We start from the raw sequence: 277,691 nt of genomic DNA, 5'->3' as shown, positions 1-277,691 counted from the left end.
TGAAAACATCTGCAAATGGTTTGCTCAGGTATTTTTTCTGCCAGCTAGATGTTACATGAGAGGAAGAATATTAAACCTGCGTTATCATGTTTTTTCTCCCTCTTCTTTTTTCTCCCTTGAATCAGATCCAAGAAGCAGGTTATTGAATAATCTGAACAATGTTGCCGAGTAAAACACGGAACTTTTTTTTTTTGTCTCTGCATCAGCAGTCCTTATTCCTCAACTGTTATACAAATCTCAGCTCTGCACCACATCTTAATTACACTTAATTTCACTGAGAGACCTAATATACAAGCACATAAAGACTAAATAAAAACAGATAGTAATAACGAAACCGCGACTACCTGTGTTAAACAGCATCCATAGGGACATCTGGTGGCCAACATGTGCCACTGCTGCCATTGTCTGCAATATTGTATTATAGCACAAAGTCAGACTTTTGAATATAGATTTTTGGAAGGCATGCAAGTTATCAACCATAACTATCAACCATATATTATAATTATTATGCCTTATAATTACGGAGGCCTAAGGGATGCACATGATAATAACTAAATGAAGCGGAACTGTAGAGCCTGTCTCTGATGTGTATCCGGATTGTTTTTACCGTTGCGCGTCTCATGGCAAATTCATTCTAGCGCCTGTTAGCCTGTAGCTTGGTAACAGGGTTTTCTGCGCCAACTGAAAAGCAGTAACTTTCGTAGTTTGTGTGATGGTTCGCTAAAAATTGACGCCTTCTTGATGCAAACATGGCGCTTTCGATGGAGACGCAGCTCCAGAGCATCTTTGAAGATGTTGTGGTAATTTGCATCCTCATGAACTGGTTTTAAAGCTAACATTTGTTAGCATCTCAGTCAGCGTTAGCCTCCTCCCATTCACTCATGATGATTTTGTAAATGAATAATTCCAACAGCGTTTTTAGATAGAGTGCGTTTGCACGCACAGTTATATTATCTAGCTTGTTTAAAATGCAACCGCTGAAATTGTAACTTTTTCATCCCTAGTGTTAAGCTGATATTGTAAAAACAATGGAGGCTCTAGACTTTGTGAATTCAAGTTATTAAAATCACTAATTGCATATTTACTTATGTGCCGACGTGCGTATTCTGCGCGTCTACCATTCACATTTTTCGAATATTAATTTAATATTAATGTATTGAATATTAACGGAGCGTCGATATATGGCACTGCAAGTGCACTGAAACCCTCCAAGCTCAGCGTTTCTCCTTCCATTGTTTTGGCAGCACAATGGCGAAGAGAGTAGAAGAAGGAAGGGGGGAAAAAAGTAAAAACTGAAAAATCGATTATGTTCGCATTTCTCTCTTTCCGTTTCACCTGCGCTAGCCCTAGTTATCTCATCTGGTATCCCTATGTAACTATAACACTACAAACATCAACACCCCCACCCCCACCCCCCCATGACAGTTATTCTAGGGGAAGAGGATAGATATTCACCCTTAAGTGTCACTGAGAGAGGCACTAATCTAACTAACAGCAGTTAGTTAGCAAAGAAAGGTGAAACTGCAGGTGTAGTCTAAGGAATTTAAGGAATTTATGTTTTTTCTCCTCTCTTTTCCTCTCAGAAAACTGAGATGATAGAGGAGGCCTTTGCTGGGTAAGATACACCAATACACTCCTCCTGATGCACTCTTAACATTTAGTTAAAGTCAGTCAGATTTTGACCTGTTGAAGAAGACATGATATGCCTTTATTGTCTGTTCATGGCAATTAAACTGAAAATGACTAAAATAAGTGCTATGTTGTGGTTTAGGATGTTTATGGACACTCCAGAGGATGAGCGGACTAAGCTCATCAGTTGTCTTGGAGCCTTCAGGCAGTACTGGGGAACACTACCACAAGTCTGTGTACACACAGAAACACACACACGTTTACACACAAGTTAATCAATAATTAGCTGGATTTATTTAATTTTTTTTGACTGTCTTCATGTCTCTCTGCAGGAGTCTCATGAACAGTGTGTTCAGTGGATAGTGCGGTTTATACACAGCCAGCACAGTCCCAAAAGAATCTCCTTCCTCTATGACTGCCTTGCAATGGCTGTGGAGACCAGCCTGCTACCACCTAGGTACTGACACAGTCATAAATATGCACTTACAAACACCAACAAATATCTGTTGATGTACACTCTAGGTCTAGACAGATATATCAAGACTAGTATTATCCAGTTAATTTTTGTTTAGGGCTGCAGTATCACCTGTCAGCTCCTGCCTTGAAATATAATTAAAACAGATGATCCTTATTGTTTATGCTAATTTCAAACTACTACTGTTCATTCATAAGATATGTGAGGTCAAATTAACATGTATCTGCACTTAATCTGTTAAAAACTGTGGGATGATACCAGCACTGTGCGTTGGACCTCTTAACTGTTACCCTGTCTGTTTGTTCTGATCGTCCATCTATTGAATCTCTGTGTCTTTAGGATGGTGTGTGTAGCTCTGATAAGCTCAGAGAGTTTGGAGTGGGAGAGGACACAGCTGTGGGCATTAACTTTCAGACTGATCCGCAAGATCATTGGAGGGGTGGACTACAAGGTCTGACACACACACACACACACACACACACACACACACACACACACACACACTCTCACACACTCACACACTCTCTCACACATGAAAGCACAGCTGAAATGAGTCATCAGCAAGCTCAGTGATGAAGTCCTTGAATAACATGTTCCTCTTGTAATCTGTGCATTATTGTTTTTAATATGACCTTTATTATTATTTTTTTCATCACTGGTTGTCAGTGGTTGTGTAGCTGTAGTGAGCATTCCTCTGAAACAACCTTCTGCTGTCAGCTGGAGGTCATGCTGATCGTGCACTTGCCAGATACAACAGAGTTTGTTTGACTCGATTTGGTGACTGTTGTTGACACAGAGTTTAGGTTTTTAACAGGAAATTCCAGAATCTGTCCATCACCGAAGTGCATTAAGCTGTTAATCAAATTAATTAAAAAATTCCAGCATGCAATTTCCAAATTTTCTACAGACTCAGTGCCCTTATCAGGCACCACAAAACATGTCAGTGAATTTTCTCTCTGCATGTTAAGCTTTCTAGTTGCTAAAACTGAAGGCACTGAAAATGTTTTAATCTAAGGTGTGTGTGTGTGTGTGTGTGTGTGTGTGTGTGTTTTTCAGGGAGTCCGGGACCTGCTGAAAGCTGTTCTGGATAAAATTCAGACCGTTCCTACCACTGTCAGCTCAGCTATAGTCCAGCAGCTTCTAGCTGCCAGAGAGGTACCTGTCATTCCAATTTTTACTTTTTATAAATTAATTGGAATTTCTTTACATGTGATAGCTTGTTGGAATAACTTTCTGTAAGTATGTCAAATATATCAGATTAATTTTTTATACTTTGTGAATGTTTGTGTTTATTGTGTAGGTAGTGGAGTATATCCTGGACAGAAATGCCTGCCTCCTGCCAGCCTACTTTGCCATCACAGAAATCAGAAAACTTTATCCAGAGGGGCAGCTGTCACACTGGGTAAGTGTGTCTTTCCTGTGTGTTGTGTGTATGTTTGTGGCTATACAGCATATGTGTGTAACACTCTTTCTCTCTCTTACCTTCTGACCATTTTTTCTCTCTCTGTGCCTCTCTCTTCTCTCTTATTTAGCTTCTAGGCAGTTTGATATCAGACTTTGTGGACAGTTTCAGACCCACAGCAAGAATCAACTCTATCTGTGGTAAGAGACACACACACATTGGAAGCTTACAAAATATTGATCAAAAAGGTATGAAGTTTTCAGAGTTTTGTGTTCTCAGGGGTTCTTGTTTTTTTGATTGCTTCTTGTTTTCATGCTTTTACTGAAGTTTTGAAATCAAAATGTAATCTAGAGGGGAAACGCAATAGAAAATAAACAACTATAAAGACACAAATATAGATTTAGACAGTTTCTATTGAAGACTCTGTGGCTAACTCAACTCTTGGATGTATGCTGCTTGCCAGAGATTTGTGATTACAACTCCTGCATGTGATATGTACCTGTCAAGTCATTTGATGTGTGAATGTGTGTCTACAGGACGATGCAGCCTGTTACCAGTAGTGAATAACAGCGGTGCCATCTGTAACTCCTGGAAATTAGACCCCACTACTCTTCGCTTCCCCCTGAGAGGCATGCTGCCCTTTGACAAGGTATCATATGTTCATATACACACAGTTCACACACACCTATGCACACATTCCCAGAAGCATTAACAATGCGCATGTGTTTCTTTCTTTTTTCTAGGACCTGTTTGAGCCACAGACAGGCTTGCTGCGCTATGTGCTAGAACAGCCCTACTCAAGAGAGATGGTGTGCAACATGCTAGGACTCAACAAACAGGTAAAACAACCTCTTCCTCTTCTCCTGTTCCTTCGCTTTCACAGTATACCAGGCCCTCAGCCTGCTGGCACTTTTCCTGTCCCTTCCACTCTCTTTATTAACTACATCCTTTCTTTATCATTTTTGCCATCCCACACTCTCTCCTCCTGCTGTTCCTTTTCCACTTGTTCCCCTCCTTTTTTCATTCTCACCTCTCTTGTTCTCATCCTTAGTTCGTCCTCTTTAGTTATTCCTCTGTTTCTGTTCATGTTAACCTGGTTCTTTTCTTCGTGTCTTTCCTTTTTCATTTCTCCTCTTCACCCCACCTTTTCCTTCCTTGAACCCCTCTCCCCTCATGTTGCCTTGGTAACACAGCTATGTAAGACTGTATGTAAAGCAAGCCAATGCTGTGAGCTTGACCCATAATGCACTGGTGTTAGTTTGCCCTGTTGGGTTCATACAGTTTCAGCTCAGTCCATCTCACTCTGTGCAGCCATCGGCACAGTTCGACCAGCTACTGTTGTGTCCAGACAGGTCGTTGCTAACACAAAGCAATAATCAATGCCATATATTGGATTTTCCTTCATATTTTAACCATGAGCAAATAACCCCGAATCTGGTTCACATGTTTGAGTTGGCTGAGTTGACGCTAACTGTGCTGAACGGACAGTGAACAACCTAGCTCCTTAGTCACCTCTTTCTCTCTCTGTCTCTCCTTGTTTACCCCCCTCTCTGTTTCTTTCTCTTGTCTTTGTTTCTCTCTCTTTTCTCTCTGTTTTGTCCTCTGGTTGTGTGTCGTGTTTGTCTGTCTCTCTGCCATGCGCTCTCTAGACTCTGAACATTGCCCAGGTATGTCGTTGTTCCTCTTCCTGGTCTCCCGACCGACCAACTAACCAGCCCATTGGATGCTTAGCTTTTAAGGCACAATGGTGTCCTAGAAATGGGAAGGTGGACAAAAAAAGAAAAGAAAACTTGAAATGCAGAAAAGGGAAATGGCACAGAACTTGAAATGGTCACAGCAGGGCTTCATAGAGGTATACTTAGTAGAAAGAGACATGTGGTCAAATACATACAGGGCAGGTACACTCACAGACAGACAGACAGACAGACAGAGTATGATAGACAGTTACAGTAGCAGTTACGTGAATGGACATGCAGACTGTTAATGGATCATTAACCATGGATGATTTGTTTAATTAATAAGATGGTGGCAAGTAAATTGTTTCCTGTCGCATTTTGCACACTGCCTTATCTCTGCTTTTAATACAGCAGCAATAAAATGTATTGATTGGAGCAACAGATGGCCAGTATATTCTGTGAATATTCAGTATCTCTGATCAGATAATGTTCTCTGAAAAACAATTACTTTCTCTCGGGTTTGTAATAATGTAGATTTTTCATGAATTAAAATATATTAAGAAATTAAAATATACAATGCAGCCCTGGATTAACTTATCTATCTTGACACTGATGATAGTTTGTACTCCATATTGAGAAGCTGTAGATTTTCTGTTCTGCTGTTTGTGTGTATTTAGTTGCAGCCATTTTATTGGACATTAAGTATTCCTGATTTTAAACCCTGCTGTTGACATTTCAAGTCCTGATGCAATGCATGTATGGATGTAGTCTGGTCTGTGCCTGTTGTTAGCGAGGTCCTCTTGTGTCTGACCTAATGCTGCTGCTTTCTATTGCACTGACCTGGGCAAAACTACACTGCTTTTACTAAGTAGTAGTCTTGACTTGGAAAGCAAATATATGTTGTTATTATTATTGTTGTGTAATCGCATTGATTAGAGTTGAAACAGCCTTGCAAATCAACAGACTACCAGCTATATGTCAAAGCCTACCACATAACAAAGTTGATCAAGTACAGTGCAGTAGCTTGATAGCAGTAGCAGGAAGACTGTGAACTACTTACAGTGAAGAAAAAATATCAGAAAGTCTACAGGTTAATTTATTATTGTCAAATTAAAGTTTCAGTAAAGCTGGTCTGGTTGGGTTTCAGTTTTAAATTGCAGTGAACTATAGTGACTTGTATCACAGCCTGCACTGTGAGTTGGTGGATCTTCAAAATGATGTTGTGTCACTGTCATGTCTTCTACTTTCAGTCTAAACTAATGTTTGAAGCTTTGTTGTTGCAGTACATTAGCAAGCCTAATTCAAATGCAAATTGTGTATTCGAAAATGATAATAGCTTGTTATTTGTAATGGTTACAAATGGGACGACATTTTTATTATTAAAAAGTTCTGAGCATGATATTAGCATATGAATTTAAAAAATAGAAGACATGGCAAAGTGTGATACACAAAACCAAATGCTCCTCACTGTCAGTTTATTGCATTTGATGAGTGTTTTGCCCAGGTCGGCTGATGAGTGACTCTGACTGGATGAGTGAACTCTGACTTGTGTTGCATGATGTTCACTGGTTAATGACGCACATTAATGAAAGACAGCAGTGGTTGTTTGGGCTTTTTGCTTGTTTGTTTCAGTTTGTGTCTTGATGATTGATACTGAGCTACTTCATGAACTGCAAGTCGCATCCAGTGGGACTGAACTTTTTATGTCTGTCACAAAAGCTCCTCTTATGGTGATAAATAAGATAAAATGTTGATGTGAATGCTAATTAGAAGTACTTGTCCTCAGCTTCTGACATAATGGTGTTACAAAATCGGACATAGAGAGAATTTTATATAAAAATTGGGTGCCATAGAAAGAGCCACTTAGGGGGACAGTGCAGATCACAACGGTTTAATGCATTGCATGAGTTTTTGTTAATTATCAATAATCCAGACACTGAGGCATTATCCAAAATGTAATTACATTTGTCTGATTGCTGACTGAGCCACCTGATGACGCATACTAATTTCTAGCCTTCCTTCTATGACTAGAGCTGTTCACTCTAAACCCAGAGTCACATATTGACAGTCAGTGGCAGACAGATGGCGTGTTTATTTGCTTTATGAGCAATTACCAGCAGTGATTACGATGGGTGGCTAACTGATACTCATTTAGAGCAAAATGATTTATTGTTGAGAAAGTTAATTAACTTGTATTTGGCACAGATATGCTGATGTGTTTTTGGCTTGTTAGGGACTAGAATAAATAAAGACCATCCTGCCAAAGCAGGCTGCCACTGGTTGGGATATTGGTAGGTGATAGGTGGGATTGTAAACCAGTCAGCGGTGTGGTTGGCAGGACACTGCTGTTTGGGTGTAATTAGGTGAGGCTGATTTCTTTGTAGATGTGGACCCTTCTCTCTTTCTCTCCATCTCTCTCTCTTGCCTTCTCTCTCCTTCTGTGTGAGTGTGTGTGTGTTTTTTGGGGGCAGGGGAAGAGAAGTGACGGTCAGCCTCGCAGCTCCTCCCCTTCTCCCCAGTCACACCACCTCCCCACCCTCCCAAACCTCTTAGCCTGCATGAAGGAATGTGTCGCACTGTTTGGTTCGGTTTGGTGTTCAGTGCTGTGCCGTGCTGTTCCGTGCCATATTGTGCTGTGCTGTGCTGTGCTGTGCCGTTCAGTCCCTTGCTATGCTGTGTCCCAGTTGAATGGAAAGAGCTCTGTGAAGTCCTACGGTGCAGAGATCCTCACTCCTGCTCTGTCACTCTTGGGTGAAGTTAGAAATTCAACAGCTGCATAGATAAGGCTACTGGTTCATAGTGCCGTATCTACACAGTCTTCCACATGGTACACCAACTCTAGCCCACGCAAAAGAATGCACTTGGCCCGTACATGAAGATGGGTTGTTTTCACTGCACTACATGGCCTTTGAGCTTTAATATCTTCTTAACCTGCCTCCCGTTTTCCCCCTCCCTCTAGCCGTTTTTCAGACTTTCTCTGATTTCATTTCTCCTCTTGCCTTTCTCCGCCTGTCTTTCGTTGAAAGTCCCCTTTACATGTGGGACTCTGTATATGTAAACCCTTTGTTCCCCCATGATGTGATAACTCCAGAAAAACCCACAATAATTATGAATTAAATACTGATCTGCCACTGAATGTTGAGTCAACCACAAGCCACTGGATCCTCTTTTGTGATTGGCCCACTTATTTCATGTAAAACCTTCATGTGTTATTGCTGCAACCTTTTGCGTGCACTGGAGCTGTAGCAGAAAACTTGACAGAAATCTCACTAGTTCCAAATTACAACAAGGCAAATTACTGGAGCCATGTGGAGACTTAAGTTCAGCTCCAGCTCATACATAATAACATCACAGGCACATTGTCAGAACATCTGGAGATACAGGTAAATGTAGGAAGGTTTACCCACCTGACAGAGACAGGAGGGAGATGCTGTCCCGCATGCAAGGGATGGGAAAAGGTTTTATAAGTCAACTTCTAATAATTATGAGAGCATCTGTTAAATTTGTATGTGAAGTATATTAATGGTAACCTTCCTGTCATTCTCTCCCTCCCTCTGTCTTTCTTTCTTTCTTCTCCCCTCCTTTCCCTCTGTCTGTATATCTTACCTTCACCCCTCTTTCTTTCTTGGATCTCTTTCCCTCCTTTCTCTGTTTAACCTCCTGCCCACTGTTTTCTTTATCCTTTAACACTCCCCTCCTCCCCTGCCAGCATAAGCAGCGCTGCCCAGTGCTGGAGGAGCAGCTGGTGGACCTGGTGGTGTACGCCATGGAGCGCTCCGAGACCGAGGAGCACTTTGATGCCGACATAGGAGGAACTAGCCAGCTGCTGTGGCAGCACCTCTCCTCCCAGCTCATCTTCTTCGTGTTGTTTCAGTTCGCAAGCTTCCCACACATGGTGCTGTCGTTACACCAAAAGGTGAGGGGGGAAGCTAGAATGAAAGTAGAATAGTATTGAAGGCTGTTTTTATTATATGAGCTATGACCTTTTCTGTTGAGTTTTTCTTCCTTTCTTTCACTCACTCCTTTTCTCTTACAGCTTGCAGGCAGAGGTCTTATTAAAGGGAGAGACCACCTGATGTGGGTCCTGCTACAGTTCATATCAGGAAGTATTCAGAAGAACGCCTTAGGTGACTTCCTGCCTGTCATGAAGCTCTTTGACCTGCTTTACCCAGAAAAAGAGGTACACATCTGCAGAGAAATGATTTTGCTTTTACTATGATTATTATTACTAGTGTCCCATTTTATTTTTATATTTCTTGTCCTTTGTACTTGTGTCTTGTTTCAGATTTTCTGTCACAGTAGAGTTGTTTTATTTAGTTATTAACAGCTTTAGGTAGCACCGTCAGATTTATCTGTTTTTTTCCCCTCCCTCCTCAGTGCATCCCAGTTCCTGACATTAACAAGCCTCAGTCGACTCATTCCTTTGCAATGACCTGCATCTGGATCCACCTTAACCGCAAAGCTCAGAATGACAACTCTAAACTGCAGATACCCATACCACACTCTCTGAAACTACATCATGAGTGCGTATCTTTAAAATACTGAACCATGAAATGTGTGGTTTGCTCTCTACTCTTAAGTGTGTACCACAAATGTAATCTAAGCAGGAATTCATACAGTTCATATAGTTCATGACGACCCTGCCTCCATCTCTCCTGTCTGTTAGGTTTCTCCAACAGTCGCTGCGTAACAAGACTCTGGGCATGTCTGACTATAAGATCGCCCTGCTGTGTAACGCCTACAGCACAAACTCCGAGTGCTTCACTCTGCCAATGGGCGTCCTAGTAGAGACCATCTATGGAAATGGATCTATGAGGATCAACCTTCCTGGCACCAACTGTATGGCATCAGGATCTGTCACCCCACTGCCCATGAATCTGCTGGATTCACTCACAGTACATGCAAAGATGAGGTAGAGGAAACAGGGAATGGAGATGAAAAATAAGATTCTTGAGTACCGTAATTTCCGGACTATTGAGTGCACCTGAATATAAGCCACACCCACTAAATTTAAAAAGAAAAAAAAAAAGTACATATACAGGCCGCACTTGTCTATAAGCCGCAGGTGTCTAAATGTTTTTGCGGCATGAAGCTCGTTAGCCCGTAAAAATCTATAAATTAGCCGCATCATTGTTTAAGCCGCAAGGTTCAAAGCATGTGAAAAAAGTAGCGGCTTATAGTCCGGAAATTATGGTATATGTATAGAGACTGTTAAGAAGGATAGACAGTGAATTTCACAGAAAGATAACTTCTTATATACATTTCACCATTCTTCTCTGCCTCTATATGAGTCTCAGTCTGCCTGTCTTGTCTATAGTCTGATCCACAGCATTGCCACACGGGTGATAAAGTTGGCTCATGCCAAATCCAGCATCGCCCTGGCCCCTGCACTGGTAGAAACATACAGCAGACTGCTGGTCTATATGGAGATTGAGTCACTGGGCATCAAAGGATTCATCAGTGAGTACATTTGAATTAACTGAAAATATCCACTGTGCTGGAAAGGAGTTAGTCAGATGCAGAAATACAGAAAGTGAAATTTGACCCCATTTTAGCATAATACTGCCACATTGTTCAGCACACAAAGCATACACACACACAAACACACTTCTCATGCTTTTTAGAAGCACAGATCATTAATCATTAATCATCAGTCAACTTGTCTTGTTTACACTTCATATCGTTAACCAGTGTAAAACTCTTTTATCTTAGAATTATACAAATTAAAATCACAAGTTTAAATCAAACCATATTTACTGAGGCATCTTAGGCTGGAGGTTGGTTTTAGAGGTACTGAGGCCATGAATAGTACCATGAATAGAAAATAATTAAGACAAATCAGAAACTCTTGAATGTTATTTTTTACTCTACTAATAATGTTGTCTGCCTGTTTAAAGGTTGATTTTAAAGGAAAATTTAATGTAGGTTGCTGATTCTTTGCCAGTTTATGTTGGTGGATACACAGTAACATTTATTCTATTTTGAGCAGACTGACTCAAACACAAGCTGAATAATGTGACACAAACTGTCTGTTCAGGCCAATTGTTGCCCAACGTGTTTAAGTCTCATGCGTGGGGAATCCTTCACACTTTGCTGGAGATGTTCAGCTACAGGATGCACCACATCCAGCCGCACTACAGAGTCCAGCTCCTGAGTCATCTGCACAGTCTGGCTGCCGTACCCCAGACCAACCAGAATCAGCTGCATCTGTGGTAATGTGCACACACACACACATTCACATATACCTAACATGCTTGCAGTGGGTAACCTAAAGTAAGTAACCTAAAGGCTGTCGATGGTGTCTCTAGCTGTTCTTTCTCTGTGTCTCTGTGCCTCTCTCTTCAGTGTTGAGAGCACAGCTCTGCGTCTCATCACAGCGTTGGGGAGTTCGGAGGTTCAACCCCAGTTCACACGCTTCCTCAACGACCCAAAGACGGTTCTGTCAGCCGAGTCTGAGGAACTGAACCGAGCCCTGATCCTCACTTTGGCCAGAGCCACACACGTCACTGGTAGCACTCAACTCTGGATTTTTACTTCTTTAGATATTTCTTTTCTTGGGGTCTTGGTTGCTCTGCGTCTCTTTCTTTTACTCATTTCTTTCTTATTTGTTTCTATCAATTATCTTTAAGTTTGACTTGTCTGGCCCTGTTCCCTGCTCTGTGTCTGTGTGTAGATTTTTTCACAGGGTCTGACTCCATCCATGGGACTTGGTGTAAAGACATTCTCCAGACCATAATGAACTTCACGCCTCATAACTGGGCCTCACACACCCTGTCCTGCTTCCCTGCTCCTCTACAGGTACAGATATGGTCACTTTGGCATTGACAGAGTGTATTTTTATTTTTTCTTGAATCAGACTTAAATTATTTTCTTTAATCATGTTTTCATGAGTCCGACCCCTCCCTTCTCTTCAGGCGTTCTTCAAGCAGAACAACGTTCCTCAGGAGTCTCGTTTCAACTTGAAGAAGAACGTGGAAGAGGAGTACAGGAAGTGGAAATCCATGGCCAATGAGAACGACATCATCACCCACTTCTCCATGCAGGGCTCACCTCCACTCTTCCTCTGTCTGCTGTGGAAGATGCTACTGGAGACGGACCACATTAACCAGATTGGCTTCAGGTGGGCTGGTCTATATTAAGTTCCAACGGTTACATATAAACTAAATATACAGATATGTATGTGTTATATACAGTCACTTCTACACAGATTGGGCTCAGTGTTTTATTTTTTCACACCAGTGAACATCAGTGAAAGCAATGAGGGTTGATCCTGATCATATATCCACATTACATTCAGTATCTCAGACCCCATTGAGTGGGTGGTAATGATGTATCTCGCCACTGATGTAGAGGGGGGGTGTCTCTAGACAACATCTGTAGATAATTGATCCAGTGGGAAAAGCCTGACTGTAGCCTGACTTTGTGTCCCTCAGGGTTTTGGAGCGTATCGGGGCTCGTGCGCTCGTGGCTCACGTGCGCACATTTGCAGACTTCCTTGTCTACGAGTTCTCGACCTCAGCTGGCGGACAGCAGCTCAACAAGTGCATCGAAATCCTCAATGACATGGTCTGGAAATACAACATAGTCACACTGGACAGACTCATTCTATGTCTGGTAAGGGCAAACTCGCATACAGTAACTCCTGTACTATAATGGGTTACTTATTACGACACAGGCATATGAAATACTTCTCTTTACTCCTCCTGTAAATAAGGATTGTGTGTGATCCTGCTCTTCTCTTCTCCTTCCAGGCGATGCGTAGCCATGAGGGCAACGAGGCTCAGGTTTGCTACTTCATAATCCAGCTGCTGCTGCTGAAGCCGAACGACTTCAGAAATCGAGTCAATGATTTTGTCAAGGAGAACGCCCCCGAGCACTGGCTGCAGAGTGACTGGCACAACAAACACATGAGCTACCACAAGGTACACATTAAGGAAAAAAAAAAAAAAAAACACCTTTTAGAGGAAAACACAAATTTACATTGTAATTATTACAATGTCGCTCACTTAAAGAAGTATTTGTTGTTTTACTAGAAATACCCAGAGAAGTTGTACTTTGAGGGTCTTGCGGACCAGGTCAACCCTCCCATGCAGCTCCAGCCTCAGTACCTGCCAATCTACTTTGGCAACGTGTGTCTGCGCTTCCTGCCTGTCTTTGACATCGTCATCCACCGCTTCCTGGAACTCCTTCCTGTCTCCAAGTCTCTGGAAACGCTACTGGATCATCTGGGAGGGCTGTACAAGTTCCACGGTGAGAAAGGCTGCCTGAAAATGTAGGGCTATGTAGAAAGACAAGCAGAAAGAAAAATAATGAATACATGAAATGTGATAAAGGGAAGAAGGGCCGTCTCCTGGGATTTGAATTTGTAAGCCTTTGGTTGTGTAGACTGATCTGTGTCGACTGTTTGTGTGCAGACCGTCCGGTCACCTACCTGTACAACACACTTCACTACTACGAACGACACCTGAGAGACCGAACCAACCTGAAGAGAAAACTGGTGCACGCCATCATGTCCTCACTGAAGGTTTGCAGATATCACTGACAGAGATTCCCCCTTTTATAGTTTGATTGGCAGCAGTTTTTTAAAACTGCTTTAATGTTTTTACAGGACAACCGTACCCCAGGTTGGTGCCTCAGTGAGACCTATCTGAAGTTTGGCATGAACCCCAGAGAGGACAACGTGTGGATCCCTGATGACACTTACTACTGCAAGCTGATTGGACGCCTGGTGGACAATATCCTTCATTTAAAGAACCAGTGTGTAGGATTTAGAGGGATCTATGGACAGATATAAGAGGGGTATTCAGTTGGTTGCAATCTGCAGCATCACCACTAGATGTCATTCTATGGCATCTAGCAGTGATGCCTCAGCCTATTGGTAGATGGATCTATCACTGTTCTGTGTAACAACATTACCCTGATGCTGGCTAACAGAAAATCACCAGAATAATATATTTACCTTGGTGCTGATACTTCTAGTCTCCCTTAATGCCTCTTTGCTTTCATGTGAGACAGTAATTGTTTGTACATCTGCAGTTAATTTAATCCCAGTTTATTTAAGTACAGCCAGTGGGGTTGTTACAATAGAAGACAAGGTGGAATCTGTCGAAGTGGGTCATGTGTTGACAGGTGAACAGTGTTACATAAAGAGACCGGGTGTATAATTAAAGAGGGGACACAACATTTCCCAGCTGCTAGTAAACTCTTTAACTCTGTCTCACCGATGGCGGGAAAGTCACCTGGTCCTTTCCCCAATTGTGACTGGAGGTTCAATGAGTTCCCCAACCCTGCAGCCCACGCCCTGCACGTCACCTGTGTGGAGCTGATGGCTTTGGCAGTGCCGGGGAAAGATGTCGGTAACGCTCTGCTCAACGTTGTGTTGAAGAGGTATGGTTGATAATTGTTCCGATTGTTCTGGGAAAAACTGACCCTAGATTTGTGCTTAAGGAAAAGGGGTAATATTATTTTAGCAATCTGGGAGTTGTGTGTGCATAATTAGAACATTTAGAAAGCATTTGAACCATTCATGTAGGTATTAAATTATTTTCTCCTCCTACCTTTTAGCCAACCCCTGGTTCCCAGAGAGAACATCACAGCTTGGATGAATGCCATTGGACTTGTGATCACTGCACTTCCTGTAAGAAAAATGCTCACAAAAGGTCACCATGGTCTTTTACCATTTGATAAAGTCACATTGAGTTTGTTCACCATGACCACCTCTGCTCTCTCATATCCTGTCCTCTCTCAGGAGCCCTACTGGATCGTTCTCCACGACCGCATCGTGTCTGTGATCGGCTCGCCGGCCCTGACATCAGAGACAGAGTGGGCAGGCTATCCCTTCGCCTTGCTGGACTTCACAGCCTGCCACCAGAGCTACAGTGAGATGAACTGCAGTTATGTGCTCGCATTAGCACACGCCGTCTGGCATCACTCATCCATCGGACAGCTGTCTCTGATCCCCAAGTAAGGAAGTCTTCCCCAGTTGCTGGCTTGTTAGTCTCGTCTCTTGTTGTCTGAGCTCACAGATTGTCATGTCATCACACATTTGTCTGTGTGTGTAGATTCCTGTCAGAGACTCTGAAGCCCATCGTCCAGACAGAGTTCCAGTTACTCTACGTGTATCACCTGGTGGGGCCGTTCCTGCAGCGCTTCCAGCAGGAGAGGACACGATGCATGTTGGAGGTACACACAAGTTTAGACGCTTTAGATAATAGGTTTAATAATTATTACAACTAAAAATGTGTAATTATGCATTACAAGGTTTCCTTTAGCTTCAGTTTTAAGCATTTAAGTTTCAGCTGTGATTATAGTTGTATTTTTGTTTTTCATGTACTCCTGTGTGTTCACGTGTTTCAGATTGGTGTGGCCTTCTATGAGATGCTCCAGGCAGTCGACCAACACTGTCAACATCTGAGCTACATGGACCCAATATGTGACTTCCTCTATCACATTAAATACATGTACACTGGAGACAGTGTGAAGGAACAGGTGAGCTTTAATCATCAACTTGAAATTCAATAATCGACTTTTATTATTGTGTCATTATAGCTGTCAGTCTGAGTACACGAGCATGTTTGAACAGGTAGACCATAATGAAAATAATAGAGTATAACAGAAAATAAAACTGACAAAACACAACTGTTATACATACTAGAAATAAAGACAAATGGAGTCCTTCATCACCTAGCTTTCAATTAAGATGACATTTGTGAACTCGCTGCTCCTCAGGAGACAGTTTTGTGTTTCCATTTTTAGTTTGAACCTGTCACCTCCTGTGCAGCAAGACAAGTCCCCACCAGTGTCCAGCCCTGACACAGAGTTAATTAGGAGATGAAACTGTAGCTTCACTTTGTGCTTGAGGCTTAAACAAGTGTTCTTTTATATCGACTTTTCAAATCACTAATTTAATAGACAAAGCCATTGTTGTACACTGAGAGTAGTCTTTACCCAGACTCTACATTTTGTATATTTGGGGGCTGTGATTCAAAACTAAGTGCTTCAGAGAATTAACTCCACAGGTCAGTTTAAACATGATCAACGTCATGTCGCTGGCATTTGTTGTTTTTCCTAACGTTCCCTATTTTCCTCCTTATCTTACTGAATTATCCTTTTGTCAACATCTGTGTATTTCTCTCTCTTCCTCTGTCCATCCGTCTGCCTCCATCCCTCTCTAGGTGGAGAAAATCATCATGACTTTGCGTCCAGCCATGAAGCTGCGCCTGCGCTTCATCACACACAGCAGCAAGATAGAGACATCATCATCATCATCGGCTGCGCTGCCACTGCCACCACCACTTCCACCTCCTCCTCCTCCACCACCGCCCCTCAGCCCCCTCCTCCCTCGCTCTCATCATCCTCTGCTGCCGCCTCGCCCTCCTCCACGCAGCACACACACCCGCCCATGTAGGCGGCCTGGGTAAACACAAAAACAGTCATAATCACGAGGATGAACGTTTACACGCGCATTGCAGTCAAATATTTTGTTTGAGTTTTTGAAACATCTTTGAATTTGTTGCTCTTCTTAACTAGGATGATACTCAAAGTAGGGATTATACGTGTTTATTATACCTTAATAAACAAGAACCTTGTAGGAGCTGGTGGTGTGTCCTGTGCGATCAACAGTGAAAAAATGAGCTGCTGCCCAGGAAATGCTCAAAATGAATCACTGTGACAGAATGCACAGGAGCCTGATATCTTTAGAAAGTATCTCATACTGTAGCAAAACATTTATCAGAACAGGCATCTCTGTCAACAAACTGTACAATGATCATGGAGAGTCACAGCATTTCTTGTTGTAATGATAACATAGTTTTTTTTTTATTTTTCTGTATACAGTCATTTTTATATTGTATGTTACTACTTCATTAAAAAAAAGATTTTGGTACGCTGGTTTCAACTTTTTAATTATACCTCTTATAATGACTTGTGTGTAGTTTGAGATTTTCACGCACGGATGCAGAAAATCAGGCCTAATATAATGTGTTCTTTCTGTGGACGTTTTGTCTCTTCATCTGTCCTACTTTGAATTACCCACCCAAAAACTCTAGGGTTGTCTTGGGCCGTTGGATTTTTGTGTTGCCCTGATAAATTCAGGCTGCTGTTCTCCTGGATGTGAATACCACACTGTCAGCTTACCTTCAACTCTCACACTCTGGAACAAGTGAGTGCAGTTAGATTCTCTAAATACTGTGGTTCTCCTTCACACCTTTCCTTGACCTCATGACATTTTCCATCAAGGTCAAGGAAAAGCAGGTTAGGAAAGGAGATTTTTTTAAAAACTTTTTTTTTTTTTACCACAGCCCTTGTCTTTAAGTGAGTTACACTCAGACAGGTCATGCATGACCTGCACAACCCAGTTTCTAAGAACACTGTGCTAATCTACTTTGCCATATCTCATACAATATAACAACACAGGAGCCTGACACCAGCAGGGGGAGTTCAACATTTGCTGTTCCCTTCAGTCACTTCCTCCCAGTCATACCTTTTATTTCCACAGCACACAGAGAGAGACATTAGAAGCCCTATTGGCCCCATTAGATTTTTCCCTGTCCCTCTGCCAGAGGGATCTCTATAAAACATCTGAACAGATATCCATTAAATTTGGTGGAAAGCCCAGCTTCGAGCCAAGAATACTTAGGATTTGGGCGCTGTGTTGAATCTGGGATTTTTGCCATCTGACAATTGGCAATGAAACTAATGGTGAGAGAAAGACTCGATTCCAAATTCCTAGGGGTATATTTGTTGGGTCAGTAAATCAAATTATAATTAAAACGTTGCCTTTGGGTTTTAGAGCAAGCTGGAGAAGTGAAGCATTGATGATGCTTTGCGGTCTCATTCTGCCATGCATAGTCAGTACGCAAAACTTCTTTTTCCAAAACCAGTTGGAAAATATTGTGTACAAAATAAAGAAATGCTAAATTTTTGCCTCAAGCTGCCGCCTCTCCAACATGAATACTAAAAATACTATTAAACACAGTTTCCATGATTTTGCCCTGCGCCATGTTACAAGCTGAGCCACTGTTGTGCCTGTAACCACACCCACTAGTGACAACGTCACAGAGTACACTTCTACATCCCTGCAGCACGATGAGACGTTAAACCACTGGAGGACAGCAAAAACAAGATTCTTAGCCGGCACTAGGTTGTGCTTTAAGCGTGAACACCATTCATCACCAAGATGTGACCAAGGGGCCAGTAGCAGGTTAAAGGCTTGTTTCTGGTGTTTTCTGATGTGGCAAGATGATGTATGTTTACTGTATCTTGGTGCCTGGATGAGAGACTAACTTTACTGTTGAGCTCCCACATTAAGTGTGAACACTTTCCCTCCTGATCCCCTGCTGATCGAGTCTAACCTGGAAAGGTCCTTACACAGCCTGCAGTGTCACTGAGCCTCTGTTGAAGAGTGTGCTTATTCCCCTCAGCGCCACGTTTGAATCCAGATGAAATCCTAGAGTTTACATAGAAAAACAATAAGGTTAAGACCAATAATCAATCATTCCTTCTCATCCAGACTCAATTACATTAAATCTTCACCAGGTCAGCTGTAACTGAATTACATTATGCAAGCTGATACTTAATTACATTAGACTGTGGCGTCTCTGGTGATTTTTGTCATGATGACTGTGCAGATTCAACTCTTAGTCATCCTGGCTCATGGTTTTAGAGGAAAACTGGCTTCATGTAGAGAAATATTGATTTTAGTTTCCCAGACATGAGGCCTGATATCATTATTCCTCTTCATTAAAGTTTCATGTATACTAGGTCAACCGTGACTTAATCGCATCACAACTAATGCCATGTACTCTGGGCGTTTAATACCATTCTTCTGCGTGTATGTGTATGAGTCATCACATGATCCCTCTATAAGGCCTGAGATGTAGGTCAGGGTATGTGCTTTTGGGCCTGTGGCTTACCCATTAAACTCTGGCCCTAAATGTAATGTGGCAACATGTAGGCCTGTGGGATGTGGATGCACAGGGAGTTTGATATCACAGCATGGTCGGGTAAAGCTGTCGTTACATATGTGTGTTTCTGTCTCAGCTCTGCTTGTGTTGCGTGGGAAGCCCGGGTTTAAATTTAGTACAGCAGTAAGGGGTATGAGCTGCAAACGGGCTGGTACACAGCGGGAATGTGTCATCTTCTATCGATTCTGGACATGTAATTTACTTCTGCTTTATTCCTAAAACATCCAAGCTTGTTTCCTTGCCCTAAACAGACTTGTTCCACTATCTGAGTGGGGACACTCATTGAATGCATTCCTTAGCCTCTTACTCTAACCTTATCCATCACAACTAAATGCCTATCCTTAACCCCAAAACAAAGTCTTACTCTAAAGAAGTCTACCAGTTTTTGTCCCCACAGTGATATAAGTCCTCATGGGTTAGTGTGCACTCAGGGTAAAGTCACCACCAGGATATAAGATAAGAACAACACACACATACACACACACACAAACACACATACATACAGCCTTGTAAACTCAATACCACATTCACAAACAGTCTCAAGTCTTTCCTCCATTCTTCCTCCTTCACATTCAATTATTGCTAAATGAGAAGCTCTGAGCTAAACACACATGCACAAACACAGGCACAGAGCCACTCCATTTCCTCATCGGGGGTTGCCACGGTAACCGGGTGCATCTGGGGGGAAGTGAGTGTGTCCCCAGCATTTGCGTGCCTCTGACTTGAAGTATATGGGAGTGAGAGAGGTTGTGAGGTTGTGTGTGTGTGTGTGTGAGTGATGTTGTTCAAATCCTATCACTCTGAATCTCGTCTGACAATCTTATTCCTTTGACAAAAAGCAGAGCGACAGAGGAGAGGATGGAGGGGTGATGAGGGAAGAACAGAGGTGCGAGGGGAATGGAAGAGAAGCAGAAAAGAGTGATAGATTGGCAAACGTGAGAGGAGAAGGTGCTGTCCTCACTGTTGGTGAGGTGTTGACTAGTGCAGAAGAAGCATACCTGCTCCATGTTGGAGATGCACTCAAATCAGAGTAGCAATCAGGTTAGAATGGGATTCAGTACAATGGTGCCAAAGAGGAAGCAATTACTGATAATTTTCATTTACAGCACAGTAATTAGGATTACTGTGGAGGACATAGACAGATGGACAAGGACAAAGGCCCTTTTTACACAACGGCAGTTTTGCTAAAAATGTAAAAGTCTCTGCATTTTAAAAAAGTTTAGACAACATTGTGAGAAAGATCTTCACTCACACTGATCTGCAAAAAAACAATTGAAAACACAGTAGTATGCATGCCAAGCCAGCAGATGGCATGTGAATGAAAGGCCAAACTGCCCCAACGGTTTACAGTTTTATGAAAAAACGCTGTCATGTAAACAGGTCCAAAGACAGAACATCAGGTTAGTTTACTAATTTCATTGCACATCACACACAGTGTCCTTACAAAGACAATATCTATTGTAAGGTGTCAAGAAAAATTTAAAGGATCACCAGAAACAAAGATATGTGCAGTTATTCTGTCTCTCACGGTGAGATGCTTGTTGAGAAAACATATTTTCAAGGCCTTAATGTTTTTTGTTTTTCGACTTTAGCCTCTGTTTTAAACAGGACCATTACGGATTCCATGTTGCTGCTGACTGGGCAAACACTGCATATGCAAATCAGCAACCAAAATCTATAATTTCCATACAAATGCACTTTAGTTGCAGCTGTGTTGTGTTGTGTGCTCTGCAGATTGCTGATTGCCAGCAGCATGTTTCCAGCTGATTAGAGCTGTTGTTTTCCAAAACTTTAAAACCATTGAACACAGAGTAACTTTTGTGTGGTTAACGTTCCACTGATGCTGCTAAAAAAACGTCCCTTTAGAACTATTTAAAATGAAATGTTCTCAATTATGCATCTCAAGTATGAACAGATATTCAAGAACATAAGGAAAGCTTTATTCTGGACAGACGCAATGACCAGAGCCTTAATCATCACACTGCACATTTCCATCTGGACACACACAGCTCTGCAGAGAATGAAAGAGAATCTCAAATGTTTTATTCGGGATTCTTAGTCAGGGCTCGCTCAAGTAAGAGCTGGTGACTAATTTCTGTGACTGTAAACCATTTTAAATTCACTCTGAAGGAGTCCCACGTGTGTGTGTGTGTGTGTGTGTGTGTGTGTGTGTGTGTGTGTGTGTGTGTGTGGCCAGATGGTAATGAGCATTGTGAAGATGAAGGGAGTGGACAACATCCTCATCTTCATCACTGATGATAAAGGGAGTGGAAAACAACATCCTCCTCCTCAGTGATCCTCTGTTGCTTGGTTTAGGCTGAAAGCCGCCTGAAGACAGACTGAACATTCGGAACAATAAAATAAATTGTTATTATTATTAGGCAGAATGAGGAGGTGGGAGACGACAAAGTCAGTGAGATAAAGATATCACGATGTGACTGAGGGTTTTGTCTTCTCTGCTGCTGAGCCTCTCTCTGACCAAAACAAAGCTTGAACATATTTCACAGTCTGAGTCGGGTGTGTTTGTCTATTCAGAGGAGGTTTGGGTCTGTTGGTATCTCAGCTGGTGCTGGTGTGTGTGTGTGTGTGTGAGTGTGTGGTGTGGTGTGAAGCAGCCTGGACTCTGGTAAACACTTCTTTGTGGGTGCTCTCTTGCCCATTTGTGGCTTTGAAAGTTTCTTCTACAATGTCAACAGTTAGACAGCAGCTTATATTAGCTGATACTTTGTGTGTGTGTGTGTGTGTGTGTGTGTGTGTGTGTGTGTGGGAATGTTTGGGTATATTTGCAAGTGTCTTGCTAATAAGGACAAAATCTCTGAGCAGCTTTTTCCTCTGTAAAGTCTAGTCCCAGTGACTCTTCTTGACTGAGGCAAAGCAGAGCAAGAGAGGATTATTATTTCAGATCAATCTCTCGTCTGTATGAAGCAAACCAGATTTCATGTGGTTCCAACTGCTTAAAAGGCTGCATTTACAAAAATACACCAGATCAAATAAAATCATAAAATCTGTTTTATGTGTAGTATGTGATGCAGCTATCCTTGCTTTCAGTGTTTGTTTTAATCTGTTGTGTTGCTGCTGCTCATTCACACATGTACTCACACCCAGACACCCACAGACATGCCTGATCAGAAACAAAGCACGGTCAAAGGACGTTCACAGAGCAATTTGCTGGTGACATTTCCCTGCAGTGTGAATTGCAGTGGTTATTAACAGAGAGTCAACATTAATCTCAGTTTGAGGCTGGCAGGACAAAGGCCAGGCAGTCAGATACACACATCTCTGACAGACAACAACAGGCAAAAGTGAATCATCAATAAATCCTCAGCTTCCTCTTTGTATGTCACCATCTTCCGACGTCTACGTGACCATAAAGTGACGTCCCATAAATCCACAATGACCACAGATTCACACACACAAAATCAAAATGCAACTTTTATGGTAAACTTTTAATCTGCTGAAGTTTACACTGCGCCCAAAATTTTAATTTATTTTGCATAATTTATTATAAATAATTTCTACTTTACATTACTGCCAACCATTTTCCAAAGCGCGGTGCAGGTTTTTGATGGGTTTTCTTCCTTCCAGGCAACTCAATGAAAATTACCTTTCCCTTGTTTTAAAACTTGCTTCAAATAAGCAATCCATCACAGTGAACATGCATCATTTTAATTATCCTGTCAGTGTTACTGGTCATGAGTTGATGATGTAGCTGCAGGGACTGTTTCAAAACTCTGTCTTGGTGGATTCAGTGTTAGCAGAACATGCAAACACTCAAGACGTGAAAACTGCTGCTGACCAACAACGTTTTAAATTCACGGAGCGACCAGATTCACAGCGCGCTTGAGTTTTCTTTGATGTTTCTGATTTTCTGACGACGTAGATTACGAATGAACCACTTCAAAAGATGAATGTCAGAGATTCCGTAAGTTGAACTCAGCACAAGGAAGGTTGGCGTTTGGAAGTGTGCAACAAAATAATATGGATTTGTTTGTATGTCAAAACACGTTTCAAGTGTCTGCAAGCTGATATTAGTGTTTTACTGATATGAACTGAAGGCTGCTGCTAAGAGTAGAAAATCAATTGAGTGATGTTAAGTGCACTCAATTTATAGTTAATGGGCTAAAACAAAAGCTTCATTATGGTTTTTTAATCTGTTCTTGTGGCTCAGGGAGAAACCACATGGATTTTGCTCAGTATGTTTACATTTATCCCAATTATCCAATCTTAACTTCACTGACTAAATGTCCAGACTCTAACAAAAACTATAATGGTACCATATTATGATTATCTTAATTGGAAGAAGGATTTAATTGGTGTAGTTGGTATAACTAAATGTCAGTCTTTCAGTTCATTCTGTCAGGTTGACTCAGAAGCTCAGATTATCTATTAACAACAGCTGCATGACTACATAGACTGGTGATCTATCCAGGCTGTACCTCGCCTCTTGCCCAGTGCCAGCTGGGATTGGCTCAGCCCCCCCGCCCCCGCGACCCTTAAGGCTAAGTAGTCTAACTAATGGAGGGATCGATGGATGCATTAATACATTAAAGCTTCTACTGCTTTCAGGAAAACAAAAATAACTCTGCTCTCATTTAAATTCTAATCCTTAAGATTTCACCCAAATTGATTTGGAAACACTGGTAGTAACAGGTGTGTTTTTATGATTGTGAGTCCCAGAGTTCAATTTATCAATTGCATATTGAACAGTGGGGGAAGCAAATACTCCTTGAGTGGCCATACTGTAAAAAATGAAGATCAACTCTCACTAGAACCATTGTTCAGAAAAAGACAACTACAGTACGTCTTTTGATAAGACAACCCCCCCCCCGCCCATTTTCTCCACATTATGTGAAATGTGTGCATGATTTTGTCTTCTGCATCACATCCAGCATGTGCATGCACCTTTTTCATTGGTATAGAAATGTGAGTCCTAAGAATGGGTAGACTCAGAATGCTACAAACAATGAACAAAACGCACACCACAAATCAGATCAAAATGAAGTGTAAAGCATTGTAGCTTCAAGGGGTTGGAGAAAGTCATCAATGCAAACTGACAACAAGTGTCAGTATTTTTAATATGGATGTGACTATGGACTGGAGCTTAAGTGCCTAATATCCTGCTGAGTACAGCTGGTCAGACAGTTTGTTGGGGAGAATCTATGTAACTGCTTTGTCATGTGCACACACCCAGAACCCAAATATAAAAACCCACACTTATTTACCCACAGAAAACAAATAACTATCACTGACGTGCAAAAGCAACTCACTCAGATGAACTGTTAACACCCATCATGTCTTAAAAAAGCTCCTCAGACAGATAATCATAAGAATTCAGTCAAAATATCCTCCTCCTGTGTTAAGCAGCCATCACTGAGAGCATCTTCACATCCTCTGTAACAGTTCAGCTCAGACAAACAGACAAACTCCTGACCCCTCTCACCCTGCTCACTCCTTGTTGCTACCTCTGCTCAACTCTACAGAGGCAGCTTCCTTCCCACTCACACAACCTGATTCAAAAACAGCCTTTTCCTTTTCATTGCTGCATGGAAATTTAATTCATTAAAATGAATGCTGTCTGTATACCCTCCCTTCTGCACTTTGATTCACTGCTGTACTACCTGTCTATGCTTAAATTATTGAGTGTGTGTATGTATAATGGGCTCCTGATGTGTATCATGTGTTTGTGTTGGTCCACTCAGTCAGTGATGGAAGACGGGCTGATTACCAGGCTGTGCTGAGAGAAAGCTGCACCAGCTGCATCAGTGTTGTCACTTAACCCGAACTTAAATTGTGATGCTGATTGAAACCGCGGTCGCCTCCACAGAGAAAATAACATTGATTCTCTGAAAGGATGAGCTCAGAATTTACAATCTTTGTGTCTATCCCTGGGTGATGAGCTACAGCTAAAAAAACATATACTCCAAAGTATGACTGACCTGACCAAACCACCTCTGCTGTGATAAGAAAACCACAAAGTGTATCTCAGAAAGAGTCAGTGAGCTCAGATGGAGGTGAGATGTTTAATTATTTTTATTTATTATTTTATTTTCTGCTTGCCTAGCATTGTAGCTCTTGTTTTGTTCCAAAAACGTCATTTGAACCAAGAATGACAAAGCATGAATCAATCTGACAGCATGTGTTTATCATGGTGAATTAACTGAAAATGGCTTTTGAGGTAATTTACAAAGTGTTATTGCGGTTTGTTGAGCACTGTGCAGGGTGTGAGATGACATAGTAGTTCATCACAGCTGCAGGCGCTTGGCACATTGTTCAGATGTAAAACACTTTGTCTATAGTAACATGCCTTTGACATAAGTCTTATAGATAAGATAAGCAAATAGCATACATCAATGTACAATACTCCATTCCAATTATACATTATAATTGGGATACATTCATGTATAAACTATATTTCAATGTGGTAGCTGGTTGAGGGGGAGTTCACTGTAACTGCCTCATACTGTATACTATTAGATATTTCAATGTGTCATATGTTTTGCGTGAATAGTTCGACAAAATGATTACTTGCTTTCTTAGTAACAGTTACATATTCTAGCTACAGTATACACTGGCTGTGCCTGAGGATAATAAAATCTGCCTACCAGTACTTTCAGCATCAATGATTTCATTGTGTTATATATTTCTTTATGAATTGAACAAATTATATACAATATCTTAATTAATAAATTTAGAGGGCTATTAGTGGAGTTCGTTAAGCTGTAAATGTTTCTCCTGCTTCCAGGCTTTCTGGAGGCTGATTATATGTAGGTACAGTATTGTAGCACTGATTTAGATTACACCATTTGTGAAATACATCACTGAGAAAAAAATGTAGAAAACATTTTAGTACATTTATACTGTATCTACACGCACTGGGCAGAAGAAACTACTTACTTAAATTACTTAACACATTAGAGTTGTTTATGTCATTTGGTCTGTTAGCAGTTCTTTTTGTTTACTTCAGTGTTCATATTGATTTTAGCAATACATATATAACCTTTCTTCACAGAGGACACAGTGATTATTCTGATAAATGGTTTTGTATACAAAATCCAACAATTCCACTATCACTCATGCTCTAATTACTGTATTACAACAACTGTGTAGCCAAACACACATTTCCAGTTGAAAAAGATGTGAATTCTTTCTGGCATCAAAAGAGCTGTAATTTGTACTTTCTTTGGTGTATGACAAAGAGAGAGAGCGAGAGAGAGCATCATTCTTCCTAATAGATGCTGTGTATCTGTATGTGGGTGGGTGGGGGGGGGGTTAGCTTGTTCATATTCCAGTCATGTTTGAGGCACCTTGCAGTCGAGGCTTTCCACAAATAACTGCTCTCTCTCCCTCCCCCTCCCTCTGCCTGCCCTTCAATTTCTTAAAATTATTATTGTGATAATTGCCAGCTTTCAGCCCACATGAGCAGTGAGATGGTTTCTATTTCAAAATTTGATTATTATTACAGTATATGTGCATGTATTGTGTGGACTTGGCTCTCGCTGCCGTTGTCGATTGAAATAAGAGGAAAAAGTGAGATCAGTGAGATGATAAGTATAGTAAGCTGGTCAGACACACATATACAGTATAGAGCTTACTCACTCACTTAGCTTTTCAAATACACTCACACTTTTTCTCTCTCTTTCTCTCTCTCACACACACACACACACACACACACGCATGTGCTCAGTAAGGCAGATGGTGCCATGAACTGAGACTAAAATAAAATGAAAAAAGAGGGTAAAAAGGAAAAAAAAAAGACAATGATATTTTGTCTTTCAGAACAAAAGCAGAGAACAACCCTGTGGGCTTCACAGACCGCACACACACACACGCACACACATACAAACATGAATACAAACTGCACAACATATCAGAAGCACACGGTTATATGTAGACGCTGGCCAAGTTTTGTTACTTTCTTGCATTTTTGTTTTTGGTCTCTGTTTTATTTTAAAATCCCCAAAAGTAAAGAAACGGCTATCAGCTGTCCTGTGTCTACTTACAAAAAAATGACAAAAGTAATAATTACAGGACTCCCCAAACCCCTACTGACCCCTTATTCACCAGTACCAGCTTCTCAAATATGAATATTTGCTACTTTTCCCAGTTTTGTATGACAGTAAACTCAACATTTTTGGGTTTTTGACTGTTGGTCACTGTTGGTTGTGTTCACTTGTGATTCAGGGGATAATAAATCTTTGTTTTCTGACAATATTTGCACTAAATCAATTACTCTCTAATAACAATAACTGTCAGACAATGATAACATAATTGTTGGTTGCAGTTTTACACTACTCCTCTGATGAAATAATACTACCTTGCCTGAGAGTTTCTGTGTTAATTACTTGACACACACACACACACACACACAAAAAAACCAATTTACTACAACACAACTTTATGACAGATGAGCTCAATATGAACTGAAATATTTAAAGTCTTAAAGTCTTGCCACTGGGCAGCCACCTGTTGCACGGTTGGTAATTCAGCCCTGGCTTCACATGTAAAATTGGTGGAATGAACCTTTAGTTGAACTCTGACTTCCTCTTTTTTTAGATGATTTTCACAACCTGAGCACTGTGACATTTCAGTGGGTGACATGCTCTAACTGAACCTAATAAGCTTGATATTTGGAGAAAAATCATTTGTTAACATAATAAATATATTTTGGGGAAACATCAAAATAACAGTGTTGTGGCGATTGACAGTAATATGATAAGTATGCAGCAAATTAATGATGAGAACCAGGAGAAAGAGTGAGAGGATGAAATATTCAAGGTTAAATGAACAATAACCAACTGAAAAATTTGAATACATAATATCATGGGCCTCATTAATATTCAGCACAAGTCACATTAATGATTTCCATTTATGATGATACACAGCAGGTATGAAGGTCAAACAACTTGTATAAGATGCTCTAATTGACGCTTTCTGTCGTGAGTTGGAATTTTTATGGCTAAAATCTAGGCCTGTAAATGGGCGAGGGCCGGAGAGCAAAATCCAACAAGACGAGCTTAAGACAACACTATCTGCTACTCCAGGTTTCAATCATGTTAGACAGGTGATTACAAGTTTGCCCTCCATCCATTCATCCATTCATCCATCCTACAGCCATGTCCCTGGTTAAATCGCAACGCCTTTGACAGTCACAGTTTGCAAGCTGTTAAATTGCTTCAAGTTCTGGTGAATCACACTGAATCTGCACCCTTCACAGCGCTATATCACACACAGGTCGGTTAAATCACAGTATTAGATATGCAGCACTACTCCATGTGATTCAATACATTCTCACATTGTGAAGGAAGCTGTGAAATAAAAGAGCTCGCACATTGGTAACACCCTGATGACCCTATTTCACAGAGCTCACACTGACTTTTTAAAATTGTATTTAAAAGGTAATCTTGATCTAAAAGATACAAAAACAGTAACACCATGCTCTTACATTTTATGTGCTGTGTGTTTACTTACCATCATTTCGGTCTGAGCGCAGCTAGTGCAACAGGTATGAGGCTGCTATCTTCACTTCTGCTTTATACCTCCTAAATGTCAACAGAAGGAAGATGAAGGTCATTATCGTTTGTTAAATGGCTCATTATGCTGAATGTCTGTGACATTAGCTGCTTCTATGAAACTGTGCATTATTTCTGTCCACTTATTTCACCATCTGTCCTACTGCCTCAAACTGTCAGCTTATTCATCACTGGCCCTCCACCTCTCTGCCTCCTACTGGTCATTAGGGGTCATGACACTGCCTGCAGATGTCCCACTGCACCAGGATCATTAACTCACCTCCTCTCAGCAATGATGGCTGCTGTGTGGGAGAGCTTCATAGGACACTGTCCTAGTTTCTGACTTCTCGTAAAACCACTTATCCCCGAGGGGGAAAATAGGGTTGACAAGACCTTCACGTCTGTTTGTCGTCATGTGGCTGTCAACTGTATTAAAGGCCCTGCGCGCACACACACAGACACACAAACACAGGTGTTTTTTTCTGTTATTCTAGCTGATTAAACCTAGCTACAGGGAGGTAACTCCAAGAATAATAAAGATGCATGCTAACATGTGCTGCAAAGGCGAGGAGTGAGGACGATGTGAGTTGCGCACCTGGCCATTCATTTCTGAGAAGAGGTCTAACCAGGCAAACTGAGATCACCTGTGTACGCACTGCGCAGGCGCTGTCTCGACTCAGACCCCTGCAGAGGCTGAGGTCGGGCAGAGTTATGCTAGGAACTGTCGTAGGAAGTGGCTAAAGTCTGTGTACCACCTGCCCAAACAGGCGGAGAAAACTACTGTAAACTCTGATTTAACAGCAGATATTAAAACAATGGGCAGCAACAAAAAAAGTTGCTAATAGAGGTGAAAAACAACCACATCATGGGTGGCGAAATTACCTGTAACCCACAACAACCGTGACGTTACGCTTAGTAAATTCAGCATAATACACATTTCTACAACACTGTACACATTAGTACAATGTACACGACAATACAGTCATGGCATACTCACCATTCTTCTCCTCTGTCCTCTCATCAGAAACATGAGCTCAATTCACTTTCATCAGCTAACTCGTTACCGCGCCTGCATTTGTTTCACTGCATGTTGAACTGACGTCAGTGACGCTCACTGATTTCCTGTAGATATTTCAAAATAAAAGGGTGACGTAAAGGAGTTTTCTTTAACCAATTAGAAATAAAAGACTAATATAGGTATACCACAAATAAGGGCCGCCTTCTCCCTTTCACTGAGGGCCTGAAAACCCATTTATATATGTATTGGTAAACACTGGCTAAAATGATTTGAGCTTAAAATGTGAGGGTCATTTGAGCCCATTTGGCCCTAATGCATAGATGCACGTAGAACATGGAAACATTTTCCTTTTTAGGGAGCTGTGGGTGTTACATTCATTTATTCAGACCTTTATTAGACCTAGATGCTCTTTATTTAAAGAGTTTTTAGATACTCAGAATGTGCACATTCTCTCAAATTGGCATTAAAGTAGTGTACGCTGTTGCATGTGTTGCAGGTATGATCCATCTTAAGACATGTACATATATAGTGCATTTTGAGGACAATAATTGATTTTTCAAATATTAAATTTAAGGTACCGTTTTCACCCCCAAATGGATATGACATTTATGAAAGAAAAAAAGCTTCCATAAAAATCTCTACTTGCTTTTCGGCTTTCACATCTATAAAAAACATTTGTCACTAATAGTGCAGTCCTTTCAAAGGATTTGGGCACTGTTCAACAGCATGTTAAAGCCTAGATTACAGTGTTAGATGACGTATAGGGGCAACACAGTCCTTTTGCAAAATAAGGAAACCTCAATCTCTGTCTTGATGTGAACATAATGTAGATATACTACACCCATACGTACAACCGGACTGAAATCAGGCGACAGAGAGAAGGATATTGGTTTTGAATCTCATATCCTGTTTTATTGTTCAAATATGGCAGAACAAGATATACAACACAGTACAAACAACACACCCACGCAGTCAGACATACACACGGGCAAATGGAAAGACAAACAGAAAAGACAAACTTGTGGAGATGTTCTCACACACACACACACGGCTCCGAGTTGTCATGATTGACAGAGACAAGAACTTCTCTAGGGAACCACTGATCAAACACACCACCGTCACTGTGTGAACTCACGCACACACACACAGACACATGCTCAGAGACAGATGAACAGAATAACCATACAGACCAACAGGACAATTTGCGTATTAAAGGGGATTTTAAGGAGATTAAGGATCCGGTGACAACAGAAGATCAAAACGATAACGCTCAAAGTCCACCTTAAGACAGAATTCACCTTTGTTATTGATTTTTCAATGAGTCCACAGTGACAGGACTTAAGTGGATTTCACAGCGATCACAGCCCACTTTCCAGCTCACACCTGTTCGCACTGGAGGCAAATAAACCTCATGTGGCTGAAAATCTCAGCTGGTGAACTGGGTCTCTCTTTCTCTGTGTCCATGTACACAGAAATTGGTTTACCTCATAACAGCAATAACATGAATTCTGTCTTTTGGTTTTTATTTTTACATTTAACTCAAGAATCCAACTCTTTAGCCACAGGTTAACATTTAAGAGACTTTGGCAAATCATCACCCAGTCATTCACGTTGGCTAAAAATGTTACCTATGCATTGTCACCTTAAGCACTTACAGATCAACCAAAAAAAATCACAACAATTTGTTTTAGTGACTTAAGGCCACTTTGAACAGAGGTGGTTTGATTTGACAGCATGTATATATTTACCTGCTCGAGACAATTTAAAAAAGAAAATCTAAATTTTGTGCTTTTTTTCCACCTTCAAATGTAAACTGAGTGCTCTTTTTCTCAGTTCAAAGTAAAATATCTTTTAATTTTTTTCACATGAAATTGATTCTTCTAACAAGGAAGCCAACTATTCTGCTGCAACAGTGAAGCAAATAAATAAAATTGTTAAACAGCATAAAATAACATATTTAATGAGTAAACCAATAACCTTCATTGTAGCCGTATCTTCGTCATCTTGCTGTCAGTGGAAAACCTCATCCCTTGGCAAGTTTTTTAAAAATTCAGACAATCTCCCCGTAATTTCACACGGGCGCCCATGTGTTTCTGAATGGATTTCATGAGCTGTGGGTTTGAATGCAGCGCTCGAAAGGCCGATTTCATTTTCACGTTTAACAAAACGAAATAAAAATACATATATGAGTGGACGGAAGACAGTGAAATTAGAAGCCAGAGGGTTTTCAGCTGACAGCAGCGATTGTCTGTGTTAAACCTCCCCTGATATCAGCATCACCATCTGAATAACTGCTTGGCTGTAGCTGCTCTTACATGTACAGTACTACAGGGCAAAAAGCTCCTCAGATCAACAATAATACTCCCAGTAAACACTGAGCCTCAAGCAGCCAGGCTTCAGTCTGTGTCATAGACTTTAACCCAAACAATTCATAAATGGATTTATAAGACAAATAAGATAATAAATCATCTGTATTTCACAGAAAAGAAACTGACAATATAGTAAGTGAACAAAACAAAAATACATTTATATATGATCAGCCAGGCAGCTGAGCTATGAAATTAATGCCTGTGTCTAATAGCTAATAACTGCCTGTCACATAAATAATGAATAGTTTTCAAAGGGACAAGCACCCAGGTCATTAATAGAGGTTTTGGCATTAATGACGAGAAAATGCATTCGTGGCAGCTTGTAGTGTGCTGTCGCTGTGTCGTAGTGTGATGTTGCATCTCCAATTTAGTGCCTCAAATTCAGCTGACATCTTTTGTAAAAATTAGAGTTATTAGTGGAGATAAATGAATGTGACAGAGCCTCACAGACAGACTCATGCACAGTTTCCCAGAGTGTTTATGGACCTAACAGAGGAGAGTCCAAATTGGGTTTTAAAAAGCAGGTATCGCATAGTTTCTGTTTTGAAAAGTTTAGAGCTGAATTTATCTTAAAGTCATGATTGTCTCAGTGCAGCCTCGGCAGGACAATGGTAATACTTAAAGTGTAGCTGGGGCCACTTTCCATAAACAACTTAGAATAAAGACGGATGTGCAGACATACACCGTACATGAAATGTAAAATAAAAAACTGGAAGTTTTAAAGAGGAGCCATTTCCTGAAGTGTATAAATTCAAAGTGCTTTGAACCCAGACTTGCTTCAAAATACAACAAAAAACCTTGCACAGGCCAAAGTCCAACATACTGTTCTTCTTACTTAAGTTTGTAGAATCTAACCAGTCACAACATTATCAGTCAAACCAGCTCATTTCACATATCTTCTTCAGAATGAGCAGAGATGGATGAGTAATCCTTTAGCCTATGAAGACAGAACTGATTTTTTATAAAAGAAATATTATGTTCAAGGAAAAGTATAATATATATTTTCTTCACCTGCAGCAATCTAATGAAGGACAAGAGACAGAGTCAGAAGGGAATAGAGGATATTGAGCATTTTTTTTTAAAGTGCAGGTGATGGTAAACCAAGCTGTCTACAAAACATGATTTATGTTATTCTAAAAGGGCAGTTTGTGAGTGACAGGTCACAGTGAATCCTACATGTGCACGAGTGTCTCTAGAGTGCTTCACATATGTTTCTGGGGTTTGACGTGCAAACGCAGACCCACAGCTGAGTGAGGATCAAGGGGCGGTATCCATACTGTTAGATGTAGGACACCAGAGTTAGTGAGTTAACTAACAGGCTTAGCTAGGTGGCCTGTTGGGACGGTCAAGTAGCACTGATCTTAAGCTACATTATCTATTTAACTAGCACTGTGTCAAGCTAGGTCAGGTGGGCATGTAGCTAGCATGACTGGCTAGCCGTTGTGGTTGGCTAGCTGGTTTATTTAGTCAGCAAACTGGGCTGACTGGTTGGCTGGTTCAGGCTTTCTGCCCAGAGCTTACTGACTCTTCTTCTGGTTAGCCAGGCCTGGCTGATGTTTTACAGGTGGCCGGTTTTTCAGTCTCTGTACCTCAGTCTGATGATGTCACTTCCTGTTGTCTGTAGTGGAGTTAGCGGTAGTGTCTGTCTTTGTGGCAGTTTCCTCAGTGTTTTCAGGGAGTTGCATGGCCGTGGCATTAGGCCCACCCCCATTTTGAAGTGTTTCCTGTTTGTATTGTTGCAAGGCGCGATTTACAGCATCCTCAACCAATCTTCTGCTGACCCTCAGTAGCTCTGCCTCGTCGGGCTCAGACCGGCGACGCCCACCTGGGTAGAACAAGCACAGCAAAAGCATATATTATACACATTTTTCATAGTCAATCACAAACACATTCTGGACACTATCACTCACAAATATGACAAACATGGATGAGCAAACTTGCTCCCTCCCCTTTAAAACCAAAACAACGTGCTGAAAGACACTAAAATATCCTGAAGAGCTGAGGGAAACTGCAGAGCTGGGTTTGTCACTATGAGCAAGCTTTTTCACATTAAACCAGGTTATTTTTTTCCAGTGTTGATGTAAAATATTGATTAGTGCAGCTTTAAAGTGAATTCAGTAATACGCACCTGGAACAGTACTCAGGAAATTATCTATATGTAATATCTTACCTAAATACTAAATCACGTACTTAAGTAAATGTATCTATTTTAGGATAAGTCACATATTGTTTTAAAAATTTTGAACTGAAAATCCTTTCAGACACTGATATTAAAACTTTAAATCAGATTTTAAAAGCAATTTTGAGAGTATTTTTGATGGAATTATACACCATTTCTAAAAGTATAACAATATACATTTTCAATTTGAAACCCATCATCAAACTGGATTTTACAGTTATGTTGCCACTACCTGGTCTACTACACTGTATGTGACAAGAGTGATACATAGTATTCAAATTCTTAACTATAGTGACATTTACAGTGGATGTGATTCCAGCTCTAAGCTGCTTCCTGTAGTGCCTGGTGTCTTTTTACATGATATCAGGGCCCATTTCATTCTTATTCCAGTATGATCAGAATGAAAACACAAATTAACTATTAATCTGACAGTAATAAATGACTACAATCACGCATCATAGAGTGACTCCAGCAACAATAGATTGGATATGACAGCAGTAGAAAAGATATGACAGTCAGAGTTGATAATAACAGATGAGGTAAACAGCCATCTATCAGGTCTTCTACCTCTTGCAGTATTTGAAAACATAATTAATTTAACAAGTAAAGCTCTTTATCAGACTGCTGGTTCTGCTTTTGCTATGGACAAAATGGCAGACAAAAAGGCAGTGAGATAAAGGAGAAACCAGACAGACATAAAGCCAGGAGAAAAAAAAGTAAGACGAGTAGAAAGTCAATAATTCATGTAGAAAGACAGTTAGGCAGGCAGGCTGTAAGATGGACAGCCAGCACTAAGCCATTCAGAGAGAGAGTAATAGAGAATCACTCAAGCATCCTGTCTGTCTGCACACACACACAGATTACTGCAGTGGTTCAAAAACACACTATAACCACCTCAACATTTGATTACTGAGGCCAAACATAAAATCCCCAAGCAAATCTTCTATACCACAAAATCCCACTGGACCCAAATGTTTGTTTATATTTGAAAGCAGCGTGGTGCTCTGATATTCATTATAGAAACAGACAGTAGACAGAGCAGGAGTGAGACAGACATGGAGAATGATAGAGGTTTCCTGAAGTCTCATACATAGTAAGTAATATATAATTCTCTTGGTTCTGCAGTAGTTCTCTCACCAACCTAGTGTTATTGTTAATGTTTGCTTTTTATTTTTGTATTCTTTTTTGCATATTATCCTTCCTCCTTGGAGATGCACTGTGGAGTTTGCAACCATTATGGAGCAATGTTTTTCTGAGTGGGTCTAAGGTCAGGTTGTTCATGTGCACAAGCAAACAATAGATATTTTGGATTAACAAAACACACAACTGAATATAAACAGCAATGTTGTATCAAAGTATCATTGACTTTTTGTCAAACTCTTACATCAGTTTAGCTATGGTTACTGAGTATGACTAAACTTAGCTCAGTTTCTTTGTTTACTGTATGCAGTAATGTTAGTGTGACGCACCTGGCGGCTACTATAGATGACACATCTAACCAGAATAAGGTACAGTACTGCTTGGTATGATTCTAATGAGCTGTAAAAATGCTCTGCAGGTGTCTCAGTCCATGGCTACTTGCTACGATATTGATGACTGACTGTTGGCACATTCTTGCTTCTATCTTACCACACTTATCCTTTCTTTCATCCTCCAGGTGCTCTGCTGGGCTCAGACCTACTATACAGACCATGGGAATAAATTACAGCCACTGTCACATGCATGCCACAGCAACATTTTCACCACCACTACCAGCTTGTTGTGTTGACATATGCATTATGCATCCATGGATTTGTGTTATTTATGCTAGGTATTCAGCCTGCTAACAGTGTGCCAAATAGGAACCAACATTTGTCAGACTGGGGGGCATATGTACACTCATCCAATTATAGTCACCATGTGCTCACATCAGCTTCACTTTCTTTCTCTCTATTTCATTTTATTTTTTGCTAAATTGATTTGTGCCAAACATGATGTTCTGTTGTACTACATCTAACTCATGGTTTATTGAGTTGTGCTTTCTTAGAAGCCCTGCTGTTGTTGTACTGAGGTGCTATTTGATTACCTGTGGCCTGCCTGTCAATTTGAGTGACTCACACTTCTGACCTGCTGTTTGATGAGGTATTTTTACCCTCAGGACCGCAGCAGACTGAATTTATTCTAAAGCCACCTTTCTTAGTAAACTCCAGACACTAATATGTGGGTCTCCCAAGGATGCTGGTCATTTCTGACTGAAACTGGCACTTCTGGCACTAATGATCAGATCATGACCACTCATTTAAATCATGGATTTGCATGTTTTTGCTCCAGCCCTAACACTGTCTCATTCACAGCCACAAACCTTTGAGCAGCTCATTATTGATGATTGGTTCCTAGTCTCTGTGCCTAACAGTAATCAATTGGTAGTCACACACAATTTCATGTATTCTTTTGCTCAGGAAACATATTCTTCATATAAAACAAACATCAATATGCATGTAGAGTTATTTTCCCTATCTCTGGGAATGTGTAGACCACATTTCTAAATTAAGAAATTTGCTTGTTTAAACACAGCGCGAACTACAAAGTCGCAGTTCATCAGCAGTTCCCATAAAGACGAGGGCAGTTGCTGAAGGCCTTTACCCTGTTTGCGTGATTTATACTTTATTTACACATATTTCATTGTGTAGAGGAGGAAGTTATTACAGCATTGAAAAGAGGAATATCTGTTATAAAATATTTGTACTGCATGTAAATACAAATGCAAAAGGCAAATATCAGCAAATAAAGCTGTTGCACTGAAAACTTTTCAGGGCTGTAGGTACTGATGGATTTAGTCTGTTATAAAAAAACATAAAGGAGATACTTTGTCGATCTCTGGAAGAATATTCTTGTACTTCACAGAACAGGATGAGTCACTGAAGAGCGCCCCCTCAGACTGCCTTGCTCAAGGAAACTACAGCAGAGGGGCGCTGCTCGATAACACAAGGCCATGCACCCAGGCAGTGCAGTTAATGGACAGTCACCTTAATCACTTCCTGCTCTGCTGCCTTAAAGCAGACAGACAGAGGCTGCTTTTGGTTAACTGAATTTAAACTGATAAAATACGTGTAATGATCATAGATGAGAAATATGGCATCAGCGGTAAGGACACTGTATTATTGATTAGAATTCTGATTGTTACTGAAGTTGCTACTTTGTCAGTGTCTTTATAAAATGATGCAGAAATCAGCTGCAATGAGATTAAACATATGAGTATAAAAATGATTGATTGATGATGATAATAATGATAATTTGGAATTTTTGGAAAACGAATCAGTACGATTACACATGCTCCAGGTGATCAGTGAAAAGTGCATTTACATTGTGTTGTCTGTATGATCTATGGTAATCCAGAGAAAGTAATCACATGAATTTGATTGTCCCGAGGGATCACATTATGGAGCGCAATTTTAGTCAGTACTCAGACACAGATTAGGTGTTGAATCTTCTTAACTCTAATTGTACACATACGACATAAAGAGGAGACATACTTGAGCGTTTGGCATGGAGTGGATTCTGAACCAAATCTGCAACACAAGCACAGACATGAAATATTAAATAAAGACACACACACAAAAAATAAAGAAACCCAGAGATAATTTAGTGTCTCGTGGATTTCATACACTCATGAAGCAGAACAGTCACAAAAGCCTCTTTGTCTGTTAACACAAGGGAGATACTTTTAGTGCTCGACAGCGGTGATTGTAAAGATTAGGTTTTGACCCCTGGGCTACATGAAGACTAAAATGGATGCACGAATATTCAGAGGAAATGTTATTATCCAAATCCACTGACGGTCATAAAAAGGCTGCAAGACTCCGCAGTGTAAAAATAGGGTGCAGGTGTGCACTTCTTGGGGATGGGCACAGGGCTAGAAAGCCAGACAACAGAGCATAATTTATTACACAAGTCTGCACACTGTAAAAATAACTTTAATAAAAAATGAGTGCACTGAAAGAAAAACATTTGTCAGGCATTGGAACCTTTTATTTCAAACATGGAAAAATAAATGCAAACAACAAAAATTGTCAGTGTGTTTCAGACGAGGCAGCGCTTTATAGAATAAATTGTTAGATGTTTTTTAAAATGGGAGGTTTAATGGCATGTGGGGATATGTTCCTGCTGTCGTTAATGAACATCCAGAAAATATTAGCTTGTAATTTTGACCCTACGTAAACAGACTTCTGCTCGCTGTAACCTTGTCAAAGGACTGATTAAAGGGGTGTGTGTTTGTGACAAAGTATTTTTATCGTCTTTATGATGACAGTAAAGCTGCCCTTTGTACCTGCTACACACACACACACACACACACACAGACGCAGATAAGCCTTTCTCACTGCGGACAGACTGATTCCACAGCAACAAGCCTGAGAGACACAGGGATATCTCCTTCTCAAATTATCTCTGTCTCACACACACAAATACAGAAGTTCAACAGTATCTTACACACACTTTCTCACACAGCATACCCACAATTTCTCAAAGCTCATGTCCTCACTCTCTTTGTTTCTGTATCTTCTACTCTCTCTCAATCTTTCATACTCCCTCCATTTCCACTGCTCTGCCTCTAACAACTCATCTTTACTTTTCCTCACCTCTCCCTCCTTATCTAAACCTTTTTTCCACTCTCTCTCTACCTTTTTTTGCTGGCAGTGTTGTCATGGTGACAGGATGAGAACCAGACAGGCACTTCAACTTTTAACAACACAGGAGGCTGTACCGACTTCCATCTGTTTTTTGGCAGGTTTCACTCTCGTGTCATTAAGTGTCATCAAGTGTCATCTTCCTTCACCCTTTGTTGTCTTTTTCTCCTCATCTGGTCTTTTTTCCTTTACCACACCACCTTTCTCTTTGTAGCTCATCTTTGCCCTCATTTATTGACTGCTGTGCCTTAAGACCCGTTTCCAAACATCATTTGTAAAGTCGCTCTCTGTGGACTGATTGTCACTGATGTCACTGTTCTCTGACCTCTAAAAGCCATTGCTGTAGAAAACAACAGCGAAACAAATGCGACTAATCGGAAATCCATTATAATATGCATTCCTTTCTTCATCAGTATGCATTACATTAAACTCTGTCTCTTTCACGGTGATGTTAATTCATATACAGCCAGACTAAAACGCTTTGCCCATATGGTGCAAACCAAGCCAATTAGTAAACTCTGGTTAAACCTATAGTGGAAATGAGATTAGTCCAGGATATGTCGAATGCTGTCTTCTGTCCAACAGTGCTTGCATGCCAGGTTGTATTTTCATTGCTCACTTAAATTTTTTGCCATGGCTCTATCATCTTGGGTCCAGCCTTAAATATCTCACCTAGGACTACAACTAACGACAACTTCCCCTATTGCTTGATGTGCAGATTATGGTCTTGCTTTATCAAATAGTTGTTTGGTCTATCACTGTTTTCCAGAAACCAATGGTTTTGCATAACCAACAATCCAAAGACCTAAGACCTAAACCTAAGATGGTTGAGAGTTAACAATTTAATCCACTGTTAACATTTTAATTTGTCCAGAACTTTGGTTGATGATCAACAAGTGTTAGCATGCTAACTGTAAAACTAAGTGGCAAACATGGTGAATATTCTGCCTGCTAAATGTCAGCATTTTACCATTGTAATTGTCAGCATGTTAGCATATTGATGTTAGTATGTAGCTAAAAACACAGCTTGTGGCTACGTATAGCCTCACAGGGCAGCTAGTTACCATAGTTCACTATGTCTAAATGTAACGCCACTGTGACTAGCCTAACATGGCTAACATAGACTCTTCTCCTTCCACTTTGTTCCTCTTTCAAACTGTCTCTTCTTCCCTCTTCCTGTGTGTCCTGGTTCGTAGACACTCAGATGGACTGAAAGGTTGAAAGGTTGTTGGTGTACAGATGGTGTTTTTGGGCTTATGACTGTACAATGTCACTGAGCCACAAGTCTGCACAATGTCAAGTGACAACTACTGTGCGTCTGCTTTGCTTTTATTTCATTCCCAGCATCATCACTCTGCCTTGTTTTACTTGGCTCTGCTCTGTTCTCCCGGGCACTGCTCTGCTGTGATTTATTTGGTGCTACATAAGTCCCTTTTAACACCATTACTTCAAACTTCCTTACACACCTATTTATCTTCTTCTGTAGCAACTTCTCCATCCAAATAACTAATAGAGTTCACTTCCTGGTTGGATCGGAGCTGACATTCTGCTTAAGTCTGCCAAAAATATTTAGCCAGGCACTCTCAGTACTTTATACTTTCCATGATGGAGGGAGCAGTTTAAGGTTTAAGGTTCAGTTCAAGCTGACAGCAGCTACTCTGGTGATGCTACCCATACACAGGCACTTCACATCTACATTCAGTATAAAAGGGACCCATAATAATCCCATTAAAGACCAGAATCAAATTCACTGGATACAGCAGCCTAACTGATTATGTTTATTTCCAGGCTAATAATCTGCTGCTATGACTAATTTCTTCTTACTCTAAATCATCTGATTTCCTGAAAGCTCTAGCAGAGGTCCCAGCAGAAATGTAATGCAGCCTATTCAGTGAGAGGAAGAGGACGAATGAAGAAAAAGCAATGGGCAGAAGCGGAGGAGGGGGAGGGAGAGTGGGGGACAAAGAGGAGGAGGAAGACTACCAAGCAGTACGTGTTGTGAGGAAGAGGAGGGTGAGCATGGTTTGTGCAACGTGAGGTTTGAACGGGAAATGAAAAAAGCATACATGGACACATTTGAGGACCGAGCTGGAGAGTGGAGGAGAAGGAGGGGAGATGAGGAAGAACAGACCTTGAACAAGGTAGTGAAGGATGAGGACAGCAGGGTATAGAGGCTGTGGAGCTGCAGGGTAGGTGGGGATATAGAATCCTGCTGGTGGAGTGGTTTCCTCAGGAAATACCAGAGACTCTTCCAGACACGAGACACTGACTGCAGCCCAGTTCAACAAATATATATTTACACAGTTTTCTAGCTAGCTTGTACTCAGCTTATTGATGATAAGCTGTTTATGGATTATTACTCAGTGCCAGGTGGACTGTTCATTACCAAATGCAAATACGAATGCAGCCGCTAAATGCGTGCAGAATAACACTGGGGTACTGCTCTTAGAAGTACACTCAATGAAGATTAATCCACTTAATTAAACACCTGGCTTGAGGTAGAAAGTCAGATCAATAAACCCAAACTGTTTTCCTTCAACTGGAGAATTGCTGAAAGACATTACAGTGCCTAGTGTGCTTATCAGATGGCCTTTGAGCAAGGCACTAATCCCATAAATGCACCAAGAACACAGCATTAAACTCTATTTATCAAATGCAAAATAAAAGTTTGGAGAAAGCAAAAGATTAAAAAAACACTACTAAACTAAACACTAAACACTACTAGGAGATAGGATTAAACTTCTGCAGTTCTGTGATGTGCTCATCTTTCTACAACATTTCTTAATGTGGCCTAATTTGCCTGCATTTTAGTGTGCAACAACACAGGAAAATAATTACATTTCTGACAATCTTTCCCTTGTGCCAGAACAATGGGATGCAGGGTGTTTGGTGCCCAGACGTGTGTGAGCCTCCTCCTCTCTACCATCGCGCCAATCGACAATTTCATGGCTGATAAATTTTCCTCCACTGAGACAATGAACAGCATCAAAGCACCATTTTCACACTCATGCCTTCAAAACGATGCAATGAGGATGAAGAGGACTTCGGGATGGACTGAGGCTGGCTGTGCATATGCAGGCCATTTGCTACCTGATGCTGTGCCTTTGTATAACACTGACAGAAAAAACAACAGGGGAAACGAATTAGGCAATAATGAAAATTGCTGGTAGAAAGAGTTTGTTTTCATTTCGTCCCCCTAAATTGAACATGACAAAAAGAAAACTGCCATCAGCAGAGCCACACAACAAAGAGCACAGCATTAGGCCAGACATTAAGAATAAGACAGTGGAGTAAATAAAAAAAAGAACATCAACTAATTAGGTTTGTGATCTGTTCTGAGGTGATTTTTAGAGAAATAGTGCAGGCCAATTGCTTCTTGAACAAGAATAAAGGGTACTATATGTGACACTGTGCTTAGCAACAGCAGCGCTTTGAGCTACATGATAACATGCTCACAATAACAATGGTAATATGCTGAGGTATAGATATAATTTTAGGTAGAATATTTACCATGATTACAATCTTAGTTTAGCATAGTAGCATGCTAACATTTGCTGCCTAGCATTAAACATAAACTACAGCTAAGGCCAATGGAAATGTGTTTAGTTTTTGCCAAAAATATTAACCTGATGGAGGACAGAGTATCACCAAAGTCATTAGGATTCATCCTCCGGGCACCATGAGTAACTGTACAGTATTTCATGGTGTATGTAGGATATTTCTCTAAAAATCCAAAATGTCTTCCTCATGGTAGAACTTCAGGAAAAGTCAGAGGATGGCTAAAGTCAAATGGATCCATACTCTGGGGTTCATGCATACACAGAATTACAAGGCCACGTCTTTAACAGATACTGAGATATTTCTGTCTGGACCAAAGTGGCTGTCTGACTGACTGACATTGCCATCCAGAGAGCCATGTGGCTAGAGTGGCTAAATATAACAGTTTCAGGATTGCTCCCTTTAATTCAAGGAAAAAAAAAAAACTGTGGCAAAGGATGTCTTTACATTGGGCTCAGGTCTGAAGGGGGCGCAGACATTAAAGCTGGACAGCTGGACAGGTGTGTCATCCTCTGAACCCTGCTTGACTGTAGATCAAACAAACAGCCCGGCCTTTTTAATGTGAATGGACAACAGGAAAAAACACATACTGGGCTTTGATTTGACATCTTTTAGTTCTCTGGCCTGGCGTCACAGCAGAAATGATCACATACTAGTCTCTTAGCTAACTTACAACATAACAAGCCGTGACTTGGCTCTATCAGCTCAGCACAGCCCCACTGTGACTAAATGTGACATAGCGTGGTTTCTGTAGGGGGTTCAGTGGTATGAACCGTGACATTATTTTTTTTAGATTAATCGCTTCTGATCAAAGCAACAGAAGGAATCACATGCCTCTGCCTCTTAGCATCAACCCTGTGTCCACGCCTTGTTTTTGCCACAGGATTTTTGTTACTTAAATCCATTCATTTTACCTACTGCAGCTTTATTATGTGCTCATGTAGCTTCATAAAGAGCAGCGTCTCTCTGGCCTGGTTCTGAAACGTCTGGCCAAACAGAGCGACTGGCTGTGATCCAGTCAGACCTCAGCACGATTTAACAGGGGGGAGACAAAGCACTGAAGAAGTCTCTTATTGATTGCACAGTAAAACAAAAAAAAGGAAGAAGCAGCAGCAGACACTGAGCTGTTGCCATTTGTCTTTGCAGAACAAAACCTTAGTCCCTTACTCCCTCTGGCCACTCTTCAGGGCATGTGTGCCGCAATTTAAACCCAGCTGTACCTCCTTCCTCTGTGTCGGAACCTGACTTGGGGCAAAAAGCAGTCAGTCAGCACTCAGGCATGGCTTTTCCTGCTCAGTGACCAAGCTCACTGAGCTGTCGTTGGCTGTCAGACTCACACGGTCTCACGCAAGCCTCAGATACAGCATGGACAAAGAAGGTGAAAATCTCAGTGTTTTTACATTTCTTGGAAAATAAGATTGCACAGTGCTGGAGCGAGAAAGAGTTAACATGCACAGAGGCACCAGAATGAAAGAAGAAAACTTGGCAGAGGAGGAATGAATGGAGGGAAAAAGCATGAATTAAGCAGTGCTGCATGCATCTCTTCCCCTCTCTCTGCTCCCTCATCGCCTCTTTCTCCTCCTCCCTGTTCTGTTCTCATCTTTCTCCCCCTCTTCCTCACATGTGGTCTCTGCTGTCTTAACCACTGCTCCCTTTCTTTGTGTATCACTCTCTACTCTTGTAAGGGGCTCGTAAAATACAGCCACATAGCTGGCTTTTTTTTTATCCTTTTCAATTTGTGACTCTACACTTCTGCCAACTTCAACAGCTCAAAGGAAAACATTCTTCTCGTCTAAGCAAGGTCATTTCTGCTCTGTTGTTACACCGCCGATGCAGATGAACAGCTCATGCAGTGGCCAACCAGAGGCTGAGCCACCCCTCATTAGCTTATTCCAAGCAAGCTGCTTCCCTCTGTGAGGAGCAACCCTGCCTTTATCTGATTGTTATTAGAGGGTGGGAATAAAGTACAAACCAAACCAATGCTCTGAATGGAGTGGCGCTGTTTGGTTGTGGATCTGTTTAAAGAGATCACAAAGGGCAACATGGCACACTATGCATGTACATTATCATAAAGTAGTAACTGCTTTAAAGGAAAATGTTGAAATGAAATATCTGCTAAATGTATTCAGTCACCTGTGAACCTGCTCACTGAGGTCATATGAGCATTTAACAAGAACAGAGAGGCGGCATAAACAATCAGCAGTGAGGGAGTGAAAAGACAACTGCTTATTACAGCACAACTTAGTGACTGGACTTTTTAATGCAGCTTTATGGTGCAGCAGAGTAACTGCTAATGTGTCCAGACCTGTTTGTCACTTTGAAATCTCAAAAACGGATGAACACATTTAAATTAAATGTGGTGGAACGCTAGACCATAAGCCAAGGAAGATCTGATTTGATGCAGATCACAACCCCATGTGGCCATTTATACATTAGTTTATGGTTTTCCACATAACTCTTTGACCGATAGAAAATCAATCAGCAGAAAGTTTTACAATAGACAAATCATTAAAGCTGTTTAATCAAGCAAAAATGGCAAATCATTTCTTGTTTCAGCTTCTCAAATGTTGACATTTGTTGCATTTGTGTGCTCAGAGCTCAGTATTCATCTAAACTGAGTATTGTGTGTTTTAGCTCTTGGTTGAACAAAATATATTTGATGATCTGAGAAGTGTGAGTGAGTTGTTAGTTCATCAGTTAGTTATTAACCTTAGTGGAACACACTACCTATCCATTAAGACCGCAATTCGTACAATTAGTACATCCCAGCAAACCTTTTTTAACCAGCTGTAGCACAGTCATCTAATCTTCAACTAATTTGTCACACATCTAAATCTTTCCAAAAGCTAATTATTTATTTGGTATCTGATATTTTGGTCCTTTAACAGTCACACTGGTTTGACTTTTGTTATAGTTAATGCAACTTGACAATAAGATATCAGCTATGAGCAATCCTGCAAAATAGCCAGCATTAGGCTGCGCTATAATAGCAGCATTTAAATGGCAATATGTAACTCTGTAGTTGTGAATCACACTTGACATTTTGCACAACTCATTCTTGCTCAGAGCCTTAATATTTCCAGGATGTACGTATTCTTTTCAATACTTTGACAGAGATAATTATTACAAATGGACAGAACAAATATAATGTCTCACACAGCTTTTCTTGAGATGGACAACAGATGCTATGTTTGACTAACAATTACAGTTAAATGTGTTTTATACAAAGAAATTAATTCAGCTGTGACATTTGTGTCTGTGTGTGTACATTGAGTATTTTGCAGAGAGAGGTAGTGTGTGTGTGTGTGTTTCATCTGCAGTGACTGCTAACACCACTGTGTGACACCTTGTCATATTGGTCATGGTTGATTCACACACAGACACACTGCAAGCACATACACAAACACACACACACACACACACACACGTGTTTTGCTGTGCTCACGAGGGACACTGTCACCACATCACAGGGGTAGCATCTGACCTACAGTACACACACTCCCCCTCTTTGTCCGCTTCCCTCTCCTTGCCTTTGCCTCTGTCTCAATATCACCATTTCTCTTTAAGCCCATTCCTTTCTTTTCCCCTCATTAGTCTTCATTCCCTGCATCACTCTTTCCCCTCTTCTCCCTCCATCTCACTCCACTCAGAAGTAGGGCACAGTGGCTCGACTGTTTATAGCAATGCAGCTGCAAGCAGGGAGAGAGAGAGCGGGACGCATAGGGGAAAACACAGGAGGAAGGAAGAGAAACAGAGAGAGGCAGGAAGAGAGAGAGCACAGTGATGTGTGTACACGCAGCCCAGTTTAATATTTCTGTCTTTACCAGTACAGTGCTTCAAAAGAGCACACATGCGCCCACACACACACACACACACACACACACACACACACACACACACACACACACACACACACACCACCTATTTTCAAAACTGCCATTTCAGCCAGTGTCAAAGTCTGTGTTTATGACAAAATGATCTTATATAAAGCACACACAGTAAGTACAGTCCACAAATCACTGGATCATTTTATTACTTTGTTTAATCATTAATCCAATGAACTTGTTAGCAGCAATATTAATATGAAGCTTCTTTAATTTTCCTCCTTTAATAAACAGAAAAGGAAGTAGTTTACTTGCTCGTCCATTAGTTTAACTAAATAAGATCAATTCTTGCACTAGAATGAAAACCGGGACAAACAAGAAACTAATCCGATTTACTCCCTCAAACACTACAGGGAAAACTCTGAACTCCAGTTCTGTTGACTGAAGCCCTTCTTCCACCACAGCCAATCCATACCACACCGTTAAAAACAGCATGTGAGTTCAGTTTAACACACCAGACATCTTGTATTAGCATTCAACATGTCACTCTGACACTATTATTATGGAATAAGTTACTAGGAATGAACATTTGTAAGGTGTTTTGTTTTTTTACAATAATAATAGTGCAGTAAGTAAGTAATAACAGAGAAGCAAGACTAGTTCTACTCCTAGTAGTAGTAGCACCAAAACTGAGTTGTACATTCAACCTAAACCTAAATTAATCCTGATACAGCTGCTACAGAACAATGAGAGAGAAATCGCTGCTTAAAGCTGTAATCAAACCACAAGCTGCATCAGTAATTATCCTCTAGAGCTCATTTCTTTCCATATGAGCTAAAGCAGAGCAGACAGTTTCAACTCTATATCTCTGTCATCAAGTGGAAAATTTGTGCCTTTACTTTGCTCGTTTGTTTATCCATTTTAATTCCTCAACTGACCACTGATGTTGTGTAACATCATATGTTAGATAATATCAGTGCCCGAACAACTCATCCAGAGAAAGCTGTGTTTGTAGAGATGAGGAGATATCTGGCTAATCTGTGCCACATGGTCATGTTCACAAGGAGAGTGGTCGTTTAGAAGTTATTTTAAAGTCCCACTCCACTCAAAAATGTGTTACGGTTCCTTCACTAACATGTTGAGCTTCACTGTGCAGAATGGTGAATGTGCAGAGTTTGACAGTAGACGGCTGTTTTCACATTCATGTGTTTCTCCATGTATGTACAAAACTGGCATGGAAACCAATTCATGGTCCGATGCACAGGTATAATGTGGAAACTTAAATCTCCTCCACATATATTCAGATATCTCAGGAAGCAAGAGGAAGCTGAAAATTACCAAATTAATTGAGCGTTCTTTTCAGAAAAACTATTACAGATCAAATAATTATCTAAAGCAGAGGATTTTTATCTCTCTTAAAAAATTTCTGGGAGGATCTTTAAACTTTTTAGGCCATTCATTGTACATGTTGAAGTGGTTCCCAAATATATACATAAGTATGCTGCATATGGTGACAAAAAATGAAAAAATACTACTCTTTCATACTATTATTCAGACTAAGGACACTTACAACACTCACAAGACTGGTACACAAAGTTGTTTTGCAACTCCTCTTGTTCAGTTCTCCATTAACAATATTTATTTAAAAACCACTGATGTATGATTTGGGTACTATGTGGAGTTTTGACCCCTAGCAGCACTATGAAGTAATGATTTTACAAGCAAGTCCAAGTTTTGTTTGTGTGGTGCACACAAAGATGCATCTCACAAATTATTGGTATCATGCCATTCCCCTGTTCGACAGTTGGTGGCAGCAAGGCACAAAGACATGCAGTAATGCATCAAAAAAGGCAGTGAAGAAGAAAACTAGCTAGCAAAAATGCATATAAACAATGCACGGTTTAGAATATATTTTTTTTAAACTTGGCTTTTCAGAGGTTTTACGAGGAAGTAAATTCATTCAAGGGTTTTTTAAAGACCTAAAGGATGTATAGTGTGTTTTGATGAGAAATACTGAATGTAAACATAACTTTCATTTGTTTGCAAGAAAACTCCACACAGAACCTTTAAGTTTTTATTGTGTGGAGGTATCAACCAGATCTAATCAGTACAAGGTTTAAGAGTACACTTTAAGTTTAGTACTCACAGTTGATATTTGCAGTAAGAGGACATTAAGGAGACTTATCAGCAACCCTTAAGTATTTCATCTTGGTGCAGAAACTTAAATCACAATCCAGACCACTACCCTACAAATACACAGACAACACTACACTGCACACAAAGGCAATTACACTCTCTCACATGCATGTCCATCCATAGGTCACACACAATCATGGATGCAGCCGTGCACATACAGATAACTGACACAAAGCGACACACGCGCACACACAGTGTACATTGTATTGTTACACTTCATGCACACAATCTCTCCCGGACCACCACTGAGTATATCAATCCAGTTGGTATCTCCAACAACACACACCCACGCATGGAGACAGGAGCAGGAGACACTTACTGATTTTCTCCTCGGCTTGGGAGAAAGGGAAGCAGCACAGTTGACCCATGGCGCCTCCTTCCCTCTCCTCCTGTTCCCCTCTCCCCCGCTGTAACCCCTCTTTTTCCTTTCCCCTTGTTCTAAGACAGACAGATGGAGCGAGAGTCCTGCCTCTCCCCTGTCTCTCCACTCTTTATCTTCCTGCTCTCCCTTCTGTGTCACTCTTTCTCCCCCCTCCGAAGGACAGACGGAACCAGCGAGGATGGAGGCAACAACAAAAAAAAAAAGCACCCTCCTTTTCCCTCTGTGCAGCCCTGAAGAAGACAGAGCAAGGCAGGAGACGCTGAAAAAAATTAACGAGTGGCTCCTTGCTCTCGCTCTACTTTGCACTGACACGGAGAGGAGGGGTGTGTGAGTGTGTGTATCTCAGAGAGAGAGAGAGAGGGAGGGAGAGAGAAAGGAGTGGGAGAGGGAGGGTGAAAGAGAGAGAATGGGAGAGCTGGAGTGTGTGTGTGTGTGTGTGTGTGTGTGTGTGGGAGAAAAAGACAAAAAGAGTATAATTTTTGTGTGTGTGTGTGTGTAACTAGATGGGGACAGAGGAGGAGGGGTTGTTTGAGCAAGCTTGAGTAAGTATATACCCAAGAAAGACAGAGTGAGCACGCTTGAAAGTGTGGCAAGTGTGCAGACGAGGAAAAGGGAGCGGTATATATGAGGAGACAGCAGACACTACTGTGTGTGCATGCACGTGTGTGTGTGTGTGTGTGTGTGTGTGTGTATGGAGGGGGAGGGGGGCTACAGGCTCCACCTACACTCGTCACTGTAGCTTGAATAATGGTTGTTGAATAGCCGGCAGCTGCAGCCTGCTACTGCATGGACCTATGTTATTTATGAGACCTACAATGGTATTCTAAGGAGGCCAAACATCCCCAAAGAATAAAAATAGAAAAATAGAAAAAAATCTATTAAAATGCATCATCAATTCCAAGGTTGAGTTAAGACGATAGTCAGGAGTAAATCAAGGCTCAAGGGAACATGGAGACACATGATGAGATTATCAGAAGTATATTCTATTTATATCAAATTATCTAATACACTGAAAATGAATAATAATAATAAATACTCCAGTGTGGTAGAGTTTGCATTTACATCCTGAGCCTAACTGAGCCTGACCAGATGGAGTCGGTCCACCCACCTTTGACGAACCACATGACTCTGGTTTTCAGTTTCTTAGTTTGCTGTCAAAGTCTGAAAGTAAAGACTAATCTACTTAAGACAAATGTGATTTTGATATATGTGTAAAGGTTATTTTTGATGCTGAAATGACTGGATGATTGAAAATCATTTAGCAAGCTAAAATGCCAACTATTTGCTTTTTAAAGATGAGGATTTTTATATCATCATAAACTACACTAAGTGGTTTATAATTAATGACAGTAATTGTTAGATGCAGTCTTTAGTATTTTGTGTATTTATGAAAATGCTTTCAGTCTTTGATCTGTTGATCAGTCCATCATTAGTTAAATCTAGTCTTGTCTTTGACCTTCAAAATAAGAGATTACTTTATTCACGAGATACTGCATCTTTCACTTGTTGATCCTTGTTTGCTTTGGGTACGATACCTGTCAAACAGGCTACATGGCACTTTGTGACAACACTGGAATAGCGCAGCATTGTGAGCGAGTGACTCAGTCTTCTCTTGCAGCCACACATCAGTCCACAGCTGAGTATTTTTCTCATCAGTTTCTCTCTCTCATCATTAACATGTATTACCATGCCTCAGTCGAAACTTAATCCCGCTGCGCAATGTTAGCAGAATAGCCTGAATGGTTTGTGCAATCAGAGTGGCTGAGCAATCTGAATGTAATATATGTTGTGGTGCCTAAAGGCCAGCTTCCCTGCTTTTACTCAGCTCGGCGTCAGCGCTGCACTCTGATGTAATGACCTCAAACAAGCGCTCACAGTCGGAGCTCAGTGTAGTCCAGCTGCATGAGTTGTTCATGCTGACTGAAAGCTCTATCCTGCTGTTGCAGGATGCATTATTCTACTATTGGAGAAGTGGAGTAACAACTTGCCGACAGGCTCTGAAGTTTCTGCACTGATTAAAAATTGATGTAAAAAGTAGCAAGAGTAGAGCAGCTAAATGTAAGGGAGGGAAGTTCTCTTCAAAAATATACTTGAGTGGTAAGAGTGGTAAGGATGCTGCATTAAAGGTACACCTAGAAGCACAATTTATTTAAGGAGAAAAAAAAAGTTACTTAAGCATATGTGAGCAAATGTGAATTAATTCCCATCTCCAATGCAAACCTTTGCATGCTAACATGCAGCTTAGCTGTCATTCCCCTGAGGCAAGCTGGTCATCACTACGCAAAGCCAAAAACAGTCTGACTTCCATCTGTCTGTCTGACATAAGAACCCATCTAGAGTATAGGGTCAACTATGTCAAATGTACAAGAAGCATTACTCACAAATGACTCATCAAATATATATAAAAAGCTATGCATCTCCATTTTGAAACAATTCATAAAAAGATGGAGTTAATGCTAGAGCAACTTAGAGGATATTGATATGAAGAAAAACAACATCCAATTCAAATTACAGATATATTTTAAATTATGTATTTTTTTTAATTGGTTTATTTACAAAATACCTGATTTTGCTTCTGTGTGTAGCTCTGTGTGAAAAAATGAGAATGCAGGTAGCAAGGTGATTAGAAGATCTGCTTTTAACCAGAAGGTTTTGGTTCAAGCCCTTTCAACAGCCCCCTTCAGCAGCTCACAGCTCTGCTGATGAGTCCTTGAGTAGAACAATGAATCTCCACCAGTTCCAGAGACGCTTTTTTTTTTTTGTATGTGCACAAACTGACAGACACAGTCTAGTTAAAAGCGCGTCTCTACTCTGCAGGGCTAATGAGAGATTACAAACAAGGGGGTAAGAGGATGTGAGTGTGAAGAGCGAAGGGACATTAAAGCAAATACACACACACACACACCACATACACTGTAGTGCATGATGCACTGAGCTCAGCTGTATGAGCAGACAGTGGAGCCCTGTCTCCAACAGCAGCATTCAGCTCACAGCTGCCACTTTACACACAAACACCATCTCCATCACACACACACACACAATGACTGCTATTTGTGGTACTTAAGTGTTGTCACTGATTAGGCCTGACTGCTACTGAACGTCACTTATACTGTACCCATATACAGTATGTTAATGAGCACACACTGATCACACCTGTATACGCACAGACACAATGTAAAAGAATTCTGCAAGCAGTGCTTTTACAAACAACCTGTAATATGTTGATAATTCAACTTTCCTGATCACATTTCTTTCTGAATTTAACTATCAGTTTAGGGGTTATTCAGCTGAGCACTTCATTGTGTTATATACTGTAATGTACAATAGTATCTGTTAAGAGACCATTTAAACATGCTCTCTTGTAAGTTATTACAATGCAGAGTGAGGGCTAAAGAAAACACTGCAACAGTGTTGACTTTGTTCAGCTGAAGGTCAGCTAATGGTGCCTCAGCACTTAGTCACAAGACAGGTTATGCACACAAAGAGAAGACGACTGCATGCTGCAGATAACAGGGTACTTAGTGATATGGCTTACTGTTTACCATAACACTTATATGAATAATTAACTCTAGCCATACTAACATGCACACACACAGAAAAACAAATAATGCACACACCACAATGCGCAAGAAAACAAGCATTGTTTGTTATTAATGATGTAGAGACAGAGTGTGACATGCCAGGCATTTTAGCATTTCTACTACAACGTTTTTTCAGACATTGCATGGTGGTAAAGCTAATTTAAACAGGTGTAGCCAAAAAGTATCACATGTCCAGTGGTCTTTATCTATGTTTGCTACATTTAATATTTATTTAGTGGTATTATCAACACCTGGTCATGCATTTCAGTACTGTTTAGCATCCTCAAACACACGCTGCAAGTCTTTTGTTTGCTGCTATGATTAACTAAACATGTAAAAAGCTACAGGGAAACTCCCAGTGTTATTACTTTCCTTTTTCACCTTTATTTCTTGGTTCAAATGTTCACCTCTGGCTGGCTGACTTGTCACAGAGGTGCAAATTTTCCATACAGATTACCACTTGTGTCTTGTTATTGCAGAGAGAGGAAGCCTGCCATTTGGCTGGATTTTTCAATACAAAAGTTTCTAGGAAATTCAATCAAGTGACAAAGAAAAAGATTATTTGTATGCACCATCACACATTTCAGCCGGTATTTAGCAGCGCTGGAGTATGCAATGTGGTGGTTCCATTTTTGGTGTTTTGATGAGCTCAGCAATAGGTGAGTTTTTCCAGCTGGACTATGAATTGGCCCTGCTATTTAACATGAAATTACCCAGACTACATGTAGATACAGCATAAAGAGCAAGTGGAATTATCTGATATATGTATAAATTTGTCTTCAAACATGGTCACATTCTCACCAAAATTACAATTATAAACAATCACTTTTTCACTATTTTAGCACACCAATCACTGCATTGTTCTTGTCCATATTGAATACATCATTCAAACATTAACAGTGTAGATTGGAAAAAATATGCGAACTCCAAGGCTAATGACATCAATAAAAGCTAACTGAAGTCAGGGGATGAAATGAAAGAGCTACTTTGATTTATGAAAAACACTCCAACATTTTGAGTTTTCTATTCATAAGAAGTATCTGCTATTGTGATCCATGCCTGACAAAAAATAAATCTCCAAAGACTTAAAATCAAGAATTGTTGATTTGCGTAAAGCTGGAAAGGATTACAAAGTAATCTCAAAGTGTTTAAATATTCATCAGTCCACAGTCAGATAAACGGAGTCTTTAAATGGAGATGATTTAGTCCAGCAAAGAAGAGTCCAAGGACACAAGGCAGAACACTCAGTGAGGTTAAAAAGAAAAGAGTAACAGCTAAAGGCGTAAAGGAATCACTGGCGATAACATCTTTGTTCATGAGGTTTCTATATGCAAATCATGGTGTATGGTTTCAAATGGATAAAATACATCTTTTGATGAGGCCCAGTCACACCAGACATCCTCAGTACATGTCTGAGCTGCAGCAGCTCTGTGAGGAAAAATGGTCTGAAATTCCTCCTCAGGTTGTTGCTGCCGAAAGAGGTTTGACTAGGGTCAAGGGTCCGCTTACTTTTTCCATCAACACTATGAGTGCTTGATGGGTTTGTTCAATAAGGGCAGGTTATTTCAAGCAAACCAGGTTAGTCCAAATGTTTATTTTTTCTTGCCACTGTAGCTGTAGCATGGTTGGAAAAATATCATTTTAAAAGCTCCGCTGTTTGTCTCTCCCTGTTTGTTTGTCACACACACACACACACACACACACACACACACACACACTGAAAACCACAATTCAATCTATTTAGTAACTTAATGTAAGCTTCATTTTCACATTCATGCTCAGTCAGCATTTGCCCACTCTCCAATGAACAACTGACCATTGTTGTGTTGAACATGGCTGCACTGTGGCATCATCATTTGCTCATCCGGACTGCTGTGGGTTTGTGTTTATATGACATATTATTGTTGGTTGTTTATTTGCTAGTAGAGATATTCCTATCATTGTGGTAACTGGACCTGAATTAGAACGGTAATTTGAGGTTATTTTTAAGTTTCTGAACTTATATTTTGCAAAGAAGTCAACATGAAGACTTACAGATGGAAAAAGCATGTTTCTAGATCTAGTTTCCTAATAGAGCTGATTTCTTTTCAAAGTTACAGCGTTCATGTGCTGCAGGAAAACAAGTTAGTCTCCTGGGTAATTAGTCTCAATTAAAATGTTTGACAGAAGCCATCTAAATAAATCTTAAAATGTATCAACAGTAGAATAAATGTTTAGAGCCAGCCAGATAGTTAGAGAAACAGATAGAGGAAAATATTTCAGTTGGTTTTGGCTGAATCTCATCTCATCTGACAAAGAAAACCTGAAGGACAATTCTCCTTTTCTAAACCTCAGATCCAATCTTCCTCCGCCTGTCACTGTGCTCTACTATTGTTCCTAACCCTTTCTTTCCATCACGCTGTCAGACATCTTCTTCTTCGTTTGACCTGTGTCGCCCTCCTTCACCCTCCTTTTAATATCAAACCTCAGTTCGCTCAACTCTTTAATGTCACCTTCACTCAGACTCTCAATTTTCTCTCGCCGTCTGACTTGTCATGCTCTCTGCCCCTCTCATCCTTGCTATCTGTTTAATTCTGCTTCTGCAGGCCTATTCTCCTTTACCTCTGTCTCTCCTTTCTCTTCCCATACTCGTTTATCATTCTTGTTTAATCTCCCTTATTTCTTGCTCCATCCTCTTCGATCTCCCTCGCATGTCCTTCCGTTCTCCTATCTACTCAGTCAATGCTTCCTTATTTACTCCTTTCCCACCTCTATCTCCCCTTCTGTCCCGTCTTCTCTCATCTACTTAATCTCACTCCAGCCTCCTTTTTCTATCCTCTTAACATTTACTACTGCAAGCACTAAGTTGTAAGGTTCTTACTTTTTGCTGCCCTCAATACAGATTTAGATACCAGCATGAGATAACATACTAGGATATGTATAAGCTAAAGTTCTTGCTAATACCAATATTTGAAAAGCACTAGCACAGACTTGTTGCTACTTGTAGCATCTTTAGGACCCTACAGATACTGTTCGCAGTTGCTTCAACCAAGCTCTCTCTATCTATCAAAATTCTTGGAGTGACTCGAAAGAGACACACACCGCTATTTAAATAGTCTACATTAGTAACTTTAGCAGTGGTAAGTATTTGTAATAGTGTATATAGTTCCTTTTGAAGGATAATTCTGGCTCATTTCAACCTGTTGTACTTCCCATAAATGTGGCTATTGTGGTGCTATGAGTCCTCATAACCACATCTGTAGTAGAGATAAAGGGAAACAAGGATTAGCGCAAAACTGCATATATCAGGGCATTTGTCACAAGCATCTTACGGCTTTATAAATAAATGTGAGGCGGCAAATGCAGAACCATCATAGCCACATTTATGGGAAATACACCAGGTTGAAATGTACCAGAATTTACTTTAAATTACCTGAAATGACCGTATTAGTGCTGGCGCTGTACATGCCAATGATGGAAGCTTTGCAGTGATTTTCCAGCTCATTTCAGTGGGAGATACCTGTGACTTTGATGACACAGAGTCTGACGTTAATGGTTTTTCTGACTTGGCTGCTCATAATTACAGTCTAAACGTTATGACGTGAATGCAACATAACCAGACACCCCACATCAGGCCCACCAGTACCACCGGTGAGAGTTCTTTTATTACAATGCACTTTTAATCAAGGCTTTTTAATTTCTATCTAAGAATAGCTTTCTGGCTGTTGGATTACCATTAATATTTCCTCCCCTCAAGACTTTCGATTGTATAATTATGTCCTGCTGCGCTTTTCAGGACATGAAATTACTTAAGCCTTAATCATGCTATAATGCTATGCTGCTATCACCAAACAAACTCTGGCAATACTCCTGTGGTCTGAGATGGGTATACATGACGCAATAGTACAACAAAGACCTTATTCAGAAGCTCTCTCTAATGAATTAGAAATTCAGATGACCTCTCACTCTAATGAATTAGAGGGGAGAGAGGAGAAGTGGGAGGAGGAAGAGGGATGAGGGAGTTTTAGAGTCTATTTAATACCATTAATTATTAGAAACAGAGCCAGTAGTGATGTGCCAATCGTTCCATCAGGGACACCTTAAAGTAATAACAGACAGAGCCCTCAGGCTCATAGGTTTTTGTTTTTACCATGTTTATCTCTCAAAGCTTGACAAAGTTGTTGTGTCTCCTGCTGCCATAAAAAATGAAAAATGAAATGAAAATGCAAATGAGCTACTGAGTCCCAAGAAGCAATTAACTGTTACACTGCACAGAGATCGAACTTGAAATAGTATTTTTTTAAATTACTTTTTCAGACTTTTGTATAATTGATTTGTCATGCATCGAAAGCAAAGCAACTATTATTTTCATTTTTATTAAAAACTGAGCTATCTTTAGTAGTGGATGTACAAAAAAACACTACTCTTTACATTTAAGGCACCAGTAATCCCTGAATATGCTTAACTCCTCAATTCTGGTCCTTTCAAATGTTGCAGTCTCCCAATTCAGTATTTGTGCAGAGAGAATTTAGCCCACTTACATGTAAATGAGCAAATTGCATCATCTGGCGCTCGTGGCTGACGACTAAAAAATAAGCACTGGCGAAGACTTGTTTTTATTGAGAAAAGCCACACAGCACAGTCAGCACAGAAGTGAGTGACCTTATCTCAGTAAAATACCAAAAGGTTACAGAGCAGCAATCCACCTTCATGGTCCATGAGTGTGTGCTGTTTGAGTGCTATGCATTTGTGATAGTGTGTATCTGTATCTGTGGGCTTCTTTTGATGTCTTTATATATAAAACTGTATGTAAAGCTGTGAGCGGCAGTTCTTATACTGCAAATACCAACAGGTCGCAACAGGAGCAACAGTGTATTATCTCCACTTTACACATCACACTGACCATTTGTGTGTATGTAAGAACACAAACGAAAGAAAGATGCGTTTCTAAAGCCATGACATTTTAGAATTTCGCTCTCGTTTCTTTGGCCTTCTGAAGTGACATGATGAGTGATGAGGACACTTGTCCTCTAGGTATGTACCTTTCATCTACCTCACATATACAAACGCTTAAGTGTGTGTTTTTTAGCAACCTCGTTCTGAGTTATTATCTCTCATCCGTCTGTCTAAACAGAAGTGGACTGGGGAACACAGTATTTCATTCCCCTTCATTTTTAGTATATACACTTGAGATGAGAAAGAAAACATGAAAGCAGGAGGGAATTGTAATCCTAATTCACAACCACTGTTCTAGAGTTTCTGCACTTTAAAGTTACAATCCTTTAAACGGAAAACGGGACATTGAATCTCCAGCTCCTCCTGGCTTTATGGAGCCATACAGTCAGTTCAGTTTTTTAGCTGAGTGGTCCACAAATGTAATGTTTTGGTTCACTCTTAATGCTCTCATTGAGTCATTTTCAGTTGCAGCTGTTTTCAACTAAAAGAAAAATCAAAGAGCCCACTAAAAACTACCTGCTCAGCATCCAGCAAGAGAAAAACAGACTTGAGAACTCAGCAGCAAACATAGTGGAGTATTTAGCAGCTACAGATCCAGATATTTCCCTCAGGGGTTGGCAGAGATTAAAAAAGGAGCTAAAAGAGAATGGACTTTGGACTTATATTCATCAGGAGGTCAGAAATACGAATGATATTGTTGCTCTGTAACTGCACAGCAACTGTTAGCAACAACAAGTTCACTATATTAACTTATAAGATGATGGTGTCTCTACTTATTCCTGAAGCCCCCAAGTGGCCAAGAAAATCAGTTACTGCAGTTTTAAAATTGTCATGAAATCAAACCTGATTCCTTTCTTTCAATGCTGGATTCAATAATTGTTTTCACTTTTTTAGGGCAAAAATGCCAAATATTTGCTGGTTACAGCTATTTAAAAGTGAGGAGGACCTGATGCTTTTCTTTGCAAGAAATGATTGTTAAGTGAAACTCTGGGTTTTAAACTGCTGGTTGGACTAATCAAGGCATTTGAAGATTTTTTGACACATGAAACAACACAAGCTTCTTTGGCTGCACTGTTAGAAGTTACACTGGTTGCTCTTCTGTTGTGTTCCTGACAAATCTGCTGCTCAAGGACCGACTGCTTCGCTCAGAATTTTGGGCCATGTAGTATTAAACCACACTTACAGTGGCAACGGTAACCAAAGGTGTCGCAAATTCAACCAGTATTAAAATCTTAAGGATTATAACTTTAATGATATGATCACATATATCCAATAAAATCTCTTCTTCTCTCACTGCCTGTATATTCTGGCCTCCTCCCTCATCCCCACACACAAACACACCCTACTGGATTGTGTATCAGTGGGCCTGTTGTGGATTATGCTGTACTGTGGATTATGGGATTAACATATACACACACGATTAGACGATGACCACTGCGCACAACCAGAAAAAGCCCACTGCACCTCAGAGACACCCTGTGAGGAACAGGGATATAGAGGAGGATAAACCCACCAAGAATCAATTTAACCAGTGGCCATTGCTCTCTCTGGTGTAACTTACACAGCGGTGGTGTAGCACAGAAGATACATGAAACTATTTTATCCAGGTCTGTATTTCATTATAAAAACAATGACTAATATATGATAATGTTTTCATGCAAAAATTTCTAAGTAATTACAGTGTTGGAACAAAATGAACAGTATGCAATAAAGCTGCCCACTGATTTACATTATTCATATTATTAGTGATTTCTCTGTCAAATCTGTTGAAAAGTTAGATGAGGAGTCAATGCTTTATTCCCTGCTGCTTCATTGTTTTCAGTGAGCAATGGGGCAGCTATGTGCCAGCTGAGTTATTGTTTTCCAATGGAGCCAGTATAGCAACACTCTCTGCTCATCGTGTGTTTTTGGCTTCAAATTTCAGAGACTTAAAGTTCCATTGTTGTTTGCTGGCTATTCTCAAACCACGTCTTTAGATGTATTAACATGTTTTTCTGCCTTCAATCTCAATATAAAAAGTGTTGTCAATGTTGTAATTAAAGAGTCCGTTAACTGATTGAGACGAGTCCATCTTGCTGATGTGCTTGCCTCCCCATACGAATTTCTGTCTTGTGACGAGTCGTGACACCGTGGCCATTGCAGGAGTGTGTCTGTGAGAGTGTGTCCCAAGTAACACCTCTAAGGCTAAATTTATCCTGCATTGATTTAGTAACATGCTGTGTGCATACCAGTGTCTCAGAGGAGCTCATTTTCTTATTTCACATCAAATACGACCTTTAATGGTCACCAGATGCTGACTACAAGAAAAATCTTAATGAAGAACTCCATCTCTCAAAATGCCAAGTCAGTATCGTTGTATATTAAGTTTACTTATTTATGTGAATGTCCTTGTGGTGATTTTGAGAGTTGTTCTATTAAAGAATTATTAAAGCTAAAAGAGAAGTGGCCTTAAAGCAAGGTTATGTAACTTTTGCTGAACTGCAGCCACTGTGACTATACAAGTAGCAACTGTATGATAATCTCACATCAAATTTCCTTTAATTTCCCAAAGCTGTCTTGAGTCAGGCACTTTAAAGAGAGAGAGATGACATGTGACCTGACAGAGAGAGTGGGATGGTGCTGGATACAATAAGCGTGTCTCCTGCTGATGTACAGTGAATTTACCTTCTTTACTCTGTCATTAAACTATTAAAAATCTGAGTCATAGGGTAGCAGTAGCACTGACTCTGTGATGTCAGTAACATCAGTAACATCAACAACAAATATCTATCTAAAGCTGCAAACATTAGCCACCATAAGCTACCACACCAAAAAGGCTGTAGTGGCAAAGTGAACTGAACTGAGCAGTGGTGTGTTTATTTCTTATGAATTCAACTTTTTATTTTTAAGAGGATAAATACAATATTTCTTCTTTTAAAATTTACAGTCGCAGTTTAAAAAGCTTGTGTAACTTCTAAGCTGGATGGCGACAGGCACTTATTCCTATCACTTAACTCGCAGACAGCAAGCATTATAACTTTGTATTTAAACCCTCCACAATGCAATGCTTCACTGCGGTATCAGGGAACCAAATGTAGCGCTCAGTTTTACCTTTCATGCATTTTAAATATGTATGTATTGTTGTGGAAAAACACTTGACAAAAACACAAGCTTGTTGATGATGAGAAGTGTGAGGTAAACATCCCCCGTGCTCTGTCTCTCACACCCACACACACACTGTCGCTCTTTGTCTCTCTCAGACAGCCCAGTGATCCACAAAACATTGTGACAGCCTAGTTCCACTCATGCTGACAGCCCTCTCTCCCCCTCTCACACATACACACATATATATACACAGCAATTAGTGTAGCTACTTGACAGTGGGACTTAGGGAGTCCCTGTCAATCCATTATATACCGTACACATTAAGTGCACATTTACATGTGCTTATGTGCACTTGGTGGCATAATCCTGTTAGCTCCATGGTGACAATGTAATCATTTATTCATGTATATTTATGTGGCTATTGGTGACCCTGAAAGACAAATTAACATGTTTTTCCTGACAATGATTTTAAAATGGTACATTCTGCATGATTTCGTTTTCCTTTTGACATTACTGCTTTAAAACAAAATCTTCTGCATGTTGATACTCCTGTTACAGAATATTAAGCCAATTTTAAGCTATAATGGTGATGTATGAAGCTTATTTTTGGCTTCAGCTGCAGATCATCATACAGCTGGTTTCAATATAACCACAGACCATGCTAGTTAGTTAAAACAGATACAGTCATTAAATTCAACTGGAAATAGATGGCACGGCTCCTGTTTTCTAACATTTTTACGAGAAGAAACAGACTGTGAAAAAGCTGCTACTTTTGCCTCCAATCTATCTGCACCATGTTACATTAATGCTAAGAATTTTCAGGAGTAATAGGGTGTTTTACTGGGAGCAAAGATCATTACATTTTACTATATTCTGCTACTGCACAGCCTTTGAAATCCATAGCACATCCTTATTACCGTCAGAATTTTACCTTAGTTTTTTATGCCTTTGACAGTTTGATTAAAATACATAGCTAACAATGATTTTTAATCTCTTTGGGACACCTGCCATTAGGAAACAGGAGACAATGAATCTGCCATTATCACCACCAATCAATCTTGGCTCAGTCACAAAGCTCCACACTTGTTGCATCTCAAATCTGTGTGAGGGATTTTTTTTTCTGCTGTGGCAAAACTGGATCAGATGCTGCTAAACAAAAAGTGGCTGCTCAAAATGTGGTTATGAAAAGTAGTTTTATCTGTGGATACAAGCAATACATTCTTAAAATAGTCATCCACTGGTTTGTTTTCTTTTCAAAGATAAAATTCCCTGCCAGCTCCTTGCATGCTGTTACAAGGCCCCAGCATTAGCTAGACACTAAGAGCACCAAGGTACTGCCTGTCTGGCTACATCCCAGGTCTCACAGTGGTCAACAGCACCATCTCCAGGTCCAAATAGTAACATACTGGTATTTTACAGGTACTTTACAAACTCAATAACAAGGCAACACAAAAGACACAATACAGAAATTTGCTGATTTAATTCTGGAACATCCTGATCTAATCTGTGCCACATATTAAAACACAATGGATGAGGTCCAATCATACTGAGCACTTCCTCTCTTCATCTAAAAACTACAAGACAAAAAGACTGTGTGTACTTCTGCCAACACAGTCGGAATAAAGTCTGAATAAATCTACTAGGTCCATATCAAATTGTGACAAAAAGTGAACTATCTTCACCATACACTTCACTACTACACCTCAGGAAATGTACACTTAAAGATATGTATACATGTTTCACTTACATCAGCTGTTAAACATTTGAACCCATTATTAGCCAACATCTTAATGCCGATCAGCACTTCATTCATTCAGTAGCCATTAAAGCTGCTTTTTCACCACAGTGGCAAATTTTGAAAGAACTGGTCTGTCATGTCTAAAATGGAAATGAGCTCTCCAGTATCCCCACTGTGTTTGATTAGCCCTGCTTGCCTCTCTTTTAGCTTCAGCTAAACACATGAAGTTTGATGGTGTTACATAAACCTGCTAAAAATATGAGCCCCTGGTCATAAAACCAGCACTCCAATCTTCTTTTTTAAAATGGTGTGAAAAATACTATTTATATCAATCTTTGTAACGTGAACAACCTTTTGAAAATCATTTGTAAATCCACATCACACACAAGTTTCAGACATCCTAATGAGTGACAGACACAAACAGAATGGGGTGAATACGTGATTTCCCTTCCAGTTCACTGACAGAGATTAAAAATAAAACAAACAAATAAAAGCATATTACCCCAAAAATAAGCTGCTGCAAGCTAGTTTCTTCCCCTCTGCCACAGAGAAACTCATTATCCATCCCCCTGAGCAGACAGCTCCCTCTAGTGGCTCAAAATTGCACCTGATAGGAGGACACAATACACACACCCACACACACAATATGGCCCTGTTTGTGTGTGCACTAACCAAGTTGTAGTGAAGTCTCGGTGTGGTAGTATCCGTCTTGTTGCTTCTTCTTCAACATGGAACAAAGATCCACCCGCTCCACCGTCTGGTCTCCGAAAAATCTGAGACAGAGACAAAGTGAGCAATGAGGACTGTTGACACCCCCAGCTGATAGTTCAGGCTGATGTTAGCCATGAAAGCCACTTCACAGCCATGATCACTAAAATTAAAACTGACAACCAAAATTTAACTTCATGGTGCAGTATACTTGGCCAGTGTGTCTGTTGTCATCCTAAAACCGTAAAACTGGAAATGAAATATTATGCAATGTGATAGTGCTCAAATAAAACTAAAACACGTTTGAAATTCAAAGAAAGATTTAAGGTCATGAGCAATTTTAAAGCTTTGAGTCACAAAACAGAGAATTGGATTTGAGAAAAAACATAAGTACTTCTTTCCTTTACTATGTATATATTGACTGAAATGTTGTGCGTACAACTATAGAAAGCCTGCAGTGTGGAACATTACACCACGTCCCACTGCATTTAATGTAGAGTACTAACCCTTGAAAATTCATCAGTGTATTTGGTTGCCCAAATACTTTGTACTACTTATATAAAAAAAACAAGCACCTACTTGTTAGTATAGCTGGAGTAAAGGGCTGGGTCCACGCGCTTTATACCCTGAGAGACACAGGGAAAATCCTGTTTATGTCATGTTCATCACACTTTTTAGGACATGCACATTAATTCATGACACACACACACACACACACACACACACACACATACAGACTGGGGTAGGAAAAAAATACTGCCTGGCAGGCACCAGCCAGGATAAGATGTCAGATGTCAGGAGTCCAAGGAAAAAAAAAAAACATAAATGCTGTCCCTCCTCTGTCTCCCCCCTCCAGACCACTGCTCATCTCTGCTTATCTTTCTGTCCTCTGTCCTCTGCCCCCCCCAACCTCTTATTTATATCTTTTTCAGTTCCATAACCATTCCCCAAATCACTCCAGTGTTTCCTCTCTCCCTCCCTCATACCTTAACTGAATCCATCCTGATGTAATAGCTGGCTCTTAGCCTGACATCATAAACTATGAAATTACATACACTCAATTTTCTTTTAAAATACCACAGCAGGCGTGTTATTCCCACCAGTAGTTTTGGCTGGTGCAATAATTTGGCATCTAACTACTGTATGACACATTTTACAGCCAGTGAGAGATGAGGGGAATAAAAAGGATGTAAGAGGGGTAACACTGCAGCTGTTTGGCATTTCTCTCAAAGTCAGTTTGTTACAACCTGTGGAGGTACACATTGTATTTCCCTTTACATGGGAAAGGTGGGACTCTGCAGTCTGCACTAGTCTTAGTACAAATTAATTAATGAGGTAAGATATGCTAAGGAATTAAACTTGTCTTTAAAAAGCAGGAGCATGCTTGGTATGCTAACATATTTAGCATCATCAACACTTTTTTCATGACCTAACTCTATTGATACTGTGTGTGAAAGCGCACATGTGCATACCTGAGATCGTAGTTTTGATGCTCTGGACAGCTTCATAATGGTGAGGTGGGGTTCAAACCCACGGCTGTCTCCTTGCAGAAGACCCTGCTCCTCGAAACGGCTCCGCAACAACTCTGAAACACACATACACACAAAGTTTTCAAAACACAAAAAGCAGTTATTTATAAAAAAGGCCAAATGGGAAGGATGTAACACATCCATCATGCAAAATGTCACCATATAGAGACAGGAGGATGTGACAGGGGACATTGGATGGATTCAAACCCACAACACTATAAATATCATGTGCATCCACCTCTATTTTCTCTCTTGTAAAAGCCATAATCGAAGACACAAATAGTCAGACGCAGATGGCTGAGATTGTGTGTCAGAGGATGGAAAAAGGCTTTTTGCTGGAGTATCAACTGACCATGCGGACAAAGACAAATACAAGAACAAGGGCACAAACACACAGACAACCTCCAAGGACACACGCACACACATATACGGACAAAGACGCACACACCAACTGATGAAGTTTAGAGGGAAACCATAGAGGTATTTTTAGAAGAGGAGCTGTACAGGGAGAGAAAGGTTAGTATATAATCAATAACAGTGGTGGGGAGAGCAGATGAGAGGACAGGAGAGTCTGACTTCCTGTCTTGTCCTTATTTTACTCCTCAAACAACAACAACATGTCGACTTTGTGATCTTTTCTTGTAGACGTTTTGTTTTTCGTGTCAGAGGTTTGTGAAAGAAGGGACCATTCTTCATAAAGGTTCCTTGTTAACATCTAATCATCGCAATACTTGGTAACACTCTCAAAAGACTAGAAGAACAACACATTAAATTAAACATATTTAGTAGTTTCAAGCATAGTGTATATGGATAATTGTGTTTCATTAATTTCACAGCAACAACAGCTCACTCAAACTCACATATATTGCCAGTGACTTGTTGCCAACTCAAGAGGGTACTCAGATCATACAGAAATGCTGCTGTAATTTTGCTGGTTTGGGCTGTTTTAAAGCCAAACTACTGCTTCCATACTTCATTTAAAGCCAAAATGTATTTCCTAAACGTCAAGATTAAATGAGTACTCGAGCAAAACTGTTTCTATTAATAATTTCTCAACACACACAGGCTCACTGCAGCACATACTTGATCACTGAAGGGTTAGGGGGTTGGTTGTATCTGACTGAGCTAATTATGGAGGGTCTGCCTCTTATGTCTGAAGAGAGGCACAGAAAGTTTGATGGAGAAGCATAAATCCAATTAGACGCTGCAAATGACATGTCTTTAAGTAGGAGGACACACCCACCTCCCCTGCAACCCTCTCTGGCAATTTGGCATGAAAAGTCAATCACATTGTCTGCACCTGATTACTGACAGATAATTTCCACCTGATGACTTAAAATCTTTCAAACAGAGAGACAGAACAAGGTCAAAACAAAAAAACAAAACCTCTTTTAAATTCTAACAACAAATGTTTTTATGTGGAACCTTGGACCTCAAAGCTCTGTTTCTCTAAAAGATTAATTTAAAAGCCGAGATGAAATTTCTTTTTGGGATTTGTCTCAGCTTGGGCATCACTAATATGCCAAATGTAGTATTTGTTTGGATCTGAGCAGTTAATACACTGGGTGAGCAGCTAGAAAATCCACACCAAAGCAGAATCTAAACATGCTGCTCCAGCACTGTGTTTTCAGACAATTTAATATATATTCATGAAAACCTTTTAACTCTCACAGAGCTCGACGCAAAGAACCATCACTCTGTGGATCACATGCAATAATAATGTTAATAAAGTCCCTGATTTCCTGTTGTGGGTGTGCACAAATGCAAAAAAATCACAGCATATTTCCAATTCAGCTGATATTTTAGAGCGGAAATGGTCCGTATTAAGCAAATGCAAGCTCATTTACTCTGTCTGCATGTAAGAGCGTGTGTGTTTGTGTGTTGGTGTGTGCAGAATCCTCTTAGAAAATTGTTGGCTTAATGTTCTTGCCAAAGGCCACAACACAAAAACATACACGCGAATGCTTTTGCATACACCATACATTTGTCCTTTTACATGTTGTTAAGGGAGAAATGTAAGAAGACAGAGAGTGGTATCACACATATACACATACACACAGAGTCTGGCTCCACCATCCCCCCTAGGGGCTTACTCATATGATGCATTTCCTAACCCCTTACCCTAACCCTGACCCTAACACTAAGTGTAACCTGAACTCTAAAACCAACTCCTCAAAAAGCAGTCTCTACCTGTGGGAACCTCAATTTTTGTTAAGTAAGAGGATGTAGTTAAACTAAATAACAAGACCTACAGCTTATATACACCAGCAAATGGTATGTTCTTACCTTATTTTATCTTAAAGTAAAGACTCAAACTGGGGCCTGGCCTAGTTAAGCCACATTTTCACACTTGTATATTTGTTTCTTATTTAAAGAATTCTGCTGTTCAACCTGATCTCCAGGTCGCTTCAGGACAAAAGTCAGGATAAGACCACCTATGAACTTTGAAAGTAAGAGCGTGAGCGTTAACCCCTCAGCCTAAAGCTGTCTTATCTGTGACCTCCCACAGCAAAGCCCCCACGAAAGCAAGCACCCACCCTGCTCAAATGTCCTTAAGAAAGACACTAAACCCTCCAACCAGCTGCTGGCATCCTCAGCTGACCCCAGGTTCAGACCTCCCTCCACAAGGACACAAAAAGACAAGCACTGTATCACGGTAACATTCAGTAATGCGATTTATCTTCTAGCAAGAAACAGCATGATAACCACTTACAGAAACAAAATGTAATTTCGTCTTCCCAGCCTATACATCAATGTGACAGACTTACAGAGATGTTGGATGATGACAGCGGAGTGAGAAGCTAAACCTTTGCCACTGACCTGCGAGGCTATCCAGTGTGTGTCTGTGCTGTCCGGGGGCCAGCCCAACAAACACCACCTCCTTCCTGAAATGACCGATGCCTGAGAAGGGCAGCACCAGATCACGCCCACCCAGCAGCTCAGCCAATGACGGCTCAACCTGGGTCAGCACGGCCGCCGCTCTAAGAGGAAATATACACAACACACACACTGACACACACACGCCAATTCACAACTTAATCCTCTGTCTCCCTCCCTCTCATATTACATAACGAGAGAATCTAGTGATTACTAATGACACAATTTTCTACTTGATGTAGATTAAACATCGGTGTCATCATATAACATGGCTCCATCATTTCCAGTGCTCTCTTATGAAATGCTAAACTGATAACCTCACTCTGAAATATTGATTTTCTGCACCATGTTTTTGACCTCAATCTGGGTAATATTTACTTCAGTGTTCCAAAAATCATATAAACTGGTGTAATTGTTCTGCATTGTTAGCGTTGGTTTTACTGTAACAAATAAAAACAGTCTGATGTTTAATTCTAGTGGGACAACAAGCATAAATAATTCAGCAGTAGACACTAATTGAAAGGACCATTAACAAGACAAAGGGTGATATATGAAGTTTATGTCAGAATGAGGGAGTATATACTGACCAAAGTGTTTGATTGCCAACTTAAATAAAAGGCTCAGTCTACAAAAACTCTAACCTCACTTACTGTCCTTCCTAAAAGCCTCTTCAACAGTATTTTCAAGGCTCATTACTGGAATCTAAAGCTGTAAAATGTATGGTCCTATCTGCAGTTTTCCTGGAAGTGCTGAGAGGAAGAGATAAAACAGAGCTGCATCTAATGTGGCATGCTGGTAATTAGTCACTGCAGAACGCTGTATCCCTGTCTTCAAGCACTAACTTTAGTCTGAACATTCAATACTGCAACAAGACCTTGTTTAATCTGATCTGTGATGTTAGTTTAATGTACAGCACCACAGTCGCTGTAGAAAGATGATGTACAGCTCAGGTCTGTATATGTGTGCATCTACACAAAAAAGCTGATCAGTGTTCATCTGCATCTACATGCGTAACTGTGTACATTAGGAGAGATACAAATCAATAATGCAATATGTATTTATAAGGTGATATGGCAATTTCATTGATACACTGGCACTAATATTGGAATTTGTTTTGTTTTAACATTTGAACGTTGAACTGTACCTTCTGTATAGGCCAGCCTTTGTCAGCTAATGGGCTGTTTGACATTTAAGTAATGACTCATGTCAATGTTGCAATGTTTCTGTATCACATACAGTATGGATCCAATTCAGTGCAATTTGACACACCCTATTTCATTTCAGCTGTGAATCAGTAAAACTCTTTCAGTTTCACAATTCCTGCTTTTTGAAAAAAATGATGATTATGCCAATTACGGGATACATTTACTGCTTCAGTTGCACAGATAATGTTATATACTGCATAACTGTCTGTGATGTAATACCATTGTTATCATGTGCAAAATATTGTGACAGTATGATATCACAATCTACTCTGACATTTCCAGGCCTGTTGACCTTTTCACAGCGGACAGCAGACATTTTAAAATATCATAACAGGAAAAGCACTGGTGTGATTAATAACATTAATGATGGCGGATTCAATTTACAGGAGCCAGTTCCAGGGCCCTGGTGTTGGTTCAGTGGTGGCACAGCAAATAGTGGACTGGTGTGTACACAAATAGACTGTATATCTGCTGAGTTTGTTTGTATGTTTGTGTAGATGCTGGCATGTACATCCACTCACAGGTCTATTTGCTCCTGATTAGCGAGATGGGTGACCAACAGCGTGATGTGGAGAGTTGGGACGGGGATCATGGCTTTGGCCAATAGGGGCTCCTGCTGAAGCACTGCCTCTTGGACCTCAGTCACAGCTGAGCTTATCTGTCATTGGACAAATTTACTTTCAATCATCAGCAGTTACAACAAGGCCAATACCTCACACACAGTGACTGCTCATTCCTTCTGTCTATCTGTCTCTCTCTCTCTCTCTCTCTTCCCTCCAAGAACTAGCTTGGTGTCAATGAGCAGATGAAAGAAGGTGAGAGGAAGAAATGGGACAGAAGAGAAAACTGGGGCAGCGTCTGCAGTTCGACATTACAGATGAGGCATCAACACATCATGACTATGAGGTAAATCAATGTGTCTTCAGAGGAGCTCTTTGGTCAATAAGCATTAGAATTTCTGTGTCACTGGCCATCAGGTAAAAGAATTCAAGGGGTCTCTGAAACAGCTTCTCTCATCTTCTCTACCACCGCTAACCAGTGAGGTGACGATGAGGTCGACCATCATAATATCAGAAAGTGGTAGCAGCTAAAACAAGGATTGACTTTATTAGCTTCAAGAATAGCCTTAATACCAGAGAGTAAGCAACTGGTCAGCTGAGGGTAGCAATACTACTGTCACTCTCATTGCAGCATGAAAAAATAAATTTTCTAATACTGCCAACTGTTGTCCAAAATATAGTGTGAACTGAGACAATTAAGCAATCAGTCAATGAGTGAATCAATTGAGAATAAGTTGGCAAAATGTTTGATAGAGGTATCTGTAATTCTGTAATAAACAGGGTAAAAGGTGCACGGACTCCTGCATGATCCTTAAAGTGAACAGGATATTAATTCCTTACCTCTGTGTTAGTAATGGGGATGGAGACAAAGTAGTTGGGTCGTTTGCTCTCTTTCTTTTTTTTCTTCTTGTCTCCATCCTCCTCACTGTCCACTCGCCCTCCACTGTCTCCTCTCTTCCTCTTTCTCTTCTTCTGGGTTGATTCTGTGTTGGAGACTAGAGAGGATGGGTGTTAACTGAAACTGAGACCATGCTCAGGTGGTCTATGATACAGACAGCTGGCCACTGCGTCAGCTGCAGCACATCTTTGGTAGTAACTTTACCTTCTAATATTCTAAAAATCTCAACTCTTAATTCAAAGAATAACTAAAAAATAATAATATTAATGATGTACATACATCCTAGTTCCTTCCATGCGGTGGGGCTGGTCAGAGCAAATGGAAGCTCGGACATGAAATTGTCCTGAGTATCGGCCGGCTGGAGCTTTTTCTTCATCAGCTTCTTCCTCTCCCTCCTCATCTTCCTCTTTGTCTTCTTCTCATTTGGTCCTGTAGAAGCTGTAAAGAAAAAAAATACTTACAATACAACAAACACACATACTGTGTATGTATGAAAATGGATATAGAGACTCATTACAGGAGAGCGCTCATATACATGGGGCACATGCATAGACTATTGGGCATGGTTCAGGAATACAGTAAACCTTCTTCTGCTCAGCTCAATGGCCGGTACCTTTTAATACTGACTGGTATGTTCACCAGAAACATTAAAAAAAAACATCAAAAAGACAAGGTGCTGCAATGGTACACTGCATCACTGCATATATCAATCCACTGTGCACGGGATTGATTTATTGAGAATCTTAATAATTTTTGCATTTAAGTGTAGTTAGTTGTTCACTGACAGTGTTGATATTGACAATATCATGATTACATGTACCTACACGTAGAAAGGCTGCTTAAGCACAGGTTGCATGTATGATAGTAAATCTATGTTCACTGATCGAAGATTATAAGAATGTTAAACCACTGTCTGTTAAGGGGCAAGCTGACACTGAAGTCATGACCAGCTTACAGACTTTTTCATCTGACTATGAACATTTCAGGCCATGTAAAAGATGTGTTTTTCACTCTCTAATGTTTATCAAGCACATTTTGTTTGCCACATAAGCAGCATGTGTCAATTTGCATGCTGATTTTTAAATTAAGCGGAAACGCTGTCCATCCAGTGCAAAGTGGCACCGTGTCAGCTGGATTTTTCCAGCATACCTAATCAAAAGGGTTCAGCAGGTACTGTTTTTGGCAATTTTGGCAAACTCACACAATCTCAGGCAGTCAGTTCTACTCACTAGACACAGTGGAGGCTCCAGTGTCAGCAGCACCTTGCTGGACTTCCATGCTGACTACATCCACCTGGCCTGGGCTCATCATTATCTTCAATTCTTCTGTCCCACTCTCCTGTCCAACCACACCTTCACCACCATCACCTCCCTCGTCCTCATCACCATCTGAGGAAACCGCAGTTGTCTCTTTGCCATAGGAGATACTGGCTGGCTGCATATCACACACTGCTAGCTGATACAGATAGCTCTGTGGTACGGCCTAAATCAGAGAGAGGGACAAGGTCACAATATTATACTTTAGTAAACTGAGGTGAGAGCAGCATGAGTTTTTTTTTTTTTCTTTCATGTCATTACTTTAAGTCCGGACCGGTGTGCAGATGGCTTAATCGTGTTGACTTTTTGACAGTGACTGGTGGATATGTGATGCAGTTTGCGGACTGATAGTCCGGACAGTTCATTGGCAGCAAAAATCCTCTGTAGACAAACACTTTCTGAACACGTCGACCTGAGGCTCAACAGGACGCGGCCAAGGAGCATGACATACGAGTGACAAACTTTAGCTAACGCACAAACTGACGTTAACGGCTGGCGAGTTAAGCAGACATTACAGTTAACCTAACAGCAAAATATGAGACTTCAGCTATCTTCAGGACAGTTGCCGCTGAGGCGCCTCTAGAGACAGACTTTCCGTGTAGCTATCACCTGTTGAAATGAATCAAACTGCCATGCTGCACAACATCTGGTGAGCTAGCCAACTGTTAGCTAACTATCTCTAACGGAGTTGTGCTGCTGATTAGCAAAAGTAACCGGAATATCATTTTTTGATTGCTTGGTCTTATGTTGTTGGTGCAGAAAGCTCGTCGGTGACAGCCTTTCTCGGAAAAAGTCCAAACAAATAACGGAGAATAGTATTTAAGTACACGCGCTGATTTGGAGTACTAACCGGAAGCAGCTTATGTTTGTAAACAATATCCAACTTCCGACCTGATTTTTCAGAGCAAAATGTTTTTCTCTTTTCAAAATAAAAGCACGTGGCACTTAAAATATATTTTAAAAAAACACACTTTATGCACAAAAGTATGTAAGATAGGAATTTAATTAAATACTTTGAGTATACATTTGTTGAATAAATTGAAGCACTTGGTTAGACTTAGGTACTTGAACAAATTCAACACTGAACATAACACTTAGGTGTCAAAACTAATCTGTATTACAACCTCTAGAAAAACCTACCAATTAGATACACGACTGTTACTAGAAAGCATGTTATTTGATGTGAGGTGGATAGTGACACTTAAAAAAAAAATATATATATATATTATTTTGAGTAAATAGTGATAGAATCAGAATTGGTCATACATATGATACCATCGGGGAAAAAAAGGATATTTATAACTAAAACTAAAGAATCATTCAGTCATTGTGATCACACTCATAACTGAAGTTTATTAAAAGTATCACACAGTAATCACACATCATGCTTTCTGAGACATTCATTTATAAGCAGCTACAGCAATATGTATATTCAAGCAAACTTTCAGTTTTTTATTTGTCTAGTAATAATTGTCTTCATCTATATTTTCCTTTGATTTGTGTATTTATTCATTGATTTGACACTCCTAGATCAATACATAAAGTTTGGCTGGTCACTGTACTTGTGGCCTCTGTACTGTACATTCAAGTCTTACTGCATGTAGAAACATAGAATGGTAATATTAGCCCAATGGTTCTGTTTCTTTAAAACAAGCAAAGCAAGCTTAGTAGGAGTCATTACAGTGGATTGGATTGCATTGGCTTATGGAATGAACAGCAACACAACTCTATTGCACATGATCAGCAGTATACAGTCATGTTTACTTTTGGGCTTATTTCAAACCAGCCCTTTCCATAAACTCACATGCATTGAACATTTTATGCTCAATTGCAGCCCAAAAGCTCAATGTAATGTTCTGCACAAAAAATGGTTACAAAAGTAATTGTGTAATCATTGTTTAAAAAAAAAAAAAAAACCTTGGTTAAGAAATGCTACACAGACACTTTATGTTTATACCAATGATTAACATAGTGGCATACACAAATCAAGATCAATTTGTGGTTTGTTTTCTCAGTGTTTCTAGTCTCTAATGTTGCAGTTAATAAATCCACAACAGTTCATTTTATTTATTTATTTATTTCCTGAAAACCATCCATGAAAAATATCCATCCTAGGGAAAGTAATACCAGTCCCACTACTACCTGCACTGGTGTTGCATCCTGCACTGGTATCTTTACTTCTCAGACTACAGTGGGTCACAAATGCTTCTCTAATCTTAACAACAGCTTCAATATTTTGGTTACAATTCAGTAACCCAGATCTTGTCTCATGGTAGAAAACATTGACATGCAACACAACATTATCTTTAGAAGTCCATGTTCTCATAGAGGTTGTGTGCCTGGCCTCATGTGAATGGTGCATTAACACCAGAATGACAGGTTTTTCAGTTGTGGACACTAAAAGAGAGGAGGGACATGAGTTAGTTAGAATGGAAAATTATGAGCTCAAAATTGTAAGTTAGTATCAGAGTACAATGCAATTCTGAGGGATTGAACGAAACTGATACTCCCAAAGTATCAATGTGTTGATAACTTAACACTGATCATATATTGTAGGTCAGAAAGAACCTTGTAATACCATGCGCACAGAATAACCGTAAAACCAAATCGCAAAAAAAAAAAAAAAATCAATTTCCTGTTCAATATGAACACATACAAATCTTTCTCTTACCGCTTTCATCAGCCATTGCTGCCTCAACATCTGTCCCAACACGTGAAGTGATTGGACAGAAGACAATAACAATATGGTGATCTTCACTGCTTTGAGTTAACTGAGCTCTATCCCGAAAGTGACTCTTCACTTGCACCATCAGCTGTTCATGGGCTCCAAAGGTTTTACCTGTGATAACCATCTTGTACTTCACTGTGGCAATAGAAAGAAAAACAGTTGTGCAGCTGATACAGGTGTAAACATTTACAAGAACAGAGTGAACCATAAAATAAAAATGATTCCTGCAATGTAGTTCCTCAAAATGTAGTTTAAAAAATTATAAAGCTTTAAAAAAGAATCCTTTTATAAACTATGAAGTGAGACGGTGACTGTGTCTTATATGACCCAGTTAGTCAGGCCTTCTCTGTTACTTCTACAACTGATACCACTGCTACTGGACTCACAGAGGTCATCCTGCGCACAACAACCTAACTTTTAACTGCTGAGTGTCTAATTATCATAGACCTTACCTTCCTGTAAATTCTGCGTAGACAGCACTGGGATGTAATTTCCTAATGAGAAAGACAACATTCACCATCAATGTCATGCTTTTAACCTTTTTAACAATCAGTCAGATTCATTTATGTACTCAGAAATGATTGCCTAACACACACTTTATCCCCACTTTGTCTATGGTTCACTTGATTGATTATAAAGATATTTTAGAATCAAAATTTCAAAGTATTTGTGAGCTTGTTGATAAACGTTTTGGCAGACACCGTAACTAAATATTTTAATCTCAAAATATTTCCTGACTAAGCTAGTAAAAGAGAGCTTTATTTTGAGTTGAAATATAATCTGAAATAAATAAATAAACTGAAATATGACAAATGACATAATGTATATGTGACACCAGAGTCAGTCAGGAAATTGCAGTACTCAGTCAAATGAAGCCTATTACTGGGGCTGCTGGTGCAAACATTGAAAAACAGAAAAAAACAGAAAAACCTGATATGAAAGTGTCAAGTGGAAGAAGTGGAAATTAGATTACTTAATGATTTTTGTTTTCTGCCATTATTTTGGTCACTATCCGGCACATTTTGAACACTGGCATTAGTGTTATCTGCCCCAAGCAAAGAGAGAATGACAGAAATGCATTTACAGACTCTTATACTGTATCATTTACAATTCAAAGCAAACATTAAATACGTCAGAAGAGTGTGGAGCAGAAGAAAACAGTATTTACCATGTGCTCCTTGTTGATTGTCACCAGCTTGGTTAGTGTACAGCTCACTTTGACCTGACAAAGAATCTGGTGGGTACAATGGCACAATGTAGAATCTTACCATCAGACCATATAAAATTGACTCATCTACCACCTATATCTAAGAAATTTCTGCTTGCATAAGAATACATTAAATTGGTGCAGAGTGGACAGATGTTTTCCCTGCAACCAGAAGGCCACAGTCAGTGATAGAATATTTTCAACTCAAGGTTCACTGCTTAGCTTTATCCAGAGTTTTTGACTGCATCCCACTACCGACAGGTGGTTGTAGGTGTTAAATGGTTTGTGGTATCTGATGCAGGGGGCGATTGATAAGTTTGTGGCCTAAGGTAGAAGGAGACGAGTTAAACAGCTCCTGTTAGATCCAAGTGCAGTTCAACTCTTTGAGCGATTCTTCAGAAAGTCTAACTTACGTGGTATTTCTATTTTGGGTAATTGTAAATTACAAGTCAGCACTGTCTGAGAAAATGAAGAACACCTGCCCCGTTCACATGACGTAGCCCCCCTCAGACCACTACCTCTTCCCTAAGATGAAGAAGGAGCTCAGTCGTCACTGTTTTGACAGTGATGATGACATCATCATTATCATGAACCATTTTACATTATTATACATTATTAACTTTCTACATAATCATACATTACATGTGCATGTAACTGTTCAACACATTTCCTTGTACACATTTATCAACCAATCCTTGTAGTTTTGACCTAACAGATATGCATTTCCAAAGTTGAGCATGAACCTCCACACTCAGGTTTGATCTCTGCTACACTATACTTTGTGTTTATCAACAGCGGATCATCCTGATGAAAACACTGAAAGATAACCTGTGTATTCACTAAACTGTTACAGTTTTGAATCTGCTTTGATTTATTCCAAATACAACTCACTCTAAAAGTTCCCCATGATTATGATAATGTTTCTTACGCAGTTAACATTACATTATTGCATTATAACCTTTGTTGGGTTCTGGGTTTGCCTGGTTTTTTTTGCTGATGTTCTCCAGTAGATCAATATGAGCATCAAGGAAGGTCTGCACGTCATCCAGTTGGTTCTTCACGCTCTTTAGGACATGGAAGTATTCAACCAAGACCCCATTGTCAGCTAGAGCAGCTGGAGGGAGAGTAATAGATAGTGTGTGTTAGAATTTGGATAACAGTATTGTTACATATACAGTTACAATAGAGTTACAGTCCAAACAAAAAACAAAAAATGAAACTCAAACCACATACAAGAGTGAAAGTAACAGTTAAAAATGCTGTACATACCACTCAAACATTCCTGTGTGAGGAACCCTTTCAATCCCTCTAGGAGATCATTGATTGGCCTCTGAAACAGAAATAATGTGACACAGAATGATACTAAAGGAGCATTTTACATGTTCATTGTGCACTTTCTCTAATCTGACCTGCACATTTCAGCTTGTTAGCTCACCTGTTTGTGTATTATCGTGTAGATTTCCCTCCTAAATTTGAACGGTTTCCCAGGAAACAGCTCACGAAGGTCCTCCCGAGTCAGTGACCGGATATCTGAGTCAGTGGTCAAACCTTCGTCTGAGGGAACAGGTGTGATGTTGAGACACAGTTTGATTCAAATCACATTTCATTTTCAGAGATTTAAGTGGCACTAATGAGGGACTAAATTAAGCAATATTAACCGAGAGGGTGTGCTTTAACACCATAACTTCAGTTATGCTTGCTGACCGCATCAGTGTCGTGCTCAAATGACGTTAAAAGACACCCTCGAGTGTAATCTTGCGATTACACAAGTATTACCAACAAAGTAAAATGTGTATGGCGGAGTAATATTTTTAGTGATGAGTAAGGTGTGCTGTCATGCTGATTTGAGCACATTCTAAATGTCTCGTGGACCAATCAGATTGTTCGGTCGCAACTACTTCTTGTATAACACGCGTTTTATGTGAATGTTCATGTTTTACTGGTTGGTCAATCATTCTTCCTAAAACAAACAAACAAACAAACAAACAAACAAAAAACAGGTTACTTACGCTGAAGAACATGGACTGCCTCTGTGCTGAAACGCCGTATTTCCCTCATTAAAACAGACATGACTTCACCTAGAGAGAAAGAAAACACAAACATTAAAACATATATTGGACTGACGTAATTTGCGAGAGATCTAGAGACAAACCATCTGCGTATGACAAACTGGAAGGTAGTGGGAGGAAGGAGACCCACCTTTGAACCGATCAGAGCACACGATACTTCCCTGATTTGATGTTTGGTTTGTTGTAAGGTGTCAGTTACAGGAGGTGTGCCTCTTGTTTGCTGTCGGTTATTTTTAACGAAATAGTAAATATTCTAGGTCGTATTTTCACCCCAAACTCACGAATGCACACGCAGTCTCACGTTTACAGACAACAGAAAGTGAAACTTAAGGAAACGTCGTGACGTCACCGTCACTTCTAACAATACGTTTCAGCCCATACAGCCTAAAATCAAGATGCACAGTAAACTCTAGTGCTCACACTTTATCTGTAACAAAAGAGTACACACATTACTCCACATTACACTCACACAGTAAAACACAGTCACATATTGGCGTTAATGGGAGAGCAGTGCAATGTTTTCCAATCTGAACCAGTCTCTGCAGCTCCAGTTGAGTTACTCTGTGTTAAGTACCTTGCACAGTCACACAAGGTTAATAGTTGTTTTGGAAGAGGAAACTGTTTTTTTCTTCTCTATTTCCTGGCAGACTGAATAAAATGACCCCCCCCCCCCCCCCAGACACAGCATAAAAGTGGCATCACGTTTCAACCAACACAGCATGTTCACATGTATAGTGAATCCAGCAGGGAGCAGCACTGTACAACTTTTATTGCATTGCAACATTTTAACCTGCTCCACTAAGTTAGAAACACATGTGCTGCCCATTTGTAAAATTATGTATCAACCTGTGGATGCAATGAGAGGCCACTGCAGGACACAGCAATCTTCAGCTTTAAAGACCAAATCATCATCTAACATGAGAAAACAAATATCTAAGGTACAATGGTTACAAGTATGTTTTGCAATTGTATATTAATTTGGGTGTTGTATATGAATATGTGCTGGAGGATAAGAGGATGTGAATGGGCATTACCGAAGCCTACCTAAACTCCAACTGCTGTTAAGCATTATCATATATAAATAAAATTAAAAAGGAAAAAAAGAAATAAAAACATTTTGGGCCGCATAGGCTGGAGCCAGCACTGATCACACTGACATTACATCATATTTTTATGTACATTTATTGGCATATTTTCCTGTCCATAACAGTAAAATCAAGATTATAATTGAGAGCACTGTAATGCACAAAGAATCTGGTGGGTACAATGGCACAATGTAGAATCTTACCATCAGACCATATAAAATTGACTCATCTACCACCTATATCTAAGAAATTTCTGCTTGCATAAGAAAAGCAGCAGTTTTTTCATTTGTTAAGTCCGACGTCGTTCACTGGTTTGTCTGCAGGCGCCGGAGGCAGAGGTTCCTCTCTGAGCCCTTTTGGCAGGCACTGACAGCAGGTGAAGTGTTATTGTCTCCTGTGTCAGACGTTCTGCGGGGGGCCAGACAGCTCCTGGTGGTTCCACTTAGTCTCCGTCATGTATGACGTTCGAGTAAAAGACAGATCTCTCTGTGTAACATAGCGCTCTCTATGTGATGGTATGCAAAGTCTGTTCGAGACAGTGAAAATGTGTGACTTGCTCCTCCGACAGCTGAGCGTCGCAGAGATGCTTTTGATATTAGATTCAGTCTTTGAAGCTTCTTCAGTGGCATCTTTGAACAAAACACACACATTAATTATGTCACTGGAGGGATTAAAACTTTATTTGCAAAGAGTACAACTGAAGTACTTTGATATTTTCAGTCTTTTTTGACTTGAATGAATGAATGAATAAATAAAAAGAGGTTACTCAACCACACACTTAACTGCCAAGCCTGTTCAGCACAATTTCTTATAAGCAGTGGCAAACTTTGGCCAGAAGATGGTAATCAGGTATCAGGAGTCCATCTGTTTGATCCAGCACATGCAGGAATCTTAATAGAGAAGTTTCAAGGCCGATTTGGCCTCCAGCCTAACTGTTAGATCAAGTCTGCAGTGCGTCAGCAGATTTTAAGGATGGAGCCAAACATTAACACAAACAGATGTCTCAGTCTTACTTACTGGTCTCATTTCTGACTATCAAGATTATATCAAACATGTTTCTGAGTAGGTAAGTCAAGATGTATTTATTGAGTACTTTTTAAAACAGAAGTCTTTCACAATAAAAGCATGCAGCAGTTGGGCACTATAGAAACAAACATCAGAGCAATGAAGATGATGAAAACAGTGGTCCATTGAAATGTTTTCAAAATAAAAGTCTGAGTGAAATCAGGATGAGCTCTCTGTTAAAAGTATTTGACTGATACTAAAGGTCACAAATACAGCAGAGTTGTAATATCCATGAAAAACCAGACGTACGTGCGTATGTGTGTGTGTGTGTGTGTGTGTGTGTTTGTATATTTATGGTTTTCAGCATTTTTTTCATGTCTTGTTTGTCTATTTGTCTTTTTGTTTTCATATATTTGAAATGAAGCACTTTTTTAATTAATGATGTTCTGAATCCTTTTTGTAGATGTGCTCCACAATAAATGCAGGCCTACCTGAAATGAAATACAGCAAAGACAGAGGCTGTGAAGAGCCTGAAAAGGAATCAATAAGATCTTAAAAATCAATTCTAAAACATACTGGGAGCCTGTGTAAAGAGGGTAAAACAGGTGTGAAGTGGTTATGTCTGATTCTTGTTAAAAGCCTGGCAGCGGACTTCTGTACAGTCTAGAGTTAATCGATAGATTTTTGTTTCAGACTAGCAATAAAAGACGTTGTTATAATCAAGACATAAAAACTAGAGGATAAAAAACATTTTCTGTGTTTTTACAACATAAACAGATAGAAATTTAAAACTATTTCTAAAAGAAATGTGTGTGCAATCTGCCTTCATTTCGATCCAAGCTCTGGGAACATCCTGTAGTCTCTGGGTGGCCCACAGAAAAACTTTAAATTTCTACTGTATGTGGCCACAACTCAGAAATGTACCCAGGAGCTTCCCTGCAGAGCCTGAGTTAATCATTAAAACTGTCAAGACTCACATTCGGTCAAGTCTGCCAAGTCTCTTGTGAAGTGACATAAATAGCAGCATACATCAGAGAGCACAGATCTTCTAGAAAAACCGCTCTCATTTTAAACCAGTTTGTTTGCTCAGTTAATATTACACCAGCTGCCTGCTCCATCATCTCTTCTGTACTGTTCAGGGTGGATGCTGAAACACAAAGGCGAATACAAAGCAAACTAACACTGGTAGAAATGTTTGCAGGTGAGCTTAGACGTCTATGATATGATCAGAAATATCAGACTCTTGTTTGGTTTGGACGGAGTCATGATAACAGGATTATATGCATTGTGAAACCCCTTGTGTGCACTTCAGTTACTTTATTCAATAGCAGTGAAGTGAAAGCAGTAGTGTCTTGGCAAATAATGTCGGTGTTTTTCTGTGTCAATCCGCAACATCTCCAGCCTTTTAGCAACACCAAATAAAATGACAAAGTGCAGTAATTTAATGTTTACCTAATGATATTCCCTCAGGGAGGTGGGGTCGACTTGCAAGACTATGAAACAATAGGAATTAAAGGAATATGGGATCAAATTGAACCATACCAGTTGCTATATTGGAGAAATTCGTAATTTTGTTGTTGTTTTATTGCACAATATCCACATAATTTGGAAAACTAATGAAAGAAAACATTGAAATTCCACTGCAACAATCACTGAAATTCAAATTATTATCAAAAATGTGTCCGTTTTTGCTATTCTCTACAGAAATTGCCTTGTAATTTCCTCGCCCAGCTGCCACTAAAAGAAAAAAATTCCATTGAACAGTTCAGTTCTTTTAATAACTGTGCACTGTGTTGACCTTTGGATAGAATAGATACAGAAAGACAATGTCAAGTGGGGAGAAGAAATTCTGGTGCATTTAGTTCTTTGGTATGAATGGCAATGAGATAAGAAAAGAAGAGAAACTGCTGTAAAACACAGAACCAATGATGCAACTCATGCTCCTTCACACCAGGAGTCTGATCTCTCCCTCTTAACACGCTCAATTATCGCAAAATGTGATTTTCTCTCATCTGGGTAGAAGCAACATGTTAGATTAAAAGTCAAGGCTTTGTAGACACAAATTCTCGCACACACACTTGCACATGCTCACACACACACACACACTCTCACAGTCACAGACATTGCCCTCAGTTATTATGCATTCATAAATCAAAAGGTTGTGACGGGAATTAATCTAAAACGATGGCGAGTGTAAGTCACCGGATGCAAATATGACAGCTTTATTAGAAAACTAGATTGCTTGAATTTGTCTGAATTAATGTGACACTTTTTTTTTTGATTAAATAGATCCCCCCCCCTCTTCCCCTCACTTACTGAGTGGGGCTGAAGAGGGAGGTGAGTTAGGCAACAGCAGAAAAACAGAGGTGGCTCATTCGCACTCAGTTAGGTACCTGTTGTTATCTATTCACGGGGTAATACACAACACAGCAATACTTTTTAATTATGTTTAACTATGTAGAATGAGCATGGATTTCATTCTGAATAAACCCAAACCACAGACTGCCTATGATCGAGATAAAATGAGAAAAAAACTGAGAGTGAATTGTTTTTCATATTAAGTTCTTAACACGCTCATTTGACTGCCTCACAGCTCTTCACCTAAAGTCAAACTCACCGTCGGGGGCTTCAAGTACGAGGACGCTTCAAAATGTTCGTGGAAAAAGGACAGTTGGATTTTTGCGTTGCACCATGCATTTAAGGGTTCATGTTAGAACATGTTATGACACGTGAGTACGAGAACATACAGGTGCACTGAGATCAAAATCACTGCATATGATTTTTAGCTATGTACTTTTTCCACAAACTTTTTGAAGCCCCCTCGTATATGGGCCAATATTGGTGAGAATACTCGTTTTACGGCTGAAATGAGTAGTCAATTAATCAATTAGTCTATTGACAGAAAATGAATGAATCATTTCAATTAATTTTTCAAGGAGTCTATAGTCATGCTAGAGGCTCTGCAAATCTGTTGTCACATTGGTGCTTTCTGCTAAATGCTAAATGCTAACATGCTGATGTTTAGCAGATGGTCTATCATGTTCACCATCTTAGTTTAACATGTTAAGCATGCTAACATTTGCTAATTATCAATGAACACAAAGTACAGCCGATGCTGATGGGATTGAAGTTACATTTTAGAGGTATTTACTCATGAAGCAAACTACTGGAACAAATTTTAAATTTGTCTTAATGGTTGGCAGCCACACTCCTAGCTTGGCAAAAAAAAGTTAAACATTTGGTTCACCCTCACTGAATCAACTTGCTGCCTTTCTCTGTCTTTTACAATAAGCTGAAAAATAAATATTTTTGAGTCTTGGGCCATTAGTTTGACAAAGCAAGCGATCCTAAGATGTCACCTTGGGCTGTGGAAAATGTGATAGACATTTTCCACAATTTTAGACATTTTATAGTTTAAAAATCATTTGATTGATTTAAAAAGAAATCTACAGAATATCTATTTATGAGAATGCTTGTTAGTCGTTAGACTAACAAATGATTCCTTACATATGTACTGAGATAAAAATATTTGGCTTGACTCCAGACTAATTTATACAGTAGAGATTTCAAAATAAAAGCCTGCCATACAATGAATACATGATTTGTGTCCCACCTCATCCCCCAACTAGGTCTGCTAGCTTTTATATAAACCTCTTGTGCACCAAGTTGATGGAAAAACACAGAATATCAAACTGTTCAGTCTGTAGTTCTTCCTTTTTATCTTACTGCACATTCTCTCTCTCTCTCTCTCTCTCTCTCTCGCTGTCTCTCTCTCGCTCATGCTTTTTCCTATTCTCTTGGTGCTCACTTACCCTGCAACATCCTCTATTTTTCTCTGATTTAAAGTTATGGGGAAAGAATGAAAATGAGGAATTTTTAAGATCAAGAGTTAAATAACTTCTACCCTACCTGTCAGTGCAACTTTATCTCTTTTAAAACAAATGCAATCTGTAAATGATTCCCTCTCCAAAATGCATTTATGTAAAATATAAGAATGCAGAAGGACCAGATGGGAATTTTAAAAATTAAATAGGAGATGTAAGTCAGGGGTAACGTGATATATTTATTGAAGAGGCAGGTTTTTGGGTTATAGTGGAAAACAGGGAGTGACTCTGCTGATCTGACTACAGTAAAGCCATTCCACCTTTTAGAGTGGAGGAGGTGGGGGTGAGAAAGGGAGGGGGGGGGAGGCGATAACCAGCCTGCCGCAGGGAGAGGAAAGCTAAGTGGCAGGTAATGACAGAATGCAGATCACAGGCCGACGTGCACAACTAGACTGTGGCCTGGAGGTTTGAGCACCGGAGTTTTGTATTCGATACAAATGGCCTCATAGAGCCAGCAGTGGGACTGCGGGATGTGTGTGTGTGTGTGTGTGTGTGTGTGTGTGTGTGTGTGCATCTCTGTATGTGTGTGTGTGTTGGAGGGAGAAATCTGGATGTAAGGGCTAAAGAATGCTTTGGGAGTCGAGCCAGGAGGGATGTTGCAGCAGCCCAGGCGGGGTGACTAAAGCATGAAAGGAGGGTTGGGTAGAGTCCCTTGCGAGGGAGGGGGGGTGGGGGCTTGGTACAGTGGATGGTGTAGACTGCAAAACCTGCAGCAGCACATCTATGATAAACGGCGGCACAGTACATCCTTAGAACAAAAATCTGTGCATAGGTGCAGGTAGAAAACGACCATGAAACAACCACCAAAATACAAGCACCTCCTGCGCCAGCCTCATATTTTCTACAGCTTATAGCTGCAGCCCTCACATCAGTCAAATGTCTCTCCAGTGAATAAAATCCTCCTGCCTTCAAAAATCCAGCATTGGTAGACATACTGAATATTTCAGGCTGTCAGCTGTGCACATTTTGAAACCACATTGGAGCTACAACATGAGCCACATCTTCGTTTACTTCAAGTAAAAGAAATTAAAAGCAACATTAGAGTTACAAGACTTTGTGTAGCTGCCATTAAATGTCTCATAGCACCAAGTTAAATGTGGGATTGTTACAAAACATCTGTAACGTTAGAAAATGAAATAATTTTTCCTCTCTCTCTGCAGTCTCAAATGGTGTGGGAGCTTCAACTGATCACTTACTCTCTTGTTGGATTCTGCTGTGCAGCTGCTTTGAGTTTTGGTGTGTGAGTGTTCATCCATGCATGTGTATGTGTGTGTGTGTGTGTGTGTGTGTGTGTCCATTCTCCCTCTGCTGTCTTCACAGCAGGAGCCAAGCTTCTTAAAGAAAACACAGAACATTGAGCGATAGTGAGATTTAGTTTGTGTGCATGAATGTAAGTCACAGTGTTTGTGCTTCTCTACTGTAAGTCCATGAGTACAGTATTTGTGTTTACGTTTTGTACCTTTGCATGCCTGTAGGTGTGTGTGTGTGTGTGCATGTGTGTGCACCTCATTGTGTTTTTGCATGGGTCTGCGTGGGCTGTGTGTGCATGACAGTCATGGGAGTGCGATTCCTTTGATCACAACAGCAGCATGGAGAAACAGATTACCTTTCACTGCTGCGATGACAGAGAAGTGCTCTCAGGTTGACAAACCTCACTGGCAAATTTAATATCCTCCTCATTTCACTGACAAACACTGGGCCACAGGACTTGTATGTGAAGTCAGATTGAATTTGTTTGTGAATTTAATGCTAGATAATGTGACGGTATCTGTCTTATTATTCCATTTCCTGAAAATAGAGAACACAGCGTTGTGCTGAGCTGCAGAGGGCTGTGTTGTGCTTTTAAACTGATTGCACCACTGTGCCAAAGTCAGCTGTGAGAAGATTAAAATGGATCTCCAAAGTCTTGATATAGCACAAGAATTGTTGGCGGGAAATTATAATCTAAAGCCAAGATGCTGCTTATATGATACTACCAAAGCGTTGCCAGGTTCTTCAAATTAAAATAACATGCTGCACAACAGGAACAGAGCTAAGATATGGGCCAGTTGGAGCAAAGAAAACAAAGAATTTTATAGACATTACTTTTCTGTGCTTCTTCTCGGTGTATGTGCAGCACAGTGTCTGCCATGCTTGCTTTGATGGCACAGACAACAGTCGCTGTTAAATCCATTTTGCATTCCTATGCTGTGCTGTGTTTTACTAGAAAGCCCTTAATTCTGCTGTCTTAAAATATAGTGAAATATACACCCTCCTCCCACCCACATGCACTCACACACACATACAAATGAACGCACACATTAGCAGAAGTTCTGCCCACTCTGAAAATAGTATCCTCTGTATTATCTTCAGTGTCAGGCTCCCTTAAAATGTTAGCTTTCCCCTCACAGGTCTGTCTCTTTAAAGACATAGTTTGACATTTTGACAGGCATTCTTATTTGCTTTCATACTGAGAGTTAGATGAGAAGGTTGTTACCAGTCTCATATCTGTACAACAAATATAGAGCTAGAGCTTGAAGCCAGTTATCGTAGCTTAGCATAAAGACTAGAAAAGGAGAAGAGAAGAAACAGCTAGCCTGGGCTTTGTTTGAAAGGACCAAAATCTGCCTGTCAGGCACCTCCAACCTCCAACTCACTACTTAACACATTATATTTGGTTTAATATGTACAGCATCCTGGAGTCTTTTCATCAGTTTGCCTGTCAACCAGCTGAGTCAATTTGCGAACTTAAGAGATGCTAGTAGATGGATTTTGTCACTTCTGGACAGAGCTAGGCAAGTTGTTTTCCGTTGTTTCCCGTCTTTATGCTAAGCTTCATATTTAGTATACAGACATGAGAGTAGCATTGATCCCATGTAACTCTCAGCAAGTAAGCATATTATTCCCCATAATGTCCAGGTATTCCTTTAATAATTGATAGAGATTGTCTGGTTTTGTTGGCACGAAGGTGACACCTCTCATTCACAACCAGCACTTTGTGTCACAGCCTATAGGTGCTTTTACACTTACATTAATATTAAAATTAACCTCTTGATTTCAAGAATTCTATTTATGGTTTTAGCTTTTATTTATTTATTTATTTTTTACAATAGCCTGGTTAAGGCCATTTGCAGTTTTGAGAAGCCAACATATTTCCTGCTGCTGCAGTAATAACAGTAGCAGCAGTGTGCTACTGTTAGCACAGGCCAGCATGCATGCTCCTGCAAATTCATAATCCAGTCAAATGTTGGCTTTTGTGCTTAGCACTGCAGTCTGTGTAATATTACCATCTAAAGAGTTATTAATGATGGGGATATGAAGACGCATGTACAGTAAACAGCTTATTGTGAGTAAGAACTCGGCAGGATCAGGGACAACTAACCAGAGTGCTGTAAACAGCGTCTGTAAACACACTAGACTTTTGGCAACATGAAACTCATCACGGGGCGAGTGTGATCAAAGGCTGGTGGCACCGCTGATCCGAAAATCTGTTTTGGATTTAGAAGATACCCCGGGAAGAAGATACCAGACATTAAAAAGTCTGCTATCTCGAATCAAAACATAATTAGAACCAGAGACCTGTGAGGCTACACGACATGGTGTGTACTGTATGTAAAAGTTTTATTTTATGGACATGAAGAAGATGAAAAATCATGAATAATATATCGCAAAGCAACGTAAGCACAGTTTCATTGTTTGTCTAGTAGAGAGTTCACAGAATTCGGCAATGACTGCACACACACACACACACACACACACACATGCACGCACACTATACTCAAATACCCACACAATTCCCCATACATTAAGCTGAATCCAATTACGATGGCATGACATGTTACACAGCTGTAACAACAGTTGGGACCCAGCAACCTGACCAGCCCTCAACAGCTGCTGATGTCTGATCTTGTCGGTGCATGGGGGGGAGGGGTTAAGAACTAAATCTGGTGAACCAAAAGAAGTAGAGGAGGAAGTATGCTCCAAGTTTTTGGATGATTTGCACATCTTTTATCAGAGTTTTGTAAGTTGCAGCTGCCAAGTATAATCCTGTCACACTGAACACATCATTCCTTAACTGTGCTTTGTGGCTGGTTGGCTTTTTGGTTTCATGACTTTTATCCATTTTTTTTACAGTCATTGTAAAACATTGGAAATTTTAGATAGATGATGTCAGGCTAGATTAAATCAAAGTTGTGCTCTGACACTAAAACATATAAGAGCAGCTGCTCCTTTTCAACACTGTGGACAATTTGGAAGTGACAACTTGCAAGCTGCATTTTGCCAAAATGTGCTGCATGCTACCATTAGCACATGTGACGCTGTGATCAGAAGGTTGTTGGTCCTGATCATCAAATGTCTCTGCTCAGACGATGGTGAGCATGTGTGTGGATGAATATTTAACCCTGAAACTCAACAACATGAAACAACATCACCTGACAGGTGTGCTGCTGTGAAAAGAAATCAGTCACTCCCCTACATTTTTTTAAAATGACATACATCAAGATTAACATTTAACTTATATATTATACTTACACTTCTTGGAGACAGATAGTTTTGATGAAACGCCGACAGACTGATGGTGACATCTGTTATCACTGCACTTTAATGGAATATTTAACACTTAACACTGTTCCTGTGTGAATGTCGAGACAGACAGACCGTGTCTGAGATAACATTCGCATACAATACATGTAAGAATACTTGTCATACCTGGTGTAGATGTGTGTGTGTGAGTCATATGCACTTTATCATTTTATCATGTGCACATGTCTACCCCACCCCCAGTGTGGTTCAGTTCTGTGTAATGCACCTAGCCTGAGGGCTCGGGTTGCCAGGTTGTGTAAATAAATTAAAGCAACAAATTATGTTTAAAAGCTTCTCCCTCAGGCCAGGGAAAACTAAGATCCATTATTCATGGCTTTTACTGCCGGGAATCTAAAGGCAGGTGTGTGTGTGTGTGTGTGTGTGTGTGTGTGTGTGTGTGTATGCGTTTCTGTATGCATACGTATCTGTGTGTATCACTATTTTTTGTTAATTATTCAAACATTAACCGCCCTAACCCCATCACATTATCTTATTGATGAAATTGAATACCATTTACATTCTGATACCAGTAATAAAAACCACAACAATGGATGCTGATCTTCAGTCTTTCTCTTCTCTTTGGATCTTTGTGCAGTAAAGAACAGATTCTGATCACAATCTAGTGCAAGAAACCTTTAACAGACATAGCAGTTCTCATTTGCATCGACAACCACTTTTCCATAAACAGAAACACTGCTTATCAAAATCGCTTATTGAAATGACTTCTATACCAGAATATGTTTTAAATCATTTTTAAAAAAAAAAACCCATAATGTACATGTGGCAATATTTTTTTTCATGACTATTTTTTCTGTAGGTTAAATGCTTTGTTGAAATGCTGAGCAAAAACCATGTGTTTGAGTTGTATAACTGGAGAGAAGCACTACACAGGAGAGCTGCAGCAGCCTTTTCCAGGTCAGACAAGTTATAATTCTGCCAGCATGTCCTGGCCAGTACAAGGATCTCTCCCAGCAAGTAGTCAGTGCAAGAACCTTTTCTAAAAGGAACCTTCTTTACAAATGACCATACCATCCTGTCTTTCTTCTTCTCCATTATGCCTCTGTGGTGGATCAAATATAGAAATAAAATATTCATTTACACAGTTGCTTCTACTACTGCCACTGCTGCTGGTAGTACTAGTTTTCCACTCTAAAGCTCATTAATTACTGTAACATAAGTTAACACAAAAACCACAGTGTAAAAAAAGACACATTGTAATGACAAGACATGATCACAAAACCCCTGTGACACAGTGTCATTTTTACACTTTATAACATGCTAATGAATGAGCTTTAGAGTAAATGGACAGCATTTTTATAGCACTTTTTTAGTCATATCAACCAATCAAAGCAATTTACACCACAGGTCACATTCACGCGTTCACACACACTTTAAGTCTCATCAAGAAAGCAGCTATGTTTATTTCCCAAAAAGTTACAGAGGAGTGATCATTACATATAGATGCAATCTCATTCCCCATAGTGCATCCCTTTGTTTAATTTTGTTTGTTCAATCAAGTTTAATTAAAAGTGGTTCATCATTTTATCCATAATTCTGTGCTAAATCATCGTCTGGATGCTGCTCATCTCCCAAACAAACCATCACTAGAGTGGAAGTGGTGTTCATTTACTGTTCATTTACTTAAACTGTGATGAGACTGCATGAGTGTGTATTGGAGAGGACATTGTGTTTGCTTTCCCAAATCAAAGGCCCCCTGTTCATTAACATCACCGTGGAGAGAAATAAGCTCATGTAAGTGATTTTTGTCTTCATATCTGAGTTGCTGTATATTTTCTGATGAGGTTTTGAGTCATGTTACCCAACAATCTGCCCACATCAAGAAACGAAAGAAGAAAAGAGAAGAAATGTGCTCTCCTTGATCTGAGGTTCATGTTTTTTCTCTTTTACATTTATCAGGAGACATCTTCCATAATAAGAGAAATTGCCTGATGTGATTTCAATTAAAGTATGTTGCTAAGCAATGTCTCAACAGATGATAATGTATAATGTAATGTGATTTACTGAATCAATTCCTCATATAAAGACTTTCTGTATACACTGATATGTTCACTAGAATGTGGTTAAAATCCATTAGAGTCATAATAAAGCTATGATTTCATTTATAATTTCATTCAAATTTCATGTTAATTTCATTACACCAACAACACAGTCCCACAATACTGATTGCAAGCCTGCTCATTTTAATTAAAAATGAATGTACCCTATTTACATTTTGTAAATAATACAAATGCATCCATTTAAGGCTGCAGACAACAGTGAAGATAATCAGAAAGGAAGAGGCAGAAGCAGATATAAATGACATGGATGATGCTCAACGTGCAGCAGGATCAGGTGCTTAACTCAGACTTTTACAAGGGTTACTGAATGAGTCACTGTTGTTATCATTCCTTCCTATTTACAGTAATAAAATACTGCTGTTAAATGAGAGCCATATGGAGTTTTAAAAATTATTCTGCAGATAACACAATGTTACATCTGCTAAAGTGCCAGCATTAAAAATATAACTCAAAGCAGTAAGTACAAGAACCAAACCGTGATTATGGTTAGAGACTTACCTAAATGTGCAGTAGGAGGAAAATTACTTAGAAATGTTGGTATTAAAAATCTTCCCTCAGTCTGCTTTGCTGTGCCTTTGCTGGCATTAGTTATTCCTTGAGAAAGCAGCAGAGTTGAGTTCAGTTTCTTATCTCAAGCACCGAGGCTAATTATTGACATTTAAGAACAACTTTGCTGATGTTTTGTTGAAGAACAACAATCATCTGGTAGACTGAGTCAGGATGGGTGGATTTGTTGTTTTCTTGGTTGGTTTTCTGCTGTTACTCCACTTTAAGGAATTGTAAATATAATTCCACAGCCATAGTCAGTGTTCCAGGTTGCAAAACTTCCCACTTCAATCATTTGTTTTTTATTCTTGGTTTTGCCCTGCTTCACTTGCCATGTATATGTGAGGCTGTATGAGGTGTTCATACATCTTACTGGTGATCTTATGCTCAGGCTTGCATTCAATTTTTCTTATTTTCTCACTTCTTTTATTCAGCCCTGTTTTTTCACTGCAGGTATTACAATCCTCCTTATCTCCAGAAGAATGATGAATTTTCAGTTTAGTGTTTTCTTTCTGTCGCCCACCATCACCTACTTCTTATGTTCAAGCTCCCTGTTGGAGTCATCCAGTCTGATACTGGAGGGACCCACTCCAAGGAAGGTGGTCCTTATCTGCTCCGTGTCTGCTTGCTCCTGGCATAACCATTCATTTTCCAACACAGCAAGTCATTGCTGGTACCTCATAAGTTGCCTGATGTTGACTTGGGGGCTTGTTAGTCATTGGTCAACATGAACCAATGATCAAACCAAACCAAGAAAATCCAAAACACAGTGTACAAAACAACATGGAGAGAGACTATAATGATGTTCCAATCACACTAAGAGAAGAAACCAGAAGCCAAGCATTTAAATTGGCTGTTTTTATTCATCAAGTTCCAGTTAACAACAGACAGACAGAAAGAAATATTGCTGTGATATACTGTACATTCTCTTCCTCTTTCCATCTCTCTATACTGTACTCTCTCTCCCACTTTAGTCAGACACACTCCTCTCTTTTTGCCTTCTCGCCCTCTCTCCAGCTCTTCATACTTGTCTGTTTCAGTCCTTTCTCTTTCAGAGCTCCTCAGAGTGGAAAGCTGAATGACAGAGGAGAAAATTAGTCGTTCATCAGTACCAGTTACTGCAGGTATAAATATTAGGGGAGGAAGAATGATATACATGCAAACTACTGATTGCAACTATTTCCCATGCTTTTTACACAAATAAAAAAACACCCACAACAAAGTATTTTCTTGGCTGCTATTACCAAACCTAACAATCAACAAATATTAGGTTGCCTGTGTAAAGTAAAGACTTTTTTCCTGCTTTTCTATTTCTCCACTGTTGCTTTGGCCTTGAACATTTTCCACTGGAAATGAACTTCTTCTCCAGTTCCTGATGCAATTACTCCAACTAAAATATCTTTCTGCTCCTCACTGTCTGTCTGAACAAGAGCATCTTATAAATGTCATTTAAGTATTGTGAAATACATGAGTGCTCCAGTTTTTAATTACAGTTAATTAACAGTTTTTTAAATGGAACATTGATTTTGATAATTGAATAAAGGGAGATAAGGAGGAAAATTTATTTTCTGCCTAATGTATTGGCACAGTTTTGCAGGTTAAAAGGGGATTCATATTCATTCTAACTCAGTTAGTCAGAGAGTGATTATGTTCCGACTGCACCATCATTACTATTATCTGCAAAGCTTGGGTTATCATGATGAGCATCTGCAGTAAAACCATCTGGTTTTAGCACATACATGGTAAGTCTGAGACATGATGTGTAGATTGCTTTTCAATATATTTACATGTAGATTAAAAAAATGTTTTATTCATGATTTGGCACATGTAAATGTTACGTCTTGAACAAGATGTTACAGGGTAAGCATGGACAGATTATGAGACAACAGGCCCATGGGCACAAAAATGTAGAAGGCTACACATCCACCACCCTCTACAAAGGAGCAAGACACTCAGACTGAAGGAGATACAGAATGACTACAAAGGTTAAGGCTACTTTGTATCTCTTTATATTTGTTTTGCATCTCTGTAGTTGCTTTGGATTTCTTTGTAGTCATTTTATGCCTCTTTGTAGTCATTTTGCATCTCTCTGTAGAACTTTGATTGACTTCCCAACAAGAAATGTTAAGAGCTACTTAAAACAGAGGCTGTGAACCTCAGGACTTCCAGCACCCTGTGCCTGTGCCTGGTAGACCAGTTCAGTAATCCTTCCATGAGGGTAAAGCATCTTATTCAAGATTTTTTTATTATTATTAATCACCTTCGTCACTAGATGGTTAATTAGTGTGAGTTGATGTGTTTCTTACATGTGAGGGTTTCAGTTAGCTGGTGAATACCTTCCTCCTCCTCATCAGGAGCCACCAAACTGGCAGCAAAGGTCCATATCATCTCCAACCAATCAGTGCTCTCCTGAGCAGTGACATCAGCAGGGACTCCAGCAGGGCGTGATTTAATTGGACGAACACCACCTGAATTGAAAAGAATGAATAAATAGAGCAACAGAAAAGGACAAAATTATAAATGTAAATAAATATAAAATTATAAATATTAATATAAAAATATTGTTTAAAAAAAACAATAAAGGGGCACAGTATATGATTAAATATTTAGGAAGAGTGAAATCACTCCACACACCACAAAGTTTTAACAGAAACGCAATGAGCTTCACAAAGGTAATATGTATCAAATAGTGGATATACTTTAACCACATGTGTAGGCGTTATTATTCTCCACCCCATGCAGCTGTTGGAGCTTGCACACACACTAGCATGATTCATTATATGTTCACTGAGTGTCTCAGTTTGGTTACAGCAGGTTGCCAGAGAGAGCAATAATGTACAATGCTAGATATAGTGTACTCAGTATGAGGGAGTGAATGAATGTGAAATATATGACGGCTTAGAAGTTTCTGCTTGCCTCTTGCTTTCAAACCTCTCTTAGCGATGGCAGCAGGAGGAGGGAGACCTGACAAGGGAGAGACACATGAACACAACATTAACTAAAACAGTGCCATGTGATGTGTGGATTATGGGTTTTGGAGAGGAAAAAGCAAATGGGAGAGTGGGTAAACAAAGAGGGGAAAATGACACATAACAGAATAAAAAATGCATGAAGCGATAAAATCGTACAGACGAACAATGATCTCACTGCATATTTTATGTTTTCAGTCACTCACAGCCGCACACAACTTAAGATTTATGCCCTCGCTACAATGATGCAACAAACATGATAAACAGGAAAAAAATATCACACACAAAACAAACTTTTCATCATACAGAACATGTTAGGACGTATCTCTCAATGACGTAGAGGGCATGCAGAATGAGAACACAGCAAGTCAGAGCAACAACACAACCAGCCTGCCAGCAGCATTCCCGACACATTTTTACTAATATCTCCACCACTGATATTGTCTGTCTACAAATGAAGTCGGATAACTTGCTAACTTGAGGTTTTCATTACCAGTAGTGTGGAAATGGTAATTCTTTGTAAAGGTTTTATGGGTAACTAATAACTTTATTAATGCCAAATAAAATGTTTGCTAATGTTGCAGAGCAGCTTTTCATTTTACCAGGTTGGTATTTGTCCCCCTCCAGTTGGACTCTAATGGCCCATTTGGCCTCTGACCTTTTAGCAAACACCTGCAGAACATCTGAGACAAAATGCATTTATTAACACATTTTTTACATTTAAAAGTGCAGACTTAATAAATAATTATACAAATAATTTAACAACATAACATTTCTAATTGTAAATGACTACCTTTTGCTGATGACTTATTAGACAGCAGGAATCCTGTGACACTAATTTATCACTTATTAACACTATCCACAACAACAGGACTTGATGGCTAATTAGAAACACACATTACACACTCATTACCCTTTATCAGTGATCTCACTAGTAACTTGACAATTACGGTGTCATCACATATGGAGCTTTTTAACAAACTGGCATCCCAAAAATGTTGGCATTTTTAATGACTTGATGACTTGACCTGATCTATAAAATGCTGATATATGATTCATTAAACAATAATGAACGCATTAACTATCAATTATAAACCCTTTATAAAGGGTGTATTATGAGAAAGTGGTACCAAATGACAGGCTCACATCCTCCACAGCTAATTCTGCGCACTAGTTACTGAACGCAGGTGTTGAACACACTGCAGGAGACAGGTGAAGTCAGGGTTCACCGCCTAACAAAGTCATAGCTGGTAAATGAGGCATTTTTAAGCCTTGCAGCTAGACAATTATACCAAAAATGATTATCATTATGTTCAGGTTTAGTCAGTCTTTTGTACTTTGACCTCTCTGTGCTATCCACAGTGGATTTGTCCCAGTGCTCTCAGTTCCTCTAAAACACTTTTTTTCTCATTTGCTTTAAAGTCTGGCAGCTTCTTGAACAATTCATTAAAAACTAATTGCTGCTGCATCTGTTTCATGTTGTACTGAATTGTGGAAGTGTTTTGATTTCATATTTAGTTAATATAGCATGCACACACTGCTGCTGAGGAGCTGTGCTGCCCAAATATTTAGCTGCTCCTCTGTATCTGTAATAAGCCTGATAATACTTTTACTTTGGTGTAAGCTGCTCTGGCCATTAAAATAACGATTCCGTTCTTTGAGTCATGTTCTGGCGAGCAATGGTAAAACAAACTGTGATGATATTGCTGCCGCTGCAGTGCAGGTGTTTTGCATTTGTCTCTCAGAGGAGCACGTGAATTAGCACATTCATCGCTGCTCCGTGAATATTATGATAACTCCTGGCTCTAAAGTGCTAAACACATTGTTTTGCTTGTCTCTGTGGATCTCTTTAATTTACCCTCACCCAGCTTTCTGCCTGTTTGTTGCCCAGTGTGGAGGAGTCATATAATGGATCCTCATAAACAACTGATTAATGCACTGACATTTCTTTGATTGGCACTCCAGACACAGAGCCAGAGACACCAGGAATAGAAGGCTAGCCCCCCCCGTCCTCTCCCACTTCTACACTCTGTCTTTCTTCTCTCTATCTCTAATTCATTCCATGTCCCTTTTCTTCTCTCTTCTCTCTTTAAATCCATTTTCTCTCACAGTTGTACTTTCATGTTCTCATTCTGCGCCTCTATTCTTCTCCCTACTTCTTCCCTACCTTTCTGTCTTTGTTTTTTTTTTAGTTTGGTGTAGTTAAGCAGCCACATCAAAATGATAAAACACAAAGAAAAGAGATGAAAAATACAAATTGTGCGGCAGAGATAAAAAAAAAAAAAAAAACGAAAAAAAGAAACCCAAGGGGCTCTGAAAAACCTCACAGAAGAAAAGAACACAAAGTAGCTGACAGATCTGAGAACATAGAAGCCAAATGATACACAGCTTTGTTTGTTTGTTTTTTCTCTGTCTTTCCTTATTTCCCTTCCTCTTTCCTTCCTTCCTTTCCTTTTTTTGCTTTGACTTTTTTCGTTCAGCCCTCCCATTCTTCCTTAATTTCTTTCCTTCTTTCTTTTCTTCTTCCTACCTTTATGTTTTCCTTTTTTTCTTTTGCCTGTTCATTTCTTTCTTCATTGGTTCCCTCTTTAGCTCCTTCCTGTTGTTCTTTCTTTCTTTCTTGTTTCTTTCATCTTTCATCTCATCTTTCTTCCTTCCTTCCTTTTGTCTGTCCTTCCCTGTCTCTCTTTCTTTGTTTCTTTCTTCCCAGATATGACTATGACATATTAAAGACATGTGACACACTTCATCATCATTACTCCTTCTGTAATGTCTGAACTATAAATAAGAAAATCCTGCATGTTCCTCTTGTAGTATTTCCATCTGTCTCAGTCTGAGTGGTTTTCTCCTCACATTTGAACCTCTGTCTCTCTGTCAGAGAAAGAAGGAACAGGGGTTTGATAAGGTGACTGATTAAACTCTCACTGTCTGCAGTGCTGCTTCTTTGTCTCTCCTCCACTTCCTTTCTTTCTCTGACAGTTCTGCTTTTTTTTCTCCCACTGCCTCCTATACAATCTGCTTTTATCTATTCTGAATGACTATATTTTTCTGGACACTATGTCTATGTATGTCTCCCCATTTCTATATCTGTATCTCTTTCTGGCAAAGTTTTGCCTGTCAATTCTCTACACACACACACACACACACACACACACACACACACACACACACACAGTGTTGTCTCCATGACCTCAAGGGACATTACATTGCTTTACAATCATTTCCTGGAGACCTGGAGACTTACTCTAATCTTAATCATAACTACTATTTTGCCATACCCTAATCTTAAAACATGTCATCACTTTAAAATTTAATGATTTATGTTATGGGGACATGATTTCTGTCCCTGTAAGTAGAAGAAGTCCCCATAATGTTTAAAAAGGTTTAGGTCCTCACAATGTCTTACCTAGATCAAACACACACAGACAAAGACACACACACACACACACACACACACACACACACACACACCAAACTCTATCTCTGCTTCTTTTACGACAGGGAAAATTACATTTCTTCTTTATTGTCCAAAAATGCTGTTTCATTTACACACACTGGCCTTTATTGAAATGTCATCGTGGGAGAAAAGCCTTGTGATTAAAAATGCAGTCCAGCATTTTGTCATTGTCAGCTTGCAAATATTTGCTTCAGGAAATGAAAGATAACTACAATGTACAGGGGGACATTTGCGCTTTCATCTGCATTTCCTCCTCAGTTCAGGACCATCCTGAGCCTTGTGAGAAATGTTTCCTTGACTCAAAGAAAAGATTTGTAACATTTATTGATAACTCTGCATTAGATGTGGGTGATGAATGAATCAGTCTCATTCAGGGACTCTGTATTCCATTTTCTCTGTTTACGTTTTCTTGAATTATCATATTAGCCACATCAACTTGAACGTTTTTGTCAATGTCAGTGGTCACAAGACAATAAATCTGCAAAATTGCACAAATGATTCAGCCTGAAATCCCTACAGACCAGCAGATTTACTGCTGTCATGAGACATAATAGTTGAACACAGATGTCTATTTTAAGCCTCTGTATCATGCAACTTCTATGCTACTGTGAACCGGTAGCAAGTCCAGAGGAAACACAAGCACACATGCAATTTCACACCAGTTATGCAGGTTGAGTTATCGTAAGAAAACACAGTCTGATGACAAATTAAATAAAAACTTCAATAAATGAGTGAAATGTAACAAATGCACAAAGAATCATGGAGTGATTTGATAATTTCATAAAACTGACATGAATCATTTGCTTGGCCTCCCCAGACACCAGATCTCAATTAACCCAATTGTAGAATAAACCTATGGGATGTTTTTGGAACCAGTGTGTTAGACAGCACTCTCCACTTATCAAATGAGGAAAATCTCCCTGAAGAATGCTGTTCTTCAAACTAGAAGAGATCCAGAGACTTGGAAGCTTGTGATGGCCAAACACCTTACTAGACTTAATGTTGTTTTTCCATTAATTTGCCATCCATCTGTAGCTGAGAGGCTTGATAAACACAAACTGTTTGCAGCCGACAGTAAACCAGAACAAGAAAACATTCAAGTGAACAAGTAAATTAAGAAAAGCTTTATATCAGGAAACAGTTCTCACAGAGCAAATCAACACTTAATCACTTAAGCTAGCACTACTAATAAGATGGTCACACCAAGATCAAGAATGGTCTTTCCATGCTCAAAACTGTATTTTTTTCAGAAAAACAAAATGGAACAGAAACATTTCAGAATTTTATGGTGAAATCAATTTATGTCAATCAATTAATGTTATTGTCCAAGCAGTCCTTGACAGTGTTGACTTTGAGGGAAAGAAAAATCAGAAAGTCTAAAATGAAGAAGCATATTTGCTATATTGAACCCTTCACTTTTATACTGTATAATCTGCTTGACACCAAGATGCCTGGTTTGCAGCCAGCTTTTAGACAACCTTATCGTCTTGTTAGGAACCAAGCTAACAGCACAATACAAAGAAAATAGATAAAAGGCATAATGGATAATCCAGAAAACCATTTTCTAGCATAAAACACTTAAAACTGTTTGCACTGAGGCAGAAAACTGTTGCTACACTGCTCTTTGTCACTTGAAACTTTCAAGCACCGTTGCTTCACCCAAATCAGTAATGGTGGTCATGGGTCACAGCAGATGTTTAGCTTTTAGCTGCCAGCTGGAAAACACTTGGTGGCAGAAAGTTTCAACAAATGGAGAGCACCAGATTTTGTCCTGATTTAGTGTTGATTTACCCTTGAAAAGGTCAAAAACAGATCCTCACAGTTTGAAGCACTGGACACACACTGAACAAGGACCATCTTGATTCTCACTGCTCTATCACAGGCACTGTTCTAGTACAAGCAAGCAGCGCAGTTAAGATGTTAGTGGTTTTGTTGTTGTTTTTACCAGGAGATAAACACACGGGGTCGTCACAGTATGATGTGTACTCTTTGGATGGGGATGGCAGGTGATTGACAGCATGAGGATGGAGAAGAGGTGAACGGGTGGGGGTGGGGTGGGGGTTGAAGAAAGGAGGAGAGTGAGGAGAAGAGTTAGAGATGACTGTGTTGGATGCATGAGACAGGATTATCCTTACACTGCAGGATAGTCCAAATACATGGTGATGTGTAGTAGTCGTGGGAGTGGTGGCAGTGATAAAGAACAGATGTGAGTAGAACTGATAGAAAGGTCATTATTACAGTAAATTAACTGAGCACTGAAAAACACCGGCTTTGTGACAAAATCAAAGTGATTGATTTTCTTCTGTGTGGTTGGAAGATCGGTGGCAGTTTGACCTTTGTGTGTCACATCTATTCAGATCTCTACAGTGCATGCTGCTTTGCTGTTATACTGTATATAAGGTAATACTTTTTTCAAATTCTATGGGTCTTGTGGGTGTTTTCTGGAAAGAGCAATAAAATTGGTTACAAAATACATGGAAACTAGGAAGGTCCTTGAAAGAAAAGCCCATTTTAAGTCCAAATAAATATTATTGTTTTATGAAATTTAACTCTTTGTGTATTCAAGTCAAGTCAATTCTATTTATGTAGCGCCAATTCACAACAGAAGTCTCAAGGCACTGTACATATAGAGCAGGTCTAGACCGTACTCTTTATCTAACCGGACTCAGGGTGGGTGGCCATCTGCCTTGACTGGTTGGGTTTAGATGAGGCGGGGGTGGGGGGTGGTAAGAGAAAGACAACACTGCATAGCTATAATAATAATAATGAGTATTATAGCTAAAGGAATAATAATGACAGAACAGTGAAACATTTAATAGCAATAACACTACAACTAACACTAATAAATTATAGTATGTTGAACGCTTTACAGATAAAGTTTACATTTTTGCATGTTCAGGTGACCTATTGAATAATTTAGATTGCCTAATCTAGATTATGAAGAATCACTGACTAAATCAGGGTTCACAAGGTTGTAAATTTAAGAATCATTTAGCTGGCAGATTACATTAGTGCCAAATAACTTGTTTTTTGCGAGGACACCTGCATCGTATGAAACGATGCACAGTTGCAACAGAAATACTTGTAATTGAGGTAAAACTGCCACCTACCATTCTTTCACATACTATTAAACACTCCACTTTGGGATAATGTTGCCATCAAACTTAACAGTTTTAGGGTAAAATCAATAATTTTGCCAAACAATGTACTTCACTGTATTCAGACCCTGACTTTGACTCATATTGCACTGTAGCTGTAAAACAGTATTAGAGGATAGATCATTTTTTCTGTCTTAAAGTAAAACTCACATGCCCATATGCACCCTGAGAGGGTGATTGGTGGCTGTAATTGTTCTTCCTGTTCACACTGGCTGTGAAAAATCTCCTTCTTAAGCAACCAATAACCTTTTAAATACACATACATTTTTTAAGGTACACTTGGAAAAAAAAATGTGAACCAATCCTTGAATTTCAACACCAACATTTTAAATAATCTATTTTAAATTCAGTATGAGAGTGTTAACACACACACTAATAATGTAATCCGGCTTTAAAGACTCAGTTTAAGCAACAGATCAGCTGTTGAAACTGTCACTGAAATATACAGTAATGATCTCATTGCAGCTCCTTAGTGGGTAATTAAAGTACTTAATAAGTGCAGCAAATTCACATTAGCACAGCTATGTTTTTCTACAGTTCTCTGATTTCTGGGGAAATCAACCCAGATGATACATTTAAAAAAAACAGAACAATATGCTGCAGTACAGCGCGGAGGAATCCGAGAATGCCGCTGTTGCTCTTCCTTCTTCACCCTGTTATGCCGCAATCAGACATTTCTCATTATCTCAAGATATAACTTAATGGGTTTGTTGAGCTTGATCATGGTGCCGGCGAGCAGACGGTCTTAAGCAGAAATGAAAATGTTTGAAGAAGAGATCTTGACTGCTGCATTTACTTTAATCAATCAGCAACCTAGTTGCGATCTCAGGGAAATTCATTTTCTGTTATCTTGTGACAATAATGTAATTAAAGCATGATCACAGAAAATGAAATTTGATCTATCAAGACAATTAAATCGTGGGCTGGAGATAATAGGATTAAAAAATATATGAAGAAACAAAGACATTCTCAGCTTCTGTGGAGCAGCAACAGTCAATATATAGAACTTTAAAGACATTCATATGAGGGGAATAATTTAATTTAAAACTATTTAATGTTTTAATGAAAATGAGGACTGATTACCCCATGTGACAGTTACTAGTATGCATGTTAACACCAGGATGTCACACAGCGGTGAGGTTTGTCTTGTCTTGGGATTTTGGTCTTGTCATTTCCTGTTTTATTTTGAAGGATTCACTCTCCTCTCGTTTCAGAGCACTTGCCCTTCCTCATGTGTCACCTGTGTGTCCTGATTACCCATTGTCTCCACCTGTTTCCCATTACCTCTGCGTGTTTAAATAGTCTGTGTCTCCTTTGTCTTTTGCCAGAGTGTCTTTGTCCGTTCACCCGACTCACCTCCAGCCTTGTATCCACAGCCACAGTGTTGCCTCCAGTAAGCCATTGTTCCTCTGTAAGAGTGATTTTTTGTTTGTAAATTTTGATATCTTAGTTTCTCGCCTTAGCCTTAGAGTACTTTCCTAGTTGTTGGTTTTCCTCCTGTTGGAGCGTTTTTTGTTAAATCTTTTCATAGCCTTTTGTTTGCCTCCTCTGTGAGTGATTTTGATTTGTTCTAACTTTATTAGCCTTCGTTCATTTGTTTTTTCCCTCCTCTTGAGTGACTTTTTTGTTTTTGTTTTATCTGCCCTAGGATAATTTTATAGCCTCTGTTTCTTTGTCACTCAGTGAGAGAACCTTAGTTGAAAATAAAGTCTGTTTTATTTACGTCATCTCTGCGTCTGAGTCCTGCCTTTTAGTCTCGGCCTGACACAGGAAGTTCCCTTTCAATCCTTTCTTCAAGTGTGTGAGTCAGACACGTGAAAATGAACAAGGGTGGATAGACCTCAGTTTGTACACAGCTGTATTACTACACTGGTACATAAACTGTCAGATGTTAGAGCCTAAGTGAGAGAATGTGTGAGTGTGAGAAAATGCCCTCCTAAAAACAGTGTGTCATTTTCAACACATTTTGTCTGTCAAGTGACCAGAAACACACCACACATTACTTTTTAACACAACCAGTGTTTAAAGCAGCACAGATGTCGGGACATTATGATGTCACTAACATGTGCTGAAAAGAAAAATTAGATGGTGTGTGTCCTTTAATTTGACAGATAGACATTGTTGAAAATGACGACCTTTGCTAGAACACGTCCACTTTTGAAGTTTGCTTCAAAAATGTCTGAAAGGCTGTTGAACAATGCTCGGATGAAATATGGATATGTGAATGAATGTGTGCAAAATGGGTAATGCATGAGTGGAAGGAAAGGGTCATTAGGTATTGTAAAATATTCCAAGCACATTATACTCACATTTTAATGGAATTATAATCATTGTGGAAAGGTGAACTTGATAATAATAAAAAATTAATAAACATTAAAGTGCAGAAAATCGATCAAAATATTAACCCTTGTTACCTGCTAGAGTCTTGTAATCAAGTAGATCAAACAGAACAATGGCCACCGCTGACCACGTGATGATCAGCGCCACAACCAGTAGCCAGGCCATCGGTGAGCTAAAGGTTAAAACGACATCATCCAAAAACGTCCTCTGGCTGTTCCGAGCTGAAGAGCCCGCCTCCCCGGCTTTGGTCTGACTGCTCATTGGTGAAGAGAGCTGGGAACAGGAGGAGGGAAGAAAGAGTGCACAGGGCTCAGTGTTTGGATGACTAAATAAAATCCTTCCATGACAGTTTTTGAAAAATGACAGCATCAGCTAACTCACTCACAAATATCTTAAACTAGGTTGAGTAATTCATTTAGTAAATGAGGCATAACCCATGCCTCAAGTTTGTAATAGCAGGCTGTCTCTTCTATATTTAAGATCTACAAGCCCAAGCTGAGATAACTTGGATGACATAATCAAAGGTTATTTTTTCTCACACATGGCAAAGCCCCTCCAGCAACGCTGTCGACTAGAAATTATGTTTGTATAGTACTAATCAGTAAAAGCAAATATGTTTTGAAGGAAAAATAATGCTGCCCAAGTGATGACAACAACGAGGAAACCATTAATTAACATATCTAGTGGTATCAGTGTTAGTATCAGTATCAGCATCAGTATTATTATTAGTATTACCATTGGTATTAGTATAGTAAACATATTAGTATTTGATAAACTATGCGCATCTTCAATTTATCTCCATGAGCTTTGCCTTACTTAATAGACTTTGTACTTAGTACTTATTTCTGGGTCTCCTACTGCACTGTAACTTTAATGTTGACTCTTACTTGTAAGTCACTGTGGAAAAAAGCATCTGCCAAATATGTAAATGTAATGTAAACATAATTTGTTGGAGTCATGGTTGGTTTCAGTCATCCATGATCACTAAACCTTTTTGTGTACAGCTTCTGCAGTACCACTTTAAAGTTTTGGAAATATACATGAATATGTGTGTGTAATAATCAGCTTTTGACAAAATGACCTAAGAAACAGACATACATCCTACAGTGTAACATTTTTTAACGAAACAGTACTTTTTTTTTTTAGGTCTCTTTTTTTTTTTTTTAGAATTGTTGACCTCACTATTTCTAATATCTGTAAAAATCTACAGGAATTAAAGGCCCCTGCACTTCATTTCTGGTTTAGGAAATGAGGATTACAAAGATATTTTGGCTGCTGAGTTGAATTTTGAAGCAATGTTTAATAGCAACAGGTTGTCTGGTTTCGGTGGCAGATCTGTATAATGTATGATAAGGAGACATTAAAAGACAATCAGTATGAAAACTAAACTTTCCACAAACTACAGAAACTATGGGGGTATTGTGGAGGTGGAAAGTCCATTTTGCCTTCAGGCCCATGGTACAACACAGGGTTGTAGGTGTAAATTTGTGTAACTTGAATCTGAGTGATATCTACAGTATGTACATCAGGTACGTCTTTTGCGGTCATGTTAACAATTCTTTTGATTAATGCTTATAGCAGCTGTTTATTCACACAGACGTCAGTGAATCATTCAAGTATCTCCTGTTATTTATTTTTTTTTTTTTGTGTGTGAGAGGATGAGAATGGGAGATATGAGGAGGAAAGATGAGCAGGAGTGAGAGAGAGCAAGGAGAGAGAAAGACAGACAGAGATTACCTGAGGTGATGAGGAGATTAAATTCCATCTCACTTAAAAAAAATAAATAAAGAAATAAAATCTGCTCTACAAGACAAATGTCTTCTCTAAAGAAAGTTTTCATCATTCTTATGACATTGGGGCTGCATGCTGTAACATGATTACGTGGCTGCGTTAGGTTGTTTGTGTTCATTATGTGGCATGCTGCGATGTGAACAATGCCTGAGATGATTTATTTTTCCCTGCTATTTCTCCCCCTGCCTCTCACACTGCTTATCTGCAAATGTAAAGTGATGGTTTCTCTGGTGTGGAGTTTTGAATTAAAACAGGAATGACTCATTTGGAGGAAATATGTCCTTCTTAAGATTATTAATGAGGCCCTGAAGGATGCAGATCCATGTGAAGCCTGTTCTCTCTGTGCTGGTCCAGCTGAAGTATTTAACACCATTCATAATGACAGACTGGTTGACAGAATTAGGTGGCGGTTTAGACTCTAATGGTTCTCGTCGTCACTGCCAATTAATGAAAATCCTGTTCCTGTGTCTCTTCATTATATAATAAACCTCAAGGAACAATTCAGGCCCTATTTTTTTCTCACTATATATGCTCCTTCTTGTGAGTGAAACCCAATCACTTCAGTAAATTGGCCATATTACAGACTACTATGTAGTCTGTGCACTGATGCCCATGAGAAGGTGTGCCCAACTGCAGACTATTAAACAGCGAATACAGCAACCAGTCGCAAAACTCGATTCAAAAACCAGCAGCACTTTGGCATGGCTGGATTAACCCGTTACATCATGGCAGCATTGTTAAAGCCCAGACACCAATATTTCCATTGCAGGTGCTACATGGCCACAGATTATTGGTCTGTAAATTAATTTGTGGTGATCTGATTAAATACAACATTGTGTAGGAAAATGAACTAACATGATTTTGACACAGGGACCCTCTACAAGACCAGGCCACAAGATCAGCTACTGATGCAGGTCATATTGGAAGTCGATGATGTATTTTAGTGGTGCAAATTTGTAACATATGTAACAAATTTGCATTTAACAAAAACACTTGACGCTTGAGCTTTGAAGGCCCCTGTGAGTCTGATATTCAGGAATGGATGCCTCTAAACTTTCTAATGTTAAGTTCTGATAAAACATTTCTACAATGTTAGTCCTGGCTCCATATTAGCACAAACTTAGTAATCACTTTGTGCTTAAACGGCTGACATTGATTAATTACTTTTAAAGGGTCATTGTGGCAATCTAGTATTGTACTTTCATAAAGCTGGGGAGAAACTCTGTACCGGTGTCCAAATTCCAAATTATATACTAATTCTACGCAGATTCTGAGTATGCAGTATGTTCAGTGAAGTCAGCATGCAGACTCAATATACATAATTGGGTGAGTTCTTGATGGACAATGTCGTCCCATAGTAATGTGCTCAAGGGAAATCAAACAACAATTTACTGCTGATAAACATTCAAATAAAGTGCAAATGGTGGTCAAACAGCCCCAGGAAGATGACAGAAAAAATAGCATTAAATCTTTTTAAAAACATGTCACTTCTTCTTAGCAAAGTTCAGTAACACAGGCACTTTTTGACTGATATCCAATTATATCACGTTCTTTTAGTATAAACAGTATGAGTGAGTATGTAGATTTCTGGTGCATTAACTGGGGAAAAAGTACACTAAAGATTATTATCAGTACACACTACACAGTATTTGGATGTCTATCTATCTATCGATCTATCTATCTTGTGTAGAGTATTATGTGGTTCGCAGGATGGTTGTATAATGTGAAGAACTGATGTGTTTTGACTCAGTAGCTGGTCTCAGGCTGACCTTTCTGTTGCTGCATTCAGATAACAAACTACAAAATCAATTTAACATAATTCTGTCCACGCACACTCCAACGTGCATTTGTGTGTGCATCTGATTCAAGAAAGCTATCCATTGATCTGGTGAACAACAACAGGCGTGTGTGTCTGGAGTGCTTCTGCGGGCGTTGCGTGTATGTGTGATATAAAAGTCATTGATTTTGAGGAGCCTTGGCAACTGCTGGTCAGGCCAACATATTGATCCACAGCAGGTAAAACAGTCACGACATTACAATGACAGACAGCTGGAGCACAGTGGAAATGTCCCACAGCAGACAGAGACAGGAAAAGCTGCGCTGTGCAATCATCCACTTCACCCTTCTTCTTCAAACCATGTAATTACAGTATAGTTCTCTTATGTAGCCCATGTTTTACCAAAGAGTGAGTCAGAGTTTGCAAACATTTTTCCCTCGTGTGTCTGTCCTCTTTTCAAAACCGTATGACCCAGTCCACCTGTTGTTATCATCAAGTGCTGAGCTGATCTTAACACACACACACACAGAGCACACCAACTGCTGCTGCCTCCTCCACACCAAAGGAATGAACAGAATTAGAACGATGTGGGTGAAGGCTATTAACCAGCATTTGAGGGCAAATGGAAGGTGACAAAGGCACGGTCAAGAGGGTGAGTCATTAAATGCGTCCCCCTTTGTTAGGAGTACGCCAACTTTCTGACAAATAGGCATGGCACTGCTTAAAAAGTAATCTTGCTGAATATCATCACCAGTAGCAGACAATAGCTGGGTTCACACAAGTAGTATGCTTAAGTTAAATTCTGAAGTTCGTGGTCTTTCTGGTTATTTTCTATTTTTCTACAACACTACATTTCAGAGGGAAATATTGCACTCCACATTTATCTGACAGCTAATTACTTTTCAGATTAAGATTTAACATTAAAAATATATACGCTAAGCTTATGAGATACAATACATAGTTTTACAAAAAGTCTAGTTGGGAGAGATTTGCTCTCTGAATTTCTCAGATGGTTTCTTTTAAATAACTGATTTGAGGCCTAGAGAATTAAAATAATCTAATATTAAACAAAAACCAAGAATTAGAGATGAGTCAAGAAAAATGAATATAAATTTGTGCAGCAGAACTTTTCTTTGTTATTTCTTTCTTCGATTATTGTCATTCTGCCTCCCAGCCACAACACTAAAATTCAGTTTACACACAGATGCATCAGTATTTACAGTATGATAATGTTGTGCACCACATTGTACACACACAGGAGCAAACACAACTCATTTTCTTTTCACAGAATAAACCGATAAAAGACATCATGCATCAGAAACTCAGCATGCTCTCATACGCGTTAAATGAAGCTCATGTGTGGTGATAATGAAATCAGTGTTTTACATGTCAACCATTCCTCCTGCTTACATTTTAGCAATTACCTGATGGCACTGTCTGACAAAAACAGGGGAGAAAAAAAGAGAGAAAAGATAATTGATCAGCTCAACATCAGAGAGAATATTTTCAAATGCAGTTGCTCCCAACCTGGGAGGATGGGACCCCCTGAGGATCTCAAGATACATCTGAGAGATCCCAAGACGATATAAGGTAAAAGAAAGAAAAAAAAAATTCTTGTGAAATACTGGATACTTTCAACTCTTCAGACTTCCAGAAATCATAGGGGACAGGTAGATATTGCTTTATTAGGAGGAGAATTGCTGGTTTAACAGATCCGTAAGAGAATGACAAGTTAATTGTAATGTCCAGGCAAGAGTCTTTGAGTAAAGTGTTGTTTTTTCAGTAAATTAAGTACTGTTAGAGTGCTCTTTTTAAAAAAAAAGAAAAGAAAAAAGAAAAGAAAATTCACTACATGCTTTGTTCATTTTGTGTACATTTGTGAGATATCAGGGGAGAGTGCAGCATTTAGTCAAGAAAATGTGATTTAAAAGTTTACTACATGGAGGAAATAATTCAATATTAACAGCAGTTAATGGCACAAACTGTAGATTGTGTTTAGAACAGATTATGGCACAGATGGTCATTATTTTGGCTTATTTGACCAAAAACTTTACCATCATAAGCAGTGGTTAGTGTTCTCCACCACATAATATTATTCTAAATGAGAGTGAGAGAGAATAATTGTGTGGACTGTGCAATGACCTCCAGCATTCAGTACCACCAGTATCAGATCATTATTATAAAGTTCAGCTGGAGTGAAATGGATTCTTACTGTACCTTGGATTCGCTAGATGTTCAGTGATAACCTTCAGTCCTTCAAAGGTTCAGGGAAATGTAGTGTTACCATAGAAACAAGCATGTAACTCCTTCGTTAAATCCTTTTCAGGCCCCAGTTGAACGTGAGAAAAGATGATGGAGGCAACACTTAAATCCAGCGGCAAAAAGCGCACAGCAATAGCGCTAAGATGGATCACACCGGGGGTCTAAAAATACACTAAAGCCTTCCCCACAGGAGAAAATGGCAGGAAATCCAGTGAACAGTCTTTCTGTTTCTGTTGTACTTTGTGTTTTCAAAGTTGTTCTTAAAGGTTTCAATTTGTGTCCATGGAATTCTTGAGTCAAAGTTTCTGAGATTCTTGTTTCTAGCGGGTTAAAGTTGCTGGAGAGAGGGGGACAGAAAGAGAGACAGACGGATAGAGAGAAGGAGGGTGAAGGGGTTGACCCACTGAGATTTCACCCTGCCCCCTCCAAGGGTCCAAAATAGAGAGATAAAGGAGGGAGGGTGGGGGGAGACTTCAAAGGAAGGGAGGGAGGGAAGAGAGAAGGTAAGGGTGTAAAGGAGAAAAAAGATCAAGGGATGGAGAGGAAGAAGGGAAAAAAAGGCAAGAATTAAGTGAGGAGATAAAGGTTTAAAGGTCTCCTGCGCTGTGTGTCTCAGAAACACAGAGCTTATTAATCATGTTATAATGATGGAGGCAGAGGCAGCTAACAGCTGATGTTACATCAGTGTTTCCTCCTCTGAGAGGCCCATTACTCCACTTCTGACCTCACCCCTACTGACCTGGCAATTCCCTTACACCTGTAATGTGAATCAAGTAGTGCTTTCATTGATTTTTTATTCATTTCATTATATGTTTTATATGGTATAATATTAAATGAGTGGTGGAGCCCGTAAAAGCAACAGCACCAACAATTTTATCAAGACTTTGTCAAGAGACCTGACATATTCACTTTGTGCCCTTGACAACAATTTCAAGAATGAAGTACTTAGAACTTTAAACTTCTTCCACTTACTGCGCCTACTCCAAGGGAAGCATATTTCCTCCCAAGCGCCCTACCTTGTCAAACAGAGGTCAACATGAAGAGTAAATAAGTGAATAAATATCTAGTTGAGCCCCATGTGAGTTTTTAAGCCCTGTCAGAACCTGTTTTTGAGGCCCAGTTTAAAAGAGGGTGTGTGTGTATATGTGTGTGTGTGGGTGGTGGTGGTGGTGGTGGTGGGGGGTCTATGTGAGAGAGCAGTGGGAAAGAGTAACCTGACCCCCAGTCTTGCCCTGGGAGCCTGCGCTGCAGAGGCTATAATTAGAGATACAGACAGCAGCTGGTGTTAACATTGGGCTGAACTGCTTTATATGTAGGGCGCACAGAGGGGGCTGAGGGCTGGGGGATACAAAAACCATACACACACACAAACGATACATACAGTAATGTTAGCTAGTTAGCTAGCTAGTGTTAATTTCTTGATACATGGTAATAACACATAGCCTACTCTTTCACACAGTAATGAAGAATGACTGATGATGAGTTAGGGATCGGGTAAGGGAAGGGGTTAGGGAATGGATTAGGGAACGGATTAGGCAACGAGTTGGGGAACGAGTTAGGGAACGGGTTAGGATTAGGGAATGAGTTAGGGAACAAGTTAGGAATGGGTTATGAAACAGGTTAGGGAATGAATTAGGGAACACGTTAGGGAACAGGTTAGGACTGTGACAAACAGGAACATTTTTGACACAGAAAGCATAAACCAGTGTAAAACAAAGGGGAACAAATTGTTCCTTTTTGTCAAAAATAAGCAGTCAGGACCATTCATAACATTTGGGACACATGCACCGCAAATTTCAAAATTGTTGCCGTTAAATTAATATCTCAGGGAACTGTGCAAGCTTTCGGGATGCCACTTGGGGCGTCGGTTCTCCCTGGGAAGCTGGATTTTTTGGCGCCAAGCCTGGGACCCCAGGGCTTCCCTGTGGCCGCTACACCTTTTTCCAGACTGGAACAATGGTTCCTAACAACTATATGGGGATGTATTGCAAATGTCAAAAAGGGGGTCCCAGCTCCCTAAAGTGTGTTATTTTTTGACATTTGAAATATACATTTAGTCTCCGATTAAAATGGTTTCTAAATGTCAAAAAATTAGAATTGACAAATGGCCACATGTTCCCTTTTGTCAATACTTATTTTTTACATTTATTTTTTCTCACAGGGAAAGGCTGAAATAAAATATAAATCTGGAGTGATAAAAACAAACAACTTCTTGGCAAAAAGGGGGGGTGGAGACATTTTCTTTTCTAACCTCCCTGACGTGCTAATAATTTTTACACAGTCCCTTACAACCCCTACTTTCTGTTCACATATCCTATGATCCAAAAAAGCAAACAATGTATTTACAGTCTGTGCCTCCTTATGAACAGTGAAAGACAGGTTCCAGTTAAACATGCTTCAAAAACTACTGTACATATATACCAACTCTTTAGAGATAAACTAAGAAAGAAAGACAGTTCCCAGTAGCTCTCATGTTCATTCAGGCTCAATCAAGGTGCTGGTTACATAAATTCATCTCAACCACCAAATACATTTTTACTGTTGGCCTCATTTTAGTTTTGATATTTAGTCATTGATTTGTCATTTATTTTTTTTGCTAGATAACTGCTGTACTGTACGTACACACAAGTGTGCACACTCATGAGAGATGTTCTGATGAAACCAACCATCCAAAGTAAATCTGATGAAACTAACAGCAATCAGCAAAGAACAATGCTTATGTCTGCACTACAGTGTTAGTGTGTGTGCGGGTGTTTGTGTTGGTTTGACAGAGAGATGTGTTGATACGTCCTGATTTATTCTTCCTTCCATCTGTATCTCCAGACACTGAAGAGGTATAACACAGAGACATCTTGGTAGCTGTGAGATTTTGAAAGGTTTTATGAAACTTTTCCTCTGAGCATCACACAGAATTGAACCTCACAGGTTCTCCAGGTCTGGCTGGGGTTCAGGTCCACAGACAGCGACAGAGGTGTCTGGTCCTGCTGGTGCCAGTTCAGCACCTCGGAAAACGAATAAGGACAAACTCACACCTGTGGCTGCGGGTAGACACTTACAGCTGGAGTTGATCATGACCAGGAAGTCTTTTCAACACCCTGAAGGTGAATTGTTGCACATCCAGCACCACTTCACTTCTCACATAGGCTCAAACCTCTAAGGCTCTGCATAGTGTGACTCTAACTTCCTACTCAATGTGGACCTTTCAGCATGGTTAAGCTTGAAGGATTTAGTGTTACATCATAAACAAGCTCAGGTATCACCACTGTCACTCATCATGCCTTTAAAAATCCAGTTACTGTTATGTACAAATGGTGTTATTCTATATTTTCATTAATGTCAACAAATGCCATGAAAATACTAAAACCAACAATGTGTTAGTTCATCTCTCAATAGTTTCCTAACTTCCCTACCCTGTCTGTAGCACTCAATCCAGAAAGACACATCTTTTAACATGGGTTGTGGAGATCTTCTCTTCATCATCTTCACATCATCACCATCGAATATACTACAATAGATTTTTTTTCAAATAGCTGAACACTGTAGTAGTTAGTAAATGTTACTCAAACAGAGGAAAATAATGTATTCTGTTGCAGCAGCAGATTAACACACATTTGGTGTTAAAGTGAGTATTTACAACAGCAGGACTGTGTATGTGAGAATGACTCTGAGTAATCTACAATGGTTATATTCAGTTCTATAAAGAACTATGGCACAAAGGAATAAGATAGATACAAAGACACTGCCTGTTTGTAGAATCAAATCATTGGTGGTTTTGGTCTTTTTATAAAACTTATTGGCAATAAGAATAATCTAGAATAATACCAGCCTTATAATTCAATTATTCATTAGAAACAAACTTTTAGTCAAACAAGATTACATAAGCTATTCAGAATTTAGAGGTAAAGTTCTCAATATTTAGTTTTTAATGGTAGATATTTTTGCCATGTCTTGTGTCTTTTGGTGGTTGTTTTCTGTGTCTTTGAGGTCACTTTGTGTCTCCTTGTAGTTGTTTGACTGACTTTCCAACAAGAAATGTTAACTGTCACTTCAAAAGATGTCTTGGACGATGGTTCTAGACCTTTTGGTAGGTAGGAAAGATTATATTCATTCTTATTGGTTTGTGAAGTTCGTTAACCCATCCTCTACCCAACTTCACTTGAGCCAATAAATGAGGTACAATCAATGACACCAGTGTGGCTTTGCAGAGCTTTCAAATTGAGCAGAGCCATCATTAGTAGTAACAATGCAAATTTCTGCATGACTTTAAATTATTTTTACTCCACAGGCTGGTTCATGCACTATGTGTTCTGTTAGTAATGCTGCCACGGGGCTACAGCTACCTGTTTTCGACACACAGACAGCTGCAGGCCTTTTACCAGCAGAGGACAGCGAGGACACCGAGCCTGTGATTAAAACAGTAGTGAAGAACACAACAGTCACACATCACCCATACATCTCTGTCTCTCAAAATCACTCTCTGCTCTTCCATAATGGTCTGACTCTTTCACCTACCCACATACTTTGTCTTTTTTCTGCTCTTCTCTGTCCTGCGCCTCTTCTCTTCTTCCTCCCTCTGACCACACTTCTCTCTGCTTCTCTAACTTCATGTCCTCCTTTCACCCTCACCTTTTGGTCCTCTCTCTCTCTCTTCCTCTTTCTTTCCCTTAGTCACCTTTCCTGTGCTCCTTTTCCTCCTTTCATCCAGCCTGATCTAGTTACACTACTCCCCTCCCCTCCCCGCCGCTCCTGAATGTTCTTCCTTCCCCTCCATCTTTCTCTCTTTTCACCCCCTGCACTTAAATGTCTCTCTCAACACCTCACTCTGCTCCTCACCATCTTTGTTTCTCTCCCTCCCCAAACACAATTACACACATACACATAAACATGCACATACACACACACTTTCTTCTTATTAAATTAGTAATAATGTCACCATGCTCCCTCCCAGGAGGCCAGTGTTATTGACTTCATTATGCAAATGTAAACCAGCCCAAAGCTATACTACTGATGGGATAAGACATACACACACACACACACACACACACACACTGTTTGTAGGCCGAGTGTGCTGGCCAGGAAAAATTTCTTGCTGTTTCAGATAATTATGTCAACCAGTGGAGTTGATGTGTATATTAGAATGAAATCTGCTAAATCCAGTGGGCCTGGGGCTTATTATATCTGTCTTAGAGTGACACTGTGTTAGTATAGTATAGAGGGCAATACAATACAATAGAAAATGAATACCCACAATGCAAGTTTGTATATGAATTTATCACATTTTTACCACTTCAGGTGCTTTTTTAATTCTTTTTGATATGACCTGTAATTTAAAGGTTGGTGGTTTAATACCTACCTTCTCCTGTCTAAATGTCTTGCCCTTGAGCAAGACACTGGGCTCCTGATACTATGTGGGGAGAGCAAACAAGCATTTGCTAAATGAATATGATGTTATAAAACTTGTTTAATATAATTCCATTTCATGTCTGTTTTATTGAATAATTATTAATGTTATCACATCTTAAAGGCATCTTAAAGTTTATATCTGAGAGCAAAGCGTGAGTAAAGAACATCTTCAAAGATTTCATTACAAGACAGACCTTTTGTGAATTCTGCCGCCCAAATCTAAAAAAATCTATTTTACATTAGTGTTGGCTTTTCACTCTGTTGTCCATGCCAGCTTTAAAAAAACATATTTGGCTGTGAACAGCTCTTCACAGGAAACAGACTGATGGAAAAGCACGCCAGGTGGATGTACCCTACAAGTACCTGAATGGCCTGTAAGGTTCTGGACTAATTTTGGCTCTGTGGTTCAGCCAGGAAGTGTAAGTCCTCTCATCTAAACTCTGATCTGCCAGGCGTGCGGTTTGTTTCCATCGCACTGGCACTCACTGGTCGCAGGTGCCAAACCATGCTGTGTCTTGATACAAGTTCACGGACATGGAGACGCATTGGAGTGAATACAGTAAACACACATGTACACACACGCACGCACACACACACACACTGTCAAACACAGTATTGGCAGTGGCAGACCTGACAGATGGAAAGACAGCAGAGAGCAGGGAGGAAATGGAAATTAAAGTCACAGTGTCAGGAAGAACAATTAGAGCTCGGGGACTAATATTACATAGTGACGGACTGAATTGTTATCATTGTAACAACATAATGTCATTTTTGGTGTATTTATTAGGTGTATTTATTATTTTGGTTGATGCCCCAGTTTGGACCAGACTGAAATATCTCAACAATTAGGCCTGCTGGATGGATTGGCACAAAATATTGTACAGACATTCATAGTTTCCAGATGATGAAGCCTGATGACATCTGCTCTTCTTGTACTTATTCTTTCAGCTCCCTATCTATCCATTCTTATTAATTACCCTGAAATGAACACAGTTTATTAACCTACAATTTAATACAGTTAAACATGTATTTTAAAAGTAGTTTTACAACACCAAACAGTGACTTCCATTACCATCAAAAGCTGTTAGCAGGCACTGCTACTCTGCCAACCTAAGCTACTCATTAGCATTAGCTGTTTTTATTCTCTATCACCTGGTCTGTACATGCGCATCACTACGAAACCACACCAAGCTACTTACATGTATGTCTAGTATTATATGATTATAGATCGTTAAGTTTCTCCCTTGATAACATGTCAAAGCGAGTATAAAGCACATACCACAAAATTTTTATTAGAGTGTGTGCAAGCTGGGCTGGAACGTTAACTCCATGTTTTTTAGCATTAACAGGCTAATGTTAATTAGTGAGGATGTAGTTAGTTTTGCGCATGTACAGACATGTGCATATTGGATCATGCTTCTAGGTACAGATACGGCACTAACAGTACTGCCTGACAGGATGACTACAGTGCATTTCAGAGACAAGAAAGTAAAAGATAGGTCACGGGTAAAAGAGAGATACATTTCAACCAAAGCTGATAAAAGTAACTGCAAGTGACATTTAGAGCAAAACCGAATAAAAATGGAGCCAAGGGACTTAACAACCACAGGAGAATGAAGAAAAGCATCTGATTTAGTAACTTTTTAAAGAACCAATTTACTGACTGGTGCCTGAACAGACGATGAACCCGTCTGACAGTCCAATACCTTTCAGTCTTGGTTCTGCTGGACAGAGCTCTAAGCCAGACATGCACATATCTTTACTTACGTTTTCTGTTTACAGATTCTCATTCAGTCTATCTACAAAAAAAGAGACAAAGAAGGTAAACATGGGGCAGACATTTTTAACCACTGTGTCTGTACACAGTTTACTTTCCATTTCAGCATCCAAAAGTTTAAGATACTTCACGTGTTTTCCTATAAATGGTGTGTATCATATCTATGCCAGCACTGACTGAAAATAGGCTGCCTCTAAAACACCTGGGAGTCTTTTCAAATAGTGATTTATTTTTGAAAGAGATTATGGAGTGACTAATTTACCAACTGACTGTGTTGGAGACCAAAAAACAGTAGATGATATAAAAACAGCTTTGAACACAGTTATTCAGGGAGACAGCGTTTTAGTTTTAGTCTGTCTGGTCACAAGGCATTAGAAATGAGGAGCTGCGCACCAGACACCTCATGCATTTTTAACCAATCAATATCCTCTTTTCTACATCTCTTTTTCATTCTCTACATATCTCTCCATTTTTCTCTGCCTCTCTCTCTCTCTCTCTTCCTCCCTCTCCACAGTTGTATTTTATGTACTGTAATTGTTGTCCTCTTTGTCTCTGTGTCGCCTTTTCTCCTTGAACAGCTGCAAAGTTTATTAATTTGTCTGGTCTCTCTCATCTCACTCTGTCTGTTCTCTTAGTCCATCTTTAGCCACACCATCTCTCTCATCTCAGTCTGTTGTTCTTTCTCTGCTCTCAATCTTTCGTTTTCTTTCCACCATAGTCTACGTTTTCTCTGGCTTCACCCACTGTCATGACGCTCTCTTTCATCATTAAAGACTGGGGTTGTAAATGCCTGTCCCCATTTGACTAACTTTGGAAATTATCTGTCCCAGTTTACTTTGTCTTAATTAGAATCATAGTGTCTCTGAGCACAGACCCCAGACTGGGTGTACAGACATGTAGGTATGTCAATGCTCACACAGCCACCCCTACAAAGACGTTAATACAAAAATATTGAAGGTTTTTTTCACCAAATTACAAAAGAGTAGAATATATTTCCTCTCTTTCCCCCCAATATCTATCCATGCAGATGGTTTTGGCCTCATTTGTCCAAGGTTTGAGATATTGGTCAATTTCGGCTGCCGCTGCAATACACAGGAGGTGAAAGGGAATTTTGTTTGTGCTGATATGGTTGAAAAATGAGAGAAATTTAGAGAAACTTAGACAGTAATGTCTCTAATCCACTAAAAAAGGGTGATAAAATTTGCTCAGAATACCTCAGCCAGCATCACTGATATCAGGACCGTTATAATAATAATAATAATAATAATAATAGTTATTAATAACTATTAATAATAATAATAGTTATTATTATTATTACTGTTATTAACCTAATGTAATATCACGTATGGGAGAGAAATGTGTCATCATTTTTTAGGAGACCATATAATTCATTATATTTTAATGAATCATTTGACAAACAACAGCCATTATTCTCTATTAATTTCTTAATCATGTGTATATTAAAGTGCAGGACAGCTTTTAATACTACATAACAAGCAGGGTTTTGGCAGGTTTTTTTTTTTTCAATCCTTGACAAATGGACCTTGTTATAAGATGTTTTTTTCTAAAATTCGGTTTCCAAGGTCGAGCATGACCTTTGAAAGTCAGCTTTTGAGAAAAAAATCTGAACATTTACAATTCCGTGACAACAGCGCCTGCAGATATAAGATTATGTGATATGCTTTAGAAAACTTATTAAAGGGAGACAAAAAGATGGTCAAGAATATTTTCAGCTCTGTATTAGTGCATACAGATGTCATTGTGTCTATTTTTGGATCGTGCGCTACATAAAGTTCAAGCATTGGGGACTGAATCGTGTTAAAAATTAGTGGGTGCAGCAGGAACAGCAGGTTAATTTTCTTTCACACCTGCAGACCTGTACCTTCTTCTACTTATCACAGAGTATTTTATCACACTGTTGTATTGGTACTCTTCTTTAAGTAAGGCATCTGAGTTCATCCACTGGTTATGAGTGGGGAGGTTGGTCTGTGTTTACTTATTATTTAATTATACACTGTGTGTGTGTGTGTGTGTGTGTGTGTGGATTCTAGATTTCTATTACCCTTTAATCCAGGATTCAAGAAATCTAGAATGTAGGATTCTAGAATTGTTAACTCTTAAACCCCCCAGGTTCTCAGGTACTGTATTAGATCTCTCAAACACTCTACTGAGTATCACAGATCCAAGTATCAGAAAAAGATTCACTACAAATGATGGAAAACGACAGGAAGGACAACATCAACCAACTGCCATCACCTGAGTCTGCCGAACCACCTGCCTCTGGTTGTGAGGCTACGACCAAGAAGGACAGCGAGGACCAGCTCAGACTGTGTGCAACCCTGCTGACGGTGAGAGTCCTGACCAAGTGTCAGGCTCTCAAGACCCGCAGCCACGAAGAGTGGGTCCCCCACACAAAACGTCTGGTCAGCCAGACAGTGGAGGGACTCACCATCCATGAAGGCTTCTGCCCAGATACAAAACACACCAAGAAAATCTGCAAGGCCGTGCTGAGGGACCTGAGGAAACAGTTCGGAGGACGGCGTATGCTGGAATCAGTGATCCTGCTTCAAGACCCGGTTGTGGACACCGTCATCGTAAAGTCCATGCAAGTTCACATCAGACAGCAGTCTGCTCGGCTAGCCAAAAAGGCAACTTCCCAGAGCCTGTGGAAGGACATCCTCCAGGTCTCTGCTTTCTCAGCCGGCCTGCTCGCTGCTCTCACTCTCCTGGCATTCATCCCCTGAGGCAGCACAGCATCACCTGCAGGTGAGGAGCTTTGCATGTGGACAGAGTTTGTATCTCTAGAAACTGAATTTAAATGATTTATATTTGAATTTGAATACTTAAACTTTAATAATTGCTTTTAAAAAGTTCATTTGATTCACATAATTTGAATTTGTGTTGTTTAACTTGAGTAACTGAATCTGAATTGGATCATTTGAAATTGAATTTATTACTTTGGAACTGGATTCAAGTGAACTTGAAACTGAATGTAATAACTGAAACCATTTGCTGTGAAACTGTATTTGATCAGTTCTCACAATTTACACTCAGTTCTAACAATTCAATTTCAGTTTACTGAGACACACATCTGGTCATTAACAAATCTGAATGTCACTTGACACCACTCACTTGAACATTGCTGCAGACCAGGTTAGACTTTCAGTTCCAAACTAATCCAGATTCAGTTTTTTAATGCAATTATTCATGCTGAAAACTTCACATTTCAAATCCAAACAAAGTCAGTTTCAGGCGACATACAGTACTTCTGTTCATGTTTGCAGCTCTGCAGCTTGCTCTAAAGGGCCGCACAGTAACACCAACACAGTCAGTATCACATCAGCCTGACACTTGTTGCTGTTGCTGTCGGCGTGGGTTTTCTCTGGGTACTCCCACACAACCAATTCAGCCAATTAAAACGATTAACTTTATTTTTAATGTCTGAGGTACTTCCTATTACATTAGACTTATAAGGTAAACAATGATGTTGAAATGGATGGATGGATAAATAAATGTAGAGGTAAAGACATAAATAAATGAGGGGAAAAAGATCTAAGCTGGTCATGAATACAACTCTGGTGGAAAAAGAAGAAATCCTTAACTGGACTGGGTGTTGAACTGTAATACTTTCTGAGTCCAGAACAAAATGTGTCTGTAAGAATCAAAAGCATAATTCCTCATAAAGCTTGGACACACAAACACTTTCAGTCAGTCAATTGGGACGTACTTATTTTCTCAAGGGGGAAGTTCAAATCAATGTGGGGATAATTTAGTGGTTACTGTGTATTTATGAGGAAAGTCTTAGTCTAACAATAAAGGGAAGCAGGAAATATGGTGGGGTGTTCATAGGGATATTTCTGCTTTAAGGGGGAATACAGTAGGTAACAAATGTGGATGTGAAAGAAGAGGCTGTCTTTGAAAATATTTTCTGTTGCCACTGAAAAAAAAATGCAGAAACTACAGATTTTAATATATTGAATAGAAATTGACCCAGGGCTGGAGTCAATAATAAGCCTTAGAGCCTGTTGTGATTTATACTATATTACATAGCTATAGATTTATATTATACATTTAGACTCCGCTCTTGATAAAAATGACAAATGCAATGACTTGTATTGAGCTCCCGTAAGCTACTGCTGCAATATCCAGGTCTAATAGCACTTACAGTTCTGCCTCCAGGCACACACACACGACTGAATACATGCACTCACATGAGCCCCCACACACATACATATACACACAAACACACAAACACACGCACTTGAGGCCAGCTTCTTAAGAAGGTGAAATGTTTGTTCAGACAAGGAGCACAAATAAAACTGAATTAGTGTGTGATTCATGGCATGAATGTCTATATCCCCCCCACCCCACCCCCCACCAACACACACACACACACACACACACACACACACACACACACACTGAGGCTGTCTTTATTTTTGCTAAACCTGTGGGAGCATTTTACAGACCCATGATATTTTTGTATACTTGCTAAGGACCCACATTTGTGTTGTGCTTTGTGATGGAGACTTCTAGTGGGGTTGTGTTGTGTCTGCTGTTGTTCTCTGTCCTTGCACAAACTGAATGACATGTAGAGGGCTGCTGTGTAAGTGGACCTAATTCTTTCACCCAGCTCATTTTTGCAAAAGTCAAAGAAAAAAATGTAATTGTTGGAAAGAAAAAGAGCTCTTTCTTCTCTTAGTCTACAAGTGCACTTGGTGGGAAAAGAAAATAGTGAGATGCCTGCTATAATTATCTTGCTAATAATTATGGGGTAAAGATACCTTGGCTGTTGGATCACTCAGGAACATGCTTGAAGGCAAATGAAATAATTCTAATTGTGAAATTAATGATAATCATGTCGCAAAACCTGAAGCAATGTTTCTCCATGACTGTAGATTTAAATCCTTAAAATGATGCTTAAAATGGGATGTTAATCAGATTGCATCTCAAGTGTGGAAATCAAAGATGGGGAATATTTACATTTTTTCACTATCTTTCCCTATCCTGACAAGATAAAGATGTGCAGTATATTGCTTGCATTACAAATGATTTAAGAAATTATTGTTAAGCACTTTATTTAATTTTTTTTTTCCTGTTTGTTAAGGCAAATGAGGAAATCAATGCAAAAGCATGAGGAAAGCATGAGAAAGCTGATATGTTTTATTAAAATCACACTGATGGTTTGGATGTTTCCACATGTGTATAATATCTGTTGGCAGCTTCTACACTGTACACAAAAGAATCCAGTCATTTCAGTTTTACTCAGATCAGAATGTGTTCAAGGAGAAATCTTTTTCACATAGGACTTTTATTTTGTGTCCACAATTAATGTCATCATTGTTATTGTAGGGAAACCTTCAGTTAACATGGATGTGTATTGACTTCTTGAGTTCAAGTTAAAGGGGCTCTTCGTATGTTTTGCTATCGCTACACAGCCAATGTTAGCATTAACAGCTGTTTGGTTACCAGTCTAAAGAAAACATTGCAAGTTCAGCATCAAATTTAATTCCTTTACCCTTGAGTTGAAAACAATGGCAATGTTTCACTTTTCATTTTATCAGCTTCCTTTCTCCTACTGAAGTTAGCCTGCTAAGCAGCTAGCCCCTCACTTTCTGATAGCAACTGAATGTAATGCCCAGACTGCCATGAAGAGGTAGCTCTGCTCAGAGGGCTTATCATAATGTCTTCTATTGTGAACACTGAAGTTTTTATAAACCACTGAACTGTCTTCAAACCCAAGGGCATACAGAAAATAAAAAGATCCATATGGTGAGCTTCTCTGCATCAATTACAGCTATGGTGTGAAATGTACAGATATAGAATAATTTCTTGAGTGACCACATTAAAGCTTTCATATATTCTGTGGGAAGCATGATGAACTTTAAGGTGCATGCTGTTGTGTAGTAGTGTTCTTTCTACTCTGTCAGAAAGAGGACTGTGATGCTGAAAACTAAGTGTCTTTATGAACTGCCTTGGAGGTGCTGAGCCAACAGCTAAAAGCTGCTCTCTTGCTGCACAAGCACATCAAGAGATTAGGAGATATTTGCCAAGATGTTGCTTAGTTTGGGCCTTATCCTCCTTGCTGCCACTACTTCCACATTAGTTAGTTATAATAAAGCTACATTTGTATGAGTTACATGAGCCTTTATATTGATGTTTCCAGTCTGTATACAATAGCATAACAATGAACTGGTCACAATTTAAGATTATCATCTGTTACTCACATTGAATACTAACCTGTCTTTTCCTCTAGAGTGAATTGGGGTTGTCAGACGTGTCTGTACTGTTGATATGAATCTACTAAAATGTGTGAGTCTGTGCCATCTCCACCTCCTCACCCTGGATGGTGACAGGTGTCTGTATCTCCTTGCTCTGTCTGATATCTTCTTCTTCATCTTGCTGACATGGAGCTGCAAATGATTCAGCTTTTAGCAGACAATGAGGCTTTCCACCTGACTTCTTAACTGTGCTTTCTTGCCCTCACAATACCCCCCATAAATAAATAAAGGTCAGTAAAAGTACCCCCCCCAAAAAAATTTATAATATTTTGAAAATGCAGGAGCAGTGACTTCAGGCAAATAATCATTTTACTTATGCATGTTGTGAAACTACCATCAACTATGCCTGCACCAGCTTATCATGTCAAACAACCACTGCACTTAAAAGAATAGTTCAAAAGTTTGGGAAATATGCTTACTGGGTCTGAGAATCAAATGAAAAGATTGATACCACTCTGATGTCTATACGGTAAATATGAAGCTAAAGAGCAGCCAGTTAGCTTAGCTAAGCATAAAGACTGGAAACAGAGGGAAACAGCTTACCTTGCTCTTTCCAGCGGTAACAAAATCCATCAACCAGCACCTCTAAAGCTCAAGCTAATTAACAAGTTATATCCTGTTTGTGTGTACAAAAACATTGATGTGAGAGTGGTATTGATCTTCTCATTTAACTCCCTGCAAGAAAGCAAATGAGGATTTTTACTGTTAGGTCAAACCATTTCGTTAAAACACTTTCTTATGTCTCTATCATGATACCCATGATTGTTAATGGTTGGGAGTTGAAAATGATTGTAAATTTATCAGAGATAGAAAGCCAGAAGAAAGCAGTCTTATATGGAGTAGCCTTTTCAGTGAACTCATAGTTTGTTAACCACAGTCTACAATCACTAATCCTACTTTCAGTTAAATTGATTTGTGCTCAAGTGTTGAACTGCATGTGAAGAGGCAGGAGTCACAGGGTAGGCTACAGTTATGCTGTTATGCCACAATCAGCCACTCAGCAGGGTATCTTGTAAGGCAATCTCTTTCCTTTGTAGAAATTTTAGAAATTTCCACTCTAGAAATAGAATTTTCTTTTTCACTCTGGAAAGAATCTATTAATTGGAGAGGAATTCATTGGTACACTGAAGAGCCACAGCCATGATACACCACTGACCCCATATGCAAATGGTATTCAGAAAAACCTGTAAAGTGCCTAAATTGACATTTACAATCACAGCGACTATGTATGGTTTTAATAACAATGGGTCATATTATAGAGTGAACATGTTCACCACCCAACAGCGGGATTGTTGCTGCCCAGCGGCGAATATTTGACTTACATTTGATGGTGTGGCCAGAAACACCACTCCAAGTGAATATTGTTTCTTGCCGTCTGCTGGATAAGTAACCACCTGCTAACATGGTCACCACATCAACTGAAAATGCCTGTTTCTGCTGCTCCCAAGTGGCTAAAAAAAACAAACCGCTATAAAGTAATCACATCTACCTAATAGTATGTACGTCCAGCAAAACACTTCAGTTAAGTTTGATATTCTTATATCATCGTTTTCATCGTTTCTCAGTAACACAAAATGTGTGTGACAGCCTGTCATTCTACAATGTTTTATCTTTGCCTGTTTACCGCAGCTGTCTCCACACGACTCCTTAGTTTCTTCAACATAACTCAGTCTGTACTTTAATGTTTTTGTTGATATGATCTGTATTTTTCTTCAACAACAAAAACCCTTAACATGGAGCTTCTGTTCTCTCAACAGCACATTATCCCCTCGCATCCCCTTGTGTCTCACTTTCCCTCCTTACCCTTATCTTTTCTCTTTCTGTCACTTTGCTTCTCCCTCCATCTCTCCTTTCATCTCTTTCTGTCTCCTGCTTTCCCTGTCTTTCTCTCCGCCCGTGTCAGCTTGCATCTAGATTCCGTCTGTCCTCAATTTTTACGAGGGGTAAGCAGTGCATGTGAGTCTTCGGCGGTTCAGTTGCTGGAACTGATATTTCGCATTCATATAGGCTATTTTCAACTATCTGGCCACACAGTTTCAGGTTCAGATTGTTTTCAGATAGGACAAGGTGTAGGAGGTATAGCATGTCAGAGTGGCAGAAGGTCTGTGTGTTTTCCTTGTGTATGTATATGTGTGTGTGTATGTGTGTGTGGGGGCTGAGATAGGCTGGCAGCAGTAGGCATCTGGTGACATCTGGTCCAGACAGATAAAGTAATAAACACGTACTATCTCACTATCTGGAAGGAGGTGTAGCCTATCTCTCTCTCCTTTTCTTTCTCTCTCTCCCTTTCTGTCTGTCTGTCTGTCACTCCCTCGCTCTCTTAGTCACTTTTTCTCTCTGTCAAAATCAAATTCAAATATGCTTTACTGACATGACAGGAAAGCAGCTTGTGTTGGCAAAGCAGCACAACATTTCAGATGAGACTGCAGCAGTAATAACAATGACAAATAGCAACCAAATGTGTATTAACCGTTACAATACAATGCAATGTCCTTCATTTCTGCTTCTGTATCCTCATTTCTTTCAAATGTGTACTGTTTCCTTTCTTTTCAACAACTACATCTGCTGAGAAAGATCATGTTATACAATTGAAAGCTCCTATACCTCTACTGAGTAGACCTCATAGTGCGATGTTTTTTTTGTCTCAGAATATTTGTTAATTGTAACTGCTACTCTTGATTCATCTTCTTCTCTATGACTTGATGCACCACCTCTCCAGCACTTATTTTACGGATTTAAAGGTTTCACTTTCACTGCAAATTCTGAGCAGTGATATGCAATATGGTGCTCTGCTAATGCTACAGGACCTGTGTGAAAAATAAGTATTTGGGAAAAAAGGATATCATGGATAAAAATTCCAGTACATTTACAGATCCAAAGGTATTCAGTTTACTCTATTAGAGAACAAAGAAAACTGGAAAATATTCTCATTTAAAAAATTATAACGAGTGATTTTTTGCTCTAGAAATGCCTGAATGCTTAATCGATACGTAAACTTGTTGCTTATTGATTTTATGATTCACCCTCAGTTTAATTAACTAATCATTTCAGTATCTTTTTCATATCATGCTATTAGATCTTGTGTTCAGTCAGATAGATCAAGCCTCTGACCTCACCAGGGCCAAGGTCCATTTGGTCAGAGACACCCCCCCCCACACACACACACACTGGCCTGGTCAGTCACCTTTGTAAAAGAGCAGATGATGTGTGACAAAGGGAAAATTACAGAGGCTGAATTTCAGAGCGACTATTACAAAAGGGCACGTAAATAATGAATGAATGAAAAGGAGTGAAAAGAAGAAGAAAAGCAGGGGATGATATAAAGAGAAAAATGGAGGATGCTGATGATTAAAAAAAAGTAAGGAGTTGAGTGGAAATATGGGTGTATGGGGCAATGGATGGATGACTAAGTAGGTAAGATGATAAATAGAAGAAGGGATGGATGGATGAATGGGTGGGTGCTTTGACACATGGCCCTCAGGGGAATCAGCCATTATATACGCCACTGTCACTCAAGATTAGTGGCATAATTAAACTCCTGTCGCACTGCGTGTGGTTTCGAAAGTGTGTGTGTGTGTGCGCATGTGCATTTGCTTGTGCATGTGTGTGTGAAAATCTGAATGCGTGTGTTGTTGTCCTGGGTCTGTGTGTGTGTGTGGGAGGGGTGAGGCTGTGACAGAGATTGATGGTGAGGGGAAAACAGGCCATTATGTTGTATAGCTAAAGCAGTGATAGCCTTTACACCTCTGTGTCTATTTAAACTCCTGGCCATTTTATAGGCGTGGCACAAGTGACCTCATAATACACACGCACACAAAGATTCCTCCACCTTTAATTGGAGGGTAGCTGCTTGTTTTAAGGAGCATTTAGTTGCATAATTTGGTTGTGGTCTGCTGCTGCGATGCGTTCGCTTTACTCCAGCCACTGTGGGAACAACACAGAGCCACTGAGCTAAATTAAGTGTCATTCATAAATGAGGCAATCACCCTCTGAAGTGTTAACCCAAAGCTCTTTCCCATAATTGATGGATAGTTGTGAGCAATTTTAATATGCTACATGAAAATTTTAAACACACTGCCCCCCCCCCCCCCCCTTTTTTTTAATATTCAGCCTTAATAGCAGGTTATCAGAAAACCCTTCAGCCTTCAATTAAATGAATGAGAAATGAGGATAAAATGATTATCTTGACAACTCAGTCAGGACACACACACACACACACAGAGAGAGAGAGAGAGAGAGAGAGAGAGCGCACAGACTCATTCATTACATGGCTTGATGTTTGAAGGCCATGTTCTCGAGCAGCTGCACTCCGACCACAGCTACATCTCTCTTTCTGACTATGTTTGTGTGTTTCAGTGAGTGAAAGAAGCCCCGCCGCTCCCCTGCCGAGCGGAACATCAGCTCCATCAAGTCAACCAGAGGCAGCTACATCAAGGATGGATGTCAGGCCCCTTTGCCTTCAAAATAAAAGCACAGAACGTGCCCTCTGTCCTACTATCAATCCAAAGAATTAAATATTTCAAGGAGTATCTTTACCTGGGGTGAAAACAATACCCATTCTAATATTAATAGAAAATTTTCCTGATGCCTACTCAAGAAATAAGAAAAAAATGTAATATCAATATGAATATAAAAAGAACAGTCCACAACAAATGCAGCAGAAAAGTCTGTCTTGTAGTCTATTGCTTTGGTTCAGTTTACATGAATAAAACATTACATGAATAAAACGTGACTAAAATACCTAATCCATGCTATCCGTTGTATACCTCCATAACGGCCTATGGTTTCTAGCTAGGTGTGTGCACAAGCTAATCCAACCTTGGTGCATAACTGAAACAAGTGCACGAGTCTGACCAGTTTTAGTGTGGTAAATTATTCACAGGTCCAAAATTCCAAACTTTATTTGAACTGAACCAACAGAAAACCCACTCAAACCCATATTGCATATTTTTTAATAACACAAGAACAGCCAGTTCCAATTTGAAACAATCTCAGGATGATAACGCACAGTTCAAAATGAGGTTGTCCCAGACAGTCCATGGCAGTCCAAATAAAAAGAGGCATCAACATGGTAGCAGCACCAATGCACCAATTAGCAGGTATTTGTGTCAAAGAGTAGTAAATGGTTATTTTTCCCTGGATTTGACAGTTCACATGTGGAAAAAAAAATCATATTATCTGCCTGTTAACAGAGCATCCATTTAGATCCACTCAGGTATATACTGACACACAGATGCAAGCCTCAGAGCTAGATGACCTGATTAAACTGAATATAATCTGGACCAGGTCTGATTTGGGTCCCAGATAAGGTCTTGGTTACTAGCAACCCAGTGAACCTGGACCTGCAAGGCCTGTTGAAGCAAAAAGAAGACACTAGAGTAAGAGATGACTATGAAGGTCACTTGTCCCTGCCCTTGGATACAACCAGTGGGAGTGTACCGGCAGCAAGTGTACCAGACCTTCATAGTCATGGTAACAATAATAAACACACAGGTAAATCTTACCTGCATGGTGAGGTGAGTGAGGTGAAGTGCAGGGGGAAAACATCATGCAGGCAGACAGAAGGCCGGGAAAAATAGGCAGACTTTTATTTCTAATCTCTAATGACAATGCACAAAGCAAAGGAAAAATGGGGAAAATCCACTTTGCACTCTGGTGTTGCTCTTCACAAAAGGAGCAAAAAAATTTCCATCCCACTCAAATATATATGGCGTAAGGGCCCGCCTTTCCAATTCAAACTAGCCTATCAGGTCAGGGCTCAAAGAAAAAGCTATAAAAATATACACCTTTTTCTTTACTCACTCTAACGAGACCATAACTTATTCCTCAGTATGTCAACATATATACAGTGAAATCAAAATAAATAAATTACTTGCTCAACACTAGGCAATTACCTTAATTAGCTGTCGGTTTCACCCAGCTATTGTCCAATCAAAGTGAGGACACGCCTATTCATTCTCCCAATAAAAGGGCCACTGTTGAAGTGTGCTTCCTCTTTAAACACCAGAACAAGACGACCTTCACAAAGGACTCCAGCCAACAGGTTACTGCTCTCATTACCATATGTCTTTTTCCTTATGCTAATACATCTCAGGAAATAAACTTAACACTAACAATACAATTCTTTGTCTTTGTCTGTTGTGTTTAGTTTATAGTTCCAACATAAATCGAAATGGAAAAAATGTAAAGGAATGTCCAAAACAAAAATTTCAGCAAATAGGGATGGAGGTTCTTGCAGAGTCAGAAATAAGACTGTTGAAATAAATGTGCCACGACTGCTCTGGTTTAATTGTTTTCTGAAGTTCCGAGTATAAGTAATATACGCTTTTATTTTGGAAATCGCTACCGGAACAGCTATGTTGTTGCTTGGTGTTTGACTTGACAGATGGCAGGCGAGAGACGCTCCTCTCGGCTGTCTCTCTCGGTCCGTTGGTCCATCCCGGTTCCCATTGTCTCCCCTTTTCACTCCTTGAAGACAGCACCGAGACGACAAAACTAAACTTCGCTCTTATTTTAGCTCTCACCGTCTTTTGCACATAACGTTCAGAGACTTGGCTCGACCTGAAATTTCACCCCGGTCCCCCTCCATCCGAAATGTGGACACGCTTTTCTTTCTTTTTTCTTTTTTTTCTCACAACACTGTAGACATTTTTATTCGCTGTACCGGAGGAGGCAGTGAATGAACCGACCGGCGGCTGACTGGAGCGGACACAAAACGGCGGTTGTGTTGTGGAGCTGATGGGGGAGAGATGAACCGGAGGAGGAGGAGGACTCACTAACCGACAGAGAGACACCGAAATCAGCTTCTAGTGGCTGTTGACATATCACAACATCCTAGCAACAATTTGACTCACCATTTGTGAGTGGATTAAAAAAAAAAAAAAAATCAGGAAAAAAGAGGAAAAAAACAGCAAAGACACTGGATTTCCCACCGCAGGTTTGGAGCAAAAAGCGCAGTGTTTGGTTACGGTGTGAATGAATAGTGAGGGATGTTGCCGCTACAAGACTTCCCCTGAGAGGAGCTGGTCTATGAAAGGAGGCAGGGGCCACTTTCACTTATTTTCTCCACCCTGAAACAAATTAGGCTGTTTCAATCAGTGGCGCGTAATCGGATTATTAAACAAGAGAGTATCTAATCTGGTGAATGTATCCGTCTAATCTCTCAATCTCTCCCTGCCCATTTTCAGTCTTTCAGCAAGTGGCCACTGTGCAGGACCGCGCCAAGGATGCTACTTATCGAGGTGATCGTCGACCGGACTCCGTAGTCCAGAAGGTGATGACTGGACAAGTGGACCCCTTGTGGACATAACAGGAGAGTCTCTGTAACCTTTGTTTAAAGCAGGAGTCCCACTGTAAGACAAGGTAGTTTTGTTTGAGACCCACATTATCAGAAATCTGAATTAACTCAGTGTTTTGACCAATCAATCAAAATGCACCACACCACCTGATTTATCTGAGCTGCTGAACTGCTTCAGTTGCAGAGGCTTGGAGAGGGTTTGTCCACGTAACCGACCTTTGTGGATACACCAAGAACAATTTGTGGACTTGAATCATCCCTAAAGACCCACCTTCCGTCTTTGATCCCTGACCCCCTGTGTGTTGGAAATCCAGGGGACCACATTCCAGGCTGTTAACCTGTCAGCAGCTCCTCCATTTGAATGAAGTAGTAGTCTTTCATTTCCCCTGAGCTCCAGCGAGTACTGGGGCTGCGCTCTGTTCTCTTAGGCCCCGGCCAGTGAGCGCCTCTATCTGGGCTGCCAGCCAGCCAGCCAGCCAGACGGTCCTCCCGGGGTTTTCTTTGGGGTGGGGGGAGTTTTGAAGGTCCAGCTGGAGATTTGGGAGTTACCCAGAGTTTCTTCACCACGTGGATCACAGGAGAGAAAGAGGAGGACACCATGGGGTGCTGTAGTGGCAGGTGTACCTTGGCCTTCATCTGTGGCATGCAGCTGGTGAGTATTAAGATTGCAATTGATCCTGTAAGGGGGTGGCTAAGCAAAGACACATCTTTACCCTGGTGACTAGACACGAAGGAGGGGATGGGTGGATAGATGGATGGATGGGGGGAGTGAGATGGATGAATGAGAGGTCAGATTTCAGAAGTTAATAGGTGTATAAAAGGTCATGATACAAGGTAAGATCTGGGTTGAGGGGCAGATTGACGAATAGGTGGATTGAATGGATGAATTACTGTTGGTGGGAGCTCTAAGACTGTACTAAGAGCCTTGATGGATAGATGGAGGCAGCGAGTGATGAATGGAGACACAGGTGAAAAAGGAGGTATGGGTGGATGGATGGCAGGTAGATAGATGTATGGAGCATATACGTGTGATTTATGGATAAAAATGTATGGGTTAAGGGGCTTGGAGGAATAGAAATGAATGTAAACTCATGGTATCAATTGCTGCCGTTCTCTCTCTCTGTGCCTGTCTCTGTATCTCTCTTTCTCCAATCACCATCTGTGTCAATGAACACTGGTGCCAGGCAAGACAACAGGGAGGGAGGGATGGGTCTGTAGGTGTGTATGCGTGCATGCATGTGAGGATGTGTGAGAAGGAACACAAATTATCATTAGTTAGGTCCTCTAAATTCTTGATACTTACAGGAAAATCCACATTAAAACACTAACAATGATATGAAGCAGCAAATGGCACATTGGCGAGTCACTTGTCTCTCTTATAGAAAAATGGTGATCTACTGTCAGGTCAGTAAATTTCAAGGACAGCTGTAGTACTGTGGGTTTTATGAGCAGAGATATTTTTGTGTGAAACATTTTTCTTCAGCGTTCAACAATCATACAGAAAGAAATTCATCACAGAAAAAGGAAGAGAAACTTAAAGCTGCACTAGTAGATTTTGTTTGGAAGCTGCAAACATAGCACTGACATGTTATGGCCTCATAAAGTTGATATCCAAACATGTTAGCAAACAATTGCCTATTTACAGAACATTTTCATCCATTTATAGTCATGTTCTTGGTCAGTGTAGAAATGTAACTCCAATATTTTTGGCTCCTTTTAGCTTTGTTTTTGGTCTCCACCAATCTCTAGGGAAGAAGTATTAGGCTTTTCAACAGCTAAATGCTTCACCATGTTCACTGGCTAGTCGCTAATCTTGTCTTTCTGTCGACTGGTGCTGGGTAGGCAGAGAACAGCAAATTTATCAGAACTTTGCTACTTTGATAAGAGGTTAGAGTGAACCAAAACAAACGCTACGGGCCCTAAAACCAAAACAATGATCTGAAAGATGCTAACATGATTGGTAGATTTGGAGGGAGTTTCGGAGTTGGGTGATAAATATCTGTGGGTTTGTCACTGTGAGCAACATGTTTTATGTTACACACAGTAATTTGACCGATAATTCACATAAAATTTTTAATTAGTGCAGCTTTAATAAACCATACCATACAAAGAATGGTATGTTGCTGATTGCTTCTGTGATCACAACAAAGCTCCTCATCTTAAATGCATGTAAAACCTAAGGAGCATTTTTACTGAAAGTTGTATCAGCAAGACCAACAGCTACAGCAGAGCCATGAGTCCAAGCAGGATTCTCTGGAGGTTTCACTGGGAAATGAGGGAAATCACTGCCTCAAGTAGAAGCAGAGGAGAGAGGTTTAAGCAAAGTGGTACCAATCATCTCAAAATATATCCTGAATTTCTTTAAGCCTCACTGTCTGATGGTTTTTAGCAGTGTAAGGTGATTTTAAGGTGGAGTTATTTAGAAACAGAAGGTGTTTTGTGATATTCAGTAGAGTGGGACTGTGTATGCATGTGCACAGATGCATAAATGTTAGGCAGAAGCATCCTCAGCTCATGGAGTCATGTACAGTAAGTATGTTCAGACTGAAAGCCTATTGTTATGTTGAATAGGGCACTGTTAGTGACATTATACCCTGTGTGTGTGTTTGCATGCCCGTGTGTGTTTGTATTCAGTACAAAAGATATATGAAAACCATCTTATTTACTGTAGGATATTAATGTGAATGACCCTTTTTGTGTTTGAGTGTGCGCTTGTGCAAGGTCTATTGTGCTGTGAAATGGGACATTGCTGTACATCTCTTCACTCAGGAAAGGAACGACGGCTGTTTAAGTCAACATGTCTACAGTAGAATGCCAATGAGATCGCCACATGTGCTGTACACGCATGAAACACGCCATTGTGCTGTAAATGGGGATGCTGCTGTGCATTTCCGTAGGTGAAATAGAGGGAGCGTTTGTGTGTGTGTGTGTGTGTGTGTGTGTGTGTGTGTGTGTGTGCGCGCTTATGAATGAGATGCTGTCACAGTGATAGTCATTGTGTTTAATGCGGTGGAACTAATGCTATGCCATAGTCAACAACATGTTTTGCTCTGCTAACTGTTGTAATAGCTAAGCCAGCTGATACCACCGCTAGCTGAGCTGGAGGTCTAACACTACTGTATGTTACAGTTTGGCCATGCACAGTTAGCTCTGTTATAGTTGAAACAAGCATCCTGATGGTGAAATCCCTCTCTTCACAAAAAGCATAAATTCCTCAAATTGGTACAGATATTAGGATGTTTTTCACACAAGCTTTAGTTCTGTCATTGCTGCAGCTAATCACAGATAACCACACTGCCCACAATCCTTGTTGTTTAAAGCAACATATTTGACCACGAATGAAAAGACAGCCTGTGATACTCTGCCGGAGACCCCCCTGTTAGAGGTAACTGTTTTCACAATGTGAGCCTCAACCTAAAAGTAGTAGAAAACAGTGCTGGTCAGTGTGTCTTATGTAGTGGAACTGATATCTTGTGTAACTCTTAACAGCTGTTTTTCTCCTGCTTCATTAGTGAGGTTAATTGCTGAGATAGCTGATGTCACTGTAGCTGAGCAGAGATCAATGATCCAGGTTGGAGATACTTTATGTCTACTTCACAGCTGACGTCACCATGAACCATTTATAATTAGTCCCACTAGGTGAAATTATGCCAGCTCGTGATCCAAATTAGAATAAATGTAGTGTAGTCCTGTTTACCAGGCTTATTAGTTTATTTTAAGGTCACCAGTCAATTTAAAAGAATTGTTTTTCTGTTGGTGTGGGTTAATTTCAGTGTGATAAATCTACTGAGACTTGGACACTCTCTTTTTTGTTTGTCCCATGACCCTTTGAAGATTTCTTTAGAAATTTGAAAGTAGGGCTGCAACCACTGACTTTATTTTTCAAAACTATTAATCTGCATATTATTTTCTCAATTAACCGATTAATCATATAAGCTAATAATATGTCAGACTGTACTTACAAATGCCCATCGAAAGCAAATCCCTACAATCGAGGGACTGGGAGCAGAAAATGTTTGGCCTTTTTGTTTGAAAAATGACAAAACAATTTTAGTCTCGTATCATTGTTGCCCATATCTTTTCTGTCAACTGACCATTTTGATTAATCAAGTGTTACAGCTATACTTGAAAGGCTGTAGGAGTGATCCTAAATTGATGCATCTCTTAGATTTGACCCTTGGCATAAGTTGACCAAATGAGAATAAATATTGTTAAAAAATTTAATTAAATTAAAAATTTAAAGGAATTTGTTGACATTTCCAGAAATTCACTTATTTGCTTCTTTGCCAAAAGTAAGATGAAAGGATCAGTACCTCTGTCTTTTAAGTGTGCTACAGTTAATTTGAAGCTACAGCTGGTTAGCTTAGCTTAGCATAAAGACTGGAAACATTGAGAAACAGCTAGCCTGACTCTGTCCGAAGGTAACAGAATCTGCAACTCTAAAACTCACTAGTAAACACATGTTTGTTTAAACAGTACGAAAGCCAAAGAGTCACTTCTACGGTCACTTTCTTTATTATTCCATTTATTTCAGTTCAACTGACAAACTTTTCCAACAGCAGCAGTGACGTTATGATAAGAAAGATGAAACACATGTAAACTGTAAAAAGTGTGTCACAAGGATGATTGTAAAGTTGGATGGTACAAAACAGAACAGAGCAAAAGGTTCATAGCAGATCAGATGTTGTTTTTACCAACACGTTTGCATACACCCCCCCACACACACACACCCGCACACACATACACTCGTAGATACACATATGCCACTGGTGACTCACTTACCATAGAGATGGTTGTGTTCCTCGTTGCTGTATTAGTCCGCACACCCACCAGCTGCTGTCAAAGATGATGACTAAATCATCCAATGGCGTGATAGGTAACAGGACAGCAACTGGTGGCCTCACATCATTGGCTGGTTCAGAGGAGCCTGTGCAGACGGTTGGTGGGTGTTAATGTTGATGGAATGTTAATTATGTTGGTGTGTAAGTTAATTGAACAGAGTGAATGGAGCAGAATTACAGCCTTGTAATTCAATGTAGTACACAATCACAGTGAGACAATAATTCATAATCCAACAGAGTAGTTATATAATTGATCTTGCACAAATAAAACACCAAAGAGTAAGACAGACTGTCAGAGAATTGTTGTAGCTGGAGGGGTAAAAACCATTTTGGTAATTCTAAAACAAATTTCCAGAAACATCAGTCATAAGTCAAATTGTTGAAAATACTAATCTTTGTACAGGTGTACCAGACAACGATTGTATACATGCAACAAGGTTGGGCATGTACAGCACCCATAGGTGCATCTGAGAGCCAGTGTTTGTCTGTCTGTGGCAGCATATTCCTGTGACATTTCCACCACTAAGGGACATGATGAATAATTTACCATGCGGAAGCTGTGACATGAATGCAGAAATGGTATCTCCGTGTGTGTGCCGTGTGTGTTACCTGATTGCAAAACAGTGACAGTGCACCCATTCAAACCCAGAAGTCAATACTTATCCATAAGGCATTTCAAGTTGGGGATCACAGATAAATGGTTGTTGGCGTGTTGGATTTGTTGCACAGTTAAGTTATTTTTACCAAGAAATTATCAGCAAAACATCAATTTCCAGAACTTAAAATGAAATAAACTTTTTCTGGTGACATTGCTTTAATAATTTCTGCTGAATTGGTTTACAAAGTGGCATAAATAGTCTATTTACATTCAGATACTGCAGTTTTGCAAAAAGGTTCTCCCACTGATTTTTGCTCAACTCCCATATCATTTTATTAGCGATATTCAGTCACAGTTATTTTGCAATATGCATCCATCTCACGCTGCCATTTTTTCAGCATTTCGAAGCAAATCCACTTTGAGAGCATTTTGAGTTGAAAGCGAATGCAGCTCCTGCACTCTGGCAACAAACCTAATCTTCAGACCTCCTTCTTCATCGCTACAACTCTGTGAGATAAAAAGGCTTTGCTATCCTTTATGTACAATGCCGTTTTCAACAAGGGCCACACACAATCTCAGCTCTGAGTCTATAGATTTTCTGTCGCTCCTTCTTTTTCGCAGTCTCTAATTTGTCAGTCTCTCTACCCCCTGGTCGCTGTCTTTTTATTATATATGCCCAGTCTCTCTGTGTATGTCTTTTTGGTCTTTTTCATTTCTTTATCTGTCTCCTCCTCCTCTCCATTTCTTTCTCTGCTCGGAGGAATGCAGCCATTGCACCTTGGCCACAGACTTGACTGGCAATTCATTCAGTGTGTTCAATAGAGTCTGTGCACAAAACAAGCTTTCACCTACTGGTCCTGTTGAGGTAGTTTCATGGTGGCAAATAAGTCCAACATCAGACCTCGAACCTTGTAGATCAGCGCAAGCTGCATTCATATTGTTAGGGTTTTTATTGGTGAATAAGGAGTATTGTACTTTTCTACCTTTCAACTGTCAATAAGTCTTAAAATATGCTGGCTTTGTCAAGGCATTCCCATACAGTTTGCAATATATGTGGAAGATTTACCACCCAAAATTTGTTGTGATTTTTGGAGCAACGTGTCCTTTATTAATGACATTCCCCTTGCCTCAGGAGGTCATGATAGGTTATTATTGTAGGTAGTAAGCTGAGTAACTGCGCATGCTAATGTTGGAGGCTTACGATAGAGCAGATAAACAGTTGTTTAATGCTTTTCTTACACTTTCAATCTTTCAGTTTTTTGTTTTGGAACAAAAATGTGGAGAAATCTTAAGCGTGACGTTTTCATACCTTTTATAGTTGCTAGCTATGATTACTCACTGTTCGATTTCACCATCAGTTCATTTGTTCTCTGTTCTCTTTGTCATGCAGTTTAAAAACATTAACACATTCTATAGCTTACAGTTTGTCATTCATGTAGTCAACAATGATCGACTCTGTAAGTACGATATTTTTATTTCTAAGTCAGACTTCTGTTTCTATACTCAGACAACAAAAAAAAACTTCTTTCTTAGCTATTCTTATTTTTCTTATTTTCTTTGCTATTTATCTTATTCATTATATTCTTATGCTCTCACAAATGATACAGTTATGTTTTACACACCAAATCAATGCCTGTGCTAAAAAAAAGTCTAAGTGACAGGACAAGTATAGCTTCACACTGCTGTTGACAGCACTACACTACACATAAATGTCCATAAACAGGTCTGTTGTCATGGTGAATAGTAGGGGTGTAACGATACACCTTGCACATTACAATTCAGAAATCGTGATGCTAAAAACTGCATCACGATGTGACTGATGAAGCACGTGCTGTGCCCTTAAGTAATCCTTTACACTTCTGTGAGTGATCACATTGTGCGCCATACGAAATAACATCGGTAAAAAAAGACTTGAAAAGGTTTGGAGTCCTATTTTCTCATTTTTGCACAGCCTCTGATAATGTAACGGCGCCTGGCTGCTTCAGGAGACGCTGTGAACTTGTTTTCACTCATTAATTTATTACCTGTTACATGTTACAGCAGCTTCACAGACTCCTGCAGGTTAAACTGAATTAACCAAAGGTTTTTAGAGCTGATTTCCTCTGGAAAAACTCACCATACACAGACAACAGTTGCTGGCTTAGCAACCTAATTAGGCTAACAATCCACAACGCAACACTCTAAAATACCATAGTTACACTAATACTCACTCCATTCAAAAAGAATATCGGTTGTAATTAAATGGAAATGTAATTGTACCAGGGGATAAATACTTATATTATGGCCTGAATTGGTATACTTTTTTTTGCACTGTAATTTGCAGAATAAGAGAATAACTGCAAGAAAGATTTTATTTTTACATTTGAACTGGAACTTAGTTTACAATAAGGAAAACACTGTAAGAAACTGGGTTTTGTGGCAACAAGAGATTTGAGATGAGTGATTTTATTTTTGCCAGTTTACACTAAGAAGAAATAAATAAGAATTCTAAGATCTTAGTTTGTTTTCATTCTTTCTTCATATATCCTTAGATCTATTGTGACTGTACCAAATCGTGAGCCCTGTATCGAGTATTGTACTGAATCCTGAGTTGATTGAATCGTTACACCCCTAGTGAATAGTCATCTCTGGGGTGGTATGAAATGTTGGCATGATCAAAATCATCTCTCTGCAAATCCAAAAGTTTCTTTGCATCAGCTGGCTTCTATGTTCCATTAAAAACTAGATAAAACAAAATATTTTTTGATGGGCCCCAACCTGGGTGTTTTTTCTATATCATGTCTAATTTAACTGGAGCTGACAAGGATGAAACGTTTTTACATCTGGAATGTCTGGAGCTATGATAAATAGTGAGCTAATAATACTGTAGAATGGGAAATCTTGCCTGGTCTGCTCATGCTGTTTGATTGTAAATGTAATACCATATTTGTTGTGCTGAAAAAAAATCCATCAGCCCAAGAGGTCCATCAGAAAGCTGTCAGCAAACAGCACAGAATTCTGCATTTTATTTCATACATTAAGATTTGGAAAAATACCAGTTTTTGAAATGGAAAATGTGTAGTGAGGTGTATTTTTTTTTTTACGCTGGAACGTGTTCAAGGGTCGAGCATATAAGGCTGTTAGAGAATCCCAGCCAGGCTGTTTGACTGCTGCTCCCTGATGACAAGGTGTCTCTCCTGTGACCCCTCACCAATTGATCTCTGATGGCTCAGATAGAGTAACGGAAGTGTCTAGTTGTCTAAGTATTTGAGCATCTACTCTTAGCTCCTGGTGTCATATTTAAGTCAATTAGTCACTTGTGCTACTGAGAGTTGTAGACCCCTCCCCTGTCTTACCTAGACTGTATTTCATTAATATCCGTTATTCAGTATATTTTATCATGCAAAGCTTTCCTTACATTAGCCATTTCTTAAATGCTGAATCGTGTGCCTGGACTTTCTATCCACATTCAGAGCTAAATGTATATCTACTACTTTATTGGATGCAAATTTTTAATGATAATTATTTACATGAACACCTAGTATCATGTTATTTGCATTTTAAAACAACAAAACAGATTTTATGAAATTTCATGAAACCAGTTGTGGTTTGACAGTTGTCAGCGTGGTTTCCTTGGATCTCAGGGCAAAAGGATTAAATGTACTAGAATAAGTGTCTACAGCCATGGTAGTGGTTCTGGGAGGTTATACATAGACACAGCGTAGCTTTGAGCTAACACCAGCATGCTAAGAGATAGAGCATACTAAAGAAAGAAAATGTCCTCATTGGGTGCAAAGCTGAAGAACTTTTAGATGTGATCTGTTTCCACGAGACTGATTCACCAGCACCAGACTCACTGCAACACCACTGTTCTACTTTTTTTTTCTTTGGAAAGCTTTCTTATAAACTCCAATTTCCCACCCTAGATGTTTTTATTGTAAAAACAACATGAGTTTTTCTCCCAACTGAGATTGTGGCATGTCTTGTAAAAGCATTCAGAGGCTCACAGAAAGAGTGCAAAACCATGATACAGTATCAACTCACACTGTCATCATAAAACAGTCTGTGGAACTGTGGAAAAGTGGAATCAGTAAAAAGTGAAATCTTTTTATTTGAGTTGGAAAAGCTGACTCAATCTATATTCTTCCACAGCTCACTGGAGGCTTTAAATTGAACCCTTACACAGTTGGATTATTTGTTCTATAGTCTCAGTGATACTGACACACACAGTGTGAAATCACATCCACTGTATAGACCACTGTTGCAACTCTATGGCACAACACAGGACTGTAGTACCCAATGTTATCCAGCAGCAAATATTGTCAGTTATCATGAAATAGTGTGAATGAAATACTTAATTAGTTTACATAGACAAGGTTTTGGTGTCGGGCAGGCCAGGCATTTTATATTTGACTTTGTCCAGACCTGCTTTCAAACCACAGATTTTACAATCTCTGCTTTTGAGTTACAAGTTGGAGAAGCAGCTTGTTCTGAAAATATTTTCCCACTCCAGATTTATCTATTAAGAATATCCTCAATCATTCAACAAGAAAACGTACACGTCTCCCTGATGGCCATCAGTTTGAATTCTTTTCATGTTTGGCAAAGCCGATCGTTCTAAATGCTACAATATCCATAAGCCTTGGCCATTACTGTGGAGGAAGAAAACAGTCAATGGTGCAAATTACAGTGGCAAACTGACATCATTAATCTCAACAGAGTGATATTATAGGCCTCGTTCACTGAAGACATTTGAACTCATCACAGTTAGGGATCAGGTTCAATCGCATTTTATCCAAGACAAATCTGTTACTGAATCCACTTAGCAGATTAGAAACTCTTTTATTACGTTATCTTGTTAGGATTACACTTCAACATTTTCAAGTAACTAAAGTAGTTCAATCACCCTTTGTTGGCTAAGAGGGCCAAAACACTACAGTTTTCTGTGGCAAAACTACAAAAAATACAGTGCACTCAACACTTGTGGTCATGCAGTGTTGTTAACAAAGTGATGTGTCTTTTCATCACAGAGAGTCTTTGACTGGATACAGACACCAGCTGCAGAGAGCACGTTAAACAGAGATCAGCCAAACTTTCATTTTGTCCATCACAGAATTAATGTTTATTAGCGGAAAATGAATGGGACTTGCCCAAAATACCTCCTCAAAAATCTCAAGTCATTAGTGTCTAGCTGCCTCCCATGATTCTGCATTTCACTTGCAGGAAGTTTATCCTTTGCAGAGAGGGCAATTTTATCTGTGATGCAAGACACACAGGGGCAATGTATGAAGCAGCAAACACATTGGTTTGAGTGGTCTTGGAGAGTGTGAGGAATAACAAACAATAAAAAATTGCACTTGGCAACATCTCATGCTTCAAAGCCCTCTTGAATTCATGTCATTAGTGAGTGTTTTCATAGATCTAAATTTTCAAAGTAATCTTCATTACATCCCCAAAAACTCTCCAAAACCTTTCATCTCAAACTGCAGCTGTGGAGGGCACACTGACTGAGCTACTGCAGCCAGATACATTCGAACAGACTTGTTTCTTTAGAGCAATCCGGTGGCCAATTTCAATCTTCCTGCATCATATTCCCCAAGTCCTGACCCCATCTTTTGAAAGTCGCTGTCGGTGTGGTATCGACACTCAGCAGCAGAGAGTGAGAGGAAAAGTGAGGCGGTGACATGCAACAAAAGGTCATGTACTGGATTTGAGCGAGCGATATCACAGAGCGTGTGTGTCTGCTGAGCTGCTAAGATGTGTATTGACGGCGATGGAAGCTGACCTTGTGCATGACCACTGCTGATGGATGAGCTGAGATGGTGTTTGGCCAAATAGCGCTGCCTCAATATTTACACACAGGTAGACAGGCAGTCTGAAATAGGAGGTGGACGGACAGACACGCCGACAGACACTTGCTTTTCTTTATGTTTTATTTTAATTCACTTCAGACTGTTGTGGTGCTGACTTTCCGTTGCTTGCTGCTCCTGTATTGTTATTTACCCCTCAAGGTGAAACACTCCTCTATTGTTCTCTGAGAACTCATATCCTGTTGATGTAGTTGTTGCTATTGTTGTTGTTGCCGTGAATCCTGATATTCCGCCTGCGCAGTCGTTTTGATCTTATTACATCAAAGGAGTGCTTGAATTATAATGGCGAGTGACTGCAAAGCAATGCCTCGAGCTTCATTACACATAATTATGAGATGGAGATATGACTGGTGTCAGATGAGCCCCTCCTATCTGGAGAGAAAACAACAGTATTTTCAGAATGACGCTGATGTTTTGTTGAGTTTTGGATGGATTTTGGGGGTGGGCGGGGGCTGAGAAAGTTGCTCAGCACAGAAAGGAGTATAAAGTTATCAACACTTTATATTTAGCTGAAAAAGCAAGAAAAGTGAGTTACAAGCTTCTCAGGTGGGAGCAGTGATAAAATTTCATTCTGCTGTTTTTCTTGCTGTTTCCAACAGAAACAAATTCCATTTCTACTAACAATGTAACAATCCTCCCATCTGCAGTAAACTTACTCCTGATAAAACATCTTCTTGGACAGTCTATAAAGTTTATCATATTGTCTACAGCTGCATAAACATGGTTAGAAACTTGTAAATTTCTCTTATGTCTTGTTTTATTCTATTCACCATCTTTCTTTTCTTTGGTTTCTTACTCTGTTCCACCATATTTTTCTCTTTCTGTATCATTGTTGCCCTTGTTGCCTTGTAATTTTTCTCTCTGTGTCTCTCAATCTTTCTCTCAGGCTCGCTCTCTCTTTTATTCTCTCTTTCGCTGCTCTGCACAGTCTCTCCCGGGCCATTTGAGTTGCTCAGGGAGCTGTGAAAACGATGTCTGTGTGTCTTTGCGTCTGCATCCTGTTGGGAGTGCCTTTATATGTGTGTGAATGTGTGTGTGCGTGCGTTCACGTGCAGGGACAGCAGAGGTAGTGGAGCGTGTTAAGTCTTGCTGTAGAAGCCCTTCGACTGGGATAAGGAGCCAAGGGAGGAAGGGAAGAATGGATGGTTGGATAGATATATTCTTAGATGGAGGATAGATGAATGTCTACGAGTGGATCAATATTGGGATGGAGGGATCGAGATTTGGATGAATAAATTGGAGAGAGGGCTGGGGAAGATGAGTTGGGGAAACAGGGGAGGGGCACATGATAACAAGAGAGGACGGATCGATGATGGATAGATACCCAAGATGTATGGATGAACACATGATGAATGGAAGAATGGGTCGTTTAACACTGCAGAGTTATCAGTAATGACCATAGATGGCAGGCAGTGGAGAGAGCCAGATATGCTGGGTGTTGACTTTGTGACAGTGAAGCAAATAATGTGTGTAAGTGCTGTAGTCTGACAGGCCTCAGAGCCTATCAAAGCCAAAATTAACATTTTGGCTGACCTGCTAAGGACCACTAAGCTAAATAAGTAAATAAATCCATTAGCGGCCACTAGGGGCCGTGATGCTCTTTACAAAGCTAGACTGGAAAGATATTGAGATACCCTAGGTTTAGCGTAGCAGAAAACAGCTTTTTAGCATTAAGGATATGTTTGGGTTTTGGTGATTGTAAGACAAACGTGAATTAACAGGGAAACAGACTTATGATAAGCCCATCCCATCTACACAGCTGTGAGGGTCCATGTGACAGAAATTTCATCCTCCCCCCACATCCACGAAGATCTGCGCGGACCCAAAATTTGTAACTGTGGGGACAAGCACGCCAACTACGCAATCAAAGCTTCCTGTGGACTGCATTCCCAATCCTCTGCGCTATTTTTGTGAAGCAGTCACGCTCACTGTTCTATCTTATCTCATCTTACAGACCATAGCGCGGGTTTGACAATGTTGCGTTATGAGATTTTATTAGAAAATGTTACAATGGATACATTTCGGTAGGAACTGACTATTGAAAATGACGTGCCGTCTTTTCCTCCACTGAGCTGTGTCCTCTTCATTATCTGATATTTCTCCAGACAGACATTTTGAATAGAACTGGTGGAAGTCTTTTGCTGGGTCACAGACTCATACATTAAATAATTTGAGAGAAATTTCTGTGATAGTAGAACTGTAATAATCATATAACATATATTGAAGGAATGGTTTTATTTTCATCATCTTATTACATTTTTAAAATGATTGCTCAGATGACAGTAATAAGGCGCTGCTGTATAAAAACTGAGTAAAGGTAAAAGAAGAAAGAAACAGTTGATTAACAAGTTTTATCTCATGTATTTCTCTTTGCTGTAGAGTTGTACTGATCTTTCAAGGACAGTTATGTGAAGTACTTCATCACTGAAAGCATTATAATCCAAGACAAGCTAGTTAGGCTACTGGAAGTATCCTGCTGATGCCTTCAGCTGTTTCTTTTGTTTTCGTCTCCATCTTTCAAAAGTCCCCCATTTGATATTGAGCTTTTGCTTTGATGTGATTGGCTCGCAGTCAGATGGAGTGGATGGTAGCCAGGAAGTGACAAAGTTACTGGGAACAGGCCAAGACCAAATGTTATTGTCTGCAGAAGTTACTGGCCAATATGGTGTGTGACCTTTATTGATTTATCTACTAAAGATTTACCGTCACTTGGTCAATACAGATTCCTCCTCAGGTTCAGAGGTTTCAGTTCACACAAGGACCAAAGGTCTAATTTTGAACCTTGACTCCATCCATCCATGGCCGTTGACACAAGAAGAAACTGGATGCTGTCGGATACGTCCCCGTCCTGGCAGCCGATACAACCCAGAAACTGTAGTGATGCAGATCTTTTTGTTCTTGTGCAAATTAACTATTAATCATTCCAGGAACTCATCCCAGTGTACAATGAACAAACCTCATATGACTTTCAAAATACTTTTGACACAAAGTGCATCTAGTGCTGATTAGCATGATAACATGCTGGTGTTTACTTTAGGCAACAGGAGAGAAGCTTTAGGCCTTTATCACACCAAGAAATAAGATCTCACTTTAAATTGGTGAGATTTAATGAGAAGAAACCTTAGACATGCAGTTTTACACAATGAAATTATTATCCCTCCCTTATTTTTTTCTCCTCATGTCATTTCAAATGTTACAATAATTAAATTTCTTTGTTATTTTTAGCACTTCTTTGGGCTTCAATGCAGGAACACAACAGATGGAAGACCATGTTCTGCCTGCTATTACAAAGTAGTGTAGCACCATGCCTAATTTGATTGTATCCAACACACTGTCTCTTTATTTCTTTTTATATTGTTTTTAATATATGTAAAAAAAAAAAGTTATGATCGTGACTTGTGAACAGTCGTACCGAACACTGCATTTTAGTTTGTATTGAGGCTGCAAACTGCATGACACAATCATGTTTATGACAGCGAGGAGATGAATTTAAGTGAAGAAATTTTTCTAAGATGTGTTCAATTATAGAGCCATTAGTGCACAAAAACAGTCACTTGCAAATGTGGGAGCTTTCAGGTATTTCAACTGCTTTTTATTTGCATGTCACCACCAAAATGTCTCAGAAATAACAGAAAAGGTGTTTTCACCTTCCAAGCTTGTTCAATATCAGTCTTGCTTGTTTCTGGGCCAGAGTGCCTAAAAAATTGCCACCAGAGTCTCAGAACATCTGGCCCACAGTGTGCTCAAGTTGTTACTATACAACTGGACTTGTCATAATTGGGCCAAAAAGACCCTCAAGTGGGACCATAGAATAAATTATAAATGCTGAGACTGTCCAACATTTGGTCTTATGGCACACTAAATGGCTGGTTGAAAATGTTTACAGGAGTATCCACAGAAAGACATGCTGCCTATTCATTGTTACATGAAACACATAGAAACCTTTTTCCTGTGAAAACAGCTCTTTTTTACTCTCTACACTTTTTCCTTTACTCTTTTATGAGGGATAAGAATCCAATTTCCCCCTGTGTGCCCTTCACCCACAGCCTGAGCATCATCCTCTCCATTTTAAACCTTTTTTTCCTTGCTCCACTGTTTGCTCTGTTGACCACACCTTCCCCTGTGCAGTGCAATAGGTTGTATTTCAAGCAATACAAGTAGATAAGTAGCTAGGTTTAACAGAAATAGTTAAACACAATGGGAAATATGCTTATTATTTGGTTTCTTGCCTGAGATTTAGATAAGAAAATTGATGCCACTCTCACATCTGTTTGTTATGAATAAATCTGGTGCCAGAAGATAATTAGCTTAGCTTAGCATAAAGATTTGAAGCAGAAATGTAAAAACAATAAGTTGTGGTCTTTTGGGGAGTTAAGTGCTATAACTGTTTGTGGGTCAACAGGAGTCTAGCTTCATACTTTACGTACAGACACGAGACTGGTATTACTCTTTTCTCTAACTCTCAGTGAATGTTTGACTATTTTACTTGATAAATGACCCAAACAATTAAGCAATTATAAAAGATTATTGTTGATTAATTTGATGTTTATTACCTAATTGATAAATCATCCAATTGTTTGAGCTCTTATCTTGTCCTTTATTCAACACGTCAAAAATCCCCGAGTCACGAAAATGTTCCTCCCAGTTCCTTCTGCTTCTAATTCAGAAGACACTTGAATATCGGGCATGTAGATCGCTAGATTTTGACAAGTGCATTTGTGTTTTGAAAACAGAAGATTAAGCACATCATTTTATAGCCCTGATACTCGTTAGCCTCTGCACATGAAAAAAATAACAGCACAAAAGTGTGTTTTGACAGGAGCTTTTTTATCTGTGATGGGTCACATTTTCACTGCTGCCTGCCAAGGTCTCCTGTCGCTTCTTGAAAAGCTGCCATTATTTTGATCTATAAATATATTACTTGGGTATTTGTTCTCTCTCTTTCTCACACACACACACACACACACTCAAATGAACGCGCATTGTCATGCAACGCACAAATTCATATCTGTACACTGCCAGGCATGTACACGTTGGCGTAAAGATGCAAGCCTTGCTGTTCTTTGCTCTGAAGTCTTGCAATATGAATCCAGAGAATCCTCTTCTCCCTACATGGTCCCTGAAGGCACCAATGAAGAAGAGTTTTGTTTCAGTTTTGAAATCCCTTTAAGGACTAGGGAAGATGTTGGGTGATGTGTGAGAGCAGAAAGAGCTCGACATTACACTTTCATCTTTGCCTGTAATTATTTTTCTTCCACCACTCATCCCTCTCTCATACCCTCCTCTCCTCTCTCTTCCTCTCCTCCTTCTCCCTCTCAGTATGAATTGATTTAGTCTTATTACCTTACACACCTGCCCTCTGGTTTGGCTCCATTCTTATCTCCCTCTCTTGCATAGACACACATATACCAACTTCTGCCCACCCCCCCACCCCCGCTCCCTCTGTCATACTCGCACATACACAAACACACACACAGACACAGTAATCAGATCCGGCAATCTCTTGTATTTTTGAATACGGCAGCTAAAGTGAGATACGGATACAGTCTCAGCTTTCAGCTCGGCTCCGTATCAGCATATCAGCCAAACTGTAGTCACGTTGAACCAAAATAGAAGCACAGTATGTTTTTGAATGTAGGAGATGTGGTGGTGGTGGCGGCAGCAGTGTGTGTGCGTGGAGAGGGAGTCCATACATAGTCCTGTGTATAAAGCAACACTGAGCTCCAACAGCATGCCATTAGTGCTGACAGGGTTAGGACTTTAACTCCCACAGGGCCACCTGTATGAAAACTGGACACATTCATGGCATTATGCAACACTTCAGGTAAAAAATACCACAAATTAGAATATATGAATATAAACAATATGTAGTGCAATGAACTAGTGTGAGTTGTCCTGTTGATACAGTAGCTCTCACTATATAACATATCTCATTATACCAATAGAACTTCTTAAGATAGTAAGTATTCACCAACTCCCCACACCATCTGTAAACCAAACATTGTTGTTTGTTGGTGCCTTCCAGACTGACTGATATCTGATCAGCCATGATCTATGGTTAGGTATTGATATGTTTAAGCATCTAAAACTGTGTGGTTAAGGTTGATGGAGGTTAGGGGAAGATCACCCTCATGGTTAAAAGAAAATAAAAGGTCTTTGGTGTCTACATGAAGACTTTGGGTGGTGATATAACAATGTCGTGCTGTGTCCAAAGTTGATGACAATGAGTCATTACTGAGCTGTAAGTGAGAGAGTTAATTTGTTCTTCATAGATCATGGTAGGTGTCTGGCAACGGGGGTGATCGTTTGAAGCTTGAATGTAGGTGAAATTCTCCTGGTTGAGTCATCAGAACAAAAGATGAACATTTATTTTTAAAGGTCAATTCAAAGGTAAAATCATATGCACATAAAAACTTTGAAGTTAACAAGGGCTCCCAAAATGCCTTTAATAAGAAACATCCAATCACTGTGCACAGATATCTGTTATATATGCTGCTTATACACTGACTGGAGGCTTAATATTGTGTCTTTTAGAAAACTGATACAGTCTGCAGCTTTAACTAATCCACTTTCAGATTCTTGGTCAACAACTTTTCCACTGTGTTTTTTTCCACACTGCAACAGCAAAGTTTTAAATTTGCTGCGACTCTGATTTTTGCCTCTGACCGGCTTCTTCTCTGTAGCAACAACAACCAAAGTTCATGGGTATTAGAGCCATATGCCATGCCAGACTGACTGAGTAAACATGATTTTCCAGAAACAAAGTTGAAATCATTAAAATTGATGTCCATAGCTTAAACCTGAAGTATCACTACATTAACTGGGTAGCACTGAGGAACATCCAGGTTATTGTTAAGAGAAAGAGACATTTTTTGAAATGGGAATTTTTCTTAGTGGGAAAATACTCCCAGAACTTTGCAACTCTGTTTATACCACCGTTGCTTGTCAGTAAAGTGTAAACTTAAGTCAATGTAAGAATTTGAACAGACAACCAAGGATATCATTTTTCAGCTGAGGATAGCCCAGTTCTTTATTACCTGCTGCTGGAGGTATTATTCCAGTAGATAGTTACTGTCTTCATCTTTATGTAATAGATAAATAGACAAATCTTGCATCTAGATACACATTTCCGGCCACCAGACCCATTAGAGTCAACAAGAACAGCATCCAAAACAGCTCAAATTAAAGCATTGAAAATTTATTATATAAACACTTTCCTCCCTCCAGCAACTGAGTCGATGTATGCATTGTGGATTTTCTCCTTCACCTTTACTGGAGATAGGTGTGAGGGGGCTTTCTTAAACTTTCCTCATACTTGCGGCAGTGTTTCATTTTAAGGTGGTACAGGAGGTTGCTTGTGTTGCAGCCTCTGGCAACAACTGTTTCAGTGGAGTCTGCAGATAATTGCACGTCCGACTTTTTAAAACTAAACCAAGGCCGAACCGTGTCTGTATCGCTGTCTGTTTTTATTGGCTTGTCAGTGACATTGCATTGCATTAGCAGCTGCACTTTGCGGAGTGTGACATTTAAAGTCCATTCTATACTGGTGCAAACTGTACAGTTTAATCCATATCATAGCATGACGAATCTCTACCTGTTTGCAGTGATTATTATTATACTGCCCACGTCTGACAGAGGCAGCGAATTTGAAAACTTCAAATGAAAAACACAAAAACACATAACCTGAGCAAACATTAACACAAAGTGAGTCTCTCCCCTGAATCCGACATAATCATTCACTGAGTCTGCTGAAAGCAAGCCAATATCATTCTGCAATCTGCAGCCTTTTGCAGTGCGGAGGACATCATGATTGATTGAAATAAAGGGAGACGATGCGTAATGCCGACACTGTCAGCTGTCCAATCCCCAGAAAGGATTTTATGATTGATGGCGGGCAGTAGCATTTAGGAGTCTCACACCTCTGCACTGCACTCTCAGCACTCACGGTGATTACATCTGAGAGTGTGTGTATGTCGGAGTTAGTGTGTATGAGAGACGCAAAGAACAAGAGAAATAGAGCAGTTGTGTTTGTGTGTGAGTCTGCATGTGTGGGGTTGATTACGGTGGCGAGCGTCTGCCCTGCTTGCATGTATTTATGTGTGTGTGAGTGTGTGTGTGTGTGTAAAGGTGACGGTGCAGTCCCTCCACATGTGTATGTGCGTGTATGTCTGTGTGAGTTGCTGTGGAAACCTGAGTGCTAATGGTGATAATGTGGGACTAAAGGAGGAAGGGAAGCAATGAAGGATAAGTGAGGATGTAGCAGAAGGGGATAGATGGAGGAAGGAGTAAGTCAGGGGTTGAGGGATGCACGGGAAGGAGAAGACAAATAAATGTGCGCCAGCCAAAGTCTAAGGAAGGTGCGGAGGATGGATGGATGGTTAAATAAAGCCGCAGCAGATGGTGACAGAGGGACAAGGTGGTACGAAGGGGTGGATAAGGACAGAGGGGATGTAGGGAGGAAGGAGGGGATGGATTTGAAAGAGAGGGAAGGAGTAATGTTTGAGGAAGGAGTGAAGGACACATTAAGGCGTGTCAGAAGGGAATAAAAAGGTGAGATGGAGAAAGGGAGGGGAGGAGATACGAGGGATATGTGTTGATGGGTCGGTGGTGTAGGTGCCACTTGGTATGACACACATAAAGTGAGGAAATGACATTTCCGCAGGCAGTGGTTTTCAAGTTTAGGCTGTATTTGATAGATCACAAGAGGACAACATCATTTGTCTGTGCCTTCCAAAATCTATAGCAGATCACTGTTACTTGTTGAGGTTTAGGGAATGATCATAGTTTGGGTTAAAATAGGTACTTTGTTCATGTGTAAGGGATCCTTGTCGCCATGGTTACAATAATAAACGTGGTTAATGTTATGGAATGAGGTGGTAAAAAAAAACAGGGATGAACGTATGTTTGGTGATCCTTTGTATGGAACAGACAATCTGCTCATCTAACTTTAGACAATGAAATGAATACCCATGTTTTCCAAAATGTCAAACTATTCCTTTAAATATCTTCTCTAATCACAGAAACCTCTGTGATAAAGTGTAGCTGCTTTAGCACTTAATCTAATGGCTCAGTGTGTCAACTGATTGATTCTTTAGTAAATGCACAATGGTCTGACGCAGGCTTACTCACTTTGTCTCAACAGAGAATGAGATACCAAAAAATGTTCCTTGTTGGAAACATGACAGGTGTCTGCTCATCCACTGACAATTATGAAGTTGATGTTCAGATTTATGCAAAGTTGGTTCACACCCTAAATACACCCTAGTTCTTAAACTTAATTCATGTGAAATTATTTTGCATATTTAATAATTCAAGGTCTCTTTCTCTCACAATCTCTCTTTTTGTGAAGTCACATTCACATTGTTCCTGTGTGTCATTACAGCTGTCTCCTTGAATAATGAGACTGGCAAAATTACTGGTTTGTGTTTTTACAAACACTCAAGCACACGCGTTATTTTAGATGCTTTTTTTATTACTAAAAATGCAGATTGTGACCCTCAAAGTGATTATGACGAATGAATCATCCTGAGGTCTGTGAGTGTGTGTGCATGTATATGTGTGTGCACTAATTCATTAGTAATGGTTTTGTGAATATGAGTGCTTCTTTGTACTGAGATGTGCTGTGCGTGTGTATGAATGTGAGATCCTGTGTGATCCATGTTTGTGTCTCTGTTTCCCGGAATGTGGTTTCAGACGTGGGGTCAGTGACAGGGCAAACAGCAGGCTAATGGAGACTGGTGTGTGTGTATGTGTGGTTTTCAGCAGAGTCAAGAGGACACAGCAGGATAGGTGAGATGCCTCTTGACTAATGTGTATCTGTGTGTGAGTGAGTACAGCTGCCAGGTCAATGACTCCCCAGTTCTAGTGCTGGGCATCACATACTGTGTACAGCCATTTGTACGTTCAAACTACAGGACGAGGCCATGCTGCAATGCAATGGTGCATGCACCATTTTGTTCAATAAAAAAAAAGAAAGAAGAGAAAATAAAGCTTTCTGAGTTAACAAGTTTGCTAACAGTCAGTAAGCAAATTTGTACACTTGTTAGCTTAGCTCTGCTGCTAACAGAACAGTAAGTGATACAGTTTATTGAAAAGACGGATTTGTACCATTGACTGTGGTTTTGTCTCATAACTGTCGGCAAACTACTGCTCTGTTGTGGAACAAGTCATAAAAAGAAGAAGAAGAAGAAAAATGCTGTCTGCTCTCTGTCCCCTCAAAGGTTGGCACCGTAAAGACAGCTTCTAATCAGCAAATTTGCAGATCAAACCTTAAGCAAAGTTGAATTTAACATGAAAAAGCTGTGCAGATCAACTTCATCCTCATGCCCAGTCCAGACCAATTCTTATATTCATCCTGGCTAAATCACTGGTTGAAGCAGGTGTGCTGTTGTCACTTGGAGCTCCACAGAATTAACTTTACTACTTTTCAGCTCCCAATTTTCAGGAAAAGAAAACAGGCCACATTTTTGAAACTCTTCAAGCAGACAAAGAGAGCCCCATACTGCATAATAAAATTAAATATCAATACCAAAGTAGCTTTGCTGTAGTTTGCTGTGCAGTTCTCTCCATCTTAAAAGATTTGGGAACTATTTCAGCACTGCACAGCAGGGTTGAGATCTGACATATCAAATCTGCAGTTTACAGCTCAACAAGATAAAATTCAGCCACGAGCACTGTATGTGCTCATCACAGTATCTGGTTGATAACCAGTTGCACAACATTATTATAGTGCACAGGAAGTGATTTGTGATTGCCCTTCATTTTTCGGCGCTAAAGACTCCTTGTAATGCATTTGCAATATTGCAAGCTTGTGTGAGTATAAACTGGCTGTGATCATTTAATTTTTATTAGATACAGAGGAAAAAAGAGTCCAACAGACAGTCTAATGGAGAACTTAAAGATTTCCTCTGAGCTTATTACAACTCTCAGATCCATGTTCTATGCGCATACCATTTAGTGTTAATGACATTTTCATTTAATAAACGTCCTACCCTATTGCTGTGTGGTATTACACGTTAGTGATTAAATCTCATTATGATTATTAATAGAGGAAACTGAGCAGTTAGCAGGCACAGTGATCACTGTGATGGCAAAGATAACAGTGTGAGTGTAGCAACAAAGACTCTGCCAAAATCCCCCCAAAAAGCAAAGACTTAATAATAATGATAACAACATCAGTTTTAAATCATTAAAGTTCACCACCACATCATTCCCACAGTCCCCAAATGGCCACCAAACTGAAGTGCTGACTCCCCTGTCATGCCATTAACTCAATGAAAAACAAACATGCAGAGACACAAACACACACATGCTGATACACACTTGTCCTTTCTCTTTTTCCTCTCTCTCTGAGTGTAGAGAGAGAGAAAAAAAAAATCAGTAGACACTTTGTAAGAGCTTTTGTTCAGCCCAGGCGGGCGACGCTGAAGCCGGGATTTTTGTTTCTGCAATATCTTTAAGTAGTGTGACAGTCAGTGGCTAGTTGGCTTTGGAAGATGGACACAGGCACAGATGCTGAAACGCACACACACACACACACACACACACACTCTGACGCACATAGTTGATGGATTGAAGTGGCTGATAAATCACATTACAGTAAGAGCATCTGGAGGACCACACAAACAGTATTGTACATAGCAACTCCGGCAATGTGCACACACATACTCTTACACACATTAATTTGTTTACTGGGTTTAATATAAATCATAGCTGAGACAATTAGTCATTTGATAAATTAAGTTAATTGAGAGAAAAGTAGTCACCAGCAACATCGTATCCATTTTGTTTCTTTGTAAATGAAATTGAATACCTGTATGATTTGGATTGTTGGTCAGACAAAACAAGCAATATAAAGGCGTCATCTTGGGCTCTGGAAACTGACTATTCAGTCAAATAAATCAATAATGAAAAAGTGTTGCAACCCTGATATAGAATATCACTTTATTGATCAGTGTCCTTTTTTTGTTAGTTCTCTAATTTCATTTTGTCATGACTCAGTAAGCACCTGCATCCCTACTTGGTCCTACAGATAAATCAGTGTCTGTGAAGCTACGCCAGCAACCATGTACAAATCAGATCATAGGTAAATCAAGGATTTGTAGACATAATGAGTGAGCACAGGGGACTAAGACTGACTCTGCACTGGAAACCAGGCCAAGTGTGCCAGGAAGCAGAGATTGGGCTAGTTCAGCTTAGCCCCTTAACCGAAAAACACGTTTGGCCTTATTGGAAAAAACGCTGTCTGTTTTGGTTTGTGGTAGCAGGTACCCTGCTGATGGAAAAGCTGCAGAGGCTTCCAGATTTACAGCGTCATAATTGGCTTAAGTGCAATCTGCTTGTGGGCGTTTTTGTACAGTAAACACACAGACGAGCCTTCATGTCCACATGCACCGGGAGCAAGTGCTGGCTGGATGTGCTCCACTGACAGTGAATGGGCGATCAGCAATGTGGCCTCAGTGATAGCACCCAGAGTAATATTATGGAAATATGGCCACATTTTCTGCTTCATAACAGTGAGCAAGGGGAAATAAAGCGCCCCGGCACCCATTGATGCTATGAGCGCTACGAGCACAATGAAGCTCATTTAAATAAGGTGACAAAGTTGGCCGGCAGTTCATTGTCAGCTGGGACACCACAGGTTCTTTTCATGTCTCCCATTCAGCCCAGGACACAAAGTTAATTTAGTCTTGGCCCGCGACCCACACACAATAAACCACACTAATGCTATTGTCTGCTGACTTAGTGAAGGAGCTGAAACATTTTGGGAAACAGCTTGTGTTTAGAGAGTTTACCTGGCTGTTTTTGTGCTGCAGTTCTCAGATACAATAAACTAACATATGAGTCACAGCCTTTCATATTTTATATCATTTATTGACTCAAAGTAATCCTTTTTACCAATAAACTCAAATTATGCAACACACACTCACTTGTATTCTGCTCTTGTACATGTGTACATAGACACAGATGCACACACCACAACCACCAATGATCTGGTTGATTTCATTTGGTTCCCATGAGATTTCAGAGAGAGAGAGAGAGAGAGAGAGACTAATATCTACTTACCATCACACACACACACACAGAGACAGAGACAGAGAGAGAGAGCTGTGTGTGTGTGTGTGTGTGTGTGTGTGTGTGAGTGAGTGTGTTAATGTGTGTTAATGTGTTTGTGCAGTCTTAATGTTTCTTAGCCCGCTGGGCGTCCATCTGTGGGTTTGTCTGGTGTCATTTCCACTCTACATATCCCACTATTTCACACACACACACACACACGCACGCACGCACGCACGCTTAAAATACTAACTAAACTAAACACACACCACATGAGCTACCATTACCTTGTTCATGCACTCATAAACAAACACACGCCCCTCATACAGACACATGTGCTTAACACACACACACACAGAACAAGAGCCCCTGGGTACGATAGAGGTGCCTCCTAATACTTTCTATTTATCATGCAGCAGTTGAAACCCCCCCCCCCAAACAAACACACACACACACACACACACACACACACACACACACACATTTTATTCTCATAAAAGCTCTGCCTGCATAGATCGGCCATTAAGATATAAGAGTGTACGAACAGAAAACCATTGGTGGGCTGATAATTCATTTACAGACTGACTGAGGAGGGATGATACTGTGTGTGTGTGTGTGTGTGTGTGTGCGTGTGCACGTACGTGCGTGCGTGCATGGTGCATAGTAACACAGAAACCGATTAAGTGAGGGAGGGAAGGACGGAGGCGTGGGGTGAGAGGAGGAGAGAAGAGGAAGGAGAGATAATGGAAGCAGAGGCAAGAAAAGACAGAGAGAGAAAAAGGGAGATAGCAATAGAACAGGAAGTGAAGAAGAAGAAATGATGGAAAAGGGGGAGGAAAGACCAAAATGAAAGGAGAGGGAGAGAAGAGAGGGGTAAAAAAAAAAAAAGACAAGTATAAAAGCAAGGCAGAGGGGAGAAGGTTTGTGATAAAGAAAAGAAGAAAGGAGAGGAGAGAAAGGGAGCACCACTAGGAGAGTTGAAAGATAAAGGAGGGAAAAGGCAATAAGCAGAGGAAGCCATTAAGGAGCCAGGAGAGGAAAAGCAAAAGAACAAAACCGTTTGCACAAATCTGTGTGAAATCACTGCAGCTTTACAGCAAATTCCTGAATGTTCAACCACAGGGCATAACAAGGTTTTACCCGTAACAGCTCAAAAATGTATCATTAGGTTCTGATTTATGTATCAGAAATATCGTTTGAAATTTAAAGAACCCCAGCTTCTCCATCCATTCTCCATAAGTTTTGTCCGTCTCTGTTGTTGTCTCCTCTGTTTTGTGCTTTTGTCAAAATCGGTCCAGTTGATATCAAAGCAGCAGAGCAGATAAAACATATTGAGACAAAGCCAAGCATTTCACTCTTTCTGCTTTCCTCTGATAATGTCAGTGTTTCTTTGGTCTGGACGGATCACAGACCAAAAAAAGGCAATCTGACAGACAGATAGAGGAAGCTTTCAAAGGCAGACAAACAGATGGACAAGCTTTCCATCACAGATATTAAATTTGCTACAGCATAGTTTGATTAATAAGGCAGAGACAGAGCATCAGAAAGAGGGTGACCAGACAGAAATAGAGGAAGAGAAAGAAAGGAGGGAAGAGGTGGAAAAAGAGAGGCAGTGGGAAGACGACAGGTGCATTTCTCTGGATGATGTGTATGATATTAATCATAATCAGTTGGTCAATCATGCTAAATAACTGTAAAGAGCTTCTGCTGCAACCTACAATTATTACTAATGACACATTCAGCTCAGTATCAGCACAGAGTGAGACACAGTCCAACACACACACACACACACACACACACACACACACATTGTCGCACACACTCAAACACACACATGTTCTTGTTTGAGGCAGTCTAATGATGTCTGATTGATAGTCTGCAGAGAGAGAATGTCCTCCAGCCCTGTGTGTGCGTGTGTTTCTAATGTATCTGTGTTGTCTGGCTTTGTTTTTTTGTGCGTGCTTAACTGTGTGTATTTGGATTTGTGTAGATTGTAAACACGTGTGGGTGTATCATTGTGTGTGCACCATTCAGATGCTATAAATAACCCTCCCTGTGTCTGTATTTTGGGATGGGGACATGTCATTAATTGTGCTTCACACTTTGAGGTTATACTCGGATCTTCCTTGACAAGTTAGAGCTAATTTGATTGAATTAATGAACTTTTAGTCCCTCGTGATACCTGCTGAATTTAAAATTGTTGCCAAGAAATCATATATCCAAGGTGATTCACATACTTCTTTGGTCAAACTTGTATTTACCAGTGTGAAGAAACTGAAGTTTTGTTTTTTTAGTTGGGACCCCTACATTAACTTTTTCCAGTGGGATGTGGATTTTTGGTTTAGACTGACAGTGACAGAAAAATTAACTGGTCCAAAATTGTAACTAAGCTGATGTATGTTCAAGTATTTGATTTACTGGTAAGTTTGGTTTCAGTTAGTTATTTGATGATATAAAAAGTGGGTGAAGCATCATCATTGACAGCTGCGTTATCCAGGATATTTTGGCCTTTTGTTTTCACAGTGGAAGGAAGTGGAGACATGTCTTCCATATACAGTCATTGATTTGTGCCAGGTCAGCAGGCTGGGAAGAACAGGAAAAACTCACTCAATTCTTGCTTGGGTTAGGCACGGTCACACTAAAGTAAAACCCTAAATTAGCTACTTTTGTTGTGTTCTATATTTGTAGCAGTTTGTTAGCAAGTAAAACCCAATACTGTGTTTAGCTCCTAATCAGTGTTAATGTTAGATTTTGGATTAGATTGGAGATAACTGTCAGTAGTAAAGAATTTGCAGCCTTTCAGCCAATAGTTTGTGGACATGTCTGTAGCTCTTTTCTTACATGGTTAGCAAGTGTTGATGTCAGAAATTCACCATACTACTGTACTCTTTTTCCGTGAGTTTTGACATTGGTCATTCGCCGTCACTGCAGGTGGACCCATGAAAGAGAGACAGCTAACACTAGCTAGACACCCCTCCTTTCTGTTACGTGGGTTGAACACAACACTGAGGGTGTGTAAAACCTGCCAACGATTCAGCAGGTGTTGAAATAAAATGAACTAACAACCTCTGTCTGAGTAGAATATACACTTAACAGCACAGTGGGCCATCCCAAATGGTGAGTGTTGTACAGGGACAAATATCTTGTGGGAGTCTGTGAGTCCTCCCTGTCTTGCCTGCAGATGGTTCAAAATGAAGTAGGAGGACTCTTCACTGGTACCAAGAAGAGAGACCTTATGTCCCCTGGTTACCAGTCAAATACAGAATTGGTTTTAAGTTTCCCTGATTTGTTTTTATGGATCTGTGTGGTTTAGCACCAGACTACATCTCTGTTCTCCTCAGTCCATATTCTGCATCCCGACTCCTCAGATCCTCTCATCGGTTACTTCTTTTGTTCCTCGTTCCCATTCAAAATCCAAAGGTGACTGAGCTTTTTCCATTCGTGCCACTGTTTTTTTTTTTTTTTTAATGTCAATCAAAACCAAATGCAACTCATGCCCAGTAAAAGAAAAAAGAAGGAAAAAAGAGCCAGAAATTCAAATGACAGTACCAGGATACACAGTTACAAAAACAGATTTCTCTTTTCATTGTTGTTTCCAGGCAAAGGGAGCAGCAACCAGCTGACAGAAAACAAAAGAGCATCGGCAGAAATAGATAGAGACAGAGGGGTGGACAGTCACAGACAGAGAGGGAAGATCTGTTGAAATACCAAACTGATTAGCCGGTGTTTCTGACATTTAAATGCCACGTTTACATAAAGAAATGTTTCCTAGGAATATTAATCATGATAGTTAATTCACAAGGAGATGTGAAATGGATCCATGGTGCTCTTGGCGGGAGAGAGGGACAGAGGGAAGAGGCGGTGAGGGACAAATACAGAGGGAGCATTGGCAGAATGGAATGGTGTGTTATTGGTATTAATGGCAATGTCAGAAATAGTTATGAGTTATGATTATTCTGCTAGAAGTCTTACCCTTCTTTACTATCAGAGGAAAGTGAAGGTGTGTTGACCCTCAAACCCTGTGGTGTTCAACAAGCCATGACCAGCAACACATAAGAAATATCATTTCTTTAATGACTTTTATCCATAGTAGCATAAAGTAATAGGAATGCAAATGTTATAGTTGTTGTTGTTTCAGTGTAAAATGAAACCTCAGGTAACGTCATCTTTTAAGTCAATGGTCCGAACACGGCACAGACCATTGAGTTAATAGGTGAGATCATGTTGTCCACCTTGAAACGTCTTCATCTTGATTGCTGGGCTGAAACAGCTTCTCAACATGAGGCACCATAATGCTCTAGTACTTGTCTGAAGTGAGAAAGAGCTGGGTATATTCCAGCATTGAGGCACTTTGTCAGTATAGTTCCAAGCTGAGAACAACCAAAAAAAAAACAACAACAAAAGGACAAGGAGAAGAGAAGCAGACACAGTAGAAGAGAAAGGGAATTCCCTCTTCAGCATTTCTGGTTAGGTAGTAAAAATAAGATTTACGTAAGGTTTATGTGTCTGTCTCTCCGGTGACACTCCATCTAAGTACGTCGGACATCTGTGGGACCCAAACTGTAGTTACAATTTGTTCAGGTGCTGGGACTTATTATTGCAAATTAGTCGAGAAACTGGATTTTGCCTGTGGGCCAGCAGTTGCTCATCATGTTTCCAAGTAGTCTGTCTAGAGCTGTATCATGGAGGTGAGTGACCGTAATGACAGCCGTCAACTGGTTTTCTACAGCACAGCTTTCATTAACACACTGCCATCTTGATCCATCTCAGTTGTTCCACATGACACATCAGGGTACTTACAGGATTTTGCTAACTGGCTAACACTGCCTCCATCTTCGCTTTCCATCTGTTGACAGCCATGGCAGCCAGATATATAAAGCTGACATTATGACGGGCCAACACCAGTGCAAAACAGATGAACCAAATGTGTATAATCTGGACAGGGATCTATGAGGGGTGACAAGTGTTGGGTTAGACTGATTTGTTGGGCCCATACTTTTGATATCAGATATTGGCCACTCATGCAGTATACTATAATTGTGACTGATGGCCTTTCTTGACAGCTCATAGAGGCTGCAATGGACTTCTGTATTCTTGTACAGAGTGTTAATTCTTTGGATTGTACATTGGGCCTCCTTAATGTGTTCTGTGCCATTGAAATGATGGATGTATTAGATGCACTTGCCATAAAGGGCCATCGAGTGTAAATAATTTCCTAAGTATGAATTTCATTGGTGTTTTCTTGGTACATTCACACTGAGCTTCGATTTATCTGAAGCCTGGAGTTGTACAGTACTACCTTAGCTTTTTGGTCAGATCAGTGCCACTCGAACTCTGGTGCAGAACCTGCCTGAAGTCACTGGTCTTGAACCTCTTCCAACGGACTGAGGTTTTGGTTTCCACCTTCCTCACATTTTAACCCATGTTTTTACGACATCATTGTTAAACGTACCACGCGACTTTTGGCCTCTTGAGCTAATCAGTTCAGTTATTTAGAGTGATATTTTTAATTTTGTGAAAATTCATGACCTGATCATCATTGTTACCATTTCCCACATCATGTCTCCTTTTGTTTCTAGTACTCCTTTGATCTATTTAATATATGATGTTTCAGTCTAAGACCATCAGAGAAAATCATTACAACATAAGTTATGAATAGAAACTTTGGTACTTTGTAATGGGGGGAAATAGAATGAGAGAGTTCTGCATGATAACAACAATAAGTTAATTTCCTAGAAGGTGGTGTGAACCATGAAAAGATAAGGTGCCAAATCCAACAGCAGATCTTGCCTGCCATGATATAGCCCAAAGGAAAGCTGCAGGTTTGATTGGTTCCTAGGTGTCAGCTTTGATCATCCCAGCTAAAGAATACTGAATATGTTGGCTCATTGTTTGTTGGGTGATTCAGAAACCCCCTAACCAAAAACTCTGCATCAATGTGTCATTCACACCCTCTCTACACAGTGATAACACCAGCTGTGTGGAGGTAAGAATGAAAGCAAGCTCTTTCTTTCTCATTTTTGACATGACGATCTGTTACGTATGTGTGTTTCACACTGTGACAGAAAAGACTGAGTTGCATTTTCTTTCGCAGGTTTTCATTAAATTCTGTAAAACACACATCACAAACAATGTAGGAAGCATGATCGAAATTTAGCATTTATGTTTGTTTGATGTTTTCATTTAAGCAATGATATAGTCTCACTTCACATAGACCTGATGTTTGGGTCTGGGTCACATGCATTACATCATGATTTATCAAATCTGTTTGCGTTGCTTTTTCTTGCATTTTCCCTTTCTTGATATGCCAACTTTTCCACCTCAGCTAAACACAAAAACTTTTTGCCATATTTTGAGATTTTTAGCAGGTCCACTGGTGTGGCTGTTCGAAACAGCTACGAGGACTTTTGTACAAACTCATTCTTTTCAAGCATAACCTGGCACTTAAACATCTTGGTTCTTGATCTCTCTACATTGGTCTCCCATCAAATTTAGAATGCAATTCAAGCTTCTTGTGATCATTTTTTGAGCTCTGCCTATGATTAGAAATCTTCTTCAGCCTTTCACCAGCAAATCTCTATGGTCCTCTGATCAAGGCTTGTGGCTTGCTCCTCACTGCAGGCCCCCAACTAAAGGAGACTGTGCCTTTAAAGTCTCTCACCTTAGGTCTAACCATCTGAAGACACTGTGGGCATCTCAGCTGTTCAAACTTAAGACATTGACTTTTTTCCAGTCAAAATAAAGTTCTTCTGCAAGTGTTTTTGGTGGGTGTGGAAATTTATAGATTCTGACACAAATTTCAGTTCCAGTCATGAAACATTAATACGTTCCCAGAGTCAGGTTTCATATTAGTTGAACCCTGGTGTTTTTTTTTTTTGTTGTTGTTTTTTTTTAGCCTCACCTCAGCATGTTAAGCTGTAGAGCCATATGATGAAATGCTAGTGCAGAACAAAATATTAAGCCGTATCTCCCAAAGTATCTTGATAATCCCCTTCACCAGCCTAGAGAGCCCTTAAGATCAAGAAAATTTGAAAGGTGCACCACAGGGCTCAGAGGGAGCTTAACACAACTCTCTGGAAAGTTCAGCCAACTCATGCAAAGGTAACACGTCAGCTGTATGAGTCACAGGTATTATACCAGCACCTATTCCCATGAAAGCACTGTTACAAGGTTTATGACCACAGCCAGAGGTATACCAGCCTAATGACCAGCCTGTAATGTTAATTTAAGTGGAACTCTCAGTTGGAGTTGGGTGCAGTCTATCTATAGCTGAGTGACTAAGGACATTATGACTATTACAGATATGATTGAATAGTTGTGATGACAGTGAGCGGGCCTGAATGGGGGGGGGGGGGGATTGGATATTTAATGGAGAGATTTTCACCTTTTATCATCATTGTCTCTCTCCATCTCCACCCCTCTTCTATCTCTTCCTTTCCTTCCTCACCATTTGCTCCCACTCCTTCCACTCTCCCTCTCCCTTTTCTCTTTTCCCTACATCCTTTTATCTTTGCCCCTCTTGCTTCGCTCAGCCCATCTTCCCTGCCGTCTTTTCCTCTCTCTCCGAGCCCTAAGTAGCCACAAATGGTCCCTAATAGCCTCCAATGGAGATGAATTGATCGTTGTGTGAACCGAATCGATAGGAGATTGCTTTTGCTGTACACAGTGGGATACTGCGCAGGCAGGCGGCCTTAATTAAGTTAACAGTAAACCACGATTGCTTCGAAGTTTTATTAGGAGAATAAAGTTTATGATGATTACAGAGACAGAAAAAAATTATGGTTTCAGATTGAAAGCCAAGGAGGGAAAAAAGGGTATATATTTACCTCGATGTGTGTCTGATTTGCTTGGATGTTGCTACTCAGTCGTGATGCTCCCTGTCTGACTCATAAAGTGTTTGTTGGACGTTTTCTCGCTTCCTCTGCTTGTTTTTCTCTCTGCTCCATCCCTGCTGCTTTCCATACCTCCTCTCCTCCACCATCTCTTCCTCCAGCTTCTTCTCACTATCCGTCTCACCCTACCCCGACTGACCTCAGCTCCTTCCCTTCACCCCCTTCCTCTCCCCCCTCTTCCCTCCCTCTCTGTCGTCTATAATGGGATGAGCAGCAGAATTTGATCAGCAGTTTTTTAAAGGTCACAGAACCAAGCGAAAAACTCTCAGCCAAAGCGCAGAGGGAACGAGGGAGCGAAGGAGGAGATTGAGGAAGGTAGGAGACCAGCAAGAAAGAGAGAGAGGGAGAGAGAGCTAAAGGGCCAGCAGAGTCGAGGGAGGGGAAGGAAGGGGAAGCAGAGAGGGAAACGCCGCATGGGGAGAAGGCAGAAGGTGGAGATGGAGACAATGGAGACTGAGAGGAAGGGGAGGAACAGAGAGACAGGCAAGGGGGGAAGGTAGTGCAGTAATAGAGGAAAGAGATGGAAGAAAAGAGAGAGGAGGCAGATGAGGTAATTTGCTGTTTTATGACACAACAGATCTGGTAACAGATGAATGCATATTAAATATGTAGGAGAGGAAGAAGAGGAAGGAGAGCATGAGAGGAGGAAGAAAGAGGTAGGGAGGAAATGAGAAGATGAGAGAAGATTAGCAGAGTGGATGGGAGAGGGAAGAAGGTAAGGAGGGAGGAGTGGAGTGACAGAGGGACATAAGATGAGACATTTTCTCACCTACTGCCTCACTGTCATCTTCTTCTCTTTCCTGAGCAACAGTCAGATCCTAATCACCTCTCCATCCCTTCAGGCCCTCTCATCAGATCTCTTGGCCTGTCTCTGTCTGTCCCTCACCGTCTCATTCTCTCTCCCCCTTCTCTGTCCTCTTCTTCTGTTGAAGATAAAAGACACTTTTATCGCTCTGCAGTGTCTCATAATGGTCACACAGTGCAGCTGTCTCTCTGTCTGAGGCAATCATAATTTTTTGATATTTCTATCATTCTATCTTTCATTATCAAATAGACCAAATCTTTTCCAAACTTACTGAAGATTTTCTCCTTTGCCTCTCTGCCACTGTCCCTTTCATCATCCTCATCTCCCTGCTGTCAATCTATTCCCTAAGTGTTTGAGCGTGAGTCTCTTTCTTTATCACTTAAGCAGCATGTCTGCGGTGTGTGTGCCTTTGTGTGCCTGTGGCAGAATGGGTTTGCTCCAGGTGTATAGAAAGGCAAATGCACATGCACAATAATTTTTTTGTTTCGTTTTTTCACCATAAATGACCAATTTATGTCTCTCTTTGCATTTTTAAAGAGCAATTTACTCATTTCACTCATTGAAAATCTTGTTTTTGCTGCTATGCATTGCTTTACCCTCCTGCCTTGATGTAGCGATGTGGACGTGTACTTTGGGGTGTGTCAGTACATGGTGACATCACTGGTGGGTGTGGTTAGAGGTGAAACTGGCTTGAAACTATCAAAATCTGCAAACAGAAACACTATTATATGAGGTAAAAGATGATACTTTTTAGTTAAACATATTTCTAATCCTTGCCAGTGAAATCATACAATCTAGCCAAAACTAGGGCAGCACAAACCTTTGTTTAACATGTTTAACCATTCATTGGACACAGGTCTCATGCACTCTTTGCATATGGTTCGTACTTGCTTAACATCACTTGTCCTAATTCCGAAATATTTCCAAACATAGCCCTGAACTCTGGGGGGCTTTATTCAGAGCTTTTAAGATGAGAAGTTTAAAACAATACAAAGTGCTTAAAAGTTTTTGGGAGATTTTGACAACTATGTCCATGTCTGTCATTAACATTTGACGACTGCTGAGGTCCCCGCTAGGTAGCTATCTGAAACTGACGTGAAGTGAGACCTTCTCAACAGCAAAGAAGTAATACTGTCAAAAAAGTAATACTGCAGCATTCAGAGAGAATTTTAACCACACAACAGCTGAGAGTCTCATTTTTGTCAACTTGCAGAATCAGCCTTAATTAGCAACAGCTGGGTAAATTCGCAAGTGACGGTGTCATTGCAGCTGCTGAAAAACTGTTGCCGACTAAACCTCTCACCTCCAACAGCTTGTTAAGACACTGTTAATTATGTAAATAAAATCGCAGCTCTTGAAATTAGAAAATTGTACTTTTTACATAAAAGCAATTAATTATTCAGCACTAGCCAAAACCAGTGGTGACAAGCAGATTATTGCTACTTTGAATGAAGTGCAGAATTATTTTTCAGTGCCACTACAAAACTAGACCACCTAACTGGCCACATTACATGGGGGTTGAGGCTGTGAGAGTGGACAACTGGACAGAGATGGATGCACTATATGTCTTTAGTCAGTCTCTCAGATAACTGCTGCATTTGGGAAACTCATGCTAACAAGAGCATGAGCATCAGTCTATGCTTACAAAGCAGTAGGAGGAATAAACATTCTCAGTCCCTGAGGGATTCTGTGCTGGCATTAGACAGATTGACAGAAGGCTGCATACCAACTTGTTTTCTGTGTTTCTTGTAGCGCACACACACTCACACAGATCCATACTGTATAGTGCATGTATTCAGACTTTCATGGTGAACTTCAGTATTAGTTTTTTGTGTTTACTGTCCAGCCTTATCACCTTTATGATGCACAACTATGGAAAATCAGCGCATATTATGAGTGATGAGCTGTGTCCACAGGTGGATGCATTGTACAGTATATACCAAGGTAGACTATAGCTGAATGTGAACATGCCTCTGCCCTTGTGCTTTAAGCAACAGAACTGAAATGAACATCTCTGTCTGCAGCATCAAAGCCTGTCGCAGCAGATCCCAAAGGACCCGGCTAGCCAGCTTGAAGCTCCACCTGTACAGCACTGAAGCTTTCATCTGCTGCACATATCACAAAACTGCCATATCTGCTAACATAGCTGCTGCTAGCGACCGTGCTCTGCGCGCATCTCTCCACCCCTTGAGAGTCATCGCCGCTGAAAGGCAGGGCGATTTCACACCTTCCTCAAAGCTTCTGTCATTTGACACATGCAAAGGAAGCTGGGATTATGGCAGTGGGGGCTTATGCATGCTTTGTCTTTTGTATGTCAGGAGCACTCAGTGACTTAATTACAAAGAGTGATGTACTGAGGCAGCTGAAGTTAGTTGTTTTGCAGCTGAGCCATGTAATGAGTGTTTCACATCAAAAGCTGATGGTGGTGTGAAAGAACAGATGGTCTGGTTTTGAATATTGCTCTTTATTGGCTCCCATATTAACCCAGGTTAGAACAATGAACACTAACTAAAAAATATGAGTTTTTGCTGTCTGACCATTAAGGGTGTGTGTTGTTATAACCAAGAGAAATCAATGGTTGTTGCCTTTAGTGTACAAACAAATCCTTTATTCTTCCTATCAAATTTTCTCTCCTCCAATTGTGCTAGTGTGATTTATTGTGTGTTTTTTGGGGAGGAGTGCTTGTGTGTGTCCCAGCTGGAGTGAAGACTGTTTATATTATTGGTGATGAAAGAGGGGCCCCCAGGGGCCTCAGTAATGGGCTGGGAGGCCTCTGACTCCTTATAATGGCCTCTGTATGTGTATGTGTGCGTTTGTGAGAGAGGCACAATTGCAGCACTATATAATTGTCAATGGGAGGACACACTTTTACATAATAAAATGAAGCTGATACACAAAGAAACACACACATATACACACAGAGATGGAGCCTGTCAAAGACAAAGAAACACAATGTCTCTCTCTCTCTCACACACTCTCACACACACACACACACACATTGTGGTGCCAGCTGAGCCCAGTGTGTCCAATAACAGCAGGTGCTGTCAAGTGCAAGCACAGCAGACCTGCCCTGACATGGAGACACACACACACACATACACGGGTGGATGCACATATGTCGGCACATCACACACTCTTTCATACAGCCTCCTGCCTCTTGTAAATCTCACTTCCAATAAACATTCTCATATTTAAAAACCAATGTTGGATAGGTGTCATTTATACAAGGTTGCAGTTTATGTGTGTGTTAGTCAGTTTGTGTCTCTATGTGTGTGCCCGTGTCTGTGTACCTGCTATCTGGCTGCGAAGGGCTGTAGTGTTGCCATATGGTCTCACATTAGGGCACCCTAAACTCAGCCATCTAGAAGTGTGTGTGTGTGTGTGTGTGTGTGTGGTGTGTGTAGGGGTGGGGGAACAGAAAATGAAGCCCTTGATTTGAGATGTAAGCTGTTGGTCTTTAAACCACTTCTAGCTGATAGTGTACAACAGTACATGTATCCTTGACTTTCTCTCTCTTTTCTTTCTTTCTATATTAATTTCCCCTTTTCTTTGTCTCTTGCTTTCTCTTTGTCTCTCTCTGTCTCTACCCCTATCCCTCTCTCACTCTGTACATGTGTGTGTTAATATATTTAGCAGTGCCATATCATACGCTGTGCTGACTTCATTAACTATCTCAGCATGAAGCTCCACTGACTGAATGATAATAAACTCACACACACACACACACACACACACAGTCTTGGGAACCTAACACAAATGCACAGATAACTGGTTACAGTTTACTTCATTATGATTAAAGCACTAATTGTAAATACATCCTCTTTAACCTCACGTACCCTTAAGCAAGGCCATTGTTATGGAACAGACTTGTCCATCAGATTTGGCTCAGTATGATATAATTTGAATTTGTTGTGAACAGAGTTGGAGAAATTCTAGTGGTCTCATGTACTTCACTTAATTGAGTGGTTTATTTAAAGATAACGATATGTGCTTAATTTGTCTTCACTACCTTGTTCTCATCAAATTTCATTTGATCATGTCATCAAGTGCAGTGACCTCCTCAAATGGTTTGTTTTTGTCCGACCGTCAATCCATATTTTAGAAATATACAGGTAACCATCAAATACGAGAAAGAACAGCAGCAGATTCTCACTAAAACCATCACATGTTGAGTTAGATTATCCTGCTTTATATAAATGCTGGTGTGTTTTTTTTCAGTGACAACCCACAACTGTCAAATATTTCACAGAAAACACTATTTGTTGATTTTTTTTGTCGCTAATGCCCTCTCTCCTGTCCTCCTGTCCTCCTCTCAGGTCAGTGTGTTGGAGCGTCAGGTGATAGATTTCCTGGGCTACCAGTGGGCTCCCATCCTGACCAACTTCCTCCACATCATCGTCGTCATCCTTGGCCTGTTTGGCACGATTCAGTTCAGGCCGAGATATGTCACTGGGGTGGGTTTAACACACATACACACACACACACACACACACACACACGCTTGCTCTTTGAAAACAGCCATTTTACATATCCTTTGCTCCAAATTTAGCAGCAGCTTCTTTTCTGTCTCACTGGAATTTAGTTTGTAATTTATAGATTTCATAGCAGCTCCATTCATGAAAACTGTGTCATATCATGTATTAAACTGCTCTGAGAGCAATGTTAGATATAATGTGTAACAGCTTAACAACTTATCCTCTCTCTTATGTTGAAAACATTTCATTCATACCTAAAGCAGTTCATATATAACAATAAATATGACTCAGTTTTCATCAATTATTGAGTTGGTAGATCCAAGTTTGAAGGAAGACAGAAGACGTCAATTTGAATATATTATGTATATAGTAAATAAAAGGTTAGAGAAGTGATATGGAGTGGGAGTAGGAATATCTTGCCAAGTATAATGTGTTTCTCTTTTCTGTCTCTGGCAGCTGTCGATAAAATTATTTATATTTCAGAAAACTTTCAGAGATTCCCATTGCGGCTGCAGGGCTCCCCGCAGCCCATCGACCCCTGCCAGAGACCTTCACGTGCACAGACACACACACACACACACACACACACACACACTGAATATTTAGTGAGAAGATTCAGATAATGAAAGGGAATGAAAGTTTGATATAAGCTTATAAATTCTGCCTCCCTTCCTTCCATCATTCATTCATTCTTTCCTGCCTCTTTACACACATAGACACTTGTGCTTCTGCTATCCATTTTCTCCCCCTGTCTGGTTTGATTCAGGTGATTGGTTGCTCTCTTTGCCATTGTTTTTGTTTCTCTACATCTTAACAACATCAAAAGTGAAGCCTCCCTCTGTCTTTTCTCTCCGTCTCGCTCGCTTCGAATGCAAGACATGAACATGCTTTTTTAATTCTCCAGCAAAGGCCTGTCAAATCTTATCTGCCTCTCACTTTGCTCTCTCTCTCTTTCTCTGTGTCTCTCGGCAGTATGCAGCCTGGCTTGTAGTGTGGATGACCTGGAATGTTTTCATCATCTGTTTTTACCTGGAGGTTGGAGATCTGTCCAGAGTAAGGAAACATTTTCTTGTACTATTTCTGCATCCTTGTCAAGTCTTCTGCTGTGCATGTCCAAAGTAACAACCACTGGCAGGATTTCTGGAGGTAGCATGTATCATCCTTAAGGCCTCCGTTTACGCTTGCATTTCAAATGTCACATATAAAAACGGAGATGCAGATTCTATATTTTCCTAGAAGTCTACAAATCCCTTGAAAAGACCAAACCAGCAATGAATAATCCCACTAACAAGTATAGCCTGTGCTCTGTGCCTGTAAGGTTTTTTTGTTGTTCTTATAAACTCCAATGAGCCATGACATGTCCCATCATTATATATGAATATGGGAACTATAGTTTATTTTGAGCACTATCCTGCTGCCTTAAATACTTGTTAGCGTGGCTAATGTGTATCAATCCGCAGCTGAAAATAGTCCCCCCCCAAAATGCATTATTCACTCCCATTTGAAAAGTTTTTGTTAAAAACTACAGTGGCCAGCTGTTTTAGCCTTTAAAATTGTATTTTGGTGACCAATTTTTTGAGATGTACATTTTCCATTTCAAATTTGTGTCCTCTTTAGCCAGATCACAAATCCTATTACATTCGTGTAGGTTCTTCCATGCATGCACGGTGCAGATCTGGATACACCCTCCTCCAGTCCAGAGGAGGGTGGTGACACACTTGAAGCTGTTTGTTTTTATGTGTCAAGAGAAAAATTGCTTTTGTCTTCACGTGCTCTCAGTCACACCGCTTCCTTGCCTATACAGATCACTGCTCTATGAAACTAGTCTTGTCTTTTTGATGCGCTTAGCGTCACTGGTGTGTTTGTGTATCTCACACTCAAACACACCTTTCTGCATAGAAGACTGTGGAGCGATGTCCCTCCTTTGACCGCAAGTGCCGAAATCTCTGGAATGACTTTCCCTCCTGTCTCTCCTGACAGGAAGGGTCACATAATTTCAGTGTAATTTTGGTGTAACTTCAGCTGCCATAATCAGGGGGGCGAGACCCTGTCAGTGGCTACTTCCACAGACCACTTACTGATGCTGTTACACTCGAGAGGAGAAAGGATTAAGTACGCAGCTTCGAAAGACAAGTTCATTTACACCTTTTCAACATCTGGCATGAATGTGAAAACAAATCCCTAGGTGGTTTAAGTTTTATGCTTTTCTTGCCACTAGATACCTGCATGATGCACCTAAGTTACATTGAAGTGGCTTAGTGTGAATTCCCACCATCTCATTTGTGATGATTTATGAAAGTATGTCAGTCCTCTGCATTGGTGTTGTGAGACATAAAAGCTGAGTTTGTTGAAGTCTCTGCAAAACTTTAGCCTCTGTAGTAAAATTTGTCGATTTTAAATACAGATTATCAACTTGGAAAATTAATTAGGGCCAATCAACGCTTCCATAAACAGAAGAAATCAGTTGACGGGAGTGCTGATTGTGGCTGATTACACTCCGTGGTGTGGTGTTGAAAAAAATTGTAGCTTTCCCAACACAATTTGCTGTAAATTTCTTGTTCTATTGGACAGTTATATAACATGTCTGCTATCCATTTGATAAATCACATAAAATTGCAGTTACAGCACCACATATCATCTCTCCCAATCCTCATCTTATTGATATTCCCTGCCTTTCAATCTTAATTACTGTTAGTTTGGACTGAAGCGTAATTGGCGCATTATCCTCAGCTAGTTTTCCTTTTTCCTCTGCTACTTGCTTTCTGTTCCTTTCACTCATCCCCCTGTCTGTCTGCTTGTCGTGCGCACACACACTCATACACTGTGAGCCTTGTTAAGTTTTGTTGCCATCCAAATTATGGCCATAAGTTTTACAGTGAGTCAACAGTTGTATGAAATCCCTCCATCTTCTGTCTAGACACCTGCACTTTCATTGATCTCTGATTTTAATGATATTTATACCGTTCACTGCCCCGAGGCTTAGTTTTAACAGTCACTACAGCTGGGAAGCACTGCGTGGGTTTTGTCTCTATCACACTGAAAATACAAGCCTGTCTGCCATTTTAGAAGGCTACAGAGCAAGTCAGGAACATCTGGAAAAGTAGCATAATAATGGGTCAAAGGGTAATTAAATAGAATGAGATTAATTAGATCCCCACATTGAGAATTTATATTCGATTATAAAACTATATGAGTCTAATATTTCTCTTCATTTCATTACAAAAAGCCTTTTTTAGAGGGTTCGGCTTTCCTCACCAAAATCAACACATCTGGTTCCTAACGAGGGTGAAGCAGCCTCTTAATTAGCTGAAACCTTTATCAATTACCCGCTGACCAATCAGAGAGAAGCACGCTTAAACCAGACGCTGAACAGCTTGTTTTTATGACCGGAACAGTTTGCGAGCGCCTCGCTCAAGGGCATATCAACCTTGACCCAGTTACTGAGGGAGAGGGGAGCACAAATGCCCGCTCCTCCCCCCCTCCCCCCGCCCACCTCCCTAGATTCACCAGCTGTTGTATGAGATACGAATCCATCACCTACCGTTCCAGGGCTTGTTTACTGACCTGAGGGCTATTATTACACTGGACCACATGTAAAACAAGTATGGCTATGGTTGTTGCCATGAAAACAACAAAACTCCCCAAACTACGACAAAACCAGATCTATGCTCTGCTGCACAGTGTCAAATCAAAAAGGTGGATATGCTGCTGTTGATACAGTATATTTCTTCGTTTTCATTAGTATAATAAAGAGCACCATTTTACAATTGCAGCATTCATTTCAACAGTGAAAATTATGATGGGAACTATTAACTGACAGCCTTTTTTCACAACAAAAACAAGACTAAAACTAAATCAATTAACATGACCTGTTGTGCTGATAAGCAGCAGTTTATTCCAGTGATGTTAGCCGACGTAACCAGTTCTTGAAAGGAAAAATGTAACAGGCCAATATGCATCCACAATCCCTCTCAAAATGTGACAAAAAGAGACAAAAAATAAAATAAAAAGTACAAATCACAAAAAAAGTGTAGCCAGCATGCTAACATTTAGTTTTACAAACGTAAGATAACGTTGCATTATCCAGGGCTGTGGATCCAGATGGAAAATTTTAACTAACATTCATGTTTACTGTCAGTAGCAGCAGGTGCTGAATTAATGTTGGCTGTCAACCAACCAAATCTTCCTCCAAATGTTTGCCAAAGGAATATTACTGTGCTAATTTTGTCTTGACTTTTTAGCTACTTGTCTCAAGCTAAAGCCATACAGCAGATAGTACTTTAGATTAACTAAACTAAACTAAAAAAAATAGCAATAAACAAGAACACCTGACAACCGTCGGACTTTATTTATTAACAAACACAAAAAATACATGAAACTAAATGACTAAAGTGTGACTAAGACTTATTGACAAAATCAAAATCTGGTGTCAAATTAACACTGTACTGTGAAAATCAGAGAGTCAAAATCTAATGCCATGATAGCCCAGCAAAAATAGACGCTGTTGGTTTAGATTTGGGTCACAGAGGATCAAAAATACATGGTTTATATAGGTATCAAAGAGCGAGATGAGCATGCACCATGGTGACATGTTTTCTCCGCTTAGCCTCACCTCTTTTTTGTGTATCTTGCACACTGGATCAGAATAACTCGTTAGTATAAGGGTAATGATGGTGTTCTCTGTGCTTCAAGGATACTGTGATAGAAATGAAAATCTCTCAATCTCCCTCTCTATTGCTTTCTGATGCCGTCTCTCCCTCTTTTCTGGCCCCTCTCCCTCCCACCTCCTGTGCCTCGCTCTCTTCATCTCCATGTAATTCATCCCTCCTCTCCCTCTGCTCACCCTATAATCAAGTCTTTTTCATGTTGTTTTGCAAAGTGCCATCCGTCTTGCTCCTCTTCACCTTCTCGCCTCCTTTTCATTCACTCGCTTCCTCTATACTACCAGTGTCAAGACTTGAGGAAATGTGTCCCTGTCAAGAAGGCACAGCTATTTATGGTCAATAGGAATTCATGGTGCAGGGCTTTATGTATTGGCCAGTACTGTGTGCCAATTTAATACATTACTTTATACACTCCGGCCATTACTTTGGGGTCACAGGACAAGAGTGATAGTGACAGTCTCCATTTTTCTTCATTACAGAGATCTGACATCTTTCTGTGTGTGAAAGAGGCAGAGAATCACCCTCGCTTAGATTTATACCATGTTATCAGTGACTCTTGGATTGGTACTGCAGCTTTGATGTAATTTTCCAGTGCTAACACCCTGTTTTATCCATGAATAGACCTAATATCCAGATTGTGCATTCCCAGTGCCAGCAGTGTAGGATTATTAGAACAATGATCAGACTGTCAGGGAGGTAAGTGGATACTTAGGCCTGGGCTCACATTATAAATCAATGTAATAACATTTCCATTGCATGAAAGAACTGAATATTTCGCAGTCAAAGACAACATATCTATCCAATTCAATGCATGGTGGCAGACATGTGTGTAATACAGTGCATTAGTTTAAGTGTGCAGAACACTCTTCACAGGCTATTTGACGTTCAGCAGGTGAACTGCAAATATTCCTGTTGTTTTGTAGCACCGCGACAGGAAGGCCAGAAAGATTAGGGCTGTAAAAGTTTGCCAAACACCTGTGATATTTCTTCTTGATAAGAAAAAGTAAACTCGAGACAGTGAGCAGGAAAGATGGGGAGAGACAGCGAGGAGGAGAAATGCGTCAGAGTTTGTCAGCGCAGTATGAAGTCCAGAAGTGAGGCGGGCAGATGGACGGGCGGTTGAGATAAGGGTAAAGTGTGTTCGATGAGACATCGTGACACTGAGTTAACAGGACATCGTGAGGAGCATGTTGCATGTCAGAGATGAGTCACTGACATTGTCCCACGCATACAGTAGGGCTGTAACTCAAAGTTTAAATTCATTCCATTATTTTGAGCTTGAGTTTGTTCTTGAGATTAAAAACAGCAGTCGACAAAACAACCTCAACTCAAGGTCCATTTCAGCAATCAGCAGTTGTTCTCATCATCTGCGTTTGCTCATTTGACATGGACATACAGATGTTTAGACTTTCCATAATTATTAACATACTGTAATGCTATCTCCCTCATTTGCTGATTCACTGCTTTCTCTATAACAGACACTTGACAGTCAGAGCAGTAGATTGAAATTGAGGCCATGCATAAATCATCATCACTAACACAAATGTGATTTTCACATTCATGAAATTCATCACATTGTATTGTGTGATTGTGTGATTGCAGAAAATGAATGACCATGAAAACAGCATTTGACACTCAGTTATTTGTGTGTAAAATTACAAGTTATAAAGACCAAAATTATGTGTCAAGTGTACGGGAATGAATTGCACTGAAATGCTTGTGAGATGTGACAAACACGTTAAGAGCATGTGAAACCCATTCTGCCTGTGTCTGAAAATCTTTGTCACTTCCTGAAACTGACAATCCAACAAGCACGCCCACTTCAGGCAGAGACCAGCCAGGTGTATGGAGGAGTAAAAGTGGGCTGGATTGAACTTCTCCCTTAAGCACTTTTTTTTTTCATTCTTACACAGCTACTCACTTAGCTGTGAGAGGTCACGAGAGGACATTTCACCACGCCACGAAGCAGCTGTGTTCGGATGTTGACATGATATGTTGTGTGACCTTGCTTGTCTCAAGCATACCTCAGCCATTACTATGGCTAATGTGATGTTACTAGCACTAAAAAGAACTTTTATTTATATATTTTATGATGATATAAAGTAAAAAAAAAAAAAATGCAATTCAATGTTTGTGAAGCTTTAACCACCTTGCTACTCTAAGTTAGGCAAAAATCGAATCGAATTATTCAGTTTTCTTCTAAACAACTGCTTGATAAATTCCTTTAACACCAGTCTTGTTGCGACATGTTTGCCTTTTCAGTTGTTTGTGTTTGATAGAACTTTCTATCAAATGTGTATCTTTGGCTTCCATAAGGCCCCTGTAGAGCCCCAGAGGCAAGATAAGGTGTACATCCTGTCTTGACAGTAATTTGAGTTTAAGCCCAAGATTCATACACACATATCAGTCTGTCACACTCCCATCCTTCCTGTCACTCGCTACTGCACTATCTAATATAGCAGCAATGCCATAAAATTAATCTTTAAAAAAGATTTCTGATGTGGCATCCCTGACAGATTTGGAGAGGAGCCTGTGGAGAGAGAACTGTCACCAAGATGCAAACACACACACACATTGGCACACACACACTTGCATATTCACATCAACTCTCACACACAGTCTTAGACAGCAAACTGTCAGTAGTCCACTGTGTCATATAAAAGATGCAGCCACCCTCTGGGCGTCAGATGACACACAGATACAGACACATAGATATACTCATATGGTGCGCTCAGCTGTCAGTCATTTACTGAGTTGGTGGGATGCTGTGTGGGAGGGTTATCCCACATGCATTTTTGCATACTGTATGTGTGAAAATGAGCGTCTGTAAGTGTGCGTGTTTGTGCTTGAACCTGTCATTCATTACATCAGTCACAAGGAGACATGGGGGACCGCACACCCAAATCCAGACAGTCTCAAAACAGTGCCATTTCGAATCCCACATCCGTTCTGGTGTCTAATCTCACTCTGCAAACACACAATGGAGCCGCGACACAGAGAGAGAGAGAGGGAGGGAGGGAGGGAGAAAGGAGTGGCCGCAGGGAAAGTGGTAGAACGAGAGATAAAAATGAAAGATGGTGAGAAGAGAAAGGGGGAGAAACTAAAGAAGACTGAAAGATTGGGGATAGAGAAGTGAGGCATCAGGGGCGGACAGAGAGACAGAGAGGTTTAGACAGGCGAAGGTATGATAGGAGCTATAGAAGATGACATGAAGCCACATGTGAATCAGTGTCGCTTTCAAGAGAAGAGGGAGAGGAGAGAGGAGGGGAAGGGGGGACAAGGGAAAAATAAGAAGTAGAAACAGAGAAAGTTAGAGCCATAAAACCTCTTAAGATGATAGTGTGGCTTATCTACCAGAAAAAATATCTAATATGTCTTTTTTGTATCAACTTCATATCAACATCAATAGTCCCTGTTGTCAGTGCACAGCGAGCTTTTTACTGCAGGATAAATAGAGGAAGAAATATGACAGTAAATCAAACTGCAAACCACCCAGTTCATCCCCGAAGAAAGTTAAAAAAAAAAAAACAAATTGCCGGGGCCAGTTTGAATGCTAATAGTCACTTAATTTTACTCCCCTCAGTATTCATTCACCGCCGATTGAGACGATGAATGAGAGGATCCCACACATTTAATCATAGACGTTCTAGTTAAAACCTCCATCCCGATTCACTGAGTTAATGCATCAACTCTGACTGTGTTTGATCAATGGATGCATTTGTCGAAATCATGGCATGAAATTGCCTTTTTTCATCAACATGTCTCTAGTGGGACATTCCTACCAGCCAATTTTATCTTTTGAGCCCTGAGCTATTATTGCTAGTGATTCGTTTTGATTATTCATTGTTACTGTATAGTGAACAACGACAAGAGTTGGTTTTTACTTGTTCAAATGGAACAAGCTGATTGAGCAGAGATTGACTGTATGCCACAGTAGATAATGGATTTGATTGACTTGAGTGCCACAATCAAACTTGTTGTGGGGAGGGGGCGGGGGGCGGCTGTGATAGAAGTCATGTTTGTTTTTATTGTACATACTAGAGGAAACTGCTAAAGTGCCTATCCTATTAAACCTGTTTAATGTGTACTTTTTGGCTTAATGAGCTTCCCCAGAACTAAGGAAAAAGAGTCTGAAGAAGGTCCTTTGATTGAAACATTAAAGGATAATTCTGATTTGTTACGACTTGGGCCTTTTTTGTAGTTTTAACCATCATTGGTATTGGTTATAATACCAAGGTTTCACTCACTAAAATAATTGCTGAGGTCTGGGAACATGGCCGCCTGGCTACATTTCAGTCCAGTGGTGTTTTTTTTTTTGTTTTTTTTTTTTTAGAGCTGCCTGTTTCGGGTGGAAACAAGGTTGATGAGAGCTGTGAGATTCAGCGAAAATAGTAATTTTGCGAAGCGTAAAACCAAAACAGCAAGCTGGAAGACAATGAAATGCTCTGTAGAGCTGAGGAGATAATTCCCAGTACAAATAACACTCTTCCCATTACACATAGTCATTTGATCTATTGTTAACCACCAGCCCAGATTTACTAGAGGTCTGATTTATTGCATGAGGTGTGGCTTCAGGGTTTACAAAAAGCCAATTAACCCATCGAAAGCTTGAATTAGCCACCCCACTACTTCATGCAGTTGTGGATCCCACCTGGGGCACCATCAGAAGCACAGTAATTGGCCCACCAACCTGAAAGATCAGATGGGTTAAAATGGCTATGTTGAGGCATCTACTTAGAATTGGTAATGGGTTTGGTGTGGCTAAGGTCAGGGTTAGGATCTAGATCTCATTTCTACGCACCACCCACCCCACAGCACATAAGCACGCACACACACACACACATACACACGCAAACAATTCCCCAACACCCCCAACCAATCTAATAGGAGAAAAGTGCTTTAGGCATTATGGGTTAAGGCCTCATCTAACACCCATGGGAAATCACAGCAAAACAATGTAGGGAGATGCACTGTGACTGATGATATTGGTGTGAAATAACACAGACAGAGCAACATAGAGAGAGAGCAGAGAGAGAGAAAATAATAGAAAGGGGGATGAGGCCACAGATAGAGATAGAGGTTTGGTTAAATAGAGTGAAAAATTGACTTTAGAGAGAATAAAGCTAATATTGTCCCCTCCCTGATTTTCTGCCCTTTAGCAAGATGATCTGCTGATCTTTGTGGCTGTCTACTGGACAGACTGAACGTCTGACTGACTGTCAGAATGACATCTGAATGTTTAATACCGCCTGTCTATCCATTTCACTCACTGACTGACAGAGCTTCAATTGTATGTTTATGGAAAAAGGTGTTTGTCTGTGTGAGTCTTTATGTGTTATAAGGTGTGGGCTTGCCATGTGTGTGTCCAGGGGGCAGATGCTGAAGCACTCATGGGTAAAAACTGGCACTCCTTCCCTTATGCCATGCATGCAACCATCCATCCATCCAGAATATATGTGGGTCTGGAGGCTGAAAAATAATGATCTCTGTCTTAAGTCATACAGCTGTTACTTGGTCACATAGGCTGCACTGTTAAGAGAAATTATCACTAAGGAAATGTTTTAATTATGATTTTGTTGGGAGCAGTATACTACTGGCAAACATTAAACCTCACTACTAATTATGAGACATCCCGGTGGTGGTTTTGGCTCTCACTGTAAACACTCTCCATGGATTTCCAGAGTCACTCCCTCGGCGCCATATCCGTCTCAACTTCTCCTCACAATACACTCGCTTCCATCCTTTTCCCATCATCACCTGCAGCCTGTCTCAACTCCACACTCTCTGCCTGTGTTTCCAGACAAAAAGAAAAAAAAAAATTCCAACTGTAGTCCCAAAAATCATAACCGGCAGTGAGATATCCCTGCTGGAGATGCGCTCAAATCACCCTGTTTCTCCTCTGCTGTCTGCTCAGTCTAGGTGACGACCCTTAATGCCTGAATACAGCCTGAAGTATATTTACTCTATCCAGCCTTTGACATATTCATCCTCACGTTAAGACCATTACAACACATTGATTTCACTGTCTCTTGATCTGTTTATTTCTTGTTTTCTATCAGATCTTCAGAGATTTACTATATGACTGGGAGGCTAACATAAATAATAATGCAACTTTAGGTGAGAAAGTAACAGGCTGCTGCAGAAAAACTAGACATAATAATTGTTTAATATAAAAGAGAAAACCTTCCTCTGTAAACCGACTCAGACTATCCAAGCATACAATAAAATAGGCTACATTTGCATAACCATTTATTTCAGGCTTGTTTTGTTTAACTATGAATTAGGTCTATAGGTTAAAAGGTTAAAAAGGTTATAATATGTACAGGTTTGACATCCTCTGTATACCAGCCACAGCTGGTGGATATATGACCGCATTCCTCTTAAACAATAACAAAACATCTGACTGGTAAAGGCAAATTGACCTCAGGAAAAATTAAGGTTAATCTGTGTGCAGAATGATAATGGGAAATTTGATTGTAATTTTATTTTTTTGTAAATGGGAGCAGGTGATTGCAGGTGATTAAACAGGAGCAGGTGATTGCTCACCCCCCTCAGAGAATGAACTGGACTGTATGAATAGATACGTGCATGAAAAACATGGTTAATAGATTAGAAAAAACACTTTTTATCAACGATTCATCTGCTCTAATCAGATTTGGACACCATGCTGCTTAATAGTTATTTCCAAGTACCTCTTTTTCTTCTCTTGCCAAGGTTTAGAGCTTTATGTTTTGTTGTAAACACACATCTCTCCCAGATTGTCTGTGTTTTCACTTTAACTGTTAAACTAGGCTCAAATTTAGCTCCAGGTAGCATTAAAGGGGCATCATTCCTCCCTTGTTGAGTATCAGATCATCAGAGGGACGAGTGGTCTTTTCCCTCTCCATTTCTCCATCTCTTGGGAGCTAAAGACAAAGGAAAATAGAGAAGTGGGAAATTGAGGTGAAATCTAGAGAGAGAGAGAGAGAGAGAGAGAGAGAGAGAGAGAGAAGGGCGAAGGCAGCATGAGAGGGAGCGGTAGAGAGAAAGGCAGAGAAAAAGCAGATGTGGTTCACTGAAGCGGCACTAGCCCACAGTCAGAGACAAAGACCTGAGAGCATGAGTGCATGATCCTCAACTAGCACACTGGAAATTATAGACTGTGTGTGTTATTGTGTGAGTGTGTGTGTGAGAGGGGATAACAAGAGAGGTGAGACACGACAAGAGAGGAGGAAATGTATGGAGGAAATGTATGGAGGAAAGATGTGGAGAGACTGTCAAAAATGGCACTCACACACACACACACACACACACACACACATACACACACACACACACACACACATACACACACACACACACACACACACACACACACACAGTCAGAAATATTAGTACAAGTCTGACCGATATTTTCTATTTGCAGTTACAAGCCAAACAGGTCATTCATCACCAGACAGATTAATATCTCAAAATTATTTTGGAGCTATGGCTTCATCATCCTGGTGGGTTAAATGCTGCAATGCAAAATAAACCCCACCATATAAAATCAATACATCAATGCCAGCACAGAACTGCAGTTTAATTGTTTTGTATTCCACTTGTGAGTATGGAGTCATTTGAGCTTTGCCTCCAAATCCTTTGTGCACGTTGTGAACGCTAATTCGCCATATTTGGATTATTTGTTATTACAAAAGTAATATCTCCACACACTTGTGTTATACATGCTCTGGAGAAATAGGCTGAATTTCCAAGTGCTTTTTTAATATCACATTTTCTCTATCTGTGTTGGTAGAGGCTTGTTTTGTTGGCAACGACAGAAAGGAGATCATACTTTTATTTTATTATTATCACTATTATTAGTAGTAATAGTAGTAGTAGTATGCAGTCTACTGCCTGTAACCTCAATGAACTCACACACAAGCACAGGATCTTCAGACAGTGCAATGGAAAAGGAAGACAGAAAAGTCTGCCTTGCTTTTCTGGATCTGTTTTATTGTTAGTGGTGTTTTTTGTTTTTTGTTTTTTGCTGTTGATACAAGTAATCACAAAAACAATATGACATCACATTGACGTTGCTTCAGTGCAGGTACAATGGAGTATAGAGGAGACAGTTATCTTAGATTAGCATACAGACTGGAAAACAGCTAGCTTAGCTTTGTCCAAAGGTTAAGACACATCTACCTATGAATACAGCTAAAGCTCACTAATTATAGCCCAGCACATAACTCCCTGAAACCACCACTTCAATTAGTCTGTAAAGTAAAATGGTTTGTTTATATACCTATATTTAGATATTGTATTTAGTTGTTAGTCTGTAAAACTATTGGTAATACCTGACCTTTCTTCCTCTTTGTCTTCATTGTCTTCCATACACAAACTTCGGCATCAGTGCAAAAAAACATTCAGTTTGTCCACTCTGGGCTACTGTCGAAGGACCCGCTCCCTATGTAGATATAAGAGACTCATTCTAAGTGAACAAAAACACAATTATTAGTTTTAGGTGATTATACACCAATAAAATATATGTATGTATATTATATTCCATTTCTGCTAATAGATGTTCTGCTGTAAATGTTACACACTGGCCCTTTAAAGCTGGCATATTGAGTTTTACTAGCAATTTTGAGAAGAGACAAGACTTTTTCTCTCTCGGCATTAACTTTTTGCTGGTAATATTGCATATATTATATTGTTAAAACTTATTTTATTACTTTTATTATTTTGCATCTTTGTGCTGTTTCTGACATATATATGAAGTAATGCTGCTTTTTATTTCTCACAAGTTGAATTAAGTTGCAGCTGCTTTTCTTCCCATGATCTACAAGTGGTTAGCACAGCTAACTTTGCCAAACTAACAGCTTGGCTGGGTTCAGATACATTTTTCTTCATGACATGTCCCCTTTCATGGTGTTCACAAAGTGAGAGAATATTAGTAGCAGAATTAGTAGCATTGCATCCTGCTTGGTCCTGGATGACATGTTGCCAAATTCAGCTTTTCACTGATAATTACTTTTCTGTTTATGTGTGTGTGCTTGTTCGAGAGGCTCATTAGTAAAGTCCTGATACAGACTGTATTGAAATAATTATTACCCCCCTTCCAACCCCATCTAACAGTGAGAAAGAAAGAGGGTGAGAGCAGTGAAAGGCGCAGTGGCAAGAGCTATAAAGAAAATAGGTGAAGGGAAGAAAAAACAAGAGAGGAAGAGAAGGAAAGATTTGGAGCAAGGCAGTGACAGGAGGAGACGGACTGGGGGAGAGTGATGGCAGAGAGGGAGCAAGAGAGAAATTTAGAGAGATTTTACTCATTAAAAAGAGGAGCACAACAAGGGGAGATGGCATTAATCAGAGCACCGCGCTAATGAGGCATTTACTCATTACACTGAAATAGAGAGAGGCCAAGGGAATAAAAAGAGGGGAGAAAAGGTGTGTGTGTGTGTGTGGACGGGGGATGGGGGTGTTAGAGAGAGCACAATATGAGATAATAGAGAGGAGAACAGGAAAAGAAATTAAGAAACAATATGGAGGGAGGTGACAGTCGAGTGTGGATGTGGTGGGAGGATAAGTGGGACAGGTGAAAATAAAGACAAGGTGGGATTATACAGTGTAAGAACAGACAGTATTGATTTGGGTGTTGATGGAAGAGCTGAGTCTCTATTTAAAGCTCTATTTAAAGATTTGTGTTCTTCAATAGAATAAGTTACTCAAATATTGACAATGTGGTTCCTGTTGAAAATTAGTGAGCTTCCCTACCTTTATGGGATCCATTCATTCTAGTATGCTATAGTTGTTAAAATTGACATTGAAAATATACTTTCTTTAACGTGTATGGTTTGACTGCTATTTCAGTAAAATAATCACAGAGGAACGTGGCTTTCTAGGAATGAGAAGTAATAGGATTTTGATAGACGAATACATGTTTTATAATTTTTCTTTATAAAGAGACATATCACCACAGAGAAAATTAGCAAATGAGGTGAAAGTTGTTTTTGCTTTCAGTCTGCTTTTAAAGAGCTTTTCATTTCACTAATGGGAAAGCAGCACAAGAGCAAGTGTGTGCGAGTGTGGACGTGTGTCTGTGTGTGTCAGGGCAGTTTGCATGGCCATCTGATGAATGATCTATGTCTCCCCCTGCAAAGTGGAGTCGTTAATATGTGCATTATTTAAAGCAAGGCGATTATCATAACTGATTTATTGGGCATCTTTTGGGCTTTTAGAATTGAAAGGATTAGAAGAGGAACCAAAGCAGACACTCTGCAATGTAACTGCAGGGGCCACTGCTATTGTACGTGGTCTCTCTGTGCTGCTATGAAGTAGAACTGAAACAGTGAGGAACAGAAAATGTTTATTTATTTATTGGTTGTCAGTTGTTCTTTTTTTTTTTTTTTTTTTTTTTTGCTCCTCCTGGCTGTAATTGAATTTTCTCTGCCAGTGATGGGGCTGTTCATGCTGTGGAGGTTAATCTGAGCAAATAAAGAGAAAAAAAATCACAAATTACCAAAGACTAGGATTCATCCTCTCAGAACAATGAACAACAAACTAAATTTCATGGCAATTCATTTAGTATTTGTCGAGATATTTCACTCTCGGTGTCCAAAGTGGTAGATTAACTGATTTGCTTGTGTGGTTATGAACCCCATCGGTAATTTTGCCTCTCAATTTTTTATGGCTCCCATAGTTGTGGGACTGTCCATCTTAAGGAGAGATAAATCAGGAGAACAAATCAGAAATATGTTGCCTAAAACCACAACAGTAACATTTTGCTGACCCTTCCATGACACCACAACACAAACCCCTGAAAGCATCATATAAGAGCTTTTGTTGGATCAAGAAATGCCAAATCAAAACCGATCTTGTTTCAATCTCTCTCTTTTTTTCCCCTCTCCCTTCCTTTCCTTCTCTAGCTTCCTCCCATTGTTCTTCTCTCTCCCTCCCTTATTGTCCTCATCATAACCCTGCATGTGTATGAGTCAGATCTGATCTGAGTGATCCCAGATCTTTGGAATTATAAATCTGACATCTATTTTTAGCTCTAGCCAAACCACCTCCCCCTATCTTTTTATGTCTATCTATCTCTCAGACCTGGATATGACAAACAGTTTGGTTTTAATTAAAACTTGGTTAGAACGTGCCCTGACATTCAGCCTGCCTACGCCTTTTCCTGATCTGTCTTCTGTCAGAGGATGTAATTCAACTCACTTTCTGGCTATCTGTCTCTCCCTCTGTGTCTTGCCAGGACTCTGACCTCGTGCTGACTTTCAACCTGTCCATGCATCGCTCCTGGTGGATGGAGAACGGCCCGGGGTGCAGGGTGACACCCATCACCCCTCCTCCCTCCTGGGCACCTGAGGACCACCGATATATATCTATATCTGGCTGTCTGATGGATTTTCAGTTCATAGAGGTGGCTCACTCCTCACTGCAGATACTCCTGGCTGTAAGTACTTGAGCTAAATAAGTACCTTCTAGTATTCACTGTAATTTCAAACTCAAGTACCAGAATGTAGTATACATTACACTACTGGCTTTATGGCTTTAAATGTCCTTCTAACTAATGGAAGAATCTGTTGCTTGGATGTTAAATATGTAGCAGTTCTAAAAAAAAACATTTGCAAAAAACAGTGTAACATTTTGCAAAATACTCTTTTTTGCTTTCTTTCTCATAAAGACAGTTAATATTATCACTTGTAGCTTGGTGTCAGGATGCATCTAGCCTAGCTAGCATAAAGACTAGAAGCTACAGGTGATAAAATATGCTAAAAGAAGAAAGCAATAACCCTTCTAAAAAAACACAAAGTGTTGTTTTTACATTTCTTATAAGGGTTAAACAAACAAGATGCTAGTTAACATGTTCTTGTAGGCATATATTTTTTGGACAAAGCCACACCAAGTGCATCCCCTCACCTTTATGCTAAGCTAGGCTAAATATGTAACTGTATTTAAAGCAGCTGATTGTTTGCCAAGGTTTCTGAAAATACTGAACTATAGCTTCAGTGCCTCCAAAGTTTTGACATTGTAGTGTCTTAGCTTTAATTTAAAAAGTCTGGTATGACAGTCTGAGTTTCTGTGAATGTGTTTTTGTGTGGAGAGAATGAAAATATGTAGTAGTTAAATTCTGTTCTTTGTGTCACAGTGTTTTGATATAAGTGCAATTATTCCATTGGTGTTCTACACAGTTACACTCACCAGTACATTATGTTTAATGTATCCTAAAGTGCATTACAACCATGACAACTTCTTTGTCTGTTGCAATTGGTTAGGGAATGGTGGGTGATTGAGCAACTTTGTGGTATCTGTTTTAGAGTAAAGAAAAAGCACACTAGGCTCTATTAAGTTAATAACTTCATACTCTCATTAACATAGAATGGGCTGGATAAGCTTCTTTGGAGACTGTCCCTCTCTATCTCTGCATTTTTTTGTGTCTCTCTTTTGCTCTCTGTCTTATTTCATTGTTGCAAAACCGATTTCGTTTTCTCTGTTTTCCTCTGCCTGTCTCTTACCCTCGCCCTCTGTATTTCTTCCTCTACTGCACTGTCAAACTGCGATAATTAGCAGGATCAGAAGAGACAGCGGAGAGAGAAAGAAAGAGTGGGAATGAGGGAGGCCTGTCACTTTTCATCCCAGTCTTCTCTGTACTGTAGCTCTGTTTTTTTCTGGGTGTACACATGCATATGTATACACACGCGCACGCAATAAACAAACCGACACTTTAATGTGACTGCATGCATCATTACGCCATTACAGAGAGAGGGAGAGAGAAAGAGTTTGGGAGTTTTCAGTCTGCCTGCCTTTTTTTATTTTTCATTCTGCATCTTCCTCCCTCACTTAGCATGACTGTCTCTCTCACCCGTTTTCCCCATGCACTCTCTGTGTCTCTCTGTCAATCGATAGTGGTACTTATAGTGTGGCTGAGTGCCAAGCCACCACACAGCTGTACCACTGTCTCACTGTAATTGGTGTGTGGAAACACTGTCATGCTCCATGAGCACACACTCAACAGTCTGACTGGTTCACTGGCTGACTGGCTGGCTGGTTTACTGTAATTGGTGGAAACACTGTCAGGGTGCTTAATAACATACGTTCAACCAGTGTACTGGCTGACTAAGTGAGGGATTTTGGGTTTCTGATTAGGTTGGGCTGTAAAGTGACCGGTTGTGTGCATATTCACCGGTTAGCTGGATGGTTAACTGATTCCTGTGGTGAAAAAAAAAATGAGGGGAAAGGGTAGGGGTGTGACTGGAGGGGCAGATGTTGGATGGACAACATAAAAAACAAACTCAAATGAAGATATGTCAGGACAGTGGTGTGTGGAAGCCAGAACAGCCACTGAGGCATATGCAGCTGTCAAGGTCTTCAGCAGAGCTTATTTTTGTTTGGCTGGGTGGTCAGTTGGGTATGTGATGGACTAGTTTGCCTGTCTAACTGGCTCACTGCCTGTCTGATTTTGTTTCTGGCTTACTGATTTACAAACTCATATGTTGTAGAAGTTTAGATGTGACCATGCACCAAATCCTGTTTTTATTTCTATGTGAGATAAGAACATTTATCTGAAAAGAAAATGATGTTTCACATCCAGCTTCTTCAGGCATTGGTCATAGCTGGTATATTTCATATGGTTTACATGTTGAGTTGTTAACTGATTAATTGACTTGTGATGACTGGTTTTCTGCCTGACTGCTACTACAAATGACTTACATATTTTTGAAGAGTTAACTCACTCTGTCTCTTTACAGTTTGGTGCACAGTATGAATATCTGAGCTGAAGCCAAGCATAGGGATTCTCCAGGGAGATCCTGAGAGTCTTCAGTGAAATGTAGGCTAACGCCATCACTGCCAGACTGTAGCACAGTGGGGGAGTGCGCAAGTATGAGTTCTCTGATTACAGTTGTTTTCCCCAGCTTTATTCTACCTGCTAATAACATAGATAGAGTGATAATTAAATGATATTTTGCAAAAAAAAAACAAACATCTAAGATAAGATTTCCTGCTGGCTCAGTGGTCTAGAGTGCATGCCTGCAAGTAATTTCAGTGATTAACATAACTTCAGCCAGAATGGAGGAACTAATCAGAGAAATCACCTACTGTTGTTACTGGTAGGAAAGAAAACCCACATACACTCAGCCTTCCACAGTCAAATAACCTTGACTATGACACATTACAGGTTCACATGAAGAAAATTATCATTAGCTACGCCTGCTTGTTTGCATGCTACACCTTTTATCAACACTGAGCAAGCTGTTTGAGAGACTGTGCACATATTATGCTCACTTTGAACTAAATACTGGGCATTATCATCACCTATAGTCAAATATATTGTGCTCAAGTCCTTGACATAGTTATGGTAAATGTTGAAACAGTTGTGTCACAATAGTCTGTAACCAGCTGGCAGTATGATCTATATTAAGTCTCTGTTACCAAGGCACTGAAGATAAAAACTAAAATGTGGACTTGTGATGATGTCTTCACAAATACTTCATTTGATGATTTTATTTCTAATTCTTACACCACAGTGAAGCAATGTAAAAAAACAAAAAACAAAAAACAAAAAAACAACAAACCAAGACAACTGTGAACCATCAGGTGTGACGCTCATTTAGAATAATCCTGGGAAAAACTGTAGACAACCCAAGGTCTATCCTGTCACAGTGATCGGTGAGATAGCTGTGGTTTTTAATGGCCACAACCAAAAAGAAACATACTCAGGATTCTGAAATCACCACAATTGTTTATATATTGTAATTAAAACAAAAAAAAACCCTCCAGTAAAAGTGGCTGAAACAGTTTCTAGGATTTGCTTGTTCATCATTGAGAAAGTAGGAATGTGAGTCATTAGCATATGAAGTGTTGTTTTTATTTTTGTTTTCATCAACTGTATTGGATGTGACATTGTTGTGGTTGATACCAGACAATGATGTCATGTTAGGGTCAAATTGTATTCATGGAAGCAGCACTGGGACCAGATTGGTTTTCATAGCTCTTGTTATTCAAAGATCAGGGAAGAGAAAGAACAATGTAGGAGAATTGAATGTCAGTCAACCAAGGCAACCGCCGTGCTCTACAGCACTAATCCCATATTCGCTGAATAAGTAAAATCTGCCTTTTTTTTTTGTTTGTTTGTTTTTGTTTTTTTTTTTTCAAATTAAGACATGCAACACTGAAATTCTTAAATCAGTTAAACAAAAGCGTGCGACAAGGGGTTGGTGGATGGCAGCTGCAGAATTGTTGCACCCAAGAGCTGTGACATCAGATGAAAACAAACATCCTCTGCGGGTGAGCCAGGTTGATACTGCACTTTACTTCATTTATGGCTCATTAATTGTTGCTGTAAGATGTGTGTAGGAGTTTTACACTAGCACCAAATGGCACAAACTAATTTAGATGAAAGTGATTAGACATAATTATTGATTCTAGCATTACAGCGATTTTTTTCGATGCAGCTCTGACTCGCTGACAAAATATTTTCATCACAAATAATTTACAGCGAGCATGGCGGGAAGAAACTGGAGCAAAACATTAGTTTGGGTTGAAGCGGGAGTCATCAGCACATAAACAGATTTAATCCAATGGATGTGACACCTTCATCACAGCACAATTTATCTGCAGCAGAATGATGCAGCAGTAATGGATTGTTTCATTTGAGATGAATACATTTTCATCTTAGGGTAATGCTTTCAATACAAAGCAAGATAATCAGACAAATCAGGCAACAACTCTACAATTCCTCATCAACAGGGGAGGATGTGGGGCTAAAGAAGGTGGACAGAATTCATTATGGATCTAAATGACGTCATGATCTACTGGTTGTATATCAACCTGTGAGCGGACTCAGTTTTGCAAGTTTTACAGACCTTGAGGGAGGAGGGTTCGGCACCGTCAGCACTTTCCGCTGTGATTGTTTTGGCAAAATGCAACCTCACCGTCCTCCTTGATAGAGGACAAACTGCGTCACTGGGTGACTGACCTATAGCTGCCTTCCCCTGGCATCTGTCCTTGCTCTTGTAAAAGGTCTCCTCCCGTGATGCTTTCCTCTGGATTTTTGGCCTCAGCGTCTCTATGCAGAACACAGAGTGCAGGTTTTCCCTTCCCGATCGAACACCAGCTGTTTGACATTCAACTAATTTTTCCCTGAGCTCCTTTCAAAACTTCCAGGTGTTCTCGAAATCTCTGCTAAGGGAGCATTTGGGACTTGATTATTGTAGGAGAGAATGATGATTCAGTTATCTTTTTCTAGTTTAATGACATTTCCTCTCCATGTGGGTAATGTAGCCCTACACTTTTATGGGCCTCTTGATCATTATGGGCACAGTGTTATCTGTAAGGTTTTTCGCAGAGCTTTTACCTGCAAGATGACAGTAAAATCTGGTGATAAATCTTGTAATGTAAAAGTATCCTGACACTGTAGGCTATATCTGTACTTTAAAAAAAAAACATCTTAAAATCCTACCATATTTATTACATTGATTTTGTTATGAAATGTGATAGAAAGTACATCAGTTGTATATCAGGTTCCTTTTCAAAGAGCATTCATTGCATGTTTTTTTTAGCCATGCTAGCAACGTGGCATTCATGGTGCCCAGAGGATGAATCCTAATGACTTTTCCCTTGACTTTCGTCTAGCGCCACCATGAGGTTAAAACTTGTAACTGTCCTATATTTTGGTTTATGACCACATACCTGCAAAATGAATTTCATATTCATCAACCTCAGCTGTACTTTGTGTTTGATGCTAATTAGCAAATGTTATCATGCTAACACACTAAACTGAGATTGTTAACATTACACCTGCTGAACACTATCATGTTGATATTTTCATTGTAAGCATGTAAGCATGCTAGGGTTAATATTTAGCTCTAATGCCTGTAAGTACAGCCTCACAAAGCCTCTAGCATGGCTTTAGATAAAAGTCCAGCCCAGCCAATCCCAGCCTGCTCACCGGGCAGGAGGCAGGATACGCCCTGGACGGGGTCACCAGTCTATTACAGCTGTTCTCACTACTAATCACAGAGCAGAGTTTAGGGTTACCAATTCAACCTGCCAGCCAGGTTCAACCCCAGGACAGTGTTGCTGTGAGGTGACAGAACCAACCACTGCAACACCTCATTTCATTTTCATTTCTTTCACTCAATTCACTTAATTACTTCTAACACAGACAAATCTGATATTAAGGCCAAATGACCAAATCAAGTACGCCAAGAAGCTGTAGATAAACTTCAGGAGTTGAGATTGAAAACATGGCACTGTGCCTCAGTATAAAATGGACAAAACTGGGAAAGCACTGTGAAAGTAGCAGGCGTATCTGCAGTGCAGGAAGCTCATTTTGCAGTCATCATCATTGCATTTGTTCAGAACATTTTGTTCAAGCTCTGAAGGGAAAAGATGTTGCAGTCAACTATTGTGGAGAGGCGAGAACATGTAAATTTGACAGTTTATTACCCATACTATTACTCTCCCCTCCCCTTAAGATAATTCCACCAGGTTTTGCTGACTTATTGTTGCTTAACTATCTACATTTGCCGTGTTTACCATGGCAACAAGCACCTGCTGTACAGTATGTTTAAGGAATAAAGACCGTCTTCCTGCCTCCTGGAACAGGTGTGTGAAACCCCATAGAAATGGTTTCTGCTCTGAATGAGGTACATGACTCTGTGAGGTGAAGTAGTGAAGTTGTACAAGTTATTGCTTGTCAGGCCTTTCGGGTCAGGCACCCTGTCTGAGTCCATGCTGGAGTGGTGCTATTTTCATTTTGCGCATCACACCGAACATCCTTCAGTTTTGCTGTGGTAACTAGGTAACCCTAATCCACAGACAAAATAAAATTAAGACAGAGAAAAGGAGCCGGTGTCTGTCTGAGCAGCTCACTTTAATTCGGTCCATCTAAATGCAGAAAGAAGCTGCAAGCCAGTGGAGAAATGTTCAGAACAACAATTTCTTTTTATTTCTTTCACACACACACTGTCAGCCACCATTATTACCACTCTGTAGCCATTAATTGTTCATTAGCTCCTGAGAAATAGTTTGAAACTGAAAAGAAAATGTGAATGTGCGTGGAAATTTCCAGTACACATTTTTGAAATAGTTGAAATACTGAAAGAAGTTGAAGTCAGTTGAAATACAATCAAAGCTGAAGTGAAAAACAGATGAGTTGTTCAATTAATTCCCACAAACATAAACCTTGGTAAAATGTTCATACTTGTTTTGTCATTTCACTTGGCAGATATATGATAATGTGTGTGCTGCGAGCTTCAATGTGTCACTGTGAGTAAAATACTGTAGAAAAGAAAAGAAATAAATAAAGTTATCTTCAAGGAGAATGTCAGTGTCATGAATACAGTGCCGTGGGCTAAGAGATGTGGATGGTTGTTTAGATGTATTTTGATCTAAATCTTAGTCATAACAACACCTGTTCCTGGAGATTTTCTTATGTACTTTAGATATGAAATATGGTTTGGGTAGCTGCAAAACTTGAAATGCTAAATACATAACTTTTCAGGGTTTGTGAATGGGATAGTCCAAATATAACTGCAGGCACCAAACCGACTCCAACAATAAACACGATAAGGAGCACACACGTCATAGCTAATATTGGTGCACCCTGGTTATCAGGAGAAGATAGAATTGGATTTATTGTAAACAGGATATTATGTTTACATGCAGCAACACCAAAACGGAATACTTGAGTATCCAGAATATTAACAGGATATTGATGTGCAGAGAAACGCACTCTGTCACAGCTGATCAAATGTTCTCTATTGCAGCATGGGCACGGCTCTCTGCACTCTGTTCAGTGGTGCTAACAAAACTGCACCCAAAAGTCATTTTCAGAGGCAATGAGCCTGCAGAAGACAGAACAGGCCCTGGATCAGCTCTTACTCCGTGCGACAGAAAAGTCCCCGAACTCTTCAAAGTCTTTTACACAACATTTTGACTTTGTAACATTGAAAGTCTCCTTTAGAATGAATATTAACAATAAATCATTTTAGCTGGAGTGGCAGCAGGCGGGGGAGGCAGTGTGTGGCTTGAGCGAGGTCATCTTAATCTTTCAAAATAGAGGTATTCAGACTAAACTCCTGTCAGTGGTAGTGACAAGTGAGATTTTGGAGCTGGTAAAGTTAATCACCAACTTCAACTCGTGGTAATTTTTCAAGGTTTTTCTGCTTTTCTGCTACAGAAAGCCCCCTATTTTATCCTAATCGATCTTCTCATCACTGTTGATCCCCATGCTGATACTGGCAGTGTTGTCTCCTTTCAGTATTTGGCTCATCTCAAAGTAAATTCATCCCCTGCTGAGCAAAACACTATATTTCTATGACTCATTTACTTGTCAGGGACAGGAGGAGGATAGAGAGGGAGAGAAATAAAGACAAGGTGAAGGAAGGAAATAGTGGCATAGGGGAAAGAGAGAGAGGAAGGAAGAGGAGCGGGAAGCTGGAGGGAAACAGTAAGCGAGGGAGAGGGTATGAGAAAAGGATGGAGGAGAGAGGAGCTTTGGGAGCTGAACATTATTTAGACTAAATGAGGTCAAGACCTTGAGATATACACTGAATCTCAAATGTAGTTGCCCACATTTGCAGCTCGCTGTGTGTGTTTATGTGCTTGTGTATAGCCGTGTGTGTGTCTGTGTAGTCAATAGAATACCAACCGGGTCAATGTCATTTTTCCTACACTTAAATCCTTATTTGGAGCAATAAGGCCTCCTTATTTGGGATAATATTTTAGTTTAACAGCCTCGTGTAAACACATATACCTCCATCACTATCTGCCTGTCTCTTCCTCTCCCCACATTTCTCTTCTCTCTCTCTCTCTCTCTCTGTCTCTCTTCCCCCCTGTATCATTGTGGGTTAATAAGGTCACTAAAATGCTGACCTTAAGTTGACCGTGCCTTCCTGCATCTTTGCTCCAATCAGCTGCCTCCTGTCGGTCGCCTTGGAAACAGTCAGCCAATGAGAGAGCAGATCAGGGAGCAAAGGTGTTCTACTAATGTGGACTGCTATATCACTGTCTAAACACTGCGCACACACACACACACAGACGTGTTTAATGCAATCTTTTTATGGTAACAATTACAGCACACAGCAGAGCAGCACTGTAGCCCCCTTTTCAATAGTTCAATCTGCAGTCGTTATTGTTTTCAGGTTTGTGAATGGCCTCAAAGAGATGTGAGACCATGAGGCAGAACAATGTGAGGGACATCTCTGTGTTTTTGGTTACAAGCCCAACCCGACAAAGCCTCGTCAGAGTGGGTGGCAGTGTAAGGTTTTCATTTTTTGACAATAGCGACAAATATGGGACTATCTGCCCCGACGTTGTAATACCAAAGCAACAGAGGGAGATGGAAACGCAGTTTCAGTGATCACAATCTTCCTTAAGTTTACCCACAATCCCATAACAGAGACAAGATTTTGACAATTCTTTATTTTATTTCTGTTTGGATCTAAGATGTGTTTTTAAACAATGTCAGTGCAGCTCTAAAAACGTAACCTTGTGTTTGTCATTGAAGACGCCAGACATTCTGTGTGTGTGCGCACGCGCGCGTGCATGTGCGTGTGAGTGTGTGCACCGACTGATTCAAGTGCTCTATTTTGGAGCAAAATACCACAGTGCTGTTCTGCTCCACTTACACCAACACCTGTTTTCACTGTCTGTTCCAACTAATTGTTTAGTGTCCGTGTTTTCTCTATCTATCTATCTATCTATCTATCTATCTATCTATCTATCTATCTATCTATCTATCTATCTATCTATCTATCCTTTATATTTTACATAAAAAAATGATCTCTCTTTTGTTTCTGCTGCTTTCTTTGTCTCTAGTTGGTGGGGTTTATCTATGCCTGCTACGTGGTCAAGCTCATTTCTGAAGAGGAGGATAGCTGTAAGTACACAATCATACACTGCACTAACATACATGTATATTTGGCAAATGACCCACAAATCTTACAGCAATGTTCATGGATTGTAGTGTAGAGCTAGTTAGTCTTAGTATTTTAAGTGATAACTAAAAATGAAATTATTTCATTTTAACCCTGACTGGGAAGCTAGCAGGGCATGCTAACAGTTGCTGCTCACGTTAGAGCAAATCAACACACTGTTTAGTCCACTGGTGACACTGTTGCTCTTGTGTTTTGTGAATGAATTTGGAATACATTCATTTAATTAGGTCTTGGTGGTTTAAGTTCATGTGTCTGGTACTTCTGAGCTCAGCAATCAAGTCAAACTTGAAAAACAAATTCATTCTGTTGCTCATGTTTCTCTGCATCCCCTTTTCCTGGCTCATCCTTTTGTTCATTCTCTTCGTAATAAAGCAGCAGGTTTTGAATGAAACCAACCTGGACTGAAGTCCTTTTCTGGTACTTGGACAGAATTCAATGTGAAACTTGTAGCCTCCAGGCTTCACAGCTGGGCTCATTCATTTACAGTAACACGTGGAGGAGAAAGAGAAGAGAGAGAGAGTGGAGGATGAAGAGAACTAGGTAGATTTATGCTAGATCAAAGGTGTCCTTCATTCATACATCTCCCCCACAAATTTTCACTTTCAAACACCATCACCAAGCAACAGTCATAACGAAAAACAAAGAGTGGAGGCTCCAAAAGCAACAAAAATATTCACCCATCCATTCACACAGCATTTATCTTCATTCAGTCTTTTATCAATACATCAGTTCATCAATACAGACATGTTGATTGGGAAGTGTGCAGTTTTTACAGTAAAAGGCAACACAGACTATCATTTAGTAAGTATTTTGACAGTCAAAACGAACGGCATTTGAAGTACCAGTAACAGATGAGGAAAATGAGGCAAATCAACACGTTAATTCTGTGATTGTTTTATTTTAAATGCAGTGTGTGTCAGTGAGCATTAACTTGAATGAGCCCATTTACCTGAGCCCATCGGTTTAGTTATTCCATTAAAGTAGACGCAGCTGTTCGGCGGGAGGATCAATACCCATGCATGTCTTATTCAACACTGGATTGAGGATGCTGTTTGCTAGCACATAAATATTGATAGGTAATAAATGCAGACAGGATCAGTGGAAATAGTTTGAAGCGCTGAGAGCAGACAAGTTTTTCTGCTTTCCTTCCTGCCCAGATTGGATTGAGATTGATGGAGCAGCAGCTCCTATAAAACTGTAGGTGAGCGCTGGATAAAGACCTGCTTCTATTTTTAAAGGCTTCTCATGTGACAAACAATCTCTGTGTTCAGTGGGGTCGTAGTTAAATATTAAATCATCTGATTGTTGAAGTTAAAGAACAGTTCAGAATATAAATGCGTTTCAGGGTTATTTTGAGTTGAGAGTTTTTAACACAGCATTTTAATAAGCGTTGTGATGACAGGAAATCTAGAGTGCCACTTGTTCTGTGTCTAAATAATTAATGTCTAACAGTTATTATTTGGCCTTTTGCTTAACTGTTGTATTTTGGCCCTTGGCTCTTGCTGCTGCACATTCCTGCTTGTTTTGCAACCCGAGAGAGAGTTTGGTAGAACTAAAAAACAATTTCAAATGAGACAAAGCAAGGGGAAGACGTGGAAAATGCCGACTTGTTAAATCACTCTTACTTTTATTGTTACAAATTAAATCTTGCGAGGAAGCTGAAAATTTACCAATTCATTTCTTACTTAAAACCCATTCTCTCTGTTAGCTTCTCACTATAAGCGATGAGGCTCAACACGAGCACACAATTGTCTGCCAAAGGTGGAACAGTTTTGGTTACTTCATAGCATTGATATCAGTATTTATTATGTTTTTGTCCTTCTTTATTATTTTTTTTTTACTAATTTGAAGTGGGCGTGGTTCAGTTGGAAAAAGATGATGTCACGATGTACAGTTATTTCCTTGCACCAATCAGTATAGCAACATTTGAATCAAAATATAATGGCAGTTGTGGGGAAGTTTTGTTTGCATACTGTCAAACTATGAATAAATAATGACTGAGAACTTTTTTTTTCCTTCAATTTTAATTGTGAATCTTTAATGTTTTACGGAAAAACCTAAAATTTGAAACCAAGTTTTCAGGGGCTTTAACATAGTCAGACAAATTTCACCTCTATACACCATCAGTTAACCATCTGTTCATCCATTTTATAAACTCCTTACAGTATGGTCTTAAAAATGTTGTGGAGCTGGAGCCTATCTTAGCAGACCCTTGTACAAGAGGCGGCGTACCCCCCTGGGCAGTCTGTCATAGTGTTAACACATGTTGACCATCACATTCACACTCACATTTACACGTGTAGGCAATTCAGAGTTTCCATCCACATAAACCGCATGACTTTGGACTGTGGGAGGAAACAAGAACATACAGAGGGAACCCACACAGACATGTGGAAAACATTCACACTCCACACAGATGAGCGATAATAAGCTACATGAGTCATTTTCACACTTCTTCTCAGAGGACAAATGTTATCAGAGGGAATCAGAATTCAAATTGAGGTTTCAGGCCACTAATAAGGCTTAATGAATATGTACGCAATGGCGGCGTCGCATCACATGCACCATTTTAAGTAACAAAAAAAAAGATCATTTTCTCCAGAATAATTTTGGGATCCATTGTAATCTTCATGTTGCTGAGCCTTAAGTCCTGAATATGGCTGTGGAAGGCGCCGCGCGATAATGCAGTCTGGGAGACTAAACAATAATCAGGGAGCTTTGTAGGGAAAAGTGCCTTGGGTGAAGAAGCTAATACTCACAGAGGACCAATAAAGATTTTGAGTTGCTGAGAAAGCTAATTACTCTGATAATTATTCTGTGCGTGTGTGTGTGTGTGGGGGGGGGTTAATCATTACAGTCAGTCTTATCTGTCTCACAGCCACTCAAATGTGTCAGACAGATTCTTATCAAACATCCTCGTAAACACAAGAATAACACACACCCACACCTTAAGATTACTAAAGAAATCTTCATACCATCAGTCTTTCTGTAAGTGGATGTGTTTTGGATCTTATGTCAATAGCAAACATTCACAACTGAAACATAATAGAACACCAGAGTAATGTAAAATAATTTGACTGTAGACATCAAGGAAGTCTTAGTTTTACTGTTTGCTGCTTGTGCCTTGTAAATTTTTTACAGATCAAACTGCAGTTTCTGGTCACTGGAGACTTGTTCATGTTCTTATGTGCTCATTGGACAGTCCTGAGCCTTATGAATAACAGATCTGAATTTTTAAATTGGGCCACTGTAGCTTGATAGGCAGCACACTGACAAGGTTAGGGGCTCCATTTCCTCTTGTGTTCAAAGGGTCGTGTACAGCAGAAACTCTGCTGAGACTATTTGACTGCAGCATGAATCAGCAGGAAACCCTTACCATTCACATCGGGCCATTCTTCCACAAAAGGATCCGCACAGAGAAGGAGCACATCAGGCACAAGCAATGGCTCTGCATTGTCTGTCTGAACAATAATAATGAGCCTTATGATCAGAAAATATCACCGTATTGCAGCCATCTAGGAATACTGCTGATAGACAAAGAAGATCATCTGTTGTCCCGTTGTGTGGTATAATCAAAATTTCACATGCATACATTAGGGGGATTAACGGAGAGGTGTGAAAACTCACAGCTAAGATGTGGTGACTTATGCTGTTTTTTTTTTTAAATCACAAGTCCAACAGAATTAAAGCAACACAATGTAACTTTTGATGAGCAGCAGCAGCGGTAGCAGCTGCAGCCACAAGTGGTAATTATAGGATGCTAGAGCATTAAATTTTGTTGGGCTCCAAGACCAAGCGGTTTCAGATACTGGAAGCAGCATATAAAGAAAGAATCACCAAGCTAGCTTCTTCTGCATGTGTGACCCAGTACCGTAAACTATTCCTTTAAAACCATCAGTTCAGCAGCTTTTTAATCTATGTGATTTATTGTGTTTTTAATAGGCATACCCAAACTAATCAGTGTGATCTGTGCATTTGTTGATAATACAAATTGCCTGGCTCTGTTGGCTCCAACGTGATTTTTGGACTTAGCAGTATATCCCTGCTGCTTATTGCAGACTTAAGGCAAACTTATAGCTACTTTCATCTCTGCAGTGACAGCCAGATTCCACATTGTACTTAATGTTATGAAATCTTACTGAATAAATAAGAAAGTATGCTGCTGATCAAGGCAAGGAAGTACCCTTTTATGAGCTCGCCAACATCAAAGTAAAAGAATATCATGGCTTCCTCTCTTCAAAAGTCCAGGCTCTCTGCCTCAGTCTGAGGAAAGCAACCACCTGCTGGCAGCTCCTCAGCCTGGGAATCTGTGGAGCTATCCTAGATAATTTAGGAGTTAAGAGTATTCTCAAGGCATAAATATATCACTGCATAAGTCTTAGTCTTCCTCCTAAAAATAGAATTAGATTTGCATCACAGGATTTTCATACGGTTGAGGCCGAATTTTCACTCGAAGCAGTTTCATGCCTACAACTCCGATTAGTGTCAAGAGCAGTGATAGAGGTGATGTTTGTTGTACAAAATGTACTGTTGAGATCTCTGTAGGTGTGGAAACCTAATGCAGTGAATCATCTGTGGTGGGAGGTTCCCAGTTGAGCATATGTTTTCTCTAATTGATATATATTTTTTTGTTTGTGTGTTTTTTTGTGCAGTTGATTTTATAGGAGGGTTCGACTCGTATGGTTATCAGGGGCCTCAGAAGACCTCCCACCTCCAACTACAGCCCATGTACATGTAAGTATAGTTGTGCTCTTTATTTATCTACATGTCTGTCCATAAGTGCTTTATTGTAACATTTCAGTGAATGTCAAGAAAAAAATATAGTTTGTGTTCGTTGCTGTCTTGACTCTTCCTAAAAGCAAATAGGTTTTAGATTTGCAAGTAGGTGGCTGACAGGTCATCCAGCCCCACCATCAACAGCAAACTGTATCAGCATAAGGGCCTATCATTTATCAGCCCAAGGTCTCATCAGTTATCACTGTTGTAGCGCTTTTATCACTCCCCTCATGAGCTGCAAATGAAGGTGGGGTATGTGATGAAAACTGTTGTATCCTTGATGTCATTCATGCTGCAGCTGTTTTTCATAATTAGCCGTGAACTGTTTCACCCACAGTGAATGGGAAAGGCATCCTCCAGAGGACTATTGTTGTGTTATAAAATGGATTCTGTTGTTTTGGAAGCTTTTATTTTGTATCTAGATGGTGATTTCCTGAGACTCAAGCCATGGATTCCATTTTCAGAGACATCCTCAGCTGTTCTTAGGTCTAAGAGCCAATAGGTTAACATAAAATGAGTCTGAGTCCAGGCTTAGACAGCCCAGCATCAATCTCACGGTCTCACTTTATCCTTTGGAAAGCGCCAAGCAATACAGCAAAAGCTACACCACTGTAACAAACAAGAAGACAGAATAATGGTGATTCCACTGATGTGCAGCCGACAGGTTATCAATAACTGTTTTTATTAGAAAGAAGAGCTGGAACGAATTAGAGAGAGATACAGACAGACAGGGAGGGAGGAATGGATGGACAAAGAGGAATTGAGATCAAGATGGGCGAGAGAGCAGTAGAGAGAAAGAGAGAGGGAAGATGAGAAACAGAGTGATGGATGAAACATAGGACTAAACAAAGAAGAAAGGCAATAAAGGGCCATTCTGTAGTTTTATATGTCCCCCGTGGAAGCCATAACACAGATCATAAATCATCGACCCCCAAGATAATGGCTGCAAACACAAACACACACTCACACAAGAGCAGGAGAATGAATACACATATCTGCTGTATGCACACACAGATGCACACATACATACTCAAACACTGTGCACTGTACACACAAACATCTAGGCACACACTGTGAATGTGCTGATAGACGGCTTGTGCTTATACACACATTAATGTATACACACGTGCACACACACACACACACACACACACATCATCAATATGCTATCATTGTTCCCCAGCTGTTGTCCCTTCACTTTGGTGTTTATTGGCTCTGGCCAGAGGGACCAATAAAATAGCATCAGCTGTACCATCCCATAGGAAATCTCTCCCTCCCTGCCTTGTGAAGACACACACCCAACCACCCACCCGCTCACCCACACACACACACACACACACACACACACACAAGTAACTTTACAATACCGCCTCCAGACTTTTGTAAGAAATATGCATTTCTTTGCAAAAGAAAAAACCCTTAGATCAACTTACTGTTGACCTCTACAAACGTGTTACCTCTGTGCATTGCAATGAGTAAAAGAGATAAGTATACTTTCCAAAAGCAACACATACAAATAAATTCTACTACTACTACTACTACTACTACTGATACTAATAATAATATACAGATAAAACAATGTAATATAATAGTAAAAATCTTTTAATAATTTTTTAAAATTCATTTTTTAAATTACAAATACTGTAGGACAACTCATGAGTGTATTGAATTGAGCAATGGTGCATTTAATCACTTTCGAGGATACATTTCATTTGTTAGAGCAAGAATGTGCTATTTCCTCTTTTAAAAATTGCATAGTCTTACTTTAAATCTCTGTCATTTACGCTGTATTAACACTGATATTGATTGTTTGACCAAATAAACAATTAGCTTTTTTCCCTTGCTTTCCTGATTTTTTCTTCTTTTGTATGTTTAATATTTTGGTGGGGAAAGTATCAGAGAACCCATAAGAGTGTTAAATCTGTCTCTTGAGTGTTATTATCTTTCATAAAATACACAGGACAAGTGCTTCTGATCTTCTCATCAAGCAACATTATGTTGTTCAGTGAATTATTTTATCAAGGACGAATACGGAGCAAATGCCCTGCTTTGTATTTCATCATAAACCTCTTAACCTTCAGTGTTTTCGATTATACCTCAAATTTTTCAAGTAGCTTTAAAATTACATAAAACCTTTTTTTCACAGTGTACATGTTCTGCATGTCTTTAAATAATGAACAGTTGCAGTTTCAGAGGTTAACACATTCATTTAGCTTTAAATCTGTACTAAAGTAACAAAAAGGGATTCTGTCACTATTTTGTGTAAGCATCTCCTCTCTTTTCCTCTCCTCAGGTCTAAGTAAACCCAGGATATACCCAGGAGTGCTGCCTTACCAACCACCACTGCTTAACATCCTGCTTTTACTACTCCAACTGTCTTTGAATAAACAACAACTGAAACACAGACAAGTAGAAGGGATACAGATAACACCAAAATATTCTGCAATTCAACCTACAAATCCCCCTAGTACTTGGTCAGAAGGCTTCCCTGATCTGCCTGTCTGTTGTTTTTAATGTAGTTAGGTCTGTTCCTGATGAAACACTGGCCTCGTGTGGCTGATTGTGGTAACTGCAGGACATATGTTTTGGCAGACTCTGAGGGGCACAATCTGGAGCCAATGACTTGCCTCCTCTTCTGCTGTTGGATATCTGCATTGTGAAGGAAACCAAAGGGGATGCAAAGAGGCCACAGCTCATTGGTTGTGTTGTGTTTCTTCAGGCTTCCAGTGAGAATTCATGGATTTCTGCGGTCAGAGATGTGTCAACATGGAACCCTGTTCCTTCATGTTACTGCAGAAATCAGTTGCTTTCTCAAGTGTTATGGTATCTACCAGCTCTCAAGTGTAGATATGCCTGACCAAAGAGTTTAAAAAACCCCAGAGACACATCCCTGTGTAAACAATAGAGCCTGTTGAACCGTCTCTGGAACTCTTTTGCTCATTGTGCCTGATAGATTAGAAATCGGACTTCAACCAAACTGACTAAGCATCTCCTAACAAGGCTACCGATCAAGGAATGTCAGACTTAATTTTTCTAAGATTACTTTATGGTGCATTTGAATGGAGATAGAGAGGCTTGATATAAGAATAGGCTGGACTCAAGCACGAGTACCACGCTACACATTTTACTCTGTTGTTTCATCAAAGACTCTGAATGTTAAATAACAGTGTGATGTGTAGATTTACATATTATCATCACATATGTGCATGTGTACAGGAAGCAGACACATTCACACACACACAAGAGATGCATACGGGAATACACACATGCATACACACACACACACACACACACACACACACTCACACATGCATACACATTCCTATAACAGATATACAACCGCATAACTTTTATACTATTAATGTGAATCTTAACAATGTTTACAATAGGAATTCTGTCTGTCAGGCAGAAAGGCTGAACTTGTGCAACAGGAAGATAGACAGGCAGACTGGGACATAGACAGGAGACGAGAGAGAGAGAGAGACACTTTTTAGCTGCAGCGTCCCAAAGGCCATAGGGTGTTTTCTTCCATCTTAATACAGACAGGGCAGTTGTTCCAGATGTGTTTCTTTGGTCTCTTGCTGGCTAAATATTTTGTCTTCCATCCAAGACAGACAGGTAGACGAGATAGAGACAGATCATGACAGAGAAAACAACTACAGAAGAGTGATTGAGGTCAGGCAACAGTTTCCCATCCACCCATCTCTTTCAGCAGGCAAGTTGTTCCTTTTTTTAAATTATATTTTTAAAAAATGCTGGAAGCCAGATAAAGTGCCCAATCAGCCTTAATGTCTGCCGCATCCAGCTCTTTTTAATAACAGAAATAGTTCAAAAGCAGCCAGAATCCTCCACAGGCAATGCCTCCATAGAGAGAAAAGACACACCCTTTACAGAAATGACAATCACAGTCAAAGTGGCCTGAATCTTGTCATGGATTGGCATTTTTGTATCTTAAAAAAAATGTGATGAAAAAGCTGAAAAGTGGCGACGACATCATGTGGGAACAGAGAAGCCTCTACGTTAGACAATTATTTGATTAGTATTTCTTTTACTATTGTTTATGTATGGCAACTCAAACCACTGGTGAGATGACAAAGCTTGGTGAACGAAAGGAAAAGGAAACAACAGAGGCTGACACTGTAAGCATCCACCCTCACCTGCAGACTAACGAGGACAAAAATGATACCAGAGAAATGCCAGAGACTCAGAAGCTCCCCTCCTTTTCACCTCACTACTCGAATTTTAATGTTGAAAGTGCCAACTGTGTCACCACATAGACGTCTGTGAAGCCTGGTTTCCGAACGCCACAGACTGGGACCAAAAATAATGGGTCTCAGGTTCACTTTTCTCTGGTTCCCAATGTAAGAAAAAAAATAGTGAAGATATAACAGATCGAAAAATTCACATTTGCATTCCAGACGGCCAGCAGGCTTCTCTGTTTTACTCTGTCCAGAAAATCGACTGCTCCCTTCTGGAAATGTGGCTGAACATGTTGCATTTGTGTTGCAATCACTGGACCAAAAGTTCGAGGCCTTCTCCGTCTGTTGAGGAGCATTTTTTTTAGGGGGGGGGGGACAGTGGTTTCTCTTGACATAAGGATGGACTAACAGAGCATTTCCCTCTACAAATTGATCTCAAAGTCCACCCTCTAACCCCTCTCTGCCAGTTATCTTCAGCAGTTTATCTGTTTGTTTTCTTTTTTTTTTTTTTTTCTTTTTTTTTTACAAAACTCTGTGGGTAACATTCAGAGTCGCTGCTCTGCAGGCTCCGCTGACAGTCACTCTGGAGGACAGAAACATCATTTTGTGTGTTTGCATGAGGTGTTTCCAAACTGTTGCATATTTAATCTCATGCTGCGTGTGACTAACTTAGCTACTTAAAGTGGGAACTGTTTGGTTTGTTGAATGCTCCTCAACTCTCTTCAAAGAGTCCTAAATGTGAACTTTGTGATTTTTCTATAAATAACACAGTCTGAAATGTCTGCCAAGTAAAGGAGAAAAATAGCTACTACAATGTAAAACGATGAAATGTAACTTTGAAACTTCTAGACGTTTTTTAATCACATGTGGCCGTGTTTACTGTTTTTTCTAGTTGACTACTAATGTATGATGTTGTGTACAAGTGGGACTACTATGTTTTATTTCTTCTAATTGTACAGTGTATTTGAAATGAGAGAGTAAGAAGAGAATGGGAGGAAAGAGAATTAGTTGCACTATAGTCTATAATTCTTTCATCAACATCCTGTCAAGGCTGGAAATTCACTTTCACTTCAGCGCATAATTAACTTTACATTATTAATTTACATTCAGATAGTTAAAATGACACCACATATTGCTTTTTAATAAATAAAAACGCTGCAGATGAAGTGTCTCTTTGGAAAATTCAAATCAGGAACTGTGAAAAGGGTCATATATCCATTATTTAGAAGCTTAATTGAAGAAGATAGGTGGTTGTGTCATTAGCAAATGACACTTCATGAACTGAAAGGTGAATTTATTGGTTAATTTATTTGTCTTGATGGAGTCGGATCAATTTAATATTATCTGGCACTTAGGAATCAAGGTCAACCTAAATACCAGTCCATCAGATTTAACAGACTGGAGCCAAATGCACGCCGAAACAGAAAGAATTTCAGATATATGACCCAAATATGTATGTGTGTCTGTGAGTGAGTGTGTGTGTGTGATCGCATGTGTGTCTGATGTGTGTGTGAGAGAGACTTTGTACCACAGTATATTGTTTTCTGTGTCATGGTGAACTGAACAGCACTTAACCCAGAACCTGCAGAGCCACAACCTGCTCTTAACTCAACACAAATTAAAGGAAGAACAATTAAAGATTGTTAATGAACAGCAGCAATAACAACAGTAATAATATATTTGAAAGTAATAATAATAATAAAGACACCATCCTCATGTCCATTATTTATCTTCAGCGCTGCTTGATCTCATTTAGACTTTGGAACAGTGAATACAGCTTTTGTCTGTAGACCTGAAAATGCTCTTCTGTACATAGAGAGTGTTAAAAAAAAAACACTGGAGCTAAGACATTATTTTGTTGAATAGTGACAATAAACATTTAGTCAAGCTGTTGTAAAGTTACATGATCTCTCTCTAATATCTACCTACTCCATTCTGAAGCTATAGTTGTTGCAAGAGTGTACTCGTACAATTAATAATATGGTGCTGAGTAAATGTATCAATAATAAGGGGGAATATGTCTGTTTTTCACAAAATCTGGGAAAAAATTTTGCATTTGCTAAACCGAAGTTAGCACTGTCAGCTTTATAGAAATACTGTTAGTGTTTTACAGTTTAAAGCCCCCTAAAAGTCAAAGTTTAAAGTCTATTATCTAAAATATTTATTACTAAATAAGCAACAATCAAAGTTTAAGTTAAAAAATAAATTCTTTCAGTTATAATTATTTATTAAGAGTTTAGCACTCTCTTGATTCTAACATTGCTAAACTCTTAATTGGTGCTCAGAAGCATGTGACACCACTTGTTGCAGCTGAACCTGCACTTAACCAGTGAGGCAGATGGAATTTACAGAAACCTCAGTTGAAATAACCCTAATTTTGGCAAGAAATGTTGTGTTCATGTAGGAGCCCATCACTTATTTAAAAAGTTGATTGATAAAATATGTTTTCAGGGTCTTTATCTCTTTATTGTCACTGGTATTTGTTCAATTAGTGTAATATGGGCACACATCTGTAAATGGCAAAGAAGTATTATGTCAGTAATTCCAGTGAATGATCGTGTAAGAAAATCAAGCGAGCGAAAAGTCAAGGACCCGTGACAGAACCCTGAGGCACTCCACCACTAGCTTAGCGACTTTATGTAGCATGGCACTGTATGTAGTAGACAGTAAAGAAAATCAGTTTAGTTTGTCCAAGTCTCTGTATTTGCTTTCATTTAATCCTAAATTGATTCAAATGAGCTCAGAGGGTACGCATAATCATAATACATTAACAAACTACCAATCTGTTTGCACTTCAGTGCAGGAATATGTTGATAACCGCCAGAGGGAAAAAAAACTGTCTTCAATATTTCTCCGTGGCTCTGGGTTGATTTGTTAATGTTCACCACTGACTGGAACCATCTATGTTGGTTTAACTCCTTCTCTTTTTCTGATGGTTTTCCCACAGGTGACTGACTGTAAATAAACTAGACAGTTGGGAATAAAGTAGACAGTGAAGAAGGAAAGTCTGTAATGTGTCCTCTGTTCTCTGATGACATTATTCTGTACTGGGATTACTTATATCTGCTACATTATGCATGCAAATGACATCTTATTCAGAGTCCAAGTTATTCCTTTTGGGGTTGATGGTGTCTTTCTTGCCCAGTATTTCAGTTGTGAAGAAAATACACTTTCTAAAATGACTGAAATAAAGCCAAACCTGCTCTCCACTGAAACGGGATCTTAAAACACAGCTCAGGGCAAAATCCAAACCCTGATCGCTTTCTCTTTCAGTTCAGTTTGCACGTCCTGACGGGCCACAGAGTATTTACTTACTCATACGCAGACACACATCCAAAGTCAATGTCTATTGTTACTTTGCCGAGGAAATAATACCAGTGCTCTAAGGTAAATTCAGTGTTTAAATCCCTGAGAATAATTGTGTTTAAGTAAAACATGAAACAAATAACAGGAGACTAAAAACCTCTGGAGTGTGTTAGACAAACCCTTTTTATAGATGCATTCAGCTGAGTTTATGATGGAGTAAACACTCAAGGTTGGAAGTAGTTTAAATATTTATTTAGAGACAGCACACAATACCCACTTTCCGACCTGCTTTAGCATGGAACTACATACTCGTGAAAACGTCTGAAGGGTTTTCTGGCTTTATGTAATAAGCTGAGGCTCGCACTTGTAAAGGCTTTTTAACATTGTTGGCATTCTCCACTAAAACCAATTGGGCACAGCCAGGACAAGCAAACTAATTACCGTGTGGCCCTATGGCATTAATGAGGAATTGTAACAGAGCTAACAACCCATTTTACAGGCGCCCCAGTTAGGTTTATTTGAAAGTTGTGCCAACAGCGCTGAACTAAAAATGTGTCTGTCCAAATTACTTTCATTCTTTAGTGTTCAAGTGTCACTTTTGCCATCAAAATGAAATGGACTCTGGTTAAATGGGGACTTTATGGAGATGAGAATTGCATGTGCGATGCCAGGAACAGTGATAGATCTACAACCTTTCAGATACTGTGCAGTCTGCAACTAACCAGCTGCTACTATTACCACCAGTAATGATAATAACAGTGAAAATAATTATAGCAAAATGTAATTTCTTGTGTCATCAGGATCACTTTTTCTAGTAGATGAACACAACTTAAGCTGATGGATTCGGTGTCAAGTGCTCAAGGTCAGTGGCTGGACAGATGTGCACATGTGTGCTTCAACCAGCAAGCACCGACTGAAAGGCTTTGTCCCTGTCCATTATACCACCAGTAACAGCACAAACTTAGCAAGTATGGTTTTACTGATGTGATGCCACCATAACCAGGCGCAGCAAATACTGCATCACTGAGCTGCAGAACTGCAGTTCCAGTCCTACCTGCACCACCTATTGACAAGAAAGTCAACAGGAGAACGTTGAATTTCATATGAAACTGGATGTGCACCATGTACAGGCAAATAAACTCAGTTTGTGTCCTCTGTACATTTGAGTGGTCTAACTACAGTTTAGTTTTACTAAGAGTTGTTTACAAAATTACAAATTTTATATGTTACAAGAACCTGAAGTTTCATTATTGACCTTGGAAAGAGTATAAACAATTCAAAGTCAAGGTCCACTCACAAGCATTTTTCAGAACTTACAAGTTCAGTGGGTAGTTTGTTCAGTTTACTGTTAGAACAGGTAGTGAGCTCCAGCAGTAGCCTACTGTACTGTGCTGCCCTGTACACATCTCCATGATAACAAATTGTTTGAATTATTAATAACATACTATTAATAAAACACGTGTTTTATGTAAGAGACAATCATCACTTTGCCACCAACAGAGCCAGATTAACGTACAGAGGCCCGGGGACAGAAAGGGGTCGCTGGTCCCTGTGGTCACCCTCTCAGTGAAGTGTGAACAGGCCCAGGGATTCTGTAGACCCGCGTCAGCTGCGTTCTGTGCCCAGTTCCAGCCTAATCCGTCCTTGGCCACACTACAGCTGTGTAACCACTGTGATGTTTGCCTGTGCGCTCGTGTCCATCTGCCAGGGCTTCAGTCCACCACTAGGCTTCCCCTCGGCCTATCGCTGCTCTCCCGCATGCTGACGACGAGACCCGGAAGCATCGAGCTGCCTGCTTTGTTTTGTTTTGGTAGTAGGAGTTGTATAAGAGAGAGACAGGCAGAGGTCCGTCCGGTGGGGGAGAACCGCTCGCCAGATGGGGAGAGCCAAACCGGGGATGGAAGATGAAGGACCGATAGCTGACGCCTGTAAAATGCCGAGTTTTATCAGTAGTTTCGAGGACGGGAGGGTGAGATTGTCCCGCAACCCGACGGAAACTTCCCTTGCGGACGGTAAAGTTGAGCGGCCGGTCAGAGATTTAAACCGACGTGTCACCAGGTCGAAGTCTCGGCTATCGCTCGACGGGGGAGAGGGGGAGTCGGAGGAGAGGAGCGGCGAGGAGGAGGAGAGGGATGCGGAGGGCAACAACAACAACAACTGCAACGGCGGAGGAGAGAGAAGGAGGGCGAGCGCTGTCGAGATTTTGAGGAGGAATTTCGGGGTTTCAAAGTCTCCCTCTCTCCGTTTAAGTACGAGCAGTCGGATGCAGTGCGGCGCCGAGCATGAAAACCACCAGGGAAATGTTAACATCGACGTTACTAACGGTCATGGAAGTGAATGTGGCGACTGTGAAAAGTCGGACCGAGAAACGGGCGAAGCCGGGACCAAAAACGAGCCAACATTGAGCGAGTTAACAACCTCGGACGCACATGTAGTTCAGTGCCATCATATGTGTGATAATGACAGCAACTCAGTAAGTTTAGACGAGTCTATCAGCGTCAAAGAACACGTCTACTGCACTGTTTACTGCATCGCCAACGACAGTCACCGAAGAGACGTTGAAATCGTAAACCGTTACGATGAAACAGTCGCGTCCGACGCACCAGAAATGGGCTCGGAGACGGGGCGGGAAGCGGGTTCGAGTCCTGAGCCAACGCTGTACACGCTGGACGACCTGGTGGACCCTTTCGGGGACATATCCCATCAGCTGTACAGGGAGCAGGCCGGTGCGGAGAGTGCGCTGCAGAGTTGCCGGGTGTGCCTGGAAGACAAAACCATCGCACCCCTGCCCTGCTGCAGGAAGGCCGTGTGCGATGAGTGTCTGAAACTCTACGTCAGCTCCCAGGTTGGTGTGTGTGTGTGTGTGTGTGTGTGTGTGTGTGTGTGTGTGTGTGTGTGTGTGTGTGTGTGTGGGAGAGGGGGGGGTGTACAATATAGTGCTGCAGGGTGGCCAAGAGTGATGACTATGAGCCTGTCCCAGAACCAGGCACTGCTGAATCAGTCAGCAGCTGCTTGAGGTGTTCTTGAGCAGCTGTAACACACAAACCATCTTCTCTGTCACACTTCTCTTGTGTTATCTTATTTACCCCAAGGCAGGGGCATGGCTACAAATTCTGGGAACTGTGGAAAAATACTCTGATCCCTCCTCAGCAAGCTGACCCCACATATCTCAAATGCTTCAGAAAAATATCTGGATTAAGAGTCTTAATGAGCTCTCCATTATTAATTAGGAGAAAGTTTTATGTAATTATTATTAAAATGTCACAGCTCAGCAGCTGCAGGTCTCCTCATCTTGTGATAACAACAATTTTTCTGTGAATCTGGGTCACTGACACATCTCGCACTAAAACTGGGACCTGGGCAGGAATGCTTTTCACAATAGCAGACTTTGTTTGGCTTATTAAGAAGAATTTTCTTCTCCAAGGCTCACCTATTTAAGGAAGACTCCACACTCAGACAGAGTACTTGTATTCTGTTGTACAGTATTAGTCCGTTTACCATCCAGCAAAGCTCAAGTGTGCACTTCAGCTTGGCTCTCCTTCCACTAAATTGTTTCCTAAGCCTCCCAAAGTGCCTTTTGTGTATGACAAAAAAATATGCCTGAGCATCCCAGCAGTGTGTTTTAGGTGTACACAGAGAGAGCACACCTAAGCAAAGTAATTTTTTAAGTCAGTCAAAACAGAGTCATAATAAGGACACAACATGCCCTGTGGCTACAATGCATTCCAGTCGAATTAGTTTACCGGGGAGGTACTCAGCAGCTTCTTCTACAAGAGATTTCTCCCTGTAGGTCTTTTCAGTGTTGTCTAGTCAGAGATCTCACTCATTGATCCTGATCATTTGCACTGATACATCAAGACCATGAATAATTGATAGATGAAACACTTACTTCCATTAATCTGGAGTGTAGCTGCCATTGAAATAGGGACAATGAAAGGCACGTTGCCAATCGCTGCTTCCTACCAAAGCTTAAGTGTTTTATGATGGATGGTTTTTTGTCTCTAAGTGCCCTGCTCATGTACTGGTGCCAGTCAGCGATCTTCTGAATATAATCCCAGTTTTGATAAACTTTGTAAGCGTCCCCTGTCACTGATATTTTATGAGTTGGGGAGAAGTTACAGCCCTAGGCCCTTGCTACTGTAGCAATAATCTGCTTTAATCTGTTTTGATAAAACAGTTTTTATCAGTCACATAGACTAGTTTATGTCTGTAATTATTTTTCTTTGATAGCAAGGCATGGATAAGCATAAAAACACAGAGACAAGCAGACTCTTTGATAAGCACACAGAGAATGAGATAAGGGTCATGTAAACTATCCTGTGCAGGTGGATTTTTTTTCTGTTAATGTACTGCACACTACAGTGAAGCTACACACTTGGTGTTAACCCTCAGTGAGTACAGTAAACATTAAGTCAGAGATCACAGTATGTGATCAGAGAAGGGACCTTTAGATGGGATTTTGTACATTGCTCTAGGGCACCTGGGCAAGGATGGCAGGGTAGAAGGATGCAGGAGGCTGGATTGAGCTGATTTGCTTTTAACCATACTGCTGTGCCAGGGATGAAACCAGTATCTTACTTGTTATTAACCAACCTCCTTAAACCAAGACAATACAGGCTTATTATCTGGGCTTATTTTTAAATCTATAAATGAGGATCTAGTATCTGATCATTTTGCTTGTTTGAACATATTTACATATTACATATATGTAAGCATGTATCAGATGCTTATAGATTCATTTGGAAAATGAGTAATGAGTAAGCTTCTTACTTGTTAAGTTGTTATGAATATATTACTGGATGTTATAACAGTATCATAATATAAAGTGGATATTGGTGCTGTAACGTTTTTGATATGATTCAGTTGTCTTTGTTTATGTTGCTTTGGTCAGGTTGGCATACTTTTAGATATTTCAACTGTGTATCTGTTACTGCTGTCTAACTCTTAAAACAGTTTAAATACATTAGCTTTAACTATTTAAGCCTTTTATCCATTATTTTTATATCTCGGTTAAGATTTTCAGTCATCCAGGTCATGGTATTTTTAAGTGCATATGAATGAACTCAACTTAAATTCTTGAAGATGTTTTACCTCTCATTCAAAAAGGATGAGATAAGAGGTGAAATATCTTGAAGAACCTCAAGCAACTCCAGTTACCTTCATATGGCACTTAAAAATACTCTTACCTAAGTGTTTATCCATTTGGCTGTTCTTTTTTATCCCTATCACAAATATGTAAATATATTTTTGATCAAATCCTAATTTTACTCCTATAAGGTTTACACACACAAGGTGCACAAACCTCAGATATGCCAAACTACGTTGTCACTGCACTCTGACGCTAGCACTAGTTTTAGTTCTGGCTGAGCTTACAGTCTCCACTGTCCTGGGGCAACCTTGTGCCCATTATAAGCTTAATTCTTTTACAGTTTTAATCATGGATTATGTTTTATCTTATAACAGTGAAAATTCAGAACAAAGTCACCCACATTTTAAACACTCCACACACAGTGATGTGCGTTTGTATGTGAGAAAGAGAGAGGGAGTGTGGCAGCAGTCTGAACCTGTCCAACCAGTCTGGCAGTGGTCACCACAGCGTCAGTGTTGTGGCAACAATACTAACACAGCTCTCATGCCTGCAGAGGATACATTTTCATAATCATGTAATAGGCTTTTAGTCCATGTGTGTGTGCATGTGTGTGTGTGTGGTGTGTGTGTGTGGTGTGTGTGTGTGTGTGTGCATGTGTGGGTGTGGGTGTGTGCACGTGCTGCAGGGGATATTAGGTGTAACAGCGTCAGAGGCCAATGCTATTGTTCTTTGCTTTCTGTCTGCTGTCATTTCACATACTCTTTCATAGACACACACACACTGACAAAATACCTTATCGTGTGTCAGCACAACTCATCTCATTGGCTTTGATGGACTGAAAGTAGGAAAGTGAGAGAGAGCATAAGACAGAGAGAAATATGAAATGAGGAAGAAAAAGGGAGAGGGAACTAGAGAAGAGGAAATGTCCTGGGAGGAAAAAGGAAACAGAAGGGAAGTTCACGGTGGAGCTTAGTGTTGCTCTAATCTTACCTGTGATACTAAATCATAGGTAAAGCTAAGTGAAATCTGAACACACACACATTTGAACTTCTTTGGTTTTTACTGAACCCATGTGTGAATTTAATGACAGAAAATGTCTGTTCTTTGATAGTTTGAAGTATTACTAATAATACATAAATGCAGGTGACACTGTGAAACATTCACTGACTCGAGTATCATAAATGATTTTATTTGTTTAGATTATGAAATAGTTCACATTAAAGTGAGAGCATCACTTGTGTGCACCTGTGTGCAGATAATAAGATGGCCCTGAAGGTGTAAATCATTGTATGACTCCATTGAAACCTTTTGTTTAAGTAGAAATTTTATGTCTTGGGCATTTTGGGGTAGTTGGGAATGTTTACCTTGGTCTTACACTCCATGAAAAGCTGAAATTCAAGAGTGCAAACCTTTGCACACTATCTTCTTTAGCTCTATTTTTTAATAGTTTTTTCCCATGAGGCTCTGAAAATGCCTGTGATATTAATGTTGGCTAGAATTGAACTTTGTGACCAGATTGCGTAATTAATGTGTGGATAAGATCCACTTGGTATAACTGACTCCCAAGCACTTTTGTGTGTGTGTCTTGATACATATTAACGTCCACTCTCTCCACTGCCTCCTTCAGCCGTCCATGCAGCTGCCTGTCCCTCCCTCTGTTCTTTGGTTAATTATTAACTATTTCCCATCAGCGCTGTGAATATATTCCCTATGTAGATTTGATACCATTGTCCGTGTCTATATCAGAGAAACCCACCATTAAAACAAACCAAAAGTGCACAAATGCACTATGGAACAGCTGATGTTGCTTGAAGCACACAGATTCCACATGTGAAATGTCTATGATATCTTCCCAGGTACGAGTGGCCAAACCTTTCATCAGCTGTCCAATCCCAGAGTGCAGCGGTCAGCTGGAGGAGGGAGTGGTGGTGTCCCATTTGGCCAGTGAGGATGTGGCAAAATATCATTACTTTTTGGAGCTGAATCAGCTGGATTCGAGCACCAAGCCCTGCCCCCAGTGCAGTCACTTCACCTCTCTGAAGAAGCACAACCCCCACCACTCTGAGCACAAGTACAAGGTAAGATGACAGGTATAATATACACGTCCCCCAGCTGCTACACAGAGGAGCAGCAGAGCATAAGACATTTTGCTGCAATATTCAGTGAAATACAAGAAATAAAACTTCACACACAGCTGACATATCCTATATACTAAAGCAATAAAAAGTAATCAAAGCATGGGTCTTCTGTCTTGTGTCCCTACTGTAGATCCAGTGTAGCAATTGCCAGTTTGTGTGGTGCTTTAAATGCCATGCTCCCTGGCACAACGGCCTCAAATGCCGCGACTACAGAAAAGGAGACAAGCTGCTACGAACCTGGGCGAGTGTCATAGAACACGGACAGAGAAACGCCCAGAAATGTCCACAGTGCAGGGTAAGAACCGGGGACAGCTGAGGATACAAACTGTTCTGACACAGTTTTTCACTGTAGAGCATCACAGCGAGTGTGACGATCGCTGGCTGTGGCCGCGGCGTCAGGTCGGTGCCTGTAAATGGAAAAGGAGTTGACTGATGGAGCGTGGGATCAATGCAGATGAATAAATCGATGAAGGTAAAGAAGCATTAAAGCAGGGACGGATGATGGATGGCGAGTTATAGAGAACTAGATGGACACACAGATTTAAAGTGTAGGTGGTACAGCAGATCAGAGACACATAAACAGGGAACATATTGAAAAAATAATGATGATGTCTCTGCTGCACAAAATCACATCAGGTAGACTTTCACAGACACAAAACCAGCCCGGTCTTATCTGTCAGTCTCATCACAACAAAGTTAGTCTACACAATATTTAATTTCAGAAGATGACTAAAGGAAGACATGAATTAAGCTAATTACCGGTATATGGGAAATGTTTGCTCACAGCAGCAAATGCTCTCCATCTGTGTTTGTTTGTCACGCTGCTGCTCCGTGTCTCCCGAGTTTCTGCTCTGGAAGCAGGGTGAGAGGATCGCGTTTGACTGTGAAGCCAACAAATTGGTGTCATGCTGTGTTGAGCTGGAAAAGAGGCTGAGAGCAGCTGAAGTTAATGCCTGGTTTATAGGAAGACTGTTCACAGCTACAGCAGCCAAGCATTGAGGATCCATTAACTGTATTGCTGCATGCATATTGCTGCTGTGCCCATTCAGTGGATGCTGAACCAAACTGTCATAGTTTTAAGTGTGAAAATAAGGAGAATTCTCTGCCAGCATTGCATTCAGATGCCAGAATTGTACTCATTTTACAATAAGCTGAGCTGGCTAGGCTATATTACAAGGATGTATTCAAAATGGGTGGCTGACTTTTTGAGATAATGCTGCTTTTTGTCAGAACATGGTGGCTGAGAACTGTACTATGTTTTTCCTCTTTCTGTCTTTAGATCCATATTCAGCGTACAGAGGGATGTGACCATATGACCTGCACTCAGTGTAACACAAACTTCTGTTATCGCTGTGGAGAGCGCTACCGACACCTAAGGTTAGAGCCTTTTACTCTTTCTTTCTTTTTTTTTTTTTGTGCAGCTCTGGTTACATCTTCCCCCATCTTTGTTGGCAGGTTTTTTGGGGACCACACATCCAACCTCAGCGTGTTTGGCTGCAAGTATCGCTATCTGCCCGATAAACCTCATCTGAGACGGCTGATTAGAGGGTCTGTCTGTGGTATGTTGGTGTGTGGAGGAAAGAGAATCCTGAGTGTGCACCTTCTGTAGCGATAAGCTTTTTAATCCCTATTGATTGAGTTTTTTTTTTCCTCATGCTGTCAGAAATATTGAGATTTACACTGATACAGCTAGTGTGTCTTCTGTTGTTTGGTACTGATTCGCTTTAATGAACTAGTTTAGGGTTTTAAATTCAGTGCAGTCAGTGAGTTATGTGGCAATAAACTATTGTTGGTGAAACTGTTTCTCTCTCCGGTGTATGTGCTTTCTCTTAACCTGCCTTATTTACTGTAATTCAGCTCTCTGTGACTCAAAATGAACCGATGAGACCGCTCTGCACTCAGCTGGGGATTATAATTGTGTATCAGAGTGAGCAATACTGATAGAAATTGCAGTGGAGTAGTTTTTTTCCCTCTTCATGTGTTAGATAACAAGACTAAGAGTCTACAGCCAGCTGCTGTTAGCAGTTCTGAGTTTAAATGTTAACATCATCATGCTGATACATTCACAATGACAATGTTAACAAGCTGATGCTAAGCAGATAGAATGTTTTGCATGTTCACCATCTTATTTTAGCATGCTAACATTTGCTAATTAGCAGAAAACACAAAGTAAAGCTGAGGCTGGTGGGAATTGACTATTTGGTCATAAACCAAAGTTCAAGCTGAATCCAGTGCTTTTTTAGCCATCTGATTTTGCAACAGACTGGCCTTGCTTTCCACAGAGCCACACCTCTAGCATGGCAAAAAAAAAACAAAAACAAAAAAGCAAAAGCTAAAGTCAAAATGCAGCATACTGTATCATATAGCTGCGACATGAGAGAAGGCATTCATATCTGACTGTACTCGCAGAGGCCACTGAGGAAACCTCTGTAATGAAGTATGAAAGCATCACATATCAGATTATGTTAGCCATAATTATCCATTCACAGTTATCAAATTTATGCACCAGTAAGCCTCCAGGAAGTCTTGAACTCCTGTGATAGATCTGTTTGACTGTGCTCTCCATGACAGCTACAGCTAGTTATATCAGCAGGGAGCCTGTCGAACTGGGAGCTAATTTGTCCCTTAACAAGAACCATTTGCCCATTACAGCTCTCATTGCTGTTCTCATGCCATGGACTGTTAGCTCCACAGATTTTGCATTTAATGTGAAACATTTTGCTGTAGATGGAGCTGATCGTTTTCATTAAAATCTGTTCTGCATTCATTTACTCCTTTAAACTATGCACTAGTGACCAAACATCTACAAAATTCTACAGGGATGCATTAAAATTTCATATACGTTGTAGCAAAACAAACCATTAAATTTGAAACTGTGCAATTTCTATCTCATCTGAGAGAGCATTTATTCATTATGAATGATTCTCATTTCCCTCTCTCTGTTTCTCTCTGCAGCCACTAAGGTGCTGATAGCTCCAGTGGTCATTCTGCTGGTCGTGGTGCTTGGAGCTCTCGCGCTGGTGATAGGTAACATAATTACACACATGAACACACATGCACATTAATCAGGGTGAAGCTCCGGGGGTGGGGTGGGGTAGGGGAGCGGTAAACAGATAACAGCTAAATGGTTTGGCTCTATTACAGGTATTTTCTTCCACACAGCAAAGCAGCTGCACTCTCAGTGGCATTCTCAGTTATAGGCTTATCTCTATTTCATATAACAGAGAAGTAAACTGTTCCTTTTTAAAAAAAAAAAAAAAAAGCTGTAGATCCAGATTATCACCCTCTGGGTGACTGACTTTGTTTCATGGAACTACATTTACAAGTAGCATCATCCAACTGGAGACTCTCTGAGTCGCCTGTCAGGCAGTATTGTGAACTATTGATGCCTCAGCTGAACTGTAATTAGTGTTAATCTCTTTGCCGTGTCTGTATTTCTGACAGATGATCTGCCGCAGGCTAACATGCTGTGATGGCAGATACATATTTATTTTCATCGTTAATAGAATCAGTATCTCAAATCCTCTCTTTCTCAGCTCAATTAATTTCACATATTCCAAATCTGTTTTTCTGTGCACTATAATATAGAATAATCAAATTACATCCATGTGGAAATGTCACGAGATCTTAACATTAATATAAACAAAATTTAATCCATCTTTCCCCTCTCTCCCACTCACTGACTTTATCTCTTCAAACACCCTCCTCATCTGCAGGTTTGGTAGTTTTCCCAGTCTACTATGTGTGTAAGAGGAGGAAGAAGCAGCGCACTCAGGGCTCTGGACGGTGGATCTGAAACCTGCCCTGCACCACTACATCCAGACTGCTCACACACACACACACACACACACACACACACACACAGCTTGAAACGACGACACCCACATTTCCTCAGGGACAGACGTGCCAGCCTGATCATTCGCAGACGAGTCTAAGAGGAGCCTCAGAAAATGAGCATGGGCAATTAGCGAGGACCTGGATATTCAAGCTGAGAAGGACATAAACCCCCCCACAGATTTAAGCTGAATTCTGGAGTAAGTGTCTGAATCCCTTAAAACTTAACTAAATCTCACAGCGTTGAGGACTATTCCCGCTGGCCAACTCCTGTCCTGAAAGTTTCAGCGTTGCACATTTGCAGCTTTTCAGTTTCACATTTAACAACAGCTGTCTGTCAGGAGAACAAACCTTAACATAGATAATAAACTGATACAGTTTCCTTTACACCCGCACTTGTGAGAAGCTGGCAGCCCGCCGTCGGTTAGATGTTATAACACATGGATTTTGCAGACGTGAGGCTTTGACGATATCAGATATTTTTTAAAAATGTTTCAAGGAAACGCTCACTACTGGAAGAGCTGGAAAATGATAGGAGGAATTCACAGGTGAACAATGTGGAAATGTGACGAGATAATATCTTCCTTATTTGCACAAGTTGTCTGTGCTGCAGTTTGGAACAAGCCATGATAGAGAAATGAGTTCTCACTGATGCAACAAGAACTGGACACTGACTTTGTTCATCTTCCTCTGTTGGAAACTCAGTCGAAAATTTCCATTGCAACTTGAGTCTTTGACAAGACAAGAGCGCACTGTGGAAAATAACATAAAAGGACTAAACTTGGAGGGATGGAAGGATGATACTCTGATACTGCTATTCTTAGCCACCCCGGATACTGCTGATTCTGCCTGATCTCAAGTTCTCGCTAGAAGGCTTTGAAGTTGGGTCGTGTGTCCACGCCCTAGGAGCATGACCCAGACATGAAATATTGGAAGCACCTATGGAATTTTAGAGAGCCTCTGTTTTCTGTTGTGTTTTTCCATCAACTTCTCCTTCTATTTGTCTCTTGTCTTCCTTCCTTGCTGGATGATGTCTCTCTCTCTCTCTCTCTCTCTCTCTCTCTCTCACTCTCACTCTCACTCTCACTCTCACTCACACACACACACATGCCCTCCCTGCCTGGCAGCTCTTCTTTGCTGTGCCCACATACTGTATGCCAGTATCTGCATCATCAAAAAAAAAAAAAAAAAAAAAAAAAGCTGCTGCACGGCAGTTGTGCCAAAACAAAACGCTGAATGTAGCAGGACAGACAGTTGACCCTGCCCCTTTGTTAGGGTTTTTTTTTTTTTTTTTTTTTTTTGTGGGGGGGGGGGGGGTATTGTTTTTTAGGGGTTGCTTTGCAGAGGTTTGGATGGCGATCCTGTCAGTGCGTTGTGGAGTCTGCAAAAGATCACACAAGTTGCAGGAATGATTACACACAAGACAATTTGAAACCACTCAGAAGCGCTAATGCAAACGACTTAACACACTGTTGCAAATGGTAGAATAGGCAGAATAATGTGTTTTAGGTATTATGGTTTTCATCAGGTTGCTGTGCACTGAAGATGTGGTAGATTAAGTTTGGATGTAAATTTTTCAGGTTTTCAAGCTTTTCAGGAATTAATATGAGAAGTTTAAAAGTGTTGTCGCAGGTTTTTGCAGTGGGAGGAGGATTTCTGTCTGCTTGAGAATTTGGATTGTGACCTACTGGTTTTTAACTTAACACACACACACACACACACACACACACACACAGCCTTTTGACTCATTCAGACTGGCACAGAAGAAAACACACATGTGAGGTGCTGCCAGGAAACAGGAGATTTTCGAGAGCTTTAAAGGTCATCACCTGGCAGCAGCCGGCTCGCTGTCCTTCGCTTATCCCTCTATCCTCTCCTCCCTGCTGTCATTCCTTCATTTTTGTTTTACTGCTTCTTGATTTTCGTCCACCCCATCCTCTGAGGACGCTGGACTTACATCTGTCTGACCTCAGCTGTGAGTTAGAGTTGGAGAGGCTTGACGGTAGCGGTGCAAAAGGCTCAACTGCCATCCACCAGAGCTGTGGCTGCTGTTGTGCTGCTAAAAGCCATCCAGACTGGATACGTGAAATAACACAGAGCAGCCTGTGGTGAATGCTGCGGTCAAGTACATCAGTCACAGATTTTTTTTTTAATGCGTTTTTATCCCACCGCTTCATGGAGCCATCTGCTTTTTGTTCTGTTGCTCTTTCATGAGAGGTTTACAAAGAAGTTTTAACTGAGGGACTAAAGAAGATGAGGAAAAGCACAATATGAGAGTCTGCACATAAGAGACACTACAGTGAGAGGAAGATATGGAATGATACAACAATGTCAGGTTGATTAGGAAAACTGCAGTAAAACTGCAGTGTGCTTTTTAAAATCTACAGTGGTTACAGCACGTTTCATGAAGGAAAAGCAGGGTTGATGTTCATGCATGTGGGACATTTTGCAGTGCAATGCCATTAGCTTGGCTTTATCCCAGGGATCTAAAACATTTTCTACATCTGGGAGTTAATTTAAAAAAAACTGTCAAGTGCAGTCAAACTGTACAGACAATGTTCCTAAAGGACACAGAAAATATGCTGTTACACACTGATTTCAACAGTCGTAAGAGGTCCTGACTCTGGGTTTGAACACACTCTCAGGGAGTCTGTTTTCTGTTCACTGTACCCAGGCCTCTACATCTACATGAGCTGTGCCACAAAAATCGCTCAACAGCACCGCCGATTCAAAATGCTTTCTGATACGTTTTGCCCAGAGCTGCTTAGCAACCATGTTTAATTCCAGAAAATAAAAGAAAAGCAAGTATCAAAAAAAGATCCAAATGTCTGTGTTGCAAACACTTGTCTGTGTTTCCCAACCTGACTCAGCTGTGTTGTGAACACTCTGTGGAGGTCAGAGGTGGAGTCTGGGACTGAAAAAGAGGAACAAGAACAAGAAAATGTGTATTAATGAGTCAGCACTGGCAAATTGAGTGTGTAAGTTATACACCAAACAAAAATACTGAAACTACTTAACAGCTGTTGACTTGCAAAGTTTTATGGGATACATGTTTTACCTAACTGCTCAGCTAGTACTACACTGACATTTTGAGTTTCTGCTTTTTTTTTTTGTTTGTTTGTTTCTTTGACTGACATATGACTGAGTGTGATGGATCTTTGTACTTTAACTTGTCTTCAGGACAGAGAAATGTATCAACAGAGTGAAAATAGGTTAATTTATGAGGAGCTACCTAAACACATATTTGTAACAGTCTCCACAACATATTACCAAAAACATTGCCCTGTAGCAGACACTACACCCCCGCTGAAAAGATTAGTCTATTGATTGTTGCCAGAAAACTACTACTACTAATTCACATCTCTTATCAGGTGAAAATACAGAACATGGTCAGATGAGACAAGCAGCTTCTTAGAAGCCTTGGTTTATAGTCAGATATATTAGACAATTTGGCTGTGAGAGCAATAGCAAGTACAAATTTGCTCCATCTGTTATAGAACAAATGTAATTGAAAAAGGTTTTTTAACAGGGTGGTATTTGTCCACCCATCTGATTTCTTATCGTTTTAGTTGTGTATTGCTTCAGAATTCTGCCCACTGATGCAATGTAAAGATGCCATGTTGAAATGCCATTGTTGCTTTGCTTTACTGTTGTATTGCTTCATTTTACTGACTTAGTCACTGACATTTACCTAAACACTAAACAACTGTTTGGTTAAAGCTTTACATGCAAAAAAAAAATGCTCTATATTAATTCAGTCAGTGACATGAGAGTTGTTTTAGCCAATGATTTTCTGTTGCTGGGGTGTGTTGGCTGGCTGATACCCCTGGCCTTTTTGTTTATGGTTCATTGTGACTCCAAAGATGACAAATGGAGGTAAAATCTATCACAGCCTTGCCAAATCTTAGATCAGATCCCAATGCACGGGACAACATCCAGTACAGTCAGGCCTACTGTTAACAATCTTTTGTAAGTAGCTGAAGATTAAACCAAACATCTAAAATATTCAGGGTCCCAGATATTACTTGTATGTTTGCAAAAGTGAAACTGTCACTTTATTTTGGCTCATACTCACTCTTTTGACTCTGTGGATTAAAACAAGGAAACAGTCAAACAGCGAGTTCTGCTTCCAACAATAGATGACTCATGAGGCTGGTATGGGACTGACATAGGAAGTGAGGGATGGTGATTATACCAAAAAAGATGTGTCGTTTGCAGCAAATCAAAGTTTAGTTTAGTTAGGGACGATACATAAAGGTCAATGTCATCTCAGGAGGCCTGTTGATATTTGCAGTATATAGTGTATTATCAGTAACATCAGAGTGAGTTTTTCCTACCTAGATATGCACCTGCTGGAGAGACAGCAACATATTTAAATGTACATGTATATGCCACTTTGTTTTCAAGGGTATTTCTACTGAAAGAAATGTCTTAAACTTGATTAGAGTGCTCTCTGTTTGCACCAAAAACGCATTCTTCCATCTGCTGCCACTGTCAAAAATGTCTGCTGATATTATTATTATTATTGCTCACTTTGCCAGGCACAAACACTGTTTTCATCTGAGGATCTGATGGAGAATAAATTCAACTGGGTCAAATGCCAAAACGTCATGGTTCGACTTCTACCTTTTTGCAGGCAGTTTCTCTCTCTCTCTCTCTCTCTCTCTCTCTCTCTCTCTCTCTCTCTCTGATCTGTCATACTTTTGGAGGCAGAGGGTGTGTGTGATATTCTGGGTGAATGTCTGTTGGTCCTTGTCTCTGTCTGAAACCGCAGCATCAAACTTTATCTGCAACCACAGCTGTGACTACAGTTTTATGTCAGCAGGGGTCATAAGAGTACCACAGGAGCCCAATCCCCATAACCTCCAGTTTTAAATTGAACAATGCAAATAGAATGTATTACAAGTATAGATGTAACAAATATCACCACATTAATTAAGATTAAATGGAGGATTATTTATTATTTACTGAATAACAAATTAGAAATTAAAACAACTCTATTCGTTAAATTTATGTAGCATTTTATTGCATTTTATTTTGCAAATTTATTGCATTATTATTATTATTAGTAGTAGTAGTAGTATTGTTGTTATAAGTTGGAGTGGTTCATGTTCAGGACTGTTTACAACAATACAAGGAAACACATTTTGTTTTAAAGGAGACATTTTATACACAGTCATAGTAGAATCAGCTTTACCCACTTACTGTACTTAATATTAGTAAGTGTATTTTTTAGGTACTTCTGTTGTATATGAGTGTTTCTATTTTATGCAACTTTATACATCAGCCCTACTACATTTCTAAGAGGACTTTGCCACATAAAGGTTAAACTTAATTTTATTTTTGATACTTAAAGTATATTTTGATGATAATACTTTTGGACTTTTATCTCAGTAAGCTTTTGGATTCAGGATTTTAAATTTGACTTGTGAATGTATAATGTATATATGTTGAAGTTTTGCTACTTTTACCTAGGCACTAAAGGATGTGAATACTTCCTCCACCACTGACAAAAACAACGTGTTTGGAGTAATAGAAACATGCTATTTCTCCAAGTAAGGAAGTACGTCCGGCAGATTAATTGAGTAAATTACAACGGCGCAAGCCCATTGGCTCGTGCTCCAAGCTCCGCCTGAGAGCTAAGCCAGCGCGTGACATCCGAAGAAACCCGAGTGCATACGCACTGACCCTACGACCGGTGCTGTGCGCGTGCTGCTCTGCCTGGTCTGTCTCGCAAGGTTATTCGTGGAGTTCACCTGGCCGTCGCTGATGGAAACCAGACAACAAGGTGAGTCAGCGTCGGCTAATGTGAAAGAAAACAACTTTTTCTCCCTCAGACAGACGCTGTTTGAGGCCATTGCTGTGCTTGTTTGTTTGCCGTTGATCTGATAATGAGCTGAAGTTGAGAGTAGGCTGCACACGTCACTGTATAGAGGTTGGATGAGTGGAAAGAAAATTGTACAAATCTTAAAATACTGGAGACGAAGAAGAAAATCTGTATTGACTTCTGATGCAGCTTTGGCGTGATGACTTGTAGTATAGTTTATCGCAGCATCTCTCACATAGAACAACTGTGTAAACTGGTTAAGAAGCGAATAAACAGACTTGAAGTGTCAACATATACACAGTGGGCCAGTGTGCAGTAGTAGGCTTGTGTTACTGTTTATTCAAATCATCATGGAAACTCCAGACCAAACTAGGTCCAGTGGTTGGATACTGTTTCCTGGCTCAGAGGCTATCTGGTGGTTGTAATGCATGCGTTTTCAGGTATTTCTGGTATTTGCAGAAGTTCAGCCAGATTTTGCACAAATTTTCCACCACTCTGAAATCGATTAAATCACCCTGTTATCCACACATGGTCTCCAGCTTCATCACTTCCTGTGAGTCATTCAAAAGTAGTCTAGTAGGTACTGGTGGAAGTTTTAGTCCAATATTTGGCAGTTTTTTGTATTCAAACAACAAATGCATCCTCACTAAATAAATCACTGCTGTAATGATTAATGGTCTTTATAGGAATGAGAATACCAAATATTAATGTCAGTTTGTCTTATTTTGTTACATTATGTGGAATTGCTTTAATTACAGCTGTCCTGTATAGAATTTGTGTTGTCTTTTGACTGACAATGAACTCAACTTAAGATATGCTGATGTTCAGAATCAGTAAATTGTTCTGTAAAGGAATTCAGGCATATTGCTGTTTTGTTTTGTTTTTTTGAGAATGACTATTTGCTGATTATTTGAGTGAAGCAGTGTAGGGCAGTAGCTCTACATCTGTGTGGTCAGTGGGGTAGATGTTTGGCCGTACAGGTAGTTAATTGCTTTCCTTTGCATTCCAGGTCTGAATGGGTACCTGTTATACCTAACAGAGCAGGAGGGGGAGGGGCAGTGAGACCTTCAGGCCAGACATTCAAAAAGATTCTTATTGTCCGCGAAAACTTCAGGGTGACATTCATTTGTTATGGGAGAACTTTCCAAAGCATTACAGTCCATCTATTTTGTGTTATAAGGGAAGAATTAAAAGCTAAGGCCTTGGAATTTAGCCCTTTTAACTTTCCTATGTAATAATGTAAAGTTTAATCTTGGACTTTAAAGGTTTATATACAGTATGTACAGTATTGTTGCTGTTGGGCTATACTGCAGGCAGCTCTGCCTCCAGTTTAGCTTCAATTGATTTTGCGGCCATATGACCATCCCCAGCCCTCTGATTTAGCATCGCCACATGACCACTGGGCCAAATGGGAATCTTGTGACCAAAGGTATTCCACCCTAGAAAAGAAGACGGGGGGAGAAACACAGACAAAGAGAGTAAAAATGGGGAGTATTAAAATGTATTTGTTAAATATTTCTCCATTGATTAAACAGCAAACCAGGCAGCCTTTGAAATACACCAGAGTGGCCCATGAGAGCTACTTTATCTGTGTTCATCACATGAGGAAAAGGCTTTCAAAGCCACTCATCACCTGCTTAGATCAGTTTAAATGATGCGTCATCATCAGAAGTGTTTTGGTGCTTATGTTCTACACTGGAATCAGTCCAGTTTTACCGACAAGATAAAGTGTGAGAGGAAATGACTGTTATTGGAAACAACACTGACCATACGCTGGCCTGCTTCCTCCTGTAGTGCTGCAGTGTGGTGTAATGACATTTCTTCAGCAGCTCAAGAATTCAGATTGCTCAATAACCTTGGATATTCTTGCTTAATTGTTTTAAAGGTACAAAAGATCTCATTGTTAACTCTGAGTGGAACTGTTTTTTTTTTTCATTGGCATGCTTGTTAGATCGCAAGAATTTAATATTTCCTGTTTGAAGAGGTCAGAGAAGTTTAAAATCTGCGACACAAAGGGTCCAAAGTCATATCCTGTTCCTGTGCAAATGCGGACTCAGATAAGCTGCCTGTGCCAACGCTTGTAACAATATAGACCTAACTATTGCCCTTTTGCTGGCAGGGCTGGGATGGGACACTTGAGAAACACCAAATCCCTGTGTTTGTGTGTATGTAACCAGTTTTCTTGTCTCCTCTCGCCCTGCTGCCTTGCACTGCTGCAGAGCTGTACTCTAGTGTTCTGAGTGAAGCAGTGGTGGACTGGGGCAGCATGGGTCCCGGAGAGGAATGGGTTAACTCAGCCACACACGAGGAAGAGCAGGGTAAGACTCAACTCTCCAGTGATGAAAACATAAATCCACGCTGAATCACACGAAGCTGAAAACCACTGCTGCACACTGACCGCGTTACAGGTCGTGGTTTTCTTTGACATCAGCTTCACCTGAAGTGACGTCACTGAGGTGCGACACAGGTTTTTATTCATATGAACCAGTGGAGCAGCACCTTTCTACCTCATGTGATTGAGTGTTGATTTAACATCTAATAGTGAGGAGAGTGAGTGAGTGTGGTCTGAGTGGGTAAACTGACAACACAGAGGACAGCACTGCAGGGATCATATCACATTTAAAATAGAACAGGAACTGTACTCTCTGACAACATATCAGGGTATTTGATATTTGACACCACTGAGTGACTCATAATTTCTCTGTTTATGTATTTCAAGTATGAATTTACATGTAGAATATTTATATGTTTAACAATACACTAATAACCCCACCTCTCGCCCAATGTCAGCTCAGATTGGCCCCAGCCCCCCGTGACCCTTACAGATAAGCAATATAGATAATGGATGGATGGACAGTACACTAATTACTTTGTTTAAGGTGGCAGTCGTCACTTGTAGTCACCAACCCACAGAAAATGATCACCCTACAAGGCCGGTCTCCTTAGCTCAACTCATCGTTTTACCATCTTCCAGCTTATTGTCTCAACTCACTCATACGGCTCTCATGAAAGTTTCCACTCGCAGCTGTCATCAGTGAAAACCTGCAGTACATTACCTGCCCAGCACCAGATTTATTTATCACCCCCAGGTCAATAGATGAGTTAGCAACTAGCTAATGAACAGCACATATTAAACCATTTGAAGATCAGCCCAGAGGTGATTGTACAGAAGAGTGAGTATTGGACTTAAATTTTTTGGATGTTGCTTTGTGTGTGTAAGTTGGCAACAATTTGCCAACATGTTTGCTACATAAACTTTGTAATGTGGTAATGCAGTGTGTTGGTGTCATGTTCACAGCTTGTTTACTGCTCAAGTGACCAAAAAAATCACTTAGTGCAGGTTTAAGTGAATAAATCAATTAGCTAGTTATCAGATGTATTATATATATAAATATGGACAGGCTTGCTCTGTTTTAGACGAATGGTATGTAATGAATGATGGACACGTCATTGGAGCAAAAATTATTAATTGATTTGTGGAGGTTGAGAGGATTTTTCTCAGTTCAAAATTGTTCATTCATTACTTTTTCCAGGATTGGAGACTTCTCTCTTTTTAAACTCACTAACCATGTTGCACTCTGTTCTGTTAACAGAAACTTCCTGTATGCTGCGTGTCACTTTTTAAAATCAGACTGTGCATTTTTTTTGTCAATTAAGATAAAATATAAATACATGAGCATTCATTGCTTGTGAAATAAGATGAATGAAGCACTTTCTGTTAAATGTATTCAACTGTTACTTTGCTCAGGTTTGAATCAGGGTATGTTTTACCCATCCGGTGAGGAGTCGGTTAAGCAGAACTCATATGGTGAAGACTTGGCTCCTGGGATCCAAAATGGGGAACACTTGACAGAATGGGCTAAAACATCACCACCAGGGGAGGATCAGTGGGGTCACACATCAGTGTCCCACTCTGACAATTGGGTCATGTCCACCACCTGGGATATGCAAATGGACAGCACAGGTGAAAAGGGACATAGATTAGAGCCTGTAGAGTAGACAGTCTTTCACTTTGGTTGAACATTTACTTGTTGAACACTTACTTTACCTCTGTGGGAACCTGTAGCCACATTAGGACAGGAACTGCCACTAAGAAGACAAAAGTCAAGCCATAGCAACCTGGAGGAATTAAATGCTACAATTTAAGAACCAACAAACACATCACAGGTATATTATAGACAGATCTGGGTATTATGTTTTTAACTGGACTACTTAAGGCCAACCAATAAATGAATAAAAAAGGATTTAGTATTTCAATCTTGGCAGGTCAGGTCTGGAGAATAGTCCTCACCTAATCACCAATTAAAAATTATGAAATTACACATTCTAGCAAACAGTATGTTGTCCACGTCTACTGGAAATGATTGTCACAGGCCTTTTCGCATATATACTAGACCAGTTCTAATCTGTGATAGCAGGCTGTGAAACTGAAAACACCACATCAGAAAAAACACTATCATGGGAAGATGTGTTAAGGTCCAGTAATTATTGTTGAACCCTGAAGGGAAAAAAAATGAAATTGTTGTTGTGATGTGTGACGGTTACAGGTTGTGGGTCAGCTAACATCAGTGTTCCATCAGTTCATCTCTGTGGATGTATGTCAAATGTTCAACCAAAGTGAAATGTTTCCTTCAACTGTAGTGTTGACCCTTATAGTCCTAGAACATGATTCGCTACTACAAAAAGTGTACACAGGTGAAATGCCTGAGCAGGTTTTCAAGCAATGTAGACGGCAAGTTTCATGAATAATAATAAATATGCTTGTGAAAAGGAACAAAAGCTTAATAAAAAAAAGAATCATTGCTTAACTTTTGGCAAAGTTGACCCTGTCCCCACAGTTCAGTAGAAAGCTGTTAGATGTAGCTGTGGTGTAGAAAGTGACACTGTCAGAGCAAGATTTCTCAGGACACAAGCTCACCTTCAGACCAGTTTTGAAAGTTGATCTAATCAGTTTTACACAGTGAACCATGACTTAGAGCATTAACTTACAAGTTTCAGAATTCCTCTCATACCAGAGAATCGGCAACGCTACAACAGTGTATCATGGCACAAATGACAGAGACGATGTTTCAAAACATATCATCAGATTTTTCACTGTACACAGTGTGCCTTCTGTTTCCATGATGGCCGTAACATGCGACTCTCACAAACTGTTCTTACATAGATCTTTCTGACACCCAACAGAAACTCCCATAACACAAACAGACCCTGTCCTGAATTGTGTCTGGGAAAAATGTCTTCATGTCATGTGCACGCTACTTGTTACTGTTTGCCTTAAAGTTTAGCAATCACTGTGCCAGCTAAAATGAAACCAGCGTTAACTAAAAAGAAACCAACTCACGTTACCAAAAACAAAACCAGTCGCAACATTAGAAATACTTGTACAGAAAACCACCATGCTAAAAAGCTTAACTCCAATATGGCTACTCATTAAAATAATAAGATCTTTAGCAGTTTGGAAAAAACCTAATATTATCAACTAATGCATTACTTAACAAAAGAATATACTAAGTGGAGATGGTAATTGATGTGGTGTGGATGTTGCATCCCTCTCTTGTGTGCATTTTGCATGTGTTAATTAATGATAAAATAATTGTTATTATTGCCTTCTTCCAGGTAAAACTGAATTTACACTGGTAGCAGTCATTTGACAATCAGTGGTCCTCCTGGTATTTCTAAGAGATTTTCTCATGGCTGTTACAGGGACAAATACTTTTCTGAGTGCACTTAGACATGAAAAGCCTCCATCTGAGCCACAGGGGTTTAAAAAATCTGATTGTCCTGCTGCTGAGTAATGTAGGCAGAAATAGCTCCCTACTATAGAAAGGTCTGACTTGCACTGGTGCATGCTGTGCTTGAGTTTAGTGCTGTAAGCTGCACTTATGTGAACTGTGTCTTTGCTGCATGTGGTGCTGCTGAGCCCAATTAAACCTTAGATTTTGAAGCAGTAACTTTTTTTTTTTTTTAATCAACAGAAGTGTGTAGAAATCACTACTACAGTCAGTCTTTACTAACCTTACTCTGTCCTGTCTTATAATGCGGCCACATCAAGAGAGAGGACACCTCACAGCAGGTATAGTAATAGTTCATTTCCATTCTGTCAATATATTGTTTCGTTGAGATACAGTTCACATGCAAAACTTTTACAGGTCCACCACAAATACACTGACGTTATGCATTTGCATTTCTCGGGTTGTGTGTACACAGTCATCTGGTGCTGTTTGGTACCTAGCTGCCCTGATTTGCCTTTCACAGATATCCTGTGGGACATCCTGCAACAACATAAAGCTAATGAGACAACAGCAGTCTCAATTTGTAAACCTCTTGTTGTTTTATTTTCAGCATTTTCTCACTGCTGGTTGTTTGTGTTCACTTCTGTTTTTTTTTGCTGTATCTTTCTGCAGTCAGTATCTCTCTGTCTCAGTGCCTGTGTCTTTATGTGTATATTCTATGAATCTTTATGACAATATATGACAGTGGTTCAGTGTCTTTCTGCTGCAGCGTATACTGTTTAAGAGTCAGTCAGCTGAGGCCAGTCAGCTGACAGTGTGTACCAGCTTCATTGCTCTGAAGACATTTCACTTTCATTCGAAGGGACACATGATTCCCCCCCGAAGTAGTGGTTCAGTATAGGATCATCATCTAAAGAGTGTGTGCTGGTGTTTGTGGGTGTGGCAGTCTAATTGTGTGTATGAGACACAGCCTTGTCTCCAGAGGTATAAGTACAATGTGGGAGTCCTATAATGAGGCGTTTCTGTAGGAGGCACAAACAGACTATTTCTTCTAAAGGCTGTTTCCAAAGCTTTTAAAGTGTTTTCCTCTTAAAACTGTCTTGCAGAATTTCTGCTGCTGCCCACAAAGTTTATTTTATGTCTTATATCTTGTTTGGATGAATTAGATTTGATTCACACACTCGTGCTCCATGCGTAAACAAACCCGAGTTATACATAAGGTCTTTCATTTTGGTTCACGACTTCAAATTCCCTGTCTTCCTAAAATCAGTTATTTCAGAAATGAAATTCAGCCTGCCATCTGACATCTGAAAGCATCTTTTTTATTTGTGTGTGTGTGTGTGTGTGTGTGTGTGTGTGTGTGTGTGTGTGTGTGTGTGTGTGTGTGTGTGGCAGTCTGTAGTGTCAGTCAGTAGAGTTAAAGCAAGATAATCCACATCAGTTAATCCAGATTAGGGCTCTACAGGCTGCAGCCACAGATTACATAAGTGTCAGACAGAGACACAGTCAAACGTGGAAGCAGAAACACTGACAAAATAAAGCAGACAAAAGAAAAGACACACACACACACAGAAGAAATACAGGAAAAGTGCAACACAAGAAGAAAGAAGTTTGACTTGAGTGTGAAACTCTTCCTGTGAATATCCAGTCTGTACCATTTCTCCAGAGAGACCAAATCATTTTATTTAAATCTTTACATTTTCTTTATTATTTTAATTCCATTTCTTCCTTTCTTTTTTCTATATATACTGTATGTGTGTCTCCTTCACTCTTTCACATTTTTTTTAAATGAACATTTCACCATGTGTGCGCACAGGTTTTCTGGACTCTCAGCCACTGAGAGAGGCTGATGAGGATTTGGTGTCAGAGGTCAACTTGAGCAACCCCATCATGACAGAAGAGGAGAGAGAGGAGATTCAGCAGGAATTGGCTAAAGTATAAACACACACACAAAATTTACAAAGACAGTAAACGGACAAGTGCCTGTTAAGTAGCCCTTTGTGTTTCTGTGTGTATCCAGCTTGAAGAGGAGATCAGTACATTGAGGCAGGTTCTTTCGTCCAAAGAGAAGCAACACGCGGAGCTCAAACAGAAACTGGGCATCACTCCTCTGAGCGAGCTGAGAAACAACTTCAGCAGAGGCTGGCATGACATGCAGAGCTCCACAGCGTAAGTTAATGTGTGTATGTATGCAACACAGAGAGAGAGAGAGAGAGACAGAGAGAGTCTGTACGATACAACTTCAAGACAAAGACTTGAAGTTTGTGTTTGCAGGTTTAAGTGGAGAGGAGAATGTGTGTGTCCATTTGTGTGGCAGCGGTGCTAAAAGCAGAAGCAGCACGTGGCAAAATGGGTTTTCTGTTTGCTGTCAACAATGACGCCCTTTCCAGGACACACACACAAAGAAAGTAAACCCACATATAAAGAGCAGGTAGTTCTTTTTCCGACAGCCAACACAACAACAACAACAACAAAAAAAAAAAAACTGAGTGTCTTTTGGAAACAGATATCAGAAAACCCAATTAAAAAGACATAATCCTCTGCTCCTAGCAGAACGGCATGAGTGTGATTTGTTATCGTTGTTGTGCCGACTGTAACAGACATCATAAAACTGATTAAAAACACATCAAACAATGCTAAAGGCTGTTGTTGACCTCACGGCGCAATTAGCTTCACATGACCTCTTCAGGTCCCTTTAGTAGGAAAACACTTCAAAGTTACCAGAGTCTCCATTTGCAAACCAAACAATTAAGTAAACAGCTTCACATTTTAATGATTTATTCAAAAGAAATGTACTCATTTGTGAAAGACAGCCACCATAAAAAATGAAACTTTAAAAGAGGTTTACTTCATGATTGACTTGATTGAAGAGTAACCATGTTTTTGTCTTTTATTGTGCAAAGAAATAATCTAATATCCTGACTAGATGGTCAGTGCTGAGCTCTTATCCAGACACATAGAGACGAGAGAGGAGCAAGAGGATAGTCTCTACAGGCCTCCCTTCTTATCCAGTTACACTTGAGCCTGAAGATCACTTTACACACATGGCCTCCATTCTCATCTATAATGAACCAGTGTGACCACAGGAGGAGTAAGATGCTAGAGAGACATGGACGAGTGATTGGTTGAAGCTCCAGTTTATGATCCAGATGTAAACAAGAGGGTCACCACATCACCAACATTTAAAAGAGGAGACTTGAAAACATGAAACCACCTCATATTTATGTGTTATTTTTAATTTTTATTTTTTTTATGCACCGTCTCTGGTGTGTGTGTGTGTGTGTGTGTATGTGTGTGTGTCAGCTACAAGAAGACATCGGAGACGCTGTCCACAGCAGGACAGAGAACCTCAGCAGCCTTCAACACCCTCGGCACTGCCATCTCCAGGAAGTTTGGAGACATGAGGTACAGAATATCACTCATCTCATTACAGATGTGTAAAGCAAGCTCCAGCCCAATGGACTGAACACACCAAATACTTTAAGTCAAGACCTTTTTCTCCTTCACTCATGTATTAGAAATCCCTTTTGAATCTCTGCATCACCCTCTGTGAACCTTGTGGCTTGAGTCCCTTTCTCTTTCGAGCATCACTTCACCGTGTTGCATGTGTGTCTCTTGCAGCCCTGGCTGTGCATGAGCTCATTAGAAAAGGTTAATTATCAACAGATCTACAAGAACCAAGCCAGTTTAACCCAATCCACCCATTCGCCACTGATCAGCTTCTACTTTTCTCCCGTTCACATCTCTGAGTTCTGATTTCAGGGGAAGCGGAGATTATGTAAGCCCACATTAAGCTGCTTTCAGTGGGAGCTAAGGGACTGGAGCCAAGTCTGCCTCCCTCAGTCACTTTCTGTCTCCCGCTCTCTGACGCTCTGTGCGACTCTGTCTGAGACCCTGACAGTGAAAAACAGAGTGTATAAGGCGTACTGAGAAAGAGTGTGCATGTGACTGCATTGTTAAGTGTGAATAAAAAGAGCATCTGTGTGTATGACAGCAACAGAGAGCTGCAGAACGTGCGTCTGTGTGACCTCTTGTGTGAGGGCGGGCATGTTGCAGAGAGTGCGTGTCCAGTAAGTGCAGGGGAAAACACAAGAGAAGCTTTCATAGGTCAGGGAACAAAGACAACTGGAGAAACAGCAACATGTCAACATACAGTGTACTGTGTGGCAGAAAGAGAGTTTTATTTTAAAATTTTAAAATTTGTGGTGTGTAGTAATTCTTTAACCAACAGTTTATTGTGTTTGTTGGGATATGGATTACAGACAGGAAACAATGCATTATCTTTGGTGTATTCTAGCATGGCTGGTCTAGAGTTACTGTTCCCGCGGAGGTATGTCGTGTGTTTATGTGTGTGTGTGCATACGTTTTGTTTTTTTTTGTTGTTGTTTTTTTTAAAATATTTTTTATAATATTTTTTCTTTAATATTTTTGCTGTGGATATGTTTGTGTTTTTGCACGGACTTTTCTCATTTCTTTCTATATAACAATTTTCAAACTGATTTTCTCTTAAGTTTAATTCCCAAACAACACAGCACACTGCAGTTTGCTTATATATCTACAGTATCTATCCCACTATCTGGCAAGTATTTTTGTTTTTATTTACATTTACCTGTTGCATCAGTTGAATAATTCACTATACAAATACACCTAATACACAAATAAATATAAATCCCAAATTATATGCAAAGGTGAACACCACATTCAAGAAGATAGGAGCTATCTATCTGATATAACATGCATGTAATTAAAAACTGATTTTCATCCTTGAAAAATCCAATTCTGTTTCTGTTTTTCACATTTAATCAACCATAAACTGGTTGTAGTGTTAAAGATCAGATTTTCCTCCATGTGGTCAATGTGTCTGTGCCACCTTCGTTAATTCTGTGTGATTTTCTTGCACCAACTAACTCTGTATTCTCATTTTTGCAGTGTGTGTGTGTGTGTGTGTGTGGTGTGTGTGTGTGAAAAGATGTTTGGTAATCATTCACTCTAGTCATGAATTAGTTTCAGGTTTTTTTCAAATGTGAATAAGAGTGTGGTTTGTGTTAAACGTCAGTAGAGCATTTTCTTACCATGTCTGTGTACAGAGAAAGTACAGTTCAGTTCACTCTGGATCCCCACAGATTCACATGGTTTTCACTTGCTTGAAGTTTACTTCCCCTAACAGATTCAACTGCTTCCTTGTGGTTACCTAGACTGGAAGCTGAAAACAATATTAATACCAGTCACAGAGAAACTGTTTGTATTATTAACATAAACTCTGTCAAAGTGAATTTGAAAGAATGTGACTGCAAAGCTGTCAAAGTATCTAAAAATGTTTTCCATCTTCCTCCATGCTTCTCAAGGTCCAACTCTATAGGGTAAGAGTCACACAGCTTATCATGCCACATTAGTTGTTCCTAAAGAAGCACTCTCAGGCAGCGAGTCTTAACTCAGTAATTGTCTAACTGGTTGGTACAGTATGGACTCAGACAGTCAGCTGATTCCTGTTGAGTGAATGCTGCTGCCATGCTGGACTGCAGTACTCAGTCAGGTGCTTGGCTCTAATTGATTATGGTCTCTTCTCTAACAAGCCAAAATAAATTGTCTCAATGAATCATGTGAACAAAGTGTCATGAACTTTCCTGCACTTCCAGGAAAATGCTAAAGCTAAGCTAATGAGGCTGAGACTGATTAAAGAGCTTAGATTAATGAAGTCAATTGTGAGTTGCAGCCTTAATGTAACCTCAGTATAAAGACATACCATAGATGTAAATATGGTTTTGTCTGTGTCCAGGTGGGAGCTGTGACCTTTTCTGTTTCTCTACCAGTAGAACAATCGGTTTAACCTGCAAAACCAGTTTGTTCCCTGCTAATATACATTTCACCTTTAGCCCAGGACTGACTCTGCATGTGCACAATATAATAAGGAAACAAACAAACAAACAATGCTTTTTCTTGCTAACTCTGTGAGCCAGGTCAACTCTGGCTTCATGTGTGTGTGTGGCCTGTGCTAATCATTAACTCCTCTCTCACCACGCTCTCTGGGGACAGCTACTCTATCAGACACTCTATGAGCATGCCCACCATGAGGTAACCAGTCTGTGATTGCTTGCTTTTTGTGTGTGAGTGTGTGTCATTATGTGTGTTTTTCTGTCTTTTTATGGCATTTTTTGTAATTTCTTTTGCACAAGAATTTGCTTAACTTTTATCTAAATCAGTGCTGACTTAATATAGCATTGCTTACATACATTAATTGATATTTATTTAGTTAATGGCTGTGTTTATCAGTGCCATTCTGACACTGATAAACCTGTGAAAGCTGGGAAATACCTTGGATGTTTTCACATGGTACCAACACCTTCTTACACCACTAGTTTTTAGTTGCCTCCACTACCTTATTCCACTTCAGTTTATATGTATGTCAATACAGAAAATACATACTGTCATATAGAAACTATCTGTAATTTTTAAAACATTAGTGATTTCACCCATAGTATTATTTCAGAATGTAATTCGGGTGTTCTGGTGTTTTTCTTTTATCCTCACAGGAACTCTCCCAGCTTCAAGTCTTTTGAGGAAAAAGTTGAGAATACAGTATCTACTATCAAGGTAAACCGTGTGTGTGTTTGTGCATGTGAGAAATATTTAGAATTATCAATTGACGATAGACCAAAGTTTTCAAACACAGCCTGTTACCTGCTAAAAAGTCTTAACTTACTCCAAGCCATAAAAATGTCATATAGAGTGTCATCAATTCCATATCTCCCAACCACCTAGAAATAAATCTAGTATCAGAGAACACTATAATCTGTGTGTAATTGCTAGTTTACGCTCTGACTCTCACAGTGAGCCTGCTGGCTATTTATACTCAAACTGATCCTGATGCAGTCTTAGCAGCAGCAGACTTCAACCCCTTGTCTACATGTTATAGGCCTTCAGTGTACACCTGCTTGGAGACAGTGTTGCTGCTGAGAAGTTTACATTTAGGCTCAGGTTATCCATCCCCAAAAAAAAGTCCTCATCTACACACCCTGCAGATGTCTGCGTTGATTTTGGTGTTAAATTCTGCCACCTTGAGTCTGTTCTGCAGCACAGCAACAGTGATGGTGTAACAACTACACAGAAGAGTTGTTTGTCAATGACAGCACATCTGAGGTTTTTCTGCATTTATTTTTATTATTATTCATATTCATATTCTCATATCAGACAAAGGTCGGTGGTACAGGGACCGGAGGCAGCTTTGAAGAAGTCCTCTCCTCCGCAGCAAACGCCAGCTCTCAGGACACGCCCACTAACTTGACTGACACCTCTGAGAGGCCGTGTTAAGAGCTGCATCCAAACCCACGAGGACAGGACTTAAAACCAGGAACTCTTATCACTGCTGTATCACAGCACTTTGTCAAATATCTACCCAAAGCTCTGACTGAAATGTTACAGAATACTTTTATTTGATTGCAAGTGTTGTGATGCTTTTGCAAACTATCCCATATACTGTATGGTTTTAAGTCTCCTAACACATGGATGGAATTTCCTGCAAGTCTAAAAGCTTTGACTTGGGCCCTTTTCATACCTCAATGTGGTGGATATTGTCAAAAAAGACAGATGTCACCTGTTGCCTCCAAATCATGTTACACTACAAATATTGATCAGATAAGGTTGAAGGGGGAAAAGCAGCAAAGCCTCTGTTAAAAAAAATGATATGAAAGGAGGAAGAGCAGATTACATGTCAGCTCTAGGGGGCAGAGTGAGCCAAAGCCCAGTGTTTCTGGTCTGTATTTGTATTAGTCACTTAAGCTGAGCGTTGCATAGTTTGGCTCATGTAGCTACCCTGTCCTCACTTGTGAAAAAGCCAGCTGTCAAATCACAGCTGGAAACCCTCAGACACAAAACAAGATGGTTTTAATTTAATTCCTTTGCTATGTAAATCCAACATAAGTGGAAACAGTCTTACTGGACTTGGTAGATGTTCAACACATTTGACAGATCTGCTCCAATGCATAATATTTCCACCACTCATCACTTTCATAGCAAAAAATACCAAACTACATTTTTAGGTTATTATTAGAAATATGTGTTTGATTTTAAAAAATACTTTTTATGTTACATTTTCAACTTAGTACTTTTTAAAACCCACGCTGATGTGATTAACACAGAACCTCCTGGGTGAAAAAGTAATATGATTTTACACTGAGACAGGACATCTTGCTCTTGCAGTGTATCTATTTATCAAAATAGTTCATTTCGATGGACCGATCGATCAATCAACTAATTTTTGCAGCTCTAAAAAGAAGGAATCACTTTAAATTGGTTAATCCATCAGTTCTGCTGCTGGTCACGTTAATGAAATGAAAATGAATTATGTGGCTTTATTTTTATGTACAACTGGGTGATTTAACTTGGTGAATGTCTTACTTACAGTATCTAAAGAGATTTTTTGTGGGCACCCAGTGCCATAACCCTCTAAAAATAAACAGTTGACTGTAACATACATTCACTGGGGCCTGTTTGAATGCTGGATCATACTAATGGCACTTAGTTTTTAAATTCACACTTTAGGACAAACTATGTATAGGAAGCACTGTGTATGTGCCATACAGTGCAGTGACTCATTATGGTTGAAAAAAGAATCTGATGAATCTCTTCAGACAATGAAATCTGATGCTGGACATAGAAAAAAACACATTTGTACACACTGTTCTCTGCAAACATCTTTCCCCTGAGACTGCCTAGACTAGAGATATTTACTGTGGAAAAATGTGGAAAAAGATCTTTTTAACCTTGAGCAGAATTTAACCTGAATTGGTCCAGTTAACTTAGAAGCAGATGGTTTTTCTGTGGCACCTGCTGACTCACAGGAGAGAAAAACTAATGCCTAATGCATCACTGATACACAATATATAACAACTGCTGCATACTGAGGCTGTGATACAATCCTTAACTATAATGTGACCCTGAAATCCAGTACATGCTGTTACTGCTGCGGCTCCACAAGCTCAAATCTGATTTGTAACTTCATTTTGCAGAACTAACCAGTTTAAAGTTGAAACAAAGTGTGGAACTCATACTTACTTTCACTATGAGAAGTCTGGTGTCACAAAATGTGGGTGGGGGGTAGGGGATCATATCCTACCACATATTTGCATCTGGTCTCTCTGGGCACTGCATAACTTTTCATCAGAGTAACATTCTGTTTTCAATATATAATCAGTTTAGTGTTCATGTTTCTCAAATGGACTTTTATTTTCTGTGCTGTGGTCTGAGAAAATACCCAGGATCATTTCAAGTTTCATTCAGTCTGCCCATGAAATGTATTTATTACATTCATGTCGACACTGAAAGTATTGAAGGATTTTGTGTAAGAAAATGTTGTAAGGTCTGACCTGTTTCCTCATAACTGAGGTGATGCATGCTCTGTCACTGGAAAATTAATCAGTTTATATTTTATATTTGTACAGTATGTTGGGTTGAAATCAAACTGTATTCAGCACCAGTTTAAAGACCTTTTTACAAAAACTTTTACTAAAACTAACACCCTAAAGACATAAACTGTGACTTTCAAATACAGTAACAATGTGTATTCAGCTGTATTCATACAATTAATTACACACCGTCATAAATAACTGTTTTATGGCTGTTGTTTCGACATTAAAGATCGTTTAAACCAAACTTAATATCACAGATGACTATTTTTACATTAACACTGAGAACTGTGACTCAACCTGTTGAAAAACTGAAATAACCAAACACACAGTAATAAATGCATTAACGTGCAGCAATTAAAACAGTTGGTTAAAAAAAACTTTAAATAACGTTCACATCTGTCCACTTATTTTTCTTTTTCAGCAATGCTGCAATTCCTGAGTATTCTGATGTCACCACTCCCAAAAATGTGTATTTCAGTAAAATAAAACTGCAAGGGAAAATGCACTGACACTACTTTGTACGTGTCTGATGGTGCAGTAGCTTCGATGGATAACCCTTTTTCTGTAATATCTGCCCGATAAAATATGTTTAATAACATGAAAATGGAATTGAAATGTACAAGAAAGCCTGCTAATGTAAAGAAAATGTTGACATAGTCATTTCTGTCTACATCAGCAGTAAATTTACAGCTTATGTGATGATGTCAGAGAAATATCTAGAAATCTATGTAGGCTTTATGGCATCATCAGCCCATTTACAGAAACATTTAATCATTTTGCATTGGTATATTATCTGGCAGTTTTTGCATTAGTAGCTGTAAGAATGTATTATAGATACTGATGCTCTACTTTCCAGAGCAGAACTTGAACTTCGCAACAGTGTACTCAATCTCCAGCTGAACTGAGACAGACACACTGAGATAAAACTGAAAACTGTAGATGACAGTCACGATTCCCAAAATACAGTTTTCTACACCCACTCATGGATGTGGTCATGTGATGCAGTTGTGCATTCTCGTACACGCATGTGTGCTCCCAGTGCAGCGTCTCTGTCTCTCCACTGAGTAGGTGTTTGTGTTTGTGAGTGTGTGTTAGAGTCAGGAGGTGTGTGAAGTCGTGTCTGGCTGTGCAGATACTGCACTGGCTGCCTGAGAGTTCCCAGAATTCTTTGTGCCATCGGTGTTAGTCATGTGACTCCCTCTCTCATCATTTAAAGAGCTGAGAAGCCGGAGCACATCTGGGTGATGGAAACGGCCTGAGAACCAATAGAAATGTTAAAATGTTTTTAAAATGCAGGTAAAGTCAACTTGCTTCAAAATCTGTTTTCTTTTACGAACAAAAATGGCCATGAAATGAAAACCCATTAAATCACACTATGCAGTAAACACAGGTCAAAAGGCTTCTCATTTTGAATTATTTACAACCATGGATTGTCGACTGTTTTATCAATCAAATAACTGTTTTAATACTTTTTTAAAAAGAGAATTCTTTAGTTCAATCATTCAATCAAATCACTTTATTTGTCCCCAAGGGACAATTTAAAAGGGCATGGAAGTAGCTAACAAAAAAAAAAAAAAAAAGAGTTGCACATTCTACTCTGAATCAATAATACATGAAGTTAAGTGTGTATTACTGATGTTTACTGCACAGCTCTCAATCATCTTCTCTGCACACAGGCTGTTCCCAAGACCTTAATCGATGAGAGAGATGAGGTCCAGTGAAGAAGGGAGAAACAGGTGTGAGAAAGAGAGATCACAAAAGCACAAGGATAACAGACCGGAGGACTTACCATTGGTGGAGTCAAAGAACTCCTGCAGTCTTCCAGGCGTTCCCTCCAACTCTTCATATTCATGAGCCTGTAGGATCATCTCCAGCAGGTCAAACTGTTTGACCAGCCGGGCCTCTGGACTGCTCTGGGTTTCATATTCCTGCAGATAAGACACATAATGGTAAGGGACATGACTAAGAGACACAAACAATTAGTTCTGCTGAGCATACTATCAGATTGGTTTGATTACCTCCCACAGTCCATAAATCTCCTGTTTGAGCCCCACTGGCAGAAGACCTGACAGATGTCTCATCGCTTCCTAAAAGAGACACGAGGAGATATTAATCAACAAATCAGGCGACCTGATCACACTCTGTTGTGTGTAGATGTAATGCAGGTGCTGCTGGTCTCTTGCCTCCTCTCGCCTGTGTTTCTCTGCTTTACTGACGTTGTCTGATGGCGCAATATCTCCCACAATGCACTCTGCCATGTCGTGAACCAGAGCCAGCTTTATACACCTGGAGAGAGACAGATGTGCAGACAGGCCAATGTGTTGCATCCTTTTTAAGATGTTAAGAAGTATAAGTAGTTAGCTGTCACGTAATATTTAAATGTTAAGTACTTTAATCTTCAGTTTAGATAATGTGTTTTCCATCAGTCAAAGGTACGTCAACTGATACTCAGCTGTGTGAATGACTCACCTGTCCTTGTCCACTGTGGGGTCAGTGATGGTCAGAGACATCATGGCCATGCGGTACATGTGGTCTGATACACTCTCTGGTTTCTTCACATTCCTGTAGACCCAGCCGGTCCGTGGGACCCTCTACAAGTAACATCACCCACAGCACACAAAGTCATCAGTCGGTACAGAGGACTGAGTGGAAAAATCAGTCCTAAAATGTATTTCTCGTGACTTATTTCACCACCTCAGTGAGACTGAGTTTGTACACACTGACTTCACTGCACACAATCATTGAAACATTTTGTTGTTTTCTGGTTTCTTTTATGTATTAAAAGAAAAAAAAACTGTCACTGGGGAAAAAGTGAAATTGAAAATCAATGTTGTTAATGAATCTTACTCCCTCTGTAATGGGATGATCTGTATAGTAAATTATGAATATTTGTTGGTGTCACCACACAGAATCTATATCTTAATAAATCCCAATATAGATTAAATATGTAAATAATATGTAAATGTAGATTTGCATCTATAAACCAGGCTAATGATAAAATATGTTGTGCAGGCAGCATTTCTTTGACCCCACAGAGACCTTGTAAAACAGCCATATTGTTTAATAAATAATATGTTTCATATGTAAATTAATTCCTTAGTCAACAGCAGCCACACTAGAGGGCCAATCTGCAGTAACAGATGCTTTTACTTGCTGTCAAGTTGTAAAGTGTGTGTGTGCGTGTGCGCAGAGAATGATGAGCTGCACTTTGTTTAGAGCAAAAGAAAACTTCCTACTGTAACACTTAACACCAACCAGCACCAGCTACAGACTGAGCTTCAACACATCCAGCACCGGATCCAGAGAATCAAGTTTGAGCCAATTTGTTGGACAAGTACAGTGTCAAAACCAACATAAAAGCCGTGATAGTTTGGGGAAAGGTCTTACTTTAAGTTGTCCGATAAGTTTCATAAATTGCAGCATATTGCTTGTGCCAGCTGCTGTCTCCATGGTGGCCGCCATTACTGTCCTCCGATAATGTAATTATCCACTGCCGTCGCTGGGTGGCAGCATAAACAACGCAATGAGTCTGAGTCAAAAGAGATACTGCATTTAAATCCTGCTTGGTGAGTTCTGCTTTAGTTGTATTTTTATGTGTGCAATGAGGAAAACATTTTGCTTGTCATTATCTTGTTGACATTTTGTTGACACGAAATTTAAAAATCTTGACTAAGAACATTTAAAAAATTGGGAAAAACTGCAGGTGGCAGTAATGCAGAGAATGACGGTGTAAGCGGCAAGAAAGGCCACGAAGAAGAACAACTTGCACCGGAAGTCAGAGAAGCGGGAGATTGGAAAACATAAACATACTTTTTGTTGGTTTGAGCTTTTGTTTCACGCTGAACATTTGTCAAAATGCTGAACAAGGCACCAAAACTGAAATCCACCATTAAAACGAAAGCAAAGAGTAACATAAATTTGCGGCCGGCGTCAGAGGCGATGGTAAGAAACCAACGATGTTAATCCTAACTGTTCGCTTTGTTTGCGGGTGACTTTGCTAAGCTAGCTAACTTAACTAACAAGTGGATTCCTGTGTTTACCTCAGATTGAGCTGCTGACCTTGTTGTTCCTGAATAATCTGGCAGAGGAGGCGAAGGCCAAAGCTTTTGAAGAAAAATCTGCAACGATCAGAGCCCAGCATGTGAAAGCAGTCTCCAAGGTAAGTTCACACAAACACGGCTTCAGACATGGGTTTTAGTAGAGACGACTGTATCTGCGTGTATTAACGTTATTAGAAAATGTCATCCAGCGTTTAACTAAACAATATTGTCTCACATGGACACGTGTGTAGTTTATGAGAACTATAAATTACTGTTACACCACACTGCAGTCTGAATTAATGTTACATTTACACGTCTAAAAAAACTTTGACGAGAGGTTCAGATAAAGATCATCAACACTGTCAACTACTCCCCCACATATCTTCACAGTTAATAGTTTGGTCTATAAAATCTCAGAAAAGGATTTTTTTTTTTTAAAATGAGCTTCGGAGACATCTGTTCAAATACGTATTATGTCCGCCCACTGGTCCAAAACCTCGATATTCAGTTTGCTATCATCTTAAAATATTTATATTTGAGAGGCTAAAACCAATGAAACTGTGCTTTTTTGTTTTAAAACATAACGTAAGCAGTTTCCAATTATCAACATTGTTGTCGACCTTTTCATCTTTTCATCTCTACCTCTGATCAACCCCGCGGTGCTTGACACATGATATTTTACAGTGGTTGTTTGAGGCCAGATGATTTTCTTATTGTCTTGTAGCATATATTGTAGGATTTTTATCTTACTAATACTCATTAGCAGTCACATGTCTTTGAATGCTGTACATGTTCTTAGTTTTTGGTCGTTTTATTAGCAAGGTCCTCATACAAATAATTGTTATATTTTTTTCTGGGAATGGCCAACATCTTGATGGCTATAGAGAGGTGCCAGTATCAGGGCACCTAATGTTTTTTTTTTTTTTTTTTCCTTTTCCACTGATGTCTAGTGGTTTGAAGTACAGTAGGTTTGACAAACACGTTTCATCAGAGATTTCTCAGACAGTGTAAAGTAAGTCACTTTCAGTATCTTTCTTCAGAAATTTAGATATCAGCTACCAAAATCTTTGTATTAAAGGCTGCAGTAATTATGAAGTTTGTTATTTCGCGATGAGAGTCTGATGAAGACTAACTAATTAAACCTGTAAACGTGTCAAAAATCATGGAAAGTGTAAGAATTAGCACAGTCAGTAATAGTGTCTGCTAGAGGTGTGTAAATCAATAATATCAAGATCTCTTTCTCTTTTTTCAATTAGAATAAAAGTCAAACATTTTGTTATTTCACTTAGACCTATTTCTTATTCATATTTCAAAGCAAAGTGATTTTACAACAAGTGATTTGATCAAATTTAAGTAAACATTACCAGGCAGAAACATACAGTTTCCACATTTTTCATGATACTTGTTATTGATGTCAGAATTTGCTGATTTGAGAGGAAGTTGTGTTAACTAATAATTTACTGTTTTACTTCTTATACACATTTTGAACATGAAGTAGATTTACAGAGGGTTTTTTTTTCTTTCTTTATAGAAAGTGCTGAAAAAAGCCAGAGGATGAAGACAGTGAAGGGCATCATTGTCATTTTTAAGAACATTCTTGTCAATGACAGCAGCAATACTTTTTCTTTTTTTATATATATTTTGTTTCCTTCTGAAATCTTCTTTTCTATGTTTTATTCCATTCCTCATGCAAGTAAATGCCCTGTATATGATTTCCTGTTATGAGAGTTTTCTCTTATTTATTAAATTCTTGTGAATATTATTACGCATCATGTTTCACACGTCTCAGACCTGCAACTTACAATGCAAAAAATATATATATTTTTTTCTCATATTAATACATTGATGACTGCTGCCAACAGATTGACCTTCAAATTAGAAAACCACCTTCGTATGCAGAATAACTTGGAAGACCTAAAGCAAACTTATTTTTTTCAAGATGTTGAGTGTATTAGAGCTTTGAACTCCAGGTTGTGGATGGTTCAGCATACATTAGTACTCTCTTCACCTCCTATCTCGTGCTCTCTATCATATGTCATGCTCAGTCTTTTAAGCTGCATGCTTCGCAGCCTCTTTGCTTAGCGTGAGCTTAGCCTCCCTCCAAATTCTTCATTTCTTCACGCTATATAGATTATCTACGTGCTGAGATGCTATCCTGTTCATTCCTTATCACTACAGGGTTCTTCACAGCCAGACTTCTTCCTTTTTTTAGGTGTGTGAGCAGTGAAAAGGTCAAAGTTAGACTGTTAAATTGCTCGATCATGCAGTATGTGCTAAATTTTTATTCACTTGTCAACGCATTTCCTGCTCCAGAGCTTTGATAGCGTGTGGTGATCTAAAGAATGTTTCTGGTTTGTATTATAGGGGACTCACATTTTATTGACCTGCTGCAGTTCAATTTCAGGATTTATGGCCAGTATAAAAATAGCAGATCAAGTTCTTCAATACAAAAAGTGCAAAAAACAAAAATGTCGGTGCTTATATTTGAATTTTACACAGGTTAATGTGAACATGATTACATGTACATGTCCATATGCTTGACATTGGTCATTAACTGTATTGTTCACTTAGCTCTCTCACTCCTTTGCTTGGCGCTCTCCCTCTTCATCGTTTTACATTTTCCCTTGTACTTTTTGGCAGCTGAGGCATTCCACAGCCTCCAATGGTTATTTTCCTCAAGAATACGATCTGGCGCCCCAGCGAGTGTAGCCTTGTCATGTTTATGTTCCCAGTCAGTTTGAGGGGATGTTACTGGGTTTGTGGATCCCCACCCTGGTGACCTTTGAATCTCCCACACCTCTCAGCAGCTTCTACCCAGCTATTCTGTGCTCATTTCACATGCTCTTATCCTGTATTCTGTAACATTTGATAATGCATCTGCATATATTTTCAAATCTAAAACAAATAATTCGAACTCTTTCCTCTCAAACGTCGAGCCAGCTGGCAGGCTTTATGAGCAACGAGAGAGTTAAAATTCTTCACACTCTCCTTGTAAAGATATGTGCTTTGCCGGAACAATCTAATCTATAAATCTTTTGCATGTAGATTGATGGATGATATTGTTTTGCAGCAGATGGCTGTGCATCCAGAGGCTCCTCTGACTTGTTATTTTATCGTCCTCCTCTTTAGGTTTGCTCCTGTTCTTGAGGGACTTAAGAAACACACTCTTCCTTCCTTTATCAAAATAAAGAAGTAGCCTTGCCTCGACTGTTCAGTGTGTGTGTGTGGCGTGTGTGTGTGTGCGCGTGTGTGTGTGTGTGCGCGTGTGTGTGTGTGCGTGTGCGTGTGTGTGCGCGCGCACGCTTGTGCTTGTGCTTGTGTCTGAGCACCTGTTGACAATTTAAGCAAGCCAGTGTAGCTTTGTCCAGCTCCTCTGTCTGGCAGTGTGTCTCTTAGTTCTATCTTTCTCAGATAAATCAGCTCCAGTGTAAAGTCCCTCAGCAAAGCTCCTGCTGATTCATCTTTTGACATGTTTCCAGACAAGCCAAGAAGTAAGAAAGCACGGCAGTCCATTTTGGCAGAGATGTTATTATGATAACTTGCTGTGCCTTACTTAATATGGAGCACATGGTACCACAGGTTTCAAGTGTATTTCTGTTTCTGTTTATTTCTCTCTGCAGAAATAGCATCATAAGAGTCTAAAAACAGCATGACAAACCGTTTAGAAATAAGCACAAGGCATGCCACTAAATTTGGCCTTTTAGCAACTCAGGGAATTTTTGATACTATAGGAACTGACAGGCTCTGAAAAGATTATGCACCAAAGCACAGATTCATGAATTGCAGAGAAAAACCAATTCCAGGAAAAGCCTTCTGCTTGAAGGGGAACACTGGAGAGTTCAAATCTGTTTTGGAGAAATAGATGTAGAACCACAGAGTTCCCAAAACAGGCGATAATACCCACCGGGATGCCAAACAATAAATCCTCTGAAGGACCGAATCCTTCATCACCTGCCAGCAGATTTGTGGGAATCACCGATCCTGTCTGACGCCCCAGTTCTCCAGTTTTGTTTTGTCATTGAGAGGTAGTCAAATCACCCTGTGTTTTTGGTTTTCATTTCCTGAACCCATGTCTTAATTGAAAACATGCAGTGCCCAATCGTGGCTCGAGTCAAACTAAATTTAAAAAGTGTGGGCGCATGGGAATTGCAGTTTTTCTACAGTGGATGTTTTTTTTTTTTTTTTTTTTTAAAGCCATTCCATCATTGTGACTTCATCTGGCCCGTTTGAGAAGACTTTGAAAAGCTGGTGTTGATGTTCTGTTGACATGCTTCAAAAACATTGTCATGCCTTTTTATTTTAAATGGAACCAAATGAGATATTTAGTGTTCACGGTCACACACTCACCCTATGTGCCATTAGATTTGCCAATTATTTAAAGATGTGACATGGCAGGATTAAAACAGTTCATGTGATATGCTCATCTCTAAACATGCACAATGAACCACCTGTTATCGTGCCAGATTGTAGCAGGTTTACTTCTTTGGGGCTTGCGTGCTAACTTTAAAATTTGAAATTCTTTCCCATTTTCTCAAACAATGATAAAATGATCTTGTAGCTCTGCATTTCTTTTAGAGAATTCGGAGCTACAGTCTTTTATAATGCTGTTAAATAGGATTGCAAAAAAAATTAAAGACACCCTCAAGACATGTTCCAACACTATTAAAAGATACTTTGCTTTAAATAATAATTTGAATTTTAAATTGTTTTTCTAATAAAAAGTTTGTTAAAATCTTAAAGTTGCATCAACTCCTTCTGCCTCACTGAAAATCCTTTATCTATGGACATCAAATAATTGTCATGTCAAAAGTATAACTACTGGACACATAATGTCACCTAAATCACATAAAAAGTCTGTTCTCAACTGTATTTGTTGTGGATTCCACAAGTTTCCGTGTCATGTTTGTATCAGTTTCTTATTGGACTACGATTAGTTTCCGGTGATGATGTCACAAAGTCAAAAGTCTCATACAAACACATTTGAAACTCAGATTTAAGTTGAGCACAGAGAAACTTTACTTCCCTTCATCAAATGAATGTGAAAACAACTTTCTCGTGTTAAATTCTGCACAGTGAAGGTCAAACATCCAGCTGGAATAAAAATAAGCAAAACACATTTTTGAGTTGAGAGGGACTTTAAAGTCACAGGACACAGAATTGTAAGATTAGCCAACCAATAAAGATTATGTGGTTTCCAATACGTTTTATCACGATGCAGAAAATTGTGTCTTATCAGTCAAATTCTGTCTGCTGGTTTAGAGCAAGAGACAGTGTTGGTGTGATAATGGATCAGGAGGAGGGCCGAGGAAGAAGGGTAACACAGGAGAGGAGGGTGGGAGAGTGTGTGTGTGTGTGTGTGTGTGTGTGGGAAACGGAGACAAGCTCACAGCAGCTTACCCAAACTTTACGTTAGCTCTGGGTTGCGACTGTCATATGATGGTTTCTCTTCTGTTTGCATTCTTCATGGCATTCTGCCGGCTTGAGTGATCTCATGGAATGCACATGGGTTTTTTCCTCGAGAACATTTCTGCACTCGACTTGTTGTCCCAGACTGCAGTCTCTACATGGGTCCAGCTGAATGAATTTTGTGGGGAAATTCACAGATTTTGAATTGTTTTGTTTTGAATTGTACGTCATGGGATTTGGGATGTGATGCGAGGTGCATTTGTCGACTGGATCTGTGGATGCTGTGCTGAAGGTGACGGAAAATGCAGATACCGTTATTAATTTGGATTTTGCACTTCACGAATCTTACAAGAGGCCTCGACAGGACAAAGATTCTGCGACACAGACGTAAGTATTCAAGCATAACTTGTCATTCCCACTACTCTGATACTACTAGATATGACTCCTGTGAAATGTGTCTTATCTTTCCCCATTTTTCTTGAAGGAGATAGTAAACCGTAGACAGATACTACATATGGAGACAATAAGTGTGTTCTCTCAGCTTTCAGGGAACAATGTGGTCATAGATTTCCACCGGTTTTTACCCACTTGCACACTTCAAATTTCAAAGCTTGGCTCTGTCTATTGGCTCTGTTCTCATAAAACAAAAAGTTGCCTGTAAAATTTCATACTGTAAATGGAGCACAGAGTATTTCATTTGCACGGGCACAGGGAGAATATAAAACTCACTCAGTGTTATTGTGCGCACACACATTTAATGTCCTTATTTGCTTCTAACCCAAAACAGGTAGCTCTTCAGGGAGCAAACTTTGTCCGGCAGGTTGTGCCTCGTGCTCGGCCCTGAATGGCTGCCTGTCCTGTAAACCTCGCCTCTTCTTCCACCTGGAGTTGGATGGGATGAGGCAGAGGGGCACCTGTCTGTCCTCCTGTCCCCGGGGACACTATGGCATGCGCTCGCCACACATCAACACCTGTACCAGTAGGTACCAGTGAACACATGTTGGAATGGTGGAGTGATGTTTAAATAGGTCTGATTTTATTGACTAACACATGGGATTACAACAGTAGATGTTTGCCATTGTATTTAGATAATCAAACAACTCCGGCCGGTTCACCTAGTCTGTGCTGAGGAAACGAAACAAAGAGCAACATCTTTGGTGTCCTGTGACGCTGTGGCCACTCTGTACTGACCGAGGTCCACTCCCATTGCAGGGTGCAAAGAGGACTGTTCTTTCTGCTTCAGTGAAAACTTCTGCACTCGCTGTCACCCAGGCCACTTTCTGTTCCAGGGCAAATGTGAAAGTAGCTGTCCAAATGGTCTGACACCAAACACAGCTCTGCGAGAATGCACAGGTGAGACACTGTCACGATGCTGCAGGGCGTTGGGTGTGCATATTATCACTAAAATCAGTTCCATGATGCCAGGAAACTATAGCACATTGTAAGATGTTTCTGTTCCTCTCTCTCAGAATGCACTATGGGCTGTGAGGTGTGTGTGACGGAGAAACGTGTGTGTGAGATGTAGAGCAGATCTGTACTTCCTCCACGGGCAGTGCCACCTCACCTGCCCAAGTGGATCTGAGCCTGATGTACAGCTCATGCAGTGCATCCCCCAAGGTGAGGGATATTCTCTTTCTCTGATGTCCCCCATGCATTTCTGCTGTCCTCCATGTTTAATCTCCTCCCACCAACGACTGTCTCATTAATCATCTACTGTCTCCTCTAGTGCACTGTGAGGTTGGGGAATGGACAGAGTGGGGTCCATGTATCCGGAAAAGGAGCATGCGGGCCTACAGGCGGGGAGAGGTGACACGTACCCGACAAGTCCTGCGGTCCCCAAGTGTCTACGGTGAGCCCTGCCCACATGTGTCAGAGACCAGGAGGTGCATCATCAAAAAGAGACAAAGTCCAAGTAGGTTGTAGTGAGCTGAAAGAGAGCCCCATATAAACTATTTGCTGACACTGCAGAGATATTTAACTTGTTTTTGCCCATTTCATATCGTCTGATCATTAAAACACAGACATTTATTTCAAATTGTAAAAATGTAAAAGTAAAAGCTGCAGTTCATCAGAAGTTAATAAAAGGGATGGATGGATGGAAATGGTGATCATCAATTTCTTTAATACAATTCATGTGTATCTATCAGTACCAGTCATATGCTAAATCAGTACCACCAGTAGCCAACCATGGTAAACTTACTTATTTGTTGTACATACTGATTGTCAGTGGGTTCATTTGTTACTTGCTACTACTCTTTTGAGACCTGCACACTGTTGTCTTGCTTGCAATAAACTTTGTTATAAAAAAATATTTTTGTCCTTAGCTCTTCATGAAAAAAAAACAGCTATATACTACATAGCCAACAGGTCAATGGGTCTTTTCCAAGGGAGACATTTTATCATTTTACAGAGGGGAAAAAGCACAGGTGAAAATAATAAAATTAAACATGGCTGAATTCCATTTAGCTGATTTAGTTTCAGGGTCATGGTACAGTGCATGCTGACTCACCACCACGCTGTCATGGTTTATTTGAACACATGAATGAAACAGGGCTGTTGTTAATGTTATTAGTAACACCTGTGTTTTCTATGTGACATGTTTGTTTTTGTTGTAATCAGTCCCACAGTTCATTCATTAAAAGTAACTAGGGACACAGGATATGACATATGACATATGCCAAAACAAAGCCGTATACTGTGGAGAAAGCTTTAGTCTGAGACGCAGTCCTCCTTACAAACTTGCTGCTCCTCTAGCTGGTTCAGTAAGCGCATGACTACACCAGATCTACAGAACATGTAGACTGGCACTGGAAACGATGTGAGGCCGATCCAGGTGCGTGGAAGTCAGCTGGGCTTGGCTGGAGCTGTGCTCCAGCAGCAACGCAGTCATAACTTGGCGTACATAACTTTGTAACTAAATATAAATGCGGCTTCATAAATATCCCCGTCTGCTCGTCTGCAAAGAAGGCTTCTAGAGGCACCCTATATTCAGGTGAGTGTATGAACAGAGAAGTTAAATAGCCAGGAAACGCACTGACAGCTAACAGGCTTGCTACTTATGCTACAGTGGCTGTCAAGTTAACGTTAGCCTAACGTTAGGATCATGCTCGACCTTATCTGTTAAGTACAGTGTCTACGTGGATCTTCACATCAAATAGACAAGCTTCTAACGCATGTGTAAGGGATATAAGCTTTATTAAAATAACAGCAAGAGCAGCTGGAAAATTAGCGAGTTAGCTAACGTTAGCTTAGCAGTAACCTCGTTACGTGGTAACATTAACTGTCAAACAGAGAAGGAGGCCTTTGTTATGCTGCTTGTTAAGTCATGGGATCATTTAGAGCTGTTCGCCAAGTCCTTACATCAGGGACTTAAGATTGACGTATTAGAGTAATATGCAATAGTAATTTCATTAGCGCTAATGGATGTTAGCAAAGCACATAACTTTGTGCTGAATGTGTACGAGGGCGTTTCCAGACCTGACAACAGAGCAGCGCATAGCAAGTGAAAGCAGCACCATAAGCATTCTTATGTTGTAATCACAGAGACACTGAATAAATTAAAGTACACAACTATATATTTTATCCCAGGTGTGTTGCCAGCAGATCAGTTGTGTGACTGTATTGTGTTTCTCTCTGCAGCATGGCAGGCTGTGGAGAATTGGACTGCTCAGTGAATGCCCTGACTCCCTCCAAGCTAACAGAGGAAGTAGGAAATACTTGTGCCACAGACTCCTCCAGCTCCACTACCATCCCAGAGTGTGCCATCTGCCTGCAGAGCTGCGTCCACCCCGTACGTCTTCCATGCTGTCATGTCTTCTGTTTCCTGTGTGTGAAAGGTGCCTCCTGGCACAGCAAGCGTTGTGCTCTCTGCCGGCAGGAAGTTCCAGAAGACTTCCTTGAGCGGCCAGTTCTCCTTTCACCTGAAGAACTGAAGGCAGCAGCTGCAGGTGTGACCCAAAGTGCAGGGACCAGTGGTAGTTCCTGTGGAGACTATGCATGGTACTATGAGGGGCGCAACGGCTGGTGGCAGTATGATGAGAGGACCAGCCGTGAGCTGGAGGAGGCCTTTGCCAAGGGCAGGAAGAGCACAGAGATGCTAATTGCAGGATTTCTTTATGTAGCCGACCTGGAGAACTTGGTGCAGTATCGCCGGAATGAGCATGGCCGCAGGCGCAAGATAAAGAGGGATGCTGTAAATATCCCCAAGAAGGGAGTGGCAGGACTAAGATTAGACCCTGAACCTGCACCTACCCCTGCTTTACCAGCTGTCAGCCCAGCTGCAACAGAACGTGTCAGCTCAGCTGATGGGTCGGACACTGCAGGCCAATCACAGCCATCGTCATTTGGAATTTTGTCTCTTCCCCCTGTTAGACCTCCAACGCTGCTGGGACGCCAACTCACCACTCCTTTGTCTCCCTCACCCTCAACCCTGGAAGAGTCTTTCTCCCAGCTCCTAATCAGCCAGCCAGAGGGGGAAGAGGTGGAAGGAGACGATGAGCTCCAGATGTATGAGTATGCATCCGGCAACAGTGAGAGCGAGGAGGACAGGGAGGGTGAGAGAGGGAGAGAGAGAAGACATAGACAGAGACCATTAAGAGAGAGCCAGCCAACCAGAATGCCTCCAAGAGGCGGGCCCTCCAGCTCTTCACTCAGTCTCCGCTCACGTAGTCCCGATGGACAGTGCACTGTGACAGAAGTGTGACAGTGGTATCTGTCCTCCAGATGACAGATCTGAAACTCTCTCTCAGTTCAGCAAAAAAGTCAGAAAACTAGTATGCATCTTTAAAGGTCCCTTGAAATGAACAATCCCTTTGTTTTGGTGTTACATCAGTCACTGGGTGGATCCCCCTCAGTGGCCGACTCTTTTTTTCCAAACTAGCTGGTCTAAAAAGGTAACTAGCTGTAGCAGTAATGACATGGGTCACAGCTGTGTACTTGGATGTTGGTTTGCAAAAACATCACTGACAGCTCTTTCCACTACTAACATTTAATTACTTAACACTTGCTCTCCACCTGATAGAAGACTCCTCCACCCACTATTATGTTTCATGCAGAAATACCTAAAACTGTCAAAAAAAGGTTACAACATTAAACCCATTCCAAGGGACCTTTTAATACATATTTTTCATTTTTGTTAAAGACTTAAAATACTAGTGTCAGCAAGCAATATGAGGCAGTGGTAGTCATGGATCACTCTCAACAACAGTCTTGTCTCCAGGCCAAAAGCTGTGGCATCTTCTTGAGCATTGTTGTCAAAAACCTACCATCTGTCACTGCCTTTACATTAGTTTGTGACAGCGCAATACAACATCTTTGGAATTAAACTACTCCCGTTTTGTTCTCTAATCTTTTGAGCTCATGGCTGATGTTTTTTTTTCTATTTTGGAGTGATGATATAAAAATCAAGCTTAAATGTAGCACCATATGTACCAGTTACAGATGGTCAAAACTGCTTTCCCTGCTTTGCCGATTAGGTTTTTGAAGTAATGAAGTTTTAATCAGGACCTAATTATTAAGTATTTAAACTAGAGTTTGTGTGTGTGTGTTTGTGAGTGTGAATATGTTTAAGTGTATGAGGAGGTGAGAGGTTGGATTCTCTTGTTTTAATTTTGATGTGTGTTTGTCTTGTTGTGAGCAGTGTTGAGTGCTAAAAAGCTACTGGCAGAATCACTGGAAAGTATTAGGCTATATATGTAGAGAGACACATTTGGATTTCTATTTTTTGTCATAGCACTTTTGATAGAGCTACTATCAAAGCACTGGCATTGACATGTACTTGGATGAGCTTGAGCTGTCCTCACATGCTCTGTTTTGTTCGCCTTTTTGTTCCAGCTGCTGTTATTTCAACTGTCAACTAGTTGGTGTCTTACTGTCTGAATTACTGTAAACAAACCTCTGTCTGTGTGGTGTAGCCCCTGTGGTGTTTTTGTCAAGTTATTAAAGTGTTTATGTTGATTAAAATCACATGTTGCCCGATATTTTTTATAAAACAAGGAATACACAGTGGAACAAGTGGCACATAAGCCTATTTGAAATGCATGTCGGGATTTTAGTCTAAAATGCAGTATGTGTATCTCTCCATATGGATTATTATGCTAATTGTGTGTGTTTGCCATAACTGCGAACAACACACAATTAGCAAAATAATTAACTGAGCATCACTTAGCTTGCTATAGGAATGACAATAGATATGGCTCTATTGTAAATAGAATATTTAATATTGTGACCTTTGCTGTCTGTTTTGACAGTGATTAATGATGAACACAGATAAACTGGGAATTATTTTTTCTAATAATGTCAGTTACATAGCGTGATAATAAGAGTGTTATCTGTGTGTGTGTGCGCGCATGTGTGTGTGTGTGTGCCTGAACGTGCCTGAACGAGTACCTGTTGCCTCCGTATGTTATGGCCTCATGCAAAAAAAAAAGCTAAGCTAACTCCCCATTGAAGACACATAAGAGTCTGGCTTCCTTTTAGGAGGTTTACTTGTTCTTCAACAGCAGAGTGAAAACTGAAACAGATCATATGTTGTAATCATTAAAGTGAAGTTGAATATTTCTGTTAATGATACAGTCTGGGAGGTGGAATATGTAGAATTTGATGTCTGTCATCATACATACTCTTAACAAGAAGGCAGCCAAACAAACCTTTACAGTTATGAAAAACAATGTCAGAGAATGAAATTACAGACAAAAGTCATGTTGTCCTATGATCTGACCCATTGTTTACATGCTTCACAACTATGGAGGTGGTGGAAACTGTGAGGCAAACACCCTTCGTAATAAAGCCAACCTCAACCCAAACAGCCCAGTTTCCCTCAATTCCCTCAATCAAGCTTTTCTTGTAATGTGAATAACAATATTAGTTCATTAGAATGAAATATATAATGATGTTGTCCCCCATTTCTCTCTTTCTGACTTGTGTATGGCACAGGAGTCATGATGGACAGGACACTCAAAACTTACATTCTGCAATGTGACACACACAACCAGTCAGTTCAGGAACAGGGATAGATGGACTGGTAAAGCTTGCTCCCACCACAGCATGAAAATCCTTCTCTGCAGTAGGTTACTGCAGTAGCTTGAAAAACATAACATTTTCTTTAGATTGTGATGTACAGTTATATAATCTTAAACTTACAGATAAAATTAATTTAAATGACTGTTTACTTTTTAGAGTATCATTAACACTCTATAACATCAATATCTATACAGCTATGCTAAAACTAGAATAGAAAAGATGTGACCATATAGTATATACTAAATACATTATACTATTGTAGAAATGATCTTCTGCTGCCACCCTGAGGAATGTTACAGTAAAAGCACGCAAACTGCAGGAATATAAAGACTTTAGTTATTAAATAAATTATATGATTGCACTCTACTTTGGATATTTTAAGATACAATTAGATGGTTTGGGGGGGGTGTGCTTTCTTCTAACCGATTACCTGCTTTAACATACACTTTATTGGCTGTGAAAACCAAAGGGCGGAGAGGAATTTGACCCTTGGGCTTTCCGTTTGTGCAAAAAGCCAAATACTTCCGGGTAGTTTCACTCATTTGGGAACCAAATACCAACTAAACAAACAAACAAAATAAAGAAAAACAATTCGACTGCAACCACTGTATTTTCCCTTTATTACTAGAGCAAAATAAGGTCATAGGCTATTGGAAGGTATGTGAAGGATAAAAGGAACAGTAATGGACACTGCATAAAAAATAATACTGCACCAAAAGCAATGTTGTTGCTAATCACTGACATATACCAGACTGTGATAAGAAAGTTTCCCCTTAGCATTTAGTATATGGAAAATAATGTCTTTTTTTCAGTGTGATCAAGGCTGATGTTGATTAAAAAAAAATCTATATATATATATAACTCAGTAAAAGTGGAAAATAATATATGCAGTATTTTTATGGCAGTTTTAGGATGTGGTCCTTTGAGGGACCTCAGTGGAAGTTTTTTAAAGGGATGTACAAAGGTTAGGAGTCCACAGGATGTCGCTGTTGCACAAATTAAGTGGCCAGTTTACTCACCTGTTGTTTGAGACCTTTCAGCCAGCTACAGAGAGGTTGGGCAGTTAGGAAAGCCTGTCAAACAGAGACTGAGAATGCAAGTCAGAACAAACAGGTTGTTATGGTTCTAACATTTAGATGTGTTATTGTGTACAGGGTGTAAAACAGTAAATCTTGTACTCTTCTGTTCATTTAAAGGAATAGTTATTACTGAAGTTAGATGCGTAGATTGGCAAGAAACTGTCCCAATATTTATTGCATGCCTTCGACCTTTTATCTTAAGTCTGTTGATGCTGCTGGAACTGTGAATTTCCCGTGCGGATTAATAAAGTATCTATCCATCTATCATATAGAATTGTGATCAGAATACTGAAATCTCATATTTGAGTGACAGCAAATAAAAGTAAAAAGAGACAATGGTGGTTTTGAGACTTAATAGGAAATAACTGAATGTTTGAAGCCTGAGCTAAACTGTACACACTGCGTTTTACAAAATTTCCTACAAATTTACAAGCTTTTTTTTATTTTTTTTTTTTTTTGCATACTGCTGTGTGGGGCTGTGACTACTTGCTGCACAGTTACTGATGCTGATTGAAGTATAAGCTTCTGAATGTATGGATTTGTGTGATGATGAGATGTTAATCAAAAACAAGACCACTGCCACCAGTGCAGCTGAGCTGCAGCATTTGCCAGCTCAAGAAAACCACAGGCTCAGTGTGTGCAATCTGAATGTGACTTGAATTAGAAACAAGGTTTAATGAGACAGACTCTGGCCTGTGTCTTTTCAGAGCTGCCACAGAACTGTGTACACTGTAACTTCAATAATGAGACTGTCCACATACTGAGCATGTGAATTAAGTTTCTTTATGTTTAAACTTCTTCTATGGGATTCCCAGAGAACTTTGTGTTCAAAGATATGATGTGATGTGCTTATTAGTGTTAAATCCTACTCAGCATTTTGAGTTTATGAGCACAGAATAGACAGATGCAAAATAAACCAACTCTTCAGCTGAACCAATGGCTCAAAGTAAAATCTAAAATATCCAGCCACTATACACAGGAAATATAGACTAGCCTGTAAATAAATAAATGGGCAGAGTGAAAGGAAGAGGGTCAGGCTTTAACAGACTAAATTACATATTATGTATTGTTTGTTTGGACTAAAGTGTAATTGTATATAGTGTAGTTTAAATAGTAAAATGACAACAGTAAAATGCTGCTTCCACATGAATGCATCAGTATTAACCATCTAATATCATTTATAATCAGTCACAGAGGACTTTGATACTTCATGGTACATTTTACTGAATAATGCTTTTACTTGAGTGTGATTTTGAAAGCAGCAGTTCTGTAGTGCAGTACTTCTACTTCACAAAGTATTTTTATACTGTTGTACTTTTCTTTAAGTAAGGGATCTGAGTTCATCCACCTCTGGTTATGAGTGGGGATACTGGTCTGTGTTTACTTATAACTTACTTATACACTGTGTTTGTGTGTGTGTGTGTGTGTGTGTGTGTGTTTGTGTGGATTATAGATTTTTTTTACCCTCAACCCTTACCCTTTTGTGCAGCAGTCAGAAAATTCATACGCGACAATAAGTGTGATCCTTTTCAATTCTATGTATGCAGATACATCAATAATATGTTTTATATATGTAGGGCATGGCTTTAGCTGGCATGCTATGAGACCCTGACAGATTTATATGTCATGGAAACAGAGACTGTATTTAGATCAAACATGTATGGAGCAGCGTTTGGTACAGGACATATAGAGCCATGAGACATGTGCCAGTGTGAAGGACAACACCAGAGGAAGAACTGATACTGTCGGGTGGATGATGTTGACAAAGGAATAATGACATTGTGTCTGAGTTAAAAGTGGAGAGACTGACTGTGTGTTTGTGTGCATTATGAGAGCTCATGACTACTTGTGGTCTGTGAATCCACTATATGATAGGGCCAGACATAGTTTCACATCAGGCAGACAGACAGACAGGCATACAACGCTTCTATATGTTTTCATCTGCACTTCAGCTCCCTCACACTGTTCATGCTATCATATCCTGGTCAAATGGCTTCTGTAGCCTAACTCTTCACACTACAGAAAATACCCAAGCTGTCTCCAATCCCTCCAAAAATAGTCTTGTCCTACTCACGCCTCTCGCCACCCCGAGGCCCACAGTAGAGCATTGTTGTTGTGTGGATTATTTATGACCTTGTTTTTGTTGAGTAAGGTCGACTGGTGGCGTCCTGTTGTGTTCTTGTGTTGTTCTTATAAAACTGCTGTTTTGAAATTGCAAACCTAAATTTCTAATGTTATATCATTGCACTGCAGCTGTGCATGTTGTGTTTACACATTTATGTACAGTATGTTAGCAGTATTTCCAACCATAATGCTGAGATTCACAGACAGGGTATCTCATACAGGAGCCAGGAATGACCTCACTTCTACTGTAACCATCATCGAGCTAACACCATTAGAGCATATCAAGTGACACGCCTCACTAAGCCTGGTGCTACTGAACCATTTATAACAGTGATGCGTCACGTCATTACTATGATGACCTCTAAAATCATAAAGTTTATATTGTGGGTGTCCTCCATTTCTAAATACAGCACCACATGATGGTACAGTCCGTTTCATTTGTGCTATCTAATGATGACTGTGATATGTAAGGTGTAGAAAATTACTACTATTACCATATGCAATTTTTTGTGTTTGATCATGTTGTGTCTATTTGAATAAATAGTTTGCTAAGAATGTATGCACGTTGTAATATTAAGGGTATGACAGGGACTATAAGAAGACATTGTCACAGTTATGCTAATGTAACTCTGTGCTGTTAACAGCAGGTAAGGTGGAATCATGAATTTATGCTTGGTGATGTGGAGACCACTAGATTCTAACATTTAGAGGTGCTGGTGGGCAGAGTTTTTAAACTTTTGACAGAGCCAGGCTGGATGTTTCCCCCCTTTTTCAGTCATTATGCTAAACTAAGCTAATCACCTGCTGACTCTTGCTTCATATTTAGCATACAAACACAAGAGTGGTATCTTCTCATTCAATTAACTAAGAAAGTTATCAACTGTATTTCCCAGTATGTCAAACTATTACTTTTTTTAGAGCATTAATAAGTGAGTAATAAATCTACATACAGTGGTTGGATACACACCGAAGTAACAACAAAATCAGATTGAGCTCTTTTGTTGTCAGGACCTCTGCAGGATTTTTTGGTCTCATTCCCTGGTCAGACAGAGAATTCAAGTAATGCAACACTTCCCCTCTTCTATAGACAACAGTCTGTCAATATCTGAATATGGCACCATCTTCTAAAAGTAAAGACCATGATTTGAGTACAAAGTAATTGCAATTGCGAGTCCTTTGACCACTTTAAAGATGTGATGAAAACCATGTCTTTCTTGAAGGTAGAATGTAGTGTAGATGTGTGATGGACTTCATTCATGATAAGTGAGCTTCAGTAATTCCAATAACATTATCACGCTTATTGTCACCTTGGATCAACATAATAAACACAATGAAGGATCTTTAGTCAGTCACATCACCACCAGATATTTCAGAATACTTGTCGGCCACCTGCTCCTACAGAGTTTCTACGTATTAGAAAGGTGAGATGAGACAGTGGAATCATCTCTCATAGCTCAGGATCTCATTTCCAGCCTGTCAGTCCCTCCTGTGGAGGCAAGACACTCAAGAAACATCTGTGTGTGTTGTTTCCCCTGCCTGCCACAGTGAAAGCAATCCAGTGACTCCAGCTTCAATTAACCTTTTGTATCTTGCCCGCATCATTCTTGTCAGAGTCTAACAGAGCATAAAATACAGATCGATGTGTGTCTGTGATTCTTTGGCCATCAGATACAAATGTGTGCGTGTGTGTGTGTCGTTGGGGGGGGGGGGGGGGGGTTGTTTAATATGGTCCATGGCTACTGTGAAGTGAAGTTTAGCATTTTAGCCACACTAGCAGCATGGTTCAGTGGATGGCAATGCTAATCAGTTTTCTGGTTCACCTCTTTAGTCCAGGCTGAGATATCTTGACAACCAATGGACAGCCATGCAATTAAGTACAGACATTCATAGCACCCAGAGGATGAATTGCTATAACTTCGGCAACTTTTTAATCTGGCGCCATCATCAAGTCAAAATTTCAATTTGTCCAATACTTTGGTTTGACATTTAGTCTCAGCTGTACTTTGTGATCAATGCTAATTAGCAAATGTTAGCATTCTAACATACTAAACTAAGATAGTAAGCATAGTAAACATTGTCTGCTAAACTTCTGCATGTTAGTATAGTCGTAGTGAACATGTAAGCATGCTGATGTTAACACTGTACCCTCACAGAACTGCTAGCATGACTCTAGACTCTTTTAGCCGTGTTGTTGAATACATTTTATTCCTCTGAGCTGTGTGCGTGGGCCACAGGCCAAACGGTTGGCCATGTAGTTGCTCCCAGCTGACCACTCCACTGAATCCGAATTAAAATTGGTCATTCGTCACACGATAAATAGACCACTATAGTCACCTCTGCCGGGCAACACCAGCTAATCCCACGAGAGCACCCCTCTCTTGTTTTGAAAGGTGAGCCTCTTGGGTTGTCTTTCAAAGGGGAGATATTTGGGCCCCATTCTATTTTAATGGAGAGGTCTGAAATTCTCAAGAACCCTTTAGGGTGCTTCTGGCTGTCCTTGATGGTCCCGATGTCTTGTACCGCTACACTCATCATCCGGCATTTGAGATGGCTGTTTCAATGGACAAACGCAGACACACTGACAGTTTGGACAGGTGGACGAAGATAGAGCGAACTGGATCGTGACACTATCTCCAGTCCAACAGATGGGACGTTTTGTACTTTGTAGATAAAGTGGGTGAAAAGTGGAAGTGTAGAGTGGTGGGATTTTAAACTACACCTATGGTCTAACAGGGTTGACCCCTGAATTCATAATTTAAGCCGTCAACACTCCCAGGAGATGAAAAACAGCTTAGAAGTTCATGTTGTGCATGTTACTGATATAGGTGTTTAAGAGGAGTAGGCTCAGCAACTACTGAAAATATGTGAATTAGACAGGAGGCTTACTTTCTTGAATCTTATCTAATATCTTATATATTTTAAGTAATAACTTATTATTTAATAACTTAAATCTGTGAGATAAAAAGACAGCACTCAATTGTGGTAGTGTCTGAGATACTTTAAATTGTTCTTTGTCTGCATGAAAGCTGTGTATTACGCCTCTAAAAGTACTTTCAACCCCAAAAGATTATGACAAGGTTGCAAAACAGGTGTCCATCTTCCCAGCTTGTTTATGAAACCATGCTCTCACATGTTTTGTGCAGGTGGATGCCAACAGGGGGACATCCTTTTAAAGAAGAAGAAAAATGCAAACACTGTAGAACTTGAACGTACCCTAAAAAGCATGTTGTTTGAGACGTGCAAACGTCTTTGGTCTGTTAAGTTTTAACAAGAGAAAACATACTATATAACTCACAGAGAAGGACTGGAGAACCCTGTAAAACAGCTGTAAAACAGTTCAGTTTCAGGTCGTCTGGTCCCCTTTATGTCTAACCTCTTGAACAGGGTGGTCCTGTCACTCTTCTATTCACATTTTTGTGAGACACGCACACATACACTCTCATACAAGTAGCTGTTAACCATCTATTTTGAGTCTGTCGCAGTAGCAACTGACACATGCTGAGGATTTCAGTGCGGACTCCCAAGCCCAGCTCCAATGAATGAGAGGCTCGTCAGGGCAGAGATGCAGCACAGGGGCAGAGGGCACAGGGCAAGGGGACAGGTGTGTGTGGGCGAGAAGAGGCAGGAACAAGTGTGAGATTCACACGTGCCTCAGACAGCAAAGAAGACATTATGTCAGCCACCAGAGGCTCATTCAGACTGATGTCAAACTCATAATCATGCATGTATAGAGGATACAGTATATTCAGCTCATCTACATGAATAGAGGCTTTGAAGTCTCCCTAGCAACTGGGGCAGACAGTCTGTCTCTGTGAATTTTAAATTGACAGAATTAAATGAAACCAGCTTTGGCCTGTGTCCAAATACAATGATATTGTACATGAGAAGAAGTTCTTGTATTTAACATTGATAAGTTAATACTTGTGTCTCATGCGTATTTATCTTGATGTTCCATCAGAAGTTAAGAATTGCTATAACGATGAAGAACGGTCGTGTTTGTAATGACTTATTTTGTAATGTTACCTTGAGATAACAAGTTGATTATTTCATTATTTTATATTTCTCATGGTAATGGGTTCATTTTTTTGTTATCCCAGGAAAACAACTGGATATTTTCTTGAATATAATTCTCAAATTTTATTATTTCAAATTAGATATTTTTATCGTGTCAGCAGTGGTCTTAATGCAGTCTAGATTTGAAAACATTAAAGTCAGGATATTCTAACTGATGTAGCAGATCAGATCAGTCAGATCACATCAGAGAAGAATTAACCAAATTTTATGATAAAGTAATGGTTTGAAATTATGTAAATGGCTGCTGATTTTGAACATTTTATTGACAATTTTACAACAAATTTCTGTTAAATGAATATGCCTGTTAGCTTAAGTCAACCATGACTGCTTGAATTTTACAGTTTTTTCTTTTTTTGGTTACAGCATTCTAATTTGTCACTGTAGGGAGAGCAACCTCAACTAACAACCTCAACAAAGACTCTCTTCCATTAAGTGCCCCATAAATGCTGTGTTCATGTCATGATGTTTAAATGGTAATTACAAGCAGTCAAGTGAGAAAATCCATCCACATGGACGTGTACTTGGACTTGTAATTTGGAGTTGGAGAAATTAGGACTTTGGTGACAATTTAGCATAATATTATATTATACTGGGTCCGGTAAAATAAAGATCAATACTTTTTTTGTCTTAACAGAGTGGAAGTTTAGGTTTAAACATGTTGAACATCTCTCTTATTGGTTCAGGTCTTTGCTGACTTCATGGGAAAGACTTGCATGTGGGTATGTCGGGACCAGTCCCAGGCTGGCAGCTCGTTTTGATGCACATACATACACATACACACTTATGCGCACGCTATAGTAACTCACTCAAAAGGGCAGATCAGCACCCTTACCATGATCAAAGCAATGAGAGCAGATGCTGCTCGATGTCATAAATAAGGCTACAGTGGTATGTGCACATGGTGGTACATCTTCTTGGAGAATGTGTATAAGTCCATGTATATTTATGGCATAAGAATTAATTAAAGCACCGGCGCACAAAAACATGTCATATAAGTTGTGTAACTCAGTAGAAACACTCCTAGAAGTCTTCCGTGCTGTGATGCAAAGCTATTTTTTGATGGGTGTTACCTCCTCCGGGGTCGGAGTGGGTGTGATAACTTGGCCTGCTGACGTCAGGGGAGCCATGGCTACAGTTCAGCTGTCTGTTCCTGTGTTCTCTTTCTTTCTCTCTCTGTCATCTGTCTGTCCCTGCTCTCATGAATAGCCTGTCCAGAGAAGAACATGCTGTGCCAAGCTCTGCCACACAGTGTCTGTCTGCTGGGAGTGTCCTCAGTTGAGTTGGGAAGCAGGGAAGCAGGGAAAAGGGAAGTAGAGACTGAGGGCAGAGACACGTCAAAGAATGTATCTCTTTTTTATACTTTCATACTGTGGATCCGCTGTGGAACAGTTAGATCGAACAGCTTGCCAAGAATTAGTAGGGGGCCTGATGAGGACAGAGGAGTGATGGCCAACAGGACGCCTTGTTAAAATACCCTCATGCACCCAAGGAGGTGCCAACCTGTAAGATTGGCTCTCTTTTACACACACAGAGTAGAAAGAGGAGACAAGAAGAGAGAGAAAAAGGTTATAACAGGGTAACAAATAGAGGAAAAGAAATCAAGAATAAAAAAATAATCACACAAAAAATAAAAAGTAGAAACTGACTAATGGATAGAGGTGATGGGAGATGAAAGGTCTATCCTAGGGGGAGCAAATTATATCCCTAATTTGAAAACTTTCATTTGATATTACGTATTTGTTACTTGATTAAAAGGCAGAAATAGCTATGAACAAAATAAAAGAAACAGAGTTAGAGAGACAGAGAGAGGAATCAAGGCCCCACCCCCCCATCCCCAAACTTTATTTATACCCCCCAAAGACAGCGGGCTAAGATTTCTGGCACCAAAACACACGTCACGCTTGCTATTTCTGTCTGAGGTGCAACATAGCACCGAGAGGTTGGGTGACAGGGCTGAAGCATCATGGGGCCAAGGGACTTCCGTACACTCACCCAGCCTTTACATGCCATTTCACACTTAATCTACCTCTTGCCAGGAGAGAGAGAGAGAGTGTGTGTGTGTGTGTGTATGCATGTGTGAGTTTGTGCACTGAAAATTGTTACTTGGTGAGAAAACTGCGAGCTGCGTACGTCGGTATAACTGAAATTTTAATCTTCGTGCATGTGTGTGAAATTGAGAGTGCGTGAGTGTGTGTGTTTCCTCACTCTCCACGCAGAAGGAGGTGTCAGGGGAAGCCGGGGGTTATTGGTGCAGTCTGATGAGGCGAGAAACACAGAGCATGGGAAAGTGATACCTTTCCGTGCACAATCACAGTGTCTGTGCTGCACACTGGATATCCTGGTAACGATGCTCCTGAACTGACACTGTGCAGTGTTAATGTGCTTCACAGCATATTGAGTGTGACGAATGTTTTTAAAAATATAATTACGTCTACATAAGTCAAATTCAGTATCACATATGAGCCTCGAAAACCACTGCGTTTAAAGGACAATGCAGATTGCCACATATTTTATCACGCAGTCCCTCAGGTATGTTTGAACAAGCTGATGTGTTGAAGTCAGAGGACAGTTAGCTCATTTGCAACGGCAACTAACACTACTTGAGCAGAGCGCTGCTGGTATCAGATATCCTTAGGTATGACATGCAATAAATCATCAACACCCTGAAATATGAGTCGTCATTAATGGTTACAAGACAATGCAATGCTGCGATGGAGAGAGAGACAGAGTCTTTATGTCAAAGCACTGTTATATTTATTACCAAGGGAAAAAAAATACATTGAAGGCATATCATAGTCATTTGTCACAGCTGTTATCTGAACATCTTAAATATATTACTTTGACAATATGATACAGTAAAACACACTGTTGTTGACAGTTAGCAGGTTGCTGCTGGGGGCACAGTTGCAACTTAATCCACTCCCACTGGTGGCCAGGTTGAATTTGATTCAACATGGCAACTGTGAGAATTAAACACATGAGCATGCACCCTCAAACTAGGGCTGCATGCTAAATCTCTTTATACAGAGAACACCTGATATTCAATACAAAAAAAGGGAGGAAAGTGGATAAAGGGAGGGGACGTTGATGGCAACGGTTGACCACAGAAGAAGCAAAAAGCCACAGCAATACTGAACAGAACGTTGTGGGTGTGTTTTATCTTGAAACATGGCACCAAGATGAAATGAAGCACTTCTCAGCAACTCTCTTAAAGCACTTTACCAAAACAGTCTTTACTATTTACACAGAGAGAAGGTGTTGGGATGGGGAACCACAGGAGGGATTTCCCCATGGAGGGGATCAAGCTTTATTGAAACGGTATCACATAATGACAGTCTCAGTCTGAAGAGAGTAGGAGATGAGAGGCCGGTGCTTCAGAGACGGACTTGGGGTTCTGGTCAGGGGGCTCGGGGGACGAGCGAGTGGGCTCGGGGGACGGTACATTGGGCCCGATGGGGCAGTGATCCTGGCAGTCGGGGTGCGGCTGGCCCACCTGGACGGGGGTCGCTGGTTGGCTGGCCGCGCGGGACGAGAGAAGCTCCTCTTAGGTTTTACTGGGGACAACTCGGATGGGTTTACCTGGACAGAAACAAAACAGTATTTATGTGCTTTGTTAATCGCTTTTGTAACATTTAGAAATGAAGCTCCTGATGTCGGACTTATTCACATGATGAGGCAGAAATGAACCTACCTGCTGTGGCTCTTGTCTGTAAGCTGTGTGTCCTGTTCTGGGACTGGAGCTGTATTCGTGTTGGATGTCCAGCATGTCCAGCAGCTCAATAAGTCCTTCATCCCTCACTCCGCCACAACCTGGCAACTCCTGGCCCGCTAACCCACCCCTCTGAGTCCTCTGAGCTCCAGAGGCAGCACTTGACACCCTGTAGTCCATTTTGGGCTCCACATGTTGGGGCGACGGCTTCCTTCCTCCGTCTCTGTCTGCCCCACTGTTCGTCCTGGGTCTAATCTTGGGGCTCCCCGCCACCTGTGATCTCCTCTGGGACTGCTGGGGACTGGGCTGAGACCCCTTTGAAGCGCTGTAGCCTCCCCACTGATCCTTGTGGTTCTGTCTACCAGAGTCTGATACAAACCCCCATTCTTGGCTGGGATCTATCTCTGCTGTCAGCACGTAAGAATCTGCCTGACATTTCTGGGTAGGCACACGCACGGGCGCCCTGCCGGCGACTGCAGCGGCTCCCAGAGCTCTGCGCTGACAGCCAGGGGTGGGGCACTTTGGCTCCGGAGCCGGTCCCTGGTGGGTCACCACCCCTGACTCGGTGAGCGTTTTGCCCTCATTTTCCTGCAGCATGGCTCCAAACTTCCTGAGAATGGAGGGGACTGCTGCACTTTCTATCTCCCAGGACGCCCGGACTGAAGGACTTCCTGTCCAGAGCAGGAGATTCAGCAGTTGTAACTGGGAGCTGGGAGCGTGTTTGTACAGCAGGAGCATCCCTTTGTCCAAGAGGGGGTTTGGCCCCCGTATTTTCCTTGTTGGGGGAACTCTCTCTGCGGGGAGAGCTCTTCATGTGAGACACTCGGTTCTTCCTGTTTTCAATATCCTCAAAACTGCCCAGAAACTGCTCTTGACCAAGCCTGGTTGAACATAAACATTAAAACAAAATCAGAAACACACAAAATACACTTGATGTGTCAATTTAAAAAAATATTCATGAATGTAGCTCAGGCTACCTGTCATTTCCAGACCTTCTTCCAATCTCATCCTGGTATGCAGGGACGTCCTGACTCACCTTGATTGTGTCACTGAAGTGCTATGAGAGACATGAAAAATATTCATTAAGAAAGTCCATATCAACCACTGCGTACTATATTTGCCAGGTTTAAATTACAGTATGCTACTTCAGGATCACTGACAAGGTTCCCTTTACTGTATCTTACCAAAACTGAACCTCAAGTGACCCTTGATCATTGCTCAATATAGCACAGCTAAAACTATTCTCATCTACTGTACTTTAATGCTGCCAGTGCACACAGCGTTCCATGTGGACCAAGAAATCAGTTAAGAAAGTCTTGGGTGGGAGTTGGGTGAAAGTATGTGAAACTAACTCCTATCTGGTAACCCGTCTGTGTAAGCAGACTTGAAGGAACCAGCTTACTGTAATCAATATGTTCCTGACTGAACCCCAGCTTTGACTCATATCAAGTCCGCCTATCTGGTTTCCTCAGATGTGCAAATGCAGACAGAATGAGGCATCGGGCAGGGAAATGATAAGAAATGCTTTTCCTCTACTCACCACATGGCGATCTCCATTGTTCTTCCGGCTCATTTGTTTCCCCTGTCCCAAGTAATCCTGCAATAAGTCTCCGATCTCTGAGACGCCATTGCTGTGGCAGTAGCCGTAGCCGTTCTGATGACTCACGGGGTAGCTGTACCCGTTGGGGTTGTAGTTACAGCCATTGCTATAGTGATGTGGCACAGTTATAGCTCTGGGGTGATTCTTGCTGTGATGGCCCGGCACGAAGAGGCCATTGCTGCGGTGCCCCAGGCCACACTCCAACTCAGCTGCCATTTTTCTGGTTGTCGGTAACGATATCGTTTGCTCCTCTGCGGGCCTGAACTTCATTGTACAACTGGAAAATGAAAAGGGAGGAAAACATTAGCAGCTGATTTACTGTTAATTGGGTGTATTATTCCTTATTAGCTGTGCTTCTTCATTTGTGTATTGTACAGAACTATATGCAAAATACAGCTCAACAACAGGACCTGTGTTTACACAGCAAACAAGTCTTAAAATTATCACAAAACTGTTGCACAACCCAACCTATATTTATGATCAGCACATGCTATTCCACTTTGCACATGCATCTGTTTCCCATCGCAACTTTTAATACTTCCTTTAGTATCCGCTTTCAGACTGTGCATGTGTGTGTGTGTGTGTGTGTGTGTGTGTGTGTGTGTGTGTGTGTGTGTGTGTGTGTGTGTGAGCGAGAGAGAAACTGCATGTGCGCGTCTGCGTGATCAGCATGTCTGTCAGCACATCACAGTTTAATTAGCTTGTTAACATTTGTCTGTATCATGGCTCCAACAAGGGCACGAGGTTGAGTCAGTCCGTGTGCTGCCAGCAGTTTATTATGGAGCTCGGGCACACACGTGCACATGTAGCACACACACACACGCGTTACACCAATTAACGTACACAATACACTCTAGGGACTACAGAAGCACTTCATTACCTGGGAACAAAATCATTAGCATGTTGACACACAACCACACCACATGTGAGACAAAACAGTGTTATGTTTGAGGATCACTGTTAAACCAAACTCTTCAATAAATTTTGGTGATTTCATGCAGCTGAGTTTCTTTATCTTTTTGTTAAAGACCTGAGTAATTTTGTTCTACAGTTGAAGATGGAGGACATAATTGACCATGAACACAGGCAACTGAATTTTAGCTCTATATTTCTACATCAGCAGGTGTGGTACTGTAAAGTAGAGCTCAATAGAGGATAAAGAAAAATGTCTGATTTATAACACTGACTGTGGTGTATCAGAAATGAGCTTAAACACTGGCTTATTCCTCAAAACCTATTTTCAACTGTCCACTATTCCAAAATAAGTCTACACTGCTAGTGTGTTTAATGCGTCATCATCCCGATACAATCATGTTTTAATCTTTACCTCTTCGATTTTCCTCTGGATGTCCTGCAGCTGGTCCTCCCACTCCTGCATCTCTGAGTCAAAGTTGTCCATCAGCTCTGGCCTCTCTTGCCCCCAGCCCCGGCCACTGTGCTCCAGCCCACGCTCCAGATCAATGGCTGCCATGACGCAGGCTGGTCAATACCCAGAGCCCCCTTTTAAATGGCAATTTCCCCTGTCTCCTGTTTCACCGTCCTGTCACCGAGGTCACTGTAGGGTTAGCAGCAAGGGGTGGAAGGATCGATGATCCTGGAAACACTATAGAGACAAATTTGTGGAAGAGAGATAAAAAGGGTTGTTAATGGTCAGCATACTTTTTAAAATGTGAATTGGAGCAAGTCAAACCCCTTTTTTTATCCCTTTGAATTTTGAGCTTTTCACTTGTCTCAACTGCTTAAATGACTTGTTATGTCGGACACCTTCTGGACACTCTCTGCCCTAACAAAGGTCAGATATTTACGGCCGTCTCCTTTTCACATTCTCATCCAAAATTCGCAGGCATGTAAGCCTACCTAGGCAGCACGTGTGGACAAGAGTGTTACATGACAGCATTGAAAAGTATTTAGACTCTTGGTCACTTTAACCTCCAGCCTGCCTCTGCGCGCCCCGCGACACGGGAAGAAAAAAATGTAAAGCATGCACACGGGTGGCCATTTTCTTGGAACCTGACCGAGTGGTGCATGGATGGCGTCAGTTGGGTAAGCCTGAGGGCACGGCGCTGTAGCCACATCTAGCACCAGTTTACCACTAAAATTTCCACCTGTCTCAGCTTTGTTTTGAGGACAAGCAGACTGATGACTGATGACTTACAATACAATATATTGACGATATGCTGGTATACATTTTAGATGCAGTGTCACTAACCTTTGCTGCACAAGGTTTAAAAGTCACAGCAATGACTTGCACTATGTTTGCTTTCTGTTTGGCGATTGACAACTACAAGAAAATGACATCTGTTTAAAATGCAGGGTTCAGCATCAAACTGTCTTCATCAGATGTCAGCATGGCTTTGTTGTTGTTATTGTTGTTGCCATCACTAAATATGAAAAGTATCCTGGTCGAAAGTGCCCGAATGTACCAGTCACTTCCCTCCCAACTGTGATGTAAGACCGGAGATATTAATAATCTTGTAACTATGCATAGTAACCTGGCTGTGTTGCCTGTGTGCATGGGACAGGGATAGAAAAGGTGAATGTATATCAGAGGCAAAGACAATAATTAAAAAATAAATAAATTAATTAATTAATAAAATCAACATATCCTAAACATGACAAATAAGTAAAAGAAAATAAAGGAAAACTAAATTAACTTAAACATGACAACAGTTGATTTAGGAAACTTCAGGTTTTCCCAGTCATGCTGTAGTAATTTAAGTCATATTTTGAGCCTGTATACAAATAATTTAAAATGAAATCCTCCCATGTGGCATCAAATAATTAAAGAAATTCATATTACAGCTGTCACTGACGCCTCAACAGCAAAGAGCTGCCCTTACCTTGCTATACAGACAAATATTCTTCTGCCCTCCAGTAAAAATCCTCAGCCTGGTCTAGTTCCTGCGCGCTGTGCGCTCTGGCCTCTCCAACAGACTCGTATCCCCTCTAGTCGCCAGATCGTTAAGTCCCCTCTCTCCGGTGCTTCCCCTCTCGCCTTTTCCTCCGCCGTGTTACGTAAAACCGCCCGCAGTCTAGATTTAAAGGGCCCCCTTCTTCCACTAGTCACTTCCTCGCTTTGTCGAGGTTAAGTCCGGAGCGTTGGGCTAAAGGGTAAACAACTCCTGTTCCAGCCGGGGTACCCAACCTTTATACCGCTCCCCGGTGTTTACGTGGGCGCGCCATTGGAGCCGGGATCGAATATCATAATGTCAAATTTATTCCAGCATTTGAAGTCTCGACGGGGACAACTGTCGTCACCAGCATCCCGGCTATAATTACCGGGGCTCGCGGAGAGAGGGAAAGTGTTTACATAGCTATTTCAGCTGCTCCAATCTCTCAGCCAATAGGCTTCTCTGTTGCTACTCTGCTTTAGGATGCTTGGGCAGATTTTGTCTTGTGACCAAACTCTGCTGCAAATCATTTTTCCAGGGGGTGCCAAATAGGTGTGGGTGACACAGTGTGTAATAATGTGTCACAGTCAATAATATCTTTATTGAAGTTAGTCACGAAAAAGAGGCTGCCAGTGAATGCCTTGCATGTTTGGCAAAATATTCTGAGCCACTTTTTATTTTTCAGTCATTTGTGGTGACCTTCATGTGCTCTTAGCTTTTAATGTTTCACAGTATTTTATGGCATATATTGAAAAATGATACCAGGTTATACAATTGACACAGGCTCTGCATATTTTATGTTCCACGTGCTCAAAAGAGCAAAATGTGTGAAATCTCATACAATGTCTTGGAGTAACGTGAACCTGTGACTGTGTTCTTGACTCATCCTCCTGCAGTGATGTCTGAGGACAGTTGCTACTGTTTGTCTGCCACACCATCAATTACTAATGCCTTGCTCTAATCAGGGGTCCTGCTGGGAATTTCTGGGCCCCCTTTTCCCTGGACAAGATCTGACATTTGGCACTCCACACGATCACCAGGATTCCTTCCAGTTTGAAGCCCCTGGATCATCACCATCATTCCCCCACCTGTTGTGTTCCCTAATACGTGGCGATAAAAGCAAACTTTAGCCTTACTTTACCTTGAGGCAACGACAGCAGGATGGTACAGCAGGTGTCGTCCTGAAAAACAAACAGGGCAAGACGGCTGTCATAACCTTTTACAAGAGGAAATATATTTAGTAACAAGGTTAAAACAGGACATAAAGCAGCATAGAAAAGTGATTTATGTTTCCTCCCCTACAGTCTTGTGACCTTAAAGCTCAATAAACCCTATATGAAGCTCCATTTCTAAATTGCGTAGCTACATCTTTGTTCATTCTGTAGCCTTTCTTGCTATCATATTACTTTTTGCTGAATGTAGTTTTTAAATTGTGAAACCAATTGCATACGTGTGAGAGATTATACTGAACACAAAAACATAATTGCAATTTAAATGTCCACTGACTAGCCTTTCTTAGCTTTCAACCGCATCTCATGGTCCTCATGAGCAACAGAGGCTAGCTTACATCTACTTTCCTGTTGGCTTAAAGTAATAGTTTGACATTTGGGAAATACTTTGTGTCATATTCTTGCAGAGTTAAATGATAAGATTGATACTGCTTGTGCTTAATATGAAGCTAGAGACAGCAGCACCTAGCTAGCTAGTTTAGCATAAAGACTGGAGATAGGAGGAAACAGTCTTTATGATAAACTAAGCTAATCTGCTGCTGGCTAGCTTCACATTAACTGTACAGATATGAAAATTGTCAGTCTTATCCAGTTGTCAACAAGAAAGCGAATAAGTGCATTTCTCAAAATGTCAAACTATTACTTTAAGACTGACGTAAGCTAACATGGATGAGAGATCCTAAAATGCTCAGTGGACTCCATGGACCCTGGACTTGAATTAATTGCGATGATAGTAAAGCCCTGTTTTATTTGTTTTCATCCTACCACACCACTTTGCAAACATCAGATCTGTGACACAGGCAGAACAATGGAAACGTTTATAGATCTAGAGAAGAATCAACTACAGTGTAAACAAGCTTTTCTGAAGCACAGCTACACACTGCAACTCACCTTCTTGAGGGACTGCAGACAGTGATGTGTTGTGGGTAATATAGACTCCAGTGTTGAATCCAGCCACAGCTCCTTGAATGTGCGTGCAGCCGTGGAAAGTGCTGAGCTTTTCTCTGTGTTTTTGGTTACCTTGGCAACAAATGATGCGGGGAGGAAAGAAGATCAACAAGCCAAAAAAAAAAAAAAAAACACACACAAAAAACAACTGAGGGATGATGTAATCAAGGAAGGCGTACATCACAGAACAAAGAAAAGAGTAAAAAGAAAGACTAGTTTAAAGATGGTGGCGTAAGAGAGGGATGAGAATAACACGAGGATGAGGATGAGCAAAATGATGGGCTGGAACATCTGGGTGACAAACCATAACATGATGTGAAACAGGAGGTTGGATTAAGTGAGAAAAAGGAAGAAACAGTGTCAATATTAAATTGTATTGCCACCACAAAACTCATATACATTCTGAGTCTTCCTCTCACCGACAGTGGCTCCTCTGTCTCTCTGTCCTCCAGCACTGGCACTTCCAGTCTGTCTATAAAGGCCTGCAGCTCTTTTCTGAAGGCCTTCATCTGGGCGTTAATGCGATACAGCAGCTCATGTTCCCTGATCCTGCTCCCATCATCCTCTCCACCCTCCTCCCCTCCTCTCCCAAGCATCAGGTCGCCATTGGAAACGTAGACCCTCGCCTCTGAGATGATGGTGGCCGTGTCAGCGATGAGCCTGTCGATGGTCCGAACGAGCCTCTCCGCTTCCATGCGGATGTCAATCATTTGCTGCCTGTCACGCAGGCTGCATCGGCCACTGGGCAGGAAGCGGGCCAAGGCAGAGGAGGCGGCACCCTCGGGCCCGGTGGGGGTGTAGAGGCCCCTAGTGGGCGTCAGGCAATGGCTGCTGCCGTTATTGTTTCTGACCTCGTCTGAGTCACTTTCCCCGCCCACTGGGCCCTCACGTTTGCGGTGAGGTGGGAGGAGGCGAGAGGAGTTGGAGTCTTCGTCGCTTTCGCGTCGGCCACTCGTTGCACCGCCGGCATCACTCTCTGCATCACTGTCACGTGGGCTGGGCCGCAGGGAGAGATGGGAGGCCAGGTCATAACGCTGCATGTTGGAGAGGAGCACACGATTCTCGTACTGCAGCTGCATTACCTGAAGAAGGACAGAGAAATGCACAGTGATCAGACTTTTTTTAGCCGTGTTAGCTACATGGCAAAGTGTTTCTCGTGGTTGGCCGACTCACCACTTTGGATGGACTGTCATCAACTCAGCTATTCATGTTCCCCAGAGGGTTACTATTAATGTCTTTAGTTATCCCATGACTTTTCATCTAAAGCTAGCATGAGGTTTACATTTGAGGTTTTGAGTGAAATATCACAACAACCACCAGATGGAGTGCTACAAGATCTGGTTCACACATTCATATTCCCCACAGGGTGAACTGGTAGTAACTGGTTATCCTTTCAGCTTCAGATGTACTTTGCTTAGAGCAAAGTATTTTGTGCATCATTGCATCATACTCAAAAGAATATGACCAAGTAATTGTAAATAGAATCAATTGGCCTTCTATACCTTTCCACTTAGGTCGTTGATCTGTAGCCTCGCTGCCTTCAGCTCCTCCTGCAGAGCTTCCACCTTTGCTCCATCAATCCCCGCACCTCCTGCAACTCCTCCTCCTCCATGTCTGGCGCCTCCCTCGTGGGTTCCTGCTTTGAACCGTAGCTTGTTAAGCTCTGCCGTCACCCTCTTGTTCTGATCCTCAGCATCAGCGAGGTTCCTCCTTAGAAGCTCTGCCTCGTCCTCCACCAACTGCAGCTGCTGCCGGAGCTCCGTCAGATCGTCTCCCAGGCCCCGCCCTGCACCCGGCCCGCCCATCGCTCCGCACCCAGAGCTTCCAGCTCCTTCGCCTTCACCACGAAGGTCATCGAGCTCGGCCCTCAGGCCTCGGTTCTCAACCTGCGGGAAAGAGGGGAGATTGGCTTGAGAATCACATCATTCAAAACTCCCCCTGGGCAGCACTGTCTGATCTTACCTCCAACTCAACTATCTTCCTCCCCAGGATGTTGGCCTCTTCCTCCACCAGGCGGAGCCGCAGCTTCAGCTCTGACTCTCGGGTGGTGGGTGGCCCCCCTGCCTCTCCTTTAGGATGGGTGCTGTCCAGCTCTCCATAGAAGGAGCGGTATTTCTGCAGCTCCTGCTCTAGTCGGTCTTTCTCTTTGTCAATCTTGGCCGTCTTCTTTCTCATAAGCACGGCCTCCTCTTTGATGAATGCTAACTGGCACTTAAGGTCCTCATTGTCCTCCTAGAGCACAGAGAGTAAATACTAATGTGCATTTAAGTAGGAAAGGGTAAAAGTTAATCCTAAAGTTCAGATGGTTGCTTTCTGTAATAAGACATAAAGACGGAAGGACTTAAGATTAGACAGATGATTTTGTGCCAGTCTTTCTGAGCCAAAATTTTATCTGTCATTAGACCAAGAGGGCATTTGACGTCCATGACTTCTAAAGTAATCTCTGGAGCTCTGCAAACTCTCTGCTTTCATTTACATATACTTTTCTTCCAAATGACTGGAGCACATGCTTTGGCAAAATGTCGGACTTGAGTACATTACATAAAGGCGTCGGCAGGATCCATGTATTTCATCACATCTTACTCGTACACATCCATGATAAGACTTCATGAAGGAGGCATAGGCATAACTATATGTTTACTTTCTCCATTACTTTGGACAATCTGAGTGTTTATGCAAGAAAATTAAAAATAATGACAGAAAATTATTCTTTTAACTTGTGATGACATCTCACCTCAGTAAGAGTCTGTGCTGCTTTCTTGTCTGTCTTCTGGATGTCCTTGCTTCCTCTTCTCTTTTGAGACTTTTGAAGGATAGGAAAGTGAAAAATGACTGTTTAAATTCCTAGTGTTTTTTTTTTTAATAAGTGTGATTTGTGATGGTTTACAGCCTTAGTCTGTTGTTAGCAGACATCTACTGTATGTCATGTTACATTCTTTTCTCTAAAGCATTTACAGCTCAGACTAAAGTGCACTACACGTAAACAAAACAATTGCAGGCTATAAGATAGCTTAAGCAGCACATCAGATTCGATTGCCTTGTCCTCATTAATGGACGTGCTGTAGATGGCTGCAGGTAAAGTGTTTACTTACCTCTTTGGTTTTATCTAGTTCATTCTGCAGAGCTTGTTTGGTCACTTCCACCTCTATGAGTTTTTGTCTGAGTTTTTCATTCTCCTCCTCTGTCTTTGCACGCTTCTCCTCCACTTTTTCCAGCTCGTGGTGCAGCCTCACAGACACGTCCTTCGCCACCTGCAGAGATTATGGCGCGATTTAACTGAAAACTGCTCTTACAAAAGCAATGTTAGACAATGTGTGAATTTAACTTGAGAAGATATGTTCCCTACCTGAAACTTGAGCCTGTGAAAAGTTGTAAAAAATAATCCTAATGCCTTCAAAGTGCATCAAAACAGACACACAGCAGCTTCCCCCTCCCCCTCCCCCCCTCCACACCTTCAGGTCCTGTTCCAGACTCCTAAGCAGCTCCTCATCGATCTCTCCCGTCTGGGCGTAGCGCAGCCTCTTCCTCTCTGCCTTCCTCAGACGATACTGCAGGATCCGGCAGTTTTTATTGGCCCTCTCCAGCTCACGCCTCATCTCCTGCAGCTGACAAGTGTCCTCCTCGTAGAAAGTGTCCCTCATCTCGTCCATCTCGGTCCTCATCTCTTCGATCTCACACTGGTGGAAAACCACAGCAAAGATTACTGTATTAGAATTACAGTATTGGAAATATATAGTTTAGATTAAGGACAGCGGCGGATAATCTCTACTGTTTTTATCTTAAAATCTGACTTTTAACTCAACAGATGGCGTAATGGATGTTGTGGACATGAGTCAATATGCTCAGAACTCACACAAAAAATTGTATTTTAATCATTTCTGGATGTCAGCTCCAGAATTTATTCTACATATATTTCCTGCAGCTGCCAACGTGTCACATACATGCAATTTAAATCCCAGCAGCTGGCTCCATCAGTTCTGAACTCATTGATCACTGATCCCACCAGATCAATACCAGCACAATTAGTTATTTGTGCATAGCCAATGTGTTTTCAGTTAAAGGCCTTAGCTTTATATGCTCGGTGAAGACATGAGGGATGAACGGGCAAATCAACTGGTGTGTATTTGTATTTTTCAGTCAGTAATGACTCCTCAAAACACAAGATACAGTCCAGAATTGACGGTTTTATAGCTTTAAAAGATACAAACATAATGAGCAAAAGCAAATGTGCTACAATTCTTATGAGGTGACACACTGCATTTTTATCTATCATATTTTAAATACCTCCAAGCTGATGACACAGCACCAGCAACCTGCATAGAAATGAATATGTATCAAACCTTGAGATCTTCATTTTCCTCCAGCAGTCTCTCCATCTCGTCTTGAAAGGCCTGGTCCTGCTGTGTCACGGACCCCGCCTCTGTCGCCTCTGCAGCCGGCTCCATCTCTCCCCTCGCGGCCTCCTCTGCGCCCGCGTCGTCCACCGCCTTAGTTTGCATCCTCGCGCCGCTTCTCTTCAGCCTCTTCTGCAGATGGAAGTGGATCAGTTCAGCCTGCAAGCATCCTCCTCTCCACAAACCCAAACCGAGGCCCGCTCCTCCGCAGCCCACGGACCCGCCTCCTCTCTCCCTGTGGCTGCCCTGCTCTCCGGGTTTCTTCTCTTTCGTTTTCCCCGAAAAGGAAGACGACGAGGAGGAGGAGGAAGAGGAGACTCTACCGGACGACGAACGCTGGTTGGAGTCGCCTTTCAAGCAGGGTAAGCGCAAAGCGGAGCGACGGGCCGATGTTGACGAATCTGTCGGCTCTTCCCCGACAGCATCCGCCCTGTTTGGTCTGACTAGATCAGCTTCAGCACCATCAGCGTGAACAGCTGCCCCGTCGCGGCTCTCGGGCTCCCTCTCCCTTCCGTCGGCGGACCTCAGGCTCTCCTTCACCCCGGCGTTTCTGCTCCTTCCTGCGGCGAGAGGAGATCTGCACCTGCCCGGGTGTCTTGGAGCTCGCTTCGTTGCCCCTTCCTGGGCTCTTGCCGGCGAGGGAGCCCGGTGCTGCCTCCTCCTCCCTGCGTTATTGTCCGCTGATGATGTTGACGATGATGGAGGATCTGCAGCGCCGCCGGCGGCCGGCTTCATTCTCTGCTCCGTTAAAATGAACTCAAAACGTGTAGACTCAAGAAGAAAGAAAAAAAGTAGTCTGTGTAGAAGGTGCAGACGTTTTTAATCACACGGCTTGTGTTGATTTATATCATGCTCAGTCATTCAAATAGACAGAAAACTTCGATTTGGAGGAGGATGCTTTCGGCAGGTTAACCACTAGATGTCGCTTTTCTCCAAAAATTCCTCCAAGCGCCCATCTGCTCATCCTGACCCGTGGCCTAACTTCACAAGAGAACTGTAGGCCTACTTGTTTTGCCCATTACAATTAAAGATGTAGCCCACTGACTTACAACAGAATTATTTTCAAAAGTCCAGATAAATGCATTTTCACAGAGAGCTCCTCACAATAGTTGAATCCTTACCGCAGCACTATGATGAAGAGTCGCTGACACAGGGCACCACCAGGCACTGCAGGGGCACGGGCCATATGACGTGGGGATGTACGTCAAATCAGGAAGCAACTCCGTCCAACCCCCACAACCCCACACACCCTAACAATAAAGCACTGTGTTGAACTCAGGGATGGTACACAGTTTCTGAATACTATTTGTTCTGTAGAGTATCATTAACATTACAATGTTTTAGAGGTGATAATAACAGGCTGCTGTCTTTGTCCCTACAAATGTATTATATTGGTATATTCCCCTTGTGCTGTTGTAATCAGTTGAGACGATTATACAATATACCATCCACAAAAAAAGGCTGGTTACTGGAGCTTTTAGCCACAACTTGTGGTAGTATATAGACTTCAATTGGTGTGGTTGTCATGACAACAATGATGTGGCCGAAAGCTCAGGAAACATTTCCAAAGTTAAGAATGCATCTTTGAGATCGTGTTTTACAGTGTAAGTATAATAATTGAAACAACCCTAAAACCCTAACCCTAAGACTCTTTCATGGCCTTGTCTTGAACCTACATTTGCATATACACTTGAAAACATTATATGTGACTTACCTTTGTCTGTGGAGGCTTTAAGCCAATAATAAGTTTAATACATAAAGCTTTCAGTTGTGCACATACAGCATGTCTCATGTATTTTCTGCAGACATCCCATTATGCACCCCCCCCACCCCACCCACCCACCTCCATCTCATCACACCTCAACAGAGTAACTAAATGCAGGACCAGCAGATGGAGCTCTCCACACATAGAACTGCCTCAGCACAAGCTCAGCTCTGAAGGCAATCTGACCCCACACAGACGGAAAGCCAGTAAAACGCTGACTGTTTCCACTCTGTAAGGCTAGAATGAGCTCCTTAGTCATATAATTGCTAATGAGATGAGTGAGTGACGGGTCGGGTTTGCAGGGATTTAACCCCTGCAAACTGACCCCTTCACCCTCTAACAGACTGGCCCTCTCAGAAGACCGGATGGGTCTGTTGACTTGAGACCTATATAGGTTTCTACCATACTGTCAAAGGAAAAAATGGCATGTTTAGGAACCAGCTTTTTGTCCTACATTAAAATATTGTTCCTAATAGTGATGCACAGGGATATATTTACTTAAAACTCTATATCAAAGTGCACAGTTAAGTATGGTGAATCATGGAAGGGCACACAAATATGTGTCCATAGTTCACTGGTCTGTGAAAAATATGGTTTGTCTGCACACGTTCCTGCAGCAGCAGAGATGCAAATTATACTGACCTGTGCCAAACGCCTTTGATAGAAAAGCCTCGGCCCTTTGCAATCCTCTTAGTCCCTGGCTTAGATCCCTCTGTGTCCCCGAGGAGGACAAATACACCTCCTCTCACTCATCTCATCCAGTCAATCATTCACATCTCCTCCCTCCATCTCTCTGCCGTGATGCCATGGGTGGAGAGAGACAGGTGGTGGTGCACCAGGATAAGACAGAGGAGTGTAAAGTAGTGCATGCACTGTACAGTAGGATGGAAGGAGGAAGGTATGGAAAAAGTGTGTGAGTGAAGGAACTGAGGGGAAACCTTCAGAAACACTAAAGGGAAATAGAAATGCATATGTTAAATGCATTTGCTGGGTAGGAAACTGATTCTGCGGCTTGAGACATGAAGTATCAAGATTAACAGGATGAGTATGATAATGGCTGAATAATTTAAT

General features: G+C 40.3%; 13 protein-coding genes and 1 long non-coding RNA gene across 29 annotated transcripts; 7 read left to right on the top strand and 7 right to left on the bottom strand.

The window, feature by feature from the left end:
• The first annotated feature begins 623 nt into the window (after nt 1-623).
• med23 (mediator complex subunit 23) lies at nt 624-16,589 on the top strand. Its single transcript, XM_018696072.2, is given in 31 exon segments — nt 624-800; nt 1,584-1,615; nt 1,772-1,859; nt 1,962-2,086; nt 2,444-2,555; nt 3,161-3,259; nt 3,405-3,506; nt 3,637-3,706; nt 4,043-4,155; nt 4,250-4,345; nt 8,892-9,098; nt 9,219-9,362; nt 9,560-9,705; nt 9,849-10,094; nt 10,500-10,642; nt 11,220-11,394; nt 11,528-11,691; nt 11,856-11,980; nt 12,097-12,302; nt 12,616-12,796; nt 12,934-13,104; nt 13,216-13,432; nt 13,597-13,706; nt 13,791-13,917; nt 14,404-14,569; nt 14,747-14,819; nt 14,931-15,145; nt 15,244-15,364; nt 15,539-15,670; nt 16,357-16,455; nt 16,458-16,589. Coding segments are annotated over 31 exon segments (4,188 nt in total). The 5' UTR covers nt 624-749.
• Nucleotides 15,660-29,760, bottom strand: LOC108896826 (uncharacterized). The gene is made up of 4 exons (XR_001963191.2): nt 29,653-29,760; nt 28,615-28,685; nt 18,535-18,629; nt 15,660-16,594 (listed from the first exon to the last, which is right to left on the bottom strand). It is a non-coding gene; the product is annotated as an uncharacterized LOC108896826 (long non-coding RNA).
• Nucleotides 29,761-30,559: 799 nt separating this feature from the next.
• On the bottom strand, nt 30,560-72,146 carry LOC108896860 (A-kinase anchor protein 7). 2 transcript variants are annotated; one of them, XM_051071952.1, is made up of 11 exons: nt 71,538-72,146; nt 71,190-71,442; nt 70,240-70,398; nt 69,903-70,057; nt 69,024-69,160; nt 67,241-67,401; nt 64,364-64,476; nt 63,471-63,517; nt 62,856-62,956; nt 37,734-37,769; nt 30,560-33,867 (listed from the first exon to the last, which is right to left on the bottom strand). In XM_051071952.1, exons 1-11 carry the CDS (start codon nt 71,718-71,720, stop codon nt 33,647-33,649), a joined length of 1,566 nt encoding a protein of 521 aa, XP_050927909.1. In that variant the 5' UTR covers nt 71,721-72,146; the 3' UTR covers nt 30,560-33,646. The 2 variants fall into 2 exon arrangements, with proteins under 2 accessions (XP_050927909.1, XP_018551654.1); XM_018696138.2 differs by lacking the exon at nt 37,734-37,769.
• A 463-nt stretch (nt 72,147-72,609) lies between these two features.
• si:ch211-245h14.1 (uncharacterized protein LOC563420 homolog) lies at nt 72,610-77,617 on the bottom strand. 3 transcript variants are annotated; one of them, XM_018696180.2, is made up of 10 exons: nt 77,411-77,617; nt 77,221-77,289; nt 76,647-76,765; nt 76,481-76,541; nt 76,170-76,325; nt 75,173-75,238; nt 74,978-75,049; nt 74,457-74,498; nt 73,948-74,139; nt 72,610-73,673 (listed from the first exon to the last, which is right to left on the bottom strand). In XM_018696180.2, exons 2-10 carry the CDS (start codon nt 77,279-77,281, stop codon nt 73,348-73,350), a joined length of 1,095 nt encoding a protein of 364 aa, XP_018551696.1. In that variant the 5' UTR covers nt 77,282-77,289; nt 77,411-77,617; the 3' UTR covers nt 72,610-73,347. The 3 variants fall into 3 exon arrangements, with proteins under 3 accessions (XP_018551696.1, XP_050927907.1, XP_050927908.1); XM_051071950.1 differs by lacking the exon at nt 74,978-75,049 and having other exon boundaries at nt 77,411-77,616; XM_051071951.1 differs by lacking the exons at nt 74,978-75,049; nt 75,173-75,238.
• Nucleotides 77,618-91,284: 13,667 nt separating this feature from the next.
• trdn (triadin) lies at nt 91,285-112,817 on the bottom strand. 4 transcript variants are annotated; one of them, XM_051071945.1, is made up of 7 exons: nt 112,716-112,817; nt 112,536-112,598; nt 102,440-102,638; nt 98,813-98,854; nt 93,358-93,405; nt 92,748-92,909; nt 91,285-91,515 (listed from the first exon to the last, which is right to left on the bottom strand). In XM_051071945.1, the coding sequence occupies exons 1-7, from the start codon at nt 112,800-112,802 to the stop codon at nt 91,493-91,495; spliced, it is 624 nt and encodes a 207-aa protein (XP_050927902.1). In that variant the 5' UTR covers nt 112,803-112,817; the 3' UTR covers nt 91,285-91,492. The 4 variants fall into 4 exon arrangements, with proteins under 4 accessions (XP_050927902.1, XP_050927903.1, XP_050927905.1 ...); XM_051071946.1 differs by having other exon boundaries at nt 92,778-92,909; XM_051071948.1 differs by having other exon boundaries at nt 112,708-112,728.
• A 16,301-nt stretch (nt 112,818-129,118) lies between these two features.
• nkain2 (sodium/potassium transporting ATPase interacting 2) lies at nt 129,119-201,532 on the top strand. Its single transcript, XM_018696149.2, has 7 exons — nt 129,119-129,605; nt 166,308-166,445; nt 167,439-167,519; nt 182,346-182,546; nt 191,918-191,978; nt 196,689-196,770; nt 199,106-201,532. The coding sequence occupies exons 1-7, from the start codon at nt 129,552-129,554 to the stop codon at nt 199,113-199,115; spliced, it is 627 nt and encodes a 208-aa protein (XP_018551665.1). The 5' UTR covers nt 129,119-129,551; the 3' UTR covers nt 199,116-201,532.
• A 3,816-nt stretch (nt 201,533-205,348) lies between these two features.
• On the top strand, nt 205,349-215,458 carry rnf217 (ring finger protein 217). The gene is made up of 7 exons (XM_018696165.2): nt 205,349-207,162; nt 211,263-211,484; nt 211,675-211,839; nt 212,824-212,921; nt 213,000-213,103; nt 214,500-214,571; nt 215,261-215,458. Exons 1-7 carry the CDS (start codon nt 206,194-206,196, stop codon nt 215,338-215,340), a joined length of 1,710 nt encoding a protein of 569 aa, XP_018551681.1. The 5' UTR covers nt 205,349-206,193; the 3' UTR covers nt 215,341-215,458.
• Nucleotides 215,459-221,010: 5,552 nt separating this feature from the next.
• On the top strand, nt 221,011-236,585 carry tpd52l1 (tpd52 like 1). Of its 8 annotated transcripts, none has more exons than XM_051071940.1 (9): nt 221,038-221,166; nt 223,425-223,523; nt 227,258-227,278; nt 228,754-228,872; nt 228,958-229,106; nt 230,241-230,342; nt 232,283-232,297; nt 233,468-233,528; nt 234,126-236,585. In XM_051071940.1, the coding sequence occupies exons 1-9, from the start codon at nt 221,148-221,150 to the stop codon at nt 234,243-234,245; spliced, it is 705 nt and encodes a 234-aa protein (XP_050927897.1). In that variant the 5' UTR covers nt 221,038-221,147; the 3' UTR covers nt 234,246-236,585. The 8 variants fall into 8 exon arrangements, with proteins under 8 accessions (XP_050927901.1, XP_018551612.1, XP_050927897.1 ...); XM_051071937.1 differs by lacking the exon at nt 223,425-223,523 and adding an exon at nt 224,954-225,169 and having other exon boundaries at nt 221,042-221,166; XM_051071941.1 differs by lacking the exon at nt 227,258-227,278.
• Nucleotides 236,410-239,840, bottom strand: hddc2 (HD domain containing 2). 2 transcript variants are annotated; one of them, XM_018696098.2, is made up of 6 exons: nt 239,729-239,840; nt 238,811-238,932; nt 238,525-238,627; nt 238,360-238,428; nt 238,131-238,269; nt 236,410-237,596 (listed from the first exon to the last, which is right to left on the bottom strand). In XM_018696098.2, exons 1-6 carry the CDS (start codon nt 239,801-239,803, stop codon nt 237,439-237,441), a joined length of 666 nt encoding a protein of 221 aa, XP_018551614.1. In that variant the 5' UTR covers nt 239,804-239,840; the 3' UTR covers nt 236,410-237,438. The 2 variants fall into 2 exon arrangements, with proteins under 2 accessions (XP_018551614.1, XP_018551615.1); XM_018696099.2 differs by lacking the exon at nt 236,410-237,596 and adding an exon at nt 237,642-238,031.
• A 249-nt stretch (nt 239,841-240,089) lies between these two features.
• cenpw (centromere protein W) lies at nt 240,090-242,143 on the top strand. The gene is made up of 3 exons (XM_018696101.2): nt 240,090-240,283; nt 240,387-240,500; nt 241,913-242,143. The coding sequence occupies exons 1-3, from the start codon at nt 240,197-240,199 to the stop codon at nt 241,937-241,939; spliced, it is 228 nt and encodes a 75-aa protein (XP_018551617.1). The 5' UTR covers nt 240,090-240,196; the 3' UTR covers nt 241,940-242,143.
• A 1,495-nt stretch (nt 242,144-243,638) lies between these two features.
• Nucleotides 243,639-248,090, top strand: LOC108896838 (R-spondin-3-like). Its single transcript, XM_018696097.2, is given in 6 exon segments — nt 243,639-246,174; nt 246,575-246,766; nt 247,000-247,140; nt 247,257-247,285; nt 247,287-247,404; nt 247,514-248,090. Coding segments are annotated over 6 exon segments (762 nt in total). The 5' UTR covers nt 243,639-246,089; the 3' UTR covers nt 247,711-248,090.
• A 477-nt stretch (nt 248,091-248,567) lies between these two features.
• LOC108896835 (E3 ubiquitin-protein ligase rnf146) lies at nt 248,568-251,751 on the top strand. The gene is made up of 2 exons (XM_018696083.2): nt 248,568-248,779; nt 249,427-251,751. Exon 2 carries the CDS (start codon nt 249,428-249,430, stop codon nt 250,487-250,489), a length of 1,062 nt encoding a protein of 353 aa, XP_018551599.1. The 5' UTR covers nt 248,568-248,779; nt 249,427; the 3' UTR covers nt 250,490-251,751.
• An 11,064-nt stretch (nt 251,752-262,815) lies between these two features.
• On the bottom strand, nt 262,816-267,299 carry LOC127142666 (uncharacterized). The gene is made up of 5 exons (XM_051071936.1): nt 266,721-267,299; nt 265,334-265,670; nt 264,771-264,850; nt 263,776-264,674; nt 262,816-263,663 (listed from the first exon to the last, which is right to left on the bottom strand). Exons 4-5 carry the CDS (start codon nt 264,529-264,531, stop codon nt 263,406-263,408), a joined length of 1,014 nt encoding a protein of 337 aa, XP_050927893.1. The 5' UTR covers nt 264,532-264,674; nt 264,771-264,850; nt 265,334-265,670; nt 266,721-267,299; the 3' UTR covers nt 262,816-263,405.
• Nucleotides 267,300-268,665: 1,366 nt separating this feature from the next.
• On the bottom strand, nt 268,666-276,614 carry LOC108896882 (protein SOGA3). Of its 2 annotated transcripts, XM_051071935.1 has the most exons (9): nt 274,802-276,614; nt 273,914-274,138; nt 273,554-273,712; nt 273,196-273,264; nt 272,424-272,693; nt 271,964-272,347; nt 270,881-271,543; nt 270,405-270,533; nt 268,666-269,465 (listed from the first exon to the last, which is right to left on the bottom strand). In XM_051071935.1, the coding sequence occupies exons 1-9, from the start codon at nt 275,588-275,590 to the stop codon at nt 269,385-269,387; spliced, it is 2,769 nt and encodes a 922-aa protein (XP_050927892.1). In that variant the 5' UTR covers nt 275,591-276,614; the 3' UTR covers nt 268,666-269,384. The 2 variants fall into 2 exon arrangements, with proteins under 2 accessions (XP_050927892.1, XP_018551682.1); XM_018696166.2 differs by lacking the exon at nt 268,666-269,465 and having other exon boundaries at nt 270,439-270,752; nt 274,802-276,613.
• Between the last annotated feature and the right edge of the window lie 1,077 nt (nt 276,615-277,691).

The sequence above is a fragment of the Lates calcarifer genome, linkage group LG7_1, assembly GCF_001640805.2.
Source record: "Lates calcarifer isolate ASB-BC8 linkage group LG7_1, TLL_Latcal_v3, whole genome shotgun sequence".
Taxonomy (NCBI): Eukaryota; Metazoa; Chordata; class Actinopteri; family Centropomidae; genus Lates; species Lates calcarifer.
Note: the sequence above shows the minus strand (reverse complement) of the source record. Positions and strands in the feature narration are given on the sequence as shown.

Coding starts and splice junctions, on each gene's coding strand:
- LOC108896860 (XM_051071952.1), bottom strand. CDS start 71,720: ATGCTCCTTGGCCGCGTCCTGTTGAGCCTCAGGTCGACGTGTTCAGAA. Junction 71,443..71,537: donor CACACCGGTCCGGACTTAAA/GTAATGACATGA, acceptor TCTCTGATTTAG/GCCGTACCACAGAGCTATCT. Junction 69,161..69,902: donor TCCCCATTACTAACACAGAG/GTAAGGAATTAA, acceptor GTCCAATGACAG/ATAAGCTCAGCTGTGACTGA.
- si:ch211-245h14.1 (XM_018696180.2), bottom strand. CDS start 77,281: ATGTCTGTTTTAATGAGGGAAATACGGCGTTTCAGCACAGAGGCAGTC. Junction 76,542..76,646: donor ACACGATAATACACAAACAG/GTGAGCTAACAA, acceptor TTTCTGTTTCAG/AGGCCAATCAATGATCTCCT. Junction 75,050..75,172: donor CAATCAACAAGGAGCACATG/GTAAATACTGTT, acceptor TGCTTGGGGCAG/ATAACACTAATGCCAGTGTT.
- trdn (XM_051071945.1), bottom strand. CDS start 112,802: ATGAAGTTAGAGAAGCAGAGAGAAGTGTGGTCAGAGGGAGGAAGAAGA. Junction 102,639..112,535: donor TGTCTGTGTGTCGAAAACAG/GTAGCTGTAGCC, acceptor TCCTGTTCCCAG/CTCTCTTCACCAATGAGCAG. Junction 98,855..102,439: donor TGATTACAAGACTCTAGCAG/GTAACAAGGGTT, acceptor CCCCATCCAAAG/AGTACACATCATACTGTGAC.
- nkain2 (XM_018696149.2), top strand. CDS start 129,552: ATGGGGTGCTGTAGTGGCAGGTGTACCTTGGCCTTCATCTGTGGCATG. Junction 129,606..166,307: donor TCATCTGTGGCATGCAGCTG/GTGAGTATTAAG, acceptor TCCTCCTCTCAG/GTCAGTGTGTTGGAGCGTCA. Junction 166,446..167,438: donor GGCCGAGATATGTCACTGGG/GTGGGTTTAACA, acceptor GTCTCTCGGCAG/TATGCAGCCTGGCTTGTAGT.
- rnf217 (XM_018696165.2), top strand. CDS start 206,194: ATGGGGAGAGCCAAACCGGGGATGGAAGATGAAGGACCGATAGCTGAC. Junction 207,163..211,262: donor AACTCTACGTCAGCTCCCAG/GTTGGTGTGTGT, acceptor ATATCTTCCCAG/GTACGAGTGGCCAAACCTTT. Junction 214,572..215,260: donor AGCTCTCGCGCTGGTGATAG/GTAACATAATTA, acceptor CCTCATCTGCAG/GTTTGGTAGTTTTCCCAGTC.
- tpd52l1 (XM_051071937.1), top strand. Junction 225,170..227,257: donor TATGCAAATGGACAGCACAG/GTGAAAAGGGAC, acceptor GGCCACATCAAG/AGAGAGGACACCTCACAGCA. Junction 229,107..230,240: donor GACATGCAGAGCTCCACAGC/GTAAGTTAATGT, acceptor TGTGTGTGTCAG/CTACAAGAAGACATCGGAGA.
- hddc2 (XM_018696098.2), bottom strand. CDS start 239,803: ATGGCGGCCACCATGGAGACAGCAGCTGGCACAAGCAATATGCTGCAA. Junction 238,933..239,728: donor AACTTATCGGACAACTTAAA/GTAAGACCTTTC, acceptor TGTTACTTGTAG/AGGGTCCCACGGACCGGCTG. Junction 238,429..238,524: donor AGAAACACAGGCGAGAGGAG/GCAAGAGACCAG, acceptor TGTCTCTTTTAG/GAAGCGATGAGACATCTGTC.
- cenpw (XM_018696101.2), top strand. CDS start 240,197: ATGCTGAACAAGGCACCAAAACTGAAATCCACCATTAAAACGAAAGCA. Junction 240,284..240,386: donor GGCCGGCGTCAGAGGCGATG/GTAAGAAACCAA, acceptor TGTTTACCTCAG/ATTGAGCTGCTGACCTTGTT. Junction 240,501..241,912: donor ATGTGAAAGCAGTCTCCAAG/GTAAGTTCACAC, acceptor CTTTCTTTATAG/AAAGTGCTGAAAAAAGCCAG.
- LOC108896835 (XM_018696083.2), top strand. CDS start 249,428: ATGGCAGGCTGTGGAGAATTGGACTGCTCAGTGAATGCCCTGACTCCC.
- LOC127142666 (XM_051071936.1), bottom strand. CDS start 264,531: ATGCTCCTGCTGTACAAACACGCTCCCAGCTCCCAGTTACAACTGCTG. Junction 263,664..263,775: donor ACAGACAAGAGCCACAGCAG/GTAGGTTCATTT, acceptor GTTTCTGTCCAG/GTAAACCCATCCGAGTTGTC.
- LOC108896882 (XM_051071935.1), bottom strand. CDS start 275,590: ATGAAGCCGGCCGCCGGCGGCGCTGCAGATCCTCCATCATCGTCAACA. Junction 273,265..273,553: donor AACTAGATAAAACCAAAGAG/GTAAGTAAACAC, acceptor ATCCTTCAAAAG/TCTCAAAAGAGAAGAGGAAG. Junction 271,544..271,963: donor TCAACGACCTAAGTGGAAAG/GTATAGAAGGCC, acceptor GTCCTTCTTCAG/GTAATGCAGCTGCAGTACGA.